The sequence below is a fragment of the Coturnix japonica genome, chromosome 4 (genome assembly GCF_001577835.2).
Source record: "Coturnix japonica isolate 7356 chromosome 4, Coturnix japonica 2.1, whole genome shotgun sequence".
NCBI classification, from domain to species: domain Eukaryota; kingdom Metazoa; phylum Chordata; class Aves; order Galliformes; family Phasianidae; genus Coturnix; species Coturnix japonica.
Genome location: NC_029519.1, coordinates 46913705 through 47143971, shown reverse-complemented (window position 1 = coordinate 47143971; position 230267 = coordinate 46913705). Strand labels below are relative to the sequence as shown.

The 230267-nt window shown below is 38.8% G+C and overlaps 1 protein-coding gene across 1 annotated transcript; it reads left to right on the top strand.

Moving 5' to 3' along the window:
* The first annotated feature begins 98681 nt into the window (after nt 1-98681).
* Nucleotides 98682-229009, top strand: FAT4 (FAT atypical cadherin 4). The gene is made up of 17 exons (XM_015861904.2): nt 98682-103984; nt 166126-166257; nt 170247-170508; nt 172175-172525; nt 176260-177182; nt 177908-178082; nt 189911-190091; nt 193690-193940; nt 196697-201046; nt 208250-208354; nt 209249-209556; nt 213257-213342; nt 214670-214849; nt 215703-215827; nt 216938-217155; nt 221793-222054; nt 225571-229009. Exons 1-17 carry the CDS (start codon nt 98702-98704, stop codon nt 227439-227441), a joined length of 15063 nt encoding a protein of 5020 aa, XP_015717390.1. The 5' UTR covers nt 98682-98701; the 3' UTR covers nt 227442-229009.
* Nucleotides 229010-230267: the final 1258 nt, after the last annotated feature.

Sequence of the window (230267 nt, the reverse complement as noted above, 5' to 3'; positions counted from 1 at the left end):
GGGACAAGTGACTGTATCAAATTCAAGACCTCTGCATGGTGCCAGCCAGGTCCCGCTTGCAGCAGAGGCTTTGTAAGCCCAATAGCTATCAGCATGTCAAGCGATGAAAGGAAAGGTGTGCATGTTTGCCTCCGGTGTTATATGGTTACACACACACTTGCTAGGAAAGCTAGATGTATGCTGGACCTGTTGGCAGATTTATGGCTGGCTTTGCAATGCTGTAGGTTCTTCAGAGAACAGCACAGTAGCTTCCTGTGCTGTTATTTTAAAGCGGCTTTTCTGTTACCGTTGATCACAGAAGCCGTCTGTAAGCTGAGATCTTTCCACAACTTAAATCTCAGTGTGAGGGCTCACAGGGACCCCTCCATCCAAGGAAAGGTACATGCTTTGTCTGGGGGGGTGGGAGGGGGATGAGGGGCAAAAATAAATTCAACATGAGCTTTTTGTCCTTGACCAACTTCAACAGTTTTGATTTCCTAGCAACAGTGAAAGTTGCCCATGACAGAAATGACAATTGCCCTTCAATTCAGTGAGGAAATGGTTCCCTCTGTACTCCAGGTATGATTTGTGTGCCTGTTCCCTACATACTTGTATGATGCAATATTCCACTCTAGGTAATCTGTGCGTTTACCTGGTGTCTTGGAAAACATATTTCATATGTGCAACTTCTCAGTCTTCCCAGTTTCTACACATCACATTTTTTCCCCTCTTTGTCCATTTTATGCCTTTTCTGTTTGCTCAGCTGTTTACAATTTTAGTCATGGTGTGTTGCATCTCCCATAAGAAAAGACAATACTTTCACTGACAAGCATTTGACATGCTACATGGAGCAAGTATAGGTGAAGGTAGGGCGAAAAGGGTGCCAGAGCAAAGGCAGAGACAGCTTTGCTTTTCTTCATGTGTGGGAAAACTGGACAAGGAATTTTAATGATATGTTTTGCAAATGAGAGTTGGATGAGTTTTGGTGATAATTTCTTTAAAATTTTTTCTATTTTATTTTATTTTATTTTATTTTATTTTATTTTATTTTATTTTATTTTATTTTATTTTATTTTATTTTATTTTATTTTTCCTTCATAGTCTGTGTATGTGTGCCTTTGTCCAGGTTTTTCTCCTAATTCAGATCTCTGGCTATCCTATTTCTTTTTCAGCCTGTCTTAATTCTTTCCCCTTTCAAAAATACTTTCTATCTTGGCCTTCTCACAAGCTGCTTATCATGGGAATTGCATCTAACAATTTGTCACCTTTATAATGTGCCAGTTTTAGAGGATTCATTTCTCATATGTGTGATAAAGCTGTTTTCAATGAGAAAAAAATGAAGGAAGAGATTCAGGGATACCAATAGAAGATGCCATTGTGTCTCTGCCAGAGCTGCAAAATATTCAAAAGATAAACCCCAGAACTGAAGAAAATTCATAACCTCCACAAAACCCCTCCACGACTGTAATCTGTTGCCACATTCTTTTATGGCCTATGAGGGTCCAAAATACTTTTTATGAGCAATAAGACATGCTCTGTGAGTGGCATCAAAGTTAGAAATAGTCGAGTACTTAAGCTTGGAGTTCAGTATGTTACTTTCACAAGTTTATTAATTAAGAACTAACTCCCATCCCTAATTTGCAAGGCACTGCAAGTTACTGGTTCGATCAGTTTTTCCTATATATCCTTCTATAGAAGGTTAAAAACAAAAAAAAGAAAGAAAGAAAAAAGAAAAAAAAAAAAAAAGAATGGAGATTGTTTTGGCCTCGAGAAATAAATCTGATGCTTTATAGATTTTCACAAGGTCCCTTGCTGTTCTCTTTTTGCAAATCACTCTACATAACTGCTTTCAGTGGTGTTATCTCTATGTTTTTCCCTTAAGATATCCAGATTTTTCTTTAGTGGAACAAGGGAGTCATAACTCTAGCTATATGGCAAAGAAGCAGACAAATATCTGAAGTTCTCTGATTAATATACATACATTGCTGAATTTCAAGCCAGAAAGAGTGCTATTCAAAATTACAAACTTCCAGTTTAAGGAGTAACTAACAGAAATACTGACAGAAACTAAAGCTACTCTAACAGCAAGAGAGTGCAAACAACTGAAAATCTGTATGTCCTCGAACTATTAATTATTCTTCCTTGCCAGAATTAAAAGGAACTTCTGACTGACCTAAGTTCTGCTTAGAAAACAGAGAGAGAAATAGAGTATTCCCTGAGTCTCTGACTAGTTTAACTGTGTATTTGTTAAATTTAAGACCTGCCAAAGCCCAGCTATTATTTTCTAGCTGCTTTGTACCAGGCAGCTTCTTTAAGTGTGACTTATGGAACATTTCAAGACTTCTATACTAGCAACAATAACCATCATAAAACTTGCGGAATATGACATTAGACTCTGAAATACTCACAGCGTATGTTCTGAAAATATTGTGTTTAGCAGCAGATGTATAAAAAGATTTTAATTCAATTAACGATGCCACTAAAAATTCCAGGAATAAAATTACATTTGATAGACATGTTGTGAATAAAAATAAATGAAGTTATTGTTAATTTTGCTTATTAGAGTCAAGTCTTATTTTAGGAATGTGTACAGACTTCACCAGTTACACAAGAATTGGGCATGTAGGTTTCAATGTCAGACAAGCATCAGACTCCTTTTGATCTTTATGACAATAAAACAATTTCCATTTTGACTAGTCCAGCTATTCCAGCTATTAATCTCACCCTAGATTTTAGTTGGCTTTGAACAGTGGAAATTTAGCAATTTCAGCAAAGGAAAACAATAAGTTCAAAAAGATCTGTCTTGAGGAGAAGGTTTGCTAACAAAGCTCACAATGTCTTAAGGGGGAGAGAACAAGCAGTAACTCAGTGCAACTGTTATTGACATAGCCCAAGTTCTTTAGAGTTGGGCTGCCTGTGTGGTGGCCACACTTGTGCTCCCTGGATCTCCCACTCATTGTGAATTAAATTATGCTAAGAACAGCTAGAATATTTCTTGCAGAAGAAATTCATTTCTGTAGTCCTGATGATGGAGAACTGCCATCAATCAGTACTTCTATGTCCCAAAAGGACCTAGTGTGCTTGATTAGGAGTCAGATGGGCAGCAAAGAAGATTTATACCACTCTTCCTGGCATGTGGAATTAAAACAAAGCAAACAGGAGGAAACTGATTTCCAGGAAAGACAAGCACTTGGGAACATTAATAAATCAGTGCATTATTGATACCAACTGATTCATCAACACAAGTAAAATTAGGTATAATCTTTAGCCTTCTGCAATTTCTTCCTTTTCTATTCTGGCATTTTCTGAAAAATAATAGTTGGCAGAAAAATAGAAATGATAATACTCTTGATACAGGCTACATTTTTATTTTTTCATTTCCCTTTTCAGTGCAAATGAAGGCAAACAGTTCCCACAACCAAAACAGGGAGTGCACTGAAGCAAGAATCCTTTGTGAGTCATAAGCTGGGGCACACACACCAAGGCTTGGGCAGCTCATCCAGAAAATGAGCTTTTCCTCAGTCCATAGAGAATTCAAAAAAGGGCTAGTTTGTTAGCACAGAAAATCTGTTAAATTATTCTTAATCTAACATTATACTTTGTTGTTTAAATGGGAGCCAGCTCACATTGAAACACAGAACACAATCACAACTTCTTGCGTAGGCATAGACATTGGTCATGGCTTCATACATAATTGAGTTTAAGTCATGGGTATGTGTGAGATGAGGGGAACCTGACTTCACAAATGCAGTTCAGAGCCCAACTGCAAGACCCATCAGATGGCTACTGAGAGATCCTGGAGAAAAGAGAGTGTTCACTGGGCATCTGTCCTTACTCCAAATTTAAACATGAGCCAAAGGTGTTCCCTTTGGCAAATGTTCCCTACAGTCCAGCTTTGAGGCCCACGAGTAACTAGATTAGGACAAAAGAGCAAATAATACAACCCTCCAAGCATCTAATCAGCAGCCGTAATGCAGCTGCTTTGGTTGTAACAGCTATGCAGGCAGCACTGCTGATGGGGACCGACACTGCCAAACCATTGTAAGAAATACGTGACACATACACTGCTGCACCAGGAATGACACCGTCTTGGCTTCAGCACAGTTGGAAAAGAAAAGCAGTGTTTCTGCCTCCCATATTGCATCTCTGAGGTGCAAGAACACTTCAACTTTCAGAAAAAATATACATCTTTCCAAGGAAGTAAATTTTTAATAGGCCTCTTGAACATTTCTCTTCTTGAATGCTTCTACTTTCACCTTCCTTCTGCTGTGTTCCTCCCAGGTAATGTGAAGCTGTTTTGAGAGAAAATGACATTTTCTCCCTCTGATCTGAAATTCCGGGAAGTGTTTTCTGCTTCAAAAGTTGCTTGTTGGGATTGTAAATTCAAATTACTGCCATACCTTATGGCTTTCTTTGGCAGCAGAGCAGCACCACAGAGACCAGTGACATATTTCATCCTGGGGAACATATCTAGCACATCTACAATATGCTAGCTGTGAGAAAAATGGACCCCTTTAGTGTACCACTAGTAATAATGAGCATTAGTAAGCAAAAGGAAAACATTTTCTAAGAGCCAAATAAAGAATGATGGTAAGGTTACATAGCAGAAGAGAGAGAAAATGTACTTTCCGTAGGTGCTAAATAGGTAACCCTCAATGGTGGAGTGAAGCATGTTATATCACATACCACTGCCAGTACTAATTGATGGTACAAACCGCAGTCATCACAAACTGCTTGGAAATCTATTTCATGAAAACACAAAGGAGAGACCCCAGCTTTGGGAGTTTTGCACTGTGGGTGGTACTGTATGGAAAGAAAATAATTGTGGGCACAAATAATGTGAAAAAAATCCACACTGTAAGAAGCCTTGTCTGGAGACTTCTAGTGTGACAGCCTGGTGAGAGCCCATGGACTCAGAGAGGAAGATTAGGAGAGCAAGGCTATCAGCACTGGTAAAACCTTAAAAAAACCTGGAAAACTTCAAATAGAAAAGGAGCCACTGGCCTGAGTCCACTGATCTCATATCTTAATTTATGGGAGGTTGTTGCTAACCAAACTCACTAGAAAACTTTTTTTGTCATTGCCAAATAAGGCTAGCAAGCATATTCTCTCTTCACACTGAAGAGCAGAAAAGATCTCTATATAGATGCACTGGAGACCATTTATCCTGATTATGTTCCCTGCATTTTTATCCCTTTCCTTCATGCTTTGCCTGTGATTTTGTCTCTGCAGATGTAAGCTTTTTCTGAGAACATGTTCTGTGTATCTTTCTCTCATGCTACGGTAAGTTATTTGAGTACCATGACAGTATTTCTCGTTCTTTTCTAGAGGCTCAGAAAGCCTGTTCTGCAAATCCCTGGTCATGCCCATCTTAATCCAAACTCTTGCTTCTCATCCCAACTATCTGCTGTAGGCATCATTGCAGGACAATTCCCACACTCCAACAAAGTAAGTATCTCCCAGGAATCATTAGGGTAGCATTTTTTTTTAAGTTACTGGGACTTAAGTGGGGAGGGGAAAAATATCTGACTCTTCCCATCTCTATCGCCTGAAGTCCTAGGCAAAATTGTGCTGGTTGTTTGTGTTGTTTTTTCTTCTTATTCAAGTAGGTTACTGTCTTTCAACTAAGGTGATTTATTCCATGTAGGGTGAAGGAATAAATGAATCATAGAATTTCTTGAGTTGGAAGGGACCCTTAAAGGCCATCTAGTCCAGCTGCCCTGCAGTGAATAGGGACACTACAACTACATCAGGTGCTCAGAGCTCCATCCAGCCTGACCTTGAACATCTCCAGGCATGGGGCATTCACCTCCTCTCTGGGCAAAGTACAAGCAGAGGCTTTAGATCAGGATCTCAGTGGCATGAATTTTCTGAGTTTCTTATCTTAGCATTTTCTTCTTTCACTCTTTCAAGCCTCCTGCAGCTAGGAGTCCCAAGTGACACTACAAGTAAGTGCTGTTTTGCATCTTCCTGCAAACATGGAACCAGTGCTGAAGCACTGAGCCAGTGCTGCTCCCAGCTCCACTGCACCACCCAGTTGGGCCCTACAACACCCAGGCACTTGAGGACTGCAGTCAGGAAGCTCTCAGAATTAGATTTTCTATTCTCTCTCCAAGACATTTAAAAGTTTGGGCAACTATATCAATTTCTTCTTTCCATTACCTTTTTGATTTCAATGCAGAATGAAATGAAAGTCACAATTTCTGAAGCATTTTGGTATTCAGACCCACACAATTCAACCCTTTTTAGGGCAAACCAGAAGAGAGAATGAGCACTTATGAAAGCCTTGTTTACAGATTGCTGCCTATCAGTCCTCTGTGGCTGGAGTAGAAAGGCAGAGAGCCCCTTGCAATGCTGAGCAATTGTGTACACCAATGACTGACTTGGTGAATTTATTGCTATCCATTCTTCTTCCCAGAATCATCACTCAGTCTTTCCTACCCTGCTCTAAAATGTCATTCTGACTAGAAATCTGAAGGGAATGAAAAAAATAGTCACAAAATGGCACAGCACAGTCAGAAAGTAAGTTTAAAAGTGATAGGTCTTTCAGATTTCCTGGAACAGAAGCTTTGTTCTTTCTGCCTTTTACTGCTTGCATTGTTAAGTGGCTGCAATATAATATCTAATTTTATGTACTCTTATTTTCTTATTTTAAATGTATTTCACCAACCCTCTATTTCTGCTTTACCACTTGACTACTCATAACAATAAACCTTAATTCTTGCATAAACTGAAAGTACCAGTGGAATCAGATGCATGCAACAGTAAAGTTCCAGCAAGTTGGACAGTGCTGACCCACATGAACAAAGTAGCTGCTGAAATAAAAATAAATATTTCTAAAGTGGAACTTTTCAAAAACAAACTACGTATAAGTATGAAAGTCTTCATTTATGGGATTTTGAGGCTCATGAATTCTAATTAGTATCAAATGAATTGGCTTGCTATTAATGGAAGAAAAAAGAAAAATTACATATACAGTAGTGTATCTATTTAATATAAGCATACTTACTATATATGTTCCTATGTGTGTGTGTATATTGAAAGGGTTAGTCATGAGTTCATAGAAATGGCCCAAGAGAAGCACTTCAATCTCCATTTTTATGTAGAGAGAGTGTAACTAAAGACCGAGGCTAATGATGATGCTCAGAGCCACACTGCAGCTCAAATGATGGTGAGAACAGTTTTGTTAAGCCTCCCTTCACACTGCTCTTTCTCATGTGTTCAGTACATTCTCTTGCGTTTTCCTTAAGTGTTTGATGAATCAAGTTGCACTACAGTCCTGGCTTTGGTAGTCCATACAGAGCACCTTTATGTGTACATGTGACAGAGTATCATTGTCACTCTTCAGTCAGCAAGGATTATTCAGTCATATGGCAGGGCCGCAGCTGTATCACTCCCTGAACTTCATCAGGACTATAGCAGCTTTTAAGGTTCTTTATTCTGTCTAAGTATCGATAGTGATAACAGTGATAACTCCAACTTACTTCTTTTTTTTCTTAAATATTTAATAGATAAATTTGCTTTCTCCTTGGTGTAAGGGGGCTTAGTCACACTTGATGCTCCTAAGGAAGAGACTAAATTAACTTACATGAGAGGTGCATTTGGCCCTGTATGGCCTGCAGTTAAACATGACAAATGTAATGGGACATCTGCTTATCTAGGTCCTGTGAAGTTATCGGAATAACCAGCAAAGTACAATTATCCATGATTCGTAGTTCTTTTATTTACACTAATATTGTGCATAACAAATAAACGAGGATTTTGCAGTGTGCTTGCGGACAAACTCATGGTTATAGAAACTGTGGAAATTCATCCAGTAAATAATTAACTGCAAATTAAACATTCAACATCAGCAATAGAAAAGCAATAAGAGCTTTTGTTTGCAACCCTTTTTTTCTGAAGAGTGAAAATACAGATATTTTTAATTGATTTTTAATGACAAACCTAAGCCATAACTGTAGATGTGGATTGAAACATCGCTGAGGAATCTTTTGAACCACTTGAATTCTACTTCAGTCTACTGTAAAAACAGGAAATGCTTTGCAATATATGCATCTGAATACACAAACTGGAGGGACTTGACATTTCAGTAACTTCAGTAAACAAAATGAGGGAGATATTTACAATTGACAGGTACCAAAGCTGTGAGAATGATGTCTAAAATTCAAGACAATGTATCTTTGCCCCTTAGGATAATGGGCAAAAAATGAATGCTGAAAATCCCTGGTTTGTTGTCACAGATTGATACAAGCTAATACCAGACATGCAGCTATCCGTGCTTTCCAGCTGCTCAAGCACCAGCGCTGTTCTCATTATCTGTACCATTTGTGCTTCAAGTAGGAATCACCCCCAGTAAGCCAAGATGGAGAGATATGCAAAAAAACAAGCTCTTATTGGAGCATCCCACAGCCAGAAATTTGAATTTTGCAGTTGAAGGACATTTGAGGATAGAGCTAAGAAAAAAATTATTTTCTCAGAAGTAACTTAATCTCTTCAGGGGAGGAAAAACCTGAAGCTTCATTTTTGTGGGAAATAGTCGAAACGCAAGACAAAAATGTTTAGTATTTTGTTTCGTAAAACTAGTAGAAATGTGTTGTTTTATCATCTCTTTTGGCACTAGCATACATTGTGTTCCATCTCCACCACTTTGTTCCAGCACATATAGCCTTATGTAGCACGACATGGAAGTGACTTTGGTGTCTTCTGTAATATGAAATCCTCAAGAAAGAGGAAAAGATGAGTCAGGCTGTAACAGGCAGCATCCTGGATGTGGGGTTTCTGAGGAGGACTTTACAATCTATGCAGTGTGAGCATGCTCCACTGTGGCTATTTGTCCCTGCAGCAGCTGAGGCTCAAACAGGAATTTCTATGTTCCACAGGCACCAGCTTATTTCTGGGTCAGCCTTGACCTTTTCCTGCTTGTAGGGATGTCAGCTGCTCTGTGGTGATCTCCAGCTGAAGAGGACTCTTGCATTTTTTCCTTCAATCTGTCACTGGATGAATACAAAATGCAGCCTGAGAACGCAGAGCAGAGCAGAAACGTATGTGTCTGTCGATCTGGTGAAGTCAGGCCAACTCTGCTATTGGCCTTGATATTGGCACTGTAGGGTGGAAACAGAATATGGCTTCTTGAGGCCAGGTTTTAATGATTTATATTCTTTCTTTGTATTAATTTAAATGACGGAGAGGTTTGGGCTATTGCATTAGAGATATTAACGCATAGTTTTGAGAGTATTTCTGGGCATGTATGCTAAATTTGAAAATTCAATATGCTTGCAAAATTGCAAGTATAAATCAAATAACAACTAAAGCATTTCCTCAGACCAATGGTTTTAAGTGCTCTCAACAGCTGGAAAAATTGCAGACTCTTTGCTATGCAAAATTGGCATGTATAGATTTAGAGAACAGACAGTCCTTTGCTAAGCTGCAGTAATTCGTCATGTTTAATGTGTTTGTTGTTAACAGGGCACAAGCATGATTTGATTACCGTGGTGCTTTGACAAAAGTCCATGCTTTTACTGGAAAAGTCAAGAAAAAGTTTGCGGGAGCAAACTGAAGTTACCAGACATTAGAAAGGGGAGTTACAGTTGCCATCTATAGTATGTTCTGTTTTGCTTTCTTATTTTATTTAGTATTTTGTTGGTTTTTGAGGGAAGTGGGTGAGAAATCAGCAAAAAATTACTGGGAAGAGTATTTTGTTATGGAGTGAAATTTATGATTGGAGCATATGAAGTCTCAAGATGTAGATTACTATCAGTATTATCAGGTAAAAGTAGCTACTTTTTTGTCAAAGTAAAAGCTCTCTGAATGATCCTTCTCAGTGAAGATGTGTAACCAAAGAGAAACTGCTGTGTACTGCTTAGCAGTTACTGATCCCATGTCATGTCTCTGTGGTATCTCTGGTAGCTGTGAAATCTGCTGGTTGGCAGGTTTAATTGCACTGAGACTTGCTAATTTTACAGTGCAATATGCATCCTGAGGTTTACTCTTCAGAAGAGTCATCTATTTCAGATTTACTTGTGCTGTTCAGCTTTTATTAAGCAAGAATTTGTATGTTTATAATATTTCAGCCAGAAGAATTAATTATAACTTGGGAAAAAATAAACAAACAAACAAAAAAAAAACACCACAAATTTTGAGTCCAAATTAATCCAATGATTCTCCATAGCTCTTCTTTGCAGGCACGGCCTCAGTTACCAGCATGTTAGGAGATGACCTGGACCCACATCCAGGCAGGAAAGGTGCATGCTGAACACTCAGCAGTTTAGGTAAGATGTTGTTGAATGGTTAATAATCATCCTGAAGTGGGAAGAGTCAGCGTGTGGCCTTCAGTAAAAGACTGCCTGGCCACAGCTGCACGGGGAAATGGATCCCTGGTGTGTTGGAGGCTGTGGGAAGCGGTCAGTGAGTTCTGATGAAGCAGCTGTGTCAGGAAAAAGCAACAGGATACAAATATCTCTGCCACAGGGAGTGGGGAGAAGAGGCACTAGCCTGTGAATATGTTATATATTATGGTTGCCTGAGTTTTATTTTAATGCTGTGTGAGAAAGATTGTCTTCTTCCTCACAGGCTGGATGTGCCTGTACACTAGGCAAAAGGCTTGGCTTTGCTTTGTGTATATGCTGGACTGCATATATATTATGCTGCAGCTTGCTTCTGGTTTAGAATAATCATGACTGGTTTAGTAGCTGTTGTAGCCACATATTTCATCTCCACACAGTGGTAATTACACTTGAATGCAAGGGAGGCTTAGATGGCATTGTAGAATTCATTACTCATAGATCTACATTCTATCCTAAAATGCAAGGACGTGTGTGTCTTGTAAACAAACATGTTTATAATGGGCAAACAAACAGTTGCAGAAGTTGAAAGCAGATACTAAGGAAAATATATTTTCCTTTAGTTATAACACACAGGAGAATTAGAAGTAATGACTGTCCCAGCACTTTTATAGGAACCTGGGGAGAAAAGCTGCCAAAAACAGTACTGGAAAACAATGACAAAATATTTATCATTTTCAACCATATGCACATGCTGAATTTAAGTATGCAAAGGACCTTAGATACAAAGGCCTTAGATTATAAATGAAAAGAATCCCCACATTATGATGGCCAAAAACAAACAGACAAAACAAATATTGAACAGTTCTGATCTTTATGCTTGTGATGTTTCTAACACTCCTTACATGCAACATGTGTTCATCTAAATTCGATACGCAGATAACAAAAGAAAAAAAGCAAAAAAACCAGGAGGTGATTGGTAGGCAGCATCCAAGTAAAATCTTCATTTCTAATACATTTTCTTTTCCTGTGAACAACGATGCTCTTTTGTTTTCCTTCCCAAGATGCAGCTGTAAACCATCTTATCAGATACAAATAAAATTTTCTTAAATTCAGTGGAGGAGAATAATGAATTGGTTTTATAGGCCTATAAAACAACCCGAGTCTGTGGACATTTGGAAATAATGGTCTCAATTAGGATCGGTAATGTATTCTGTGAGATATCATAAGAAATGTGGCGGCGTGCTTATTTTTCTCTTCTCCCAATGATCACCTGCAATATGCAATAAAATGCTAGGATGTACTCATAAAAGAGCCATCACAGTATCCTCCCTAATATATATGCAAATATTTCATCACTTTGAAACTTTGAGGCATATGGGAAAGCTGTTACAAATTAAGATCAGCTTCAAGTTGCCATATAAATCAAAGCAATATCTCTGTTCTAAATAAAGTATCTGCTTGGGGAAGTAAGCTATTTGGATTAAATAGAGATACAAATTAGTCCCACGCAACATCCCCATAGAAAAACAGGCAGAGCTCTGTTCTCACCCTTCCTCCAAAGTGGTGACTTTTGCAGTTTGGAGGACTGTCTGTACCAAATCAAAGAATCAGGGAATCAATAATATCCCGAGTTGGAAGGGACCCACAAGAATCATAGAGTTCAACTCCTGTTTGCTTACAGCACCACACAAAATAGACCACAAGTATGAGAGTGTTGTCAAAATGCTTCTTGAACTCCAGCAGCTCAGAGCTGTGACCACTGCCCTGGGGAGCCTGTTCCATGCCCCCTGTCATCTGGTGAAGAACCATTTCCTAAAACTCAGCCTGATCCTCCTTCTGGGTACTGATGTTGATCTCCTGAGGCTTGACTACTACTGGACTCAAGGCTTCAAAAGCTTCTCACTCTTCTGGGGGAATCCCAGGAGCTGAGAGGGGATGGAAATATCCCATTTCAAACCCTTTCCCCTGAAAGCCTTTGAAATCCTAGAAAGGGGCGTTTTCTCTGCTCTTCGTACCTAGAAGTGTGGCATGCTTCAGGAAACTCCATTCTTCACAGCAGCAGGCAGCAGCAGGATGCCTGTCTACATTACTGCATCTCAGGAATGAAGCAGCCTAAAGGAAGTAATCAGTAATTTTCTGAAGTTTGGGAAGGAGTAGTAAGGAAAACACACACACACAAAAGTGTATTGCTCTCTGGGAATAAATTATGGAAACAGCCTTTCAGTGTCTAAAGGGGAACTACGAAAAATAACAGACAGGCTCTCCATGACCCTGTAGCAGGGTCTACTGTGATGAGACAATAGGAAATGGCTTTACACTAAAAGGAGGGAGATTTAGACTGAATATAAGGAAGAAGTCTTTTACAATAAGGGTGGTGAGGCACAGGCTCAGGTTGCCCAGAGAAAATGTGGGAGCCTCATCCCTGAGGACACTCAGTGTTGGGAGGGATGGGGCTCTGAGCAACTTCAGGTAGCTGCAGATGCCCTTGTTCCTTTCAGGGAAGTTGGACTAGGTGGTCTTTAAGGGTCCCGTTCAACTCAAAAGATTCTACTATTTTTTGAAATGATTGCTAAAGTGGAAGGAGTCAGGAAGGCCAAATCACAAGGGTCCCCACTGTGATGCTACGATGGACAGTGTCCTAGTGCCCATTCAGGAGCTCAAGTAGCAGCTTATTTTTCAAGGTCTCTCAAATGGAAAGAATGATCAATTCATCTGTGAGGGATGACTTAAACTGAGAATCCTGACCTAATGGGAAAGCGGAGAAAAGTGAGACTTCTATTTTAATAGGTGGCAAGAACTAAAATATGTAGTGTAACAAACTCATTTTCACTTGTGCTCTTGTGTATGTGTATTTTTCCATGCATAAGCTGCCTTTGAATCCATCCATGCTGGGTGAACATTGAAAATAATATCCGATTCTGTACGGAGATCTGAAACTACTGACAGCCAAGGTCCTTCAGCCTGTAGTATGTGCTTCCTGCTGACTGGCGTTTCCCTCTGCCTTCCTTTCTTTTCAGGACAAACTAAAAGGAATTGGGGTGTAGAAATGGACACTCCTTTATTCTCCAGCCCTGCTACTGTAGGCTGGTTCCCTACTGACAAACAATTTCATTTTACTTCTAGTCTGACTTCCAGTGTGTCAGGTAGCGGGGCTCTGGTGGAACTGTATGTCACAGGATAATTGATTCTACTGTCAGAAACAGAGTGGAGAAAATAATTCTTAACAAATAATGTATTCAAAGGATGAGGTTTCACCTCCTGCCCATGGTAATCCTGCTGAAGTTCAGGAGTCCCTTGGCTGTCTCTGCTTTTTCCACTGATTTGGCACTAGGCAGAATATTGCCTGGCACAAGCACTGTCTTCCAGGAGCTCAGGCTTCTTGGACTGCTAATGCTCTATCCAAACATCCTCACTGGACACACAGCTCCCACATTCAGCTGGAGGATCTGAGCAAACAAGGGAGCAGCCAAAGGTGGGAAGACTTCTGTTGATAAGCAGGAATCACAATGAATAACTGCTGTTCTAATGCCTGCAGTGAATGCATGACAATGTGAGGGTGTGAGCATAATGTGAGCTCCAGGATTCAGTGCTGTTTCACAGGTATTTTGAGATAAAAGACACTGTATCCGATTCTCTTGGCCCAGAGTACTTCTGAAAAGCATGCCAAAAAATAAAATAAAATAAAATAAAATAAAATAAAAAAATAAAAACAAAAGTAAAAAATAAGAACTACTTGCTCTGTAATTTCAAAAAATAAAACATTTTTAAAACAAAAATTGGAATAATTTGGATCTAATTTTCCAGGAAAGTTGCACCATTTGCTAGTGATCTCCTCTGGGTTCTGAAAGAGATTAAAGTTGGTATTGCAGTTTGCATTACAGAATGTTTCATACTCTCTGAGTTATGTAGCATAAACAATACTGCCCATTAAACAACTGTTATTGAAAGCTCACAGCTCCTCTCCAAGAATGAAGATTTTTCTCTGTGGGGAAGCATTTATGATTTATGTGCCATACCCCCAGACGAGCCAGGGTGTTACTTATTTCTGAGTTGAGCTGATTTGCTCCTAGGCAGCTGTAAGTGGGAAATGATAGTATGGCGACAATATTACCGGCACTGAGGAGCAGTGTTGGCAGACTTAGCTCTTACGAAAAGCAAAGCATGCAGGAGGGCAAAGCAGGAAGAAGTACTAGTGTTGGCTGCAGCCATGCGACAGACATGGTTTATTAGCTGGGAAGGAGCAGCAGCTCACAGCAGCAGTATGGGAAGTCTGAGAGTGCAGGAGCTAGAATCAATGTTTTTATATTTCTTCATGAGAATGACTCCCAGCTCAGTCCTGCTGATGGCAAAAGCCAGCAATTTCATGCTTTGGAGAAGTGTAATAATGTCTTTGTATGTGCTTATGCTACAGAATAAATAAATAAATAAATAAATAAATAAAAAGGAGAAGCTATTCCCTTGCTTTCACACCAGAAAATGAGTGCTGAGTAACGTTGGAATAGGTTGGATGCGGTGGAAATAATAATTCAGGTAATATATTTTGTTCCCACGAGGATGACTTGTTTATAGGCTACTTCTCAATCCCACACTTCTGTGGAGAACTACCTGGTCTGCTTACCACCCCCAACCAGAGCATGACTAATTTGCAGGAACAGCCCTGTTCTGGTCTGAGGGCTCAGCTCCCCTCATCCATGTGCCATGCCATTTGCCACTGAGGCTGCTCTCTCAGGTCACTGAGGGATGAGGAGACCAGGATCACCAGAGCAGTTTCTCTGAGCAGGGTAGCCTGGAGGTGGGCAGCCACAACACCCTTTGCAGCATGAAAGACTGGGAGACACAGAAAGTGTGTGGTGACTTTGAGAACCTGCAGGATGACTGCATAGCAATGACACTGAAAGAAAGCTGAAGGTCTTTTGGTTGGCTTCCCTTGTACTGGAAGAACAATGATTATTCAGAGAAATATTTTTGAGTAAGCACAGCTTTTTGTTGGCAAGTCTGTCAGGACTTGTGCTTGCACAAGAAATTAGGCATTTGTGCAGGCTATAATTTGATGTACAGAATAAAAGAAAATAATCTAAGATATTTTCTCATTCTAGCAGTTCCCAGGTTTTCATACTTCTTTTAAGGCACCACACTGAACAACAAAACGTCCTCACTGGTTCCCTAGATAGATAGAAGGCTACCATGCACTTGACAGGACTGCAGCACAGCATGGTGCTGTTTCTCTGCATTATGGGACTTTCCAGGGTGTGCCTGATAAACACGTAAAGCTTTTCTCAGCTCCTAAACTTATAACTTGCTACAATCCTCCTTTCTAGCTCCTGGGACCCAGCCACATTTTCTTCAATAACACCACTTTTTGTCAAACTACCCTCTAAAAAAAAATTTAAAAAAAAAAGAGTTAAAACATTTGCGAAATGTCTATGTCTAACTTGTCTTCCAAAAATTACTAGACTCTAGCTTGGCCCTAACAAACCTTTCACTACTAATCACTAACTGCTGACTAAATACGGATAGTCCTTTGATGTCACCTACTGTGCTTTCTGCCCTGCCCTACCTTCAGGCTCAAATGCTGTAATGGATCAAATCAATGCAATGGGAGGAACCAGTTCGTCAGTGTGATACCCATGGCAAGTTAAATAAAAAATAAAAGAAAACAAACACAGAAAAACCAATCAAATGCCTGAGCAAAAATCAAAAGATGGAAAAAAATACTTCTTTATTGCAAGAAGCACACAGATGAGAGAAATAATTCTAGAGAAAACATAAAGATGTTGATGCAGATTATTTCTAGAGAAAAGAGAGAGCATGCAGTCTGCTACATGATTTGGGGCTTTTTGTTTGAATAACGCTGAGCAGCTCTTCTTTTTAGCTGATGCCTAGGAATACAAATTGTCTACTAAATATCCACAGCTGCAGTCTGCACTGCTATTGAAGCAGCTGCAGCATGTCACTGCTGTTTGCTTTGTATAGAGAAGGGGGAAGGGTTCAAAGAGACACAAAGGCCGCAGCAACCTTACTAAGACCTGTGTAATAAGGCTGTGGTTTTTTGTATTTTTTCTTCTGGTTTCCCCTTCTCCTTCTGGTTTGTGTAGTAAGAGAAAGGGAAGTAGGTGCTCAAGGACAGCTGTAGAGCCTGGGCTTGGTTAGATCTGTGTTCATTTTGGGATGATTTGTTTGAGTAGGTCTCACAAATCCATTCAAGCTTTTCTAGGTAATGTAATGTCTCTTCTGTACTTGTACCTCATGCTGGGGCATATCTTGGGTTTTTACCTGGTCCCTGTCCCTGGCTGCTTATCTTCTGTGCTGCAGAATCAATACACATAGATGCACTGGCGGTCACTGTGTTAGAATCTCATGCTATTGCTGCTGCTTACTGCTTGAACTATGGTAGGATATAGAAGTTCTGGTCATGGCCCACGATCTTCTTTTTCAAAGGATAAATGCAGACAAAAGCAATGTGACCTTTTAAAAGGGCTAAAGATTTATTGATTTTTTTTTTTTTTAAGGATGTCTGAGGTATACAAAGTGTATTCTGTAATGTAGCAGATCAGTTTATAAATAACACACAAATGGCATATTAGAAGCAAAATGAATGCAAAGCACAGATTCATCAAAAGTTATAAAAAGTCATAGCCCACATAAAAGGTCAATGAACCTCAACATACAAAACTTAAATGTTCCCCTGGGATTAGGTGTGATGTGCATCTTTCACCTTCATATACCAGGGACGAGCAAGAGGATGTCTTAGGAGGGTTATATACTGTCACACTGCTTAAGTTAGAACTTTCTTTCCAGTCTGTGTCATCTGTAATGCACGACTGCTGGGAAACCAAAATCACTCTACTTTAGTGTGACTCAATTATAATACTATGTTAGATAACAAAGATCAAGCAGTCACATTTTTGTAAAGTCATTTAAAATATAATATCCATACAAGGTCCTTAAGAATCAAATACACCATTCACGCTTGGGAAGCTCAAAATGCACAGTGTCCCTCATCAGATCTAAATTACTTCATTTAGCATCAGATAACAACTCTACCAATCAGCCATTAAGACTGGGTGCCCTCTGATTTCATGGGGAATAAGGGCTTTGTTCTTCTGACTGTGAGGGATGCACTTGCACATAATACCTGGCTGTTTGAATAGATCGATACAGAATGCAGAGTGAATTACATCAGGAAGTAGAGGCAGAGAATAATAAAGTATTTAAATCAATTCAGCTACTTACATTTATCAAAAGAAAAATCTACTAATTAACAAACTTAAATAGCTTTCGATTAATTAAATCTCCTAAATTCAAGGAGTTTTTAGTCATATTTTAAAATCCAGACGTGATACTATTCAGACACACTTGAAATAATTTTGCTTATGTTCTGAATAGTGTAAGAGCCAAAAGGTTATACCTGAGTCCTCTAAATTAATCTTACACTCACTAAAAGTTAACCCATCATCATGTAACGTTCAACATAAATCATGAATATGTAATATGTGGCATTTTAGCATATTATGATTAATAACAGATCTGAATGTTCATTTGCTTGATTTTATCATAGCAAACTTATTATAGAAATATTGACATTTAGTCAAATTGTTTTAAGATATGCTATGTGTAATAGTGTGAGTGCATATATTTATAACAAAAAATGGCAGTTGAAGTGCTGTTGAGAGACAGAAATATGCAGATACACAAAAATAACTATGTTTCACGCACTTACATTTTGCAGCAGGAAAGTAAAGAGGAAAGATTAAATTACAGGCAAAAAATTCATAGAAAGGTGTCTGGTGAAATTGCTGGTTCACAATCTGAACCAGTGGATGAGCACCAGGTGAGAAGGTGTGGCTAACACAGGGAACTCACTGGAAGGCGTGAGCCTTGATCCAACCTTCCTCACTCCCCTTTAAGTTTTAGCAGCTGAGGATGTAGTATCTCTCTGGACAGGGGTTGTGGTCTTTTTATGTTGTCACTGCTTGTTGGGAGAGGTTAGACATTTTTCTTTTTTTGTCCTGTTTCCTCCTTATTTCCTGTCTGAAGGCACTGTTATTGCCTTCTTTTTCCATGCATGTTGAAAGACAGATAAATATATTAAAAGTAAAATGCAATGGCTTTGTTAGTATTAGGCCTCTCTTGGTTTCCTGTTATAAGCCTAACACATGCAGTAGATGTGTTGGGATAAGTGACTTGTCCTCAAACAACACAGAATATCACCACATGCTCTTAAAACTCTGGCTATTCTGTGTTCCCAGCTTCTTTCTAGTTTTTTAATTGTTTGCAGACCACATCTTACAGCAGAGGTGGGTATTATATCGCCTGAAGACAGACACATCCTGGGAGTGTTTTCTGCAAGCTCATTTTACTCTTCTTTCTTCAGAAGCTAATGGACTACTTTTTCATAACAAGAGGGAGATGTTTCACCTGCAAATTTGGATGCATCTGAAAATATAACTGCCAATGCAAGTTTGTTAGTTATGCACTTTTTGTCCTAGTGCACAGATGGCAGGAAGTGTTAGAGCACTTATGATATTTGATAGATGTTTTCAACACTGAGAAGCTTGCACTTGTGGCACTCTGCCAATGCTACCAACTGGTGAAATGCAGTGCAGGATCTCAGCATGAATTCAGGGAAGCTTCTGCTGACTGGGATCCATCTCACTCAGCTTCAGCCCCCTACATGGTGTGTAGCCAGACTCATCTGGATGAGTCCTTCATGTAATCAAGTGAAAGAGTTGGGCATCTCTAATGGCCAGTGATATATCTAAAATATACTCACAAATGATATGCTGAAGGTAATTGCCATGACTACAATGGAAGCTGAAATACAAATGATGGAAAGCCTAGGCCACTGATTTGGAATAAATGTTTATTCTTTTAGTGTTAAAAGTAGGTGAGAAGAGTCATATTCTAACTCACAATATGCTCATTTATGTGAGTATATTACTGTATAAAAGGTGATCTAGATTAAATGGTAGTTATGCTTTTTCATCTCAAGTATGTGTAGAGGTCTGCACTTAATACTACTTTTATTAATTTTTGTTCTTTATGTGTAATATAATCACATATGGCTTATAGGAGACAGGTGCTAAACATTTTGTTCAATTGCTTATAGAAAAAGCTAAAAGTGATTAGAAGTAACATAATGAAATTTATTTATTTTCCCTTAGCTAGAGGAACAAATTTATTGCTGGTGTTGCTATTGAATGTTTCAACATTAGTGTGTGTTCTTAAAAACATATCATTATTTTATGAGGTTGCCAATTCTGTCAGAAAGGCAATTCTGCTGTCAATTTGGCTGTTATGAGCTGCTGAACAGAAATTAAAATCTGTGAACATCTCTCATTGAAAGAAAATTGTCTGAAGGGATTAATTGATTCTACATTGTAACATAGCTTTTAATGCAGTTTTTCCTACTGCTTCCTTAAAATTAGCAACAAATTTCAACTGTCAAAATGAGTTGTTTACAAAGAAAGGTAAAACTCTTGCCTGGGATTGTGGAGATTCCTTCAATGCCAGGATTAAACTTAATTGCTGCTTAGCAGTGTTCAGTATGGGGTCCCATGGTGCAGGGTCAGTGCCAGCATCTTTTGGACAATGAGACATTTTTGATAATGGGACACTATGGTCTTTCTTAAGACCATGGAATCATTTAGGTTGGAAAAAAATATTTCAAAAAGTTCTACCATCAACTTAACCTACAGATTCCCATTGCTAAACTTAGTCCCTTTGTGCCAGAGCTATACATTTCTTAAACGCCTCTAGAGATGGGAACAATGCTGTTGCCCTTGGCAAAGCTGGAACTGCTGCTGCCAGTAGGCTCTTCTTATTTGAATTAAGCCCTTGACTTCATGGTGATATACTTAGTTTGAAGTTAGCGGGAACTTCTTGTATTGATGTATGCGGACAGCAGTTGTTGCATTATGTGTGGTGTCCATAATATCCTATGGGAAGTGATCGATCAAAGAACAAAACCCCAGATCAACAGATCCACTGAATGAAGATTTCTATTGAGCATAGCTACGTTGTTGTTTCATGTAGCAAGATATTTGCCCTCTGGAAAAAACATATTTCACTTCTAAATTTTCAGAATGCTCTAAGCAGCAGCATCCTTCTGTTGCATGATTTAGATAACCTTTCCTACATTAACAGAGTAGAATATGTAGAACGCCTGGATCTGGCTTATGATAAGTTTGTGACTGAACTGAAGATACTTGTAAATATGCCACGTGATGCTTTTGCTTAACTTTTAACAATGATGAAATGTCGACAGCCTTTCAAATCCATCTATCATATTCACTTTAAAATAATTATGTACTCACCCTAAAGCTTCACCTTTTAATGGAGGAGCAAGTCACATCATTAAACCTATGAGAAATCTGTCAGAGATGTATAAACACTTTTGATGTTAACTCATAAATGTATCAACACTTCAACTAAAAATAATGATTTTCTTCAAAAAACTGTTTTTTTTTATAAGACATTATTTCTATTAGGAAAATAAAGAATAGTCCAATAGACATGTTCTGGTATTTCAAAAACCTTTTATATCACAGACTTTTTGACAGAGACATTCTGAGACTGCTACCCACCTCTCCCTGTTGCTGAGCTTCCAGTTGTTAGTCTATTCATTCAACTTGCTTTTTAAAGCTGTGTTTTCTTCTCTTTGACATTTCTTCTGCAGGTGTTTTTCCTTGGTATTTTTGGAACTTCTGTTTATTTCCCTTTTGTATTTTAAGCAAGTAGTTTGAAGCAATGTATGTATCATTTGTTCCACTAATCATCTCTATGATGCTGTTATGGACATTTTATTCAGTAAAGGCAGCTGGTGTATTGACTAGTATCATAGCTATAAAAATAAAATGGAGTTTAAGATTAAAACTGTAGCAATAACCTTGCTCTAATAGTATTAAAATATATAGGACCCATTATGGATTTTTTTTTATTTTTATTGCCATCTGTTACAGTTTCCATTTTGGATGATTCTGGAATGCTTTTTGTAGTCTCTTCACACTAAACAACTTTGGACTAAGACTCGAGTCAGAAGGAAGTGAGAAAGCATTAAATCAACTTGTCTTGGAAGCGCAAACCTCAGCGGCATCACCTTGATTCATTTCTTCCTATCCTGTAAGATGTCAGCACATGGTCTTTGCTTTGGTAAGAAAGTACAAGTCAGGAAGCAGGGTGAATTTCTGTTTGCATAAATCACACCAAGGCATGAGGGGGTACAGAAAGTAAGGCATCTTGCCTCTGACAGTAGGAATTTCTAAGGAGTTTTGGATTATCCTTCCTCTTACTGTTTTGTCCTATCTTCCTACTGTTCACTGATACTAGAGAAAAGCTTTCTCCAGCAACCTCCATCTTTGTTTGACCCTCTGTGCTGTTTCTAGTCTTGCTAAGGCAGGGAAGTCCATCAGGTGGGAGAGCTTGGCAGTAGGTTCTCCACAACTCATCATGCCTACTTTCAGTAGGACTGTGAATGTCATAGAAGGGAATCCAAGATCTCCTATGGACAACAATGCACTGTGAGAGTATGGCTTGAACAAGCAGAGATATCAAAAAGCTTTATGCCAGAAGAGACTATCTTCTGGAGTTTTCAATTTCATAAAGAGGTAGAAGAAAAGTAAAGGTATCTCATGGTGTTATGATAGAGAAATAATATTCTTACCCTGTTTAAAATGTTGGTGATGTTCATAACAAGTAGATGGAAACTAGTGGAAGGATCATTACAAACAGAAGTAGTACATAGTCAGAAGGAAAAATACAATGTATTGGGAAGGAACTGGAATGGCTTTTGTAAATGGCATGTATGAGTGCAATGTTTGAGGCACGGACTCAGATGTGAACGATCCAAATCATTTATTACAAGTTCTCACGTCCCTTATATACCTTCACAAGTTTTTGTTTTCTAACTTTCCCATCAACCCTTACAACTTTCCCAACCACCTTTACATGTTAACAAAGCATTCTACAAAACACTTTTCAACTGTCCATGCAGGCACATATCCAATCAGAGCTGTGAGTCCCTTCTTCTCCTTCCAGAGGTGTCCTTGGTTCTCATGCTGTTTATCTTGCTGCACAGCTGCTGCTCTGAACAGCTTTTCTTGTATTCCCACATACAAGTCTTTCATCTGCCTGGGTTTTGGAAAGTGGAAGTTGACAATGCTACTGGTTATGCTGATGTAAACAATCTGAAGAGCAAAGGGACCTTGCTGCAGTAGCAGAGGCATTTCAGGGGGGGACACTTCATACTGTCTCCATTGACAATCCCAGTGTGTTACTCTGTCTTCTGTTTGGGCCATGCCAGAACTAGACTTCTGCACTTGATCTGTGAAGCAGTTCACATCAGAACAGTGACTAGCCTTTCCCCTCCACTTCAGATGCTCTTGTTAGGCTTTGGGCCACCTGGAAATTAGGTCTGTTATCTCTCCAAGTCACTGATATAATTGTTAAGCAGCACACAGCCAAAATTTCTGATCAGAGTCTGTCCGTTTCTGTGAAGAACCATGAAAAAACACCAGTGAGGACTCTTCGTAACTAAGGAGATCTAAGGAGCCAAAGCCACTGTAGAAATTTCTGCCATCAAATCTATATTCTTCAAGAGTGTGCAAAGCTGTGGTCTGTGATTTAGTCATACAAGCTGAGAAGTCCAGTGTAGGTGGAATTATACTTTATTGCTTTAAACTCATTTCAGTTTTTACCTACAAGGGTGATAAATGTGGGAGAAGCACAGCTGGAGTAAACTAGCTACAGATACACACAATATATTTTTATTTCTGTTAGAATTATTTTAATATTACAAGAGTAGATTGCAAGAGATTATTTTAAAACTAAGTTGTTCAGTTGGCAGTAAAGTGAGTCATAGTAAGTATTTATTTACAAATTTTTACATACATTTTTATTTCATAATTTTACTGATTCTTTCTCAAAAACTGGAATGAAAGTACTGTATCTGAAGAGAATATCCTTGAACTTATTTTTATTTTTCTTACAAAAGCAGTCTGGAATTAAAAAGACTGATTACCACCAGGACAAAGTTTCAAGTACCACTAAATATAAATATGAAACTGAGTGTTTGGGCAGAGGCCCATGAAACAAAGTGAAGCAGCTGTTGTCTTGTCAGTGTAAAACATCCAACAAATGCATAAATTTGCAACATATGTTCACTGGAATATGTTTGACATAACTTTGGCTCAACAAACTGTATGTATCTTTCTCTAGATACTATACAAGAGTGTGTGTGTGTAAATGTATTCTTGTTTAATATTCACAAATTCCTGTACCAGTTCCCAAAGGCATAAATTAAAGAGACAATATTTCTCTATCATTACACTTTTTATATCCCAAAATAAAAAAAAATCAAGGTTAAAATTATTTCCAAATTGCCTCACCAAAAAAGAAACATTACAGGAAAAAATACATGCATATGTAAGTTAAAGTAAATTTAATGGTACATGTTGCAGTGGCAGAAAAGTATTAATCACTTCTGTAGCACTTAGGACTACTTGGCGCTCAGTTTTCAGCAGATAGTAAAGTTGAGGGAAATCTGCCTACTACTGCTGTTTAATGTTTAATTGAGGAATCTTGCAACCATTACAACCCCCAAAAAATCCCAAAACATGAAGCACCCTGCACAATGCCAGTATCCCACGAGATGAAGCAGGAGGTGGAGGAGCAAGGATGGGAATTTAGACAGGAAAGCCCATAGCCCAGAGCAAATCAAAGCTTTTCTGAGGCACACGCCTCATGCCTAGGAGAGAGGAACCAGCCTCTATCTGTCAGAGGTCACTTGGGCTGTCTGCTTCAGACAGAGAGTAAATAACCTGATATTTACATGGGGAAAAGGTGATTTGTGTGCTGTATGCCAGGTTTCATTTGTTTTCCTTTCTAGAATAGAGCTGAGTTTTCAGTTAATTTTATACAGCACAAGGAAACACTGTCAGAAAAGTAGCAAGATATGTAACATGGGCCTTCAGAGGGAAGAAAGGTGAATGTTAGTCAGCATTTTTCATGTTTTGAAGATCGTAATGTTCTATGAAGTAATAACTTAGATACTATTAATTTTTATATGGATCATAACTGTAATTTTTATGTGATTCATACACTGATGAATAAGTCCATACCCTCAAGTAATTTCCAATTCTACTGTTCTGTAACTAGCAAAATATTATTTCAGCCAGGAGCAAAACTGCTTCAATAAATCATTGCCATCAATAAGATGAATCAATACATTTCCAAGTCTGATGGCAGAAGCCGGAGTTGCCATTTGCGTGCAGTATGATGCTTTGGGACAAACACTGCTTGCAGGAGCAGTGGCACAAGCTCTAAGGGTTGGACAGTGGGGACCTCTTTTGCTGTCAGTCAGCCTGAATGCTCAGGTGAACTTTGCAGCTCAGCATGTTTTCTCTGAAGGAATGATGAGGATTTATGCTGCTGAGGAGCTAGCCACAGAAAATTGAATTTTACTTTTACTGAATTTTAGTTCGACATATGCCCATTGGCTTCAGTATCCTTCAGCTGGAATTTACTATTTCCATGTGTTTTTTAAGAAATCCATGTAGCTAATGCAAACACAGATTTGGCCAATCTGATTTGGTGGAAAATAAGTATGTATATGCCTTGGCTGAGTACTAATGAATACTAATAATCACTAACAGGGTGACTGGGCTATCCCTGTGCCCCAGAGAGCTGAGTTTATCTGTAGAAGAAGACAGCATCTCTGCATCAATTATCTACTGTGTAATGTGAAAATGCACAGGATGAGGAAGATACTGGAAATTGCTTGCAGCTCATAGAAATGTTATGTCAGTCTGTTTTAGCAGCGAACGTACATCCCATTTAGTGCCTATGGAAAATTGTGTTTCTTTTTATGTCTATTATTAAGAAAACTCCCAGAAAAGGTCCCATAAAAACATGCTGCTGTGAGAAACAAGACAACAGCAACTAAACAAGGCTGATAATTAGTCACACAGCAAAAGATTCAGTTTTAGAGGGGGGAATAGTGAGCAGGGAGCCAAGAAAAGCTGTAGGATGTAGCCCTCTACCTTACTGCAAAGAAGATCAATTTTGACTTTTGAAGATTACTTAAATAATTATAAAAGTTTACATTCATTCAAAATCTTGTTAAGGCTTGCAGCAAAATCTTGTTAAGGCTTGCAGCAGAAATTACAGTGTAGAAAGTAGCCTGTGTTATGTAGCAGATTAAACTGTGATCGTAATAGTCCTTTCTGCTAACAGAAATGTACTTTGAGAGCCTCATGGAGTAAAATCTATAATTAAGATTGTCTCATACTATCATAACAGGGAAGGACAGTAACACCAACACAAGTATACTGAGCAGGGAAAGTCTATACTGCACAAACCAGTCTTAATGAGGGTTCTCCAGCTTCCTTAGTCCACAGTCTTCTTGATCCCCAGTATAATGTGCCCTGGTTGTAAGCAAAGCCATGCTGAGGAAGAAGACCACTGCATTTTACTCAATTAGAGTCAGTTTTTGACACTCTGCACTATAATGTATCTGGGATATTTTTTTCCTGTAGTTATACAGCAGCCCTTCAAACTGACCTATATCCTTGGGAAATCAATTTTGTTCTTGTACAGAATCCTTTGAATCTATATCTCCTGAACTTTGCTGATGGCATGAAGGAAAGATTCAGGGGTTACAGCTCTGTTGGTTTATCTTGGTGTTCTCTGTCATAAGCATTGTTGCCTACACAATGGATGAGGCCGCTAAATGACAAGAGCAGAGAAATATTAACTATAAATGATGATTTCCAACACCTGTGGGCAATAAGCACAATTCATCAGAAAAAAAAATAAAATAAAAATGGGAATCAAAAAGAAATTCTATAGCAATTAAATCTAAATTTGCTATTCAAATTCCATTATTTGTTAAACCACAATTTTGTTAAATCAACACCTCTTTAAGGTGTCTGTCACTTGTTCTTTGTCACTTCATTATTTTGACTTTTATTATCTTGTATTCATTGTCTCTGATATTCTTTTCCTCCAGTTATCTTTTTTTTTAGATAAGGGTTATACCCTACCATTTCACCTATACATTGCTCCTCATGACATTATACTTGTCTGGATGAAACAGTATATTTAATAGTTAAACATCTGAGATAAATATTATGCACATATCCTTCCTGTGTACTGCCTAAATCCACACCCACACATGATTTTCCCCTTGCCTGTACATTTCCCCTCCTGCTTCTTTTATCCCTATTTTTCCCTTTTGATTCACATTTACCAGTTCTCTCTGATTCAATCTGACTTGTGTCAGATAACAGCAAGAAAACATTTGCTTCTAACTAGCCAGCTCTCATACCACGTTCATTCACTGTTAGCAACCATTTGGTTAGGAACACCAAAAAACAATTTCCCTTCAGTATTACTTTCCTAAATGTATGTTTTGCCCTACCAAAAAAAAAAAAAAAGAAAAAAAAAAAAGTTTGAAACTTTAAAACAATCCCATGTCCCATTTCTTCAGTGTTGCCTATGGAGTGCATTAGTAGAAAGTCATTATTAAAACACAGCAGGTTATCAGCACTTCTTCCTCTTTCTGCCTCTGTATCTCATTTGAGTGGTGTAAAAGTCATCCTTTGTTTGGTACAAGGAGACCAATGCTGGCAGAGAAATCACAAGCTTGAATGACTCAAAAAACAAAACAAAACAAAAAACAACAACAAAACTGCTTTGTTATTACAAACACTGTGGTAACAACTAGCATCAATCCATTCAATGTTTGTATCAACCTTTTGGAGGAAAGGCTGTTTTTTCCATTCTTATCATCTATTACCAGGTCAGTCCCACCTTCTCCCATGAATTCATACCAAAACAACTGTTTACACATTCCTTCACCTGGGTCACCCATACTCTTTACTCTTTCCCTAAACAACACCCTTTCCTGAACCAAACCGACACTTTTTGAACTAGTAGGACATCCCAGCAAAGTGAAATCCCACGGGGATTCATCAGGATTTTTTGTTTTCTTTCCTGTCTATGAGTCTATAGCTGTCTTACTGGAAAGCTTCTGGACTCCCCAGGGGGACCTGCTGCCCATGGGGTTTACCTGAGCGCTAGTTTTCTCTGCTGTGTTGCCTGGCAAAGAATGCTGAGGCAGCCGTATATGAAATGGTCATCAGAAGAGAAATGTTCTCTATTGCTCGTAGAGAAGGATGCAGTAAACGTGTTATGTTTACTTTAAGCATCTTTTACTGAGTAACAATTCATTATACATTCAGCTTTCATCAACAAACGACTATTTTTCCTCATGTTTCTCTAACACCTTTGTCTTAGCGTAGAACAGCAATAGAAAATTGCTGCTATTTATCACAAGATTGAAGTACTTAAGTAAAGGACAATGTCTTCCAATAATGATAGTACTCTGGAAGCCAACTACATTATTTTCATTAGAAATGCAAAGTAACAATTGGAATTCCAATCAGAATCAGTTGGATTCAGTAAGTGGAGCACTACAGAAAACTGAAATGTGGATTGGTTTTAGAAGTTCACAATTTGGCATAAATAAAAATTTCAAAGATACACTTTACTTGAATGCACTAATATAATAGTATAGTAATATAGAATAGAACAATAGTAGAATAGGATAGAATAGAATAATAGTATAGAATGTAGACTAACAGTGTATATTATATTAAAAGAATCTGAAAAATTGACTGATACTAAAATTAGAAATTAACAAAACAAAACAAACACACACACACACACACACACACACACACACAAAAACACTAAACCAACAAAAAAGTATTTCCAACTTTACCCATTGAAATTCATACTTGCCAATTTCCAAAGATAGCAATAATAACAGGATAAGGAATAGACACAAACAGTAGAAAAAATCTTCACCCAACAGATTCAGTACTGTAAAAGTTTGGAGCAAAATAGTGAGTCTCATTAGGCATTTCCATAATGCACATACACATACATATGTATTTTTAGTCCTAATTCACAGACTGCTATTTCAACATAAAAACTACCAAATGGTAGGAGAGAAAAGAAAATAGATGGTTACAGGCAGATGTCCACAGTAACATTGGCACCTAACTGGCACCACATTAAAATGGCTTGAGGCTGTGAACAATAGTTCACAGAGCAATAGGACAGGACAAAATGGGTTGATTTACTTTAAGAGAATGTAACATTGTGTTAATGTTAACTGTGAAAATACTGCTGAAAATGGAGCACGAGACACAGGTTTTCTTGATAGCCATAGGATGTCCTTGGAACAGAGTCTGCATCTCAATGAGCTTGACTCCACTTGCAGTGTATTAGAAACAAATTAGTTAGACTCAAACGTAATTATAATGTCAGGGTATTTTCAGTTACAAGATACATCGTTCCAGTTACGAACCACATCCTACACAGGAAAAATTGTCCTGCTTACAAATGCACAATAGATCATTTCCAGGACAAAAAGCAATGCTTCTCTCCACATTTCTTCTTCCTCCTACATTTTCCTTCTGTTTAAAGCAGTGCAGTTAAAAAGACTCTCATCTCAGCTGCTTTTGTCAGGCTAGCTAATGAGTTGGGGCGGGACTAGCGGAAAACACAGTAGAAATGGGGTCATGGAAAGGTTAAACTTCATGAATTTATTCATTGGGATTCAGCTCGTGTCCTCCTGAAATGAGATGTCATCATTAAAATTGTGAATGACACTGTTGCACAATGATTCTTCGTGACAAGCTGTTAGAAAGATGTGAAGAAAATAGGTTTCCTTTAGATTTCAGTACATCACTGTGATAAGAAAACAAGCCCAAATGGAACAAACAATGTCAGAAAAGTCCTGAAAACAATCTGTATCCATAAAGATGCTTGTAAAAGAAAAATGCTCCAATTTCGTGGAAAAGAAAAAAACATCTTGGCATTCTGTTCTTGCTGTATTTTCTGGAATTTGTGGGTTATGAATGGCAGAAGTATCTTGGAAATTAATATATTGCTTATTTCATCATAAGTAACTTTGACATAGCAAAAAAATCTTGGCTTTTTTATTTTTTTATTTTTATTTTTAATTTTAATTTAATAGAATTGAATAAGCTAATGCTTTGAGAAGGAGAAAAAAGAGAGTAACAGTAATTTCTGATGAAATGTGGAGGGTGCTGACTAATTGTAGGTGTGACCCAGAGCTATGCTAGCCACTTTCAGGGCATGGGCTCATGGCACTGAAAGGTGAATCAAACAGAAGGTGATGAAGCATTTGCTCAGAGAAACTGCGGATGCTCCATCCCAGGATGTTCTCAAGGCCTGGCTGGATGGGGCCCTGGGCAGCCTGATCTGGTGGGTGGCAACCAGCCCACGGAAAAGGGTTGGGGCTAGGTGGTCTTTAAGGTCACCTCCAAACTAATCCGTTCTATGCTTCTGCTGTCCCAAGGCAAAAACCAGCCATACTGGCCCAGTCCTGACAAGGTGATATGCTGACTTCTTTGTTAGGACATTTATGCAACTCAGGATGGCATTTGTATCTCCTGAAACATGCCATTCACCGTTTTGTTCTCCATCCAACATGAACTGCTTCTGCTGAGCTGCTGAGCTGCTTTTGTGAATGATCCTGTCTTGCAGTGCATAGCTGCCTTCTAACTTGTTGGAATGGATTAGCCACCACTTGTTTCCTCTGAGCCTCCCCTTCTTCACTACAAACCACACCTGTGATTCTGGAAGTACATTCTGAATTCAAATCCCACCTCCTAAAATACTTCCAGCCATTCCCAGGTCACCATTGTCTTCAAATCTAATAACCCTACTTGCTATTAATACATCCAACATATTATAACTGGATGTCTCAGTTATGAATGGTATTTTTCCAACCATCCTTGAAAGCTGCCTTTTTTTAAAAAGAGAATTTATGGGACTCTGAAATTAACTGAGTTGCCCACAGAAAAGTTGCAGGCTCATCAGTGAGATTTACAGCCTGCTAACTTCTCTATAATAAGGTAAATACAGAACTGCTGGGCCATCACGGAGTCTGCCATAAAAGAAAATTAACAGCAGTCTCCTTTTCTTTCCAAGACCTCTTTTATCCTGATGTGAAAACAAACAAACAAACAAACGAAAAAAACCAACAACCTCAGTCTGTGATTTAGATAGAGAATTAAGTTTTGATAAGATGGAAACTTTCCATTTATATATATATTATATATATCCTGAACATGTATTGACTATATCTCCACAGCATTCTCAAGTAAAACAGCCACAAAAGATGAGTGAATTTTGTAATATTTTGGCTTCCATGGATCCTGCAATAAACTATACAGTTAAGCTGGCTGTTATTTTTTTTTAAATCTCAGTCAAATAGGTCAAAACTTTCAGAGTAGAGAGGCAGAAGTAAAAGCTGACCTGAAAAGTATCACATAAATGGAACTGGAAACATCAATGTTAGAAAAAATCTAGAGGAAAATGCTAACCAAAATTACCCTGAGAAGAAGAAACAACTATTATTTTTCTTAAGAGTTACTGAAGTTCCTCATCCAAAGGAATATTGTGTGTTTTATATTCCAGGTATTCTCTGTTCACTCATTTCACTACTGAACTAAGGAAATTCTGTCTGCAATATGTTCCATACGGTTGATGACTACAAGCAACAGCTATACTGATTGTGACAAATTACTTCATTTGCTTGCAATTGCTGAGGTAGAGGCAGCTGGAAAATATAACAGCAAGGATGTTCCAAGTAAGTAGCCAAAACTTGCATGTGTAAGTGCATGATAGTTCAACTGCAAGGTGGTAGTAGTGGACAAACCTCTACCCAAAATGCTGAATGTAGCTATTTACAGGAAAAGGTCGTGCTGAAAAAGAAAACAAGGAGGGGAAAGTAGAGCCTGAGATTCTCTTGGAAGACCTAGTTCTTCCTAGAAATGTGTTTGAAGTGGCCAGCTTATAAGTACTGCTTGGAGTGATGTGCTGAGATGTCATAAAATCACTTCTTTATTTGGGATAACTGCATTTATCCCACAAAAATGAAAATGTTTTTAATGCAGCAGGAGGACATGCATGCGAAACTAGATCAAGCCAAAATCAGCAAAAACCCATGTACCATTTCCTCTAAGAAGGCCAAGATACTGCTTCTCATAACCTCATCACCATCACTCAGTCTCTTTGAAGGCATATCTATTTTCTTTTTTGAAACCCAAAGCTAATTTCAAGCACTGTCTATAGGTAACTGTGCTGCACTGCCATAATGGAGATCTCAAGGTGCTGTTTTCTATTCCGCTGCTTGATTCTTCAGTCTCTCACTTCTGTACACTGATGTTAGTTACACAACCTGTATATTGATTGCTAGGCGTTTCACAATAATGCCTTTCACATATGGGTAGAAATTACATCTGTGCTCTAGCTTCTGACCCAAATCCATAATCTTGACCTGACTTTCCTCTGAGGGGAAAAATGTTTGCATAATAAAGATATGCCTGACCTCAGATCTTAATCTGGAGAGACATGAATCAAAAGTCAGGGCTCTGGAATGACAAGAACTAACTCATATTCTCATGTCTGGCAACAGCTTGCCCTGTGACCTGAGGGAGTCATTTCTTCCCTGTGTGCCTTAGTTTCTTCACGTAAACAGAGGTAATGCTTACCTTCACAAAGGGAATTTGAGGTTGATCACTAAAGGCTGCTATGCACATTCATAACTGTCTGGGAAAATTTTTACTTTGATTCATAGAGAATGGCCAAGATATGCATCATTTTGAGGTACCTACGTGTAGCAGTTCAAATCAGCCCATAGCCCATACATATCTCACTAGGTTTCTAAGGACCTCTGCATATTTAGTGCTCATTGATGGGAACTGCAATTTGGTTGCAAATACAGAAATAAGCTCATATTTGAAGAACCTGCCATGGTATCACTGTTACAGAGAATTTCTATACCAGTCACCCCATTGCCAGCAAGGTGGAAATGTTGGGGAAGGAGAAGAAAGAAAATCTTACCAAATACAATGTATTTCAGCCCTGATACATATCCCTGCATCCAGGTGCTGGAGCCCATGGGGGCAGAGCCTCCCTTCAAGCACTAGATCTGCTAAGAGGATCCCTGAAAGCCTCTTCATGATGACAGCCTAGGTGGCTACCACCCTCCATGGGTACACACTTTCCATGACCATTACCCCTGCTTCAGCTCAGTCTCGTCCTCCATCACATGGATCTGACATGTCTGTCTCTCAAAATTAACGTCTTCACCCAGGAGAGTATTTTTCTGCTGGCAGAGAGCTGGACTTATCTCTGTAGCCACTTCTGTGGGTTGGCTGCTGGTGGCTTGTCCTGTCACAGCTGTGCTCATACAGCTAATCCCATCTGAGTCACTGACCCCAGGCTGAGTGGACAGGATGCAAGGCCTTCATTACAGGAACTTGTTCGGATGCAGACACTGTCTTTCTTATTTCTCAGACTTTGAAGTGGTTTTGTGGTCGTACCAAAGCTTTTTAGTCAGTATAGCTTCCCTGCCAGGCAGTAAAATAATCAGTGGGATTTGGGATGGAGTGTCAAAACAGACAAAAAATGTAATTTTGCATTAATTTGGAAATTTTATATTCATCTGTGCATCTTCCTGCGAGATGGGAAGCCTATTAAAATCCAGTTTTGAGAGCCACCATATTCCTGTGTTTCCATTCTGATCTTTGGGGACTGAACTGTCTTTGGTGTCTGTGCTGTGGGAAGTAGGGCAGAGCCACATAGCTGCATCTGGGGAGATATGGGCTGCCAGCACAGGTGGCACAAGTTACTCCTTAGTTGTGTGCTGTCTCCTCTGGAACAGAGGAAACCTGTCCTTCATTTCAATTTAGCAATTTACTACTTCAGTTTACTAAAACCAGTTCTGGCTGTGAAGATCACCTCTTCTTAGGCTTCACTGAATTACAGATGTCATTGTTTTACAGGTTCACTGCTTCCTGTGTGAGAGATATCTAGAAATGCAAACAAATAGGACAGACTCTGTGAAGGGTTTTCTACATATGCGCATTTCTATCAAAGTCACAAGTCTTATGCAAATCAGGAAATAGTAACAAAACCCACCTGGAAAAACATTTTTTAACACTCTTTGCTCTTTGAATTTATAACAGTCCTTTCAGAGGATCCATCATATATGCCTCTCGACTCAGTAGATCTTTGGTCTTAAGTTGAGATAGATCTCCATAAATTTACAGGGCCTTTCATCAAACAGGGCACAGTCACCTTAAATCTCTTCATAGGATTCAGACCCTGGTTGTTTGGAGAAAAATAGATAAAAAAGGAAAAAGCTTTCTTAGGTAGGTGTATTGAGCAATACTACTCTGTTTCATTGTAGGGTCTTCCTGGTTCATAACTCTAGATTATTCGTTTTGTGAATGTTTATGAGAAATCCAATCCGGCAACAGGAAAGAGAAAAAAAAATTGTGTGAGTGCAATAGAGCTGCCTAATGAAAACACTGAGAACACTACTTGTTTTTTTTACAAGACAGAGTTTCGATATGAGGAAAGTCACCATCTTTCTCTTCATCTAATTGCAAGGTACCACCTGTATCTGTAAAATTAGTATTTATTTGTGTAATTGTGTTGCTACAGTCATGAACCAGAAATATTGTGTTGTTCCTTAGCAAATACTCATAGAACCATCGAGTTCTTTTGTAACTGCAGAATGCAGAACTTAAAGGCTTGAAGAAAAAAAGTTGACAATGCATCATCTTCATTCCAGATCCAAATCTCTTTTTAACTCAATCATTCTGATGCTTCAGATGTTAAAGTAATGGCCTTTTGTGTTATGTAGCTGATTAGATGTTTCTGCCACATTTAATCAGTGATTTGATGTGAGAAAGCTGGACTTTCTTTGTGAAAAAGCTTTAACTATATTCATTTACCGCAAGAAGATATCTTATTGGATTAATAACTACACTCAGATTTTGACTGATTTTAGGAACAGTCAGAATTTCAGACATCAACTGTTTTTCTTTTCAATTTGGCTTTTTTCTGCTTTCCTTTTTGCTCCCTTGGTTCACTAGTCTTTCTTTTCCCTCATCTCTCCCATGTGCTGTCTTTCATGTTTCCTATTTGACAGCTGAGATATAATAAGGAGAAAATGCTTTTACTGTTATTTCTGACAGTACAAGTACAAGCCAAAAGGTGATAAGGCTTCAAATAACAGCCACCAGTGCCTGTAAGATCTTTTCATTTCTCTTGATTTGGAAGTAAAAAGAAACCAGATTGCCCAGTGCTTCCACATTCACACAAGAACCAGAAGTGAAGAGTGATATTAAAGAAGCATGGCATGGCCACAGCCTTACCTGCAGTACAGTAAATCACTGTAAATCACTGAGTCGAGGCTGACAATGTGCTGAAGGACAGCACTGAATGGAGTTAGTGGGACTGGTGACAAAACACTCCTTACTACGTCTGAAAGTTTAAGTATTCTTCTTCATCTCAGAAGTCTTCATGATGAGAGGTATCTCTTCTTACTAATATTGCTTCTCCTGATGTGAAATTTAATTCCACCCAAGGAGGTGGTGGAGTCACCCTTCCTGGAGGTGTTAAAGAACTGGAGACGTGGCACTAAAAGACATGGTTAGTAGGCATGGTGAGGATGGGTTGGGGTTGGACTGGATGACCTTAGAGGTCTTTTTTAACCTTAATGATTCTATAATTCTATTATTACTCTCCCTCCGGTGGTTTGAATAAATTCACATGAAAGAATAAAATCCTTGAATATTGAAAATACTAGATAAATTAAAAGACTGGATAGTTTCTTCAGTAGCCAAAAATTGGATCTTAGGATATCTGTTTTTTTTTCTTTTTTTTTTTTCTTTCTTTTTTTTTTTTTCTGATGTACAAAAGATTATAATGGCTGTTAAAATTCAGCATTCTGGAGGTTTTCTGCCTATCTCCAGGAAGAGAAGGCAGCTGGGAAGGCCTTTCACACGATTCCACCAATGCTGGTCTTCAGCTGGAAAGGGGCACTTCTGAGCATGACAGAGCTGGTTTATGAGTTAGCGCACCTGACAGTATTGAACAGTTTGAAGTCAGTGTTTGAACAGCAGCATGGCTAAAGCAATGCTGTTGCTGAGAACCAGTGTCCATCTGGTTGAGATCCAAGGTCCAACATCAGGATATAACCCTCCTGATTCTGAACCTACCTGTCTTCCCAGCCCCTTTGTGTGAGAAGGTTTGGTTCAGTGTCAGCTCTGCTTTAAACATGACATTTCAGCAATGGCTTTTTGCTTGTTTCAGGTGTTTGAAACCAGCTATTGTAGAACTTGGGAGCTGATCCAGGTCCTTGTCCGGGTACCACTCTGACCTTCATTCAGAAGCATCACTTGCTTTCGTAGTATCTCTCTCCCTGCCCCAGCCTGGAATTGCTCCACGGGTAAATGTTGCTGGGGTTAAAAACATCTCTGCCCTACAGCTGGTCTTTCTGTCACAGATAGCTGCTTGGTGCTGGATATTGCAGCACAGCAGTAGGGAATCATTTAATATAAAACCACGGACAGAAAATGCATTCTTTTCAAGCCAAGGAGACTACTGTCCTTCAAACGGGACTTTGAATGGTAAATAGTGTCACTTGTCTTTATAGAAAAGATGACACTCAGTTAATAGGGTGGCAAAGTTCATCCACTACTCTATAATTAAAAAACAAGGGGAAAGATGAACCACATAAAAGGGTTTCCCACTGTGACAAATTCTGTGGATAATAACATTTTCGTTCTGTTGTAAAAAGCAACTGCCTTGGCTGTAAATCCTCCAGCAAGGGTAATGAGCAGTATAGTTGGCCTTTCATTTGTTTTGTAGTCTGATGCTCAATCTTTCCCGAAAATAAAAGCACAGTGCCCAGATTGCTTGATCAATTGATCCAAAATATATATAAAAGAAACAGCTTTGCTTCTGCTACAGTACCTAATTTCAGCTGTGTAATTAAGGCAATAACATTTGCATTTCTGAAAAACGTTCCTTTTGGTCTGCACAAGTAAATATCATCTCCATGATTTATTTCTTACCTTTATTCTCTAGTAGCTTGCTTTCTGTATCTTCCTGTACATTGACTTTCAGTAATAATAGTAACAACAACACCAATAATAATAATGGTTATTATCACATAATAATAGCTATTATTATTACTACTACTACTATTATTATTGCCATTGTTAAATTGAATGTCACAAATCCCCTCCCACTATAAATTTTGATGGCAGAGACAAAATTCTTGCTTCATCTCCCAGCAGCCTCTTAGCACACAACTACGGATGAAGACCACTTCACAGCAGATAACTGTTTCAAATCCTAACAGGCTCAACTTTTAAACCTCTTTTGCATCTTTGTTAATCTCGGAACAGGAATACAGCAAGATTTTTATCTACTTATTTATTTATTTTTAATAAAGTATAATGAAAAAGACTCCCCCATTTCCTCCCATTTCCTTCTGTGATTAATTGAAATGCAGTCCACTAAGCTTCCACTAATTTGTTCTGAAGCCAGCCATTTCCTTAAACAGCAAGATGAATGTTGTTGATAGGAAGCTGCTAATGCTTTTCTCACTTCCATTGCTGCACACCAGTTAAATCCCCAGATTTGGTCCTCTCTCTTGATGGTTATCTCTAAGCTACCATGGACAAAAAACACTAGGCTCAACTACATGTCCATTTGACCTGTGAGAGCCTTGGTTTGCTTTCTGTGTGACTTTGACAGCAGGCTTGTGAATATAGCCACTGAGATGGAGGGAGCAAGGAGTGCAGTGTTTAGCATTTAGTGCTATTGCTTCCCATGCTGCTTCAGGGGTCAGTTTTTTCCATCCTTTCTCAGCCTGAGCACTCAAACAGTGGGCGGCTGCTGCCAAGAAGGAGGCTGATGTGGTTACATGGACATGAAGCAGGCAGCCTGGACTCTATTGTTCAACTTGCTTAAAAAAACTGCAGAATGTGTTTATCAGGGGCTCAGGGCAACATTTATGTGGTCTGGTGCAGAAACTGGAGTTGGACTTGATGATCCTTATGGGTCAGTTCCAACTTGGGATATTCTATGATTCTGTGATAGGAAATATTTCTACTGGGGCACTGATTGGGAGATTAATGCTTTCCATTAATACATGCATGGCAGTACACTTGCTAAACCTATTTGACTCTTGAAGGCCACGCATGACTGGGCTTCTCAGACAAAGCTCCTGTTCTTTTTTTGGCACTACAATTAGCTTAACTTCATCTGAGTCATTCACATTCTCCATGTGTCATGCTCTGTGTATACTTGCTGGTAGTTTTACATCCTAAGACATTTGTGTCACAGCTTTCCATACTATTTTCCCCCTTTTCAAATGTAGACATTTTCTTTTTGGGCCTTATTGTCCTTAGGTTTTGGCTTGTTTGATATGGAAGCTTTGCACTGTTCTACTGGGGCTAGGAAAGCTCAACTGCAATTGAGCTGGTACTTGACTGATACACCACATTGTGTTTCATCAGCTTTCCACACAGCTGACCATAAAATTAAACCTACATTTCTAAAGCTTGCAGACAGCTGTAAGAATTGCCCATTATGCCCATTTATTTGCTGTATGTTTTCTTTTCTTAATTGTATTTTATTTTTTGTGCTGGTCTAGTGTTTTGCATCTCAATGTTGCCATTAGTGAAACATAAAAGGGGCATTTAAGGACCACATAAGCAGGGAGAGTTAGACACCAGACTCTGAAACATGTTTATTTTTTTCTTACTTTTGTTTCCACTGGTGTTGCCAGTGTTCATAGTTCAATAGAATCTGTAAGAAAATGTCTTCAAAGTGCAGTTCTGTTGCTGCTTGACTGCATTTGTCTATGGGTTTTTGGCTGTCACTGAGGCATTGACTCAAGAATTCCTGAAAACTGACATTAAATTCTAATGAGCAAGACTTTACCAAGCAGGTATTTAAACAAAGAACAACAAAAACTACTTTTCTCTCCACTCTAGCTGCTTTTGATCCCATTGAATACTACCAACTGGGATAGAGTCATGCATGACATTCACCATCTCTGATGTACTGCTGACAGTACCTACCTCACCATGGTATGTAGATACCATGCATCTTCAGTGTTTTTACAAAAATGAATTAAAATACACTGAAAGATTGCTGCATGGCATGTATCACTATTCTTCTCACTTACAATTGGGAAAACCAAAACAAAATATTTGTTTACAATTAGAATTTTTGCTTTTGGCAAATATAAACATTTCAACAGGAGAATAAAAGTAGCCATTACAGCATATTCAGCCCACTGTGTGCACTGATGCACAGTAGAAAGCAGGTACTTTCTTTGAACAACAATTCTTTGATAATGTCTGTATGTACCCAACTATCTGATAAGCTGGTAGCTGGAGCTTCAATGTCACCTTTTTATTTATTTATTTATTATTCTGTCAGCTACACAGGGATCTGGAGATGCAGTTACCAACAATTTGAACTGTTTTATTAATATGGATTTTCTGCATTAATTAGGGTGCTACAAGGGCATAGCGTTTTGACCGTACTACTAATAGCTCAGTCAGGGTGTTCAAGGATTAGCTGGACAACATGCACCTTTTATCTCCACAAAAATCATTGGTTACCTGATTGCTTATAAAAAAATCTGGGTCTGTCCTGCCTGTGGTAAAGAAGAATGAAGGAGGATCTGATTAATGTTTATAAATATTTAAAGGGAGGTGGAATGCAAGTGGTTAAGGCCAGGCTTCCTCAGTGGTGCATAGCAATAGGACAAGAAGCAAAGGTTCAAAATTTGAACATAGGAAATTCCATAAAATATGTGGAAGAACTTCTTTATGGTAAGTGTGACAGAGCACTGAAACAGGTTGCACAGAGAAGCTGTGGAGCGTCCTTCTATGGAGATATTCAAGACTTGTCTGGACATCTACCTGTATGATCTATTGTAGGGAACCGGTGTTTGTGGAGGGATTGGACTTGATGGTCTCTCAAGGTCCCTTTCAACCCCTGCAATTCTGTGATTCTGTGAAAACTTTGTGAAATGCCTTGGACTGGGATTTTGAGTTGTACGACAAATGATTTTGAGATGCCTTCTGGATGGAGCTGTACACCTGGCTGTATATTAGAATGTTTAACACTGTTTTAAATTCAGGCTTCAAAATAAAATGTATTGGGAAGGCAATTTACATAAATAATGATCAGTCAAATACTGTTATTCAGGGGAGACTATTATGTAACAGACTGTTACCTAATGGTATTAGGTAATGAAACTATTATACTGACTGTAGATAATAATGAAATTATTGTAATTATGACAAAACCACCATTTAAGACTATCTATTTTTGCAATTCCTTATGTACACGACGTAAGGTTTTTCAGAGATCCTCTTATGCTATGTCTTGACAGTATCTTGCCAGTATCAATGCCATCTCCCATATTTAAACTTTAAAAAGGCTACCAGGTGTATCTGTGAGCATGCCCTCTCAGTGCCTTTTTATCAAACCAAGGCAGCACGAAGAAGGAATCGCAGGAATCCTGCTCTCGGCTTCACTAGCCATTAAAGCTTGACCTGTGACTCTGTAACATTCCTCATGTCTTCTCTGCAGTTATACCTTTGCTGCCACAGAAACTACCCATTATTGCTTGTAGCAATGGCCTACTGCTTTGATTGCCTGCTTTGCTATAGGGGAAAATTATGCACACTGCTGCAGCACAGCTACAAAAAGGAATACTTAGGGTTTTCCTTAGCCTCTTTAGAGGTTATTAGTCTGGTTGCTAACATAAAATTTCTCGAAATTTCATCATTATTTCCCTTCTCTTAAGTAATAAATATCAAACATTAAACCGTTTCAATTTTATTTATTTTTTTAATCATAATACTTCCATTTCCCAAACTTGTCCCTTATCTTCTGTTGTTTCTTTGCATACTTGTGTATTATACTTTTGGTTACCTATATATGGCAGCATGGACATTTACATATCCATTTAATGAATTCCTTTTTTCATACACACTCTGTTTTCATTCATTCTTTAAGTTACTCTAGAAATTCATTTCATGGATACAACCTTATAAATGCTACTGAGAAACCAAAATATGTTATATAATAAAGGGAGCCTTGGCAGTGCCAAGATTTTGTTTTCTCCTTTGCAAAAGCAAAGTTTTTTCCACATAATGTGGAGCAAACACACACACAGCACACCTAGCTCCTGCAACATAAATTTAATTTCCTTGGAGCTAAATAAAAAGGCCTAACAAAACTGCTCTTGTTACAATTATGATCTTCAAAGCAGTTTATTTATTTCCTTTTATAGGTCTGGACAGCCTTGAGCTTTCTGTGTTTAGATTAAATCAGCGCCAGAATCCCCCTGTTCTTTTTTGCTGTAAACAACACTGAAATATGAATGATAATTTAAGATTAAAGCTGAACCTTTTGGATCAGTGGGATTAAGTGAGAAAATGTTGCTGAGACAAAGGAGCAGTCCTACTCTATACTCTCACAGTCTGGACCCATACAGGTCCCTGACGCTGGGCAAACTGCTGGAAACAAACACCACAGTGCCATGTTTATTCATTGGAATGAATATCTGATCAGCCTGCTCTGATGTCTCTGCCAGAGGAAGTCTTTGGGGGCAGGAACTGCCTTTTTGTGGCTCTTGATGAGGTCTCTGTTATTGTGGTGGTGCTGAGAACAAGCATGAGCGTGCCACTGCAATCCTACCTCCACATCTCAGCATCATCCTCCCAGTTGATGAAGTGGCTGTCACTAGAATGCATAAAGTCACTGGGCAGAGTATTTGAGGAATCTGTATAATATAATATAATATAATATAATATAATATAATATAATATAATATAATATAATATAATATAATAAGCCCCTTCCTTTTTTTGTCTCTTCAAACCAGAAGATGTACTTGCACCTCCAAAACTGACAGAATTTTGGCACTTCTTTCTCTTTTGTGAATATTTTCTCACATCTGCAGGTAAATGAAACACATAATCACTGCATCAAGATGAAATCTTGACTGGATACTATCCTTATCTTGTTTTCACAATATTAAAGAAATAAATATATATATAAAACAACAACAACAACAAAGTTTTCTGGATCTGTAAGATGTCCATCACAAAACAAAACAAAACAAAAACAAAAAAAACCCACTGTTTTTCCTAAAAATGCTCTTGTGTTATGCTGATGCTGAGACAAAGCAAGAGAAAGGTAGACAGTATTATCTTTTGCTAGAGTGACAGTAAATGTCCGTTGGAGCTGTGATGTAGCGTGATATTCTATGGATGCTGAAGGTGATGTTGCAAGGGAGAATATAGTCTGTGAGATCAGTAGGTATAGAAGGAAAGGTAGCACCAGATCACTTGTTTCCATTGCCACTAAAAGCCCAACTGTTTACCTAAAGCAGACCATCTGACTAGACTGCTTGCAAACTTGATTTTCACTATTTGATAGAAAATGTTACTCAATGTAATGCTATTTCCAAAGCCTATCATTATATTGATTGTTCCTGTGAAGTCACTTGAGAGATTAGATGAGACTGTCTTTGATGGATGAGCTATGGTTTGCAGTCCACAGTCTGTGTTTCCTCTCAGGTTTGAAAATCTCAGTAGGAAGATATCCCTGGAAGCTGTTGCAAATTAATATTAGAAAGGAAATTATAGTATATCACAATATTATGATGTATACTGCAATATCCTCATACAACAACACTGGTGGTTGTTAGGATGTTGTTATTGCCGTTTCTTCCAGTGAGGAATAACTGTCTGGACCAAGCTGCTTCCCTTATATTTCAGATATAAAACTCTCACTGCAAGATCTCCCTTGTGTAGTCCTAGAATTTTCCAGCCCACTCCCAGACTCTCAAGGCTGAACATCATTTTCCATGACCAGTAAAACTGAATAGCTCAATGCACTTGGAAAGCAATCACTGAAAGGGTGTGAGCAGGCCTGAGAGATGACTGCTGTACCTTGCAGTGAAGTAATGAAAAGAGGAATTTATGCCTATGTTTATTGTCAGTGCTGTGTGCAGTACTTGAAATGAAATACGTGCACATTCTCTTGGCTCATGTGGGGAACACCCATCCTGCATGTGCACAAAATGGTAGAGTGGGGGAGGGTTAAGGAAAACGTCACTATCTGCCCAGCCCTGGTCCCAGCTGAAGGGAAGAGTGTCATTCGGAGGACTCATATGCTTATCCTCCTGTATTAATGATAGTTCAGCATGGGGCTGCTGTGGTAGTGCAACTAGAGTGGCTCTCTAGGAAGTATCAGAAAGTTTTTGACCTTGCATATCCCTCTGCTGATTACCCCTCAGATGTGTTCTAAATACTGGCACAGACTCAACGTGCTTGCTGATATGAATATGTGCCCTCATGAGTACAAAAGAGCAAGTAGAGCAGACCACACGCCCTTTGGCACGTATGCTGGCTGCTATCTCCTTGGCTTGGCTGCCTAGAAAAAGCGCCTTGGAATTTCTGCAGTGGCTGAAGCCAGGCCAGGGTGTGGGCAGCCTCCATCATAACACCCAGTTCAAGACTTCTCCTTTGCCAGTAACAGGAACAAAGTAATCACGTTTAAATAAATCCGTGATGGAACACGGGTCATGCGAAATGACCTGCTTGCATGCTTTCATTAAATCACTTTTCATACAAGTATAATAACCAAATAACTAAATAACAAATAAGCAGGATTGTTAGGAGTTAACACAAAGTAAACCAGTGTTTATCAGGAAAACTAAGATAATTTATGCACTGAACTGTCATTAGGAAAAAGAGCCCCATGAAGAGGGAAGTTACAACTTCTTTTGAAGTGAGGATTGGTTATAAATGCATTTGGATATTTTTGGAATGTGTTCTGGTAAACACAAGATAAGCTGCATTAATTTATACTGTATAGCTGTTTACTTGTTAAATAAATATTCCAACTAAAATAAGATGAATTCTGGTGAAAACATGCTCTACACAGACTTCCTAGAAAACCCAGTCATTGGGAAACTGTATCTACCATTGCACTGTGATGAAAATTGGTCAGAAGAAGCAGAAAACCCACATTAAGACTGTGTCTTGTTGAGAGTTCTCTGCTTAAGAGAGCAGGTTAATGAGGACCTTGCTGGTATTTCAGGACCTGAAAAGAACATGATGCCCACTGAATAGTATTTAAGTTATTTTTAAAGTGCATTAAAAGGAACTAATTCTCCTTAGATTACACCGGTGTGTGAAGAATTCTGTTCCCTAAAAGGCCAAAGACATTTCTTTTAATGAAAGTGATGATTAATTTATTTAGACAGAATCAATTTAAAACACTTTCATTTCCATTTGTCATTATTACTGTCACAAGTAGCTGATATACAGTATTGAAAAATGATTAAAGGTGAACATCTCCACCAAGTTTGTCACTAATTTATAACATTATATTGAACATGTTTTCCAAGTTGTCTGCTTGTTAATCTCTTCTTATTATTGCAGAAATAGTTGTATCTGCCCCCTTTTGCACAGTACTTTCAGATCTAGAGGTGAAAGTACTGTAAAAGCATTAAGTATTATCTTTAATATTATTGCATCCTGTTCGTATTATGCAGGTAATAATGTCTCTGAAATAAAGCTGAAACACACTCCTCTTTTTATGTTAGATGTAATTTTGCAATGGGATAGCTCAAGAGACAAGAGAGACCAATAAACAGTATTTAGCAGTTTTATCCTTAGTGTTGATGATGGTTCAAACGTGACTAATCTGAATTTAAAACCATCTCCTGAGACTATAGACTGTACACTAGGGTGTTGTACCTTCCCTGGAGAGGCCTTCTTCTACCTGCCTTGCCAGCACCTTTATCCCATGCTGGAGGCTGTGGAAGCCACATACCCCCTTGTGAAATGGACTGCTTTCTTTTTCTAGGGCTGTAATGCAGGAAAAGTTGGATGCAGATTGGAAACTTTTTGGAAAGGCAGAGGTAGTTATAAGGAAGGTTTCAATGTGATAACCCAGAGGAGGAAATCATATCAGTGTGAGCAAGAGCTAGAATAAACAAGTCACTACAAATACTTCTTTCCTCTTTAATAAATATTTGACTAAGGTCATCAGCCTCGCCTGAAGTGGACTCATATTTGACAATGTAGCCCATTCCTCCCTCTTACAGCTGAAAAATGGCTTTGCTTGTTTTAAAAGTCATGACTGGTGGATTCTGGTTCTATTGTCCCATACATCAGCAAGTTATCAGGAGCTGTTATTATCAGTTCTATTATTAAAATCTAACAACGTGGTCTTTATTCTTTTTAATTAAATCTAATCAATTACATTTCTCCCTCTGTCCCAGTCCACTACTTAAAACTATTCCTGGAAAGTAATTCTAGTAACAGCACCCAGAGCCACATAACCATAAAGGAGAGACAAACTGACTACTGACACCTTACCGCTGTACCACAATGCCACAACCCTCACCAGCGATCAAGAGGAGTTTAGGTAATATACCTCTCCATCTCAAATAGGGTGGGGTTTTTTGTTTGTTTGTTTGTTTTCTCCAGAAAAAATCATGGCAATGCTTTCTCAAATTTTGCAAGTTGTCCATAGTTACACAATGTTTAAATCACAAAGCAACTGATAGTTTACGAGGAAACTATCGAGATTCCTGTTAGCTAAAAACTACAACAGATTAGTTTTCCTGACAGTGCTACTGGAACACTCATTTCTAAAACACTTATCAGTATGGCGTTATGCATAGTCAGGTGTTTCACCGAAAGTATGGCAAATGTTTTATAACTCCATATATGAGGGAAGCAGAGACACATATTTAGTCTTAAAGGCCAAAGAAAATGTGGCACAAATGGTTTAGCTGTCAAGAAGTCAATGTGTTTAGTAGTTTTCTCATCTCAAACTGGGTTCTGTACATTAGCCATAAAAAGGACTCAGACATCTTTAGAGATTGCAGCTTAAAATGCTACCATCATTCATTACAGAAGAGTACAACTTTGAGATCAAATTATCATGTCCTAAAACGTGCTTGATGTCATAATCACTACCCTGCCAATCCCACTGACTTTGGCTTTGCTATGGGGGTTGATGTTCACATATTTCCAGCTGCCCTAGACCAGTCACAGGAACGAAGTAGGCAAACACCAAAAATGTGAAAGAATATCTGAAAATATACAACTGCCATTGTTCACCAGATAGTACGTACCACAGACATTGACATATAATTCTTAAGGCCTCCAAGTAATGGCAGGAAGCCCACGACTGTGCTGTTTTCTGCTTGAGTCACCAGTAATAAATATATCAAACAATGAAAACATGTAAATTCATATAGAGAGAGGCATGGACTTAACTTTCTTTTAAACAAATTCAAAATATACATGAAGATCAACTTCTAAAACACCATGACACGTATGGAGCTAAATTGATAGGAGAAACAAGCTATCTTAAGCATTCTTCTGCTGTTATATTTATTCTTATATATATATATATATATATATAATCTTATTCTCAATATGTTCCTGTGCAACCAAAAACAACAGTGAAGCCTTTCTGTGTCTAATCTAGTGACCATAAATTCTCAGACCATATCGGAAGTTTGTGTGACCTCATGGATAAAGTGTTTGCTTCATATTTTGAAGGACATAAATTCAAATCCTGTTAATAGTCTCCCTTTATGAGATGTCTCCAAGCTTATTTTCAGAAGCATAATTGAACACTGGGTCAGTTAATTATTACTGAATTTTTCCAGCAACAACAAAAAGGGAAAGCTATCCACTAAAAACAACTTAGAAAGTAATACTTACAAAATGATTAGCAATTTAAACAGTCCAATTAAATGTTGCAATTAAATTTAAGTAGATTCCTCATTAGAGTAATTTTCTGTACTCATAACTATATAAAACTCATATAAAGCTTTTTGGGAACTGGGAATTCTGAGGCACTTCCGTGAACATGTGTGCTATGATTGGGTCTGTGTTTGTATCTGATGAAAGAATTTAGGTATGGGAATTCATAAATGCACATATGAGAGATCTTGGTCAGAAAGAGTGATCCATTCTCTTCAATATTATCTTGTTTAGCTTATTGAAAGCTATAACACAGGCTTATTCTGAGTTTCTTTGAAAGAACTGCCCTGTTCCATATCATAAGAGCAAATGACACCTCTCTATGAACCAGTGTTTCTAGGGTACAAGAAAATGTGATACAAATAAGAATAGATATCTGTAGGATTTTGCATCTGAACACCAAAATTAATGTGCCACTTCATTGTATCACTCCAAGATTTTACACGGAAATACTTTGCCTCTTCTGTCTTGTGAGACCATACACTTGTTACTCAGTGTTCAATGGTGATGCTCTTTCTTTACATTGAATAACACTTGAAACAATGATTTTAAAAAGTAGGGAAAAAGATTATGATAAAAGTACAGCCATGTGTTAGTAAATTAGTCTGGGACATTTGGTTATATTTTAGGATGTTAAGGAGATTCATAATTATTTATTGGGCTTTATTTCCTAATACCTTCTTTGTTTATAAGTGTTGGATAGACACCATGATGCCAGACACACAGCAGTGACTAAATGAGTATTTCTTGGAAAACTTGTCCAGAGGATCCAGGCACGGCCTGACGAGCCACTGGCTGCAATTTCTGGGAGACCCAGAGAAGGCTCTGCCTTTACTACCAGTTGTGTGCCAAAAGCAAACAAAAAGCTGAGGTCTGGCATTGCTCCAGAGGACTGTGACTATGCTGCCAATGCACGGGAGTGGAAAGGATGTGATACTTTTGCTGTTCTCCCATTGTGAGGAGCTGTGGGCAACCATGAGGCCTCCCCTCAGTCTAATCTCCTCTGAGCTGAACAAACCAAGGTTCCTCAGCCACTCCTTATGTATCTTGCCCTGTAGACCCTTCCCCATCTTCATAGCCATTCTTTGGCATCCAAAACTACGCACAGTGCTCAAGGTGAGGCCTCACCTGAACAGAGTGAAAGAATGTCTCTGTCTCCATATTGCCACAGGGAGGAAATTTATCTCATTCTTTCTTCTTCCAATTGGTAGTTTGCCTTTCATATTAGTCCACAAAAATCATTAGCTCAGCAAAACTCATGCGTAAAAGCATAGAGTCTTCTATTAAAAATGTAGGTTTTGATGTGCTACATCTATCCTACCAAAATTAAAATTAAAAAAAAAAAAAGTAAGAAATGTTAAAAAAACACACACAACAAAAAAACAACATTCCTTCCAGAGGTGACTTTCAAATGAAAGCTAGGACCACATTTTTGGAAACTCCACAGCATTTCTCACATACTAAGCCCTAAGGTAAAAAATGTGTTTTTATTTATTTATTTATTTATTTGTGGGTTAAGTTAAAAGACTTTAAGCTTTCTCTCTACTTTCTACAGGTATCCATTAAAAAAAACTATCTGTGTGAAATATGCATTAGGAGAAACAGAGAACCAGCAATATGGGGTTCAAATCCAGCCTAGACTTAACACTGAGGGGAGAAGACATGAGCTTTTCCATGCTGAAGGAACCCCACAAAACTCCCTGGAAAGGTTTGCATAAATTACTCGTACACGTGTTTTGCAAATTAAAGATGAAAGTGACAGTTATAAATAGAAGAGAGAAAGCAGCGGCTAACGCTAGTAATTCTCAATTTTGTTGTTTGTTCCACAGGGGAGGATTTGCTTTCCCAGCCTGTGATCTCATTAAAAAAATGTGAAAATGCTCAGTTGTTATCTCTATAATACACAATAATTGCAGAGACAGGAAAGAGAGTTGCTGTAAGGTACGCCTTTTCTTTTCTGAGGTGAAAGTGGACCTGTGTTGTAGTCTAAGTTTACCTTCCTGAAGGTCTTCAAACAGAGGACCTCCCTCCCAACTTCTGGCTAGCACAGCAGTCTGGATTGATCTTGTGCATACAGAAGAGTATGAAAAAACACTTTAAAATTGATCAGCGATGAAGAATTCATCAGGCTGAGCTGTTCTATAGGGATTCTGAGTTTTTGATTTGTGATCCAGTAGTAACAGCAGGGAAATACAGACAGCTCAAGGACGGCAAATGGCACTTCAGAGAGCTCTCTTGGAAGGCAAGAGCTTTTTTTGCACACCTCTGTAAACTGTCATATGCAAATCTGCAGCCAGTAAAGGTAACTTCAGTGTTACATTTTCATTGCAAATCTTAATGCGCCATTTATATCCCCAGAGGTATCAGACACATTGTGTGCATTTGATGAAAATTCATTTAGTTTGTGAGTTAACAAGATTTCTTATCTTTTGGGTTTAATTAACATGTAGTTTTATCAGCGACTAAGTTATTTGCAAAATCCACGTACTTGCAAATTTTAATTTACAGCACACTATTTATCAAATAAATTCTCTTTTTCCCTTATATGAATGAGTGCCATATGATTGCTTTTTTGTCCAGAACATGCTTTAAATGGCAGAAATTAAAGATGATAGGCTAATAGCTGAACAGAACAGAATGTAAGCTGGGTGCTTAATTGGACATTCAATTAAGAAAATGTTGTGGCTTTTTTGTCCTTTTATTTTTATCCTTTTATCTTTTGTTCTCTAAAAGAAAATTCTAAGAGGTTAAAGGAAGAAATGTTAGAAAACTTGGAACACAAGCACATTATACATACAGAAATCTTTTAAAATTCATCTGTGTTTCTTTAATCTTGAGGTGGATGAACATGACAGGGGTAAAAGAATTTGTCAGGCACTTGAAAAAAGAAAATACATCATCTGAGAAAAAACCATCCTGGCCTTAGTCTCCCCAGCTTCAGAAAGTTAAAGTAAAATCTAGAGCAGCTGAATTACGTTATGAAGTAAAAGTCTCAATATTGGTCCTATCAAATTATTATAGTCCTCTATCAAACTATGTCTATAATTATGGCTCTCTGAGAATAAATTTATTTGCCATTTTACATAATCTGTGTTTATTTGTGAAGTCAGTATAAGTCTGCTGAAAAGTTTCAAATAAAATAATTACAACAACAAGTTAATTAGACTGAGCAGTTGGAAAGAGCAATTATCAGCCCACCGCTCTCTGCAGGGAAAAGGAAAAGAAAAAAGAAAAAAAAAGTGCATTTTTATCTTCAGGAAATACAGAAAAATAGCAGCAAATTGTGGTTTCTTGCATATCTACCATAAAAAGAAAGAAAGCACGCTGAAAAAAAATAAGCTGCAATGAAAAGAACTGTAAGTAGACTCTCAGGTGGTAGCTATACTTCATTGTAGATGTTATTTACTCTGTATCCAGTAGTACTTTTGGTAGCCAGTGAAAGCAAATTAAAAATGAACAGGTGAACGGGTTGGTGTGGGATGCAATAAATGCAAGCTATGAAAAAATTACTTGTGAAAAACAGTTACTTACCACGTTCATATGAATAAAATTACGGTATTAAGTTTGATCCCAGACAAAAATCTTGCTTTAGAAACACTGAAGTGAATAAATGCAAGGCATTAAAAATGCCTTCTGACTGTAGTCAGAAGTAGAATCAACTTCTTTATGACTTTCATCGACTTTTAACCTTTAGTTTCCCACTTCCTATATTTTTGTCACAAAATAAATACCAACTTCATGGTCACTTATATGTAGTAATTCTGACAGCCTTTGGCATGTACTACTACAGGCAAAAGGAAACAGGTTCTTAACTGCTTAAGAATGGAGCCAACAACACCCTGTGAAAATACAAAGAATAGCTAAGTATGAAGTAAGAGTAAAAATGAAAAACAAGCTCATGGAGACAGAGAAAAGTCAATCATGCAAGGCAATGAATCCACTTTGGAAAGAGGAGAACCTATGAAGTCTCACATGGCTGGAAGCAGTACTAAAACAACAGCTTGAGCAAGGCCATAGTAAAGGAGAAACAAAACAAAACAATTAAACTCAGTGCTTCATGTTTTGACCTTCCTTTAATCCAGTAACATGCCAATCACCAGCAACATTGTTTTTAAAAGACTCAGGAAAACTACAAAATCTGATGTGCATTGATAAGCAACAACCTTTAAAAGTAAGCCTGAACTAACAGTTTAAAGCTAAAGAATAGCGGGGCACAGATTAAAATTCTGGAAAGCTTGTTAGGTTAGGTCAACGAGTTTACCAGCAGCTTGAAAATGTGTGGCTTTCAGGTATCTTTTGCAACACAAGAAGTCCATAGAATGCAATACCATACTCTCCTAACAGAGCAAAAGAAGGGCTTCCACCCACTCCTCCATAAGGTTTCAGATTTGTATTTAGTGATGATTTTTTGCAGAACAGGTAAACAATCTTATGAAGAACAAAATTCCCGTCTGAGATCTGCAACTTTAATATTAATATACAAATGCCTCTTTCCATTTGTGACAGAGCTGGGGAAGGGGCTGCTATTGCTGCTGGATTTTTCCTGCCTATGTTGAGCTGTTTTAAAAACAGAAGTTGTGTTCTCTTGATGCTTTTGTAGCCTGCAATTTCTCCCATAGGTCTGTTTCTTCACATCAGCCCAGAAATCTAGGAAGAACTGTAGAGCCTGATTTAAATACAAGAGGGACTTGAATCAAGTTTCTGATGACAAATGCTTGAATTGCTGCATCTGGTTGGATTCAGTTATGTGTGGGTACTGGAGAATGTTTCTAGGTCCTTGAAAGTGTTATCTAATTGTCTGTCCTGTCTCTGAGCCTAGCTGCAAATAACACAGAAGATAAGTCGTTGCAACTAGAAAATCAATGTAAAGCCATAAAGTAAATCTGTTTTACTAATATGGGTATAGCTCTAGAGGTCCTCTAGAGGTGATAGAAAGACTGTACCAAAATGGCTCAGAAGCCCCTGGGTTTGTGGATTACCTCTCATTACATAAAATTAGCAAACCTAACAGTAAATCAGTCCATTCTGAGCCCTGGGCTGGGTAGATATATACCATAAGCACATCTGAACCCAGCATTCTCCTGGATTTGTCAAACAAATCTTTCAAGAATATTGCTTGTGGCAGTAGAATTTAAAAGTATTTGATGTTTGAAGCATATAATGTTTATCTATCTTTCTACTCTCCTGTTGCATTACCATGGGGAAGGGTGCTTTGCATTCAGAGGATAGTGTGGAGGCAGGAGTTGGACTCAATGATTCTCATGGGTCCTTCCAACTCAGGATATTCTATATTGCAGGATAACTACAAAACCCGATTTCTTTTAATTTTCTCAGTAAAACTATGAAAAACTATTTCAGTGAGACTACAGAGTTTATAAACAAGTAGAGTTTTTTTAAACTGTTAAACAATATAACCACAATACCTGAGAAACTCCACCCTAGAAATTAAAAGAGGGGAAAAAAATAAACACGAGAACACAAAGCCAAGAGACTCATTCTGCTCTTGTAGAAGAAATACAACAGTGATTGAGCACTTGGTGGGAAGGTAGGGCCAATCCAAGGGATCTCAGGTGTACGGAATGCATCAGAGTGGCCGGAAGGGATGGAAATGGAATCCATTCCTTCCCAGACCTCATTTAAGGGTTGGCAGCAGAGATGAAAATGTCGTGCTTAAGATCTCTGCCTACCTGAGTCCTTCTAAGGGTAGGCATGTTTTTTCTTTTACTTTTGTGTCCTTGACTGTTGCATTTGAACACATCCTTACTTGTAGCCTAGAATTTTGCTGCTCTGTTATCATTGCTGCATTTTGTACCATGTTACAGCTCTGAACTCTCCTTTTAAGAATTTTAATGCTCCATCCACCAGCTCAGGTGAAATGCACATAGTCTGGAGTCTTATTGCAGGTGTTGTGATCCATATATGGTGCACTTGGGGGCAGGTGAGAAGAGATTAATATTTGTGATGATGAGGTATAGTGTATGGAGAAGCTCTATTATGCAGCTGTGTTTAGAAGGATTGAACGCTGAGGTGAATTTCTTCTGCTTTAGTAAGAAAATTGTATAGAGAAACAGGGTTTTGAGAAATAATTTAATTTCTGGGTTTTTTTTTTGTTGGTTTTTTTTTTGGGTTTTTTTTTCAGAACTGATTTTAAAAGTATTTTTTGATATGTGATTGTGAGAATGGAATCTGTTTTGTCTACTGTAGGTTCTCTTGTAGCTACCTTCAAGGGAAAAAAAGAGTGCAAAGAAAAGGTGAAGATAATGGTAGCAAAAACAAGATTAATAAGCTATGCAACTCTTAATTTTCTGTTTTGTGCTACAAGATTTTTTTTGTGCATGGTCTGAGGACTGTTCTACGTATGCGTTCAGTGTTTGTTTTACCTACCATAACTGTTCTTGGGCTATACAGAGATTAAGGTTGCAGCTGAGAAGTAAGAAGTGAACTGCAGGATTTGATTGATTTAGGGAGAAGTTATAATATTTGTTTATTGCTAGATTACTCATTCTAGTCTGTCTTTTGATGCTATGATATTAGGCAACAAAACAGCTTCTGTAAAACAGGTCATAGACTCAGAACACACGAAATCAAAGCAGTTATTGTATATATCTAAATGTTTTTTATATTCTGTGTATAGTAAATATTTTTTTCTCTGATCCAAAGCAAGTACGGAATAAAAAGAAAAATGTTAGGCAGGGCTATTTCATTAAAGCTCTATTTTTCATAATGCTTTCATACAAACATACCAGAAATTCATTGAAGTTCAAATGTTTCTTTGTGAGCAGAGTGACTAAATTACAATTTAAAATATGTGAACTATCTGTACTGCATTGAGAATTGTAATACTGTGCTGGAAAATTGATGATGAGCTTTGTATTAAGCAATAATGTGAATTCTACTGAAGCTCTTCCTATCATCTAGTCCCTTCAACATGTGCTATTAGTAGAGTATTCCCTTTAGCCTTGTTTAACTCTTATTAGAATATTGTACTTGCATGGCTCCATAATTGCCTTGAAGACCTTACAAAAGTGAAATGTAATGTATTTTACCTTGTGTATCCATTTCCTAAGTTCATAGCTGAAACTGAAAGAACATGAAAGATATGTTGCTTTGTGAACTTGAAGAAGAAACTTCAAATGAAGAAAACAAATCAGGCTGGAGGCTCTTCAAAACAAAAAGTTCCTACCAGGTTCTCACTCTTATGCTTATAGTAATTACATGACAGTGCAACAGGTGAACTCTGGGAGTCTCTAGTACTTTGGTGATTTTTGGTGTTCTTTGACCTTGAAAGAAAGTTATAGGAAAGGATAGCTGACTAAATCTGATAGATTAAATTCATCTGCCGTGGTTTGCATAAGCAGAAGTTTTAGTTTTCTTCCCCATTAAAACCAACATACAGCAATACTTCTGCTTTCCCTGTCTTCAACATCAAAACAAGTTTGAAGACCGGTGGTGTCAGTGTGGCTCTCTGAAGTTTATGTTATGGATGCTGCAAGTACCCCTGCTTATAGAGGCATTTTTCCAGAAGTGACCAAGAAAGAGAATGTGCTTGCCTCCAGCTCTCACTAATGGGCTACAAAACTTTAATCTTGAGGAGGAAATACCTTCAATTTGCCAGATAATATTATTACCAGATATTACCAGATAATAGCATGCTCCTTTTATTCACTTTGCCTTAGTGCCAGGGCAGAGGATTGTAATTTGGTGTAATGGGAGTCCAGTAGCATGTTGATGGGTAATACTATAAGGTAGTTTCCTGCTACCACTTCATCCTCCTTCAATTTGCACAGCTGATGGGTTTCAGTGGAGTTTCAAGCTAATATAAGGAGGCTGGGGCAGAAGGGATGTAAACCAAAGGACCATCAGTGGCTCCTATAGAGAGAGAAGTTATTAAATAGGAGCATTCTCTGAAAGTAGTGATCAAAAAGTGGTGATGAAGTGGAATATGCCTTCTATGCATTCTAAGAAAGAAGTAGAAAAGGTGGGTATATCTTAAGCATTTTGAGGTATGCAGTTCCAACTCTTGTTAAATCAGAAACGCAGCCTAATTAGTACTCAGCAGAATAGTTCAGTCCAATTTCTCTCTGCTGAATTTTGCCTTTAAGAATGTCTATAAGAAGACTTTATCTTGTTCAGTAAAGAAACAAAGAGGGAAACTCCTGATTGTTTTATATTGTATGTGTTTTGGAGGATTGAGCTTCCTGAAGGAACAATGTTTCTTCCTGGACTGTGACATTAAAAATAAGCAAAAAAACTCCACCTAACTTTTTTTCACTTACATTCCTGAAAAACTGAGTACCTGAGTACGTTTAGAAGAGGACTTAGGTTTGTTTGGATAGCTGCTGTCAGCATAGTTTAAAACAATAGTCATAGCTCTACAAAATACATCACAGTAGAGCACTAGAGAAAAGGAAACTAATCTAGCTCATGCAGGAATGAGCGATGTCTAACATTTCTTATGAGGAATAGCTACTGCTTGTAACCATAGTTATTCACAGCTGAGTTACCTTACCTTAAATTTAAGGGAAATTCAGACTGTTCTCTGAGAGTATAGTCATTCGGTGCAACCCGAATGTCACCAAGGCTGCCCTGAGAGATCTCTGTTGTTGCATCCATTGGGACTCCCAATTCTTTCTTAAATGAAAGATTTTACAGGTTGTATGTAAAGCTTTATAAAGCAAGTGTTTTCATTAAACTAAGTATTGGAGGCATAGGAAACTGGTGCAGAGTTTAAACTCTGTATCAAGTTTGAGTTATGTAATGGTTACTGGGAAGTCTTGAAGAATCAAGGAATATAACGTGAAAGCTGCTACAGCAATCATATGTGACTGGTTCTGTCTCAGCTGTGAAGACTACATCTGGATACAAGCTTGCTCTCAATTCAAATCCTGTGCAAAAGTTGAAAGCTGGTTTGTGCATCATTTATCTGGCAAGTTTCGAGTACACTGAGTAAAATTAGTCACATGCAGAGCTTCACTGAACAAGAAAATTGCCATAAAATATTGCAGGTCTATAAAATCTATTAAGAGTAATGCAGTTCTAGACTAGTTTCTGCAGTGCTACTGATAATAGCCAATTCCAGTATTTCTTAGATAAGGGAAATCCTGTTGTCTAAATTAGTTGAGGACAATGATTCTATGTGCCTGAGCAGTCAGGCTGCTCCTCAAAATACAGAGACTCCTGAAAAGTACTTCTGGAGTGGATTTATAAATAAAAAAAATGTGCTTTATGGAAAGATTAAAGCATGGTTGTACTGAAAAGCCCAAGTAGATAGCTCCTTATAGCCAAAACTACTCACTGTGTAGGCATGCATAAGTTGTGGGAGTATAATAGTTATTGCTTCCTACTAGAAGTGTGTTAGCATGAAAGTGTACGAGTTTGTAGTTTATTAATTGCACCTGATGATTCATCCTTTTGTATGCGTTAGAAATATTTAAATGACAATTTCCTGATGTTTGAATAAATATTTCCTTGTAGTGGGAGTGCAGAGTAAGTCCTACCCATTTATTTTGCTACAGCAGTAAAATATGCATTTTAATTTTCATTTTAAATATGCATTTTATCCATTCTCAGATGTGCTACAGAATATTTATTATTATATAGAATGAATTAAAAATACATTGAACTGGTCATTCTAAGTTTGCTTCCCCTTTTTAAGGGAGCATGATGATGTTTTTCAGTGTGAAATGTGACAGTGGACCAATTTTTAATGAAATACACTTTGTCTTGAAGTAATACGCTTTCCGTAGCTCATTGAGATTATCTTACATAATTTGCATAATAAATATAATGTGTATTCCAACTATGCTTAAGGACTTTTGGCAGATGGAAATTTGATTTCTAAGACATCTTTATTTTTTTCCCATCTACCTAGACTTCAACTGTTATCATACAGGGACTCTGCTGAGATACACTTAGTTCTTGCATTTCAACAGTTTTTGAGTAAAATTTGGAAAGCAATGTAGCAGAGCAATGTAGCTTTACTTCATAGGAATAATCTTCCAAAATTAGCATGGTCTGTTCTTTCTATGTTGAAAATTCAGCATAATATTAAATAATGCAAAGATTAGTTAAAAAGAAAAAAGTGGAAGGGAACTCATGAGACCAGCTCATGAGCTCAGTTCAAATAGCATCTTTTTTTATGAATCTCATAGAAACACAGGATACAGACAAATGAAGATACTTAGCCTACCATCTATGTTTAAGAGTATTTTTTAATATCTTTGTTAGGTTTTTGTATATATGCTTGTGGAGCCCGCTCAGAGCTGGAATGTTCATTTGTAATGCAGTGCTGTTATACCAATTTTGATTGAGGTCATTGTTGCACCTGCATGGGGAAACTGAGACATCAAAGGCAATACATGAAAGGGAGGAAAAAACAGTAAATTTAAGGATTTGATTATTTGTGTAAATTATCTTAGATATGGCATCTCTCTTTGATGTAGCTGGCACAGCAAAAGGCTGGGAGGTCACACTTTAAAATATAAACTGCTTTTCATATCCTCCATGGTCCTCCTCCACAGCAAGGTTTTGGTGCAGTGCAGTCCCATTTAAGTATAGTGATGAAACTACCTCAGCTGTGAACTAGAAGGAATAAAGATATTCCTAAAGTGGAGGTTCTTTGCCCTTTTGTTGTTATGATTTTGTCGTTATTATTCAAAAGGTACCAGTGAAATACTAATAATCCCTTTGGGGAAGCAGTATTTCTAAGCTCAATTGTTTAACAATTGGGAAAAAAAAAAAAAAAGAAAAAAAGAAAAAAAAAAAAAGCATAGATGAACAGGCAAATTACCCACAGGATATCATGAATTAATTTATCCCGTGGGGCTTTTCAGTGGATTAATTAGTAATGCTTGGTGAAATAGTCACAATTAATGTACTTTATTAGCTTAATTTTTTTCCCCCCTCATTCCCCCCATGAAATTTCCTACAGAAGCTTATGGATTTTTAAAAATGTGTGTAATTGGGATAACAGTCCATCTGGATTTAAAATGCTTGTTCAGTGAAGCAACCTCCTTGTCTGCTCTGTGACACAGAGGTTGTGCAGTCCTGAAATGCTGCTGAAAATGTATCCCTCCATTTCTTTCCCAGCCTTCTAAGTTAGGCACTTAACTGTGGGAGCCCATCTGAGCTAATAACACCTTTGAGTGTGCCTGGCTCCAGGACATGGTAGTGTATTGCCCTCTCTATGAAAGAGGATGGTTGTTCACTCAACCTGCAGAGTCTGCTCTATAATGTTTTAACCCTTTTCTTGCACGCTTTATTTTTTTTATTTTTATTTTTTTATATTTTTTTTTTGTCAGTGGGAAGTAATGATGAACTTTAAGTTGCAAATCTGAAAATTAATTTTACTATTGAAGTGTAAGTGATCAGCTGTGGCACGGCTAATTTAACTCAATGAGGATGGAAAAAATTGATTACTTCAGGCAAAAAATAAAAGAGGTCTGAGGTAGTATTTTCCTCTGCTATTTCCGGAAACAGATGATATTTCAGATTGGTCTATTAGCAATTTAGTCGTACTGTAAAGTTACAAACTAGAATTCCAGGCAGCTGTGAGAGCAAACTGCAATTTCCTATCCCATAATAATGTGTTATTACTTAAAAAGAAAAACTTCAAATGCATCCTGAGGCATAGAAATTTATCCCATCTTGAATAAAGATAAAGCACAAAATACATACAATAAAACAGGAAATGTGTTCTTTGAGTAGCATGTTTCGTAAATCTTTGGTTCAGTGATTAAAACCTATATTTTCTGCATTTTGACATTAGCTTTAATCGTGCTGGTCAGTACAACCTGGGATGTGTACAGAAGCCTGTAGGGCTTCAGAAGATAAAATGTATGAAGTACTTTTCTTTATAGCAGTAGGGCATTCCAAAATGTGGTAATAAGACAACAGCTACACCTACATAACTGATCTCATATTTCAAAGCAATAAACTGGGACTCTGTGGTGTTCATTACACTTGAAGTCTCATGTGGTGGAGGAATAGATTAAGTAATGTGCATGAAAGTAGACCAGTCACCATCGTTTTAGAGAAAATAATCTCTTGATGACTCAGAAAGGACCTGGGCTCTAGCACGTATGGGCAGGTGGTGTGTTGTGGTGGGATTAATGTTCCCCCATGAGTCAACTGCTCAGGATTAACTTTTAAATTCTGTGAAAATTGCATCTAGAAGTGTGACACAGTGTGTTTTCTTATTTCTGGCAAAGTCATTTATTCCCACATGGACATATCATTAAAGGCAAGATTGAGGATGGAAATAGTACAAGCTGCAAGAAAGCTGCCTCATATACACACTTTTCCCCCACCCTGGAAAAGTAGCATGGAATTCACAAATTTGAGATATGAAAATTTGAAGATTTTTTTCTTCATAAAAATGTTTCCAATTTATATTCTCTTAATTCTATGATAAATAGGTTAGGAAAACCTATCAGAACATAAATGTGATGCAGTCTTAGAACATCTGCTTGCCTAGTGAAAGCATTGCTTTTCAGCAGTGGTCATGCAGGAGAAGATGATGGGTGTGAGCTTCCCCACAGTTACAGCTGTGGAATTTATTCCAGCAGTGGGTCTGTGTGGAGATCTGTCATATTGCAGCCAGGTTTAAATTGGCAGTGCTGTTTGTGGCAAGGTCCCTCAGCCTTTCTGGAGGTCTCCAAATACTCCCTGCTTTGAAGCTGTCAGTCTGCTGCTGTTCTACAATGCACTGATTAGTTTTGATGGATGAATTGTTTTGGAAATAACGTAATACATCAGTGAGTCTTTCATTCCCTCATAGACCTGATTATCTTTGTCCCCCGTTGGCAGTGTTCTCTTGGAGAGAAGTGAGGCTGAATGCTCAGCCTGTGCAACAGCTCACCCCGCTGTGCCAATCTGAGGGGCCAACGGTATCAAAGGGTATGGCAAATTGTGTTACCAGTACTCTGGGTAGCAGCTTTTGAAATATCTGGGGACTAAGACATATGAATGATTAGAAATGATTACCTTTTCCTACTAGTATTTCCACTAATTATTTCCAATCGGTTTGTCTAATAAGGAAAATCACAAAAGGGAAATGAAAACAAAAGCATGTGCTCTGTGCTAGGTAAAGCTCCTCAGCTGGAAAAGGGGTAGTTTTAATTGTTAGACTTTTTTTTTCTTCTTTTAATAAATACCCAAAAGCATACAAGAAAACATGACAAAGGAGCTGAGCTAATAATTGGCTTTATGTCAGCGCTGTGCGTGCAGCGCTGAAGAGACAAAATCCTTCCTGAAAACCCCGAGGCAGGCTGCAGGGATGGAGCATGGCCACTTTGTATCTGCTGCTTCAGCCCTTGAGCTGGCGCAGCAGCTGTTACCTATTGCATCCACGAAGGAGCTTTTCTCAGCTCATTGTTTTGCATAAATACAAAAGGTCTTTTCCTCAAATCTCCCCTGAAAGGCAGCCTTGTAAAGGCTGGCAAGAAGCCTGCCTTCCACTGAGTAGGGCTCTTTGTAGGACCCCTTTCTGCTCTGCTGCAGTTATGTTTTTACAGCACTACAGCCTTGCTTTTGGAGTATATTCAGCAAGGCAGATCAACCAAGACACTTCGTGTAAGTGATGCTTCTAGATGCAGCAGAACAGCTGGATTGTAGTTAGGCCTGCATGCAACAGCAGCACAGAGCAGGTTGAGGGGAGAAAATAGAAGTGCTGCTGCTGCAGCATTCCCCAGAACAGCCTTGGCCCTGGAGTCTGGCTGGCTGGGGACTATAATGCCCATCTCCCACACCAGGGCCAGTCCCTAGGGCAGCACCTTCACTGGAGTTGTGCTACTGCCTACTCGCGTTACTATGTTTTGTGACTGTGTCTCAGGACTGCCATTTTAAAAAAGCTAGGGTAGATGTATCCAGTTAATCTGATAGCATGTCAAAATACTACCGTGTATGAGATAGTTATCTGCAGGCTTCCTATGAGTGCTCTGTGAGAAGAATGGCTGCCTTGTTCAGAGAAAATGCCAGGATAAAGCAGTGCCTTTTGATGCAGGTAATCTTCAGAAATACACTCTGATAGACCAACAATTAGAAATGAGCTGCAGCTCTTGCTGCAGGAAAGCACCCACAAACAAGAATCTGGAATTGTGAACACCAATTGCTGAGCCTGCTGATGTGTGTAAAAACCAATGTATACTTATTGTCCCCTTTGCATCTAAGTATTTTCTCATCAGCCATGAGATGATGTAATCTTGAGGGATTGTTTTAGACAGGGCAAAGAAGGGTAATGGCTGGTTGGGCTGCCTTTTCATACAACTACGAAGCACCTCCAGTCTTACAGTTTTCATTCCTTGTAAAAATGTTAAACCTATGTACTGAGCAAAAATTTTCCACTCCAGATGTCAATGTCATGAGTTTCTTATTTACTATTTATTCCAATAGAAACAGTTCGGGATGTGCAGGTTAGATATTAGGAAAAACTTCTCTGAAAGTGTGGTCAGGTAATGGAATAGGTTGCCCATGAAAGTGGTTGTTAACATCCCTTGCAGTGTTCAGTGGAGGTGGCACTGAGGAACACGTATCACTGGGAAATACTGGAGGTAGGTAGATGGTTGGATTAGATTATTTTAGAGATCTTTTCCGACCTTAATGATTCTATGATTTTGTAATTTTAATGAGAAAATGCCGGGGTTTTTTCTGCATTTAATAATTTTCCCAATACTAAGTCAAGAAGATGACAAAATCTTCCTGTTTGGGGGATGGAAATTTATAGAAGAAATGACATTTTAATCACAGAAGTTTCCTGACTTGTTAAACTTTTTTGGAATGACAACATAAATAATATTATACTATTATTTTCAATGTAGCATCATTTATAGCAGTTCAATAAATAGTATTACTTAATTTCCATTCAGACCACTTCTCTTCTTTCATTTTGTCCCCTTATGGACAAGAATGTGTATGGGAATGTCACATATAAGAACTGTAAACAAGAAATAAGACCTTGCTGCAAGTCATTTTTTTCAAGCATGGCTTTCTGCATATAAACCTCACACTCAGATTTCATCTGATCTTTTACTAATGCAAATTGTTAACAGAGCAACAATAATAATATTAGTAATAAAATTAACAGAACAACAACAATAATGATTTAAAGAAAAAAATAAAATGTTGAATATTTTCCTTCAGGAACTCCCTGTAAATCAGAGATTGCCTTGCAGGCCTCTCAGAATTGCCTGTTGTAGGTTTGCCTGCCCCTCTGTCTTCTGTCATAGACTGGATATGATGGAGCAGAACCAGGATGATGATTGTATTAATTTTATTTTTGAGTTTGTTTTGAACTGGGATGGAAATACAAGACAATCCTCATGTTAGTGAGAAATTAGGGAAACTGAATTGGATTTAAACTCTGGTTTCTTTTTTGTTTGTTTCTGCTGCCACCATCTCCTGTTTTGTTTTTGTGTTTTTTTGTTTTTTTTTATTTATTATTACTATTAACAAAGACAAGTGGGATGATGACTCTGTGTGTGTGTGTATCTCAAGAGGGAAGATGTTTCAGCACCATATGTACTGTTGAGGGGCTAAAAGCACACAGCGGTGAAGATGTTTTTAAACTAAAACCAAACACATCCTCTGGATGCTCAAGGAGTAATATCTCATAAGGGAGAAGAGCATTTGTGTGGTGTTTTAGAGATATTTATTAACAACTTATTGTAAGCCTAAATCCCCTATGATTCTCATATCTGTTTTATTAAAGAGGAAATGTCTGAGACCAGAGACAGCACATGAAGACTCTTTTATATATCATATGCACTGGAAGTTTCAGATAGACTGGCTAAGATGAAGCTTTTTCTTTGTAAGGAGAGTTTTCAGTACATGGCTGAGGGGATTGAAAAGATTACATCTTTCCCATGTTGTGCTGGATTGTCTCTGCTTCCTTTTCATTACCACAGTCACTTAATTACTCTCTGTCCATGTGTGTTTCCTCTTTACCCCCCACCCCACCATCTCCCCGCTGCATCCTTTCTGGGTTTCCCTCTCCATTTGTTTTCTGCTTCAGCCCTTCTCTTGAGCCTACCAATCCCAATGTCCTTGTCCTAATTTCTTTTCCAGACTGAACTCATTTCCTTTCTTGGCCATATTTCTCCTGACCTATTCCAAGCTTCCTTTGCACCTGCCCAGAGCTCTTTTCCTGCCAAACCCCAAATACAGTAATTGTGCTGTGGAAGTCTTTTAACAAGGCCAAATAATGGAAGATGCAGAAAAATGACAGTGTTATGCACAGCGTTGCTCTGCATTCACCCTGCTTCTAGTTATCAAGGCACAGGTGCTGTTGAAGACCATATCAGTTAGTAGGTACCATGCATCTCAAAAACCACGTATCTGAGTGTAAAAGGGCAGATGCAGTATCTCAGAAAATTAATGTAGCTCAGTTGTAGTTATAAAATATGTGATACCAGATGTGGATTTGATCCCTGGAGGAGAGGAACATAGCTGAGATTATGAAATAAAACACACTGTTTCTTGTTTGTTTTCAGTGCAGTAAACTTCCAGAGCTCCATTTTGCATTATGACCATATTGCGGGCATGTCTGTACTTTATCCCACATAGAAAATATATCACCCTAGTCTACTCTGTTTAGCTCTAAGCAGGAAATCTTCCATTTGCACTGCCCATTTTTGTTTCTTGTTTCACTCTTGGAACTCTGGTTTCTTTACTCACTTGAATGTAAAAATCCCCTAAAGATCAGTTAACAAGAGAGCATTAGCAAACATTGATCTAAACAGGTCTTGTGAAGGTTCATTCCTCAGAGCTTCTCCTGCTTTAAAATTAGCTTGCATGATGCTTCCTGAGTTACTTCCAAAAATAAAAGCAATGTAGGAAACAAGTTACTATTGGATGTTTCTTCATAGTGCTGAAACTTGGAGAAACGTCTGTGGTTGGAGGTTAGCTTTTGTCTTAAATCTATCTGAGCTAACAGAAAAGACATAGAAAATGGCCCTTCAGCCTACCCCCCGCCTGCCAACTGCACTGTGTACGTCATCTAAGGAGTGGTGACGGCTGCAGATGGTAATGTATGTTGCAGCCATGGCGTCTCAGGCTATGATCTTGCCACATATTAAAGTAATGGAGCATTCAGACCTTGTCTGTATTTGAGAAACTTCCAAAGAAAACCTAAGTGTTATAATAAGTGATGTTTGTGATTTAAGAGGTGACACTTTCCTCTCTGTATTAATCTTATGCCAATGTCTCAGCATGATGCTAAAGAAAATCTTTTCTAGAGGTGTTATGCTTTGGAAGAGATGTAAAATGGTGATCAGTTGCTCATGTCTTTACTTTCTGTCAAGTTATGATACCCTATGTGGAACTTTGGTTCCTTAAAAAGCAGCTTAGAGACCACTGTATTTCTGCAGCGATGTATTTCATGCTTATGTTAGGTCTTTGAAGTGCATTACAGTACAATTATTTTCTTATGATGTGTCATACACAAAAATGAGGTTGCCACTGGCTCTGGTGATCTTTAATAAAATAGAGAGAAATGACATTAAGACCAGCTTGGAAAAAACAACTAGTAGGTATGTAAGTGCTCTTGTGAACTGTACATTTTATATAGCAAGCTAAAGTTTCAAACCATAGATGTCATCTTATTTTCCTCAGAAATTTATATGTGCATACTATGCTGTTGAATGCGAGTAGGTATAGATTCATGCCAGTAGTTATTTGGACTGCATACAGCAGTGCAATAAGAACATTTGTGTGTTTCAAGATGCATCTGATGGCTCTGTCTGGAAACGCATCCGAGCACATTGCATGTGTCTAGAGGCAGATAACATATAGTTGGGAACAGCACAAGTGGGCATTTGAAGAAGGTGACTAACAATGACTCTGGTGGTTTTTCTAAGATACAGATGTGGCAAACTGCAAGAGATCCTAATTGATTGTGGTGGAGGGAACTAGACAGTGGGAGAAATAAAGGTAGTTATAAGCCAGATATTTCTTTCCCACCCAAAAGAACGGTATGTACTACTACTGGAAAATACAGAATGACAGAATCAGGTAAACACTGATTCCACCCTCATTTCCAGCTGTTTCATAAAATCTCACATGGTTGCTTTTAGTATTTCCCTGCTCCCCAAATACATGTTGAAATTGATAGAATATCTCCTGTTGGACTGCACATGTCCTGTATATTCCCTCTACTATATCAACACCTCTCGGTGATGAAGATCAGCTGTACCATACCCCAGATGGTTATAGACTAGCCAGCATCTTGCTCAAAACTCATTGTTTTTCTAGGCGCTTGAAGGTCAGGGGATGTTTTTGAGATTGCTTTCTCTCCTTCCAATTACAGATGACCAGTCCTCTTCCAGCCTTGGAAGTCTTCACTTCCTCTTGGATAGATGCCCAAAAACCTCAAGTGAGGAAAATCTTATGGTACAAAACTGCTGTTGTCTGGAGTCTTTGTGTGCTTCATATTTATGAGACTTTACAGGGCATCAGGATTTCACTGAGCTGCAGTTGCAGAACAGGACAGGGTGAAGAGCACTTGCAGAGGCAGCTGCAAGATTAGAAAAAAATGAAAGGAAAAGAAAAGCAGTGGTTCAGTGAAGATTAATCAATCAGCAGGTAGTAATTACATCTGTTATATATAGATGCAGTTCGTGTAAAATGAAGTCATGGCAATTAATTTTGCAACTTCTGTGTTTTTTTTTTATTGTGGCTGGAAAAGAGTTTTTAAACTGCACTGTTTCAAAAGAAACAAACACGCCTTCTGTTTTTAACATGTTTTCATTCTGAAACTTCTTTTTCCAAAAATGATTTTGCCTCCATATGTCATAGACATTCCTGTGAAAAGATGTAAGATAATATTAAAACACACACTTGAAACACGTGAGCTGTGATAATTGTTTGAATATCATACAGGTTAATGCTTCCAGCCACCATAAAGAGCTACGAGGAAATTTTGAGATGCATGGTCAACATCAGCTGTGGCTTTGTCAGAAATCCAACATGCAAACAGCACCTTTTTGCATAGTCCCATGAGGAAAGGGCAAATCCTTATCTAGTTTCCTCGATAAAGTCTATTGACTCCAACATTATGATGTGCAGTTGTCGACACAGATCTGTGTTCTGGTGCACTTGATGGAGGAAAGTAAGAATCCAACCCTTGTATGGCATACTCATACTCCTTACTGCCCTTATTTCTCTTAGAGTGAAAGAAGAAAATATTGGGAAAAAGTGGAGTCTGACTACTGTGATAGCAGATGGACCTGATTAGACACTAAAATAGATGTAGCATGTGTTACACTTAATAGCTAAAAATGTTGTGACACCTCTTTTCTGCCTTGCTGCTTTAATCACAAAGCCTTTATGCAATGAATGTGGCATATTGAGTTCCAACCAGATCAAATAGCAACTTCAACAGTTAAATGCAGTTAATGTAAAGCAAAATGTGGTGTAAAATGTTTTATCCCTTTCAAGAGAACAGGATAGCTACATTTATAGCAGAGAAAGGAAAGAAAGAAAGAGAAAGCAATCAGTTTATAGGTAGGATCTAAAGCCAAGAAAATTCTTGATAGCTTTTAAGGCAATTTCAGATATTCATGTCAACCCCCTTTATCCTGTTTCTTAATCTGTAGGAAATTCCACTTACATCACTGACTTCCTGCTGCTGTGGAAAACAGACATTGGTAATGCCTTAGAGTTAGAATTAGCTCTGATCTGTCTTGTTCTCCTGTCCTCAACTATGTTGGTTTAATTACCCATAAATTATTAGTGCAGCCTTTTAGTTTTTCTTCCTTTCTATCTCCAGCATTTTTCCTCTATCAAACAAAATCAGCTTTTTGCAAGTTGGGGTAGAAGTAGGATTTAAAGCCGCTGATGATACTCAGAGTAAAAATCTTCCAAGTCTAAAATCTATAGTAGTCACAAGGAATCCCAAAACTGCCAGGAAAACCATTGGTTTCTACTACTGAGAGGTACTGCAATGCTCACTATCAGAGCTTTAAGGTGCAGTAGCAATGCTGGTGTTGTCAGAGTCATGGGAAAGCCACTGTATCTCACAACTTCAGCCAAAACACAGCCACATATTTGAGATTAAGATTGTTGTTGCTGCAAATCAAGGCACCTGATAGGACCTGCCCATCTTTCTGTCTTCTGACACTTTCCAGAGGTGCCACACAGTTGATAGACTGGTGGAAAGTTTCTGCAGGTTAAGGATGCAACTATGACCTTCAGCGGACAAGCTTAGGGTTGGATTTTTTATTCTTGGAGGACATGAGGCTGAGACACTGGAGCATTCAAAGTATATTGAACTTGCACAGGTCTTGTGCTTCATCCTCTCAGTCTCACTGCACACAACAAAATGTATTTGTTGCTTGAGACTGACGAGCATAGGGAACAGAGAAAAGGATATGATCATTACAGTACTGGCAGTCATGGATGCTTTTTACTGCCTTTCGTATATTCGTAATGTCATTAGGGATATTATCTTAAGGTCATACAGCATCAGTGACAGCTGATTCTCTTACTGCTTTGAATATTGAGAAGTGATTCAGAGCCTAAAGTAGCAAATACATGTATTTTTATTCCCTGAATTGCTTTACATGTTTTGCATTCACTTCTCCAAGGTACACTTCAGCAAGGCAACACCTTCATAACTTAGTTATGGAATGATGGTTGTGCTTCATATATATATATATATTTTTTTCATGAACATTTGACGAGTGAGGGCATTTCCACGGGAGGAGGATGTGTCATTCCTATCCCTTCTCACTCTCTTTTTCAGTTTCTTTTTCAGCTGATGTGCTTGCCAGGAGCTCATTCCAAGGGCTGAACATTTCCAGTCCAGGCTTCATTCTTGTCTGCTCAGATTATTTTGCTGAGAAATGCCCTTCTGTGATACCAAAAGGAGAAGGAAACAAAGCAGGAGATTTGATTAATGAGCTTTCTGTTGATGTGGGGATGTGCAAGCAGATTAGGCACAAGAGATAAACCTGGGTGCTGAGAGAGCTTCTCAAAGCATGAGGATATTTGCATATGCTTCATTCTCTAGAATGGCATCTATTAAGGTTCTTAATAGTCAGGTTCTTGGGTGCAGCTCATTAATAGTGACATGGGGAGGGTTTACCAATTGTAAGCCTACGTGGGTTGTAATTAGCTATTAGAGAGTGAACTTTTTTTAATGTAACTAAATGTCAAAATTTCTCTGTTCATTAACTGGAAAACACTCACAAAACAATCAGCATCCATTTAACTGGAAATACTATTGAATGTCCTTGTTTTGTTCAAACTATTTCCTTCTGGTACTCTCCAAGCTGCCCCTACTGCTTACTATCGCTATTTCCCTTCCCTACCATGCTTTGAAGAGATTGAGGATGGTTTAACTTTGAGGTTTTCCTTTATGTCATCTCTGTGAGCACCCCTGAATACTTACCAAAACTCATTCTGTGCTATGACACATAACTTTACTAATCTAGTTGAAGTGTATATAGTCATACCTAGAGGCTTAGCATACATCTCACTATACTTCAGAAACAAAAAAAGACATCAAAGCAAGGCATTAAACAAGGCATTAAACTGGCTCTGTTGTTTAGCCCTACCAAGATGCAAATATTTGTTAGCAGTCATGGATAACACTTTTGGCCCAATGCACCCCACCCTGCCAATATTATCCTACAGAACATGCAAAGGTTAGTGTCTTCTGAAGGTGTGTGTTGGACACCGCAGTGGTTCAAGACTGCTCTCCTTGTTTGATCCAGGGGGAAATAAAGCTTTGTTTGCAAGTCAAGGGTGATGCACTGTGTGGGTTTTCCCCTATAGCCTTTGATTCTCAAGGGAAGAGAATTTAACACACTAAATTCAGCTTTTCAGATCGTCGTTGAGAAACAAAGGAGGAAGTGGGTCATTAGATGTGCTGATTGCAGACAAACACTCAGGGAGCTTCTCCTTCCAGTGAAGCCCTTTTCACATCCCCAGGAATCAGGTATTACACGTATTCAAGAGTAGGAAAGACAACAGAATTGATCCCACTCCCCAGTTTTACTCTTCTCACTCCCCTGTCACTGACTGGAAATAGGCAGATTGCTAAGCAGTGGAAAAATACCTATCGTTGCAGGGACAGATCGTCATAGCAATAGACAGACTTTTACTCCCACGCTAGACAAATTCATCCTGAGTATGATCACTTCATTACTGGATAACAAGAATTTTACCAGGAAATGGACTTACTGATGAACAAATCAGAAATACTCTGAGGGAAAAGCTTAATTTACCCAAAGGATGGTGGGTTTTTTTTGGTTTTTTTTTTTGTTTGTTTGTTTTTTGTTGTTGTTGTTGTTTGTTTGTTTTTTTAATGCCAAATCAGAAGCAAAGGAAAAACTCTCATGAGGAACTAGGTGTCAGTGTTTCTTGCTCTGAGGTCCCAGGGGTGCCCTGTGCATTGATGAGTGAGAGATGGAGTGGGGAGCATGCACTCTGAGCATTTACTTCAGTCATTCATGATCACATGTCTCTAGTAGGCATCACCGAGAGAAAAACTGCACATAGAGAATCACACAATAAGTGCAACTTCTAGTTTTCACAGTCCCACCCAGAAAAAGGTTCATGTTTTCTTTCAAGGCTTTTCAGGAAATATTTGGTAAACTCACACAAGAGACACCTACAAAGGAAGGGCAGAGAGGTCCCTATATCATCCTGCTCTCACACCTCTTTCTGCCTCTACTCTTTCAAGCCACCTGCTTAGTCCAGAGATTGTCCACAAATGCTCATAAAGGAAAGCCACCATGGAGACTTGGATCTGCTCCTATGCAACAGCTAGTGAGAAAGGCAGAATATAGGGTATTTTTTGTTTTGTTTTGATTTTTGTTTTCAGGCAAACATATCACAGCTTCATAAAATCAAACGAAATCTTTAATAAATCTCATCCCCCCACATTTAAGCAACAGGTAGCTACTGGCATTGCTGCTGTCAGTAACTGTAAAAAGCTTGCACAGTGTAACACACATTGGCTCACAAGAGTCACAGGGGCTGAATTTAATGGTCCATCAACTCTAATTTTCTTAAAAAGTGGTTGGTATGAAGGGCATTAGAGGAGGGACTTAAAAATTCCACGTCACACAGCTATTTGCTTGAACTGCCTTCCCAGTAGGCATTTTCTTTTTCCTGGGTAAGTACTCTGAAATGCAGCAGTTCCTTTCTTTTCCTGGTAGTCTCTAGGGTAAGGAAATAATGTCAGTTTTTGAAAAGTTCTGATCATTCATTCAATAAAAATAAATTGAGGTGGTTTTTTTTTTTTGGTTTTTTTTTTTTTTTTCAATTGTGCTTAACTTCTCATGACGTCTTGTGGTAATAAGTTCCAGCAGTCACTGTGTGATCTTTAGACCCCTTTAGAACATGGTGAAAATAAACCCAAGTCAATGCCACCACTCATCAGTTTTTTAATTTTATTTTTTATAGAATAGGTCAGCATAGCCAGTCCATTTATTTCCTTCTTTATTCTGCTTGGCTACATGTTTTCTTTCAGTTTTCCTCTCTCTGAAGCACAGTGGGCAACCTCCTCTGTCACTCGGGACAGCTGTCCCCAGCCCTGCACATCCATGCAAGGGCTGTTTTTGAGCTGGCCCATAGCCACTTGTCCTGCTGTAAGATATGTTCCCATCTCCTTGTACGTACAGCAATTGTTTTCAAATCAGAGGCTTGCACTTGCTTGCTTCAAAGGAGCGATTTCTTGGCCACCTTGTTTCTAACCCTGTTCTCCCAGCCAGCCTGACATTCGCAAAGAAACATTGCTTTAATTGTGGTTTTTGAGGTGAGTAACTGCTAGGTTATTTTGTTTAAAAAGAAAAAAAAAAAAAAAAAAAAAAGAAAAAAAAAGGCTCAGAAGACCATAAACCTTTAGAAAAACTTTTTCTATTTATTGCAGAACACCTTGTTTTCCTGTTAGCGCAAAGACTAAAAGACACAAAGACACTTTCCCTATAATCAGGTTACAGCGCCACAATATGGCTCCCTTTATAGGGGTCATTAGGTCTTTTATTTGGGGAAGAGAGTTCTTTCCATAGCTTTGGTGAATTAACTCTTTTGTTTGTGGCAGAAAGTTCTTCCCTCAAGCAAGCTTTTTTTAGGCTCTACAAAGCAATCTCACTGCCTGGAACTTGCATATTTATTTTACTCCCTTTGTTTGCAGAAGAAAAAAACCACCATAATTTTTCTGAAGAAAACATTGCAGAAACTTCATACTACTTCAAGTGTCCTTCTTTAGATATTGGTCTGTTGTTTATATGCCAGTAGCCCTTGGAAAAAAAAAGGCTGGAATAGCTACTGCAATATTCTAACAGTGTGAAACTCTACAGGAAGGCAAGCAATGAAAATTCTCTGGTATTCATTACCTAACCTAAATTCTGCAGGGCAAAGGGAATGTGTTTGAATTTCTATTCACTAAAGCATCAATTCAAAAAAAAGGAATGCTTTTCAAAGTAAAAACTTGTCTTCATTCAGTGGAGTGAAGTGTATTTTGGCTAAAATTACAGGGATTTTTTTTCTGATTTACAGCTTCTTTCCGCAACCCTAGCTCCCATCAGAGCACAGCAGCTGCTGGCAGTACTCTGCAACAGGGATTACTGGAGAGTGACATATGTACGTGTATAGAGAAGGCCCTTACTGTGGCTTTCCATGGGGAAATAGGCAAAAGAATGTTGCTGATACCAGGATCTATACCCACTAGCTTTTCATGTCCGAAAAGCTCTTTTGAAAGCATTGCTAAACTTAAAAATGTTCGAGTTCTTCCTGGCTGAGGTTTTTATGTCTGTTCCAATTAACACTGTAAAAGAAACAGCACGCCAGGTTTTTTATTCTGGGGCTCATCTGTTGCTGAAACCATGTTTCCCTATGAAGCCAAAGGAAGCAACTCCTTTCTGAAAAGAAACATTATGATTAAGCCAACAGAAGAGGTGTTTTGGAAGAACTGCAGTGACCTTCATTCAGGCAGCAGCCTCCAGTAGGGAAACAACTGAATCACCTTGCTGGTGCATGACTTTATGACAATTAATAGATTTTACCATTGCCCCAGATGTTATCTACAAAGGGAATAGCATCTCCTTGTGTCATACCCAGAGGGTATGAAGCTAGCTCATGCCATTGATGTGTGCTCACTGCAGGGAACAGGAAGAGATCCAAACTGTTAAACTCTGCCTAAGCTCTGCTGTTGCAGTGTTGGTAGGATAACCCAGTGGCCTCAGAAGCTGACACTGAGTGCCCAGAGGGACACTGTGAGGAAGGGCAGTTTCATACTCACTCCACAGGCCCCATGAAGGTGAGAAGAGCAGCGAACCAAGCACACTGAGCAGGGTAGGGAGACCATCAGAGGGTTCTAATCCTGGAAATCTGGGCACAGGAGAGCCAGCCAGTACTGGCCAGTGCTCTCTGTTGCTCATCTCCCCATTTACAGTAACAGAACCAATCAAAGAAGAAATGCAAGAGTCTTTTCTAGGGAGTATCACTGTCCTGATTCCCCTCCTTTCCCCTACTTTCTGCTGTCCATCCCAGGATACAGTGTTTTATCTCTTTCACCTGCCCCAAAAGATACTGAATGCTCTCACTGCTATGAAGTGCCAGGTTTGAATTAAAGGCTAGATACATCCAAAAGAAGGTGGGAAAGGCAAATTGAAGAGACTACCTAGTTAGTGAAGATCTGAAGATCTTTTGCTCCCCTTTGCATCTCCTCTTTACCCCGTTCTCTCAGTTTTAATTCCTGACTTCTGCTTGCTTAACGTAATAAATAATAATAGGGTTAATCAGTAGCATGCTATGAGACCTTGATACAGCATCAGGCTCCGTGAGAGGGTGTCACAGATGTCTGCTGGGTGGAGAATGCCTATCCCAATTCCTGGCAGCCGATCAAAGCCCATGATCCTGTCCCCTCTGTGGTGTGCACATATCTGCTGGCAGAGGAGCTGCAGTAGGGTTGGAGTACATGTGTTGCAGAGATAAAGCCCCCACACTGCAGCATGACAGCAACTGTAGTGTCTTTTCATCCATGAAGACACACTTGTATCATTTATTTATAATATTTTTGATTTATCAAAGTATGTCAAACACAAGTCACTGCATCCAGAGTCATCCAAGAAATTGAACTTCAGAATGTAACCAAGCATGAAATGAATCAGTCAGCACAGGGAGCTTGCACAAGTACCAGCACAGAGATGAGGAAGCTTCCTCCCCCAACTCCTACACTTTGAATTAAGTCAAAATCACCACCTTTTCAATTCATAAACATACTGATCTTCATACTGGTTAAAAAATGATTCTAATACCTGCCTTTATAAATCATATAAGAATAACCATTAATCCTTAATAGAACCGTTAGGGAAAAATCAACTTTAAAGAAAATATGTCTTTGGATTTACAAATGTTTTTCCTAGTTACTACTGATGCCAATGAAATACCGATGAGTAAGGACTGCTAGTGATAGATGGTGGCAAGGTGACGTTCACTGAGGTGATAACCAGTGATTAATCAGGGCTGTGGGTGGAGGTAGACAGATTTGAGCCTGTGAGGAGGGAGAATGGAGAGGAATTGCACACCTGGATGTCATTTTATCACTGGCACTGACAAACAGCCCCAAGCTGAGCAGGATTGTTCCCACTTTGCTTCTGGCCTATGGTCCTGGCTTTTTACAACTTGTAGTTACATAGAAGTTGTTTCAAGACAGAAATTATCTCAGGATTATTAAGTCTCCTTTCCATAGCCCCAGTTCTTCTTGAAACTTGGTTAGAACACATTAAAAAAAGGAATTCAATCTACTACTTTACCTAAAAAGTGTCAGCCCAAGCCAAAGGAAAATTAATACCTTTACCTTCACAGCTGCTGCCTTCTTTCTCAGTTGGACAGCTTTACTGTTCCAGACCGTTGTTCTATTATACGTACTTGTTTCCTCAAACTCATTCATTACCACAGGTAACCTCAGTTTTACCTCTTGATGATCACAAAACAAACTATTGGAATATCTGGGGAAAACAAATGTTCTGGAATTACTGTGTTTCCAGTGAAATATTTGCAGGGGCCACATTTACCATTTCTGTAATCAGGGATCTGGGAAAAAAAGCAAATTATTATTAACCTACCCATCACTGGAATTTAAGTAATAAAAATAAAATGACTATAGCATTTAGTAGTGGTGAACCACATCTTTACACAAATAGTCATAGAGTCTAACTTGTGTATACCTTCCTTACTAATCAATGTACGTGCTTATGTCAAATGGTGTGACAGGCCACTAGTGAGCTCATCTTTTTGTGCTGACTTAAAATCATGTGTACTTCACCTGATCATAGTTGGAATACTGAGGAAGAAATTAATTTCCGCTAGTTCAAAAATTCTGGCTGTATAATATCACAGAATCACAGAATATGCCCTATTACTATTCGGTATTCTATGCTATTAAGCTTTACACTCTTGGTTAATTCTTTTTTCTTCTTTATGAATATGTAGAAGCAAATATTTTTCTCAGGCCCAGGCCAGCTGATTTTCTTTTTTAGGGAATCTGCAGAACTTGTTGACCCTAATTAAGAGAAGAATAGCTGTGGCTACAAAGAAGGTAATTTCTGATTATAATTTATTCAGTATCTTGCTGTCTATGGTATGAATACAAGATCCATAGCTTCTATTACAATACCAGATACATTTGTTGATAGCCAAACAAAAGAATACCCTAAGCCTGAAAATAATACATATACTAGCAACTCTACAAAGTGTTACACTGAGTGCAGACAAATACTTATGTTTTATTTATGAGTTGCAAAACAAAACGGTTGTGTTAAAATAAGAACTGCATTGATTCTGATTATATATATATATATATATATTAGATATTCCTTTGATATTTGGAACCATGTACTTCTAAAAACGAAGAAGAGAGGTAAACTAGAAAGAAGCTAGCCAAAAACTTCCCATACTTCATCTTTAAAATCGGCTCTCTGCAGCTAGGTGACAAATAATTTATTGTCTGACTGGATTATGCAGATATTCAAAATATCATTGAGGGATTTTTGGTTCCACAGAGTCCCACTAGGCTTCTTGGGTTCACCTCCACAGTTCTGGGACTTGGCCAGCCTGGCTTTCTTGGCCTTTTTGATGTTCATGTGCTTTGTTGAGCTTCCTGGGATTTGCATCTTCCTGATTAGGAAATCTAAGTACTTTCCCAAGCCTGACAGTTCCTGGCTGACTGAACCAGTTTTACTCCATCCCCTCAAACACAAGAGCTGCCCTAGCAGCCAGCACTGACCTGAGGGGGCTACGTCTGAGTGCTGTTGATGAGCTGGCTATGTACAGAAAAAGTGATAATAATAAAAGAAAGGATGCTGTGTAAGGTGTGAAACAGTGACAAGTAGGTGACATCTGAGCAAACATGGTTGAGGACAGAATAATGCATGTTTATAGAGCTGCTCTTTGGGATTTTTTCAGGCAAAGACATTTTTCACACCTCCTTGTTTGTACTTCCAGATTTTCTTTGCCATTTCTGCCTGAGCTTGCTGTATGTGCTACACCTTGTCCTGTCACCCCTTGATTTGAACTACAGAGAAGGTTCAGCTATGTCCTGCAGCAGCAGCTGCCAGATAAATACTCCAAAAAAGAGGAGCCTGTCAGCACGCAAGACACTTTTCCCAGCTCTGGTAGTAGCTGCTGCACTTCTCTCAGGAGAGTAAAAACTTCCCTTGTTTGGAGACTAAACTGTGCTGAGTCTTCAAGACAGAGATCAGAGCTTCCTTGGTTGCAGTTTCTGAGATTTACAGGGAAGGCAAAACATGCAGATGATATGAAACAACATGAAGAGTTGAATCCTAATGTTTAGTATGAGGTCTGGATAGGGATCATGTGTCTGGAAAGCAAAAGACTTCTGACGCGTTTTGTGGGGACATAAGCTTTTAGCATGTCCTCTTTCTTCCATCAAGCCTGATTGCAGTATGCAGGTAGTGGCATAACTTTTCTTCAAAAAGGGCAGGGGAGCAAAAATTCACCAGCTGTGACTATCTGAAGAAAAGCCCTATTGATTTACACAGAAACGCAGCTGCTACTCGCTGACTAAAGCTAAAGCAATAGGACTTGGCCCTAAAACACTGCAGGGTACTTTTATGTGCTTGCAAAGCTCCATGCTCTGTCGCAAGACTCCACGGACAACACAAGGATGCAGGAATAAAGCACACCCTAGTGTCAACCCTCTGCATCCATGCTAGCTGAAATTGTAGGGGCTCCATAGGGTAGGAGGGCATGGTGGGATCAGATGAAGAAAGATGGGGAAAGAAACACTGCTTCGTGCAAGCTGTGCTTTAGCAAACTCCTGGCAATTAGGGACTGTGCTCAGGCACCCGAAGGTGTGGGAAACTATGGGTGTCCCCATGAGGCTGAGCTTCTTGGGGGACATAGGTGTTTTAGCTAATAGATTTCAGCTCAGTGACAGCCAGCGTGTGGAATGTCATAGAATCATAGAATCACAGAATCATGAAGGTTGGACAAGACCACTTAGGTCATCCAGTCCAACCCTCAACCCATCTCCACCATGTCTGCTAAACCATGTACCTCGGTGCCTTTTAGCATTTCTCTCACCTCCATTTTTGATGTTGATTTATATCTCCCTCCATTTTTGCTCCAGCTTCAGCCTACCAGCTGCATTCTTTACCAAGCCAGCTTAATGCCCACATGAGCTCCATTAACTGCACACTTCTGTATTGGCAAAAATACACTTTTTTTTTTTTTTTTTTTGTGTGTGTGTGTGTGTGTGTGTGTGCAGAGCTTTATTTGCCAAATCTAGGTCTGTTTTCACAGATAATGACTTCCTTTTTGTCTCTTTCTCCTTCTATGTCCCTTTCCCCACAAGTGGTCTTTTCAAAATGTTATGTGACCGTCATTCATCATTTTTATCAGCCTTGCAAACCCTGCACAGTATGACCTATGTTATATGAAAATTCATGCATGTAGAGACAGTAAGTAAAAAAAAAAATCTTCCATTTTACTTAGGAACTGAGGATACCTCTTTGCCATTCAAAGTCAACTTCTTTTTCTACCTGAAGCTATTAATTTTGATAGTGGTATAGCAAATAGAAACGTCATTTTTTTTTCAGGCTGTCATTGTTCATCTTGAAGGACAAGATTCTCTCATTTTCTTTCAGAGACACTTTTCATTTGGAAATATATTTGTATGGAGTGCTATAAAGTACATTAAACCAAAATATAAAAATGGGAAAGTTAAATTTGTTATCATTTTATTTCAGAAAAGACACAAAAAAAAGCTTTAACTTGTTTTTCCTCCTCGTAATGAAAAACTGTGATGGGCAATTGCCAAAAATATACTTTTGGAGTAATTTTCATAGAATTATAGAATATCCCAAGTTACAAGTTGGATTAACATTATGGGACCATAATGACAATCAAATCTAACTCCTGGCTCTATCACCCCAAAATTAGATCAATATTTGCTTAGTCCTCTTTCCATCAGACTTCAGATACCTGAATGCATTCATCCTCACAGTGCCCAAGTGTTGCTCTCCCTGGTAGTCACCACAGTCGTTTTTGAAGTATTGTTCCTGTGCAGCTAGGTACAAAATTGTTGCCAATGAACTTTTGGTAAACTAACCTTAGCCATTGTATCAGAATTCAGCTTTGCAGCTGCAGCCAGAAAAGGTTTAATTCTGGAAATGAATTTTCTAGGAAGAGTGTTAGTTAAGTACCCCCTGATAATGCTGGGAAAATTTTACATGGGTCAGGAATTATTCTTTCCGTGTGCCATGGTTCCCAGGATGGGTCCTCAGCAGAATAGCGTTGTGCAGGGGAAGTTTGGGTCTAAGTGTTACAAGAGCACAAGTGCACAGGGGGCTATGAGGTTTCAGCTAGTTATATTATACTCCTGTCTATTGATACTCTCTGATAGCATCTGGGATTTCTGAACACTACAGGGACTTTTGTAAATGAAGTCGCCTCAATGATGTTTGTCCTAGACTGGGCATGCCAAGTCAGACAACTGATAAGGGACCTACAAGCTTGACATCAATACACAGTTGCTCTGTCATAACAATACAACAGCTACCTCAGCCTCTAGGTTACGACTCCTCAGAAATAGGGAATGCTCATTAATGTGGAAGGTAGTTAGAAGTGGTTTCCTAGAAAGGAAAGCCTCTGCCAGCAGCTGCAATGTAGAGGGCAGGCGTTAACAACGATGGCATTGTTTAGAAGCTATTGACGTCTGCAAACAAAAATCTATTTAACTCTAAGAAAAAAAAAAAATCACAAATGTGTTGTTCTTCTGCTCCAAACAGAGCCGACAAAGATTCAGCAAAGCTACCTACCTCTATACATGAAAAAGGATTGTATTTCTAAAGGCATTAATAAGAGTGCTGCAGGTTTACTTCTAGATAATTTCTTCTTTTCTATTAGATGTGTGCCCAGCAAATCTTAGTGAATATGAGAAGTAACACAGGGCCAGAGCTGAAGATGCTTTTTCTAAAATGGCTGTTGCATGATGCCACAGTATCTTTCCACTTTGAAATATTAATAATAAGGTTTAAATGAAAATATTTATTTGAAATATCATCATCATTGTATGTTTCTGAGATTAAAATTAAAATTTTATAGGCACTAGATGAAGCCATTTATTTAAAGAACTTCTACCTAGCATTAATAAGTTGTCTGACATATAGACAAATGTCTCTAGTATACAGACACAGACGCACAGTTAGGCAATCCTTACTCGAGAGTTCTTCATTTAAAATCTGAAGATCAGAGCCTGAAAGACCTGCGCGCCAAGCAAGAATTTCTCCGAGCCATCATTTTTATTTGTAATTACTCTTTCAAATACAACAGCAGAGATCACAGCCATGGTCTTTGGGCCATGTCCTGTACTTGCTTTGTGCCTAATATGAATATGATTCTGTCTGTGGACTTTTATGTCACCCAGTATTTTAGATCCCCTATTATGAAGAAGGCAGAGAACAATTTACATTTCATTACTGCAAACGTTTGTAGCTGAATGTGTGACAAATATAACACACTGTCCTGCACTCAGACTGGAAGACTCAGGGCACTTGTGAAGGTGTATGAGTTCTTGGCCCTTTTGCATCGCAGGCTGGGGACAATGTTGACTGGTACATATAATGTCTGAGGGATGTTTCTGCCAGGAGAGCAATTATGGGACAACAGCTCAGCTCTCACTTCTCTGATGGCCCTCTCCAAAACCCGAAGGAAACACGTTTTGGAAGCCATGTACTGACATTACCAGTGACATAAATTAGGTAAGCTCCCATTTCCCTGTCACCCAAAAATCATATAGATGGAAGAAAATCCTTGATAGCCACTGGTTGTACGCTTAACACTTGTTAAACTAAAAGGTAGATGTAAGATGAATATGTTATGTTATGTTAATACTGTTATGTTAATTATGGAGTTTTATAAACAGCTGTAGACAAATTATGCTTCCCTTCATGAAAAAACAAGGAGGGAAGAATAGGAACTCTCACCAGGTGGGTGCTGAGTATGAGGCTTCCCCTACTGCAGAGCCTCCCCTGCCTGCCACTCTGAGCAGAACATTTCACTGTGAGACTACCCTGTCAAAGCTCAGAAAGAACCAAGCTGTCAAACCAGTGACTTGGAAGTGGCTTGATGCTTTTCCACAATTTTCTGTCCCTTAGTAAGCACCTTAATGACAATGAGCATCAAAAACTCAATAGATAGGGAAAACTTGTAGCAGATTCAAACCTGAGACTGATTCCTCAGTCTTCTGTCAACGCTCCCAGGAAATAGTTGTTTTTTCTTTCTCTGGGAGTGTTCATAGGTAAGAAAAAGAGTGATCATTGTGACAGTAACATCACACTGGGAAACCCTGACAACATATGTTTGTCAGCAAATTTGGATGTGAAAGCACGTCATAACTCTGCCCTTTCAGTCTCCTCTCCCATGACAGCTGAAATGGTCTCCCCTGCTACATTCACAACATATACCTCAGCCAACCATACATTATTGAAAAGCTCTGGATAAACATAGGCTGCTGCAGTCTCGGACTGTGCAAAAGACACTATGGAGCTGAAGCTGTTGTTACAGTAGACACCTCCTTTTGTTTCTACCCCCTGTTTGAATGAAAAGGAAAATGTAACTTTTGATAGGGTTATGTCTAGGATCCAGGAATGTAACCATGCAAGATTTTCATCTTTAATGAGAGATTTTTCATATCTTCTTTGACCATAAATAAATCTAATCTTGTCAGATTAGATTCTTGCTCTCTTAAATGCTATCAGATAATTTCTTTAATAACCTCTCAGTTGCAAGAAAGGAGGTGAAAATGTGCAGCACAGTAACTTAAATGGTATCTATGAGGGGAGGAGATTATAGGAGGAGTCCTTTAAGTTGTAGATATCCCACTCTTTAGCTTCAGAGACTAACTTATCAGACTCAAGGATCAAACATAATCACTGGATTTTGTTTGACTTTTGAACAAGCAGTTCAATGCACTGGCAGTAGAGAAACTGATGTACTTGGCTGCCAGTGAGAGGCTGAAGCTGCTGTATCAGAACTTCTTTAGAATAAGGCACATGCACATAGATATAGCTGGCTCTCTTACAAGAATCACAAGGATAAAGAAACGAGAGAACAAATACAAGTAAGGTTGTACCATTCATCTCTGTCTACAAGACTGTCAGAAATGATGGAATTTTATCATTATCTGTTACTAATTCCTCATGCACAGTGGGAAAAACACTGCTAGAGAAACATAGCTGAAGGTGTCAGTCGAGAACAGCTCAGAGAGACAGGGCAAATCTAATCACAAGAACTTGGTCTTATCTGGAGATAATTCTTACTTTCAAGCTCGCAGCTCAAGATGGGAAGTCCATGCCTCTTAGTGCACTCCAGGCTGCATCTCTCTTCTGTGTGTGACATGAGTTAAGGTACACCAAGTTTTGCCTGGTATTTGCTTCAGAGTTACGTATGCTGCTTCTTCTTTTTTTTTTTTTTTTTTAATTATTATTATTGACTGTCATAGAAATTTAATACTGACTGACAAATCTTTGTGATTACAAGAACCTACTGGATACATGCACAGAGTGAAATCCTGTTTTTTTTTTTGGTTTTTTTTTTTTCCATTTATTTAAATAAATCCAAGAAGGACCCTGATTCAGAAGAAAGAAGACAAACATTTTATCTTCTTAGGCACTTCTCTGTCTTCTGAAACGTTTCCTTTATCTCATGGTATTTCACATACGAATATATACAAAACCTTATAGCAAGCCCTTGACTTATTTAGTCATATCTACTTTTTATAATAATTATTATTATTTAACTTGCTATAACTGGGCATTTGGAAATGCTTGGAAAGGAAGAATTCACACAAGTTCAGTGTTGCTCCAAATTTTCTGCACTTCAAAAACAATGATATAAATATAACAGTCAAATTCACACTCAAATAATATGTGGTATTCTGCTACACTGAAACATGCAACACTCTCATTCCTTTCTAGTCACAGTACAGACATTGATTTTGTGTTATCCTTACAGCCTTTGCTATCAACTGTAATTTGTTTTCCAGATTCTGAAGACAGACGCTATTCCCTTGAAAAGCATTTGGTGTACGTAAGTGCAACAGCCAATTGTACTAACCATTTCATGAATTCCTATGTTCCAGAGTAGCTCTGACAAGATTTAACTAATTAAGAAAATCTGTTTTGCCCAAGGAAGAAGAAAAGGTCATCAATATTAATAATGGCAAGATCTTTCTCTCATAATCTGAATCTCATATTTCTTAATAGGAATCATAAAACAATATTCTTTGGAAGACAGAAAAAAAAAATCATTTTTAGCAGGCATCCACTGAGCAAAGATGGATAAGTGTGCTGCTATACTGAGCAAAGTATTTGTTGTCTAAAGTGGGCATATGGCAGTACAGGCTTTCAGATAGGATTTCAGGCTCTAAGAGGAATAATCAGAAAGCTCTGCTCTAAAACACCGGGAACATGTAGCTAGCTTTGAGTACAACAGGGCTTTTTATTTCTGTGATGTTATATTCACAAGAATATTAGAGATCAAGAAGAATTTTGTTTCAACAGGATTAACTCTTGATGAAAATGGAGGGGAGATGCTGAAGTCCAATCAGCGACATAGAAAGGAGAAAGCCATATAGAAGAGTGTGTGTGGGAATACAAGAAGGTCTGTACAGAGCAGCAGCTGTGGAGCAAGATAAACAACATGAGAACCAAGGACACCTCTAGAAGAAGAAAGAACAGCTCATGGCTCTGACTGGATAAGTGCCCACATGAACGGTTGAAGAGTGTGGAATGTTATGTTGACATGTAGGGGTGAATGAGAAAGCTAGGAAAAGAAAACTTGTGAAGGTATATAAGTGATGTGAGAACTTACAATAAATGATCTGGATCATTCACATATGAGTCCGTGCATGAGACATAGCAAATGTGCACTGTCCCACAGCACAGAAGCTGTGCTAGGGGGAGTGAGGCATGCTCGCATTGGGCTGAGCTGCAGGTCTGATGTGCACAATGCAGAGCATTCATGGGGTATTTCATGATCTCCAGCTTTTTCTTTTTTTAAAAGCAGGGTTACATGCTGTTAAGAGATCTAAGGAAATACACCTGCTTGTAAAAATTCACAAGAATCAAGATGAACTCAGTAGCAGAATGCAAACTGATGCACAGCACTCACTGCCTGCTAAAGCACCACTTGGTTTGCTGCATATACCATTGATTTATTTATATCCAAATTTATTTTACAAGAAAGCAATACATGCAGGTTAAAGCTCTACTTTCTAGTAAACAAAAACAAAAACAAACAAAAAAAAAAAAAGAGTGAATTTAGTCTACTGTATCATTACAATCCAGGAGGATACTAATTAAAGATTGCAAACTACTGTTCAAGTAATCAGTTACAATGTTTTTTCTACATTTTATCATTACTCTATATATTGTATTTCCTCCAGAGTATTGCATTTAATGCTGGTTAGAAAGCTGGTGTGCACAGATTGTGCTTGCTACGGGATTTAACTGTGCCTTATGTAGATTTCCTTCTGCCAGTGTTTAGCCTGATATTGATTGACATAACTGGAAGAGGTCTTTATTGATTATTTTTTGAGTAATTGATCTATAAACAGATATTTGAGGGAAAACACACTAGGCAATAATCACTTTCATATTTCAAAATTCTGCAAGTAACAAGTCTTACTATCAATCCATAGCTATCTTGGACATTTTTCTTCTACTGATGGACAAAACTGAATATTATTTCAAGGAGCGAAATGAAATCATAGAACCACAGAATCATTAAAGTTGGAAGAGATTGCTAAGATCATCCAGTCCATCTCCCCACCCACCCTCACCATGCCCAGTGACCATGTTCCTTAGTGCCACATCTCCATGGTTCTTGAACACGTCTAGGCATGGTGTCTGTACCACCTCCCTGGGCAGCCTGAGCCAGTGCGTTCCCAGTACATTCTTTTGAGAAGTTTTTCCTGGCATCCAGTATCTTGATATCTCAGTATCCAATTGCTTGACCCATAGATGAGTAGCTGTATGCAAAAGGAACTAAGCTTACAATTAAGTCTTAACTGATATTGATGAGAAATTCAGTCAGCAGAGGTTTAAGATGTAAGTTACAGCACACATCAAGTCCACTAAAAGAAAGAGCTTCTTTGGTTGTTTATGTTTTATAATATATCCCACTATGTGGGAATACAAGAAGGACAGTACAGAGCAGCAGCTGTGGTGCAGGATAAACAGCATGAAAACCAAGGGAACCTCTAGGAGAACAGCTCGTGGCTCTGATTGGATAAGCGCCTGCATGAACAGTTGAAGAGTATTTGTGGAATGTTCCATTGACATGTAGGAGCAAATGAGAAAGCTAGGAAAAGAAAACTCATGAAGGTATATAAGTGATGTGTGAACTTGTAATAAACGATGTGGATCATTCACATCTGAGTCCATGTATCAGATGCAGCACCACTATTTTTGTGGGGCACAACAGGTGCAGTGGAGATTATTTAGCCTAGGACAAAAAGGCCTAATTGTAGGGCTGCTCTTATGATGGGCACAGACTTGATTACCCAAATGTCATAGGGACACTGAATACTTTTGCTTAATTAGGACCCTGGCTAATGGTAGTGTTTTAAATATAATTAATAACTTTCTGGGGATATTATTATTTTGAAAAATGGGAGATTTTACAGGTAATGTAACTTCCATTGTGGTAATGGAAGTTCAGAAAACTGGTAGAACTAATGAGAGCTAGCATGAAGTTAGTGGGGAATTATGGGAAAGAGCAATTAAGAAATATGAAGTTATCTTTCTTTTTTCTGAGCTTTTACACAAGCATACCAGCAGAAGACTTCCACTCACATGATATGTTAAATTCATTAGAAAGTATTCAAGCAAAATTACATTTAAAAGACTGAAATAAGCCCTGTTCCATGAGCATGGAGAAAGGTGGTTTTGTATCCAGTGTGGGCTGGAAACATAGTCCAGCTTTTCACACGCTCAAATCTGAGCAGGCAGCTAGGTGAAATTTACATTGATGCTCCACGAAAATACTAAGGGTATTAGTTTCTGCAAAATCCTTAACTTTTTTCCCTCTTTTTAGAAAATAACAGAGAGCTACTGTACCCTGCTGAGACCAACATCTGTGCAGACAATTAAACCCTTTTAGACCTCGAGCAGGGGAAACTCAGAGGAACCGGCCCTTTTTTTACTGCATCCTCTGTAGGATTACAGATAAATAAAAGATTTCACAACCATGTAGGCATACACATAATTACAAAGAGGTCCCACTGATTTGTTTTTAAATAAATTTGGTTAACAATGAAGTTTTATTTCCTGATAACATACTTACTGATATTGGCACTTGGGTCTGAAATGCAGCTCTAACGTCTTTGTTGTGTACCCTGCTTGGAAGGAGGCCAGATCTGAGGTAACAGAATGAGTAGTTGGTTCTTCAAATATCACAGCAAGTAATTTCTCAACACTTACTTCATAATGATATGATGCCACAAGCTCATTATATGGCATTCTGGTTTTCTTCTCCAAACTTTTTCAATCATTTAGCTGGGGTTGGATGAATGATGCAGAATATTTCTGCAGCTTACATTTGTACCTGGGAATTTAATTATGAAAGGGACTCCAAGCAATGGAGGATGCCAGTGTGTCATTGGTAGTTTAAGGGTGCTGCGAGTTCAGTCCCTGTTCTCAAAGACTTAAAGCTTAAGTGAACCAAGTGAGCTAGGAAACTGAAAAGAGCTCTGCAAAACAAAGAAGAATGAAAAAGACAGATTTGAAGATACCATTTTAATGGCTCTTTCTGAGATTTCTGCTGAAATTATTCTGACCCAGGGCTGTGTATTAACAGCTCTCTGTGCTAAGCACTGTACTTTCCCCAGTGCACATACCACTCTGCAGGAGCAAAAGCTCATACATTTAACAATGAATGTTATGTTCTGGGAAATCGCTTCCAGTAACTCAGGTTCCGAGGAGAAGAAAAAAGAAAGAATAGGACAGGAAAAAGAAAAAGAAAAAAGAAAAAAGAAATTGCCAGACTCTTTAGCAGAGCTTGTTGTAACAGTACAAGGGGAAATGGTTTCAAACTAAAAGAGGGGAGATTTGGACTGGCATAAGGAAAAAGTTTTTTACAGTAAGAGTCATGATGTACTGGCACGGGCTGCCCAGAGAGGTGGTGAATGCCCCATCCCTTGAGGCATTCAAGGTTAGGCTGGATGGAGCTCTGAGCACCTGATGTAGTTGTAAGTGTCCCTGTTCATTGCAGGGGAGTTACATTAGATGGCCTTTAAGGACCCCTTTCAATTCAAACAGTTCTATGATTCTATGAAAATAGGTAGATAACTGGTTATCCCTCCCTGCATTCACTCTCAGCTTTGTTGCAGGTGTGAATCCACTACCTCTGGGAACAGGCAGCAGGTGGGTGCTTCTCATGTGATGATTTTAGCAGTGCTTTGCTTTGTTCTGATAGATGGAGGCAGTGGTAAGAAAAATTACACCACAGTAAATATGTCCCCCTTCAGAGTGATGACTGCATACTTGACCTGCTGAAGTTTAGCCCTTGGTGTATATAGAGTGAAAGAAGATGTCACTTATGTCACCTTATTTTTTGTTTTTAAATCCCTGTATACATGACACAATATCAAGAAATAAGTGTTCTGCTGTTTCAAAACTGTCAAAAATAGTAAATTTCACAAATTTATCAGGGAAGTCATAAAGTACATTAGAAGGTAGAACATAGGATTATTAAAGTTAGGGTATGTCCCTGTATGGGAAATTGGTAATCACAGCCTGAATCTCTGATTAACCAGCAAGTGTTGGGTCAGCTGTAGGAGCACAGGTGAGGGTAATTTAGCTGTGCTCCTGGAAGGGGTGGAGCTTGACTCCACCTCCTCTAGACCTCATTTAAGGGCTGACCACCACTAGGGCAGCATCTCTTGGAGATTGCTTCCTGGTGGAGATTGCCTCAGTGGTTCTCAGCAGACTGGAGGTTTCAGTATGGGTGAGTTTTTCCTGTAAATAACCTTTTGGGTATTTACTACTGTCTTTTCTTTATTGTCATCATACAGTCCCCCATGCAGACTGTGTTTTCAGCAGGATAGTGTGTGTTCCAGAGCATGGCTGACCTCTGTCTGCAAACCCAAACTGGGCAGGCTGGAGCACTACGGATCATGGATGGGGGAATATAGCAGACATCATAAGTTGCAACTTGAAACAGTGACTGAGCACCTGGTGAGAAGCCAGGGCAAACCTAGGGGAAAGTGACTGGAAGGGATGGAGTCAGGATTCACCCCTTCTCAGACCTCATTTAAGGGCTGACAGTGGAGGTAAGGGTATCTTGCTAGAGATCTCTGGCTACCTGAGGTCCTCTGAAAGTAAGCAGCTTCTTTATTTCTGTGCCCATGGCTGTTGCATTTGGGCAAATCTTTGTTTGCTATAGTTTGGCATCTTATTGCTTTGCTGTCTCTGTTGAGATTTCTATTGCATTACAGCTCACAAACGGGGAGAAAAATGCTTCTTTCTCACAGTGTGGTTATGTTTTAAATTTAGTGTATGCTCTGAGTCTGGTGTGCTGAGCTACAACACCAAGGAATAAACAGTTCTGGTTTAAAGAGGTATTAAAATGGCATCAGTGAAAATGTGTTACTGTGAAAATATACTTTTCTAATAACTACTCTGTATTTAAACACTGGTTTGGAAATGTGGCTCAGTTTATAGGGTGGGTTGACTTACATGTTTGAAGAGAAATATTTGAGTTTGTACACCAGATTAACTTCATAGTAAGATCTTATAGAACACATAATTATGAGTGCTCTTCTAATAAATGATAATGAAACGAAATAACACCTCTGCCAAAGCAGAAACAGTTAAGATTTCAATATCTAAAGTTCTGCACACAATTAAGCATGTACTGCTTATACTTTGAGAGAGGACTCTATTGTTTGGGAGTTTCTGCTTTGGTGTATGTTTAGTATGAAGTAAGTGGCCTGTGCTCTGGTCACATTTAACAACTGCAGAGTTGCCTTCCACTGGCTTTTCCTGGTGCTGAGCAGGCAGTGGAGGCAGGCTTGTCTCCTCTGTCTCATTCCAGAGCCTGATGTAATGGCGAGTGATGGGGAAAAAACTGAGAATAAGAGTAGTGGCAACAGTTACATCAGAAGTAGGGATTTTCATTTTCCTTACTCCCAAATAAATGGGAGCACAGGTAAAGGCAATTAGCTATGTGACTGGAAGGGGTGGGTCCCGATTGCACCTCTCCTAGACCCCGCTTAAGGGCTGACTGCCACTGGGGAAGGATCTCTTTCTGGAGATCCCTCCCTTTGGAGTTTTCTACTGCAAGCCTAGGATGCAGGTGGCCATTTTTGATTGTCTCTTTCCACCATGATAATCTTTCTAACTATAAACCTGTAAAATACCATCCTAACTATGCCACTCTAACTGTACATTTGTTAGTTATACAACATCTAATATACAAATAAACAGAAAATATCAAACCAACACACTGCTGATCTGGGTGATCCTATATTACAGCAGAGACTTAAAGACAGTGTTTTGTCTGGGATAATGCAGAATATATAGGATAGTTTGTAAACAAAGTATTCATTTATGATAATTGAGACAGAAATGTTAGTAACTACCACTGCAAGAACACTTCAAATAACGAATAAGGGCAAAAGTATTATATAGTGGGATCTTCCTTCCTCTTCTGAGTTTCTGATTGTGTTTTGTTCCTTGACAAAGATCACCCAGCTTCAGCATCCAGATTTTGTTGCTCCACCTAGACAGGTCACAGGTTCACATTACAAGGAGTGGGAGACATCCAAGCCACAGGATTGACATGCAGAAGGGATTGGAGTGCCCATCAAAATGTTGCAGTTTCACTGCCGTTGACTGACAAAGGCATCACTCTTTAATCCAGGGGGAAAGAACATGCATATTTGTATCAGCCCAGGCATTGCTTGACTGTGCCCAGTCAAACCTGAGACAAGCTGTGAGTCTGAGCCCCAGTGGTCACTGGCTGGGTGCTGGGGCCTGTGCCCTGGATTTTGTTGCAAAATCCTCAGAATTTCAAGACTCAGCTAGTGGTTCTTGGTGCTAGTGAGTTAGTTTGATGCTTGCCACTAGATGTGGAGTCTGTGTATCCCAGCAAAAACTGCAGTGATGAACAAAAGTGGGGCAAGTAATCACATCCATCCAACTTTTGCTCTTAGAATCAACTGAGAATTAACCTTCTGGCTTAAGAAAAACAGTATGACAAATGAGCTGATTTAATACCAGCACCATGGAGTGCTGTGCTGGAGTAGCCTTCATTTCACTGCTTCAGTAGATAATATAACTAACAGGTAAGACCACGTAGACCATTAATTTTTAGCCAGTGTGTCTCTTCCAGTAGTACAGTAATGTTTGGAAAGAAGGTGGACTTCATTATTTCTTTGTGATATTCTAATCATAAAGGTTATATAGAAACCCAGTGTTTTGAGAGAAATCCTTTTTTGTAACAAATACTGCTCTTAAACTTTGTGACTAGCAGGACTTGCTTCTAAATGACTCACCATAAAATGTGGCAAAATGTGTGTTATCTGAGAGTAAGGATGCACCCCAGCCTGCCACTGTCCCTATTGCCCAAGGAGAATCACAGATGTACTGGGCTAAAGCAAAAGTCAGGGTTCATTCTTTCTACGCTATTCCTGTTAGTAATTTGGCCAAGTGTTTTTGTGAGACTAAATAGATGATTTAAAAGCTTTGTTGGATGTATTCAGCCTCTGTAACCTTTCAAAACAACACAGACAGGAAACATTTTTTTTTTTTTGGCCCTGGCAAAGAAGAGATCTCAGGATAAAATGGAGTGGGAGGAAAAAGTGAAGCAAGTAAATGAAGTTTCAGTATAAATGTTATATATTTATAGTTATATATATTTAATACATATATATGACAATGCCTGCATATAACTTGGTTAAATATCTTGGTTAAATATCTATTGTAATTTTTTTCTTATGTTGGTATTTGTTTGTTTTTTATATAGCAATCATTCAGATTTCCAAGCCATGGGAAATATTAGCAACTTTATAGAATTTGGTAGGGAAAAAGTGCTCTGTAATTAATTCTGTAGTTACCAACAACCATTAGTTATTTTTCCCTAGTAAATACTCTGCAGATTTTATTTAAGACTTTGTATTCAGTAAACCTTTCTCACTTACTGTAGTTCACTAATCTCATCTCAAAATGTATTTGTCTCATACTCAGTTTTGTAAGGTTGTGCATCCAAATGGTTTGGCACATTGCTCGGATGAAGTGAAAGTCAACCAAAGTCAATAAAATATTGTTGGAGTGCCTTGCACAGGCTTCATGTGCCCCTGAGACTACTTGGTATGAATGAGGAAGAAACAGTATCTAACTTTTTTTCCCATAATTGTGCTTCTACACCCAAATAGGTGCTACTTAATGAAACAAAGTTTCTGGTTGAGATCTTAAAGCTAAGGCAAGAATGGCCCATGTATATTAAGTCATGATAAGGTCACTTCTCCACTCATGTTCATATTATAGTGTGCACTGAAGGGCTCATAGGTATATATGCAGATGTATAAATGAACACAAAGTATCAGAACAAACTTCTTATTTTGCTCAACTCCAAATTAAGCCATCAGCTAGGCATTTACAAGTTCTGCTTGAGCTCCAGATAGCACACTGCATATAGAAATGTAGAATTGCTAAGCTTGGAAAAGACCTCTAAGATCACCCAGTTCAGCCACCAACTCATTCTTGCCACACCAACTAATTATGTCCTTCAGTGCCACATCTCCATGGTTTAATTGTTAATCTTTTATCAATAAAACCACTAAGGTAGAAATTTATTTTTAAAAAGCAAGTAACGCTAGAATTTTAACATATCATGAAAGGATCCTCAGGATATGGCACAGTAATATAAGGTACCTGTACTACTCTGATTTAAATTATACATGCTAAGTGGGAACTGCAAATGGAAGCGGGTACTTACAAAGAGTGTCAATGGATGAGGAATGGTTGCTTGTGTCTTAGGAAGTAGACATAATGCTCATACATTAGGTGTTAACCTCATACATGAGGTGTTTAAAAAAAAAAATGTAGGAAGGGATTTTTTTGTTGTTGTTGTTTTCCTTACAGAGAAAACACACACACATATAATGTTATAAGGATTCTGTTTCTTACATAAATTCACTTTCTGCTGCTTCTTCACCTATTATTACTTACTAGCATTTTGGGTTGGGCAGATAACAACCAAGTATCCCAGTGATGAGCCTGAGAAGTTAATTAGAAGGGACTGAGCCTTGCACTAATGTTATCATTCACTCTATAAATAGCTTAATAGGAGTTCATTTATTCAGGTTTTTAAGCAGCTGTAAGGAAAGTTCTGTAGGAGGAGTTCATGGAGTCAGATTGTTCCATGACTTTCATGCTTTCTCTATAATGACTGTTCAGGGGATTGCTGGAAAGTGGGAGCTGCTTTTGGATAATGCTGTCAGTTCTGGAGGTTGGTGCTGTAATTGCTGTGGAGACATATCTTGAAAGTATATAAATACATGTCAGTGATCTTTACTTTTTTTTTTTTTAGTACTTGCCAGGCTTTTTTTCAACTTTTTTTGCTTTTATCCTGTAATTATTTCTGTGTTAAAATAGCTGCCAATTGTAGTTCCAGTTTGTGTTGAATTTTTCTTCTTTTGAACTCCAAGTCATCTTAATATGAATGAATTTTCTGTTTCAAGAATTGCATTTGAAATGTTATAGGTATGTTATTTCTCTTCCTTGAACAAATGGCATAATGGCAAGAGTCATTAAAGTAACACAGCATCAGTAGGACTATTAGCAGAGCTGCTGGGCTCCGAAGGACAGATTTAATTTTCAGATTTGCTAGTGTGTGGGGCTATTGTACTAGACGATAGCCTATGCTTCTGTTTTAAAGGCATATTCTCTTATGAATATGGAGTAAAGTTCCAACAGCTCTCCAGTAATTTTTTATATTACAGATGAAATGTATTGGATTCAAGGCAAATACTTAACTTGCTCAGTGTCTGACTGTCAGTGGTTACATTCTGCTACTGAACACATAACACAAAAAAAAACTGTATCCAAAGTCTCTGGTATACAGTTATTGAAGGAATAATGAGATGTTCTCATTCTCTTTCTGTAAATCAGAAAACAAAGCTAAACAAGCAACGAGGAGTTAACATGAATTGTTATAAAAAGACTGAAATTCTGGCATATAAGCAAAATTAATTACTACTTATTTAATTAGTTAGCAACGCTATCTGCTCATGGTTTAGGCAACTGTAGGAGCAGATGGTGCTAATTTCTAGCTGAACGATACCATCTGGTGGGTACCCAGGAAATTACAGTTTCAATACGAAAACCACTTTTACTATATTTTTCATTCTTAAATTGCTGAAAGTGTAGATGCTTTCTATAAGTGCCATACTATGAATGGAATTCTATTAAAACTTTTCTGTAACTTGCACTTTCTGATATTAATAGTCCAAGCCCTAACTATAATACATACAGATTTTAACTTCTAACTGGTTTAGTGCAAGTTTTATGGTGAAAAAGGAAGAATGATGCAAACTTTCTGCTGTTACTTAAGACTTTAAAATCTTGTGACTAGGAAATTACTGGAGGGAAAACCAGGCAAACAGTGTAGGAAATAAGCCCTAGTAATCACCTGTAGAACTCCTCAGCTTTAGAAGATGTCCTTAAAAACATTTAAAAAGGAGATTACTGCTGACTTCAATAGGGTTTTGCCGACAGCCAGCGCAAGCTATTGACAGTAAAAAACAATAAATATGATTTAAAAGCAAAAAAGCAACACTCACTGCATACAGTGAAGAACTCTACTGAATATTCTAGTTGTCAAAGGGTAAAAAAAAAAACAAAAAACATGCTCTTACAGATCTTGCAAAATAAAGTATCTGGGTTTGAACCAATGTATTCCTAGACTATAAAACTTGTCTGAAAAAAATGCTTCTTTTTTTTCTTCCCAAACACAACTTGTCTATTAAGAGCTAAATATTGAAAGATCAGTTCAACTCTCATTAATGTGACTGAGAAGGCACCCAAGAATTGAATTGGAAGATCTTATCTTGCTGTCCTTACTGAGGGTGACATGATCCTCGGTAACATATGGCAGATTATTCCAGTGAAAAATCTTCTGTACCAGAGCGAGTGAGTCTTGAAGGAAGACTAAACAAGTCATTTCTAAAGAACAGCCAGGAGACGTTCAAGGCCAGGCTGGCTGTGGGGCTTTGAGAAAACTTATCTAGCTGTGGATGTGTCTGTTCATTGCATGGGAGATGGATTAGATCACCTTTGAATGTCCTTTCTAGCTTTCTAGCTCTAAGGATTCTATGAAAGCTCCATGATGAACTATCTATGGTGGGGTTTTTTTTGTTTTTGTTTTTTTTTTTTTTTGTTGTTTGTTTGTCTGTTTTATTTTGTTATTATTATATATAATAACCACATGATCCTTGAGGTCCCTTCCAACCCGGGTCATTCTGTGATTCTGTGATTATTTTATGGTCAGGCTTTACTTACAGTGACAAGTGAGCCATTACAAGCTCCACTCTGCAGCCTCTGCTGGACACAGATGCTCTCCTTCGCACGAGGGGGAGGAGTCAGCAGTGGCTGGGTAAGGGATTAAGGAAAACATTGACTTCTGTGAGCTATTTTTTCAACCAGTAAAAAAATGGGTGTGAATGGTGAAGAATAATAACTTTGCACGTGCATGCAGGCATTCCCATGTTGCATCAGGTTCCGATAAAAATTTTCCTCCACTGAGCCTCATGGGTGCGTTTACAGAAGGCTCTGTCTGTAGCCAGTAATGCCAACTTGAGTTCCAAAGAGCCAAGGGTACCTCTGTTCTCTAGGAATAGTAGCAACTACATATACAATGTCCATATGTTGTATCCGTAAGTTTTAACATTTTCTTTCAGCTGGTAACATAGACCTCAGGAGAGATCACATTTAGATGAATGACATCTGAAAGTCTCTGCTGAAAGGAGGTTCTTGTAGAAAGTGTAGATTATCTGCAGTCACACTACTGCTTCACTTGTTCTTGCCTACAGGTTAATTTGTATTCTGGCTTATGTAGAGACCTTTGACTTGTGGTCTTCTGCAAAATGATAGTCATGCAAAGGTTGGATTCAATAGTTATTAATTTAAATCAGCATTGCTGTTCTGACTTAATGAATGATGAGCATGTTCCTGAGAGAAATATTATATTAATATGTGTTTGGGAAACTGTTGATCACAGCCTGAACCTCTGATTGACCACCTGAGGCAAGCAATGAGTCAGCGGTGGGAGCACAGGTGAAGGTAATTCAGTTATGCTACTGGAAGGGTCCACCTCTCCCAGATCTCATTAAAGGGCTGATTAGCTCTAAGGCAGGATCTCTTTCTCTGGAGATCACTCCTTTGTGGAGTTTTCTGCAAGCCTCCAGTATCGGTGAACATTTTCCATTTATTGTAGATCATCTATCAAGATAATCTTTCATACTTGTTTAACCTGTTTACCTATTGACTGTACAATATTTAACCATAGAAAACAAATCTGCTTTCCACCATGTTTACCCCTAACTGAAAGATGAAATTGCGTTTCAAATTTGGATGCAGTTAGATAAAGGAAGTATGAGCAAAATCTCAGGTGAAGTACTGATGAGGATTTGCTTTAATCATTTTAAGGATGGCTGATGCACTTTTCTTAAGGAAGAGTTAGATAAGGATGAGATGTAAGTAAATACATTTTTCGGCTGAAAAGCTAGGAAAGCATTCTAGGAAGTAATGAGAGTCTAGAATTGAGAGAGAAAAGGTGGGGGATGTTTGTCCTTGGCAATAGGACGTTTTAAGAAAACAAACCTCAACAATTAATAGAACCCAGCTTTGCTATCACGTTTTGTAGTGGGAAATTCACTATGTTATTATAAGACCTAGAATTTCTGATCACCATATGGAGTTAGGACCTGAAATAGCACTGGGAAGAAGCAGATTCCAAGAAGTGTCTGTGACAGAGCAGTCTGAAACTTGACCTCTCAGGCTTCTTTGTGGATGTCCACAATTCTCAAGCAACTTGGTTGTCATAGTACCTTCCATAAATTTCTACCAAAACATAGAAATATCATTTCTGAGGGGTTTTATAGGCCAATTAAACAAGCTGGCTTGGTCTGGCATTAAGGCATGAAACATAGGTTTTAACAACAACAAAAAATAATTATAACATGTTGTTTTATGTGAGTAATGGCAAGACTGGTGCTGAGGTAGAAGCTCCTGGAAAAAGTCACACTTTAACACTGGTGAGGAAAATGTTTGTTTGCCCTGAACACTAAACAGAGATATATAACAAAAACCAATATTTACAGTGCAAGTCAAGAACCATAAGCTCTCATCTTGGCTGCAAATTGATACAGCTTCATGTAGCATGTGGAACTACAGTAAGTCACAACTGAAAATCTACCTCTCACTGCCTGAAAACTTTTCCTCCCACAAAATCAACAAAACTAATTATCTAAACTAATGGTCATTGCTATGGAAAACCTGCAGGCTTAATCACTGTCTGAGGCAATGTGCCAGTGCAACACAAAGAGTGTAGTGGGGGGTGGCTGTGGTGCCAGGAAACAGTGTCAGATGATGACTGAGTCTACTCTTCTGATCCAGCCCTAGTGATAGGAGCACAGACAACCAACTGAATATAAACTCCATTGTCTAGTGATAGTTTAGAATACTACACAACATTAAAATTATAGGACAGCATCACTTGAAATGTCTGTTGTATGTTCATATGGTTTTTACAATTCTACTGGGGGGGGGGAGGGGGACATGACACACAATGTTTTTGACAACTTTCAATGGTCTGAAAGACATCCTTCATTCTCAGCATCTGCATTACACTTGATAATTAATTTGTCTTTTTTCCTGGCATATGATGACAGGGTATGTTAATACAGCAACACTGCTACTCTGGATTCTATGCACTTTAAACAAATATGAAAAAATATATAGATATTAGAATAACTCCCTGTATTTAGGACCTGAAATGTTCATTTTAAATAAGTCCTTGCTCATATTAAGTACTAAGAGACAGGCAAACTGCATTTAGCAAGGCTGAAGAAGAAATGCTGGTTAGGTTTCTGTCTGTCATACAAGTCATGGGAGTATCACATGCTGTGCAAGAGTAGAATATGAGCAATGAATGCCAGGCTTCTTTCTAAGATATTGAATCAGGCTTTATCTAAGAAACAAACAAGAAATTATTTAAAAGCTGTTTGATAATCATTTTTTGTGGTATTATTTTTTTGATTTTGATAGAGTTCTTTATAGTATTTTACTGAAGTTCAGTATTTAAATTGTGTTGGATATTGGGGAAAAAAGAGTTGTGATGTAGTGGCACAGGCTGCCAAGGGAGGTGGAGAATCACTACCTCTGGAGGTGTTCAAAAAACATGGAGATGTGGCACTGAGGGATATGGTCAGTGGGCATGGTGGGGGTGGGCTGGTGTTTGGATTAGATGATCTTAGTGTTCATTTCCAGCATTAATGATGTTATGATTCTAATCCTATGTGATTTGTGATAAAATAGCCCTGCTAAAAGAGACTAACTGAAGGGAAGTGATATCCCTAAAAGTAATTTTAAATAATTAGAGTTAATGAGGTATCCTTGTCCTGCTGGGGGGTTTCTAGTGGTTCTGCCCGGGGCCATCTATTCTTGGTCAAATACTGTTTCAAGATCTTTGCCAGTGGTCTGTGATGAAATGGAATTCATTCTGATGGAAAAAAATGTCAGCCATCAGAAAAATGTGTGGTATTGCAAAATGATAACATTGGTTATGTCAGTTATTCATACCCATTTCTAATGCTTTTTAATCAAAATATAGCCCGTACCATGTGAAAATGAAAAAAGAGTGGTAATATTCCTAGAAGAACTGTATTCTTGGTTATCTTTGCATACTGGAAAGCTGAACTCAGGGAAACACATTTTGATATTGGGTAAAGTTGCTTGTATGGGAGCAGAAAGTCTTGGTCACACTGACAAGGGAGCTGCTGGCATATCTTTGGGTCACACTGAGAATGAAAAAGATATCTGCCTCATTTCCTGACTACAAAAATCCCCAGTGCAGTGCTAATGTTAAGCAAATGAATTCAGTTGCTACATGCAAGAGTACAGGAAAATCTTCCTGAAGCCATGCGGTGAGACTTCCTGTATATATCATGGCAATGAAACTAGTGAGACTGGAAGCTACATCCAGGAAAAACCCAGGCAAACCCCTGGACAGCCTCCAGCTCTGCAGGAGTGGCATCAAGCAGACAGGGATATCCTTCCACAAAGGGCTCCAACATCTCCTTCCATACATGACGCTGCAGCCTGCAGGTGATAGAAATGTGCAACTGCCTGCAAGGGATAGGGAAAATGCCAAATATCAGGTCCTGCACTGCTTAGGAGTGTGGTGAATCAAACAGGCAGAGGTTTTGTGGTCTTGAATCACAGAATCATTAAGGTTGGAGAAGACCGCAAAGACTAAGTCCAACTATTAGCCCACCCCTCTATGCCAACTAACCATATCCCTCTCTATGTTTATTGAATGCCTCCACCCTGTCACCTCCCTGAGCAGCCCATTTCGGCTGAAATCATTCTGACAATTTTTTCCTAATATCCAACCCGAACCCACCCTGGCATGACTTGAGGCCGTCTCATTTCTCTTATTGCTCTTATCACTGTCACTTGGGAGGAGAGGCAGACCCCACCTTGCCACAACCTCCTGTCAGGCACTTGCAGAGAGCCATAAGGTCTCCCCTGAGCCTCTTCTTCTCCAGACTAAACAATCCCAGTTCCCTCAGCTGCTTCCCATGCAACTTGTGCTCCAGACCCTTCACAGCTTTGTTGCCCTTCTCTGGACATGCACCAATGTTCCTTTAGCAGAGCAAGCAGAGAACACAGAAAGCAACCTACCAGGTCTGCTGAATTCCTGATTGCTTTTTGTTCTGGCTACAGAACATAGTTCAGTTCCTCTTGTAATATCTTATTCTAGGCCTGAGACCTCCTAGGGCTCTGTGTGATAATAGGTACATTCAATAGGTATATTCAATTTTCATTTAGTTGACACAGGAAGAAAACATGCTTGTAAACCAAATCATTAGTGGTTCTTATTTCATTCATTGGCCCTCAATGTGCTTCCACACTGCCTGTACCTTCTGGCACAACATTTCAGCCATGTCAGTGGCTGCTTTGGGCAAAACAGCTCTGTGAACATTGTAAGTACAGGCAGTGCTCATCTGCTGTTACCATGAGGGCACTGATACATATTTGCAGTGCTGAGATGAGATTGCTTTTCTGTATCTGGAGGTGAAAGACAGGGGAAGTGTTGGGCGTATTATCAACAGAGTTGCAGACAATGTGAAAAATACAAAGTAGCTTTTTCTTCACTTTATATTTATGGATACAAATATAATGAGGTTATGAGGTTCCTTATAATGCCTACTTTCAAGTGCAGCTAGTTTTGTTACCCCTGAGTAAGGAAGGCCTGGCTGCAGGGCGGTACTGGCTGTCACCCTGTAGATGCCTGGCAAGATTTCTTTGCTGTTTTCTGCTTCAGCTGTGACCTGACTTTTTACCAGCAGAGTGCGTGTTATGTTCACATCAACATGAACCAATCATTCATTTATCAGCAAGCAAAATCAGGAAATCAGGGGTACTGACAGAGGAAGGAGATGATCCTGAAGAATATCTGATACTGTTCCATTAACTCATTTAAAGCCTGCCATGCTGACAGCACCAGCCACTGCACGAATCACACTGTTTTATATCTGCTCTAGTTTCCTAGACATTTAAATGGCTTTTTGCTAAAATAATAGTGATAATAATAAAGTAAAATTGTTGTTAAAGCATCTAATAACTTTGACTATGTATGAAACAGCAGCTATGGCTCAGAACACATCGTAGTTATTTTAAGGACATTATCAAAATATTCTGTCTGAAGTTGTTTTGAAAATCAGCTCTAGAAGCTTGTGCAGTTTCCTGCATTTTAGCTGCAAAAGCACTTTCTGAATCCTATGAAGTGGAATTTGGATGCGGCCGCTTTTACTCCGGTGCCTGCTATTGTCAGGCCTTGTTTTCTACTGGGTATAGCAGAGTAAACCCGGTGCTGTGAAACTCGTTAACTAGGCACTCACGTTTCTCAGATGGAGCTGCAGCCAGGGGCCGCCGCACGCCTGCGGACGGAGCTCGGCGTCGGGGAGAGATGTCGTCCGGCTCCCGGGCGGGCACCAGGGGGAGCTCCGGGACCGCGGTTGCGGCACGACGGCTGCGGGGTCCCACCGCGGTCTCGCTCCGCCGGACCGGGGTGAGCGGCTGAGGGTTTTGTCGGGGAGGAAGTATAGGAGTCTGCTGAAGTTTGCCTCGGGGTCTTTATTGAAAATAAGGAGATAAGCAGAATTTAAAAAGTTTTTTTTTTTTTTTTAAAAAAAAGTTAAAAGAACGAATAGCTTGGAGTTATGTGATAACGATAAAATAAAACTCCGAGCGTCTCAGGGGTCGTCCCCCTTCCCGCCGGGCTCGGACGGCCGCGAGCAGCGGAGCGCAGCAGCCGTCTCCGCACCCAGAGCCGTCGGAGCCGCACCTGCCCCAGGTGCGATGCGGGCGGGCGGGCGGCGGGGCGGGGCTGGGGGCCGGGCGGGGCGGGGCTCGGGGCGGGCACTGGGGCTGCGCGGCCAATGGGAGGCCGGGGGGGAGCCCGGCCGGGCGTCAAGAGGGACGGGATCAATGAGCGCCGCGCAAAGTTGGGGCCGGGCGGCGGTGGGTTCCGCGGCCGTGGATTACAAACTCAGCGGAGGAGGAGAAGGAAGCGGCGGCGGCGGCGTTCAGCGGCGTCTCCCGGGCCGGGCATGGTGGCGGGGTGGTGGCGGCCGCTGAGGCGCGGCGGAGCACGAGGCCCCCGACGGCGCGGCTGCGGCTGCTGAACGGCGATGCGGTGCGGAGTCCCCGGCCGCCCCCCGGCCCCCGTACGGTGGCGGGCGCAGGACGAGCGGCGCGGCCCTTGAGTACAACGGACGGCCGATCGGGTCCCTCCCCGGCGGGGCAGGGCGAGCGAAGCCTCGGCGGGATAGCGGGAGGGAGGGGCCGGAGCGAGGCGGCTGCGGGAGGCGGCCCCCGGCCGGGGGGCACCGCCGAAAGCGGCGGCGGCGGCGCCGGGCCCCGCCGCGGAAGCGGCCCCAGGGTCGCTATGGGCCGCCCCACCGCCGCCGCCCGCCGGGCCCCGCCGCCCCTGCTGCTGTCGCTGCTGCTGCCGCTGCTGCCGCTGGGCGCCGCCGCCGAGCCCCGGCAGGTCTTCCAGGTGCTGGAGGAGCAGCCGGCCGGCACCTGGGTGGGCACCATCGCCACCCGGCCCGGCTTCACCTACCGGCTGAGCGAGCACCACGCCCTCTTCTCTATCAACGCCACCTCGGGCGCCCTGCACACCCGCGCCTCCATCGACCGCGAGAGCCTGGCCAGCGACGTGGTGGACCTGGTGGTGCTCTCCAGCCAGCCCACCTACCCCAGCGAGGTGCGCGTCCTGGTGCTCGACCTCAATGACAACGCGCCCGTCTTCCCCGACCCCTCCATCGTGGTGACTTTTAAGGAGGACACGGGCAGCGGGCGGCAGCTCATCCTGGACACGGCCACCGACGCCGACAGCGGCACCAATGGTGTGGACCACAGCTCCTATCGCATTGTCTCTGGCAACGAGGAGGGACGTTTCCGCCTCAACATCACCCTCAACCCTAGCGGCGAAGGTGCTTTCTTGCATCTGGTTTCGCAGGGCGGGCTGGATCGGGAGGCCGCCCCCAGCTACCAGCTGTTGGTGCAGGTGGAGGATAAGGGCGAGCCCCGGCGGCGCGGGTACCTACAGGTCAACGTCACCGTGCAGGACATCAATGACAACCCACCCGTCTTCAGTCAGACTCTTTATCAGGCACGTGTGCCCGAGGATGCACCCGTTGGGGCCAGTGTTCTGCAGGTGGCAGCAGCTGATGCTGATGAAGGCACCAATGCTGACATCCGCTACCGCCTGGAGGGAGGCGATGGTGGCGGTGGGGAGGGGGCCAACAGCCTCCCGTTTGAGGTGGATCCTGAGAGTGGTGTGATTCGTATCCGGGAGCACCTGGACTATGAGCTGTGCCAGCAGTACTCACTGACAGTGCAGGCCACAGATCGTGGGGTGCCTGCACTGAGCGGCCGGGCTGAGGCCCTCATCCGTCTGCTGGATGTCAATGACAACGAGCCCCGGGTGAAGTTCCGCTACTTCCCAGCCACGTCCCGCTTTGCCTCTGTGGATGAGAATGCAGCACCTGGAACTGTGGTTGCCTTGCTGACGGTGAGCGATGCTGACTCCCCCGCTGCCAATGGGAACATCTCTGTGTCAATCTTGGCAGGCAACGAGCAGAGGCACTTTGAGGTGCACAGCAGTAAGGTACCAAACCTCAGCCTGATCAAGGTGGCAGCTGCGCTGGATCGGGAGCGCATCCCTGCCTATAACCTTACCGTGGCTGTGGCTGATAACTATGGGGCCTCACCACCATCCCCGGGATTCCCCACCTCTTCCCTTTCCCCTGATGGGGTAGTGGCAGCTCCTGTGAGCCGCTCTTCAGTGGCTAGCCTGGTGATCTTTGTGAACGACATCAATGACCACCCGCCTGTCTTTGAACAGTCAGTGTACAGGGTGAACATCAGTGAGGAGGTGCCTGTGGGCAGCTACGTGCGGGGCTTGAGTGCAACAGACCGTGACTCGGGCCTCAATGCCAATCTCAGATACAGCATTGTCTCGGGGAATGAGCTGGGCTGGTTCCATATCAGTGAGCACAGTGGGCTGGTCACCACGGCTGGTCCTGGGGGTGGCACTGCTGGACATGCTGCGGGTACATCTGTCACCAGTGGGCTGGACCGGGAGACCACTTCCCAGGTGGTGCTTAACATCAGTGCACGTGACCAGGGGGTGCAGCCCAAATTTTCCTATGCACAGTTGGTGGTGACCATCCTGGATGTCAATGATAACAAGCCTCGCTTCAGCCAACCTGAAGGCTACCAGGTTTCCTTGGCTGAAAACTCCCCATCGGGAACTGAGTTGCTGGTCCTGAGTGCTGTGGATGGGGATCTGGGGGACAATGGGACCATTCGTTTCTCCCTTCAGGAGGCTGAGCCAGCAGTGGTGGCAGTTGGCCCCTCTTCGGTGACTCCTCGGCAGGTCTTTCGCTTGGATCCTGTGTCAGGCAAGCTCAGCACCATCTCACAGCTGGACAGGGAGGAGCAGGCTCACTTTTTCCTGCAGGTCCTGGCCACAGATTTGGGTTCTCCTCCCCTTTCTTCAGTAGCCCGGGTTAATGTGAGTCTTTTGGATGTGAATGACAATAGCCCTGTTTTCTATCCTGTCCAGTATTTTGCCCATATTCAAGAGAATGAGCCAGCCGGAACCTATGTAACCACAGTGTCTGCCACTGACCCTGATATGGGGCCCAATGGGACCATCAAGTACAGCATTTCAGCTGGGGATACCTCCAGGTTCCAGGTCCACAGCAAGACAGGGATCATTACCACAAAAATAGCCCTTGACAGAGAGGAGAAAACTGCTTACCAGTTGCAGGTTGTGGCCACTGATGGTGGCCATCTTCAGTCTCAGAACCAAGCCATTGTCACCATCACTGTCTTGGACACTCAAGACAATCCACCTGTTTTCAACCAGGGCATGTATGGTTTTGTTGTTTTTGAAAATGTTGCCCTAGGTTACCACGTGGGTACTGTTTTTGCTTCTACTATGGATCTCAACACAAACATCAGCTACCTTATTACAACAGGTGACCAAAGGGGTGTGTTTGCCATCAACAGAGTGACAGGACAGATCACCACAGCCAGTATTATTGATAGGGAAGAGCAAGCATTTTACCAGCTGAAAGTGGTGGCTAGTGGTGGGGCAGTGACTGGAGACACTATAGTCAATATAACTGTCAAAGATTTAAATGACAATTCCCCACACTTTATTCATGCTGTGGAAAGCGTAAATGTGGTTGAAAACTGGAAAGCTGGTCATACCATATTCCAAGCCAAAGCTCTTGATCCTGATGAAGGTGTTAATGGCATGGTCCTTTACAGCCTTAAGCAAAACCCAAAGGGCTTGTTTTCAATCAATGAACAAACAGGTGCTATAAGCTTGATAGGGCAGCTGGACATAAATGCTGGGACTTACCAGGTTGAAATCTTGGCCTCAGATATGGGTGTGCCACAGCTGTCCTCTACTTTCATTCTGACTGTCTCTGTCCACGATGTGAATGATAACCCTCCTGTGTTTGACCAGCTTTCCTATGAAATTACAATTTTGGAGTCTGAGCCTGTGAATTCACGGTTTTTTAAGGTACAGGCTACTGACAAAGATTCGGGACTGAACGGTGAAATAGCTTACAGTATAATTGAAGGAAATGCTGGGGATGCCTTTGGCATTTTCCCAGATGGTCAGTTGTACATAAAGAGTGAACTGGACCGTGAGCTTCAAGAAAGATATGTTTTACTTGTTGTTGCTTCTGATAGAGCAGTAGAACCGCTCAACGCTACTGTGAACATTACAGTAATTCTGGAGGATGTAAATGATAACAGGCCATTGTTCAACAGTACGAATTATGTATTTTATTTTGAAGAAGAACAGAGCGGTGGTTCCTATGTGGGTAAAATAAATGCTGTAGACAAAGACTTTGGGCCGAATGGTGAAGTCAGGTATTCATTTGAGCATTTGCAACCAGATTTTGAGTTGAACACAATAACCGGGGAGATAAGAAGTACCCATCAGTTTGACAGAGAAGCTCTTATGAGGCAGCGAGGAGCTGCAGTATTTAGTCTTACAGTTATAGCAACAGATCAGGGGTTGCCAAAGCCTCTAAAGGATCAGGCAACTGTACAGATCTACATGAAAGACATTAATGATAATGCTCCCAAGTTTTTGAAAGATCTCTACCAAGCTACAATATCAGAATTGGCAGCAAATTTGACACAGGTTCTGAGAGTTTCTGCTTCAGATGTTGATGAAGGGACTAATGGGTTGATTCATTATTCTGTGATCAAGGGAAATGAAGAAAAGCAGTTTGCAGTAGACAGTAGCACAGGCCAAGTGACCTTAGTAGGCAAACTAGATCATGAAGCTACTGCATCGTATTCACTTGTTATCCAGGCAGAAGACTCTGGAGCAGTTTCCTTAAGTTCAACTTGCACGTTGAGCATTGATGTATTGGATGAGAATGATAACAGTCCTTCCTTCCCTAAATCAACCTTGTCAGTGGATGTCCTGGAAAACATGAGAGTTGGTGAACTTGTTTCCTCAGTCACTGCTACCGACTCAGATTCAGGTGACAATGCTGACCTCCATTATAGCATTACAGGGACAAACAATCATGGGACCTTTAGCATCAGTCCCAACACTGGTAGTATTTTTCTTGCAAAGAAATTGGACTTTGAGACGCAATCTTTGTATAAGCTAAATATAACAGCAAAAGACCAAGGAAGGCCACCGAGGTCATCTACAATGTCAGTGGTAATATACGTTAGAGACTTTAATGACAACCCTCCTAATTTTCCTGCTGGGGACATTTTTAAATCTATTATTGAGAACATTCCTGTTGGTACTTCTGTCATTTCTGTGACTGCTAATGATTCAGATGCAGATATCAATGGGCAGTTAACGTATGCAATCATTCAACAAACGCCACGAGGTAATCATTTCCGTATAGATGAAGTCAGAGGGACAATATTTACCAATGCTGAAATAGATCGGGAGTTTGCTAATCTCTTTGAATTAACAGTCAAAGCCACTGATCAGGCTGTTCCTGTGGAGACCAGAAGGTTTGCTTTGAAGAATGTGACTATTTTAGTGATGGATCAAAATGACAATGTTCCTGTGTTCATATCGCAAAATGCTCTTGCAGCTGACCCTTCAGTCATGATTGGTTCAATCCTAACAACAATTATTGCAGCAGATCCTGATGAGGGAGCCAATGGAGAGGTGGAATATGAAATAATCAATGGAGATACCAAAACATTCATTGTGGATCGCTACAGTGGAGACCTAAGAGTAGCATCAGCGTTGGTGCCTTCTCAGCTAATATACAATCTTATAGTTTCTGCTACAGATCTTGGCCCTGAAAGAAGGAAATCTACCACGGAGATGACTATAATTCTACAAGGCGTTGATGGGCCTATATTCACACAGCCAAAATATATAACCATCTTAAAAGAGGGTGAGCCTATTGGGACTAATGTGATATCTATTGAAGCAGCCAGTCCACGGGGTTCTGAGGCCCAGGTGGAATATTACATTGTGTCTGTTCGATGTGAAGATAAGAGTCTGGGACGCCTCTTCACCATTGGACGCCATACTGGTGTCATCCAGACTGCTGCCATATTGGACAGGGAGCAAGGAGTGCGTCTTTACTTGGTGGATGTTTATGCCATAGAAAAATCTTCCATTTTGCCCCGCACACAACGAGCAGAGGTAAAGTTTTTCTTTTATTCAGTAGTTATTCATGTGATTGCTTTCTACTCAAGCTGTTTGATGTATTTGTTGTTAGTCAGGTGTTCTCTGAACACTAGTGTCAGCAGAAGACCTGAACCTTAAGTTTGCTGATTGATTACAGGTAACCTTCTAACTGGTATGCTTCAAACTGTTTTCCTCAAAGCTACCTCTAGAAACTTGAGAGAGGCTCAGGGAAAGTGCTTAAATTTGGAACTAAAGGCACAGTGTTGGCCATATACCTTCTGAGTAATAAATGCTTTAAGTCCTAAGAGCTTTAATCACAAGCATATTGTAAGTTTTGCAGACTTTCTCATTCTAGCAATCATAAATTAAGTCTTTCTGTTCTTGAGTGAGTTACAACTGGAGGTCTTTCATTGCAGTCATCATGTCAGCATTTGAGGATTGGTCAGTAGGGGATTGCTCTCTGAACAGTCCATTTAGTGTCACCGGTCTGGACATGCTTGTTCTCCCCTGCTGTGTGCTGTTCCTGGTGAAGTCTGTGGGATAGATCTCTAATCTACCATTACTTCTTTACCCATACAGACTAGCATGGAATGGTCTTGTTTCTGTAAAAATGTAACAGTGTAGCAGGCAACTTCCCTTATCAGAAAGCAGTTTGCTTTGGTGTTGTCTGAAGGATCTTTAAACATTCTCTGAATGATTATTTTGAGCAGCAAAGGGTGCAAAATAGATCTGAGACATCAGCTGTGAAGTACAAATATTTTAATTGCCCCAGAGTGTGGTAACTGAGCCACAGAGCTAAAAGCTTACACCATTCTTGCTGCCTTCTGTATGAAGACAGAAAGGCCTATTGTGAAAGGAGGTCGTTGTTAGCTTGCACCATGTTCTGGAGCTGTGTTTTGCACTTTGCTATGAGTCACTGAACTTTCAGTTCCATGGAAGTTTGGGGCCGACACCATTCAGTGGGTCAGCCAGGAGGGAATGCTGGAAGTGCACATTTTCAGTCATTTCCCCTGCAAGCTAAGCCCATTACATCAGCATTGTACAGCCTCCTGTGTTCTAGGCATTACCCCCATGTCTATTTCCACTTCAGACTTACAACTTTGTATGAGCCACCAAGGGTACTGTGGTAGCTTGGTGGGTTTTGTGTTTATTTATTAATTTATATTTTAGCAGATGGGGTATTTCAAGTTCTTACTTGGCATCTGTAGCTTTTTCTCTTAATTGCTACTTTTGTTCTTGTTAAAGTATGGTCTGTATAGATATGTAACCTAACTTTTTTACACTGACAGTGGTTGATGCTTTACGAAGCATTGCTAGTAGAATGGGAACTTCAGTAGATTCCGAGCTCAGATTTTTTCAGTGTCTGTGGGAGAGATTATCTAAACACGTGTGCTGTTAGCCATTGGTTATGTTTTGAAGAGTAATAGCATATCTGAATGCAACCAGTTTTAGTAGGGATGCTGGTTTAAATAATGCATGCTATTTTTATGAGAAGACTTTTATCATATGGTTCTATGTATCCCAGCTGAAAATTTATAAAAGTTAACAGAAAAATCTGATAAATGTTGAATTATTACTAAGTTATGTCATTTCTTAAGTTGCTTTAAGGGTTAAGCCTTTGTCAGTGAGTATTTGGGTCATAGTCCTGTGACTAAAGAGTTTCTTGACAGAAGAAAGGCTTACAGGAGGCCCAGTGGTTGCAATAGGCTCTCACATTGTAAAAGTATTTAATATGAATATTTGGTGAGCATTGAAGAGAACAACTATTGAAACTTTAAACAAATTTTACACTGTTGAATACAAACCGCTCCTGAAATCAGAAACAAATGTTTTATTCTGTAAAGAATATTGAGAGCAGTGGTTTGGAGCTTGGATTTCATGTTATTAGTTAAATCTTTATAACTTCTTAAATGCTTCTTCTCCCAAACATGATTAGCTTACAGTGCTTCATTAGAAATATATTATAAATTATAATCAGCTATCAACCTTAAAAAAATATAACCATATGCAGTATTTCGCTCGACTGATTTCATTTGTTTGGAATGGCTTTTGCTATCCCATGCCTGAACAAGAAGTACTACAGTAAAATTCTTTGCACAAGCTGACTGTTGGTGGCTGCTGAATAAGCAATGCAGCTTTTCTTCGTGTTGCTTTTGGATAATACTTTTTTGGCTTGAAAAATGTACAGTTGATGCAGTCTTAGTTTACTGCTAGGTTTCTTTTACAAGAAACAGACAGTCCTCAAGTACATGAATGCTGTCTTTGAGAACACCAAGCACACTTGTGCTAAAGTGTTTAGATTGGTTATCAGGAAGAATTTCTTCATGGAGGGGGCAGTTGGGTACTGGAATGGGCTGCCATGAGAGGTGATGGAATCCCCATCCCTGGTGATATTTAAGAAATTTAATGTGGTGCTTAGGGGCATGGTTTAGTGGAGGACTTGTAGTGTTAGGTGATGGTTGGACTTGATCTTAGTGCCTTTTTAAAAGTAAATGGTTCTATGACTTAGAGTCTGTGGATTTTTCAGCACTTAGATATTATATTTGTGTATGATTCTGTGTTCATTCTTTCTATACAGATAAGTGCAGGTTGAGATGATGCTTATGATCCAAGTGCTAAATAGTTTGAGATTTGCAATGAAAACACAAGTGCTCATTTCATTGTATTTTACAGCTAGATTTTGTAATTTTGGATAGTTATTTAATTTGAAAGCTGATTTTTTTTTTTTTAAATAATTTTGGCAACCTATTTCTCTGCAGCATGCAGTTACAAACCAAGCTGCTTGACACTGTATGAAAGTGTTCTGTGATCAGCCTTTCTTTTGCTTTTTTTTTTTTTTTTTTTCCCCCAGCATAAAATCTCTCTTACCCTCTTTAGGTAAGAAGGAGGATTTCCCCATTATGATCCTATAGTTAATATAGAATGACTAATGCAGATTTGTGTTGTTTGGGAAGCTCGTGACTTTATTCAATATTGCCTTCTGAAATAATTATAACAACTACATGTTGTATGATATATTGTGTGATTGTATGTTATACTGTGTGTCTGGGGTGGCAGTAATGCGAGGAACCTAGGGGCAATTCTCTTTCATCTGTGTCATGTTACTAAGGATTAAGTAGAATTAGTCAGAATCCCTAGTCTGAGATGTAATCCTTAAATGAGCAGCTCCTTTGGGAAGAACAGTGGGCTTTCTAGGGACCAGTGGTGCCAATGTGACTATTGTGTGTGACAAATGAGAAAGTAACAGAGTGCTGAGCTTCTTGTTCAGTTAATCTTTTGCATACTTAAAGTAGCTTTAAAGGAAGGGAGAAAAAGGTATTAATGAGGAAGGTGTGTGAACTTTATAGATAAGGTGATGAAATTGAAAATGGAAATGCTTGGAGAAGACTGCAGGGCAGATTAGTGTTCCTAGCAGTGTCTTCTATCTATGAATGCTAACATACTCTCAGAAGAGGTTTGTGTCTTCATTTACATGGTGGAACATGAGACTCTCAGTTTTATTTAGCATTTGTATGTTTGTAGCTTCTTCTTGTGGTTTTGTCGTGATTAGAAATTATTATGAAGCATCAGCTTCCACATCAGGGGAGGCTTTTATCCCCCCGGATCCACTGTCTGGAAGGAAATGTCTGCAAGATATGGGGATTCCAGATGATGCAGGCTGCTGGCATAGTAAGGGTCTGGAAACTAGTGGAGACAGGCAGAGTGAATAGCCCTCTCTCAGTGGAAAGAAAATCATAACACATTTTACATTGACTCTGTGTGAACTTCTGCCATAGCCATAAAACCATAATTACGTGGTGTAATGAGTTGATGTGAAACTGGGCTGAGTCAAGAAACTGAAGTCCTCTGGCTTAGCCATCTCCATGTCACTCCAGTGCCGCATGGGACCTTGCTACTCCCAGGAGTGAAGTGTAGGAGTTCAGATGTGAAATATTTTACATAGTCTTTGTCTGGCATGTCTTTTATTTACCCGTGCAAATAGGAACAATGGAGTACTCCTTGTATTCATACTATTTATAAATCGTTTTATTCTTTAATGATACATGGCATGTTAATTGTATCTTGACAAAGGAAACTACTTATGAAACATTTGAGTAAACAATGAAAATCTGCCTTCTTGACCCTTTTCCGAAGCTTTTTTTTTTTTTTTTTTTTTCTAATGCTAGTACTGATTTGAGAAATGTGTAATTAAAGGTATTGCTGTCATTTGTACTCATCTGAAAAGGGATCTATACACTCTCCTTGAGCTAGTGTGAGATGAATGTGATTTATGTTGAAAACAGTTCCAAACCAATTAGTGGGTTTCAGTTCAAAGTTGTCCTTTCATAATTTCTCTAATTTCTATAATGATTCTGCCATGCTAGATTTTCTTAATATCTAAAATTTCTTATTTCTTTGCTATTTTTGCAGCTTTGGGGCATTTTTACATGTGAGGTCACTTCATAATTTTTATGTTAAAAATCACTAGACTTTAAAAACAACATTCTTTATTATGGAAAATATTATTTTTCATGCGTCCGTAATGCAAACACTAGAAATAATGGCTGAAAACCAACGTGAAATGTTCTTGTGTTTATTTTTGCTAAGTGTTAAATTCTTCATACAAATCTCTAAATGATTCTTAGGTTGCAGTGCTGTTAATAAGCCAGTCCTTTTCCATGTAAAATGATATTCCCCAACCTGCTGGAGTGCAGGTTTCTTTCTGTGTGTTGGTGTTATGTGAAGCAATCAGTGGCTGTTCTGAAGTTCTCCTAAATGAACTTGCTTGCTGAAGCATTCATTCCCTCTTGGTCTCTCCAGCTCTCATCCCTAGCTTTGCTGTGGTAAGACTGCGTTGTTGTTGGCTCCTTCAGTCTTTGTTATTGTCTCTGCCGATTTCCTGAGCATATCTTGAACTTGGAGAAAGCAAATGCCACACCTCATCAGAGGATGCGTGTATCCTTTTGAGTGATGGAAAGAGGCTCCAGACATTTTCGTGGTCTTTTTTGTGTCTTCAGTGGCTGAATGTTGTTAAAATACCACTCTAAGGGTCATTCCTTTCTCCTCCTTCCCCAAATAAAGAAGTGCCTGTTTTATTTTTAACAAATCAACTCCTGAGCATGACATAGTTATAGTATTGTAGTTTGTTTTAACTGTGTCTAGACTAGGGAGTAGCATTACTCTTAACTCAGTTTAGTTTGTTACCCATGTAATTATGTCTGTGCAAAACCTGTGTGTGGACAAGCCCTAATACTCAAGGGTTCTAATTAGAAACAAAATTTACTGCAAATAAAATTGAAGTGAAACAAAGACTTTTCCTAACACAGTCAGGAAAAGCGATGCCAGATCAGTATGGTACATCATATGATTTGTTTCAGTAAATTTATAGCCTTACTTCACTTTGCCAAGAAAAATACCAGATATGTTAGGGAAACTGTGTCTTTGTTTTATTATGATGTTTCTCTTTATTCTAATAAATCTTGTATTTAATTAGACTGCTCTAGTCTAGACTGTCACTGAGGTTTATTTTCGTAGTGATCTATTTTTGTTTACTCCCTCAGAGTGATAGCATACCAAAAGGACAGTAGAACAGATGGAAACTGATAGCTGTGATTATTCTGTAAGAATACATATAGACACATTAGTTAATGCAAAGGAATTTCAAAGAGCCTATTATGAAGTGGTAATTTATGTGCCAACAGCTATGCAAAAAAACAGGTATTCACTGAACCATTTCATATCCTGCAGTCTTCATATGTGCATGCTATAAGCAGGCTATTGTTTGTATTGACATAATAATCTTGAGTAGTAGGGTTCTTCTATATTTAGTGCTGACATCCAGCTTTATAGACAGGCAAAAGCATGCTTTTGTTATGTGTTGAAAACATGCAGCAGCATTTGAGGTTCTCACAGATGGAAGGAGCTTTTGGTCTCAATCTTGTGGAGCAGAACATCTCACTGTGTGTCACCTTCCCCCCCCTCTCTATCCTGTAACTTGGAGATGGCAACCCCTGGCCAGGTTGGGGTTCCCTGCAGCAACCAAGCAAGGGAAGCTAACTCCTCAGAGCTCCATGAACTCTGTCTGAAGAGGGAATGTCAAAGAGCATCTTGGAGAGAATATGAGAGAGCTAGATCAGAGAAGGTCCACAGAAAGCTTGCTTTTTGCTGGTGCCCATGAAATGAGCTAGGTCTATTCAAAGGATCAAAATAGTTGGAAAGATCACTATGATCATCTCGTCCAACTGCCAGCCCATGCCTATTACCATGCTAGACCATGTCACTCAGTCCTGCATCTACCCTTTCCACTCCAGAGGTGGTTACCCCATCATCTCCCTGGGCAACCTGTTTCAGTACTTCACCACTCTTTCTGATAAGCATGTTTTCCTAATATCCAACCTGAACCTCCCCTGGTGCAACTTAAGGCCATTACCTCCTGTCTTGCTGACTACCTCTGTGAATTGTTCATGCGTTGGATAACAGACATTCATACACTGTTCCCTGTGATTGCCTCGGTGGAATCATCTCTGGGGGATGACATTTGTCTGTGTCCCTGTGGATGGTGTGTATAGCATCCTCTGCCAGAGCTGTAACATGAAGGATGGATTTTTCTCACAGATCCATGTTAAGTAAAACAAATGGGAATAATTTTGAGATGTGCCATATGGCCAATATGTGAAGTATCATCAGCCTCAATGGAGACTAACAACCTTGACTTCAGATATCCACATTTTCCAGTCTCTTGGCTAGCTGTGCTTTTCTAAATAAGCATGTACGTGCATGTGTCAAGATAATTCTCTCTTCAGCTACTCTGTTGGATGTGCTTTGAAAATGACCCAGCTGGGTCAAAAGCAACACTGTAGTTTTCTCTGTTACATCCACCTGTACTGTTTTTGGTTCTCATAATGTATTCTTCCGGACCTCTATCAAGCATGAGCCAAGCCTCAAACTGCCCTAATAAGCACACACATATCTTACAGATGAGGGGAACACAACACTGTGAATTGGTTATGTTTGTTTCTCCTCTTTATTTTACATTCCATATGAATTTCCTATAAATCAAGGACACGAAATATGCACTGAAGGGTTCAGAGTAAATTTATTGTATGTTGTCTTTGTTAGGGCACACGTGGACCTGCTTTGTAGTACAGTATGCCCCTGGTAAACTGAACTTGACAGGTTTGGATAAATAGAAGGCATATGAGAGAACAATAATGCTCGTGCTTCATGGGTTGACATTGGTAGATGTCTTCAGGGCATCTGGTGCCTACTGCTCACAAAGGTCAAGTGCTTCTTCCTGGGGGCTGTATCATAGAGCCTAGCCTCCTGTGCCTCATGTGCTGCAGGGACACATCTGTATCTTCTTACCTCTGCTGGGCTGTTTTCTGGAAAGCTGTTTATTCCTGTGAACTGATGAGCTGGAGACTTTCTGTTACTTCTGACTCATTACCAGACCCTGAGTTAGACGTATGTGTTTTTGGGGTGTCTTATTAGTATATAGTATAATTATCACCCTCACTGATGGGAAGGAGGAGTAGTTCTTCATCCACAACCCCACTTGGGAGGGTACAGCAGGGCCAACATAGGTCACAGCAGCACTGCAGAAGGTCCAGGCTTTGGGATCCCAGTCTGAAATACTGCCAAGTACTTTCTGCCAGGCCTCCGGTGTAGAGTTGCTCTGAGCTGATACACAGCTTTGCTCTGGTACTGCTGTTTATGTCCTTTTCTTGTCTGCTGTGAAGGGAGGAATGAACAAAGGGCAATTCTCATTCAGCAAACTGTGGTAGTGTGTGGTAATTTTAGTTTTAAGCTTTTCCCTTAAGGATTAATTTGCAGCTATATTCGCTTTAAATGCTTTTGAAATAATTTTGAGGCTTTTTCTTAAAATACAATTCAGGAGAAAGATGTTAATTTGAAGAACACTTATATATTGTACTTAACATACCCAAATTATAGTCTCCTTTTAAACCTGTGCACAGAACTTATATCCTGTTTGTCCCGAATTAACTTATATAGAAGCTAGTGCTAGATAGTGCTGAATTGAGTTCTGCAATAAATTTAATTATCAAAATAAGAATTTGGTGTGTAGCACCCTGTAGCAGCCGGAGAAAGAAAGTACTAATCTCATATTATAGTGTGTATATGTAATATAAATATTACTTTGAATTTCAGACTAGAGATGTGGGTTTTCTGCAGGCACTGTATGTGGGAAAGAATGTGATTTTTGTTTCCCTTGCAGTGGATCAGAATGTAAATTGTTCCTTAGAGAGCTCAAGAGAAAGTTAAGGTGAGGGCTTTTAATGTTGAGTTCTTTTGGGTCATTCTGGTAAACTAAGAGAATTTTGCTGAAATAGTTTAGAGGAATAAATAAGATGCTGGAACTATGGTACATGTCTGCAATATATGTGCTTAAAGCTTGCATTTTCCATAGGGGGTTTCTCATATCACATTACACTCTAGGATTCCTGGTGTTTTTCTCCATTTCACATTCTTTATTCCTTCAATACAACAGATCTTTTTAATCCATCAAAATGTCATGCTGTCTGAAATATGGAGACATGTAGTGATTACAAGGCTGTTCAGAAACAGAAGGCAAACTCTGTGCTTTATTGCACTTATTCTTTAGAGACCTGTATTTTTGTTTGTGTGTTTATTTAAATGAGGTGGGTGTGTTTTTTGTTGTTTTTGTTTTGTGAGCATGATTGTATTCCCTTTGAAAGCAGCTTAATGAAGTCTTTATGCCTGTCTGGTTTGAGGGGGAAAATACATATATATAGAAAAATTGGGTCTTTATGATTTTGGTAAACACATAAATGAAAATATTAATTTTAACCCCAGCAGGGTCAGATTGTCTGGGATTTAATTATGGTGATGGTGATCTTACATAAAGAAGAGATTTTCTTTTCACTGTTTTTTCTCTCTGACAACTCTCTTAACTCATGCACTTCTAGCTTTCAAGGATTCAGCTTTCATTTTGTTTTTGTTTATAAATTTATTAACACCAAATAATTCCTGTGATCCGCAATGAAGGTTGCTTGTTTTTTTTTAATCATCCCTTTATTGTTCCATGCTGTGTTATCAACTGAGGCTGCAGTTACTCACAATAAGGTTAAGTGATCATGTTGAGCTTGTAATTAATTAAACACAAGCAACGATGCCTTATTATTTTAAGCCCTGCAGTTGACAGATTCAGACGTCTGCTCGAGCTGTGCACTGGTGGAGAGAGAAGGAAGTGGGAGTGAACGTTTTCTCTGCAGGGCAGGATGATATTGGGTAGGAGAAAGCTGCGCACATGCCTGCCAAAGTACTTGGATCAGACTAAGGGAACACAGATGGCTGAGGCTGATAAAGGTGTCTCTTATTGTTTTTGCTGCTCAGTTCTGTTTTGTTTCTGAGTTTGTGTGAGGGAGGGAGAGGTAAGAGGGGAGGAAGAAGACTACACAAATATGTTTATTTTAATACATTTTACGCTGTAGAGAAGAACTTGTATAAATGCAATAATCCTGCTCAGACGAGCTCAGTAGGATGCCATATGCTGGAGCTAAGCCCTTCTTTTAGGTTTCGGTAACAAACGAACAATAACAAGTCCCAAGGGATTTATGCTGCAGTTCTACCACGTCCTGCTGTCTGACCTTTGGTTCTTATCTCCTCATAGGAAAATCACAATGCAGGGCTGGAAGCAGCTCCAGAGAACTGAACTAAAAGCTGTGGCTGTAACCAACTTGACTGCTAACCCTCCTCCTGCGCAGCTCCTCCTTGTTGCCTGAGTTTTTTTAATTGCTGTGAGGATCTGTCATGTCCAGGTGTTATTCTATTGTCTGTTGTTTTGGTGTGGTTTTTCTTTTAGCTTTTCTACTGTTTGTTGCTGTAGAGATCAAGCAGTTGCTATCTGGTTAGTGGTTTGTTTAAAGTTGCTCGCAGAAATCAGTCATTTTCCCCAGATATAGTGGTTGTTCTAAGTCCGCTGGATCTGTTGCTCCCTTAAGCAACATCCAGGGCTGAGGAGAAGGAAGTGGAAACAAAGACTTTTTTTTTCCTACCGTCTATTTAAAGGCAAAGTCTTAAACATTTTCATTAAATGATTTAAGAAAGATTCCTGTTTTGGAAATGCAATGTTTTCGTGCTCGTGGTGGCTGGAAAACCCAGTGGATATTCCATCTACTGAGAATGAAGGAAAAACGGGACTTTGTGCTAGAGCAAATTAATTTCATTTTGAATGCATCTATCAATTTGCAGTCATTAAGGTGAGAATGCAGGTTTTTTAAATAGGAATTGAAGTATTCAATATAGTCCTGCAGTTATACTGCTAATGGTATTTAGGCCAAAATAAACAGCTTTATTTTGGCCAGTTGTATTCTAAATGCTTTTTCTTGCCTTCACCCCATATACATGTTTGTAAAACAGGCATTGAAATGAATTTTTGGTGGTGTAAAGCTGCCCAGATCTGATGGAGGGAGACAGTGTTTCATTCTAAGTTTTGCTGATATAAAATGCATGAGCTTTTATAATTCCTTGAGGTCTTACATGTGCAAACAGTTCCTTCTATAAATACAGCAGAATGTTACGAATATTAATTGTGGCTACTACTATACAAATAGAAAAATAAATGCAACCCAGATACGTTCTCCCTGGAAAAAAACAAGTGTGTGAGCATTAAAAGGCAGATTTTTTTCCATTAAAATGTGTCATTGTTATTACAGCTTTGAATCTATGAAAGGCTTATAGGCATAGGAATCTGGACTTTATAAAAGAGTTACTTAAAAACAAAAGTAAAAAAAAAAAACACCAAAAACAAAACCCTGGCTTTTATTTTAGTTATGCTAATGTTTTCAATCTTTTTTTAGTTAATGAGGTAGTACTTCATATATATTGATATACCAAAGCAGAAATTGAGGCCTCAGAGAAGTCTTCTAAAATCTTAAAATCTATATGGAAAGCGACACAGGGTAAACACCTAAGATCTAATGAATACTTGCTTTTGCCAAGGAAATAAGGAAAGTGAGACATTCAGCGGCGTGTAATTAATGGTTGCGACTCTGTATAAAGCAATATAAGACAATGGTATTAACACATTGCCCTCAATTAAAAAAAACTAGTGAAAAGTTAGGGTATGAAGGAGGCTACAGGGACAACTTTATGGAGCATGGTTCTATAGAAAGGAAGTTGATTAAACTCTAAAAATTAATTTTTAGTCCTATGCATTGGTTATTATTTATACAAGATTAAAAATAAATGGAACTCTATCTAGTGCTTGCTGTTGAAGAAATGGTTTTCTTATGTGGGGAAGATTCCGATTTAAAAAATGTATTTATTGAGAAACTTGAGTGTTTGCATGCATAAAGGTCTTACATTGGAGACAGCGACCAGCTAGGACTCTTAGCATACTTGAGAGTAGGTTGGTGGCTGAATTCTACATTCCTGTCCCCCCCTGCCATGTTCAACTGCAAATGAAAATGTTTGAAATGGGCAGTGTATTCAGTTCTTCAAAACTGTTTAACAAAGTTCACATGGCAATTTTCTCTTTAGAAAAAGCTCTGTTTATTATCAGTTTCTTTTTAATTTTCAGTCCGGAAAGTTTTAGTGAAAATAAAGGATTGTTTTAGTATACCGAAAGATACTATCTTTCTCCACTATTCCAAAATACATTTTTATTGTAACAAATCTGTGTGGCTGTGTGCTTTTCCATTTAAATAAATAAATAGAACTCCAGTGTTCAGAGTGAAGAATTCTGAAACAGAGAAACACTGCCTTAGGATTTCCTCTGTGACATCCAGAGACATTGATTAATTGGGTCAGTCAGTGTGGCTCTCTTTTAAAAAAGAAAAAGCTTAATGATTAACTAATTTCTTTTTCTGTGCCTCCTGCTGAGCATATAAAAGGCTTATGGAAGAATGTAGAAATGAGGCACTTAGAGTTGTTGTTGAGCACAATAGAAACACAGATAAATGTTTCCCAATGCACTATATATAACCAGAAACATGCATTTCCTTGTGATAGATTTCAAGATTTGAATATAATGTGTGCTCGAAGTCATTGAGTGTTTTCTGGAGAGGGAAGAAAAAACAGCTCTTTCTCCCTGGGGTGTGGGTAAAGTAACATCTCTATTGAATGGTTTACCAGTGGTTGTTTTAATGTATGTTATAGCGTCACATCTGAAAACTGAGGATTTGTTAAGTTATTACCAACTTAAAGCCAAGTGACGTTGCTCTGGCTTGGCATCTCTAAATGCCTAGTGAAAGGTAGTGAGGTTTGAGATGTGCCTGCTGTGAATTTGTAAATTATTTTGTTGGCATCACCTGGCGATCAGGCACTTGTTCCATAAATAAGGGGATCATAATGCAGTTGGCAACGGCTCTCATCTTTCGTGAGAGATTCCATGTAGTTGGTGAATGCCAGACGTGGTGGTAGTGTGGTGAAGCATAATTAAGCATCTCTTGAATTATGTATACATACTATTCAGTGTTGTTTTACCTGTATCAAGTTCAACTCTGTTTTAATTGTGTTTTCAAACCAATGTATGAAATCTATGTGTATGCTTTTGAAAAACATATTCTTGGTATTAGTTATGTCTTGATATTTTCCTTCCTATTTGTCTTCTAAACTGGTATTTGGTTAGTATAGCAATATATGGGGCAGTGGGAAGATTTAAGTGTTTAAAGAAATAAATAGCTTTTATATCATACAGGTCTTCTCCTTCATCATATAAGAGTACCTCCTTTGTGTGATGGAGCTAGTGGAATAGAGGAGGGAATGGGACAGTGAGTGCTGAAGAAGATCAGTAGATCCTGTTCAAATTAGATTGAGCGGGAAGAGCCCAAGATATGTAACAGATGCAGAGCTTTTTTAGATGCTGTGTTATGTAGGGCACCACTGTTTTCGCTCCTGTTCGATGTGATCAGTTGCATTTCTTTGTACTTAATCTCTGTCAAGACATCTGATTTATGTGATTTACGTTTTGGGAAGTAGTTCCATCTTCTGAGGAAGAATTTTCCTTGGATTAGCTGGTAGCTCTTTGTAAATAGCAGTTTTTTCTTTTTATTCTTCACATGATTAGGAAAAGAACAATTTTTGTGAATAACTATATGGTTTACCACCGTATTTAAAATACAAGAATTGATGTAATTTCTTGGTAAGCTAAAAGATGTTGTGTATATATCAATATGAAAGTTACATCAGGGTAGTTTCAATGTGGTTACTTTATATATTTTGAAAGTTACATCTTTCATAAAACTACCTTATAAACGTTGTGGGTATACATAATAGATGTCTGACGGTAGCATGCAGCTCGATATTCTTAATGTAAACACTCCCCTAAAGTCATTTGCCTCCTAATATTCAATCAGTGTTAGTGTGATAGGTGCAAATTCACGTACACTTAAGCATTTGAAATTTAGTGTTACCTTTATGGATGCTAGAATTAGTTCTGTTATGGTATGTGGATAGCATCATCGGGAAATTTACGACTTGAAGTCCAAGTATCCTTTCAAGGGAATGTTGTTTGTGTTACAGGCTGATAGGTTCTGTCTGGCTCCATTGGCTTTCTGAAAGGTTAGTAGGTTGGTGGCACATGGGGTGATGATCAGGGGATCTTAGCTTAAGGATTTAATTTCTTTTGAAAATGTAAATCCTGATCCAGACTTCTTTGCTTTTATTGTGACAGTGGCATGACATGACTTTCTGATGGTAGCTTTCACTGGAATTTTATGAGTCCTTTGAAAAGAGCCTGCGTGTTCTTTTCCAAAGAGAGACAGTTTAAGCAAATAGGTGGCAGGTAGGTATTTTAGGGGGGGTTGCTCATTGCCGTCCTCATTCAATATCTTGGCATGGACAGTTGTATCAGCACCCTGTAAAGTGGCTTAGGAAACAGATCCTGCTGAAAGATAGTCCCCAGATAATTATTTTTCAGCCAGGTCAATTTTTCTAACCCATGTTACAGCATAGTGATGCAGCTTATGGTGGTGGGCAATGAGAAACTGAGGATGAAAACCTGGGGGATGGAAAAGGGAGATCGGCAGTGATTTAAACCAGGGTAATTAAAAAAAAAACAATTAAAAAAAAAAAACCCAAAAAACATTTTGATTGTTTTTATCCCTCGAAGAGTATTTTGATACTGTTGGAAGTTTCACGTTTAACTCCAAGTCTTTGTATCCAAGCATTTAATAGATAAGCATCTGGGTATCTCCTGCAATTTGGTCCCTATCTTGTGTGTATGTATTGGATAGGAAAGCATGTATTTCATTAACTGCACATAATTGGAGCCTTAGAAGACAACATCATTTACTATACAGTGTTTCTCTTTTCTAAGTCTTCATCTATGTCATCTACTTTATTTTTAATAAAATCCTGTTTTGTGCCTTTTTGTTTTTTTAGTACATGCTTATCTTTTTCAGTCTTTCACAAACAGTTCTTTAAAAATGATGCAGAACATGGCCAACTTTTTGATCTAACTGCTGCTATTTTGAAGCTGAAAATGCTAGAAATCAGGTTTTAACAATGACTTGCAAAAAGTCTGCCAAAAAAAATAACAAAACTATCTCAGGATTTAGTTAGTAGTGAAAATGTTCCCTCATTTCAAATGCAGACTGTCCTGGGTGAATAATGGGATACAGGAATGAGTGGAATGAAGGAATGCATCTGGATTCTGCGGCTCCAGAAGTTGAAGTTGTCCAAAGCCAGGGTGTCTGTCAGTAGTCACTGAGGAGGAGCACTTGGCAAACTCTAGTCCACATCTCTGGAGCACTGACCTGGGAGATTGGATAAGCATGCTGTGGACTCACTACACGTGCATACACTGATGCTGTAGTGTGAAGGAGGCTTGTCCCAAGGGCTTCCCTTAAGCCTGTCACTTCTTAGGTCTTGTGAACTACTTACTTGTGCACATAGCTGAAGTAAAATCATTGCAAGATAACTCCTAGGGTAAGAATTCAGGTCTTGACTCAAGAGGAGCACTGAAATAAAGTAAGAAAGATGCTGTCTTTTCTTGCACTTTAGTTTTCTGTCATTGTCCACGTCTACAAGTACCTTCCTCTTCTGTTAAGTTCTGAATGTGAATTTAGTATGTACATATACATATGTGTGTTTTTTAGTGTGTAGTCATTTGCATTTATTGTTTTTATTTAATTCTTCTTCCTGCTCTGTTATTGGTAGCATTATTTGATTCATTTCTGTGATTAATCCTTATCCCTTCCAAGCCCATGGAACCATTAAAAAACAAAAAAGAAATCCTAATAATAATAGTAGCATTCAAGTTCCTTTATCTTCATTTTGTTCTAGTGCAGTGGTGGATATTCCAAATTCTCCATGGTAATAGAGAAGTATTTCAGAAGTAAGTATCTTGCCAGATCTGTGCATTTTCATTACCATTATTGCTAAGGAGAAAGCGTATTTTATCAGACATGGGCTTTGTAGCACTAGAACATAGATGTTTAAAGCTGATGCAAATTAGTGTTCTTTCATTGTGAGTTTAACACTGAAGTAGTGCAATTTTTTTTCTTCTTTTTTAAAGAACCAAAGATCTTTTCTAAGAAAGAATTCACTGGCATCTCTTTGGTAGGCAAGCGGTGCAATGCATCCCTGTGGTTTCTTACAGGCTGAACAGAAAGATCTTCTTAACTCTGCCTTTTTTGTTGCTTGTGGATTATGTGCATTAGCTGTTATCCCATTATATGCTACATTCATAACTGCTCTGTTCAAGGTCTGAAGTAACCAGGTTGGGACTGTGTACAGTCCTACTAACATGAAAAGAGTACAGGCTAAAAAATTAGTATTTGGCTACTGGGAAGACAAATAAGGAACCAAAGATTTCTACTTAAAGTGATTCAACATTTCTTTCTTCTTTTACCTTTACCTGCCCGACTGGATCCCTCCTTTCTTTCATTTTGTGTGTCATATTTGACCTAAGCCAGGTGTCTCTGCCTGATTTTACAGTAGTTTTTCTATGCTGCAAGTCTGATAAGGGCTGGAAACTACAAAGCATTGCAGAGCTTCTCAGAGCACTAATTCCAGTTCAATTCTGTGAAACAAAGGTGTTTTCTGAAGCAATCCCAAGGAGCCTGGCTGTGACGGTGCAGGGTGGGTGTGATACTTTTACTGCTGGAGCAGCTCTGAGCATGGCGAGCGCAGTCGTATTGCATTAACAAGTACACTTCTTTTCCTGCAATTGTCTTGTCGTTTTTTTAATCCCATTGTTGATGTTCTGTTTAGGACTGAACTTAGTTAGCAATTAGAGTATTAAACTCTTTTAATACCTAGTTTTTCTACTTGACAATTTATGAGATAAATACACTATTCTTTCAACCAGAGTAACTTTATGGTTGTTTTTTATTTTTTTTAATTGTTTTTATTTATTTGTTTTATTTGTATTGTCTTTGTCTGGGCTAATTATTGGATGCTTCAAATTATGGATATTCATCGAGTCAACCCAGGAAAGATGTAATCTAATAAAAAATCATGTTCAAAGCCTTTTGTCTATATTGAGATTACATACATAAATCAATCAGAAAGCACTCACATTCATTCCCTGACATTTAAGAAATAAAGTAGCTTGGTGCTACACTTACAAATGTTACAGTTATTTAAGACTCGTTAAATTACTCTTTGGTATGTCTATAGGAAGATTAATCCTGGAGAAATTGCATATATTGCTGATTTGATATTTAAGACTTTAATATCTGAATGATTAGTAGCAGTGAAACTTTTGTTAAAGAGTAATTGTAGTCATAATTACCCATACAAAGGGCCATATAAATTCCCTGTATAACTTGGTGTGATATCTCAATGAAAGTTTGTCTATCCACTAAATTTTTCCTATAAGGCAATGTAGGTTTGTGAAAATTGAGTAGATGCAGGGTCTAGCCACACAGTTAGTGGCTAGCAAGTGTAATAAAGCAAGGAGAGTGCATAGAATTGTATGAACTTTTTATTAAGGTTGCTCAAAATGAATTGATTTGGCTTCACTATGGTTCAGTGAACATCCTTAGTAACATAAGAATATGTGTGATGAATGGCAAGAATAAAATATTAAACGTTGGTTTGTAATTGAAGGGGTTGGACTTAGATCAAAACGCTACAGTAAAGTGCACTGTGTCCTTACAACAGCTTTGCAAGCAGAATAATATGTAAGTAAAGGGAAAAGAGTTATTTCTGTCCTTATGAGCTTCACACATGTATGAATTTTCATATCAGTGGACTTTTGAGACATTCTTTTCTGTGGATACACTGAAGATTTCAGACCAAATAGTGATAACAGCTGCCAAAAGCTTTAGACACAGCTGTGTGTAGTATTATTGTGCAGAGGACAGGCAAGGTACAGATGTAATGATCCTGTCATCGACTTTGAGAGATTTGTATGACTCTGGAGTTCTTCTGTCTGCGGTGCTAGTGAAGAGGATAACATGCCTGTCTGTGAATAACATACTGATATTTCTTGAAGGTGTTTCTGCCTGTTCTTTATACTGCTATCCTGACAGTTTTCTGCCACAGCCAGGAAAGTTTACCAAGAGGGCAGAAGAAAGCTGCTAGAGGGAAGGATCAACATCTGGTCAAGGTTTGAGATACTGGGCATCCATCCCATCCTAAACTGTGTCATGCTATGAAGATTACTCATGCTATGCTGTGGCAGCTCCCACAAAGCATCTCAAAAATATTAATTATCTGTTAGTTTAGATTAATGAATTTTACAAATTCATATTTGCCAGGTTTGGAGAGATTATGCTAATTAGTTTCTGTGGGGAGTAAGTAGCAGAGCAGTATGTTCCCTAAGGCCATTGCTTAAACCAGTGCACAAAACGTTTGCAACTGCAGATGCATTGGGGACTGATCTGCAAAGGTCAGAATAACATATAGCCATGCTAAATGCTGCTTTATTCTGCTGCTGATGGAAAAAGATAATTTGTGTGTTTTCTACTGTGTTATTATCACTGCCAGGGTTGAAATAATGTTGTACGGTATCAGCAGTGTAGGTGCCTTGGTGAATGAGCTGTGAGTCACATAACCTTCTTATTAATGAGATGATGTTGTATGGACATAACTATTGTCAGTGGTTTGTCAGTGTAGTTAAACAGCATTTCTTGATGAAACTTCATAGCCCTCATCATTACTATGAAATGTACGGGTTAATATTGATGTTTTTTCTATTTCAGTTAAAGTTTTGTCTTAAATTGTAACAAATGAAAACAAGAGCTTGTTTTGGAGGTCTTTTTTTTTCCTCATGTGAGTTGCATCTCATTGATTTCAGGACCATAGTTCAGTGATCTTGTAAGGTGCATGAGAGAACTCATTTCTTAGAGGCAATTGAGGTTTCTCTTATGTAGCTTGATACTGACAAGGTTTTTTTAAAAAGTAATGCTCTTAAAAGTCATTTGACTTTTGAGGGTTGTTCACTTTGTTGGCCCAGACACTAAAACCTTGTATTCTTGGGTTCTGATTACCAACGCTTTGATAAAGTCATTTGAAGTTCTGCAGACTGAATTTTCCACCTTTTCTAATGTTTCTATAGTCACAGGGAAGCGACCTGTATTCAATCTTTTAAATGCAAATCTTTGAGAAGTTACTGTGCATACTGTGTGTACCAGACTTCTTCATGGGTTACAAAAAGTGCCTTTTTTAAACAGCTACAGCAGTGTCTTTTCTCTTTCTTTTCTATTTTCCTCCTCTTTCTTTCTCCTTATGTGACAGCAATTGACTAAACTTGGGTCTTTTACGGTAACAAAGGACTGAGAAAAATCTTAAAGGTTTTTATTGCTCTACTTTTTTGGCTGGGCCAGAACAGACAAAGGCCTTTCCACTTGATTAGATAATAAGGCTAACATAGGCTTTGAGTGAAAAATATCTTTACATTCTCTCCTTCTTTCTCCTCCAACCCCCAAAGAAAGGGATGGGGGAGGGAGGGGAGATGGAAATAAAAAGAAAGCCATGCTTAATCAGCCACAATTAAATCTTTCATGGCAAACACACTTTGGAGGAATAAGTGCATTTTGTATTGCCTAACAACTCGAGTGAACATTTACAACACGTGAGAACTGGGCGGAAGAAAAATTATGGTCATCTCTTTGGTTCACAAGAACCAGGGAAGGCAGGTCATTGACTTGATTTCCATGGGAAGATTGACTCTGGAGCGCTCGCAGATTCAGGAGCAGAGCAAGCTGGTATTGACAACTGTGACTTGGGGAGGGGAGCGTTGATTGTGCCATGGCTTGGTGGGGAAAAACAAGGGAAGACCTAAAACAAAGTGCTGAAAGGGAACAGTGGTTGCAGTATCCTGGGCCTGGCAGGCGTCTTCTCATCAGTGATGGGTTCAGTGTTGCTTCTTGATTTGAGAAGATGGGGTAGAGAAATATTAGTATAATTAAAGAGGCTGCCCTCAAGGGAGAAATAATTTGCACTTAAGCTAAAGATGTTGTACTGTTTTTCTGCTGCATACTGTGAGAGGCTGAAGGAGGTGCTCCTGCAAGGGACAGCTCATGAAAATAAATAAGTGTAAATCCAAATGTACTTTTCCAAGCTAGCCTGTAGGCATAGTAGGAAAAGAGTAATGTCTAAAGAAGCTTTTAATTATTATTATAAATATTTCTGACATGTTCTGTAGGTAGACCGTGAGTAAAAGTAATCTGAACACCGAGATGTGCTCACATAGGTTCATCAGTCCACTTATTACCCACCTGCGTAGGTCCTGGCTTTTGTCTCACTTGGGCACTGAGACTGCCCCATGTTCATGCTGGAAATACAGATAAGCAAGCAACCTTCTCATACATTCCCACGCAAGTCGAACTGTGCACCCCATCCTCTCCTGTGGGAAAATCTCCTCCTGGAAGTTCAGAACCAGAATAATGATGAAACTAAAAGAACAGGATTTGCTTGTTTTGGGCTTCTGGAGTACAGGTTGACCGGGAACAGAGGTGATGGATGATGGCTGGGTTATTCCTTCCCATTTCTGTGGCCAGGTAGCTAGTTCAGTGCCATCAGCTTTTGTCTGACTAGTGAGTAAGTAGTGGGATTTTTATGTGTTTATCTGTAGTCATCGAAGTCTTTATTGGTGTGCATAGCCTTGCTGTCAGTGATTGTGACTTTAAAGGTGACAGCAATTTGTTATGTCTTCCTAGCATCATAGCCAGTTTACCACTTATTTTCAGTCACTTATAGTGAGCTTATAATATGCATCATCTGAAAAAATACAACATTATCTATTTAATTTAGGTATATATATGATGTTTTTGTGACTTTGTTTGGAAAGTTATTCAGTTGTCCATCTGGCGTGTTCTGCCTCATTTTTCTCTCACTGCAACACTTTTAGCTGTTGCATTCTTTTGTCTGTTTTCTTTTTATTCTTCTTCTTTTTTTTTTTTTTATTAATTACTAGCTGGTCTTGTGCAACTACTTTAAAAGTTTTTTGTTTATTTTAAAATCTCTTCTAAAATTCATCAACTGAATTTTCCTTTTTAAAAGGCTGGAATTAATGTTCACGCATGTAACTCGATTTACACAGTTGCTCTGCATTTGAGTTATTCTGTGCAATGGAATATAGCAGTTATGCAAAGCAAAGTCTTCAGTTTTTGATGCTGTCTGAAAGCAGGCCAACCCACGCTCCCTAGCCTCCAAAAAACCCTGGGGTTAGCACTGCACAAAGATCACCCTAGGAAGCGGTTGAGTTTTTTTTACCACTGCTTTTTATCTGAATCCCTGCTTTGCTTGAGCTTCAGAAGTCAAACGAGCAGAAGAAATGCGACAGATAATTTGAGATGTGTGTGGGAAGAATGGAAACTGGAAGATGGGCTTTCTTAAGCCTTCACTCAGTTCCTGCCTTCCCAAAGAGCAAGCAGGGAGATTATTCTTCCTGTATTTCTACAGGAAAATAATTGTCTTGGGGATGTCCAAGTGGAAATATACTTATTTCACATTATCTTTTTGTGAAACGGCAAGGGGAGAAACAGAAGTAGGTGGCTGTTTTGGATAAGTTGAAGTGCTTTATTTCCTCGTTATGAATGGCATCACTAAAATCAGGCAAGCACAGAGCCAAAGTTGCCTTAGTGGGCCCATTCCTGTCCCTGGGGACACTGGTTCTGTGGGCCCATTCCTGTGCCCAGGAAGGTGTGCTACTCCTGTCACCCAGGAGATTAGGTGCTGTCCTCAGCTCAGGCCTGCTGTGCCTTAATCTGCTTGTCCTGTGGAGCACTTCCAGTTGTAATTGTCTTAATCTAGGATTTTATGCCCTTGCCCAGGAGATGATCTGGTTTTAGCAATAGCAACTGCACATCCTAGGACACCCATGCTGTCAGGTCCTTTAGTTGCCTGATATTGCCTGACATTTCCATGCCCCTCTACACCAGAGAAAAGAATGGGCTGAAAAAGGAACATCAGGTCATGAGAAGGTGACATTTGAGTGCCCAGGGAGAACTAAATGTTATTGCTATGCATTCAAGCAAAAAATATTCACTTTCTTTGAATTTGGAGCTATTGTATTTGCATGTCAAATCATGGGATAACATGTTGCTGATGATAAGTGTGGTGTAGCAAAATCACATTCAGTGCATCAATATATATGTAAAGAGCTGAAAGCACAAAAATAAGAAACTTCTTACTAAGTGACAGTTGCCTGAAGAAATTCCTTTTTAATGCCAAAGCCTCTTTGTTGCTTTATAGCTGCTACCTGATGCATTTCTTATGGTTCATTCCTTTCTGTACTAGTACAGAAAAGTGAGCACAAAAGCATTTTTATTTCCAGCCCTTAAGCTCCAGACCTTACTGGTAGCCTTTCTGTACAGTTTCTGCAACCCAAACTTTACTACTGCTTGGGAAGGCCAGGGATTTTGTATCTAAACTCCTTAACCCCTTGCCTACTGAAAGGGTGGAATCTGATTTATCACTTCTATTGTTTCCCTTAATATAGCCTCAAGTAGATCTATCATCCTTCTTCAGCTTTTATTACTGATAGTTCTCCCAAGTTGTTTGGCACTTTGAATGGTTATGTAGTGTGTTTCTAATTTTGCTGAAGTTAGTTAAAATCCCATTGCCGTTAGCTGGACTAGTATTTCATTATCTTGAAGAGGAAGCTAATTCACTGTGTAGTTTCTTAACTTTTTCTGCACGCGTTATGTGGAGTAATGGCACATTTATTCTTGCAATTTGGGGTAGGCAATTTAGACGGTGTAGTTCTTGTAAGTTAGCTTTCATTTAAAATGCATGTAACTGATTATGTGGCTTGGCAGCTGGTCAGAATGATTGCTTAAGTACTGCAACTTCACAGTAATTTTGAAATGGAAAACCAGGCAGTAATTTAGTGATATCATTGAGAAACATAACATTCTTTCAGAGCAAGAATAATCTTTGTTTGCAAGTGGTAGACATCCCCCCTTCTTTTGTCCAGGGCTGTTTCATACACTCCTATGTTCTGCTTTGTTCCGTGCTATGCACAAATGAATGCAGAGTATTTTCTTTAATCCGGTGTAAACTTTACATTTGCTAAAGCCATAATAAACATTGGAGCGCATCCACCCAAAAATTACAAACTCTTGTTTTGTGCTGTATTAATTGGATTAAGTGGTTATCTCTTCAAGAAGAAGAGCCAAGCTTTCTGGGTATTTTATTATGAAACGGCTCATGTATATGGAACAGCTGTGCTTTGTCTTCATCATAAGGAAACTAACAGATGACTTTGGCTTGCCAGCGGTGATATTTCTCTTTATCTGTAGAAAACAATACAGGTTATCATGCAGAAAGCACTATCATTTGTGTAGACAATATCATAGACAAAATGAGCAGTGACATGGGAAGATGCAGGTACAGAAATGAGTCTTCTGAGTCTTGCTCCCATGTTGTTACTCAGGTTATAGATATTTCCATACTCCTGTAATCCTTTTTTTTTTTGTTTTGTTTTGATTTGTTTTTTTGTTTTTTGGGTTGTTTTTTTTTGTTTTGTTTTTTTTTGTTTTGTTTTTTTTTTGGTTAAAGTGATGACTCAGACCAGTAGAGCGTAATTCTGTGTTGGTTAGAGTATTCCTGCTTTAGCTTAACAAAAGCCGCCTTGTATTTCTGCAGTACTACTTCAATTGCCTACTATTCATTTTCAAAACTAAAATGACTCACTGACAATTTTGCACATGCTTGAACATCATACAGTAGTTGCAGAGTTTCCCACAAAAAACTGCATATATATATATTATAGGGAAGGTGTTTTCTTAAAAATGGACAAGGGAAGCTAAAAACCATGACATATTCCAGTTTTCTTCACAGAAAGGCTGAATGGGTCATGTAAATCATCTATTAGATGCTTTATTCCAGTGGGATGCGTCAGCAATGTAAAGATGCACAAACTTTAAAGAAGTGTATAGGCTTCTTTTAAAGCATATAGGTTCTAACAAAGGGTGCATTTCTTCTGGTCTGGCTGTGACTGTGCCAGCAGTGTTTGGGGTAGTGTGGTGGCAGACTGTTGAAGAATTAATGCAGCTTTTAGATTTCATACAGTAAAGCTTTTAGGTCTAGACATTCCTGCAAAGGTTAACTTGTCTGCAGCTGGCACAGGCAAGCAGGTATCAGTCCGTATGCTTTCCCAATGCATCCCAGATGCATCCTGTGATTGACACACTTGTATCCGGGCATCAGCAGCTCCTCTGTTTTTACTGCCTTGGGTTTTCTGTCCCCGGCAGGTTGCCACGCGCTCTCCTCAGTGGGAGCTCTCCTTGCTACTGTTTCTGGCTTTGGGCAACTGCAGAGCTTTGCTGAAAGCCACTCAGTGTGGTTTTGGTCTATATGATTTGGTGTGCACTGCCATCAGTTACATGCATCCAGGGTGTTAAAAACACGTTTCTGCTTCTCCTCGCAAATGAAAGTGTCTCCTCACAGTTTACAGAAAAAAAAAAGAAAAAAGAAAAAAAAAGGTATTGGTTTGGATAGGAATATTTGAGATGTAGAAATCACACCTTTGAGCTTTCAGTGCTTATCAAGAACAGATTGCTGTCAGGAAGATTTCTTGATAGTGTAAACTGTTAAGATAGAGTAATGTTAAATCAGAAAAAAATGCCAAAATCACATAGCCAAAGATGACTTATGCAAAATTGGTTTATTGAGCCCAAATACCGCAGCAGATTCTTTTCCTGTAGTCAGGGATATTCTCATGCATTATCCTGAGAACTGGAGTTCCAGGGAAGTTAGCTTCCCCAGCAAGGCAGGATGCGTCTGCATCTGCTGCTGTTGTTACAAGTGCTGAACAGTGTAATGAAATAGCTTGTTCAGAGGGAAATTTACTTAGTATTGTAGACAGAAATGGGGGAAAAATGTTACTTTAATAACTGACAGTTCACAAGCCCTAAGTACTAAGAGAGTCATTGATTAAGCATGGAACAAGGAGTTCCAGGCCTGGAGTCCCCAGTACAAGAAAGACACGGAGCTTTTGGGACAAGTCCAGAGGAAGACCACTAAAATGATCAGAAGACTGAAGCACCTCTCCTATGGAGAAAGGTTGAGGCAGCTGGGCTTATTAGAGAAGAGAAGGCTCCAGGGAATCCTCACTGTGGCCTTCCAGTACTTGATGGGAGCATATAAACAGGAGGGGGAGCAGCTGTTTACGAGGGTGGATAGTGACAGGACAAGGAGGGGAATGGTTTTAAACTGAGACAGGGGAGGTTCAGGTTAGAGATTAGGAGTAAGTTTTTCACACAGAGGGTGGTGACACACTGGAACAGGTTGCCCAAGGAGGTTGTGGATGCCCCATCCCTGGAGGCATTCAAGGCCAGGCTGGATGTGGCTCTGAGCAACCTGGTCTGGTGGTTGGCTGCCATGCATATATAGCAGGGGGGTTGAAACTCAGTGATCATTGTGGTCCTTTTCATCCCAGGCTGTTCTATGAATCTATGATTCTTTCGAAGTCACCTGCATTGTGGAGAAAAAAAATAATAATAAAAGCCACCAACAAGTACGTGGCAGTAAAATATTTTTGTTAATTTCCTTTTTTAAGAAACAAACAGTCCTGCTTGCAATACTAAGCACCACTGCAACATGACTGTCATTCTTCTTCCCATTAGTAAAATGAAATGCTGAGCCCCTTCCCCTGTCTAATGTTATTTCTCACATGGCGACATTCAAAAACCCATTGACAAGCTGCAAATGATGTGTGAAGCAAGCTCCAGGATTAAATTTATAACCTTCCCCAGGAGGAAAGAATTTGGAGGCAGGAATGAACTCAGGATAGTAAAACAAAAGGGCACAATGGAGGTGGATCAGGAGAGCTCATATTCATATTTACCTAATGAGAAATACCAGCCTGTCTTAAGTTTATGTGGTGTCCTGGGGGTTTTATGCACAGGTATGTAGCACATAATTTTATAGGTCCTTCTCACGAGTTTTTACAGCTCTCACTAATGAGAAATTACATGTCTCTCTCTCTCTCTCTCCCTCTCTCTTTCCAGCTTTCCAGCTGGGATTTGGATGTGTGATAAATAAGATATAAATGGTAGAAAACTGAGGGCTTATGCCCTGTGGATATGTTTGCATCTTGGGTTTTGACAAGCGTATACCTTCCTCCTGGGGGGGTTGTCACTTACTACCAAGTTTGTTGTTGAATGGGTGTGAATAGGCTTTGGGGACCTTTAGATGCTGTTAAATCACTCATGTTAATGAAGTGCTGGAGCTAGGGACCTCCTTCCCTGCAGTAATCAAAGAAACAGTGAGTCCCTCACATATCTATAAGATTATTTCTTTTCATCTGCCAGTATTAGTTTCTTTTGAAGTCATTTAATCTTTGCTCTACATAAATCAAGGAAAGCCACTTTAAGCAGCTCAGTGGGCAAAGGGGAATCCTGTGACCTGGCTCTGGCAAAAGCCGACCTGGCCTCAGATGCTAGGCCTGTCACCCTGGTGTCTAGCCCTAGTGGGGTGGTGGTGGGTCAGAAACATAGGATATGCTGAGCTAAAAGGGACTCACAAGGATCATCAAGCCCAACTCCTGGCTCCACACAGGACCACCATCCACGATTAAAACCCTATGTCTGAGAGCATTGTCCAAAGGCAAAATGGGCACTTGGCCTGCAGTTGAAGTGCTCATGCAGTTGCTGGATAAAGTTCAGCCATGCCTGTAAGCATACAGGGCTCTGAGTCCTGCAGAGGGAACAATGGTTGGACAGTAGGCAGCTTCCTGTCCTGCATGCAGGCATTGCTCAACAAACTCCGGTGCTTGTTTTTGTTTCCTGAAAATATGTTTATAAAAAAAAAAAAAAAAAGTAAAAAAAAAATCATGATTCCATTGCCAAAAATGCAGAGAGCTCCTGTATAAAGCCTGGACAAATTCCTACTGCCAAATTAAGACCTATGTTGGGAATGAGAGGTTGGGACCTTATGTCATTACTCTGTCTGATGTTGCATTACCACCAATATGATGGATTACTGCCCTCTTCACAGCTAGTGATGGATTGTCAGTGTTGTGCCTTCTAGATTTCAGAGCCACATATTGTGTTTTGTGTGTATTCATTTTTAAGGTAATTATTACTTTATTCTCTTTGTGCTGCTTTATGCTTTGACATATCTGCTCCTTCTGTATGGGTCATTTTTTAAGGAAGGAATATGGTTTGGAAAGACCAGGCATGAGTTCTTTTAGGAATTTGAGACAGAAAGTATTTGGCAAGGTTCTTCCTTAGATATCCTCTGGAAATATGCTAGTTCAAGAGTACAGATGAAGTATATCTTTCAGAATGAGGAAAATGATTCAGTAAAAGCTAAATAGCCTTATGCGTATAAGAATGAAGTTGTGGTTTTTAATTGCATAGCATGAGTCCTTGCTTGTCTTTCCAGCCCTTCTCTCCACTCTCAGAACCCAGTTCAGGTCTCAGGCATTCCCATAGAATAGGCAGAAGGAGACCACAAACAATCGGCAAAACGTGGCTGTCTGAACTGTGGGAAAATAAGCAGCCACACATTGTCTTCTGCCATTCCCCAAAGTGTGGAAGAGATCCTTATATATCTAATAAAACAAGGACAACCTGTATGGGTCCTGTCCTCGCTTCTTGCTGCCGCCTTGGGGGAAACAAGGCTGTGACTACCAGAGATGCAGTGGTGGAAAGGCTCAGGGTGATGTCTTACAGTCATCAGCTTAGCTAGATGTGTGCAAACAGCTCTACTTACTACATTTCAGGGAAAGAGCTTATATCTGAATATCTGCTCTCATGAGTGGTTGTTCTTGAAAAGAAACTGAGTTATTGCTGAGCCTGTTTTTTCCTCCTCAAACAAAAAGGCAAGTCATACATGTGCAATCTTGGCATGGTTTATTGTATTGGGAAAAAGTACCTTTTCTTTTTGTTGTTGTTGTTTTTAGTCATGCCACTACGTTTTGTGAGCGCTGCCTTCATCACAACTGTGGTCTTTTAAAATCAAATGTTAAAATATCCTTAGCCATTCTAGGTGATTCATCACCTGCTCTTCTTAGTGCTTAATACTTTGCTGGCAGAAGCCCTGGTGGGCTGGCACCTACCTCAAGTTCTCAGAAGCTGGTGGTTTCCAGTGACCTACCACCTGGCTGATGTCTCCAAGTTGTGACCTGGAGGGGAGAGGTTGTGGCCCCCAGCCCAGCTGTCTGTAGCATCCTGTCTTTTGGCCTTTCTCTTGTGACAGAAGAGTGGTGGCAACAGGTGACATCTTGCAGATATAAATCAAAGCTTGGGAAGAGGAGTTACCCTCTGCAGTTGAATACTCCTAGCAGAAAACAGCTGAAGACTGAGTTTTTCTTCAGCGTTGCTTAGCACTCTGCAGCAGTGGGGTCTTACACCCCAAATATTTGTTTCTGTAGTCAGCATCAGACCCTGATCGTGCTGTTTCAGTTGTTGACTGAAGGTAGCACCTTAGAAGTCTTGTTCCTCTTGAGTAATAGGCTTGTGTGAAACAAGATCTTCCCCTAGCAAGTGCTGCTCAGTGCAAATAAGAGTTTTCTTCTAAATGAGACAATTTCATACATGAATCCACCAGGAATTGTATATTGGTGGACCTGTTTTTGAAAAGTAAATGCTTTCCAGAATGAATGAAAACTTCATGAATTTGGCTATGATTAATTCAGCTGTTTGTTAACGTATGCTTGCATTTTATTTCTTTGTCAGTGCTCACGTTTTTGTATTCACATCATATCAGAACATTATGTGTCATCTCATGCTTTTGACCTGTAATATCCATTAAGTGCTACCATACTTAGGCCCTTGCAGCAGAGAGCAGGCAGATTCCTCAGGCTGTTCCGTTCAGGTTTGGGTGTTGTTGCACCTGTTGCTATTGTCTAGCTCTAAAGAAGGAGATGGCCAAAGCAGATGGAGATCACAGCCATCTGGGGATATTGCGGTGGCCAGCTGGGACAGTCCCTTGGGGCTGACTGAGTTGCTTGTGCTTGGATGCCTGTTCAGGCAGGCTTTGTTTTTCCTTGCTGGGTCTTAGAGTTCTCTTCCGTAGGCAGTCACTAGAAACAAGAGCAGGGAAGCAGAGGTTCTTGTGCAGAGGTTATCTCGGGTGGTTTTCAGATGATCACAGGAGGGGAGCATGCCAGAAAATTGAATCACTGCTACTGGGTCATAGCAGAGGCTTGACTTTTCAGGATACTTTTGTGTCACAAATAACGCCTGCAGCTGGGATGCCAGGCTCTGAAATGTCTCATCGGTGATCCTGTGGCGCTTTGATGAGGAAAAAGTCTTTTTAAGCTGTAGGGATTGGTTAGCTCTGTCATAGAAAAATAAATTCCAAGTGGTCTTTGTTAACCACCAAATTATAGGATATTGTGGCATAAAATAGAAGTTCATTTTGGCTGCATATTTTTGTTCTGAAATCAGCAGGAGGAGGAAATGCTGATATGGTTGTATATGTAGGAGGAAGATTTATCAAAGAAGCATACGTTTACACACCCACTTTTTAAAATTTATGGTCAGTAAATGATAGGCTTCCTTTCTTTGTTTTTGAATGTGAAGTAGATTTCTAACAAAATTATTTATATACGCATCCCTTTCGAGCACCACTGGGTCAGTGCAAGGCCTCAGTGTCCAGTCTGAAGTGAGGGAACTTCAGACACAGCCTCCAGGCTTTCCTGCCAGCTCAGCAGGAACTGAATGAATTAAGCATTTCATTATTGAATGTCACTTTCTTGCTGCCTGTTTTACTGTGTATTGATAGCAACACTCTTCCCAAATACAAGTTATTCAGTTAGCTTGGAGTTACTTTCTTAAAGCAAACAAATCCAGGAAAAATAAAGCTATACAATCTGTAACCCTAACATACTAGATAGCAAGTGAAGTATTTCCCCCAGACTGAGCAAAGCTGAAGGTATAAAATGCTTATTCTTACTAGACATGCACTATTTATACTTTTAACTTGCTGAGACAGTCAGGATGTAGGTTTCAAAGCAAATAAATGTTTATGCTTTTTTGCATATCTTTTGCTCTTCAGGGGCATTGTTCCTGTTTCCTTTTCAGGGTTTCTCCTAAAATTAGCTTCTTTCTTCCAGTAAATACAATTGGTTACTCTTAAATACTATAGAACATATGTGAACAATGTCACTAGTTTTAATTGTCTTGCAGCGGGTCTGAATGATGCTGGCGCAATTAATTAGTACCACTTATTGTTTTATATGGTCTTGTTCTGGCTGACCAAATTACTTCCTGAAGGTCTTTGTTTACTGGGGGGGTTGAATGATCTGTAATTCTGAAGAAAAGCTTCTTTCTTCAGGCCTTGTAACCAACCAGTAAATTTTAACAGGCAACTATGATTAGTTTTCTTCCCATTAGTCTAAAGATTTGCTACAATTTCTCCCCTCCCTCTTGCTTCACTTGCATGTGTGTGCGGGTCCCTTGTATGTTCTCTGTACCCTCCCAGGGAGAGGATGACTCATACTGGGTGCCCATCCAACATCCCCGTCCCACCTGCTGGCCCAACAAACACCTTGTGGTCTCCAACTGTGGAAACTTCCACCTGGAGTTACTTAAAATATGGTTGAAATCCTTCACGCTCACATACTCCATCATTCTTTATAGAAATGTATTCCTCGTTATGGAAAGGGAAACAGAAAAATGGGTGAAACAGAGCAAAGTACTTGGAAGAAAACCCCAGTGATCTTTCAGCTTGCCTCTGATGGTTTTTTTTGCTATTCTGCAGCAGGAGCAGCAGAGGGAGCACAAGTTAACACATGATTTTTTTACCAAGAGCTGTGCTGTCATCGCTGATGACATTTTGCTTGATGGATAAAGAATGGAAAAGCCCCAATCTAGAGAGTTTTCCAGAGGACAGAAATATAATGTCCCTGTGATTAAGCATGGGTTGCAGGAAGGCACTGTATCCTGTAGCTGCTTCTGTTTTAAGTTGTGATCCCAGCGAATCCCGGGGTTGTTCACTGTCAACACATGGACACATGGCTGTGACCAGTGTCACCGGGTTGTGTTTGTCATTGTCTCTACCTTTAGGCCAGCAGTGAGCCGAACTTCAGCCTGGACAGCATCACTGACTTTCTGTCTTTAAAACGAAGACCCCAGCAGAGTCAAAGAGGAGAGAATTTTCACTCTGTTAGTAAAGTGTTAATAACATACAAGCTTTAAGCTTTCCTTTCAAATTAGAGATTGCCAGCAGCCAATCTTTCTTGAATTATTAAGCAGAAGTAAAGGTTATTGAAACTTATGCAGATCAATGGCTGGGGACCCAAAGCTAGAACTTCAGAAAGCACTAGGAACAGCAACTGTTTTTGGTCTTGGATATTAGAAAAGGTAGGAATTTCTATTTGTGGAAGAAGAAAACTGCTCATGTTCTTTCACAAATTCATCCTTTGCATTTTATTGCTTTATTCAGGGTTCGACTTTGTTTCTGAGGCTGCTGCTGACTGTGTACCAGAGATAGGCACGGGTTGCTATGAAATAAAGTTATTGGAGCAGGTCAGGGAGTGAATTCATTGTTGTCCAGGATTGCTTTTTAAACACTGAACAGTGTAATGCTCAGAGCTGCAGCATAGAATTTCAATGCAAAGATGGTGACCTGTATTATTCATCACCTATGAAGTTAATTACCAACTCCATAGTTTTTTTTACGTAATTTATTTGATAGGTGCTTTAAAACACATTCTGGAAACAGCAGCTTACTCTCCTTGATGCTGCTTCTTGTGTTTTTGAGAAGTTTCCCCAGCAGATCTGTATGGGAAATTGGTAATCACAGCCTGAACCTTTGATTAATCAGCTGAGGCAAGTGTTGGGTCAGCTGTGGGAGCACAGGTGAGGGTAATTTAGCTGTGCTCCTGGAAGGGGTGGAGCTTGACTCCACCTCCTCTAGACCTCATTTAAGGGCTGACCACCACCAACACAGCATCTCTTGGAGATTGCTCCCTGGTGGAGATTGCCTCAGCATTTCCCAGTGAAGGCATCCATATTGGTGAGTTTTTCCTCATAAATAACCTTTTGAATATCTGTTACCATCTTTGTATCATTCCACCTTACAAGATCTTATTCAGAGTTTTCCCTCGGACTTCTCCGCATGCTGGCTTGCCCGTGTGCCAGGCTTCCAAATTGCTGCTTGTTCTGTGTGTCAAAGTACCACCACCTTCTCTGCCCAGTATGGAGAGGATGAACTGATGAATAGCATGAGACTTTGGGCCCAGAGGGCACCATGTTGACATGGATGCCTGTTGCAATGTGTCTTTTAAATGACTTTCCTTTATCAGAAGCAGGAAAATAGAGACGAGAAGCCTCAAGCAGAGGTCACCATGGCCACCCCAGTTATCAATGATGAATGAAAAGTTGGCTTTATCCAGTGTTGGTACTTTTATGTTTTAAGAATATTAGGTGCGTGCAGTTTAAAGAAACCCCCAGATGCTGACTTTGGAGAGGTGGATTTTTTTATTTTTTTTTCCTTATACTGATGCTGGCTGTATTTCTGCCTCAAATATGAAAATAATTTATCACATGCCTTGGTTAAGCTTCAGCCAGCTGTTTTATATTGAAGAGCTGATCTTATTTCACTGGCAGGAGAGCTCAGGAGTGATATAAGTAGCGCCCAAAGTGCAAGCAAATATATGGTCTGGTGTCATTTGTATGTGTCCAGCACTGGCTGTTGTTACTTCTAACCTTTCCTGTTTATTTAAAATAAAAGTTGAATATTGATCTGTGACATTTTTGTGTGAGTGAGCTTTGAAAGTAGCTATTCATGTGTGTCTCTGTCTTACCAATATCCTATGTGGGGAGAGAAAAATGTATGGTCATAATGGAAAACTAAAATCATTGTAATTAGTAAATAAGTACCTTTATTTATTTTTGAGATGGACAGTAAGAAAAACCACACCAGTATATGAGCATGGCTGCACATACTGAGGTGCGAAAAATGCAGAGCTTCAGTACTAGACTTAAACAGATGTCTCTGTAACTGAAGTCCATTTCTTTATGTTTCTAGATCCAGAGTATAGCTTGTTTTATTATAGTCCCACATTGAGTTCATAAATTGTCTGTGAAGCTGTTGATCCTTTTTCCAAAATCATTTTCCTGGATCTTGTGGGTTTTCTGGATCAAGGCCTGCTTGGTCATTCAGAGCAGCACTTTCAGCAGCACATTATTTAATATTAAAAAGAAGTGTGTAAGGAGCTAGCAACTTGCTTGCTGTCCAAAAGATGTGGTAGGAGGTGGTTCTCTGCATGGTTGATGGAGCTGCACAGTAAAGTTCCCTACCAGAAAGCATTGTGGAGCTGATGTGGGCTCAAGAGCAGGTTGGGTAATGCATATAAGCTACATCCTGCTTGAAAATTTCTGAGACTGAACATGGATGGAAGGTGAAGAAAAATGAAGGCAATTATGAAGACAATTATACTTAAATGTATTCCCAATATATATATTTTTTTCATTGTTTTAGGTTTGTTTTTTCAGTCCCAAGTTATGGAGCAAAACCAACAAAACAAACAACAAGAAGAAAAACAACACAGAAGAACTAGTAAAATACATTTTACTAAAGAAAATTTTCTGTATGTGATCTTTAAAAATCACATCTTTCACAAATAACTGTATAGAATTGAAGTTAAACACTTGCTTTTACAGCACTGTTGGAGGCCTGGGCCAATAAACCTTTGGTCTCAGCCGAAGCGATCATTCTAACCTGTTATGTAGGGAAGATGCACTACTTAGGTCTTCTTATGTTTTGCAACTTGCCAAGACATTTAAATCATTCACATTACTTTTAAAGCACCTATAAGGCCATAGAGGTTTTCAACTTAATAGCTATTTAAAGCAAGAACCAGGTCAGTGCTTCTCAGGGATGTTCAGATAATTGTTCTTGTTGTGATTGTATTGAAACAGATATGTCTTTCATACCTGGTAGTGAAAGGAGACCATCTTTGTGTTCACCGCCTATGTGATACGGAAGGGAGGACTGAGAGGAGATGTGCCAGACCTCAGAAACACGCATGGTTCCTGCAGCTTTGGTTCTTTGTTGGACAATGAACTAAGTGACTATTGCCTTACCACTCCAGTGGGAGGGATCACTTACTCACCAGGACAGCTTCTTAATAGCAAACTTAGTAATGCCTTGTAAGGGCATGTCCAGGGAGTTTTTTAGTATACATTTCATAGGGTGGTTACAGAAGTGTCTGCCTGGAAGACCACAGGTACAGTTGATCCTCTCCTTGGGCATGGTGATGAACTAACTAGTCAGTTTCCAGATTTTTCCAGCCTTATGTTTTTGGGTTTGTGGCATGGGACAGAGGAACTTGGCAATGTTTTTGGAACTGTTAATCCTAGCAGGGTTGAATAACTCAGACATACCAAAATTTTAGGCCAAGCCAAAATATAGTAAAATTTAACAGATAGTAATTCAAGCAGAATTGCTGAGGATAGGGACAAATGTATTCTGAAGTGGAAAATAATTTGAGGAGATAATGAATGTATGGTTGACAGTGGTAGAAAGTGTTTAAATGACTTATTTACCTTTTCTGCTTAGCTATTAGTCCTGCAATGTTTCTGGCTATCTTGAAAATGGACAAATGAAAGATTTACTTTTTTCTTGAATAGATTTGCCAGAAACCAATCCCTTGCTTAGTCTTTCTCCAGCAAAAACCTCCCCAAGTTGTTTGAGGGTCTCCCAGTGAGCATGGTTTCCCTGCAGACCAGGGCCTTGTTTTTCTGGTGTGAGCAAGAGCTGCCAAAAACAATACTGGGCTGAGTCTTCAGACTCTTTTCTTATCCATAGTTGCCGTCTTGGGTTTTTTTTTTTTTTTTTTTAGTCAATTTCTGTGAAAAGTGAAAGCTTTGCATAAATAAATATTTTGGTGTTCTTTTACAATTCTTCAGCTGCTGCTTAGTGTGGATGAAAAAAGGGGGGTGTGATTTTTGGTGCTGTGGGTGTGTGACCAAAAGGCACCATTTCACATTCTGCGTAGGAGCCAGCTAGCTGGCTGCCTTTCTAAGGGCATCTCTTGGGATGTAAATACACACCAAGGGCTGATAAAATATTGATGTATTAGAGCACATCACCTGGCGAGGTCAAAGTGAGGATAAATAAATGATAGGCTCTTAGAAGCTGTTGCCATTAAGTAAAGCTTGAGAGGAATACAATTTTTGTCCAGTTAACCTAAAATTTCTTATAAAATCTGTGGAATATGAGGTGGGAGATCTCTGATCTCCAATTGTCAGGGTTGGTCAATGTTACTTAATGGCAGTATTCAAAGGTATAGATTAAAATTTGTATTGTCTAATGTCAGTACTTGCTTTTAGCATATTATATTTTGGAAATACATACAGATACGTATACATACATAGGTAAATACATCAAATAGATTTACACCCCTCCAAAAAAAAACAAAACAAAACAAAAACCCAAACAATGAAAACAGTGAGATGGGCAGGTAGGATTTAATTAATTCTTTATAAACTGTACCTTGTCTGTATTTCTTTTGCTTAGAATTGAAAGAAGCTGAGGTCTTTTGTGTACAGGCATTTGTCATCTAAAATAGTTTTAATGGTTTCAGTTTTTAGTAATATAGAAAGATTATTATTATTATATTGTTTCGTCATGGATGTAACTGTTGATTTTAAGCATACTGATCTTTTATTTTGTTATGTCCTTTACAGGTGGCATGCCAAAATAGATAAATACTATTCTCTGAACTTTACAGATCATGATCTGTCTACCTGGGATAGATTTCATGAGAAAAGTGATGGGAGTAATTAGAATGAAGGACAGACATAGAGAAATGGGAGACATTTGTTATTAAGAGCCCTATAAAAATATTTCCTTCTGTAAACACAGCTGCTGTATGAAATGTTATTTTAAAATATATAGTGAACGTCATATAAATGTTTAATTGACAGCTGAGATACTGCAGAATGTAGTCTGTGTGTATAGGTCAGGAACAGAAAGTGATAATTCAGGGACAAGTGTTTCTGACACAAGTCACAAATACAGATTTCATATATGCTTTTTGCTTTCAAATTTAGATAATGTGTTCCTTTGCTTATGGGGCTTAAATCTTAAAGCAGTTTCAGCTTCATCAAAAGCCTGTTTCAAACAGTGCACTTTAATGGCTGGGCACAAAAGCCTTCAGATGGCCATGTGTAGATGGCAGCATTTACCTACTGTAATTTCTTCTTAAGTGACTTCAGACTATAGGGATGATTAGTTTCTCAGTGCTGAAAATAAATCACATTCACAAAAAATCAATAAGGATAAAGAATCATTTTATCCAAATCCTGCTTGTTTTTCCTAAGCCAGCAGAATGGCTAAAATATCCTATTTATGGGTAAATGAGTGGTGTGAAAGAACACAGAACTTTTATGTACTTTTGAAGGCTGCACTGTCTTGGCGAGAAAGACAATCCTGCTACACGGGGATGGAATTTTCTCTGTTGGGAAAGGGATAAAAGTAGTGGCTGCCTTAGAGAGATTGGCTATTTGAGATAGAAAAGGGCAGTGCCCATTGTTCTCAGGTCCTGATTAGGAGCTTTGGGTGTAGCCTGGTGGTTTGCCTCTCACCTTCCCGAGAACCAGGCTCACTACTGGTTTGGATCTCATCTAGATCGTTTATCCAATTAAAAAATAAATAAATAGATGAATAAATTCTCCAAGCTATTTTCATATATTTGAGAATTGAGGTGTGTTTTTTTTGTCTTTTGTTTTTTATTTTTTATTATGATTTTATTTTATTTATTTATTTTACTGAATGGTTTATTACTTGAAAGCTTTGAAGTTTAACAAGAATAACAAATGTGAACAATGCAGGAATTCTTAGAGATCTGTCTGGAGGATTTTTCTTATTTATTTAAGAGCATTTTAAGTAATTGTGTGCAGAAGGATTAGGGGAAAAAGTCTTTCTGTGAAGTCCAGCTTTTGGACAAAGATACAGGTTTTGGCAAGTAAACAACTTACGATGGGGAATTACAATTGCTGGAAAACACCATAGGGTGCAGCTCTTTTCGTTTAGCAGCACTGGGAGAACTTCTAAGGACTTTCAGGTAGTGTTGCTAGTTCCTATTGACCTAGTGTTTTTTCCCTTGGCTTTGTAGCTTGGTTATAGTTTGTTAAACTCTTATTGTTGTTACCACCACCTTACAATGAGCAATCCACTGCAGTCAGCTCATGAGCAGCATATCGCGTGCTGCTGAACAAGCTGCGTGGTATGTGGGGTGCTGTGTGCTGGTTGTAGGACACTTGTAGCTCTGTAGGCTCAGCCTTAGCTGAGTTACCTCAAATGATGAAGCATGTTCAACATGTGCTAGCTAGAATCACAACTCTGCATTCTACCTTTTCTTCAAACTCGGATAAACTCCCTCTGCCCCAACGAGTTTGCAATATAAATAAAATCATCAGAGTGGAGTGCACTGAGGAAAGCAAAAAGGAAATACCTGAGACGGGGGAAAAAAATCTTTATATTATTATTGTTGACTCATATTTCTGGCTATTCTATTAAATATAAAATGAGATGTGAATGAAAACAATACCTGGAAACCCTATGGTGTCCAAAAGTAAGAGGAACCACACTGTACAGGGTTTTAGTATTATCTTAGAAGAGTCCATGACTTTGCAGGTTCTGTTGCTATAAGGATTGGCAGTGAAGCATTGTAAAGTAATAAAAGGGCAAGGCATGGAGCCAAATACTTCTCTTTGTAATTGTGGTGGTGATGTGCAGAGCAGCAGGAAAAGCAAATCAAATGCAGATGGTTTTTGTATGAAGTCTTGACTTTTACTGTTGATAGTGCTCAAGGTGGTGTTGACACTGAAATAGTGCTAAATAAAGACTTGTGTTATATAGTATTTAAAAGTATCCTACTCATCATGGATAGTGTCACACTGCAGTCCAAACCTTCATTTCAATTTGAAATCCCTCAATTTTCTCACTCTTGTTGCTACCAGGATGGTCTTATCAGCTGTTTGCAGCAACTGGTCAACTCAGCTGTTCCCCAGGCTGTTAGGGTATTGTAGAGATAGGGCTGGGAGGAGCAGTATGTGTGTGTGCATGTTTTCCAGCACGGAGACAGAGCCTTGTGTGCCTTCGTTGCTCTTGGCAGTGTCTTGTTCTGCACCTTTCTGTTTTCCCAGCCTGTCTTTCCCAGCCCTGCAGCATTTCCCCAAGTTTCTTACCTAAATTCATCATATTGCAACTTGAGTTCTCAGGTTTTTGCACATGCAGAACAGTTTATTCTTTCTCTTCATGTGTTTAAGTTATTTCCATATCTTTTCCACCCATTGTTTTTTTTCTTCTTTTTTTTTTTTTTTTTTCCTTTTTCTAGACTAAATCTCAGTTCTGTCAATTCTGTTCAGTTTGTGTGTTGTGTTAAATAGCTGTGATTATTGGTGCTCCCCTTTTTTGTCCTTTTTCCTTTGGATTCACTGAATTTTGGTCAGAGAGCTCTAGTTAAGGTGAGTCCCTGACTAGCAGAACAGAAGGACTTTTTCCCATGACATATGCATGGTACTCCTATTTTCGTGTCTTGGCATTTTTTTTGCTTTTTCTACAACTGGGGCATGTTATTGGCTTCTGTTCAGATGGGAGAACTGGAAAGAACCTCCCCCACCCCCCCAGTAGAAAAAAAGATGTGACATCTGTGTCTTTACCCCTATGTGGATAGTCTGTTGTTCCATCACTGCTGAAAATTAGGTCTGACACAGTTGCCTTTCTGTTCTTAATCTCTGTCTTCTAGGTGTCTTTGAACCCTTATTTGACTGTTTTGGTTTTATCTCTCCTTTTCTTTTTCCGTATTAAGTCTCCTACGTACAATCTTATGCTGATGGCCTAGGCATAACCAGCTAGTCCTTCTTCCTCCGTTTCCTTGTTTTTCCTTCAGAAGTGCTTAATCACAGAAACACAGAAACAGTGCAGAGAATGGCTGCTCTCAGGAATGGACATTTTAAACTGCTAATACCTCCCATATTGGAGTTGTATGTTGAAATATCACTTGTAAAACATTAGAATATATTGACTGGACAGAGCTGTAATAGGGTCTTGCCCACAGCATTGGTTGCTGTATTGCTTCTGCTAGCTCAGGAAAGGTATTAAAACATGCAAAGAAGGGCAGTAAAAATTAATAAATGATTCCAGGTGGAGAATAAAACTAATAAAGATAGCCTAAGGTTTCTAGTTAATTGGTTAGAAGTAGAGAGGTTAGGAAGGGACAGTGCCCAGAGTCAAAAAAAGAGAAACAGGCAGGTAGACTTTTGGAAGAAGTGTGCCATCAATGACACTACTGCCCCATGCAGCTGGAAAAAGAGGAACTGGATTATGGAAGAGACCAGAAGTGATAATTAGGGTGATTTTTTTTTTCTTCTCTGTTCTCTAAGGAAGCAGTACACCCTGCAAATCTCACGTTCCAGTGTGCAAGTACATGAGGATTCAGCCAAGGAAAGCAGTATTAATCTGACCCACAGTTGTGTTAACTCAACCCATTTATCAACTGTGTGCTTGCTTTTTGTGTGAATTACAAACAACAGAAGAGATCTCTGTTGGCATTTTCAAAACAACATAAAGAAGTAGGTTACGTTCACAAGTAGCGGTTACACCCCAAGGGTATGTACTGCCGCTGCTTCAGTAGGGTGAGGACACAGATGGCATAAACTGCACGTCTGACAAAATATTTGAACCTCCTCCACTTGGTTCAGATGCAGTTAGCAGAGCCAAGACTGAAACTGAGATAAAAGCTCTCGTTTGCCAGCCCTGAAATAAATATCGGTCGTGGGCACCCGGAGGGGAGCAGCAGCTCTCTCAGGAAACCGCTCTGCATGAAGCTGGCAACAGGGAATACGCACGCACTTTCTCTTAAATACTGAATGTATTTTACACAGTGTTTGATGTGGTCTTGCTGAGATGTTATGTAGGCTCTGGGGACATTCTGTAGCTTTCGGCTTTGAGGTCTGTCCTGTTTCAGAACTCCCACTGAAATGGCTCAGGTGTTGTCCATCCCTCCTGCTGACATCTCCCTGCTACTAGCCAAGGTTGGCTCTGAACCAAGGGTCAATTCCATACCTACAGAGCACTTCTTCCCCAAAATATTATGGGAGGGCTAATATGCTATTAGCTATCTTCAGTTTAAAGTCTGGGGCTTTCATTTACCTGAGCATTAACTTTTTGTTTGGAGCAGACATTCTATCTAACAGAACATTTTTATTAAGGTCTTTGTAAAACAGCATGCCTAGCCAATGAATCTTTATTTTGAAGCTCTTCAATGAAGATTTTTTTAACAAGTTCCTGGAAAGTGGCTGTTCCTGTCACACACAAATCTTTTCGTATTTGAAAGCATAAAATCCAGTTTTACAACCCAAATCTTTTTTAAAGTTGAACTTTTGTGCACTGGATTGATAGCTTTGCTCAGTCAATGGATTCAAACCTACCACACAGGCTTAATAGGTTTTCTTTTCTTTTTTCACTGGACTTGAGCAAGTTGTTAGATAATCCCTGATTTTAAGGTTATTGCTGAGCAGGGTCACACTAGTGTTGCATGCAAAGGCTTAAGTGCAGATTCCATAATCATAGAATCACAGGTGTACTCATTTGTTCTAATAAAAGTATTGTTTATAGCAATTGATTTATTTTCTTTTCCCTTCTCTTCTTCGGCCTCTTCTCTTTGCCTTCTCCTCTTTCTTTTTTTTCCTCCTGTTCTTAAGAAAACAAAAAGCAAAAACAAATAACTGTGCTTTGTAAGTGCAACTATCTTTCAACAGTGTCTGCAGCAAGGCTGGGTCTCTTTGAAGCATTTTCCTGAACCAGCTGGATTTTAAGGCTGTATCTGTTAGCCAGTGCAGTAATAGCATGCTTTTCTCATGTGCATCAGCCCAGCAAAAGTTATCTAGGTTACTGGAGCATTTGGCACTTGGCAAGCATTATCTGGCACAGTGTCAAAAGATGCACACAAATTTTGTTGCTGTGGTGCATAAGTTGGTCAAATAAGGTTTTATGCAGGAAAAAATACATGGTTTGAAATTCTTAGTCACCTTTTCTGAGTCATATTCTAGAGAAATAAGATCGTATCATAGCTATTGTACAGTTAGACAATTCAAAGGGACACGTGGTAACAGTGAAGTAAATCATTTCTGTTGGCCTTATTTTGCTATGTAGTTGCTGTTATCTGTTAAGAGCAAATTACTGACATAATGGCTACTTTATGGCATAGCTATTGAAGGCAATAGGATTTTCGCCAGGAGGAGTTTTGGTGCAATTTAATTATGATTTCAATACCAGGAAATAATCTCAACTTTGGAAGATATTGAAGTGCTACTCAGTTTCTCTGTTGTTTGATAATATTATTTGTCAAAGTGGTTATTAAATTTGTGGTGTTTACAGAGTTGCTCTTATTAAGATGCATGTGTAAACCATGCCAACAAATCAAAGGATCTGAGTTGTCTTTGTACATAAATTAGACAATATGATAAGCTGCTGTGGTGTAAAGCATGTATGGCGCAGAAAGTTTAATTATGCAGTACCAATGAGGTCAGCTACTGTACAGTATAAAAATTAGGGCAGAATTTGATATGCTTTCTTTAATGATTTCATTAACTCAGGGATGTATTTGTAACATTGTAGCTATAATTTGTCCTGTGTTAAAGTTTTAAATACTGGAAAGCATGGTTCACAGTATACTTCGTGAATCTACAGATAATGTTACAATAAACATGTAATATGCTAAACACAAGAGGAAAAAGGTGGAAGTATTTGTAACATAGAATCAGTTGGGTTGGAAGGGACTTTTAAAAGGCCATCTGATCCAACTCTCCTGCAATGAACACCTACAGCTGCATTAGGTGCTGAGAGCCCTTCCAGACTGACTTTGGATGTCTCTGAGGACAGGGCATGCTCATAGAAAATTTGTTTTGAGTTACTGCTTGCCTTTTTTCATGACAAATACATGTTCATCACTCTGAGGAAACACTGGGACAGCGGCTATGCATTTACCAGAGATGCCAACAGGGCTTTCATGCCCTGGCTTTGCATCCCCCATGGTCTGCATGTAGGAATGCATGAGATTCCCAGCTCCCTAAAGTGCTGCCAAATAGGTGTTTGATCAGTAGGACCTTCAACAAGCTGGGCAACAAGAGCAGGGACTCTGTGGTCCCCTCTGCCTGGCCGCTCACCACAGAGGATGCCATTCTGTGTGCTTCTGGGCTTGCAGAGTCATGAAGTCCCATAGGAAGTCTTATTCTGCTCTTTCATTTTTGTCGTTGGCTTGTTTTTCTCTTTGTGATGGTTAAGGACCACGATGGGAAAAACTTCAAGACTAACATATGGTGTAATTATCAAAAGCATCAATTTTGTGGCATTGCCATGGCTCTACATGAAAGATATTGCTCTCCAAAGCCTACAGATCTTGGGGAAGATATTTACTTTTTTGTGGGCCAGACCTACTCTGCAGAACTCATGAAAGGGTCATTTTCTTGCAGCTGGGCCTTTTTGGCCTAGATGAGGTCAGCAAGGGAGAAGCATCTCAGTGGCTGTGCCACCTTCAAAAGAAGACAGCTCAGGGCCACCTTCTTGTCCAAGTACAACTTCAGTATCCAGCACAGAGAAACACAAGGATTCCCTATGCTTTTTTGACCCCTTTTCAGCCATACAACCAGGGTACTCACAGAGGTATTGAGGCTTTTCTGTATGTTCTGTACATACAGAAAAGCTGTTTGGAAACCCACCTGCTGTAACTTGACATTATTGCAAAACAATCAGCAAGAGTAAAGTCACCAGTAGTTACCAAGAGCAAGAAGAAAAAGGACAGAAGCAATTGTACATATACTCCATTGCCTATGAATGTTTTGGTTATTAGTTAGCAAGATAGGTTTGTTCCTAATCTTTTTTTACATTTATCCAGCAGTAATTGGATGCTTTGACGTAAGCTAGATTTACTGTTTGTTTAGTTGCATTCATATACTGTTTGTATGATATATTGTTATTTGGGTGTGTTTTTTTTTCCTGTCACAGTGAAGGCATTTGAGATTCTCCAGATTCTTATTAACTCAGCAGATGCACGTTTTCCTTTCTTTCTGCCTATTTTCCTTGAAATTAATAGAGCAAAAAAAGGTGTGTTTAGCCATACTTTGCATAGTGTTTGTTACTTCATTTAACTGTTTATGACCAGATGTATTTCTGCATGACTTATTTCTGGGTCCTGAATTTGATTAGTTTCAAAGTTAGCAGAAATAGCTAAATATTTCCCCTAATAAAAAACTTTGGGTGCAAATACACTAGTATTTAACAGGGGGTGTTAAGCATCATCTCATTTGCAAAAACCTTCTGCTGTTGTCCTTCTCAGCGAGTTGTCTCCATAAATTGGAGAAGAAAGCTAAAGTTTCATTTCTGGGGGCAAAATAGATCTTTATTTCTCAACATGCATATGAGATTGTCAATATATTGAATGACTTTTGAGAATGAGTGCTCTGTATGGTTCAGACCTTGACTGAACTTCTTGAGGTCTGATGCCTGTTTACTTCTAGAGTTCATCTATTTTAATAAGCAGGCTAGCGGTCATCCAGGACTAAAAACAGAATTCTCAGATGAAAGACTAGACTAAACATGCATCTTTTCCTGTGGAGTTGAACTGCCCTTAGGATTCCAGTCCTCAGTCTCTAGGGTGCCACTGGGTGAAGTAGAGAGTGCCTCGTGCCGGGGCTCTAAGTGCAAATGGATGCTTGTTCATGTTGTAAGTGGCTGCTTCCTTTCAATTCACTCCTATTTTTCATTTCTAGTAAATAAAATAGGCTAGAAAATGCATAGCACTGAGCATTTGTGCGATTGAAAGTGAAATGTGACCCCAGTTCATTGGCAAGTTGCATGTTGGTTTGAGTCGTGAGGAAGGCTGGCAGGACAGAAACTTCCCATGCAAATCTGCCATGCATCCCAATGCATGCTAACTCATTTAAATGAGCCTTAGGCAAAGGACAACTAAAAGAATTAATTTAAACTTATTTGTTCAGAAGTGCAAATCCCTCAAATCTGTCAAAATTAATGAGAAGAATAAGAAGAAAAATTGCAGTTCTGTCTAGATTGCTAGAACTGTCCAGAGCTGCTAGACTGTCTAGTCAGATAGTCTGCCTCATGTCTTATTTTTTTTATGAAGCAGAAAGGGTTTCATTTAACAATGAGATTCACCACCACTTCAGTGTTTTCTGTGAAATGATGTTCTTAGGCCACAATAAAACTCTAGACTTTTTAGTAGCGTGGCACAGAAATATGCTTAGAGAAGTGATGAGTGTTCACAAGAGGGCCCAACCTGCAAACAGGCAACAGATCTTCATGCATCTGTTCAGAAGTGCCAAGGTGGGGCAACCTCGTATAAACTTTTCTGTTTGATAGTTAGCAGTCATAGGAATTCATTTCAAAGCAATGAATCTGCAGAAAAAAACAAAACAAAAAACAAACAAACACAACCCTCACAGGAAGGAAAGAATGTGCTAACTTGAAAAATTACATCTAAGTTATGTAGTCCTGATTCCTGCATGTTCTGTGCTCTTTCTGTCCCTCTTGTCAATGCTGGCTCCAATTCCAAGAGTTGGCCTCCTCTGGGGGCCTAGTTAAGCCTTGAACCTCCAAGCAGACACAAAATATCCACCAGGGTACACAACAAATTCACCCATTTGGCTGCACCTGGGCCCATCTCCATGCCCCTGATACTTACTAGCCAGTGGGAAAAGACAGTCAATGTGGAGGCTGCTCCGGCTCATAGGTTCTAAGGCAGGCAGCCGAGATGTTAAGAGCTCATTTTTCCAATGTTTGGCTTGCAATATGCTCTCCTCTCAATAAAATAAAAAATCCTAAACCTTTTTCCTCCCGAGGCATTGGCATGCACCCACAGATAACTCATTCATGCAAGTGAGTGCTGGAGTCCCTCAGGATTTGTTTTGGGGTAACTGAGAACAAAATGTCAATGCAGTCATGAGTTATCATTATTATAAAATTTTCCCCTTCATTTCTTTTTACTGCTATTCCTGTGACCTGGATTACTGTGTGCATAACCTGTAACGTTCTCCCTGAAACACGCTGTGAATACTTGCAGCTCTTTGCAGAGGGATATATCTGATATATCTATTTCTCAATACCAGCAATCAGTAATTCAGTGTTTTAAGAAACGTCTCCTCATTTTGAGCCAAAATATTGGTCAACAAGCAGCACACAGCAGGGGATGTAATCGATTTGTTCACTGAGATTTTTCTTCAGAGTAAGTCACACCCTGCCCTGGTGGCCAGAAGGTAGAACTAGCAATCTTCGAGTTCCCAAGGCTTGGATTAAGGGAAGAAAACATAGGATAAATGCTTTCTTACTCATAAGACTAAATTTTGGACACCACTTCCTCGAGTTTGAGCACAAATTATTTTAGTATGTAGTTGGAAATGTGTGTGTTGTGTGGATAATTCATCTCACCATCGCAAGATGTGCAGCCTTTGCAGGGTTGGTTGGGGGTTCTAGGAAAGCTGCATCTCATCACTTAGCTTCCAGCATTACAAAGGTGAAGATGCCTTTTGAAAGGAATTTTAATAATGTGCTGAATCCTACTTTGTGATTGAGAAGGTAGTAAGCACAAAGCAAGATAATGTGTGTTAAGTTGGGAAAGGTGTGGTATTATTAGTGAGCCTGTATGTCAACACCAATCTGTTCTTAATGTTAGAAGTATCACCCTCAGCAGATAAATACAAATTAGAAAAAGAAAAATAAGCTAACCCTTAAGCATTTGCTACTGTTGCAGAAAATAATTTCCTGTTTATTTTTAATTTCTGCATCATCAAATCTTATTCTAATGGCTTTCTGGTCAGCTGCACATTAAGTCCATCCCAGAGGGAGTGAAGAGAGGGCTCAGGATCAGGCTACACATGGCAAATTTACAAAATTAGTTCCAATTTCAAAGCCTTCCACTTCCTGCCTGCCTCACAAACAATTAGTATTTGCTGCATGCTACCAAGTGAAATAGATGAGCATTTTTTCCTACAGTGATATAGAAAGCGTGCAGCATTTCTTGGCTTCACTGTCGGTAGCCAGTATATTCTGTACAGTCTGAATGCACATAAGTACTTATAAAACAGTTTAGTTCCTTTGAAGTTAATTCCAGATTTCAATCAATCAATTTTGCTCTTTATCACTCCAGCACTATAAAACGTCTCACAATTTAATATTCATTAATTCAGCTATTGAAAAAAGAATGAGGCTTTTTCAGTATTAGCAGATAGCGATATAATGGCGGGATACACTTAGTTCATTTGAATTTATTATTCTATAACTTGCTGTAAAAATCAAACACATTTTAATTAAGTATCATATAAATTTTTTTAAGCTTCAAGACTATTTGAATTTTATCTGTGTAGGAAGCAAGTTAAATGCTAACTGTATTACTTAATTTCAGATTGCATCATGCTAAGCAGGAATAATCCTTTTATTTCTATTCTACTGATTTCTGAGCTCTTGTTACTATTGATATTTCTGTAGTTCAGGATTTATGGTTTTAAATGTCATTTAGATTTTCTAGAAGAAATGAAAGGCAGCATATACTCTGCTTCATTCTGTACTCTAAGAGGAGTTCATTTCATTTAAATTTTCACTCTTTAATACACCTGATTTTGATAGCTAGGCTTGCAAGATGGGTTGTGTTATACACCAGTGGTTGTGACTTACTGAATGCTGAATTCAGGAGGAATTTACAGAAACATTATCTTCACTTTATTTTTGTTCCATAACACAGTGGCAGTGGGTAGTAGTAAAGGTATCTGGGTTTAATGTTTGCTATAAGCAGAGTGATTCAGTTAGAGTTTATCCACAGGAAGGCCAAGAGAATGATCCCAGGGATAGCAGACAACCCATACTAGTCTGAGAGAGCTAGGGCTGTTCAGCATTGAGGAGAGAAGGCTCCAGGGAGACCAGAGAGAGGCCTTTCAGGGGGACTAGAAGGTAGAAGCTGACAGACTCTGTAGCATGGTCTGTTTTGAGAGGACAAGGGGAAATGGTTTCAAACTAAAAGATGAGATATTTAGATTGGATATAAGGAAGTTTTTTTACAATAAGAGCAGTGAAACACTGGAACAGGTTGCCCAGAGCAGTGGTGGGTGCCCTATCTTTGGAGACACTCAAGGTCAGGCTGGACAGGACCCTGAGCAACTGATGTAGGTGTAAGTGTCCCTGTTCATTGCAGGGGAGCTGGACTAGAGGGCTTTTTTAAGTGTCCCTTCCAACTCAAACAGTTCTATGATTCCATACTAGTTTAAGCCAATGGCTATTATTTAGTTAGTGGTGGGATCTGATAAGGTGTTGAATGTTGCTTAGGAGAGCACATATACAGTTGTACTTAGTAAAAGACATAGAGGTCTACTATTACCTAGAAATATTTTTCTGTAAATAGGAAATTGTGACAAAATGTGATTTCAGTTTTATATGTGTTTGAGGGGATGGGGTACTGGAAGATTATTTCACTGTGCTGATCATCAGTGTAGCAATAAACAGTGAATGAACTTTGAGCCCGTGGCAGTACATTTCCATTGCAGTTTTATAGGTCTAAAGTTTAAAGTTTCTTATTAACTAGAAATGATTACTTTCTCATCTTTCTGCTTATTGCAAACTACTTTCTCAGTTTGCCACAAGTATTACCTTAGGATTCCAAAATAGAGATAGACTTCATCTCATCATCCTCTGAACTGTGTTGGCCAGTTAACTTCATCCATGGCTGTCTGTTTCCATCCCCTGCTTATGGTCTTTTAGTTTCATTCATCTTTAATAGCAATGCTTTGCACTGACACAAATGGCCATGACATCTGGCCTTTGAGTTAAACTAATTAATTCCTGTGCCAATGTCTGGAAAGAAGCATGGAGTATGATTTTATTTCGCATTAAAAAAATAAATAAATAAAACAATAATCTAGAGACTTCTAATCAATCATTGCATTTTTCTCCCTTTGTGAATACTAAGTAATGTGAGGAAGGCTAATGGATGTGGCTCTTGTTATCAATGATGAAATGGGATTTTCTAGCTAAATTACTACTAAGAGCCTCATTATAGGAGTTAAGAAGAAATCATATTACATAAAGTGATTTTTTTCTTCTTTTTTTTTTTTTTTTTTTTTTTAAAATTTTCTCTCTACATAGAAGACTGAGAAGTCAGTACATTCTGTACTGTGTGCAATGGTATGGTGGGCAACTGCCACCCAAGCCTGCAGTCTTGCCCACCTTGTTACCTGCTCACTCCCTTCATGACAAGTCTAAAGGGAGTTTATGCTTCCCTTCTGTAATTAGGTCATGGGCACCTTGGATGGAGCTTGTTCAAAAATTGATGTTATTCTTTGTTTATGAATGCTAATGTTGTTTGTTAAACAGTATTTATCTAGTTTTATATTTTCATCTACTGCATATTGCAAAGCATCCTCATCTCTACTTCCCATGAAATTTCTTGTAATCGGTGAAGGAAAAACACCCTATAAAACACACTAGAATGTTTTTGAGGCATGACACTTTCCCAGTTCCCCGATCACCAAGTGTTCAATATGAAGTTACGTTGGTAATTATATTGTCACCACTGCCACTGAACTAGCAGAGGCATTGAGTTACTGCAGTTGTGTAATTATTCAGAACTATTTACCTGCCTCATTTTCTTTCTTTTCACTGATTGATTGCTTTCTCGGGAATTTTTAATGATTTTTACACTTTTAACTAGAAAATCCAATAATTCTTATATAAGTTTTAGTTCGATATTCTTCTATGCTATACTGAAGAAAGATAATGTCATGCAGATTAAACTAGACTGAGATTTGGAATTTTTGGTGATCAGAGATAGAATACAGAATGAGGGAGAAATGCAGTGTTATTTGCTAGATCTCCACATGATGCCCAGGTTTGTTGTAATTTTCCTACTAAGAGTTATAGGAGTCATAAGTCACTAAGAGTCAATATACGATTTTGTCTTATGTTTCATAAATTATGAGGACTGCTCTGAAAATAATGCCTCCTGTTTTATTATGTTGGCTCCTGATGTCAGAGTAGATGGTAGTGATATGGCTGCAGAGGTCAAACCTTCCCAACCATATTCCATTATATATTGTTGCCATATGACAAATGGCAGCATAGGGACAGTCTGACAGAATGGCATCTGACATGGAAGCGTGTTTGAAGCAAAGGTGTGCAACTGAATTTTTCCATGCAGAGAAAATGGCACCCATGGTACCCAGTGACATTCACAAAAGCCTGCTGAATGCTTCTTGAGACCAAGCAAGGGATATGAGCATGATGAGGTGGTGGGTGATGTGTTTCAGAAGTGGTCACAGTGACACAAAAGACAATCCACCTTCTAGATGGCCATGAAGATTTTTATGAACAAGGCATGAAGTCTCTTGTTTATTACTGGTGAAAAGGCATAGTTAATGGAGATGACTGTGTTCAGGAATAATGGTTGGTAGCTGAGAATGTGCTCTATCAAATAGTGTTATTATCTTCTTTTGTTACAGTTTCTTTGGAAATAAATAGGAGACATTACTTTCAGAGCAACCTGTGTAATTTTGGCCACACTTTTGTTCTCCTCCCCTTTAATATAATGCAGTCATTTAACTGTAAGCCATTCAATTTTTGTTCTCAAAATACTTTTTTTCTTTTATTTCTTTTTATTTTATTTATTTATTTATTTTTATTTTTCTTCTTGATTGTTTGTGAAACTATTGAAATGCTCCAATTGTGGAAATACAATGAATGATCATTCTCTAAATCTGCTCCATGTGTCTAGTGGGCAAGCTTGTACATCCAGAGTGTAGAACTTCTTGTTTCAGTTAAAAACCAGCAAGACTGATTCTGTTGCAATTTAATATACACGATCACTTAGAAAAAATACATGCATTTCTTAAAACTTACAGCATGCCACAGCGTAAACACCCCACTAAGAACATGACATATACTCTCATGAGTAACAGCAAAGCAAAGGATAAAGACAAATAAATTGACAATAATTCAGTCTTTCACAGAAATAATTACATCTTTTAATCATGTGTTCATAAAGATGCTTAAATGCCACAAATAGATTCTGACTTTTTTTATATAGTTACATTTGAATGTTCATTCTGAATTTTTTTTCATTTCTGAATATGTTGAAGGACTTATTGTGCCCTAAGAAGTGAATTGCTGATCCTGTGCACTGCTGAAATTCTTCCCATACATTTTTAAGAATCCAGAGGCTTGTAGAAATAACCAGTGATGGGGAACTTTCAAAGGATCAAGGATTTGGCATGATCAAGATAATCATTGAAAAGCCCAAGTGCTGTAATGCAAGAAATAGCTGAGTTGCTATAGTTGGGTTATCCAACTGAAACCTGAGCAAGTAAAGATTCTTTGGTTAGACTTGTGCCTGAAATACCATGAGAACAGTTCTTTTGTGGTATACTTCCTGCCACACTAAAATTAAGATATGCAGAAATACCAGAATATTTCTTTCTTCTTATTTTCCCTTTTTCTTTTTTTCCTCCTTTTATGTTTGCTAAGATTATCAAACCTCAAAGTTAGTTTTGCTTTGATTGAAGGGAAGCTTTGATTTGGTCATTCTTTGTCTGGAGTAACCCAGCTAGCCTTACTAGCAGCTGTGTGTTGTGTAATTGTCAAGTGCTGGTGATATTTCTGACTTGGTAACCAGGGCTTGCTTAGGGCTAGGCCACAAAACTGCATTCTTCTAATGTCCTTTGGCAGCAAGTTACTGTGAAGTGTTTTCATGTCAGTTGCGGAGTGTTCCAGATGAGGGCTGCAGGGCAGCATGGACCTTCGTGGTTTAAACTTTGTCCTCTCCACCCCAGCAGCATAGAACTGTTCAATGCTAAAGCTGTGGAAGAGAGAAAAATGTCAGTCAAAGATTCCAGAATAAAATCTTGAATAAGTGCACTCTGTTCTTCTGTTTTATTTATCTATGTATCTTTATATATTTATGTTTTAAAATACATGTATATGGTTTCTTTTTCTCATCCTGCATGGTGTTGCCTTTGAATGTGTTGAAGTCAATAAGAAGTGCAAATTCTTTGGTACTGGAGGAGAGAGCTGTAATACAGCTCTTAATATTGGGATAGAATGTGGACTATTAAAAATTAACACTATTGGCTCTGGAGGCCATAGAATGTAACTTTATAGGTTTATTTAGTTTCTACATATAAGGAAAGATGTAGCAGGTTTACAGAAAACAATAAAAGTCAATCTCTGAATTTATATTTGGACAAAACAAACACTTCATATTCTTTATTAAGGTGACTAAGAATGAGATATAAGCACACTATTCCATCTATTCTTGCTATTTCTGTGAATATTTGTTTTGTCACTGTGTGAGATCATATATAAAAGTATTGAAATTGGTTCTTAATGCTTCATTTTTCTATATCAAATCCAAAGTTATGTATCTGAATGAGAAAATTTAAAAGAGGAGAATGGAAAACAGAATTTGTAATTGAACTGAAAAACTTCTAAGTGGAGTTTTAGCCTCCTTTCCACATTGCCAGGCAAAAAATTGTGTCATTCAGCTTCCTGGAACTTTTCTGCAGATGAGAGAATGCAGTTATAAGTAACTTCGAATATTCCTCATATTTTTCAGATCTGAAGCAGTTGTCTTTATTAAAAAATGAACTTATCTCAAAACCTCATCATCAGCAAACTTTTAAGGAGAGCAAATGTAGAGGAGTTGAACATTATTGGGCAGAAAAATGAAGCTGAGGCATATGGAAATTTTACTTTTTGTTCAAGTATATAGGTTGCACCAGTATGCACTGCAGCAGTTTACTGTTAGCAAGGACTTTCCTGATAATTGAAATAGTTGTCATGATTGACCAAAAAGATAACTGGGACAAGATCTGTGTGAAGATACAGCAGTTTAAACAAAAATACTGTTATTTGGGAGAAAAGTGAGTAAGGAGGGCTGAGGTGTCCAGGAGATTGAAGTTCTTGGCTGTTTCACTCAATTCTGACGAGGTCAGCTGCGGAAAGCAGCATAACTTTGTTTTTAAGATGCAGTATTGAAAAGAGAATTCAAACAAGGACCTGCTGCTCTAGAGCTACTTTCCCCAAACCTGCAGCCCCATAGAGATGGTTGGTAGCTGAGAATTTGCTCTGTTAGATAGTGTTGTGGTATTTTATTGTGTGTATTGTAGTTTCCATGTGAATAAATAGGAGGCATCGCTTTCAGATAAACCTAGTTATTTGGAGTTTCTAGCTGAGTAGTAGCTTGTTAGCAGCCTGATAATGTTGTGAGTGAAAAACTTGTGGGCATTTCTAGAAAAAGTCCTGTTTTTCTGAGTAGGAAACTAGAAAATAACACTTTTTACCAAAATCAATTCTGACCTGTATGGTGTATCTGCTCCAAAAAGTGGCACTGTTAACTCTAGTAACTGCATGGCATCAGAATTAGGGCCTATAGCTTTCATTCCTCTCCACTCGAAGAACAGTAAGTTTTTAAAAAAGCACCAATCTGTGGTTCCTTAAGTGACCATAGCAGTGCTGTTTGTACCATGCCTCCGGATAGGGAGAAGTTTGGGAAACCTTTAGAGATGGAGTGAATTTCACCTATTGTCCTGACAATTGAATGTGTCTCATAGCTATTAAAAGCACACCTGTTCAAGTTTAATTAGCTGATTTATTTAATTTAGAGGTGTGATATTCACATCATTGAATTGCTAATGCTTGCTTTTTCTATCTTTATGCATTTTTTTCTTTGCTTTTTTTTTTTTCTTTTTTATTTTTTTCTGGCATGCACTTAAATGTTCTTACCAACTCAATCCATTTATTATTAAATGGCAGTAGACCTCATTTAATTAAATGCAAAGTTATAAACTAAATGGTTCCCAAATGTATAGTGTTTTGAGTATTTAACCAAGAAAAAAAAGAAAAAGAAAAACCTCACTAGGAAGTGTTTGCCAAATGTTTGTATTGTTTTGGCAGGTATTTGGAATAGGTTTTGTAACTAAAGGCAGTACTAGATGCTCAAGAATTAATGTCTCCATGAGAAAATCACTTTTATCTGTGGAGATAACATAGGACTGCATACGTACGTGTGTCCCAGCATCCATAGGTAGGCAGTGAAAGGATGGGTGCAGGAGGGAAGGAAAGGTCTGCTCTGCCTGCCCTCCCCCCTTCACATTGCCCTGAAGCAGCTGCACATCTTGATGTGTTTTTGGAGCAAACCTGTCTTTCTGTCACATGTGGTGCTCTCATGGTGCTCCGCAGGGAAGGGCTGCTCCATGGTGCACAGATTGCAGGTTGTGCCCTGTGCACTCAAGGAGTCTCACTTCACCAAATGTATTTGTTGTATGTCTGTACATCTGGCCATACAAATGCACACACACGCTTAAAATCCGTTGTGCCAGCCCAGCTATGTGTTGGTCCCATCAGGCTGCCATTTCTGGGCAGATCTGGGGGAGGTCCTAGTATATTAACTGGTGCTGTTGAAACATGGCTCAGAATAACTTTTTTTTTGAATAATCAATCTTTTTTTTTTTTAAAGTTTTTTTTTTTCTTGTTTTTTTTTTCTTTTAACTGTAGGAATATTAAATGAGCTACACATGTTACTCATTTAGCAGTACTGACAAAATAACCTGTATTTCATTATGGTTTTGGTGGTGAAGGGAGAAAAAGACACGGCTGCTCATGGTTTTCCTTATCATTTTTCTTCCTTGTACCACTTTGATGTTTATCTCAAAGTTGTTGTGAAGTTGGATTATTTCAGGTTTCCATGTATATGATTGTGCGTTTTGATGTGTGTTTTAAAATCATCAGGCTGTTGCTTTCTCAAATTATCCAAGGTTTGAGTATTGCATTCCGTAGCCTGGTCTTAATTCCCTCTGTTACATGTCAGACTGTGCCTCTTTTTGGCAAGCAGTAAATTATGTAGCACTTAAACAATTACTTAGACAATATTGATTTCAGAAGAAGCGGGAGCAGCAACACAGCTTGCTTTGCCTTTAGAAAAACTATTTTTCTGTTTCAGCTTTTCAGCTGGCAGACTCACATGGGATTGCCAGTCTGTCCTCCTGCACCCAGCAAGCCTTGCAGACAGCGTGGGATTGGAAGTGGAGCTATGTGCATCCTGTCCTTGATTGTGGCAGTTTGCACAGGGTTATCCTGGGCTGCTGAGTGCCAGGGGCATAGTGTGGCATGGCATTGACAGGAACAGGAGCTTTTGCTTGAGGAATAAAATCAGTCATGGTTGCATGCAGATAGCATACCCAAGCAGTAAATAATTGCAACATCGCCTTAACTGTTTGCTTTAACTTGCCCTTTCTCAAGTAAAGTTGCGGTGATGCTCAGATTTGAAGATCTAAGCCTTCCTCTCCCAGTGCCCTGAGCTGCTTAACACATCACAGCACGTCTTTGCCCGGGCTGAGCTGGCGGGGCACCCAAGCACACAAGCAGCTTGGCTGGAGGAGGGGCAAAGTTTGGACAGCACAGAGTGCATCTTTGTGATTTCTGAGCAGGAAACCAGTGCTGTCGCTGAGCAGCTGGGATGAGTGCCTGGACCCAGTGTTTATTTCATTAAGTGGAGTATCAGAATACCATTTGTGTCATCCTTGGTGATTTATGGTATGCACGCTAGGATTAAGTGCTACAAATAATAGTTTCTGAAGTTAATTTCTGTTTACTGCTTTAGTGTTTATTCATCTGTTTCCGTGAACATGTGGAGGGATACAATTTATCAGCCACATATGTTTACTCAGGGGCTAATGAATGCAGTTGCTCATGTCACTGGTTTTTATGAAAGCTCTGCTCAGGTACTGCTGTACTGTTAGCACGAACTGATAAATCATACTGCACGTCCACTAAAAGTAGTATTTGCAGCTCTGTCACAGGAATGTACCACTTCTTTTTAGTGGTTGTATCATCTAGGCTCTGAGGAAGGGTTAGCTGTAACCACAGCAGGTAACGTGCTCCCAGACAATGCCTTATTGTCTGCCTAGGCAAGCACATGCTGCTCTCAGAGACCTTGCATACCTACTTAGAATCAAGATTAAATTACCAACCTTTTTGGCATTTTTATGTAAAATGTTCTTTATTCTGGTCTTCTCATAGCTGAAGTATGAGTCACTTGCAGGCCATACTAGATTTTGGCTATGCTACTTGATGAAGTGTTCTGGATGCAGTGAAACATTTAATCAAGACTCCAGGCAGAGCAATTCCCAGTGGTCACCTTAAAAAAAGGATAGAGAAAGAAGAAACAAATTATGACACCTTTTCTTTGCAGCATTAGGTTTAGTGTTTGTTAGGGACAGTGCAAGGAAGTGACTTCGTTTTTGCCTTAAATTGCAATGTAAGCAGATTTCTGCCTAATTTTTCTGATAGTGTTGGTTAAATCTCGGAGTTGTACAAGCACTCTGATCTCCCAGTGTATTCTAGGAGATATTGTTGCTTTATAAAAGTGAGTTGGTTGTAAAACATAAAATTGCCTTACTAAACTGTACTTCACCGTATGACTTCACCTCCAGGAAAGTTATGCAGTGTTAATATACTGGAATTGGAGCCCATGGATTGAAATTACCTGGGAAATTACAGCATTACTTATAAATAAATCTTATTCATCATGTTTTGCACACATTTATTTAATGGAGAAAATTAAATTTTAATAAAATGTGTTGAGACCTACATTTCTAAACAATTTTTAGGTTATTAATCAGTAATAACTCCCAGGAAAGAGGAAATACTGCTTGAGAGTGCCTCAAAAGGTTATCTTTTGCTTTGTCCATATTTTATCTCCATGGTCTGCATTAAAGTGATTGCAGTGGGTGATCACAGCCTGTGACTGCTTTTACATCCCCTCTTTCCTTAAGGTGCTCTTTAAAAATGGACATTTGGGCTGTAATGTCTATACCTGGCCTTGTACCTTGATCTTATTCTGTGGAGAGATCTCAAGTATATGGCTTGGCAAATCCATTTATTCCCTAAGCAATTTTCCCAGCCACCTAGAATTAGGAACTAGAAGTTCTCTTTATATTCGCTATATTCATGTATATATATTTTTTCCCAAAGATGCTACCCCAGAACTCAGCGATCAACTGGCTGCTGCTGTGCCCTGGACATTTCAACTTGTCTTTTTTCCAGCATTGCCTCTTTTCCTAATCCTCAGTGTTCCCACCATTAATACTAGAATTCTTAACAACTTTATATTTCTATTTAACAGGTTTACTCGGCAGCACAATAGCTTAATGGGATTTTTTTATTCTACTAGCATGTACTGGGATTGTGTGCCTCCTAGAAAATGGAATATTCAGATGCCTCATTTATCCTTTAAGTAAAGGTCTTGTCCCAAGACGTTTTCTGGAACGTGAGCTTTCCATCCTGTTGTGGAAATTGTAAATATATAGGACTGTAGTTTAGGTTTCCCGTCTTTCTGAGCTTTGGTATTATTGGTTATTCATGTAATTTTAAAAGCATTTATTTTTTTTCTCCCCCAGGCTTACCATTTCCCAGCATTCTCTTTTCTGTCCAGTCTGTAGCATGATTCACACAGAAGTGAGTTATATGTCACTTCTTTATCTTTCCTACCTCAATGTAATGAGGCATTCTGCATCAGTGAGGAGTGCTTCTCTCACTCACAGTCAGCTTTACTTAAAGCTGGAAAACTGGTTCATCATAGCCATTAAGTTTTTATTATTCTTGAAGTAATTTTTCTTTTCCTGGGACAGTTTTTTGTTTGTTTGTTTTTGTTTGTTTGCTTGCTTGTTAGATTTTTTTGCCTATTTTTCTTTTTTCTTCTTTTCTTTTTCTCTCTGGAAATCCATTTTTACTTGCTAGTCGACTGATACTTCATCTGTTCCTTTGCCTTCACAGTTTGGAGGAAGCACATGCACTGTTCCTGCAAACACTTAGTATATCCATAACTTCACTGATGTGAATAGCCAATAAGATTACTCATGTCAATAAAAAAGGAATCTGCACATACATGTGTTTTTCAGGATTAGTGAACAATTTCTTCCTGGATGCACTAAAGGCATAAGTGGTGGAGGCAGGAGAAAAGTAACTAGTGCTGGCTATGTTCTTGTGTTAGTTGCATGTGCATGTTAAATTGGCAGTTTATTTTTTCTTTATTTTTATTATTATTATTTATGATAATATTTGCCAGGAGATGGGGAACAGAATCCTTCACTTTTGTTCTGCTAAAATTATTTATGCATTACCACAGTCTCCAACAAAGAAGAACAGCCCCCTTATATTTTTTTAGTATGAAGGATCATATAATAGCGTAAGCATAAGCAGAAGTCTTCAGGGCAATGTATGCCAATACCATCTTTAGATTAGATGGTATCTCGTGGGAGATAGAGTGAATATCATGGCTACAAGCAAAGGGAAGAAGAATGATTCAACAATATATAAATCGAAAGAAAAGCTGTTGCCTTTCCCCTCTGTTTGATCTTTAATCAAATAGCTGTCGCATTTGAAGAAGTGTTGAATGTGTGAGACATCTGGGACTTCCTTTCTACTTAGATCACCTTCTAGCCAGAGATCTCAGATGAAGCATGGAGTGTGGATGGGATAGCTGCAAGTGTCTGCATGTTGCTCGGGGCTCCCAGAGAACCTTGCTGCTGCCACATGAGCTAATTCGTTTTCTGTGGAACCATTTTCCCCCTTATTTTAATTGGATAGATGGAAGAACTTAAGAAAAAATAAAAAATAAAAAAAAAATCTGTCTATAAACCCTCCTCACCTTGAAATAAAAGAAAAACAAATGTTAATAAGCGCAATAAAACAGGGGGATATATTCTGGCCAAATGAGTCCACTGGTTTATAGAAGGCGTTATGATCGGATAGAATTTGGCATCTTGCCTTCTAGTGCAATGTTTTATTTTACATACCTTTGTAGCTCATAAACCCAGCATGTTTGGTCACTAGAATAATTTCTTGTTCCAGAATAAAACTCTCATATTAAGCTTTTTATGTAAAGCATGGAATTTGTCTAGCCTGTTCAATAGCGATTGTCTGGGGGACTAGTGTTTTTGAAGTGGATTAATTCTTTTGCTCCAAGAAATGAAACTTGGCCATCTAGTAACTCTTTCTTAATTCAACATATTTTCAGTAAGAACAGATTTTTCAAATGCAGACTCTATTTAATATCACCCAGATACTCATTTTGTTTAATAAAAAACCTCCAGTTTTGTATCATAATTATTTCCTTGCCCCAAGAATTGTTTCTAAAACTGCACTAAGTCGAGACTTTTCATTGCAGTATTCCTCTTGTAGAGCTTCTTTCACATAGTCTTGTCATAAATGCCCTCAGTTAATTCACAGAATGTATCTTCTACTGTTTTCAAAGTAAGGATCAGGTTTTAAAATCATCAAAATCAGTGTGTTTCACATGGAATTAATTGTATTCAGTTCATGCCCTAAACACTTAAATTATGTATGCTTTATGAATTGAGGTTCTCATTTGATTTTTTTATATATATTAGCACTGGAGGATCATCTGAATATTTATTCTCTTTATGTTTGCATTTAAATAAGCAAATCAAGTAAAATTTGTTTAAGGTAAATTCTGCTTTACAGACAAGAAACTTACTGCTTCACACTCCCACCAGACATAATTTGTTCTCAATTTGTTCATGGGAAATAATCTCGAGAGCACCAATTTGAGCAGCAAATAAGAATCCCAATATGATTAAGGTAATTAATACTTCCTCTGCTTTCCAAATACAAGATGGCAGGATGCAGCAATTAGGTTGTCATAGATGAGGATAGGGTAACCATCTGCAATAGGCAGGGGCATTGTACTGTTGCAAGGAAGTTACTATGCCTGGAGAATGTGGAATTTGATTCAGACACAGGGAAATTTATGACAGTTTGACTTCCTGCTGTTACTAATCTCCATGGTTGACTCTGTGTTTGTATTTTTGCATCCTAAACTACTACAGGTTGAATGGAACAAAATCCCGTCAGGAAACCCAACACACAGAAGTTGATATGTAAGAATACTGTGTTTATTTACAGTGCACAGTAAATAAGCATTCTGTATCATTCCCTCCAACCACCTGAAAGGAAGTTGTAGTGAGGTGGGGGTCAGTTTCTTCTACTGAGTGACAGGGATAGGAAGAGAGCAAATGGACTCAAGTTGTGCCAGGGGAGTTTCAGGTTGGGCATTAGGAAAAATTTATGCTCTGAAAGTGTGATTGCACTCTGGAGTGGGCTGCTCAGGGAGGTGGTGGAGTCACCATCCCTGCAGGTGTTCGAGGAACATGGAGATGTGTCTGGAAGAACATGGTTAGTTGGCACACTGGGGATGGAGTGATGGTTAGACAAGATGATCTTGGATGTCTTTTCTAGCCTTCATGATTCTATGATTCTATATATTTCTGCTAAATAAACTGAAGGAAAGCTTTAATTTTTAGTCTTTTTTATTCAAGGTACATTAAATGTGTTAGGGGTAGTATTAGACTGGAATTTATAAATCTTGAGCAATTTTTTTGAGATTTACAGACACAAGTAGAACAAAGCTCATTTGATTTTTTTTTTTCTCTTTCTTCCTTAAAATTGATGCAACACAATGTTTTGAATCTGTATGTCAGTTTTCCATCATGCTTGTGCAAGATTTCAAAGTTATTGCAACTAAATAGACACAGCATTCTCATTGCTTCAGCATAAATTCAAGGAGCAAAACCTGTATAAGCACCTGAACCAGCAGAAAGAGCCATTCAGAGAACTGAAAGGCATGAATGTGGGTAAGCAGGCTGCAGTCCTTTTACTACTGCTGTATTTTATTATATTTGAGTGAGATAAGAAGCTTTGGTTCCTATACTAAGTTTACTGTTGATATAGAGGAAATCAAAGATGTGTCTGCAAGATGGAAAGTGATAGGAGGTTTTTGGTCAGGGTCTGTCCAGAGTAAAGAACAATGAAAAGCCCAGGACGTGTTTTCAAGTGACTGGTTTGTGCCTGTTTTGCATACTTGGGGTGTTGACTGTTGGCTGTGGGGTCTTGCAGAAACAAATATTCCCCATGTTGGCTAGAGTTGGAGGAGGAGAGGAGAAACGGGGTAGTGGTTGTCACTTCCTGTAGTCTTATAGGCATCTCCACCTAGGGGTTCCTTTCTATTCCATAGGCTAAGATGTGAACAAATTCCTTGACTTCCATTCCTTTCTTTCTGCAGCATATTTCAGCTTTTGGTCTTCTGAACTGGATATTTGTCCTGGTACTCGCATTTGTTGCTGGAGGGTGTTTTGCCATGGCTGAGCATGAGAGTGCAGCATGCATTATGTAGAGCTTTCTGAACATGATGCCTGGGAGGCGGGTGACCTTCTTGCCTTGCACTCATTAAGTCTGCGGCAGACTTGCACAGTTATTAATTGATAGCATGTGATATTAATCAAACCATGTATTTGAAGAGCTGAGTGATGCACACTGGTATTTTTTTGCATATGTAATGTGGAACTAGAAAGATGCATTTGGCTGCAGAGCAATTTGTCTTAGATGTTTAATGACAGATTTTGAATGTTTTTTTCTTTCCTCAGTAAAGAAGTGATAAGACATGTTGAAGCTTTCCTATACTCTGTGGCACTAAGAGACTTTGTGGTCATGACTGTCTTATGAGCTTTTACCTGGGGTCTGGACTTCTGAAGTAATTTCAAAGTGAAATTAATTTCTAAAACACTATTTAAGTGAAATTTTTGTAAATGGGCAAATTGCACAGGGCTGCTAATGAGACCTTACCAAAATCTAAGGCACACATTCAGTACGAAATACACTGTCTTTCTTAGCTTGAAAACTGATTTTTTCAGGATAAACCTACTTCTATGAAATATATCATTTTTACTTCTTTTTTTTTTTCTTTTTTTTTTTCTTCAATCCTTCAGAATCCAGCTTTGTAGTTTATGTGTCATGAACCCTATCTATATGTATTCTTGGATTCTTACCATTTTACATTGTACAAGCTGTAGGCAATGCAGAGCTCCTAACCCAAGCCCCAGAAATTTTCCTATCTTTTTCATATGATTTTTACATTGGCAAATCTCCCATTTAAATAACCAGAGTTATTTCTGGTGGTGAAATGTCACTAGTAGCTGAGATGTTGAAGCTGTACATGACATACATGTTATTAACAAATAAATCGCAGAGCTGTGCAGCTGCTTTAGCTTGAAACTGTACCTAACGTAATGCAATACTTTCACAAGAGGAGTGTGTTTTGTCATGGCAGTTCAGGTGCAGGACCTATTTGGCAGGTGACAAAATGAGATTACATGAGATTACTGATGAACATGGGATATAGCCACTGAAAGCTTGGGGAAAGATGCAGAAAGCAAGCCTGGGTGCCTCACTTGTTCTGCAGATAACGAAGAGTTTCTAACACACCAGAAGGCAGTGCTACCACTCAAAGTGACCTGGACAATCTGGAGAGTTGGGCAGAAGGGCAAGTGTAGAGTCTTACGTATGGGGAGGAATAACTGCAGCATCAGTGCAGGTTAAGGGCTCACCTTCTGGAAGGGAGCTCTGCAGAGAAAGACCTGATTGTCCTGGTGGGCAACAAGTTGGCCATGAGCCAGCAGTGTGCCCTGTGGCCAAGAGGGCCAATGGTATCGTGAGAGATAAAAGAGAATGTCCAGTAGGTCAAGGGAGGTTCTCCTCCCCCTCTGCTCTGCCATGATGAGGCCACATCAAGAGTACTGTGTCTAGTTCTAGGCTCCCCAGTTCAAGAAAGACAGGGAACTACTAGAGAGCCCAATGTGGGGCCACAAAGATGTTGAGGAGCCTGGAGTATTTCTGAAGAAAGGGTTAGAGACCTGGGACTATTCAGCTTGGAGGAAAGAGGACTGAGAGAGATCTTATCAGTGCTTATAAATGCTGAAGGATGGGAGTCAAATGGATAGAGCAAGTCCCAGGCTATTTTCAGCAGTGTCAGGTGACAGATGAAGGAGTGATGGGCACAAACTAAAACACAGAAAGTTCTATCTGAAGATAAGAAAAACTTTTCTGTGAGGTTGACAGAGCACTGAAACACTGCCCAGCGAGGTTGTGAAGTCTCCATCTCTGGAGATATTCAAGACCCATCTGGACACTTTCCTGTGCGACCCACTGTAGGAACCTGCTTTAGAAGGGGATTGGATTGGATTTTATCCAGAGGTTCCTTCCAACCCTATGATTCTGTTATTTTATGTGATACTGTGAAATAATGTGCAGTCTTACATAAACTATCCTTATTACTTGGAAAAACATGCATGTTTTGCAGGTGAAAAAAATATTTGTTTAGATATGCATAGGCAAGGAAAGTAGATGGTAGTGGCTGCTCTTAAAGTAACTTTTGTTTGCAATCACAGGAGACCTTTGAGATAAAGAGAAAAACAGAATTTTATTATTATTATTTTTTAATATAAAGTGCAAGGGTGTTTTTTCCTCCCTCAGAACTGAGACTTGCCAATACATAAACATTTCAGAGAGGATTTTACACCACCTCATCTTTATGTCAAGCAGCATTTAATGGTTGAATGATCCCCTACCCTGGGACTTGGCAGCTGTCCTCCAGGGGCTGACTTTGGGGATTACAATGACAGTCTATCAGTGGATCTTTTCCAATATAAACTGGGCTAGGGCCATTTAAAATCAGTTGCTATCAACAAGTTAAATTATCTTTATTTATGTTAGAAGCTTTCCTATAAGTATTTTATAACAGTGTGGAATTTTAATATCCGGAGGGGTTGTTCCTGTTGTCACTGTTATTTGGCAACGTTCTAATTCTTGTGATTAGGCACAATTTACCCGATTTCTTTCAAAATTTTGTGATTTGTAACATTCAAGTCTAATCAACATCTAACTTGCAGTGCTCACACAACTTTTCCTGATTCCCCTCCTTATAGGTGGAAATAACGCTTCAAGATATCAACGACAACCCACCAGTATTCCCCACAGATATGCTTGATCTGACTGTGGAAGAGAATATAGGAGATGGATCTAAGATAATGCAGCTGACAGCCATGGATGCTGATGAGGTAGGAGCATCGTTTCGTGTACAAAAAATGCTATTTTGGAGACACACATTTTACTTATTCCTTCATTCCCTGAGTGAAGGTTTGAGGAGCCATTGTGCCACCCAGTTGTTTGTGCTGCATCTGCACTCTTCGCTAGGCTGTGTTCAGTGCCTGCCATTCAGTCCCATATAGGCACACACACACATGACAAAGTTCCTGTTAACTGAAGGCTGCTCACTGGACTGTGTGAGAGTTAATTTCTCATAACATGTTCTAATGAGCAGTTGCACTGATGACAAAAAAGCACCCCCTGTTTTGCTTCTAGACAGTGTTGTTTTCAGCAGTTTCATCACATACCACACTCACTGACTTGGCAACAGTACTGGGCTGCCCAGCTTGTTGCAGAGATGTACTGACATCCAGTTTAAAACCACAGCTTTAGATCTCAGTTAATCCTGGTTTTGAGATTTGCAGTAAAACTTATAGGAGATAAGCCTTGTAGAATGAGAGAAATCTTAATGCTTGCTCTCACTAGATAACTTTATACTGTTATCCTGAAGGGAAGTCTTATTTCACCAGAGAACAAAAACAATGCTAAAACATGTGCTTTGTACGCTAACCGTTTCACAGAGCTTTTTTTGCTTCCATAGATGTATTTCTGTGGGGATGCTACAACTAAGGAGCTGTTAAGGAACTAGCAAAATTCTTCTGAGCGACTGATGTTAAACAGTTGCCCTGGTGTCTTAATGAGGGTTATTGGAGTCTCTTGTATGTGTCAGGCAAATACATCCAAATATAATTTAATGTATTCATTCCTTTTGGAAAGTAAATTATGAGAGAGTTAATCATATTGTTTCATTCACTTCAACTTATTTGCTTTCCACTGGGGAAAAGACTAAAAAGTCAGTATGAGCATGAAAAGAAGATTGTGTTGTCATTAAAATACAGGGTTACATTTAACAACAACAAGCAATTCTTTCATTCAAATAATAAGGTAATTGAGTCCTCTCAGGAGAATTTTATTTGCAGTCATTTTTGTGTTACTTTGGCTAGTACTTCTGTGATTGCTAATTGATGTATTTAATCTTGCTACTATATAGGGATGCCAAGAAGACCAGTGGTGCACTAAAAAGAGTGTGGCCAACAGGTTGAGGATGGTGATCCTCCCCCTCTCCTCTGTGCTGGTGAGGCCACATCTGGAGTACTGTGTCCAGTTCTGGGCTCCCCAGTTTAAGAAAGACAGGGAACTGCTAGAGACAGTGGGAATGGGCACAAGCTGGAACACAGGAAATTCAGTCTGTAGATGGGATAATCTTCTTTACTGTAAGAGTGACAAAACACTGGAGCAGGCTGCCCAGGAAGGCTTCAGAGTCACCTTCTCTGGAGATACTCAAAACCCACCTGGATGCTTTCCACTGCAAGCTACACGTGCTTTAGCAGGGGGTTGGACTAGATGACCTCAAGAGGTCTCTTCCAACATGTACAATTCTGTGATTCTGTGACTCATGTGACTCATGATTAAGAACATTTTTTCTGATGAACAGACAATAGTTGACTTTGGAAAAATGGAGATCCATTACAGAAATTGTAACTGTGCACCTTATAATTTGTATCTTAAGATTAGAAAGAAATAAACGTTAAACGGCTGCTTTCTGCTGAGATATGGAAAGTGCTATCTAAGATTTTAGCAGAATATTATGTTGTCTCCTCTTATGTGTCAACTCTGCTGTGTTATGTGTTTCTGTCTTCTTTCTTCACATGTGCAACCCACATATGCAGCTCAGTAAAATGAGGGTGCCTGAGCATACTGTCTTTGCTATGTGCATAGCTGCTTTCAGAGCTAAAAGTTGAGCTTTGAAAGGATAACAGAAACCTTAAAACTTATGATTGTAGTATGTACAAGAATCTCTCATTGATCGTATTTCCAGCTCCTTATATGTTAACATAAGTGCTTTTTAAAGATCTGAGAAAGGATGTAAAGGGTGTAAGTGCTAAATGGCACCTAAGACTTTAGCAATTGCAACAGCTTCTAGCATTTTGCAAGTTTTTTTCAGACTGTTGTTGAAGGGAAATTTCTGTAGAGCTTTTCTAATATGTTATGCCGTATAATTTCTTGTTAATATTTTATAGTTTGCTTTGTTTCTCACCTAATTGTCACCTAATGTAAAGTTACTAATTTGATTAGGCCATCATCACAAGTAGTTCTGTTTTCATTATGCTCTGATGGTAGAAGGCTACCCAGCCAAATAAATGGCACAGAATGTGGTCACCTCTGAAATCTTAAATTCCCATTGTCTGTTTTTATTAAACCACACAATTACAGGAAAATGTATTACATGCCTCAAGTACACCTGAGCACACAAGGTCTGTGTACGCAGAAGCACTGTGTGCAGCTGTTCCAGACCAGATATCTGGAAAAGGGGGGTTTCTTTCAAAATGTCATTTTATCTGTTGGCAGAATCTGACTCTTTGAAGCAGCACTCCAGGGAATAGGTTTGGAACTGATACAAGACCAGGTAGTGAATGCTTTTCTCTCGTGTCACAGGTACAAATGGGTGTTAGTTTGCTTTTCTAGCTATAATAGCTATGATTTCTTTCTCTTTCTATATTATATAATAGTTAGAATTTCTTTCTCCCTGATCTCTTTGATCAGGGTGACCTGTTGTCCCCACACAAAAGACACGGGGGAAATGGCCAGCTGCTCACCAAAACACATGCGCAGTGCCCACACATGTATCTTGGAAAATAAGTGACTCCAGAATCTGAGGTCTCGTTTTGCTTTGCTATAAAGATCAATGCTAGGAAGAAAAAGGTATAGCTAAATATTTAGTGTTTTCTAGTATTTTAGTATAAGTTAAAAGGTTAATAGGTAAGGGAAATGTGCTAAGCTGGTTGCATCCCTTGGCATAACAGTGCGACATCATCTTCATGATGAGCAAACCATCCTTAGGAGGTGACTGAGGGTGGAGCCCAGGTAGTGGCTGGTTTTGGGAAGCGTTGGAACTGAGATCCGTAAGGCTGAATGATTTTCTCATTGCTGATCAGTGATATAGGCAGGATAAGCTGGCTTTTCACATTTATGATGGTGTTGGGCTCAGGCAAGATGCATTGTACCAATTTTGGGGTAGAAAGACCTTTTTTTTTTTTGTTAACTTTTAATTTCAACATTTACGGATTAAAGAAAAAAAAACACATTTTTTTCTTTGTAAAATTACTTTTCTGTCATTTTGTTTTTAGCCAAAATGTTCAAAATGCTTATGAATCCTTTGGTTTTTTTTCCAAGGTGAAATGAAAAATTCTGTTTGATCCCCAGAGGAAAATCTTTTTGCTTCCAGGGAATGACAGTACAACCCAAGAGATCAGAACTGTGCTATTAGTGACACATGACTTGTCACTGCAGGGCTGGCTACTTGTAGAGATGAATGGATCCTGACACATGAAGAGCCCTTTTGGGGGGGTTGCTGGATAGCGCCCATGCAAACACTGCTCCCAGGAGTTTTCTCTGACCTGGAGGTGATGGAGCTGGTGTTTGTTGCCCTGATCTCCATCCTTGTATCCATCCTATCCTCCTCCTCTTCAGTTGACAGGGAAGGCAGAGCTGTGTCTGCAGGCAGGATGTCCATTTAATTTAGTCTTCCAACATAAAATACTAGTAAACACTGATCACTACTAGATGGAAAGGTGTTGCGCTGCTTGGTAATGCTGGCTTGAAGTTAAAACAGGTATCAGAGCTTTGTGGTCTTGACTGAATGCAATCCTTTTATGAACAGTGGAGCAAAAAAGTATCAGAGCAGTCTTGTCACTTCACGTCTCATAAATAAAAACTATGTGTGTATGCATCTGTATTGGGGAACTGAAAAAGAGGCTGAGCAGGAAGGCTGTTTATTAAAGGAAGCTGTTCTGAAAGTATTTGCCAAGTGCAGTTACTGGAATGGTTCTTGTCTTACTTAAAATTACGATGTGGTTTTCCTGGCAAATAACTTGATTTGACCACTTCTGTTTTTACTTAGGGAGCCAATGCCCTTGTCACATACACTATTATCAGCGGTGCAGATGATAGCTTCCATGTTGATCCGGAGTCAGGAGACCTGATAGCCACCAAGCGCCTGGACCGGGAGCGCCGCTCCAAGTACTCCCTGCTAGTTCGTGCTGACGATGGCCTGCAGTCCTCTGACATGAGGATAAACATCACTGTCAGTGATGTTAATGACCACATCCCCAAGTTCTCCAAACCAGTTTATTCCTTTGACATTCCAGAAGATGCCACTCCAGGTAAATAGAAAATGGCCCTAAAGTGACAGTTTTCTTTTTGTCTATCTAGAGAAACTTGAGAGGAAGAGGGCAGAGGGCCTACCTGACTTGTCCAGGGAGCAGCTCTCAAACATGATGGAAATAGAGGAAATCATGTCATGCTGAAACTCTGCTTGCTAACTTGTGCACTAGTGGAGTAACGTTTCTTTTAGGAAAGTACAGAAATGTTTGCTACTCCAAGAAACAACAGCCTAATGCGTAGGTGCAGAATGGGAATTGTGCATATTCCAGTGGAAAATTTGGAGTGCTACTACTTAAAATAAAATAATAAAATAAACAAGAAAAGAAATAAGTGGAAAAACTAACAGGATGGAAACACTATACTCTTGTGGAAAAGATGCGGTGATGCTAGTCATCTTCAGTGAATATGACTCATAGTACTTAATATATTGAGGGTAGGATCACAAGACTGGTGACCATTGAACTGCCAGTAATTTATACACTGGTTCTGACATATGCTCAGTTCCTAACCTTAACATCATATTTTCTTAATCTCATCTTCAACTCCTGGCTCTGACAGTGTTTTCTTTAAGAAATGTAACCTTTAGATAGCTAATTCTGGTTCCTAGAAATAATCGCTGATCTCTTGAGTTGCTCTTTTCCTTTGTTTCTTTTGTGAGAATGTTTTAGTGTTCATGAGCTAGGTTTTAAGCTAGAAACTATTCAGACCAAATTTTTCAAAAGCTATGTTGTCTGAAAATTCAGTGGTGTTTTAGTTAAAGGCAATATAAACAGCCATAGAGTCCTTTTGACCAATTAACATTCCATTAGAAATGTTAAAATATTAGGTAATACTGTATGGAAATTGTATGGGGATATTCAACTGGGTAAGAGCTGTAGCAGCATTTTTCATCCTGATAAGCAATTTTCATCATCACATTGCTTGTAAACAATTAACTGTGCTAGAACAAATATAATTCATTTGGTTCCAGGAAAAAGAATCTAAATGATTAACTTTCTTGGAAATGAGCTGATCTTAATTATAATTATGTTCAATGCACTCAGTAGCGAGACTGAACTTCCAAACTTTAGTAAGATATGTCAGTCATGTGAATGCAGCTATGCAGAAATGAAAACAATGGCACAAATTCACAAGGAGCTGAATTTCAAAAAACAATGAAGAATTGACCCCTATAAGGTTTCTGGTTTTCTAACCACAGTGCTCATGCACTTTCTTCAAAAAGTAAATCTAAGATCTTTGGTATGTCCTGACATTTCAGTTTCTTCATTTAAAGAAATTATAATAGAAGTTTTCAGAACCTGTCTGTGGGGAGAAAAGGGTCCTTGAGTAGCAGAAACAATATGCATATTTTTATTTTTTTTTTTACCATGGTTGATATCTCATCTGGACATATTCCCATTTAAAGATAAAAACAAATATTGCTGACCATTTCTTGTTTGTATTTTTTAATAGCCCTTGAAAATCAATGTCATACTGGTTGTTGCTGTCAGCTTTGAAATACCTTTCAAAGAAGTTAAACATACAATGCTGAGGCTTGAATATTTTTACAAAGGATTCCTTTTACTCTGCAGAGTTGTTTGACAATGATCTCGCTCTTAATGTGTCAGTGATGTGCCTTGTGACTTACTTGTGCCTTGTGATTTACTCTTTTCTCATGCTGTGCAGGCTCATTAGTGGCAGCCATTCTAGCCACTGATGATGACTCCGGTGTAAATGGGGAAATCACATACACCGTGAGTGAAGATGATGAAGATGGCATGTTCTTCCTGAACCCTGTTACAGGAGTCTTCAACTTGACCCGTGCACTAGACTATGAAACACAGCAATATTACATTCTGACCATCCGTGCAGAAGATGGAGGAGGCCAATTTACTACCATCAGAGTGTACTTCAATATACTGGACATAAACGACAATCCGCCAGTGTTCAGCATGACCTCATATAGTACCTCTTTGATGGAGAATTTGGCTCCAGGATCTCCTATTCTCAACTTCAGTGTCACTGATGCAGATGACGGTAGGCCCTTTACTAATATTCTGACAATAAATGCATATTTCACATAAGTGACATATTAGAAGGCCTAGCAGAAAGGACTTATTAGGGCCATTGTTTGGACGTCATTATTTGATTACATTTACTGTATACTTTGTAAGTACAGGTTATTTTTCTCATATTTCACATTAGGCTTAAGTGTGGCAATGAATTGCAAAGCTGTATTTTATCTAGAGCACGTTACACCAAGCACCGGGAAAGAAACTGCGTCCAGCTTGCATGTTTAAGTTAGACCTAATTTCAGATTGATTATTTTATTTTATAGCATGTCCTAAATAAGTTTCTGCACTAAGAGGTTTCATCTGCAATTATCACAGCACATATTCTGAAATGTACTGTAACTTTTAAGTATATCATTAAGAAAATTGTGACCTACAAAGGTACTGGTAGTGGAGAATTAAAAAAAAAAAAAAAAAGGCAAAAAGTGAAGGAAATTTTCTCTTTAAAAAAACTAATCTTGAGATTATTTATGACATCTAGAAGGTATTAATGTGCTAGAGTGCAAAAGATACAATCTTTATAGCTTACTTGAACATTTTTCCATATAATTTTTGTCCAAACAAGAATAAATGCAGAATATGGTCATAAAATACATAAAAATTATTCCACACCATGTTAAGAGTCCACGGACATTACTCAGGATGCCTTAATACAGAATTATTCATAGTACTCATGCTGAGTTCCCAGGTGAAGGATATTATGTGACATGTTTGGTAAACTTGTCTTCTGTTAACTCAAGAGACTCAGGAGAGAGTGTAGAAATAAAGTCTTACACTGAAGTGTGCACTTCAAGCATAGAGTACCCACATGCTCCAAGGAATCCCAGTTTGTTCACGTATAACAACTGTGCTTGTCGAGTTGGTTCAGTGAAATATTTTTTTCTTCTGGAAATACTAAGTTGTCCAAATCACAGACATTTTAGTGGGAACGTCCAAGTGCTGATGGATAGTATTTTCTATGGTGAAGGTTGTGCAACAATTTTTGAGATCAAATTGAGAAACTGATGGAGAAAAAATGTTTTGTAAGATAAGCCACCAAGTCAGAAATTACAATTTAATGATGTTGGCTGTTCTTGTATGGGTGTTCCTTTCTCTACTCTTGTTAAAGATTTTATTTTATATGTAAACAATGTAAATTGGAGGAGGAACTTATACTTGTATCTACATATCCAGGGAAGTGATTTCTTGTTTAGGCTTGCAGAGAAATGTGTTTGTGTCTCATCTGCCTCCTCTCATAATTCATCTTTTCTGTCCAGATATTCTTGTCTACATCACAATATACAGTGGGAAGGAACTAAGGAATGAAATATATATATATGTGTGTGTGTGAACTCTAACAACTGAAACAAGAAGGAAAAAAAACCCAAAACCAACAACTTAAAGTTAGGAGTATGATGCTTGGTTTCAAACATTCTTGATAGTTAATTCCACTTAGCCAATATGTGTCCGTTTTCCTTTTCCTCATACATAAATTTCTGTCTGTGTATAATGAATGTGAATTGTCATAACACTTGCATACAATTTTACATTTATCATGCAGTCAATTAGCCAGGAAGCAAATGAGCTTTAGAAGAGAAATTTAATGAAAAGTCAGCCACATATCTTGCCTCTTCTATTTTCTGGCACACTGACTTTTTTAATGGATTAGTAAAATTAGTAGGACAGAAATTTCATTCCAAGGTCATGCCAGGCTCGGTACCCAGTAGGACTGCAACTTCAGCAAATGTTATCATCTGTTGGCATTTTTGCTTCAAGCCCCAAACTTTTTATCCTGTCCTTTCTTGTATTTGGGTCGAATACAGAAATAACTGTTTCTGTACTGCTCTGCATGTGATTTGCAGACAATTCACACAAATATAATTCAACTGATTGTTTGTGCGACATGGTTTCAAAGATCAGAAGAGCTCTTAAAAGACATTGTTTCCCAGTGATGTATACCTGTTGTTTTAGGATAAACAGTGTTACAAGACAAAACTGACTGTGATAGTGAAACAGCTCCACCGTCGTTTTGTTTTGTTTTGTTTTGTTTGACACACCTTGGGGATACAACAGGTGTTTGTGTCAGCTTGAACCATACAGTAAACATCAGTTAAATCTGCAGGGGAAATAATGAAAAGGTAGAGAGAGGTGAAAAGAACAAGTAGTTTATTTAATAGGAACAAACACCACCATAGCAAAGATAAAAAGAGTATTAAAATTTAGTAAGAAATGTTTTTCATCTAAATGATCTAATTTCTACCTATTTCTGAAGTCAGTTGCAAAAATATTGAATTGCCAGGAAGTACTTTACTGAAATCGTAAGTCTTCTATTCAAATTATTAATCATTTTGAAGGAAGCTGAACAGAAAATAGAATAGTATTATGTTTTTACATTACTTCACTTGATCAAAGTAATGTGGAAACAGTAATATCTGGAATATAAATGTATTCATTTCTTTAATTGCATAAAAATATTTTGTCTTTCATGTTTGATTCTATTTACTTTGTAATTATGTCCATACAAAGGAGAGGGAGAAAGGTGCCAATTAGAGTAGCCCTCCAGGGAAGGCAAGTAGAACTAGAATTCCTGAGTCTGAGCATAAAAAACAGCATCAATTAATAAATCAAATACAGTAATAATATTGTAATCAGAGCAATTTAGTTGGAAGGAAAAAAGCTGCTGAGTAAAATTGACAACATGTACAACAAAGTAATAATCTGCTTAAGCAGGCAGTTTGGTTTCTTTGCATGGAGAAGTGAGTTTGAGGGATAAATAAGTAGTGAAAAGTCTGTTAATCTGCTAATCCTAAATCACAGTCCTCATGACCCAAAACAGGAAAATAAGTCAATATAAATTAAAATATTAATGAGATAAATACTTAGTATATCTGTGCACATAAGTTCATATATATGTGCATATATATATGTATAAATGAAAGAAGACCTATTTCTATTTCCATTAGGTGTTCCAACAATTAGCTGTTTTGAGTGAGCTCTCACATTTAAGTGGCTATATAGCATATTTAGGGCCATTTCATAGCCTTGTCAAGACTCAGAATGCATTTCCTGTACCAAAAGTATAAATCACTCCCTTGACCATAATTGCTAGTTATGTTTCAGTCATAAGATGAAGGCAGTTCATCTGGTGTTTTTGAACACTTCCTTGTATGGTAAGCATACCTCTCCACAGTATTCACTCTTGGCCTGCTTCCTCTAGTCATGGGAGTCTGGTTTTGTTTTTTTGTTTTTTTGTTTTTAATTGGCTGGAAAAAATCCTAAAATAATTACGTCAGTGATAAATGCTGCTGACTAGAAATGGGTAGAATGGAGCAAAAAGCCATTCTGTTAGCAGCAGAACTATTGATACTTTCTTCAGAACTCTTGCAGGTGTGACAAGTTGTGCATGTTCTCACTGCAGTTCTTGCTGAAAAAAGTACACAGATGAGATCTGCTGGCCTTCAGCGGCCATTCTAATTAGCACCATTCTTCCCTCTCCCTTTTCAGCTCCTGTCAGAATTTAATTATTTCCATGGCTTATGTTCCACTGGGAAACTCTTCTGAAATTAACTGTTGGATTCAAAAATTATGATGGGGAATCTGAATGGGAGGCATGTTCGTATGCTCCTCATTTCCATAGGAAATGAGGCTAGAAGCATCTATATATCTAGGTCAGTGGGCTTAAGGCACACTCTCTTACCTACCCTTTTCCTGACCCCCCAGGCTCCAACTCACAGCTGTCCTTCAGCATCGCCTCCGGGGACAGTGCGGGCCACTTTGGTATCGACAACAGCGGGGTGCTGAGCATCCAACAGCCTTTGGATCGAGAAAGCCAGTCTTTCTATAGCCTTGTTGTGCAAGTCCATGACTTGGCTCCTCTCCCTGCCTCCAGGTACACAAGCACAGCTCAAGTTTCCATTATTCTGCTGGATGTGAATGACAGCCCTCCTAGCTTTATCTCTCCAAAGCTGACCTACATCCCAGAAAATACACCAATAGACACAATTGTGTTCAAGGCACAGGCAACTGACCCTGACAGCGGTCCGAACAGCTACATCGAGTACAGTCTGCTTAGGCCCCTGGGCAATAAATTCAGCATTGGTACTATTGACGGTGAGGTCAGGCTGACCGGGGAGCTTGACAGAGAAGCTGTGTCCAACTACACGTTGACTGTGGTGGCTACAGACAAGGGCCAGCCATCCCTTTCTTCATCTACAGATGTGGTAGTCATAGTCCTTGACATTAATGATAACAACCCACTTTTTGCACAAAAGCTTTATAAAGTAGAGTTGGAGGAAAACACTTTGACAGGGACGGATTTAATCCAGGTGCTTGCTACTGATGGAGATGAGGGTACAAATGGGCAGGTTCGCTATTCCATTGTGAGTGGAGATACTGGTAATGAGTTTCGCATTGATTCTGTGACGGGGGTGATAACAGTTGCTAAGCCTTTGGACAGAGAGAAGAAACCCTTTTATACGCTGACTGTTCAGTCCTCCGATCGTGGAAGCAGCCCAAGGACTGACACCGCAGCAGTCAATATTGTTCTGAAAGATGTTAATGATTACGTTCCCACATTTGAACTTTCTCCCTACAATGTGAATGTTCCTGAGAATTTAGAGACACTTCCCAAAGTCATTCTTCAGGTGAGTACAATCAACAAATTGATATACCTTGACCATTAAAAAAAAAAAAAAAGCAGATAAAATTAAAAGTTGCCTTTTGGCCATAATCTTAACAGGCAATGGTTGTTCTTTTGTTTTCCTTTTTGATTTTTTCTTATTTATTTATTTATTTTTTTGCTTGCTCTTTGCCAGAATTTTACATTAGGCTTTGAAGTGGGTTTTGTGTCATTCTCCCTTCCCACTTGCAGTCTATCTTTCCACACACTCTCAGACTTCAGGAGTTTGCCCTATTCTCTCAGCTCAGTCTCTGCTTCCATGAAACAAATCTCTCCATCTGATCATTGCCTATGTAAGATAAGGCTCTGTTCCAGACACTGAAAGAACAATACATGGATTGAGATGGCAGGACATGCAGTGTGTTCTTTGACAATGAGCTCAGTCTATACCACGTCATCTGTGGTTTTCACTGCACCCCAATGCCAACTTTACTGTATTTAAACTTGAGAAAAACAAGTAATTAACTGTTGTAGAATTTTCAAGCAATGTTTTTAAGTCCATCATCGCTGTTTTAAGTCATTTTACCATTACAGCTGGTTTATAGTAGGCCTTAAGGTACTGGGATTAGTTCAATCCATTAATTAGGATTATTATCATAGAGAATATTTTCTCTATCCCAACTAAATTGTGCAGACCCTATACTTATTGGTTACTGAATTTTTTTATATGCCTTTATGTTGCTTTTGTAGGTTGTAGCAAGAGATGATGATCAAGGCCTAAACAGCAAGCTTACGTATGTTCTGGTGAGTGGCAATGAAGAAGGAGCTTTTATTCTCTCAGCCAGCGGGGAGCTACGCTTGGTGCAGAGCTTGGACCGGGAAACGAAGGAGCAGTATGTTTTATTGATCACAGCTGCTGACTCAGGTAAAGCAAATGTGCAGTCTCTTCTGGTTAGATCATGCGTTATTTGACAGCATTGCATTCCTGATTTAAAAAATATACTTTCTTCACAATCTGAAATTTTAGTGTGTGGAGATTTGTATCCAAGTTTCAGTTTAGCTCTCTAGGGTGAAAGCTGCCCTTACATGATGTCAAAGTGAGTTTATTTTCTTGAAATCTAGATTTTTATCCTTATGCATTAGTATGTCTCATGTATGCATCTCATGTCTCAAGTATAGCTTGGTTTATTTCCACCATAGTAGTGAGTGATCCCAGCAAGTTCATGAGAGCCTCATCAACAGCAATAAAAAACAGTTTAATGTTGTCATCAGAAATGTGCAGACAGTTCAAATCAATGGCCAGAAAAGAGCTATGGATTACATAGTTAATCTTTCCGAAATGTTACCCCTCGAGAGTAGTGACAATTTAAATTTCAGCGTTTAAATTTTCTTCTCTTCCTACCATCCAGTTTTAAGTTGCTCCAAAATCCCAAATGTATTTTAAGTTCTCTCTGTTTAAAGTACAGACATGAATTTTTGTTATGAAGATTAATTACATCTTGACTACAGGTGTCTGAGCATAAAAAAGTTGGTTGCAGACTTGGATATGAATGTTACTAACAAAGATATTCTGCATCTTATCCTGGACTGATTTCCAGTCCCCCAGAATCTGATGGTTTGTAATTTACTGCAGGACTTGTTCTTATTTTCTAATAATAGAAATAGAAGCAAACCCAACTTGTTGACAGTTTTGTTTTCTACTGTATTGTGCACAGTATCTTATGTCAGTGACAATATCTGTGACTTATATTTTCCTATTGCAGCAGTGCTCAGGTATTTCACAGTCTGAGCACAGCTGAAACTGTGAAATATAATTCTAGGACTTGGCATATCATCTGTCTTGTACTTTGGCTGGAGATACTATGCCACATTGTATTTTTTTTTACACTGGCTTTCCATTACTGTATATCTGCAAAGTGCACACTTGTGACTTGGACATGCTTGGGCTTGAACAAGCTTATTTTATTTCAGAATCTGGATACATCAGAGAAAACAGATCCTTGGTGCCTGTTTACTCTCCCACTCCAAGTTGGCAGGTCTAGGAATTGATTAGGATTCTATAGAATTTAGCCCTACATGCAGAATACCTGGAGGCTGAATTCATAATGTGTGTGTCAAGTGGGAAACAATGATTATCCTTCTCAGAAAAACTAGCAAGAAATCAGTTCTACCCTCTGCCGTGCACCATGTATATATATATATAAGCCAAAAGTTTGACAATAGCACAGTGTTTTCCTAAACTAATTCCTGAGAGATGTGAAATCCAGAAATTTTATTCAGCTATGGCAAATGAAAATATTTATGTGTATTTGAAGACATATGAGTTTCAGCAAGTTCAGGGGAGGAATTAATACATGAATTATGCGTGGGTCCTTTGTCTTCAGTGGCTGACAACAATAGCAGCATGTATCATTATTGCCTATCACATATATTATGCTGAGTAAGCATTATTTGAAGCTGTTGGCTTAGTTTTGTGTTGTTTTTTTAATAATTTTTCATGGTCTCAGCATCTCAAGATGTTACTTCCTCTTATCAGTATAAAAAGCTGCTAGCCTTTCTTAAAAGAGTTGTAGCTTATCAGAGAAAAAATGTATTACTTTAAATTATATAAATGCTACTGGTAGGGTTATGTGATGGATATCCAGGCTGACCTTTGGTAGTCGATGCTTGATTAATTAAATAAGGTATTTCTGGCTTTACTACCAGGAAGATGGCAATGACGTATCTGAAATGGGTAAGAAATGCATCCAAGTATTCTATTCTTCTGCAGCTGATAAATGTTTACAAAATTCTCACTGGCATGTCCAGTTCTTTGCCTAATATAACTATGTCTTTCTAGTATCATATCTTTGTTTGATAATTCTATTCTATTCTTAGAAAGAAGGATCTTGCATAGAGTCAATTCAACCCGCAACTAATAAAAAAACAGGTAGTGCTGCAGTGTAGGAAATTAGTGCTGCCGAAATGTTGAAAAGAGCAGACGTGTCTAAAATAATTTACATCTGTATTATCTCTGAAAACAAATCAAGGAAGAGGTTTGCACTTGTAGTACAGCTTTCATTAGCTGGAATAAACAATCTTTGGTTCACCTTTAGTGGCCAAACAAGTCTTGCTATATGTGGTTCTTTTCCAGACAAATATCATGGTAGGTGTCCAGATGCAGTTAGCTCTGATGATGTCTGGGTAGTACATCAAGGGCAAAATTCTGTCTAACCTATTTTCCGTTTTTCATAGAACCTACATCTCAATTTTTTTTATGCTCCTCTGACTAATATAAAACATTAGGGAATGATACTCTACTCCTATAGAAATCTGTGCCAACTCTTCCTTCCTTTTCAAAGAAGCAGACACAATACATGATCAGAAGCACGTTTTGACTTAAGAACTGATGAATTTTAGACTTGTTTTTGAATGTCTACCTGATCTCCCTATAAGTAATCGAGAATTTCTTAGTAATGTTTATTATCAGTTCATCTATTTGTGGATGTGGCTCTTACAGTGTTTTTGCAGTTGTCTGTGAAGAAGTTGATCAGCACAATGTATTAAAAACAGTTTGTGGCCTCAGAAAGTGTAGCCCCTTTGCTCATTACCATCACTTCATCCTCTTGTACCTCATGGGTTTTATAACATATATTGGCAGCACAACCCCAAGTCTATTTGTAGCAGATGAAGGATTACGACATGGCAAAATGTGAGCCTGCATATGCAAAGCATAGCGCCAGCTGGGCTGTGTGGGATCGGGTGCCCACACTGGCTGAGGAGTCTGTACTTCATCATGCTGTGCAGGCACATTCTCCCTAGAGCCCAGATTTTGGTCCTGGGCACATGAGAAAAGTTGTTGAGATGTTGAGTATTAAGAGTTGAGCCAAGCTGCTTGTAAGCATGCTCTGCAGGTGAGAAAGAGATCAGTGACAGAATCATGTGCACCAGAGATGGCAACTGGGCAGTTTTCAGAAAAAATGCTTTCCCAAGCAAAAGTCAGAGTCCTGACATATGCATCATCCTGGCTCTGACCCAGCTATTCTTTGATTCTGCCTGCTGTCTTCTACACAGTCCTCAAGATAGATCTTGGATCTACAGAGAGCAGTATCAAAACCTGATAAAACATTTTCTGATGCTTGGCTCAGTAGCAGATGACACAGTGATTTGTGGCCATGCAGCCTGGTTCGTACTCTGTTTCCTTGAGACAGTATCCACAAAGATTCATGATTTCAGCCTCTTTCCTCACTTTTGCATTTCCTTCTTACTTTGTCTCAGATAGTCAAATATTGGTCTAAGCAGTATGATTTTACAAGGAGGCACAAAGCCTCCCTCATTAGGAACATTCAACATCTTCCAGAGCTGTGTACACCTGTGGCTTTATTTGAGAAACAAAGCATAATTCAGCCCCAAAGTTCGTCCATCCCAATTTAGAGTCCCTCATGCAGCAAAAGCTGTAGACCAGAGTGTGTTAAATATAAATATGACAGGCAAAATGACAGACTGTGGAATAACATGATAGTGTTTAGATTGCAGATGCTCCTCCAAAATATCTGCTAACATAAACACCGAGAAACCTACGTGAAACTATTTGAATGAGTCTTTATGGGTCTGTTTCTAACACATAAATCATCTGTTTTGCTTTGCTATAATCTTCTTCATGGCAAAATGGTTGGGAAAAGAGACTTTCTCAATTATTTTTCCCCCCCATCTGTTGGGGACCCAGCAATAAGTAAACATTCAGTCCTGGCAGCCTGACAAGAAGTGGTGCAGCCCCTTTTATCATCCGTAGCTTTAACTCGTTGAGCCATTTTCTGGAGAAAATGTTAGCATTCCAACAGTCCTCCTCCTTTTATTTATTGGTCGCAGGGAGGTAGAGTAGCACATCTGGAAACCTGCTAGCTACCCAGGACTACTGTTTAAATAAACTGCAACAACCATATCTTGCTCTGGTTGGACAGAATAGCATGTTGCCACAGTAAAGCCACAATCAAAATGTGATGTTTCTAATTAGAATCTGTGTTGCTGTGGGTTTTTTAATTATTTTCTTAAAATAACCTATTTACTAATTTAGATAAATAGTTCTGAAAGGCATGAACCAGTGGACTGATTAATATATTTAGTTAGCAGATTGTCGTATACCTTCCTGGCCTGTGTCAAAAAGCAACCATATGTTTTTTCTTTACAAAATGTTGGCCCTTAACTTATGCATTCTTTCCTCAAGAATGCAGGAGGGCAACCAAACATAGAGGTTATATCCTTCTCAGGAATTCTCATTTGGCATATGCTTTTGGTTCACTTCAATCTTAAAATCAAATTAAAACTGACAATATAGTTGTATTGTTCTTCTTACCCTTTCTTTTGACACATTTTGAGATATTTCCTGGTCTGTGGTGACAAGTAAAGGATGACTGTATTTTTGTATTAGAAAAACTGCAGGCTCTATTTTCTGTCGATGGAAAGAGTCTTGAGGGTTAACATTATGTGAGATTTATGTGACTGGGCTTAGAGACATTTATACTTATCCTGTTTTCTTAGCATACACTGCTTCTACTTAACAGACAGTTTGCAGTGTGAAAAGATGTTGCTTTAGAAGAATGAACTGTGTTTTTAAAACAAATTCAGCTATTATTAAATCTTGTTACTATCAAAACAAACAAGCAACTCACAAATTTCCTTTAGAAATGGCCTGTTTTTCATGCTTTATATATTATGTCTAAATATGCACATCACTTCAGCCATGGGAGAGCTAAATGAAGCTGATGTGTGCTTACCTTGGTGCTGAGCAGTTTACATAATGAATACTCTCCTGTAGGATCTGTTTTATGCCACAACTCTGTCAAAATGAATGTTTGTTTCTACCCTGGCCCCATTTATTTCTGTGCTGTTAGGGAAGCACTTCCTCGGGCCAACGTTATCTTCTTGAGTCTAGTTTTGCTATATTACTAACTGCTTTATTTTTACTATTTTGCTACTGTTACAAAATGTATTGTTTTAGTAGTTCTGCATGATTCTTTAAAATACATTTCTAAATCAGACAGGAGAACTGGCAACAGATTTATCAGTGAGCTCACTGCATTTATTTTGTGTTACCACTGCTTAAAATCAAGAGAGAAGAGAATCTATAGTGGCATTTTGTAGATTTGGGAGGCTAATATCAAGATCCTAATGTTTCACTGAGCCTAGAAACTGTTGGCAGTGTTTAAATTTTTCTCTGGAAGTCAACAGGCTCACAGAGCTGTTTAGGCAGCAGGATCATGGCAAAGAAGTGAGATATCCCTTAGAGAGTAATTGCCAAGGAAGAGACTGTATCCATGTCTGTATTATGTGGCAAATTTACTCCTCAAGGGAGATGAAGTTTTAGTCTTTTAGAGGACTTCCCTGCAAGATGTGTAATCAGGCCCTAAATACCATTTGAGGGATTTAGTCTTCTATTTGGAGTTAAACCTTCATTATTAGATCACTATTTTTGAAATAGTTCATCGAGAGCCCCTGGGCTAAGTCCAAGTTTTTGTGTTCTCAGCCCCTTATAAATATAAGTACATTTCAGTTATGATGATCTTAAACAGTTTTCTAAATCAGATGTTACACCTTATAAATGGAAAGTCTGCTAGCTGATTCTTCAGTAACAAGGCTACAATTTCAGAAAGCCTTAATTACGAGGATAAAATGAATAAAACTTGTTCATATGACCTGAAAACTTATCCTGCTGGTTGATCTTTGCTATTTATAAAGGGTGCTTTTAAAGCTCGATTCAAAATTGTGCATTACAAGAATTTCTCTGTGGGATATTCAAGAGTTACAGGCAGTCAAAATTAGATTCAGTCAGCAGTCTCTTTAGGAGCTGGTTTTTCTGGTGGTTTTGTTGTTGTTGTTATTGTTGTTTGTTTTGGTTTGTTTTCTGTTTACAGCAATAATATAGGTTATAGGATAGGTTATTTGATGGCATTAAGAAAATATTTATTTTTAAATCTTTATGCATTTATGCAAGTCATTCTTTAATCTAGCTGTGGTCACCAGAGTCCCTGGTGGTATACACTGTCATGCCTGTACCTTTGGACACTGTGTATACACTGCGGACACATGGAGATGCTCCCTTACAGGTGGTCATTTGTCAGGTCTTGTTATGAGCATTATGTTGGCAGCTGTAAGAAATCAGCCTTACAGCTTCTTCCTGTGAAAATTCCTTGGAAAAAGGCAACCGTTTTGCTCTGGATTTAAATGCAGTTCTTGCTGAGTAATCTTTGATAGCTGCACACGTCTTTCCTAAACCCTATCTCCAGTGACCTATGCTTTAGACCTTAACAGATTGCCAGTGTGTGCCGAAGATTCTGAAGCACGTGAGATAAAACACTTGGGCTTTGGAAGAACAAAACCTGACAGCCACAAGTTGCTGACTGACATCTGCTTGTATCAGCAGCCCAACATCCAGTTTATGTTGTGCTCAGTGCAGACAGAATCTTGTAAAAATAGCTACTTCTTTTGCTCATTTACATATACACTCTCTTTTGTGTTTCAGGTAGATAAATTATTTTAAATTCATTTGTTTTTCAAATCAAGCTTTTTGTATACTAAAAGTGTAGTGCAAGTTAGTTGCATTTTAACTTAATCCATCTCCATTTTAAATACTCCTCCCTCTGTAAAGCTCAGAACACTCTATCTGCATATCAAAGCATTAGGAATGATTGGCTCCTTTGTCATGAGAAAGGCCTTGTTTACTTGTGTGATAAAGTTAGTGCTCTACAATAATGCATACAACTTCTAGCCCTGGGACTAATTCACTGACTGACTGCAGAAGTGAAATCCGCTTTGTTGCAAAGCAACACGTTTCAGTGAAGCAAAAATTCCATTTCTGTTAAATTGCTTTCCAATTTTCAGGATAATTATGTGTTTAATTTATCACAAACTGCCTGCTGTATGTGTTTTGATTAGTCTTTGAGATGGATTTTATTTAATTTTAATTTTAGTTAATTTTATCTATAGTGTTCTACTGAAGTTGATTGTTAGTTTTCTAGTACTTCATTTTGACATTTTATTTTTGGCAAAAAATTTGAGTTCCTAGTTCCTGAAAGAAATTATAGTTGTACTGTCTTTTGCAGTGACCACTGCACAGGCAAGACTGAGGATCCATTAATACTTAAAACAATATGAGGATAATGTTCTAAACACATTCTCTTATTTCTAGTTTTTGTTGTAAGCTATCCAGTGCCACACAGCTGGGACATTTTCCAATAACATAATCTTTTTGTGGATGTTTTTGAAGCATCTCAAGACCTGAGGATGTTCTCTCTTCTCTTGGAGGGTAGGAGCAAAAAGTTGAAGGGGCCAGTTTCTACCCTGACGCATTTTTGGCATCATACTCTTGTGGCTATCAGCCAGAGATGAGCAGTAGCATATGGGGGACCTTCTTGGTGATCTCTGCCAGTCCTGCCTTGCTGAAGCTGGCAAAAGAGGAGGGAAATAGAAGAGGGAGGTTCTGCTCCTGCCTGCCTGCCTTCCCCACAGTCCCCTTATGCCATGTCGTTGTCACCTTCCCAGATGTTCTCTGCAGAGAGGGAAGCTGCATCCCACAGCGAGCCTAGGATGAGGTGGCCTCTCATAACCTCTTCCTGCAACTTGCTCTCCACCATGGGCCTCCAAGGAGCAGGTTCCCAAGGTCTGCTCCTTCTCTTCATCCCCAGACACATGTTTACTTAGCAGATGTAAGCAAAAAGCTTAAATTTTTGGAAGAACATCCGTGGGAAGCAATTTTGTTCCTGAACTCTGCATTGCTATTTTGACACTCTCCCAGGTTAATCTTTATTTCAACAATGACATGTGGACATTTGTGGGGCTTTCTGCTTAATGTATATGTACAGCTGTCACCTTGAAAATAAACTGATCTGTTCATAAAGACAGACCGCAGTGCACAAATATTGAAAATTCAAAATAATATTAATTATATATGAGTTTTGTCTTCTAAGTTTTAAAGATTTGATGTTCACTGAACAGTCAGTATGATCTTTCCCATTTATTTCCCTGAGTTAACTTCACATTCTCTGGCTATTAATCATTTGATGGCTGCTTTGTTTCCCTATCTGTCTTGAAAATGGTTTTTCAACGTGGATGTTTTAAGCCTTTGTGAGAGCCTGTGTTTTTAAACTTAAAAAACTATTAGTATAGCTCTAGAGAAATGCTCTAAATAAGAGGTGTCTGACAGAAATAATTACAACTTCTGCTGCAAAATAGTTTAAAATGTTATGAAAGTTTGGTAGAAATTTTCCTGCAAGTGCAGTAAAAGAAAAGTGTATGTCTGTGTTACTCAGAGCTGTTTGTAGGAGAATACAAGGTCTTATGTACTGTGTATAACAATTTTATAGATTGTAAACTGGTCTGGTTTATCAAAAACAGGTTGGGTGCAATCCAAATGTTAGATTAATACAACAGAATTTACTCAAATGTAACTACTCTTATTTATGTGAAATGTAAAGCACAATGTGAAAAGCACACACACAAGAAGGATAATGCTCTAGCATAATTAGAATAACTGACTTGAGTAAGATTTGCTATTGAAGCAAAACTAAGAAATCTGGGAACTCAGCCCAACCGTGGAAAGTAGTTCTTTTACCACAAATATGACATCTACATTTTATGAAACCTACTTATAACCAGGGGCCAAATTCTGTGGTCCTTATGCAAGCAGAACTTTCACTGGAAGTTCACCGAGAATAGTAGAGTTTGGCCCCAAGCTATTTCTTTTCCATTGAAAATTACTTCATTTGTAATTTCCTCTTCTTATATTTCTCAGTAACTGCAGAAATGTGAGCTAGTCATTTAATTTCAAGTGAATACAAGCTTTGAGAGCTCAGTGAAGCTGCAACTTTATCTTTCAGCGTAATACAATAAAGGAATAAATTTGTGGACGTGATGTTTTACTTAGAGAGGAAAAAGGACGTATTTGGATAACTGTGTAGACAGGAAAGCAATGTAGATGCGTGAGTTTTTCCATCTAAGAAAAATGAGAATGATTTTTGGTTTCGAGACAAAAAGCAGTGGCTTTGGATGTTACAAACAGCTGAATTAATATTGTACTTCTGGGATATTTCTTGAGCCTCAAGCTAGCACCGAATGAGATCTGTGTTGCTTATATTACCCTAGCTAATTTTATTAGTATGCTCAACCTTGCCTGGTACTTTCACTCCTCTAAGACTAAAATAAATGTGCCCACACTGTCATGTACTGTGCCTTGTAGACACACCCAATGGGAGTAATGGCCATCAAGTGTCTTACAAAGAGCCAAGTTTTGCCATTTTGATTCACTCAAGTGCTCTTATTTTGATAAGTCTGATGCATTAATAAGGAATACGTGGATAGATAATACATATGCAGTCAGACCAAATTGATAGAGTACTGTGCTAATACAAAATCTTTACTGTTATTTGCTTACTTTTCCCATAGGAGTACTCTTCCCATTCCTCCATGCTGATGGGAAGCCTTGTGAGTACAGCCACCATGGCATTGGCTCCAACTCCTTACGTCAAGGAATGCTCTTGAGTTCATCCCACCATGCTACCATTGGGTTATGTCTAATGGTGCCTTCTGGAGCAGCTTCTGATGCAGTTGTTTTTGTGAAGAAGCTGACAGATTGAATTTTCCGTCACTGGCTCTTTGTGTGAGCAAATGCATTTAAGACAATGAGTTTCACATCTTTGCTGAAATTTAGCTTTCTTTTCCAGACTGAATTGCATTACTAATGCTCTTTGAATGGGACTTACCCGAGGTTAATTTCTGAATTATGCATAAATTGTTTAATCACCTGTGAAACTTAACAACTTTGACTTTTCATTTCATTAGCTGTGAGATGGATGTGGATTAAATGTGTTTGGAAGGCCAGAGCTTGATGACACATGCAGTGAATGCCACTGAGGACTCCGTTTCATTTAATGCAGTCATAATAAACACTCCATGGGCAGTATTTCAGCAATCAGGAATGCTTTTGCAGCCTTTTTTATCTATAAGCATTTGGCTAGATGACAATATTGAAAAGAAGAAGAAGAAAAAAGGAGTGAAAAATGAGTCAAACTTAGTGCTTTAATGTATCCTTCCTGACTGAAAGTATATTAATTGGCAGAATGAATTACTTCAGAATGGAGCAGAGAAAAGGCTCCATTGTGCACAGACATGGCGGGAAACCTCTCCTCTGGCTCATGTCTTCCTTCTCAGCATCATGATCTGGCCTGTCTTCTTGGTGGGCTTCAAAGGGAGCTTGGGAAGATTTATAGCTCATCTCCTTCAGGAGATCATTAATTTGGTTTGTTTGCATGTTGCATCAAGTTACTTGGAAGTATTTTGTGTTTAGAAAACTCCTTCCCCTGCAGAAGCTGCTCTCAACTTCTTCATGAGAGGCTATGGTACTCCTTTAGACTGCAAGGGTTAAAAGTGGGGAAAATTGGCCATTAGTTGTTTTTTTCTACGGAAGCTCTGTGTCTGGAGCCCTTGCCAGGACCATGTGAGATGCAAGAGCAGAGCCTGCCTCCTTCCCAGCCCCAAGAGGCCGAGGCCTAGCAGTGACCTCGTGCAGCAGCGACCCAACCGTCTGCTCTGATGGAGGGATTAGGATGGTCACAAGGGGCTGCCTGTATTTTATCAAGTGACAGCTCAGTCTAATAAACTTGCCTTTCAGTAAGGGCTTGAATCAGTCTCTGGGGTGCTGGCCCAAAGCATTTCATTAACATTACTTTTTCCCTGCTCCAGCAAATGGCAAATTATTGTATCTCTTTGAGACTGAGGGGGAAAGGGATGCAATCTTGGGTAAATCAAGCATGGTCACCATTTGTCTTTGTGCTGTGCCTTGTGAGTTCTGTGCTCTTCTCTCTCCTTTCCCACATATTCAAATAAAAGCAGAATCCCACATTTTGAGGGACCCTTGGTGAAGAATTTGGTTAGCAGAAGGTGTTACGCTGATTCTTGGCTCAGTAAAAGTGCAATAAACTGGCAAAGCCATCATGAACTTGTAAAGCTTTTTAGTGTCTTCTTATGATTTAACAATAGGAAAGTGTAAAGAGAATCAGTATTGAGTGTGCTTGTGAATATGCGTACTATTTCTTACTTGTTTGCACGTATCAGGGTTAAATATCAGAATAAGAAGAAAAGTTGTAGGTTAAAAAAGTTTGATCTGATTTCCTATAAGCCAGTATCACATCAGAGTGAGCACTGTGCTACTGTAGATGGATGCTTCTAGAGAGAAATCAAGACTGCATAAGTCTGGAAACTGTGCAACCTTCTCACCCTTTGGAGAAGGTCTTCCTAGGTCAGGGTGTGACCGGCAGTGGAAGTGCTGTGTGAGAGGCTGGGGTTTGCCACCGTTTCCACTCTATTTGTTCTGCGGATAAGTAAATTGAGGGCTGGAGTCTTCGCGGCTGTCAGCATGCCACCTTTGAACAACTTCTCAAAGGCAACCACATATTCAAATTGGTCCTAATTGTTACAGGAAGGCTTCTGAATGTTTCCAAGACCATCTTTTTCCACTGAGCTTGTATTACAAAAATTGCTGAAATTAGATGAGGCAAGTATAAAAAAAAACAACTTTTTTTTTTTTTTTTTGACTGTCACAACTTGTACTTTATGTCAGGATGCCTTTGAGAAATCTGACCCTGTCCTATATGTCTCATTGACTTTCTAGCTCTGTGTACCACGACGTGTTCAAGCATTAGTCTTTAAATTGGGAATGGCAGACCTCAGATTAACACTGTAGTATTTGTAACCTCTAGCATTTTATATCCTACTTTTCTGCAGGATCTCCTGCCCTCACTGGCACTGGAACCATCACTGTCACTGTGGATGATGTCAACGACAACGTCCCCACATTCGCCTTTAATATGTATTCTGCTACAGTTCCTGAGGATGCACCTACAGGGACAGATATTTTGCTAGTAAACTCCTCAGATGCTGATGCTTCTAGAAATGCTGTTATTAGGTAAGTCACTTAGCACTGCTGAATGCAGTCCCACCTCATGCCTCACTTGAAGATTTTTTTAGCAATGTCCATAATCAATATGACATGAAGTTTTAAGTTGCAGAAGGATATTAGCATGTGTATGGCTACATTCTTTCAGCAAATCTGACCTTTGTTTTGCTTTTTAGAAATTTGTTAAGTATGAGAAGACTTACAGTCTTGTTTTTAGTTTTCTAATAAGTTAAAAATAAATTGGAGTTCCATTTAGACCTGAGTCTAGATTTCTTCTTCATGGTAGCTGAAGACAAAAAATAGAAAACAAACCCTCAAACTCCACATAAAAAAATAAATGGATTAAGCACATCAGGCTACACTCTTGACATACACATCCTCTGAATGAAGAAGCATATTATAAGCTGTGAATAATCTGTGTTACTGACTAGCCTTAGTTTGTGTATGCTTTGGAAAGGCTTTAAACCTTATATTTAGCATAGCATTTAGAACTGAGTTCTTGTAATTAAGGATAATTTAATTTTCACATAAAGTTGTCATGTTCCATGAGTAAATCTACAGTCAGTTAATGTGTTCAGTTTAGAGCCCAGTTTATGGAATGAAAATTACACAATACCAGAAGTGAGATGTATCCTATTTGAAAAAAACAAAACAAAACAAAAAACAAAACAAACAAACACACAAAAGATGGAATTTGACATTATTGCTTTAAATATCAACTTATTTGCATTCCTTAGTTGATGCAGCTCTATTTCTTAACTGTTCTCTGGATTGAACCCTGGCCATTACCAGTCCGTGAACAAGAATAATGAAGATGCTAAGTGGCAGTGACAAGCTAGAGATTATCCACTGTGAAGTAATTTATTGGTGATGGAATAAAAAGGAGATTCTTATAAGACATTAATCACTGTAACATTTAGACTGTCTCTTCAAAATTAACTTTTATTGCTGGAAACACATCTTTCTCTGTTTTCTAAATTATAAGTCAAAATATAAAGGTAGCTTATTTATTTATTATCTCATTTTATACTTCAAAGTGCATATCGCTGTTCTCATAAATGGAGGAAAAGAAATAAAGTGAAGCAGAACTGTGTTATAGCAAAGCAAGTACGTACAAAATACTGTGATATTTTCTTTCCCACTAGCTAAAACCTAGAAATACAAAATTTGTGTTTTGGCAGTTTAAAAATTACCATTTATTACACTGTGAAACAATAAAACTTTTAATTCAATTCACTCTCACTCAGAGGAACTTATTTCTGGAATGCTTTCATAGGAAAAAGAATACCATACAAAGCATGTATTATTGTGATGTTTGCACCCCATAGCTAAAGACTATCTGCGTGCTCTCACATTTTTAGTGTGTTTGAATATTCCAGCTATTAGTCTTTGTCATTCACTATTTATCTCAAGAAGAATAGATTTTTCTTCATAAGTAGCAATTTTTAATTTGCCTTGAGATTTTGTTTTGTACTTCTCAAACTCAGGCATATACTTTGTTTTTCTTAGACAGATTTTGTCCAGATTTAGAATTTCAAATAATACAAATCTTAAAAGATGACTGGTGTTACAAAAATTCCAGTTATTGGAGGGACCAGAATACCTAAGTGCTTCTTGTCAGAGATGCCACACACTCAGAATACCTTCTCAGTCTTGTTAGAGCACATTCCAAAACCAAATCCTTGATTTCTCTGGATGGTATATGAATTTCTATGTGAAGATATCCTTAAAAAGAAAAGAAAAAAAAAAAAAAAGACTTAATTCTTTAAAAGGCAGATACTCCTATGCAAAACAGTTACAATTCCATGTTTGCTAAATCTTTTTCTCTTATTTCTGGTGATAGCCGATTATAGGAGGCTAATGGGCTGTTGAGGTTCTTTCTGGTAAAGCATTCTTGAATATTGGTGAAGGTAGTATAGATAAGAAGGATCAGCATAGAGTGGTCCTAAGACTGAGTACTTCAGTCACATTTCTTTTATACTAGTTGTTAGAATTACAGTTTGGGGTTTTTATCTTTTGACATGCTTTGGAACTTTTTGTAAATGGAAACTTATATTGTCCACTTGGTGTGCTTTAATTTGTAGTCGTATATATAACTCAGAATATCCCCTGGGAAATGCAGTTTGTCTTCCTTGTTTTTTAGAGTGTCTTTCAAGGTGTCTTTCCAAAGCTATCACGAGTCATTCTTTGTACATGGAAGTACACATTAGAGAGACTCTTCTGTGATGTCTCATACTGTTAAAACACTGCAGATCACAGATGAAATGTGTCCATACTGCTGGTATTTACAGAGATTCAAGTGGTGCTTTAAGCCCTACGCATTCTTTCCACTCTAGATGCACATTTCTTTAGCTGAAGAATAATTACATATGGCCATCATATTGAATTATAATTAAGCAATTAAAGTGTGCTTCTGGCATTCTGTAGAGATTAATGACTGAACATGAGAGGTTGCCACAGCTTATTAGACAGACTGGCTATCAGTCCTCTAGGAAAAGCTTCTGGCCTGTGTTGTTATTTCTGTCATATCCTGTTTAGATTTTGAAATGATGATGTGGATTTCACTCTTTTTCATGATAACAGATTTTCCCTGGATCTTTTTGTAGAATTGTGTGCCACAAAACAAAGTTGCTACTGTGCTATAACAAGCTTCTCTGAAGAAGCAGTACTAATCACAGTTGAACTTTGATTTTGTAAGGGCCATAATATTGAATGTGAGAATTTCTCATTTTACCCAGTTCATTTTTTTCCCCTAGAAATTCCATAATCTGAATTAATTTAATAATAAATAATAATAAATTTAATGTTAACCAATTACCTTTAAAAATACAGTTTAGTGCTCCAGATGCCTTTGAGATTCATTTTGTACTAAAAGTAGGTATATAGACACTCAAGGAGAAGAGACAAATTCACTACACTAGCAAGACAGAGGCATATGAGGTACAGTAGGCACACAATCATTTCCTATCACATTTTTACACTCCTACAAACATACAAACATTCACATTCAGAAACAGTATTTGTCAAATTCTGCTCCTCGTTTTCTGCTGTTAGGATACTTCTGTGTTTATGGATTTGCTATGATTTACTATAAATTAAAACTGAAATCTAGAATAGCAAAACTTAGCTCAGTATTAGGAAAATATGAAATATAAACCTTCATATACTTTGGTAAAAATCACCCTTTGATTACTGAAAATAGTGCTATGTCCAGTTATATTCTGTAATTTCAGTTAAGGGCATGTCAGTGTTTTGGTTTAACACTTCATGCATTAGCCCACAGAAATCTGTACAAGAAGCTGCCTATAGCAGGTTGCTTGTGATTTTGAGAGAGTGCCCAGCTGTGCAGAGGCTCAGTCTGAAACTCATTTATCAGAAATCTCTCTGTCTTAAGCAACTACATTTAGAAATCCCCAGAAATGTCGTTTTTGAGAAGTCTCAAAATATGGAAGAGAAATGAAGACAGACAGATAGACAGTTAAAATCTTAGTGTCAATATCCATTAGCACGGTGGTCTGAAGAGTGTAAAAAATATTGTTATCTGAAGTCAGCAGGCTGCCTTTTGAAATACTAATTGAATTTTTTTCATTTTTTTTCTTTCAAACAGCTATAAGCTTACTGGTGGCAATTCTCAGTTCACAATCAACCCATCAACAGGACAGATCATCACCAGCGCTCTACTTGATCGAGAGACAAGAGAGAACTACACATTAATTGTTGTGGCAAGTGATGGGGGCTACCCCAGGGCTCTTTCCAGTTCCACCAGTGTGCTTGTTGCTGTTGCTGATGTGAATGACAACCCTCCCAAATTTCAACACCATCCCTATGTCACTCATGTTCCATCGCCTACTGCTTCAGGTAACCTTATCAGTGATTATGCTTATGATAGTTTAGGATACTTCAGATGGCATTAACATCAAACTAAATGCAAAGCCATGTCACGAAGAATGTTTCTGATATAGTTCTTTACAGCTGTTTGTCAAATTTCTGTCTTTGTCTTGAATAGAAATAATGGCAAAGCCTGATATATGACCTACATACGAGTAATTTTTTTCAGTTTATTTCTTCCACCTAAATCCATTTTGCACTCCTGCAGCTCTATAAAGAAGATGGCAAAAATGAGCAACTGAGCTTTAAAATAGACTGAGCTGTAAAAATAGACAAACAGATGTACAAATTATTTTGTTGGGAAGGCAGTAGCCTATTTTTCCTCTTTGAGTATGTAGATATCCTTTTGCTGTCTTGAGCAAATCTTAAAGAGCATTGTGTCAACACCTTCTGAAAAGACTTCTGTATTTTCTATAAAAGATGTTAATTATGTTGTGTTTCTTTGAGACAATTTGTAAAGTAAAGTAAAACCAAGCTGCAGCCTTTCCTTTGTTGAAACAGTGCGTAAGTTGAAGTTACTTCACTTGATACAGAAATTAATTTCTGCATGGAGATAGGGAGAATATATCAACGGATTCTACTACTGAGACTTATCCAAGATTTAAAACAGATTAATACTGGGACCTCTAGTACGTCAACATAGTAAAAGGTTTTTAAAGATGATCACTGTTTTTTAGATTAACCAAACTGCAGTCGTAGTAGTTAGCTGTGAAAGTCATCATTCTCCATTCTCATATGCATTTACATATGTGGATATGTGATGCCTACAGAGAGGATTCCAAGACAACTGGTTTATAAAATAAATTTTCTGTCAAGAGAAAAAAAAATAAAAATAAAAAATTAAGCTGTATTTCTTTGTCTTGGGGTTCTCTTTTTAAATTTTAAACAATTGCAAATACTTCTTCTTTTTATGGAAGAATGAATTTGTTTATATTTCTTTCCTGTTTCCAGAACAGCATAATGAAAGTATATTATTATTACATTGGTGAATCTTTGTGTATTCTGACTGGAGTACAGTGCCTTTGTGTGGTTCTTTTTTTGATTGTTTCTTTAAATGTGATTATGATGAGCATACTTACTTTTAATTGAAGTGTTCTGGCAATACTGTTTTTGGAATTTGTATGACTCCTTATAACTAGAAATGCATAGAAAGCCTGAGCCATGTTTACTCTTTTTAACTTAGCAGAAAGCTAGAAATACATGCGCTTTTTATTTACAAATTCCTCAGTTGATAGTTTATTTTCATTTAAAAGGAAATGTTCATATCTTTTCAAATTATTTTGAAAGGCTATTGACAATTACTGGCAGTCATGACAACTATTAAAACAAAACAAAAAAAACAAACCCTCAAAATTTTTTCAAGAGTTCTGCTTTTATTCTGACCACAGAATTTGTAATGTGCAGTATGAAAAAAAAACAAAGCTTAATTTTTTATATAGTTGAAGCTAAAAATGGGAACAAGTAATGATAGTAATTAATAGTAACATTTTATTATCTGAATCAAAAATTTATATTTTATGTCTCAGAATGAATTTGAAAATTTGCTTTCCTAAATATTCTCATCTGGAGTACAAGTAATTGCACTTATTGCACATGACAGATAGTGACATGAAGTAAAGTTTAAAGGGGACACTGCCAAAATCATTCTTGCCTGCAATTGATTTTGCCTTAACAGGCTGAAAACATGATTTTTGTACAGAAGAGGCATTTTCTAAATTTAAATAGTAAAACATCAACAGGATATTTTGCAAATTGATTGAACGGCATCAAATTTTTAAGATCTGCTATGGATTAGATCTACTATTCAGTGCAAAAGGACACCCTGGATTATTCATGCAATTAGAGGTCCTAATGCAGAAAGTGCCCATATGGTTGACCTGTCTGGGAAATGTAAATTTGAAAGACCTATAACATAATTTGTCAATGTTATTGCAGTAGTGTGTAATAATTTATTATTTCGGTGTGATTTTACCCCTATCTCAGATAATCAGCATGCTTTTAAAAATGTGGATCCATTAGTCTACTACCCTCTAAATAGTCTTACGGGTTAATGGTAACAAAGCCACAACATCTAGGAAATAGGAGGAAAAAATTGTGAGGGAGAGCAAATCATGAGAGTAAATTTCCACTTGTGATACCTGTTCACTTATTTAACTTTGATAATTATAGAATTACAGTGTTGAGGGGTTTTTTTTGTTTGTTTTGTTTTTTGTTTTTAATAATTTTATTTTGGGGTGGTTTTTTTGTTTATTTGTTTGCTTATTTGTTGCTTTTTGTTTGTTTGTTGTTACCATGGATAAACTACGAGCAAAACGAGATAAATAAATAAATAAGTGACTTTCAATTTCCCTTGAGTTATGGCTTTTGTAATGTAGATGTTCTAGAAATGGGATGCTAGACTATCAAAAAATTGCAGTCTCAGTTGCCAGTGCACATAGCCACTGACATCTCTGCAGTGCATTTCCCTGAATGCAATGACCTGCTTTTCAGACCCATGGTTTTTGGACATATGCATGTTTCATGGGCTCCTAAGCTTACCATCTTGAACATTACATCTTGTGTAAAAGAAGTTTGCTTTCAGAGCAGAATGAGAAAGAGAAAGTTCCTCAAAGGAGAATACCAGAGGGGATACCCTCACACATATTTCTGAGTGAAAAGCTGGCATGGTGTTTTCCACAATTGATGCATTCATTCATCAACTGCCTGGTCTTTGTTCTCTCTTTCAGGTTCGTTTGTGTTTGCAGTGACTGTCACTGATGCCGATGCCGGCTCCAATGCAGAGCTCCATTATTCCCTCATGGGGAAAAACTCAGAGAAATTCCACATTGATTCAGCAAGAGGGGCAATCCTAGCTGCCAATGAGCTGACAGGAGAGTCTGAAGTCACCATTTCTGTCCACGTGAGGGATGGCGGCCGGTACCCCAAGACAGACTCTACAACTGTCACTGTGAGGTTTGTGAACAGAGCAGAATTTCCTCAAGTTCAAGCAGAACAGGAGACTTTCACTTTTCCTGAAAACCAAGCAGTTGGGACACTTGTTACCACCATTTCTGGATCTTCAGCCAGAGGAGGCTCCTTGTCCTACTATATTGCCAGTGGGAACCTGGGCAACACCTTCATAGTGGATCAGGTAACCGGACAGCTTTCTGTTGGCCAGGCTTTGGATTTTGAAGCCATACAGAAATATGTGGTTTGGATTGAGGCCAGAGATACAGGCTTTCCTCCCTTTTCCTCGTATAAGAAATTGGAAGTAACAGTTGTAGATGTCAATGATAATGCACCGGAGTTTGAGCAAGATCCCTTCATTGCTGAAATAGTGGAGAATCTGTCCCCACGGAAGTTATTGACGGTGGCTGCTGTTGACAGGGACAGTGGTCTAAATGGACAGTTAATTTATGAAATAATTGAGGGCAATACAGAAAATAGTTTCAATATCAACAGAGCCACTGGTGAGATCAGGAGTGTCAGGCCCTTGGACAGGGAGAAATTGTCTCGATACACACTAACCATAAAAGCTTCAGATAAAGGCACCCCGCTCCAGAGCACAACCGTCAAAGTTATCATTAATGTTTTAGATGAAAATGACAACGCTCCAAGATTTTCCCAGATATTTAGTGCTTCTGTGCCTGAAAATGCACCTCTGGGTTTTACAGTAACCCGAGTCACAACTTCAGATGAAGACATCGGCATGAATGCGATCAGCAGGTACTCCATAAGGGACACAAGTCTCCCATTTATCATAAATCCAAGCACTGGGGATATCACAGTCAGCAGATTGCTAAACAGGGAGGATACAGATCGCTACAGAATAAGAGTTTCTGCACATGACTCTGGCTGGACAGTGAGCACAGACGTCACCATATTTGTCACTGATATCAATGACAACGCTCCACGATTTACAAAACCATCCTATTACTTGGAGTGTCCTGAGCTCCCTGGTATTGGGTTGAAAGTCACTCAGGTTTCAGCCACTGATCCTGATGAAGGATCTAACGGTCATGTCTTCTACTTCATAAAATCTCAATCTGAGTTCTTCCGTATCAATGCAACTACAGGGGAAATTTTCAACAAGCAGTATTTAAGGTACCAAAACTCAAGCGGTTCAAGCAATGTCAACATAAACAGGCACAGCTTCATTGTGACTTCTTCAGACCGCGGCAGTCCTCCATTGCTGAGTGAGACAACTGTCACAATTAACATCGTTGACAGCAATGACAATGCACCACTGTTCCTTTCTCCTAAGTATTTTACGCCTGTTACTAAGAATGTGAGAGCTGGCACAAACTTAATTAAAGTTACTGCAGTGGATGACAAAGACTTTGGTTTGAATTCTGAAGTGGAGTACTTCATTTCTGATGAAAGCAAAACTAATAAATTCAGACTGGACAAGAGTACAGGCTGGATTTCTGTGTCATCTTCACTAATGGCTGATTTGAACAAAAAATTTCTGTTTAAAGTAAAAGCAAAGGATAAAGGTAATCCTCCACTGTCATCCGAGGTAGCTGTTGAAATAGTTGTAACAGAGGAAAACTACCACACACCTGAGTTTTCTCAAAGCCATATGAGTGTTACTATCCCAGAGAGTCACTCTGTTGGAGCAGTGATCAGGACAGTTTCAGCCCGAGACAGAGATGCCGCTATGAATGGATTAATCAGATACAATATTTCCTCCGGAAATGAGGCTGGCAACTTTGCTATCAACACAACCACTGGTACACTAACACTAGCAAAGCCACTTGATTTTGAGTTATGCCAAAAGCATGAGCTAATTGTTACCGCCACAGATGGAGGATGGGTGTCCAGAACAGGCTTCTGCAGTGTCACCATTAATGTCATTGATGTGAATGATAATTCCCCAGTATTCAGCCCTGAGGACTACTTTCCCAACGTATTAGAAAATGCCCCAAGTGGGACAACTGTTATTCATTTAAATGCCAGTGATGCTGACTCTGGACCTAATGCTGTGATTGCATATGCTCTCCAGTCCTCGGATAGTGACCTCTTTGTCATTGACCCCAATACAGGAACAATCACTACCCAAGGATTTTTAGATTATGAAACAAAGCAAAGTTACCATTTAACAATAAAGGCTTTTAATGTTCCAGATGAAGAGAGATGCAGTTTTGCCAGTGTCAACATCCAGTTAGAAGGGACTAATGAATATGTGCCCCGTTTTGTGTCCAAACTTTATTATTTTGAAGTTTCTGAGGCAGCGTCTGAAGGTACCATTGTGGGTGAAGTTTTTGCAAGCGATCGTGATCTGGGAACTGATGGAGAAGTTCACTATCTTATCTTTGGCAATAGCAGAAAGAAGGGCTTCCAGATAGATGAAAGAAGTGGCCAAATCTATGTTTCAGGGCCTCTTGACAGAGAAAAAGAAGAACGAATCTCTTTGAAAGTTCTTGCAAAAAATTTTGGAAGCATTCGTGGTGCAGATATAGATGAAGTAACTGTTAATATCACTGTACTGGATGCCAATGATCCTCCTGTATTCACTTTAGGAACCTACAATATACAAATTAGTGAGGGTGTTCCTCCGGGCACCCATGTCACATTTGTCAGTGCCTTTGATTCAGATTCTGTCCCTAGCTGGAGCCGGTTTTCCTATTTCATTGGGTCAGGTAATGACAACAGTGCCTTTTCCATCAATCCACAGACAGGACAGGTCACTGTCACTGCAGAACTGGATCGAGAAACCCTGCCTGTTTACAACTTGACTGTGCTGGCTATTGATTCAGGGACACCTTCTGCAACAGGCAGTGCCTCTTTATTGGTAACTTTGGAGGATATCAATGATAATGGTCCCACCTTGTCCACCCGCCAGGGAGAAGTCATGGAGAATAATCACGCGGGAACTCTGGTAATGATGCTTCAATCGTCTGATCCTGATCTCCCTCCAAACCAAGGCCCCTTTACGTACTACTTACTCAGCACTGGCCCTGCAACCAGTTACTTCAGCCTTAGTACTGCCGGTGTCCTGACCACAACAAGGGAGATCGATAGGGAGCAAATCAGTGATTTCTATTTGTCAGTGGTTACAAGAGACTCTGGCATTCCTCAAATGTCTTCCACAGGAACTGTGCAGATAAAGGTAATAGACCAAAATGACAACCCATCTCAGCCCAGAACAGTAGAAATCTATGTTCACTATTATGGCAACCTTTTCCCAGGAGGAATTTTGGGTAATGTGAAGCCGCAGGACCCAGATGTGTTAGACAGCTTCCAGTGCTCCCTCACCTCAGGAGTCACCAGCCTCTTCAGTATTCCTGGAGGCACCTGTGAACTGCACTCACAAGCCAGGTCCACAGATGGGGTGTTTGACCTGGCTGTGCTTAGCAGTGATGGCCTGCATGGTGCCGTCACAAGCAGCGTCCGCATTTTCTTTGTGGGTTTTGGCAATGCCACCATTGACAACAGCATCCTTCTCCGCTTGAATGTCCATACTGTGCAGGATTTTCTGACGAACCACTACCTCCATTTCCTGCGCATTGCCAGCTCACAGCTGACAGGGCTGGGCACTGCCGTGCAGCTCTATGGGCTGTATGAGGAAAGCAACCAAACCTTCCTGATGGCAGCTGTCAAGCGCAGCGGCAACCAGTATGTGAACCCCAGTGGTGTTGCCACGTTCTTCGAGAGTATCAAAGACATTCTCTTCCGGCAGAGTGGGGTGCGGATTGAGTCTGTGGATCATAACTCGTGCCTGCAGAGCCCATGCCAGAATGGAGGGAGCTGCATAAGGAGGCTGGCCGTAGGCCCAGCTTTGAAGAGCCATGAAAGCATCCCTGTCATCATCGTGGCCAATGAGCCCCTCCGGCCCTTCATGTGCAGGTGCATGCCAGGGTACGAAGGCACCTTGTGTGAGATCGACATTGATGAGTGCCTCCCTTCGCCGTGTCACAACGATGGGACCTGCCACAACTTGGTGGGGGGATTCTCATGCAGTTGTCCAGATGGCTTTACCGGCATGGCCTGCGAGAGGGACGTCAACGAGTGCCTTTCCAATCCATGCAAAAATGGGGCTGCCTGCCAGAATTTCCCTGGAACCTTCAACTGTATTTGCAAAACTGGGTATACAGGTACACTTTTACTTCTCTTCATCTCAGTCAGATTGGGAAAGAGGGCAGAAATGTATTTTTAAAGCAAAAGATGCATTCCAGATAAATTATCTGAATATGAGCATTCCCTGTAGGTGAAGGAGTCATGCAAAAGACCACTTTTATAGTTATGAAAACTGAGAAGACCAGGTGCCCACAGTGTTATTTTATTTTGGCTGTCCTTAAGCAAATCTCTTACCTGATTTGCATTAGAACAGAAGGATTTTGCCAGAGCTATTTTAATTTATTAAATATGTAGAAATCATTTCCAATGCTTAAGTTTGACTTTTTCTGTTCTTGTTATTGTTGTGCATACTGTGGTAGCATTTTGAGTCTGTTAGGAGTGTGCCAAGCAAGAAAATCAGCCTCTGCCCCAAAATTGCTTACGGTCATACAACATAGAAAACAGATGAAGGATATGAGAAAGAAAACAAAACTCAGGCAAAATGATGAAGCCTGTATATGTTGTCCCTTTGCCATTTATTTTTTTATTAACAGAAATGGCTGCAGAATTCTGACTTCTTCTGAGTATTTTTGGTGTTGGTTTTTTTTTTGTGTGTGTGTGTGTGTGTGTGTTTGTTGTTATTGTTTGTTTTTTGTTTTTCCCCAGTATTTGTTTTACATTACCCCTAGAAAAACAGACAGATGTTTTCATTATGACAAAGCTCTAATCTATATTTTCACATGGGAAGGATGTGTATTTCATTTGTAGTCATCAAAGGGTGTATTTATTAATTAAATTATATGAAATTCCTGTCTCACTCCTCCTGTGAAGAGTCTGGATGCTTTCAGATGTTCTAAGAAAAAATATCAACAGATTCAGATTGCAAATTCTCTTAAAGTGCTACGACCCCTGTAGCATATAGAGTTAGGGGTTGGATGGAAATACTGAGATGTCCCCAAAAGGAGAAGAAAACTACTTGGTTTGTCATTATTAATTATGCCATCAAAACCTTGGCCCAGTGAATTTGTCTGCTTGGAATTATTCTAGCATGACAGACTTCCAACCTTAATCTTCTTTTATTGCTTAGGGTGAGGTTTGGGAAAACAGCTGTACTTGAAATTGCCTGTAAATTTAAAGTTCGTGTGCACACGTGTTTTGTTCTGATCTGGCATAATCTGAGTGTGATTGAATCGTCCTCCATCTGTGGTTCCTGTGTGCATTCAAAAGCATTTTCAGTGATGCACTTGAGGATCTTTAGTTATTATCCTCGAATTTGAGGAACATTCAAGAAATTAGTGTTTTTTGAAAATACTAAAAAACTCAAAAACGCTTATTGAAGTAGGTGTATAGTGTACATTTTATGTAGGAAAAATGTTGCTTTTAAAGTTTAATGTGTTAGAAGTTGCTACAGGCTCATATATTCTGATGGGTTTCCTCTCACCGTATGTCAGGTGTCTGTCACTGTCACATGGGTAGCTATGGATGGAGGAGAGGGTTGGAGCCTCGTTCTACCGTCAGTGGAGAGCTACTCCATTCTGGCAGTGGAGCTTCTAGAGAAGCTCAGATCACTCTCCAAATGATTTGATCAGAGAATGAACTCCTGATCTTTATAATTTTTGGATGACAGTTTCTCAAAACAGAATGGAGTAGGATCTTTGCTATTGCATATTGATACAAGGTTACTTCTAGCACCTCTTACTACTGCAGTGAAGCACCAGTTACAAACTGTGTGTACCCCTGCAGGGTTTCAGTCTTCTTGTGTATAACCTTTCTCTCATGTATTCATTGTGTGTTTAAAAAAAAAAATAATAATAATAATTAAAAAAAAAATTAAAAATCAACAAACTTAGGATATCTAATTCAGATATTCCTATCATGCTTAAAGCACCAGAAGTACAAAACAGCAGAAGAAATTAAAACATTTTTGTCTGAGTATTACCAGTCTGAACAATTGTAACCATTACTTATGGCCACTTTCTAGAGATATGATAAAGAGACTGACTAGAGAAGTTAAAACTTCCATTACCTCTTCTAAGGAGTATCTCAAATGCATTAGGGCAGACCAGGTAGGCACAGCCCTGCTTTATGGCGTGACAGTGATAGTTCAGTCTTTCCTCCAAACTTGTTCGTAAACAGTGAAGTGCTCAGGGCATTTTTTTAAACCAGATTAGTACTGGAGATGTTGTATACTTTATTGCAAAGGAGAAAATTAATTGGTTTTGAATAAAGGCATGACTTCTTCATTTAAGATACAGCTACTGCAGCATTCAGAGTGAAAGTTCTCCTGATGTAGATGGTACTGATGTGGTCTTCTGTGTGAACCTCATAAATATAGTACTGAGCCTCAGGTCAGGAACAATTACTTGGAACTGATAAGCGGTTCTAATTGAGTTTACAATCCAGGAGTTTATTTTATCTTATATTATTACATGAGATTATTTTGCCAGGAGCATGGCATAATAGTTCTAAGGAACCTATCCCCTGTAACTCTTTAGGTTATTAGCTCCAGAGTTTAAATGGGTGTCTGTTGCATGTTTGAAGTTGCCACTAAGCAAAACACTTCATTAGCTCTAGCAGCATTTGCCTCTAGACTATAATTTGAAGCATTAAAGAAATGTCCAGGTCATTTTTTCTGGTATTAAAGTTTAATGTTTAAGCCTTATGTCAGCTAAAAAATAAAGCTCTATGCATGATAACACTTGGGGAAAAAAAAAAAATGTTTTAACTAAGAAAACGTGATGAGAGACTGTTACAGTTTGAAGTGTTGGATTTCTTTCATGCCATGAATTAAATCTGGCATCTGATATGAGCTTCCTCTAAACTACTTGTCAACATAAATAATTTTAAAATAGAATACCACTGAAGTAGGCGTTTATATTTGGGAGTCAGATCTTTTTAAAATCAGTTGGCCATTGTAGAATCAAGAAGTATTTAAGTGTCTTGAGATTAATTGGTCAGGACAGAAAACAAATGGTACTAAAGTATGTAATTAAAAACCAACATATCTTTGGAGCTGAATTTCAGTGGAGTTTATTAGATAAGATCACAATTGATAATCAGTATATTTTGAGTTTTTCTGTCTGCAGAAGCATATTTGAAATGCTACAAATTTAATATACAATAGGTTCTGCAGATATCAGAATACAGATTGCTTGAGAATGCTTGTCATAGCGACTATTATGTCATTATTATACTACCAACAGAAAGATTGCACAGCTGTTTGATATTTTAATTCTGATTCATATATGATTAAAGATAGCTGTAGTGAATGTAAAAATAAAGCTTGAAACTGTTTCTTTATGAATACAATACCGGAGTGCCTCACCAAAAAGAGACAGCCAAAATAGCAGATTTTTAATTCAGTGTGTCATAAACATAGCCTTGCTGCTTCTCTTGGAATGAAAATACAGTCTCCTAATTGAATTTGCATAGCTGGTAAAAAACAAAAATAGTAACACAGCACTGCATATGAGTAGAAATGTTTATTTTCCGAGATAGACATTGTTCATTGCAAATTCAAGTACTTGAGCTGTAGATCCTTACAGTGACTTACCTGGAAACTGAGAGTCTTTCTTTTGTTTGATTTACTGTGTTTTGTCAGCTGCATTTCACTTCATCACACTGCAAAGGTAATTTGGTTCATTTCACTGAGTAGGATTATGAAGAGTGATTACCTCAGAGCAACATCATTAGTGTTTAAACAATCTGTTAAAATTACGTCTCTTAATGATGTTCAGGTTTTGTTTTAAAAATAATAATCTTGTAAAAGGACTATATTTTGTGATTTACAGCTGTTGTCAGCCCTTCCTTTGAACCTTTCATATTAGGTTTTCCAGGACTCTTTAAGATGAAGGAATGTAGGTTTGTGAAATTGTTTCAAATGCAAGATTAGAATAATAGAGGAACCGTTTTAAAAGATGAGTATAAAGAACCACAAAAACTGGAACTCTTGAATCAGCTGAAATCTAACTCAACAGCATGCAGTTGATATCTGTTCCTGTTACATTTTTAAAATATATATTTTATTCACAGGAAGTTTGACTTTTTTTTTAATAAGGACATACATGTGATATCATCAGCTTGAGGTGATGAATGATAATTAGTGAATGCTACCTGTTATTAATTATCTAGTGTTATACTAAATTCATGTTCTTCTGAATACCCTGAATTCTTTCAGTATTTCAGTTGAGACGAAATCTAAAAACTCAAGTAACTGCGCCATTTACCTAAGCTGGAGTATTACTGGAGGCAGAATGGGTTTGGAGTCTTTTTGGTATATTATGCATGAGATGTTTTTTCCATTCATTGGGTTTGATACCCTGGAATACATAGGTTCTTCCAAAAATAATGCCTCCTATTTACTTCTGTGGGAACTATAACAGATACAAAGAGCACAGTAACACTGATTGAGAACATTCTCAGCTACAAAACACCGTTTTCCAACCCAAATAGTCACCATTATCTGGTGAAATGTACACAATATTATCTGTGTATTTTTGTCAGTAATGAACAAGAGATTGCATTCTGCAGTTGTAGAGAGCTGCAGCAGCAGAGGTAACCCACTGTCACCACTGCTGAAATACAACATGCACTGCCTCACTGTGCTTACATCCATCTATTGCTTGGTTTCACTAGATAGAGATAACAGAGAAATAAATAGAGATATAGAATAAATGGAGTTTAGATTAAAAGGGAAGAACAAGAATGTGCAATTTGAACACTGTTGGATCATCCAAAACTCAAGTTGATAAGAGGGCTGGAGCACTTCTCCTGTGAGGAGACTCTAAGAGTGTTGTGATTTTTCATCCTGGAGAAGAGAAGGCTTTGGGGGAGTCCTTATAGCAGCCTTCCAGTATCTGAACAGGGAGTACCATGGTAAGACAAGTGGTAATGGCTTTAATCTAAAGGAGGGGAAATTTAGATTTGACATTAGGAAGAAATTCTTCACAATAAGGGTGGTGAGGCCCTGGCACAGGTCCCACAGATGGAGCATCTCTATCTGTGCTCCTCCAAGATGCTCAAGGCCTGGTTGGGTGGGGCCCTAGAACCTGATATAGTGAATGGTGTCCCTGCCCATGGCAGGGGCTTAGAATTAGATGGTCTTTCAGGTCCCTTCCAACCCAAATCATTTTAAGATTCTATAGTTTTGCTCTATAGAAGTCTTATATTTCAAATACTTGTGTAGAACAGCTCTAGTGACAAACTAGAAAAGCATTCCTAAGTTATGTTTTTGTTCTGCTGATAATTGGCTTTTGCTTCCTAAGATAAGCATGTTTTCCCAGGTCTTTAGCACTTCAGAGAATCACAGAGAATAGCCAAATTTTCTTTTTCATTTTAAATAAATATTAGTTTTATTAGCTCTGATGAATTGTTTAATCAGAGTATTTGTCTTCCCCTGTGTCAAAACAGTTGGAATAAATGCAAACATGCTTTTATTAGTTTTTTTTGAATTATTCAAACAATTGTTAAATATGAAAAAGATGTTGTTATTCACTAGTTAAAATATGTGCAGCTAAAGTAAACATATATTTTCTGTTGCTGACTCAGCGAATATGCCAGCTTTAAAGAGAGCTGACAAAAGGAAGAGCACTTAGGGCACATTTCAGAAAACTGAGTAAAACCTATTAAATACATTAGATTTTTTAATTTTATTTTTTATTTCTTGTTAACTAGGAACTGTCATTGAGATAATGTCTTTGCCTCATTCTTGTTATGTGTTCTCCCTGATAAGTCAAATATGGATGCTATGTGTCATAATTCCTCCATAAGGAAAAAAGTAAAATCTAACATAAAAAATTATCTCATCCTTCAGTCATGCCTGTTAGACAATAAAAAAATAAATCCCCCCAGAGTGTAATTAGATACAGACACTGGAAATGTTTCCCGGATTTGTGGTGAATCTGAGTTGCATTTTAACAACAGGACTCCTCTAATGTTCCATTTCCATCCTGCTTGCAGTCATGAAGGGAAGGCTTCTGCTCACATGAAGGAACAGCCTCAATCTTCTTTAGCTTAAATAGAAAGGTACTGTAAAAGAAAGTGTTTTAATTAGGGGATAGAGGCCGTGAAACAATGAAAACACTAGCAGAGTTAGTAGAAGCGCAATCCTATTTGTCTACAATTTTAGAAGTTAGCAATGTCCCAAAATTTGAGAACTCTATATTGTCCACTGGTGTCAAATGCCAAGTAAGAATTACAGGATGTAAGTATCGCAAAAGTATGGACAGCCTCTATGCTGTATAGTGCAAGTCACTGTTAGTGCAATAAGAAGCATACACAAGTCTTACCCTTTGCTAAGTGTCTAAGTTATCTTGGCCTAGGTGGAGTTTAAGGAAAGATATGGAAGAAATATGGCTGGTTTTTAGAATTCTTTACAGAGAAACATGAGCAGAAAACATGACAATAGCTTCAAGTTTTTGCTGAATAGGTAGTGAAGGCTAGCAGTGCTGGCAGAATCCAAGTGGCATAAAGTATTGCCAAACTGGTAAAAGCAGAGCAATGAAAAACCGAGTAGTAAAGACAAACACTTTTGTAGTTAATGTTTCCAGACAAAGAAATTTTTACTTTTGTACAAAGAATCCCCTTGCCAGTGTTCAGCATCTGTTAAAATCTTCACTTCTTCTCTTGGTTCTCTTCCTTGTTGAAATAAATTATGTGATGTCAGTTTATTCTCCGATGAATAATATCTACCACATGTGACAGTGCCTGTTTAGAAAAGGACTGCATCCAGGGTAACATATTTTAGCTCTGGAGGACTCTGGTCCCTCTGAGTCAGGAAGGAGGTTGTAATTGATGAGGAAAAATAAGAAAAATTACATAATGTACAATAGCAGCCTGTGTTCACTGTGCTGTGTTCATACAGGTTCCAGCAAGGGCTGTCACTATCCTTGATTCCCTTCTTGATCCCCTTCACAATGAGTGCACTGCATTCAATAGGGGAAAAAAAAACCAAAAATTTTTTGTTTTAATTCAGCTTCTCATTTCATTTCAAGATCCCTCTGGTATAGGTGCCAGTTAAGAAAAAGAAATATTGTGTCTATATGGGATGGTTACAACAAAACACTTGAAAATTTGTCTGTGTTGGTCAGGCCCATGTCATGGTTGGGAGCAATATCCGTGTTTTCTCTCTTCTTCCCTCCCTGAGGCCCACACATTCCTTCTTTCATTGCTTAAATGTATCCTGACTTGACTATTGATCAGGTTACTCTGAGCTTGAAATTGCTCTTGTTTCAAAATGGCAGGGAAAACGTGTGACTCCACTGTCAATTACTGTGAATGCAACCCCTGTTTTAATGGTGGGTCCTGCCAAAGCGGGTTGGAGGGGTACTACTGCCATTGCCCCTTTGGTGAGTATGCTACTCCTCTTTCTTATCTTCCCTTTCCCTACTAATAATTCTCAAATATGCTGTTTATGCTTGCGTGTTTGAAACTAATGAGTATGTGCATGGATCCCTATCCTGTCCTCATTACAAGAACCTGACTCAATTAGAGCAGCCTTTAGTCAACACAAGTGCTTGCCCTTTCAGTTTATTGCATGCTAATGAAATTTTGAGTTCTAAAACCAGCATACAATTCTGAGAATTAGAGAAGCATGTAGTACTGCCAAAATAGTTTAATAGCTATTAGAATTTAATTGTCTTGAGCTTGTTTTGTGGAATGAAACCAATAAAGACATAAGGCAACACAGATATTTAAGACATTGTGATGTAATCGCATCTAGATTGATTCTAAATGCAAGTTCATACAGAGTTGTCATCGTTCATGCAGAAAAGCATGAAAATAAGTGCAATGAATTAGTAAAAAAACAACTGCAAGCAACAGACAAACTCAAGAGATCATCTGTAATATTTTAAAGCTGCTGAAACCCTCAGTACACACTTTTAAATAGCTTTAAGTACATTTTTTTGCCTAACATTTAGAGTAACTTCTTTATTTTCTTTATTTTACATTTCCTGGGAGTTTTATTCATTTCTTATATTTAAAATTGCGGTTTGGTGCATGGTAAGTGTAACTAGTACTCATAAATTGTTTTCTTATTGTCACTGCAATTAAAAACAAAATCAAAGGAAACTGTATATGCCTATGTCGTTTAGAACCCTTCTGCTCACGTTGCATATTTTTTGTCATATGTTAAAAGCTTTTTAAAGGGCCTATCTAAAGCACGACAGTACTTCATTTCTGGGATTATGCTTGATGAGGAAAAAGCTATCTGCTACCAGATTTTATTTTTTGTTATGCAGGTGTTTTTGGGAATCACTGTGAACTGAATAGTTATGGATTTGAAGAGTTGTCATATATGGAGTTTCCCAGTATGGATCCAAACAATAATTATATCTATATAAAGTTTGCCACTATAAAAAGGAATGCTTTAATGTTGTATAACTACGATAACCAGACTGGAGAACGGGCAGAATTTCTGGCTCTGGAAATAACAGAAGGAAGACTGAGATTCTCCTATAATCTTGGCAGCGGCACGTACAAGCTTACCACAACTAAGAAGGTGTCTGATGGACAATTTCACACAGTTATTGCCCGGAGGGCTGGAATGGTAAGAAATGCTAAAATGGGAATTTAAGACAAGTTCAGCCAAGTGACTTTGGCTTCCACATGAACTCACAAGAACATAAAATTAGTAACATTGCATTTGCTAGCAGAACCTCCAACTTTGGATAAAAAAAAACTCCCTCATTTCTTTCTTATTCCAACTGACTTAAAGACCTATAACAGTTTGTTTAGTATGATGATAATAAAAAATAATTAAAGAAACATGTGCAATGCCCTGCACTCTAAATGTGAAAAATGAGAACCAGGAATAATTAGTGAGATAAATTACTGCATATGAGGCTAATTAACTGATGCAGATTATGGGAATGATATTAAGGAATACTAATTAACCATTGTAACAACAAAAACCCTCAAAATAATTTACCTGAATGTGTGGATAGCAGAAATGGGCAAATTTGAAATTCCATCTATGACCTTCTTAAGCTAGTTCAAAAGTTTTGCAGATCTCATTGTAGTAAAAGCCTTTTTGTTTGTTTATTTGTTTGTTTGTTTTCTCTATAGCACAAATGCAAAGAGTTCAAAAATGCTACACTGAGAGGGATTTTGTGGGGAAAAGTAGGAGAGTTACTTCCTGCCTGCCCCTACTAGAGGGAAGGAATTCTGCCAAAAACTGGACAGGGGCAATCGATTGCCATATGCCTCATGCCTTGACCCTTCTGCCTTTTTTTTTCTTTTTTTCCCTCAGTAAATGCTTTCTATTCATCTTCTCTCATTTTAATAATATTTCCAAAGCAGAACATAAACCAAGTACTCTTTGAGTTCAAGCCAAACTTTTTGACTCCATAGTGTTTGAGGCAGAAATGAAACCAAATATGTTTGCCATCCACAATCAGTAACTATTGCCCAACAGCTCCCTTTTCAGGAAGATATGGGCAGCATAAATGGAATCTCATATTCTTCCCATGTTTGAAATTAAAGTCACATACGCATAATGTATGGATGGAGCTCCATGTTTAGCTTTATAGTTCAGTTCCGAAGAGATGGGGGGAATAAAAGAATAAACTGTTCTACTTGGTGTGACTCCTGAGTTCTCATAGAAATTTCCTATGAAATTAGTCATTGCTGCTAAGTTAGTTTTTATAGTTTGTTGCTGCTCTGTTTGCAGTGCCCTGCTGCAATGCTTCATGTCCAGGGTGAGAAGTCCATAGGCACAAATGTCCCAGGAATATCAGGGGGCTATCCTGGGTCTTGGGTAATGGTTCTGTATGTTCAGGGTTGTCTCCTGACTGTTCTGCACAGTGCTTTTTTCTCCTGGAGAGTCTTGAGCCAGAAACTGCACATCAGCTGCATATTACAACACCTGATTTCTTTCACTTGTTGAAGGGGGAATGGCTTAGTCTTCAGCTAAATTGGATATCTGATTTGTGCACGTAGGAATTTTATATCCAAATAACATAAAGGATAAATGTGACACTGAGTAATGATGTTGTTATAATGTGCCTTAATATCAGATACTTAACAGTTTGCCTCACAGCTTCCAAAAGCTTCTCAAAAATGGGCCTAGGTCTTAAAAGGCATCACTTTCACATCTTAGCAACTAAATTAGTGTGGTATACCCACTGATATTAATTATGGCTTAGTATAGAGCCCGCCTTAAAGATTGAAGAAAATAAATGAGATACACTTAAAAAAATAAAGTGGGAAAATGTTTTGCTTGTGGATATGCCAGAGGGCTAGACTACAGAAGAAGAGAGATCATAAAAAATACTATATAAAGAAAATTTCATTTAAGAATGCTTCAGACTGAGAGCATTAAAGACAACACTTTTGCATGATTTTTGTTTAAACAATCTCATTAATGTCAGCTGTTTACAAACAAAGTATGTAATCAGAACTGCCTTTGTTTTAGACATTTTTGCTGCAGGAAAAATGTCTCCCAGGTGTCTAAAACTGTATAAAATAGCCCCCCTTCAGGATTCCAAATCTGTCATTTCCTACAGCACAGTGGGATTTTATCGGAAACTGGTAAAATCATTAAGTTGTCAGTCTTGAGATATTGCAGAATGACAGGATAGAAAGCCTCATAATGCAGCAAGGTAACTGTAGAGTAATGCTTAAGTAACAAGCAGGAACATTTGACTAACATTAGAAAATAAATTGTATGAACTCTGGTCCAAGTAAAATATATTCTCAAATATCCAAGCCCTTCAGCTGGGTTTGCAACTTGGCTTTCACAGTGCATAGCGATGTAAGTTAGGGAGATTACACTGATTGAGCTAAGAACAAAAAACTCATTTCATTTTTTGTTGTTGAAACTCTGAAGGAAAATATGTACATGTATGATGGCATACAGACCAGTCAGCTTATTATTCTTTCTATGAATTGTTTCATTTATATGGGGCACATAATCTACTTTGGAACTGTAGACTGATGTTTCTCAGGAGAAGCAGTTTTCTTATTATATATGGAAAGAAATTCAAGATAAGCTTTTATTAAAAAAAAAAAAATAAAAATTGAACAATTTAGGCACACTGTAGGATGTGATTTAGGGCTGAGAGCTATGATCGTGTTTGGTCATTACAATATGTCAGCTTGCACTATGTATTTGGAAATACAATGGAGAATCTGTGGGAATTCCAACATGATGTTGTTAGTGAACTGAGATGCAGGCACAAGAACAAAACTTTGCACTGTAATGACATCCTGATAGCTATTGCTGTTTGCTCAGCTCCTGTGGAGTAACCTAAACCAAAGTAGAAATCAAGTCTTTTTGGAAAGAAACGTTTGATTTCAATTTGCCGTAAAACTGTACCACACATCTAGTGGAAACATGAGGAGCTGATGTGTGCAACTCAGAGATTATGTTTATTTTACTGAAAATTCGATTTAAGGAATAACTAACCTTCAGCACTTTTTTTCACAGTGCATCTGTTGTTAATAAATCACCATGAGGAAAATTCTTTGCTAGATAAGGAATAAAATAAAACTCCTTTTTAAATTAGTAGAAGTTATTTCGTGGTTTTAGTGAAAGCTTTTGTTAGAATTTTGGTACAGAAAGTAGAAAATAAAAATGCTGTTATTTGCTTTAGTGTAAATGACATGTAAAAAGACAGCTCCATTGTCTAGGGATTGATGGCTTTGAGATACCAGTAAATTAAAGAGGAGAATTGCTCTAAGTGCTGATGATGCCCACTACTTCTCTGAATGTCAGCTTGGTCCCTCTGACCAGGTGATGTCCACATGTTTCACCATTATTGATGTAGTCCACTGGGGTTATTTTTAGCTAGTAATCTTAGAGTTTGCATACTCAGCTTTTGCAAGGCACTTCAGACAATGTGATTGGTGTCATGGTCAGGCCCCTGAAGGAATGCCCTTTGTGTTTGGAGGGAGCAACTCTCTGTTCAGATTGAAAGTAGGATATAATATCAGCCAAAAGAACTGCAGCTTCAGGGAGGAAAGCAAGCAAATGTGGAGGAATCCAAAGCTGAAAAGTTTACATTTCACTGACTCTGTATGAGCTTGTCAATTAACTCCCACTTCATTACTCTCCACATCTCAGTGTTCACTGCGGTGATGCAGAAAGGAGTTGGTCAGTGTCTCTGAAGTACCTTTTAATACTGAGTGGTGTAATGTACTAGTACTCCATTCTAGCCAGGTTCTTTGTATATATATTATAAGCATTTAATGTGGTTGGGAATATACCCTTGCAACATTCAACATATCTTTGTATGTGGCTTTTACAGGCAGCATCACTGACAGTGGATTCCTGCTCTGAGGATCAGGAGCCAGGCTATTGCACTGTTAGCAATGTGGCTGTTTCCACTGACTGGTAAATAATTCTTCATGTTGTGGGGTTTAGTTCTGTAAAATGGAAATAAACCACCTGTAAAAATTAGAGGAGCTTGGAATAATTACTACGTGTATTTAGCCCAGTCTCAGAGAAGGGATAAGTGCCTAAGTTGCACTCCTTCAGCCTAAGGAGATAATTCTCTGAAGTGTCATTGCCTTCCATCCTTGTAGAAACAAATTAAATTGTCTCCATGTCCCATTGCTTGCCTATACAGGCTAAATTCCCGTGTCCAAGGATTTTATTCAAAAATCCTCAGTTCTCAGCTCCGTCTCTGTCCCCAGGGTGTGGGTGAGCATAAGAAGCCCACACAACAGAGTAGTCCACACTGTAGTGTAAATTAGGATAAGATTTTTTAATTAATGGTGTGGGATTTCACATTAAAATCTAGACAAAATTAATAATCAGAATATCAGACACTCATGATTACTGGCAACTTGTAAATCTGAATTAGAAAATAAAACCAATTTATTTGTTGTAATCAAATTGTTTTAAATGTACTGCAATACTCTTGGATAGTTCAGAATTCTACAAAATTTAGTGCCACAAATATTTAGCAAAGCCTTTTCCACTTTTTCTTGAGGAATCTGTCTTGCCAAAATCAGGCTTAGACTCAAAATACTATTACTTTAGTAGTGCCTGCATTTCACTCCATCTTTTTGTTTGGTTGGTTTTTGTTTGTTTGTTTGTTTGTTTGTTTGTTTGAATGTAACTATAGTTTCTTGTGAAGGTGTAAGGATCACACCTGCTTTTCTAATAGAACAAATTTTTGTGCTTTTTTTTTCTCTCTTTTTTTTCTGTTTTATTTCTTTAACTTTGACCTGTACAGAGAACAGACATTCTTTCTTTTCCTTACCATAACTAACTCAGAAGCTTTTCTGTCACTTTTTTTAATCCTCCTTAAATATAGCACTAACTTTTCCCATCATTGTTGCTAATTTCTTACAATTATCACAATCATATTTCCTAACACAGGTGGTTTCTCCACTAGTATAACAGTTATGTATCTGAAAAATAACAAATCCACTTTCCAGCTGTTTAAATATAATCTATAATTTAAGCCATAATGGAGTGAAAATTGCTATTCATTTTTATTTCAAGCATGTTGTCGTGTTAAGTGAATAGAAACGTAGAGATTCAACAACAGTGTGAATTTAGATATCATAGGGACTTCACTCTCTCCTTCTGAACATACAATATGAATTTTGGAAGTGGAACTTTAGCCACAGACCCTAGCTGACAGCTCCTTTTTTGTCACTGCTGTTTTATGTCTGAGGTCGTTAAACCTTTTTTTCTCTCTCTTTTATAGGACCCTTGATGTACAACCAAATCGACTTACCGTTGGTGGTATCAGGTCTGTTGAGCCCATCCTTCAAAGGAGAGGACAGGTGGAAAGCCACGATTTTGTGGGCTGTATAATGGAATTTGCAGTCAACGGACGTCCCCTGGAGCCTAGCCAGGCTTTGGCAGCTCAAGGAATCTTAGATCAGTACGTCTGCTATATATGGTATTGAATAGACAGTATTTATGATATAGGAAGCCAGCATGAAACTCAGGCACCAGTCCTGACGCTTTTAGATATTTCTTGTAAAAAAATGACTGTAGAATTTATTATAAAGTGTGAAAAATTAAGAAATGAATCTGGGTGAGAAATTCACAAAAGATTACAGAAACTTCAAAAAAGCAACATCATTACATTTCTGTTACCAATTATTATTATTAATGTTGCTTTGCAGGCTGAAATAGAGTAGCCCTGTTTCTTTATAAATTCCACCTGGGTTTGACTGTACTCCTACGGTTCACTAAACCTCTACTCCCCCTTATTTCTTTTTTATTCACAATGTCTGTTCTATCAATTAGCCTCTCAAGTATCACTCAAGTATCATATCCTCTGAGTGATCTTTCAGAAACAATCAACTATTTGATTCTATTGTTTTTCTGTCTGACTATTTGGAGGCACAGTTGTAGTAACAATGTCAGTTTTAGGTCCAAATTTGGTAGCTTACCCTTCTTCTTTACACCCACAGTCTTCACTGTTCTTTGTGAAAGATGTGAGGTCTCCAGAAAAAAGTACCTGAAAGGGTGTCTTCATCTCTTACATAACAGATAATAGGAATTTCACTGTCTGTGAATTCCCTTCTCTTTATTAAGGCTGTTATAACTTGATGTTGAAAGGAGGGATCTGTTTAGAACCATCAGCTGTCCAAGAGAAAAGCATCTCAGTTTTTGCATTTCTTGAAGGGAAGAAAGGATTATCATTCAACCATGCAATCCTTTCCATAATATTTGCTCTGCTTGCTTTACATGCATTCCTCAGTATCTTCTTTACTGTGTTGTTTCAGATGTCCTCGATTAGAAGGTGCTTGTACAACTAGCCCCTGCCAACATGGTGGCACCTGCACTGATCACTGGTCATGGCAGCAGTGCCAATGCAAAGATGGACTGACGGGAGACCACTGTGAAAAATGTAGGGTTTTGCTCTTTTCTTTTTTCATCTTCACCTAACTGTATGGTTATGCCATTATGAGTTTCTTTTCAGGGACACAGGATAATTAATTTTATGAAATAATGAAAACAAGTAGCCTGCTCAGATTTTAAATAATCATGAAGGAAAAGTCCACAATGGACTACTGTTCTTTCATGAGTTAAAAACAACATGAAGTTATATATGTTTCCTTGTCTTTATATCACATTTCAGGTAACTTAGACTCATTTAAAACTACTGCTTCCAATCAGGTACAATCACTAACCAAAATAAAGCTATTCAAAAGGAGGGATTTGTCTGCTCTGTGGAGATAAGAGAGTAAGGGAGAAGGCTTCCCTTTGCATAAACACAGTGTTCACATGCTTACGGCTTCTCTGAACTGTAGGCCTTTTTATCTAATGATCATCAAGTGATATGCATGAAAAGTATGGAATATGCAAGCCATCTACATTCTGGGATTATTAACTTGAGTATGTATAGCTCTATAAATCAGTACAGAATTGTCTAGGAGAACAAAGTAATTTACTTCCATATAGTGATAGTATAACGACTGAGTTTTGTTTTCTTACACGTCCAGTGACTGTCTAGCTGATTTATATGCTTTTATTATGCCAGTTTGCTAAATAATTTTACCATTATTTTAACAGCATTTAGTAGTCAGTGCTCTGCCATTTTTATTATTTTATGCCCTAACAAATGGAAAGTCATTATCTCTGTCCTGAAGAGCGTGGAGTTCTATATATCATGAAACCCTGTTTTCAGTAATGGAAATAGTAACATCCCTGGGAAGGAATTATAGTTCTGAATGCCAAATTTTTTCTCCTACTCCCTCACTTGTTCCCTAGCGAGTTTTAATTTACTATTGACTGATACCAGCAGTAAATTACTAGCACACTCCCACTCTCAAGCACACATTCTGGTTCAAGCCAAAGAACAGAGGGGGGTGAAATTGCCATTCACTCCTGCTCTCCCCACTGACCTGCTCTGAACTTGATCTCCTCCCTGAAGAAAATTGTTGTTATCAGGCAGAACATCACTATACTATGTCTGCAACCAGCTGCATACTCAGTGCTTCCCCCATCTTTGTCCCAGATATTACTGCTGACACTGCCTTATCACTGGAAGGCAGAGGACGACTTGACTACCATATGAGCCCAAATAAGAAGCGTGAATACATGATGAGACACATTACTAGAGGTGCCAGCCCAGGACCTCTGAATGTGGATAGCTTGGAAGTGAAGTTCAGAACAAGAAGCGAGAATGGGATTTTATTTCACATCCAGGAAAGCAGCAACTTCACTACCATGAAGGTAAGATTGCAGCTAATGCTGAGTTTGATTTGATTGGTCTGCCTCTTGTACAGTGATCAAAATCATATTTTTCCATTACTCTTGCTGTTTCCTTTGTAAAATATTAGGTCTTTAACTACGTCTAGGCACTGCGCCAATATCATTCATCTTCTCAGCAATTCCCTTGCTATTTGCCAAGGTATCAGAAGATCTTGATGGCTTTGTATCTAAGCAGTTTTGTCTAGGCTCCAAATAGTGACTGTTTTAAGGCAGAGGGAATGGTACTCATTGCCATATTTGTTATCATTGTGAAATTACAATCTACAGAGCAAATAATTTCATTATTGGCTTTTTATCTTCTGACTTTTCAGACCTTGAACCTGGACCCTCCTTAAGCTAGCAAACAGCCTAAAAGTTTACACAGATTCCTACTGATGTGGCTTGTGCTTATCAAACTAGGAAGTAAGGGATAACTTGAATTCATGAGGTTACCCACAGAGCAATGGCAATATCAAATTGTTTTTAGATATGTGGCTGAACTAATGCTTCAAATGCCATGCAGTTTTCTTTCCCAAGAGTTTATTGCTGCAGAAGTTACCTTCCTCAAGAGAAAGCAATGGTTCAGTTCCCGGCTATGACTCAGTCCATTTACTCATAACTCTAAACGAGTACAGCAGTGGTGCTGGCAAGCTCCTTTATTGGGTTGGTGTAAGCTCCAAGTTTCCTTGACTGCTGTAATGCTTTCCAGGTTTTTTTTTTCCCCCTGACTTTAAAAGAGACTCATACAGAAATTCACACTTTCTAAGCTTCAGCCCCGTTGATATTGTCCACCTGCCCAGTTCCTGCGTGGATCAGAGGTATGAAGCTTTCCTGTTCTCCGGCTGCTTTTAAGAAGCAAGTCTTCAGTACTTCACAGGCATACACTTATAACCTATCATTTAATAGGAAGTTTCTGCCACAGTCATATTAGCTGTTAAAATGTAATTATTTTGTGTTCCAGAGGAAAACAAAGAAACAAACAAGCAAAAACAAGAAGACAAACCAATCAAAAAGAAAAACAATGACCATTACCTTTTTTTTTTCTCTCCAAAAATAATGGTAATATTTATTATACTAGCTCTGCAATCTTTAAATAAAAAAATAAAAAAAAAAAAAATAAAAAAAAATAAAAAAAAGAAGAAGAAGAAAAGAAAAAGAAAAAAGAAAGAAAGAGAATTTTCATTCCTAGATAAAAGTCTTATTGGTGTGTTTGTGCAAACACTCTTGTTTGTTTTGGTTAAGTTATATAAATAAGCAGATGGTGTCACATCCCATCCCCAGCTGTTAAACTGCTAAGAACACAAGTTTGCTTGGTAACAGGTCCTTTAAGGAAGGAGAGGTAACTTCACTGAAGTGATTATTACCAGAAAGTTCTCATATGATGGTAGTTAATAAAATAGAAGATGTTTTTCATTGTAGTTAGTACAATAAGGGTTCTGTTCCACTCATACCCAGTGTAGGTATCATGACAAGAGTGTCCTGTGGTGGTGGCGCAAGATAGCAGTAAAGCTAACCCACATGTCAGTCTCCGTGGTGTCTTAGCCCACTCCCTGTGCAGTAAATAAGATTCAGTGACCTCTTTTTACAACTGTTTTGCCTAGCTTCAAAACAGACCTTTTCATAGCTTGATTTTTGGTTATTTAAATATGCTTGCTTTTCAAGGCATAAGCATTTGGAGAAAACCTGCATGTGGTTTTAATATTAAATTTTGCTAGAGAAAAGCTATAAGCTCTGTGACTACCTCCATGCCTCCACATTTTTCCTCATGTAGTTAACTGGTTTTGTTACAGTTGGGATTGGGATAAAATTAGAGAACTGATAATAAATCAGACCCACTGAGATTGCAAGCAGCTGATTATTTAAATGATGAATGTAACCTCCCCCTAAAAAACCTCAAGCTTGGAGAAAAGAGGTCTTATTTATGATACTAAGAACTCTTTAATCCAGGAAAAATGTAAGAACTAGCAGATGAAATTAAGCAATAGTAAAAATCAGAAGGAAAATGCTCCTCAAGAAAAGCACAAAAAGGAAAATGGTAGGAGTCTCCTTACTACTAAAGCTCATTGTCACAGCATATTTTCTAACGAGTAATGCGTACTGCAACTAATTCAGTTAGAAGTAAGAGATAAACACAGCAGGCTAGAGGTGAAATTACCTGTCCTGTTTTAGCTGAAAATCTTATCTGAAATCAGATGAGATTAACATAATTGCACCTCTAATATCTATAAATTGAATGAGTAGAGAATATGGATTATGTATTGCCCATATATGCTAACATATGCACATATCAAGTCACAGGAATAAATCAGAACATAGCTTATTTCATCAGTATCCTATACAGTGAGCTATAAATCTGTACAGGCTAGTGCTCAAATTTAAAACAAGTAAGAAGCAATTTGCTCAGTAAAGGAGATTCAGAATGTTAGTAAAGTTGGATCAGCTTTGTAGTTAGAAATACATTCGCTTTAGTAGCTCATTCTTTTAAGTATATCCCACTTGTCAGTTGCCCAGCCATTCAAATCAAACCTAGAAATGAGTGTTATTCAGTATTGTAAGCATTGACATTTGTTTCAAATTTAGAAGTATGTTTTGCTTCAAGGAACAAAAAAGAACATTCCTTATTTTTTCCTGCTAAAAGAAGTTGTGGAACAGTCTCATCTCTGGAAATTTTATTTTCTAAATACTTCTGATATATTATTTATAGACATTGGTCACATGACATTTTAAAGAAATAAAGTAGCACTTCAGAGTCATAAATCAGTATGGAGGGTAAATAATTATACAGTTATCCTCTAATGTGGACTTATAAGACACAGGTCTGTGTTTAATATTATCATAAGCTTAGAGGATACTTTTTGATATAGTATATTCCTATGGGTTTTTGTAAAGATCCAAACACACAACAGTACTTTCTTAGAGGATAGAGACCAAATAAAATGAGCAAACCCTTGAAAGCTTGTAAACATAAATAAATATATGTATTCCATGCAGTTAGTCTTTTCATAAATATTTTTCATTGTGGCAAATGGTGTTTAATATGTTATGATAATCTGTGTGACTGCGTTTCCAAATATGGGTTTTTCTTCAGTCTGTGTCATAGTTTAGATGTCTGCCACCTGTATTTGCCAGCACCAGAAGTATCCTGTCTTTGAGGGGGGATCGTTATCAAAGAGTATTTAAATAGTACATTTTCAAATAGTCCAAATTATGTTGGTTATAAGCAAATTTCATGTATATATTAACCACTGTTTTTCTTGATCCAAATGGACTTCAAACTAGATGTGTTCAGTTCATGCTTCTGACAGAATAAGCGTGATTTTACAGATGTATTAAAGCTGATCTATATGAAGAAAGTCCTCATCTTGTATCACTAAAAAAAAAGGAAATCTCCCTTTGATCAAAGGGAGCTTTGAACAGTTTCTAGAAACCAGAAGAGCATTCTTGTAGTCAAGGTGTATCACCTTGCAGTTCTTCCTAGGTGAATGTTATATTTCCTGGAACAAAGCACGCAAGGCTTAGAGAGCTTTCAACAAACCTGTGGCTCTGATCACTCCTATACAATGCTTGTGCACCTTCTACACCATGCTTTTGCACATCACGGCAAGGAACACATAAGGGATAGGAGTGGCCTTATGATGAATATGCAAAGTAACAGAGATGAGTATGGGCTGCAACAAGCTGCAGAACCACCCTATGAACTGTATTTGTTATTTCTGCGTAAAGCTTGCAAGGTGGTACAGTGCTCAGGAGATCACTGACATATCCAGGTCCTTTGCAGCATTTGAGAATTTTCTGGGCTTGGTTATGATTTTTATTTTTATTTTTTTCACTCTTTTATCTTAAATGTAAAGTTTACACTAATCTCCCTTTGGAATTGCTTAAAATTCAATTAATAAGAGGTTTAAAATTCTGTGTCTCATGAGTGTAGCATCATCTCTTGAGGAAAAGCCAAAATGATTTCAGAGACTTCAATAGTACATTTTTTTCTAATAGCTCATAAGTTTAAAATCATTTTTCTTAAGTAAGCATCAAAATTCATACAAAATTAAAGACTTCTCAGTCCGTTAGTAAGATTTCTAAAATAGAAATACTTTTCTGCAAATGCAATTTAGCAGAAGAACCAGTTAGGAAACTGGAATCTTGCTCAAATTCTGTCATACATTTTCCTACTCTGTCGTAACTGGATGCAAGTTTTTGGGGCAAGGACAACATCTGTTTATTCTGCAAAGCATTTTCTCCACTTGCTTTGACAAAGAAGGAAGAGTTTGTCTTTTACTGGTTAAAGTATTTTGTCATGTGCATACCCTACTGCTAGCTTCTCAATAGGTTTTCCTCTTATGAGAGTATCTGAGGAATAAGTGGATGGCAATTGCATATTTTCTACAGATGTAGTAATGAATTTAACTGCAGCCAAGCACTAAATAATGCATGCATTTTTAGTACCAAACAGTTGTTCAAGGAAAAATATATCCATACATTTTACTACAACGAAAGCCATGTGTTATTGTAGCTGTACTGGGTAATCATGGTTGTTTATGTGCATGTGGGGGCAAAAAGTTGAGTCTGTAACTATCATTTTTAAATTATGCATTTTGCTTTTTTTGTCTTTTTCTGGTCAGATAAGAGGTGGGAAAGTGCACTACATATCTGATGCTGGAATTGCTGGGAAAGTGGAAAGAAACATCCCAGAAGTGTACACGGCAGATGGGCAGTGGCATTCTGTACGCATTGAGAAGAATGGCTCTACCACTGTTCTGTCTGTTGACAAGACTCATAGACGAGACATTCTCCACGTCACACAAGATTTTGGTGGACTAAACGTTCTTACAATATCCTTGGGAGGTATCCCACCAAACCAGCCTTTCAAGAGTACAGTTGCAGGTAATTCATTTTTCCTTTTTATTTTCTTTTTTGAGCACATGTGAGCAGAGAAAGGGTGTCTGTTGCTTTAAGGTTGCAAAAAGTACTGTAATTCTATCTCAGTAGCTAATATACTCCTACACTTTGCCAGGAAAGCTGTAATTTGAATGGGTAAGGGTTGCAGATTTTTTCCCTCTAACACAAATTTGTTGTTTTCAGAAAACAGCATTCCATCTGCTGGGCTTTTGGAGGCATGGGAGTGAGTTTGCTTGATTGTACACAAGTGCATTGTTTTGAATTTGTTAAGCTAATGGAGAAGAAAGGATCCATTCTTTTCCCGGGTCAGAATCTAGAAAATCAAGGCAAACATACTCAGGCAAAAATTGTCTCTGTAGGGGTTTGGTAAATACTGTAGGATTTAGCCTGTTATTAATATGATTAAAACATTTTCTGAAACTCCATCTTCTTCCTCCTTTATCCTGCTGTCAAGTAAAGGAATGTTTTTTATTTTTTTCTTTTTTTTTTTTTTTCTGAACAACAGAAACTAAGGACAATAAAAAGCCACTCTGTGACCAAGAGAGTAAGGGGTAAATCAAACTTAAGAGCTGAAGCAATGTCTTACACCCTGGCAAAAGAAATAAATAACATATACTTGATATTATTCCCCCAATAATAAGTAAAGTCAGAAGTGATTTTTTGCTAGAAACTGAGATATTCCAGACAGTGCAGGAATAGGTTTCACAAGGTTTTTATATTCAAAAGATTGTCCTGACTTCAAGAAATGTGACCAGATAAAACAACTTTAAAGGTGCAAATTAACATTTCACACTTGTGCATTGTGAACTTGCTTGAAATGTGGTCTGAAACAATGAGAACGCTATGCTTACTTTTACCCTTTTTACACATACATTTTATGAGCAGCATCTGCATGGAAAAGCCAAAGAGGCTTTAGGAAAGCTGGAACAAAGAAAATTGAGTACATTAACTTCTCACCCACCTCCTGATATGGCAGCAGACAAATTATGAATGTCTAGCTTCCATTAGGAATGTACAATCCAAAATCTCATGTTTGTATGATTTTTTTTGTTATTTTTATTTTTACTTTAAATACTGGCTTATATTGTGTAAGACATACCAAGGATTTACAAGGGGGAGATATAAAACTCTGTATGAACTCTGTTGGTCAAAAAATATCTGGAGCAGTGTGAATGGCTGCTAAAGGCAGACAAAAACATACACAGGTGACAACTCCAGGGCTTTGAAGCTGGCATATCCAATATTGTTTTCGAACCCGGGTAGACATGATGAAATCCCAGTTGCTGTGTATCACATCGCCGCTGAAAAGGACCACCAAGCATGAGGCAAGCTAATCCTCCATTTCGCTTGGTCTCCCACCTGAACTTAAATCCTCAATTTCCTCTTTTTTCAGGAATGTAAAAACAGGAGAAAATGAAAATATAAGTAATGCTGAAACAAAATCGGCTCTTTCAGAATACATGCATGTAATACAGAAATTGAACACTTGCAAAACTTAGAGGGACTTTCGTGTCCTTTTACACCATATGGGTTACATCTCACAGCAAAACATTTTTGACATAGGTTCCCAATCATGTTTCATTTCTGACATCAGAGAACATTCAGATTTTAAAATTAACATCCTTTGATGGTTATGCATTTGTAACAGAACTTCATACAACTTCAGTGTATTTGATATTTCAATTCCAGCTGTATGTTTGCAGAAATTAAACCTATAAAGCTAACAATGTATGGGATATTTGCTCCATTTTATTGTTTCATTCAAGTGTGATGCTTCAGAATAGAGTAGAAGCATTTTCTTTCTCCTTTTAGATTATATCAATTGCATAATATCTGATACATTTTGTCATAAATATTGTCTTCCCTTAAGCCTGGCACTATATTGGCATCTGAAGGACCATCCCTCAGGAGTTAAGGAGAAATAAATATGATCCTTACAATAATTATGCATGTTATACCTGGGAACATAACTTGTGCATGCCATTTTGTCACAGCTCTGAGCAAAGGTCAGCATTAGGTTACACTCTCCTTAAGCTCTTGCAGAAGGGAATAAGTCTGTGGAGCACAGAAAACTGCTGAACTAGTAAAAGGCCTCACACAGAACTGCATAGAGTTCAGGGATAATCCATCTCTGTGGGTTCTTACAGCTCTGAAACTCTGTCACCTGACAGGGTAGTGCTACAGCCAAGCTGGGAACATTTCAGGAAGAGCTCTCCTTAGATTCAGAGGCATACAAGTTATTGCCATGAGCACCTCCTTTGTAGCACAGCAGGACAGGATACTGCACTGAATCTCTACAGGGAACTTCAGAAAGGGGGAAACTAGAAAGAACGCAAGCAAAGGGAAATCATATCTAATGTTCTATGCTAGGATGACCTAGCCAGATGTGAACAGGTTTCTCTACATGTGGATGATAAGAAGTTATAGAAATATGGGAGTATTAGCAATGAAAAACTTCAAGTATATTGAGTGAAATCATTAGAAGGAATATTTGTGCAAATTCATTTGAAAGACATTAAAACCATTAGAATAGATGTTTCCCTGCAGTAACCATTGGAATTTTGATTTATTTACTGAACAGTGGAGCTTTTCATATAACTTCAACAAAATTGAACTGTGAATTGACAATTAACTGAGTTACTTTAACAATATAATTTTAGAAAATAAGATGGTTCTATAAAATCTGGAGATATTCTCCTTGCTTAGTATTTTGGCCAAATTGTTACTTGATATTTTTGGCAAAATAATTTTACTTCAACGGGAAACTTGAAGTACAGTAAAAATTTGAGAATGTAGACTCCCTTTGATGAGCCTGTCTGTAAGGAAGGGAAAGGTACAGGCACTAAAGTATCAATTTGCATTGCAAATCTCAGATCTAATCCACACAGTGAGTGATAAAGCATTATTTTCATTCCATTTTATATTGTGTTTTCTTCTTGATTTGACCTTTATTGCCAATTTCCCAGCTTGTGGTACGTATTTCCTAATGAGGCAGTAGTTTCTCCTCTTGTGCAGCTTATAATCCTTAAAAGCCATGTAAATTTTTCGAATTGCATTCAGGCTTTTGCATGCATTTGCCTGTTCTTACAAATTTAATGAAAGCAGTGGGAGTACAAAATGTTTTGAAGGGCTTCTAGAAAATATAGCGTGCATATTTCAGCATCTTAATTGCAGATTTGGATACATTAATTCACCTGAGAATACTTCTATTGCTTTGAAATCCTAGTACTGAAGTTAAAAGCCACTGAATTCTGTTTTGACAGACTTAAAAAAAAATAATAATTCTTTTTGCATGATATATTGTTATCATTTAGATAAGCGCCATGTACATATTATCAAAGACAATTTCTTTATTCTTCATTTTAATGCACAGCTTGTGAAAATCATTTGTCTTAAAAGGTGCGGGTATGAAAGATACATCAAAAGCTCTGGTCATAAACAGCTTTTACTTAACCTTGTTCTGTTTAGAAATCCCAAAGTGACTGCTGTTTTCTTTCTTAGGTTTTGATGGCTGCATTTCCTACATCAAGTATGGTGGGGAGACCCTTCCCTTTGCTGGCAAGCACAGCCTGGCCACCCTTACCAAAACAGACCCCTCAGTCAAGATGGGCTGCCGTGGCCCCAACGTCTGTGCCAGCAGTCCCTGCTGGGGTGAACTGATGTGCATCAACCAGTGGTACACCTACCAGTGTGTACCACCAGGTGCTTGTGCCTCCAACCCCTGCCAAAATGGTGGCAGCTGTGAGCCTGGGCCACAGTCCAGTTTCACCTGCAGCTGCCCTGAGTCATATGTGGGACAGAGGTGTGAGATAGTGGTGGCATGCCTAGGTGTCTCCTGTGGTCCTGGTCATGTCTGCAGAGCGGGGCCCAGCAGCGGCTATGTGTGCATGCCATCCCTGCACCCTGCAGAGCTGTCTCTGCCCCTCTGGGCTGTGCCGGCAATTGTGGGCGGTTGTGCGACAGTGCTGGCACTGCTGGTCCTCAGCCTCATTCTCTGCAACCAGTGCCGGGGGAAGAAGTCCAAAGCCCCAAAGCAGGAGAAGAAAATAAAGGAGAAGAAGAAGAAAGGGAGTGAAAATGTGGCGTTTGATGACCCTGACAACATCCCGCCTTATGGTGATGACATGACAGTCAGGAAGCAGCCTGAGGGGAACCCCAAACCTGATATCATAGAAAGAGAAAACCCGTATCTCATCTATGATGAGACTGACATCCCACATGCCACAGAGACCATTCCTAGTGCCCCGCTGGCTTCACCTGAGCCCGAGATCGAGCACTATGACATTGACAATGCCAGCAGCATCGCCCCCTCAGATGCTGACATCATCCAACACTACAAGCAGTTTAGGAGCCACACGCCCAAGTTCTCCATCCAGAGGCACAGCCCACTGGGCTTTGCCCGGCAGTCCCCCATGCCTCTGGGAGCCAGCAGCCTGACGTACCAGCCCTCTTATGGGCAGGGCTTGAGGACAACATCTTTAAGCCACTCAGCCTGCCCTACTCCTAACCCCCTGTCTCGGCATAGCCCTGCACCTTTCTCCAAGTCATCGACTTTCTACAGGCACAGTCCAGCCCGGGAGCTGCACCTCTCCATACGGGAAGGGAGCCCACTGGAGATGCACAATGATGTCTGTCAGCCCGGCATTTTCAACTATGCCACTCGACTGGGGAGGAGAAGTAAGAGTCCACAGACCATGGCAAGCCATGGTTCCCGGCCAGGCAGCCGCCTAAAGCAGCCCATCGGCCAGATTCCACTGGAGACATCTCCTCCAGTGGGGCTGTCCATTGAAGAGGTGGAGAGACTGAACACCCCACGCCCCAGAAACCCCAGCATCTGTAGCGCTGACCATGGCCGGTCCTCTTCTGAGGAGGACTGCAGAAGGCCCCTGTCCCGGACAAGGAACCCAGCTGACGGCATTCCTGCACCCGAGTCCTCCTCTGACAGTGACTCCCACGAGTCCTTTACATGCTCAGAGATGGAGTATGACAGGGATAAGCCCATTGCATATACCTCCAGGATGCCCAAATTATCCCAGGTCAATGAGTCTGATGCGGATGATGAGGACAACTATGGGGTGAGGCTGAAGCCCCGGCGGTACCCTGGCCGTCGTGGGGAGGGTGGGCCTGTGGGAGCACAGGCAGCTGGCACTGGGGAGAGCTCCCTGCCCATGAAGCTGGGGCAGCAGGGAGGAAGCTTCAACTGGGACAACCTCTTGAACTGGGGCCCAGGCTTTGGGCATTATGTGGATGTTTTCAAGGATTTGGCATCACTTCCTGAAAAAACAACAGCAGCAGCAGCAGCAAGTGAAGAGAACAAAGGTGGTACGACAAAGCCTGCTTCCAAGGAGGGGGAAGCAGAACAATATGTATAGGCTTTGTCTCTGGCATTGCCACAGTGCAAAGCCATGGAACGGTCAGACTGTTGTGTGGTTGTAGAGAAGGAAAGGTCAGCATTCGCACCCCAGGCCAGTTTGGTTAAAGGAGACTTTAAAAATAATAACCATTATGCTGCTGAAAGAGACTTAAAACATTTTTAATTTAATTCTGCTCGGATGAATTTATTTCTCCTGCATGCATTGTATTTGGAAACAAAATATTCAGCATGCAGTTTTTGAAAAGGTTTCCTATTTACCATTGTTTGGTTTGTGATTCTTAAATTAATAATGCTTTGTTCTGAAAATGAGCTAATTTTTTTTTTTAATTTTTTTTAAATTTTTTTTTTTTTTTTAATTGTGAAGGATGTGTATATTGTATCCAGCTACTAATGTGTTTTACGATGCAAAAAGTATTGAGGATTTAATTTTCCTTAAGAAGTGCATGGAAGAAGGATGATGAATGAAGGAATTACAGTAGCAAGTTGTCTCAGAAAATGTGGTCACTACATCCCGCAGTTGCTCAAACACAAGGATTATGGAAGAAATCAGCTTGAGTAATTGCTGGCAACAGTGCTGTAAGTCGTATTCCATACAAGAGGTGCTAGAAGCAGCTCAAGCTGGTCAGCACTTTAGGAGTTGTTTTCAGCTTATTAATTTTTTTGTTGGGGCTTTTCTGTCTGCTTTTGGGGATGTTGTTTTTTTTATTTTTTATTTTTTTTTTAATTTTTTTTATTTTTTGACAAAGTTGTGTGAGAGCTTCTGAATCTCTATGATGTATTTGGGGATGCTAAACCCTGGTCCCTGCCTGCCCCCCTCAGTGGGAGGGGAGTGCTTGGCGTCAGGAAAGAACTCAATTTCCACATCTCTTGGCCTTGCAACTCGACTGTGCAGCTGCTGCAGCCTGCATTTCTCCCCATCTTTCATTTTCCATCTGTTTTATGGAAAGGTAGTAATAACACTTACTCACCTACCTCACGGGGGTGTTGTGAGGACTAATTAGTTAACTCATCTGAAGTGCTTAGACATTATAAAGCACTATAATAAGTATTATCATAATTATTATTAAAGCACTGCCTAGCCTTTATGACCCTGGAGTGGCATTTTCTGCATTGTATGATTTTCTATGATGAAAACTGAAGAATTATTTATTGTATAGAAAATTACTGCACTCTAGCATTTTGGAGCGGATATGAGGGAAAACTACTTGTAGACTCATTAAAGTAGGTTACTGTATGTCCCGAATTCCCTAAAGTTTTATGTTAAGTAGAACTTCACAAAGTCCTTACATCTTCATGCAAATCTGATGAACGTATCGTACTGTGTAAAAACTTCCAATTTTTTTTTTTAATTTTTTTTTTTTTTACCTAAGCTGTGTTTTTTATATCAATATTTTCCTATGCTGAATAATTTTCTTACTTTCAGGGAAGGTAAGAAAAATACCTTTTTTACATTTGTTACTTATGTAACATCCATATTTTTCACATTTTGATAAAATTGTAACATACTGTATGCTTTCTACCTGTAAATGCCAATAATAGAATTAAAATATTTATTTAAAATCTTTAGTGGGCATTATTGGAATCATTTCATCTTTTCTCTCTCTATCTCTTGCTTCTTTACTTGTTTTTATTAACTTTGAATTTCCAGAAGTTGGACTTTAAGAAGCAAGATAGTAGTGTAAAAATATACATTCAGGGTTTGGTCATGGTGAAGGCAGCACAAGTATCACTGTGGAAATTAAATTCTTTTCTCTGCAGAAGGGCAGCACAAGCCCTGCGTGCTTCTTGAGGTACTGCTTAGTCTCATATGGCTCTTCTTTACCTAGTAACAAATTTTACCACCTATCCATCTTATTTGTCACGAGTGACCTTGATTTGTTCAAAATTAGCAGGTTCCACCATTCTCAGAGATATGGAGAAGAACTATTGCTGGGGCACTGTGACATTGCTGGACCTGAGGTCATGTCAAGTAGTACCAAGTCTACTTTCTGATGACAAAACTATTTTAGTCCTGACAGGACTATGAGTACCAACTGGTCTTACATTTGTTAACCAAGACTTCCAATTCAATTCAAATCAGAATCTTTCCAGTATGTAGATAGCTGGAAGTGAGAGAACAAGATTCATCTTTAAGAAAGCAGCAGCCAAACAATAAATAGCTGCTTTTTGTGTGTATATAAAAGACTAAATCAACTTTTGGAGAATGCAAACAGTGAGAAAGTTTACAATCAAGAGGTGAGCTCCAGTTTGTATTGATTTTTTTTTTTTTTTTTTTTTGTTAAAGAACTTAAAAAAAAAAGAATAACAAAATGTCTTATTTGTTACTTGTTTCAGTTTCTTGTCAGATTACCTTGGAATCAGAAGGAAGAACTGATGCTCTCATTATCTAAAAATGCTACCAAATTCCTCTTGCTCCACAATGGTGAAAAGATAATAGGGCAAAGTAGCACAGCTATCACATATATATATAGTGGTTTTCTGAATAAACAAGTTGATTTCCACCCATCCAATGATTTTCCGAGTTTTGAGTAGAGGCTGTAATTAAACATCTGTTAAAAAGCTGTATGTTTATTTCAGATATTATCCATTTATGTAGAAGTGTACCACATCTAAGCAGGTGTTTAATATAACTCAGGAAAACTTTAACAAATGAAATATATTAAATACAACACAAACTGTACTGAGAACTGCTTTATGCCAGTTGAATATTCTGAGATTATTAAAAAATATATTAAATAAAAATAATACGCAATGTGTCCCTACACAAAATTTGTCATACCATTAAATGCAGTTTGCAGTATACTGTGTTGTAGTGCAATCTAAA

What these genes read in the sequence shown, in the direction of transcription:
- FAT4 (XM_015861904.2), top strand. Translation starts at nt 98,702, where the DNA reads ATGGGCCGCCCCACCGCCGCCGCCCGCCGGGCCCCGCCGCCCCTGCTG. An exon ending in TCTAGAAATGCTGTTATTAG is followed by an intron (nt 190,092 to 193,689) that starts GTAAGTCACTTA and finishes TCTTTCAAACAG; the next exon opens with CTATAAGCTTACTGGTGGCA. An exon ending in TTTCAAGAGTACAGTTGCAG is followed by an intron (nt 222,055 to 225,570) that starts GTAATTCATTTT and finishes TTTCTTTCTTAG; the next exon opens with GTTTTGATGGCTGCATTTCC.